General features: G+C 38.2%; 2 protein-coding genes across 10 annotated transcripts; one reads left to right on the forward strand and one right to left on the reverse strand.

Moving 5' to 3' along the window:
• Positions 1-46214: 46214 nt before the first annotated feature.
• Positions 46215-176453, reverse strand: METTL8 (methyltransferase 8, tRNA N3-cytidine). Of its 7 annotated transcripts, none has more exons than XM_069080040.1 (10): positions 176129-176449; positions 134334-134489; positions 92088-92290; positions 74108-74481; positions 73455-73504; positions 61169-61232; positions 57757-57896; positions 47645-47751; positions 47436-47501; positions 46215-46635 (listed from the first exon to the last, which is right to left on the reverse strand). In XM_069080040.1, the coding sequence occupies exons 2-10, from the start codon at positions 134474-134476 to the stop codon at positions 46442-46444; spliced, it is 1341 nt and encodes a 446-aa protein (XP_068936141.1). In that variant the 5' UTR covers positions 134477-134489; positions 176129-176449; the 3' UTR covers positions 46215-46441. The 7 variants fall into 7 exon arrangements, with proteins under 7 accessions (XP_068936141.1, XP_068936144.1, XP_068936145.1 ...); XM_069080043.1 differs by having other exon boundaries at positions 92199-92290; positions 176129-176445; XM_069080044.1 differs by lacking the exon at positions 176129-176449 and adding an exon at positions 126483-127771 and having other exon boundaries at positions 92199-92290; positions 134334-134470.
• A 118-nt stretch (positions 176454-176571) lies between these two features.
• On the forward strand, positions 176572-218152 carry DCAF17 (DDB1 and CUL4 associated factor 17). Of its 3 annotated transcripts, none has more exons than XM_069080038.1 (15): positions 176572-176588; positions 177106-177333; positions 178852-178955; positions 180256-180346; positions 184302-184438; positions 185654-185732; positions 190423-190512; positions 193770-193877; positions 194203-194308; positions 204890-205032; positions 206694-206803; positions 210058-210145; positions 211464-211547; positions 213609-213764; positions 214788-218152. In XM_069080038.1, exons 2-15 carry the CDS (start codon positions 177181-177183, stop codon positions 214923-214925), a joined length of 1587 nt encoding a protein of 528 aa, XP_068936139.1. In that variant the 5' UTR covers positions 176572-176588; positions 177106-177180; the 3' UTR covers positions 214926-218152. The 3 variants fall into 3 exon arrangements, with proteins under 3 accessions (XP_068936139.1, XP_068936138.1, XP_068936140.1); XM_069080037.1 differs by lacking the exon at positions 176572-176588 and adding an exon at positions 176606-176731; XM_069080039.1 differs by lacking the exons at positions 176572-176588; positions 190423-190512 and having other exon boundaries at positions 176607-177333.
• Positions 218153-224917: the final 6765 nt, after the last annotated feature.

Consider the following 224917-nt stretch of genomic DNA (forward strand, 5'->3'; position numbering starts at 1 on the left):
TTTGGACTCAGGTCTTCCTGACTCCAGGTCTGGTGCTTTCTCTGCCATACCACCTAACTGCCCCATTAGAGTATATAACTAGTTATAACCAAAATCCACAGCTCCAAATTCAGCTAACCATCTTGAAAATGTCCTCCTTCTCATTCCTGCCCCTGCCCCGCCCCAAGAGGAACAGGAGAAAAGAGCCTCAATACATCTGTGGAAATCCATCCCTATAATTAGAGAAACAACTCAAATTATAGATCCTGCTGATACTGGGTCAGTGACATCTTATTTGGATACAAACCCTGGCATATTTCACAAGAATCAGCAGGCAAATTATATAATTCCAAAAATATTTTATAAAGATTGAGATTTAACTCCACATTTTGACCTTTTTAGGGCATATAATATTAATCAATCAATTTGCCAATCATTTCATTTGTCAAGAGATAATCCAGGCACTGTGCTAGGCACAGACCCTGGGATCAGGAAGACTTGAGTTCAAATCTGACCGTAGACACTTAATAGCTGTGTGACTCTGGGCAAGTCAATTAACCCTGTTTGCCTCAGTTTCCTCATCTGTAAAATGAGCCAGAGAAGGAAATGACAAACCACTCCAGTATCTTTGCCAAGAAAACCCCAAATGGGGTCATGAAGAGTCAGACATGACTGAAAAACGGCTGAACAGAAACAGTGTGGATAGAGGTCACCACTCTTTTCTGCTTCCTCTGCAAACACTAGCAAACAGGGATGGTCAGCCCCTTGACCCCTCTTGAGTTATTTATTATTAAATGAAAAAATTTGACTTGCCTAAAAAAGATAATTAAGACTTGGATATGGCCAGGACAGAGCCCTCCTTTCTGCTCCCAGTAAAAGCAGATCCATTTCATCCTTTACTCCCCTAGTTGCCTTTCTAGACTGCCAGCTCTCTGCCACATTATTCTGAGGTCTAGAAAGGTTTCTGATAATGCTTTTCTAAAAACCCTGCTTTGGTAGCTATTTGTAGCGAGGTATGATTAGGGCCAAAGGAAGGAGGCAGAAAAGCCATTACATCTATTCAACTATAGGACCTGACAATTTGAAATGACCTCAGTAGGCAACATTGCATGGAAGCTGGGTTTTTACTTAAAAATTTAAACAGTAGAACAGGAAAAATCTACAAAAGCATCTATTAAAGAAAAATAAATTAAAACTATGGTGGGTTTTTTTTCAGTGCCCTATTTTATTCTAATGAGAGGTAGTCTGGTGTAGAGGGTAGGTCTCAAGGTCAGGATGACCTAGGTTTAGGTCCCACCTCTGACACATACTAACGGGGTGGCTCTGGGCATGTTACTTAACGCCTATGTTTTCTAGGCATGCTCAGGAACACTCTGCCCTATTAAGTCCACTTTTTAGTTTCTTTGGATTCCTTCAAGATTCAGTTGAAATCCAGTCTCATAGAGATAGATGATAGATATATATCTATGGCTATCCAAATCATCTCTCTATCATCTATTTGAAATCTATATATCTGTTGTTTGTTCAGTTGTTTTTCAGTCATGTCCAACTCTCCATGACCCCATTTGGGGTTTTCTTGGCAAAGATATTGGAGTGGTTCATCATTTTCTTCTCATTTTACAGATGAGGAAACTGAAGCAGAGTTAGGTGACTTGCCCAGGGTCACACAGCTAGTAAGTGTCTGAGGCTAAATTTGAACTCAGGATGATGAGTTTTCCTGACTCCAGGCTTGGCACTCTATACCTTGTGCCACCTATCCAGATATCCATCCATCTCTTTATCTATCCATCTGTCTACATGTCTCTAGACATTTACATGTTGTGCCTCCATTAGAATGTGAGCCCTTTGGTGCCCATCAATTGGGGAATGGCTGAACAAGTTGAGATATATGCATGTTATGGAATACTATTGTGCTATAAGAAACGAGGAGCAGACAGTCTTCATATTTACCTGGAGAAGCTTATACAAACTGATGCTGAGTGAGAAGAGTAGAACCAGGAGAAATTTGTACACAATTACAGACACAAAGTATGTGTGATGACCAACTTTGATAGACTGGACTCTTCTCAGCAATGCAGTGATATAAATCAATCCCAAAAGACTCATAATGGGAGCTGCAGAACCCACAGGATGGCGCAGAGAGGCTAACCTCATGCTGAGAACAGCCCAGCAGGCCAGCAGGAATCGGCCAGCGCAGCGCTCTGGGAGCGGAGCCCAGCCCCACACCGAGGCTTTGGCCCCAGGGTGGGCCTGACCAGCCGCCAGCCGGAGGGACTCCAGATCAGCAGCAGCTGTGGCCGTTTCCAGATTTATGAACACACAGATGCGAAGGACAAGGTGAGAGGCCAGTGCAGTCTGGACTTTGGGACCCAGTAAGTGGGAGTGCAGGGCTTTTACCGCCCAGGGCGAGAAACCGCTGAGACACTGGCACAGCCTGCCAGCGCCACGTGGCGGCTTCAGCTCCTGGCCTGCAGAGTGTGGGGGGACCAACCACCAGTCTGAAGGGTAATCACTCTTGCTTTAACCTGTTTGGATCTGGATTGCAGTCTAGGGTGGAGGTCCTGGGGTGTGTGTCCAGCTTGCCAGAGCGTGTGGAGACCTTGGAGAGGGCGCCCATCTAATACCTCCGGCAGCTGAGAAAACCCCAGTGTTTGGGACGAAAACTCCCCTGTCTGGTGGCGGAGTCCTACTCTGGCAAAAAGCCCAAAAGTCAAATCATTGAGTGGCAAAATGAGCAGGCAAAGGAAACAAAGCAGACAGAAGATTCCAACATTACACTCCTATTTTGGGGATAAGAAGCAGCAAGGCATGGAACAGGAGGAAATCAGTGAAGTCAGAACTCCTGCACCAAAAGCTTCAAAGGAAAATACAAGCTGGTTACAGGCCATAGAGGACCTTAAGAAGCAGATAAGAGAAGTGGAGGAAAAATTGGGAGGAGAAATGAGAACAATGCAAGAAAATTATGAAATGAGAGTCAACAGCCTGACTGAAGAAAATAATACCTTAAAAAACAGACTGACTCAAATGGCAAAGGAGGCTCAAAAAGGCAATGAGGAGAAGAATGCCTTAAAAAGTCGAATTTGCCAGATGGAAAAAGAATCTCAAAAGCTCACTGAGGAGAATCATTGCTTCAGAATTAGATTGGAGCAAATGGAAGCTAATGACTTTATGAGAAATCAAGATGCTGTCAAACAGATCCAAACAAATGAAAGAATAGAAGGCAATGTGAAATATCTCATGGGAAAAACCACTGACCTGGAAAATAGATCCAGGAGAGATAATTTAAAAATTATTGGACTGCCTGAGAGCCATGATCAAAGTAAGAGCCTGGAAAGCATCCTCCAGGAAGTTCTCAAAGAAAACTGCCCTGATGTTTTGGAGCGAGAGGGCAAAATAGAGGTTGAAAGAATCCACCGATCACCTCCTGAAAAAGATCCCAAAAAGAAAACTCCTAGGAATATTATAGCCAGGTTCCAGAATTCCCAGATTAAGGAGAGAATATTACAAGCAGCCAGGAAGAAACAATTTGAATATTGTGGAAACACAATCAGGATAACCCAGGATCTGGCAGCTTCTACACTGAGGGATTGAAGGGCCTGGAATGTGATATTCTGGAGGTCAAGGGAGCTGGGATTAAAACCAAGAGTCACCTACCCAGCAAAACTGAGTATCATGTTTCAGGGGAAAATATGGTCATTCAGTGGAATACAGGACTTTCAAGCATTCTTGCTGAAAAAACCAGAGTTGAATAGAAAATTTGACATTCAGATACAAGAAGCAAGAGAAGCATGAGAAGGTAAACAGGGAAAAGAAATCATAAGGAACTTATCAAAGTTGAACTATTTTTTTTTTTTGAAGCAATCGGGGTTGAGTGGCTTGCTCGGGGTTGCATGGCCAGTTGTTGTTTCTGGGTGTGGAGCTGGATGTCTGGGCCCGGATTTGATCCGGGTCGTCCCGGCACTGGGGCCGGTGCTCTTGCTCGCTGAGCCACCTGGCCAAAGTTGAACTATTAACATTCTTACATGGAAAAACAATAATTGTAACTTATGAAACTTTTCTCAGTAGTTGAAGGGATTAGAAATATGTACATATATATACATATATATATGTATATGTATGTATATATATGTCTTTATATGAGGGTATGTGGGCATATGAATACATATGTGAATGTGTGTATATACGTTTTCAGGTATACATAGATAGAGGGCACGGGACCAATTTAACAGGAAGGGATGATACTTAAAAGGTGAAATTAAGAGGTGAGAGGAATATAATGAGAGGAGATGGGGAGAGACAGAGTGGGGCAACTATCTCATACAGAAGAGGCAAGGGAAAATGGTTACAATGGAGGGGAAGAATAGGAAGGCAAAAGGGAATGGGTCAACCTTATTCCTATTGAGTCTGGCTTGAGGAGGGAGGGAAATACACACTAAATAGGGGATCTCACCCTGCAGGAGAATAGGGGGGGAAGGGGATGTGAGGAGGGATGATGGAAGGGAGGGCAGGCTTGGGGGGAGGGAAGTTGGAAGCACCCACTTTTGAAAAGGGACAGGATCAAAGTAGAGAATAGAACAAGTGGGAGGTGGGATATGAGGAAGGGAAATACAGTCAGTCTTTTACAATACATCTACTATGTTATTGTTTTGCATTAGCCACACATGTACAACCTATACTGAACTGCTTGTCTCCCCAGTGGGGGTGGGTGGCAGGGGGGGGAAGGGAATGAATCTGGAATTGAAAGTTTTAAAATCAAATATTCAAATATATGTATATATGTAAAAAAAAAAAAGACTCATAATGGAGAGAAATATGTGCGTCCAGAGAAAGAAGTAGAAAGAACTGAGTTTATATCCAGGTGGAAGCAAAATGCCTGATCTTTTTCCTTCTCTTGTTTGGTTTTATGTCTTCTTTACCATTTTTCATTCCATCTGATACAATCTGTCTTTATAACCTGACTAATGTATAATGTGAAAGTATTTACAGATCCTATACTTGACTATATGCAGCCATGGTGGGGGAGGAGAGGGAGGGGGACAAAATGTGAAACTCAAGGAATTGTGGAATTGAATCCTGTAAACTAAAAGGAAACAAACAAATTAATTTAAAAATTAAACAATTAAAAAAAAAAGAATGTGAGCCCCTTGAGGGCAGGGGCTGTTTCTTGCCTTTCTTTGAATCCTCAGTGCTTAGCACAGTGCCTGGCACAAATTACTTAATAATTGCTTGTTAACTTTCTCAGACTATAAATTACAGAGAAGGCATCACCTTGTACTGATTAGCAGAACTTCCTTGTCAGGAATTCCTTATAATCAATGGAATCACAGTTTCGGTCCCTAATCTTGATTTTTGTCTCAATGTATCTTCATTTTAAAAATTATAATTAGAGGCCTCAAATATTGTAAGAGGCCTAGGTTCTCTTACACAGGACCTCTGAGACAGCCCGAGTGTGTGTAGCCCTCCAGCCTGGGATGGACGGATAGGTGCTGGGATGTAGCCCTCTCTAGCTACACATCCTCTGATTTACACCTCCTGAGATGTATAGCTAGGAAGCATTTTTAAGTTCTAAGCATTCAGAGGTTCTGAAGTAGTTACCTCTAACCACTTAGGATTCCTTGTAATTCTCTTGCAATGTGAATATATTTGATTGCCCCGTTCTTCCAAAAGATGAGTCAAATGGGGGCCGCAAGGTGGCACAATGAATAGAGCACTGGCCCTGGAGTCAGGAGGACCTGAGTTCAAATCTGGTCTCAGACACTTAACACAAAAACTAGCCATGTGACCTTGGGCAAGTCAACCCCAAATTGCCCTTCAAAAAGCAAAAAAATTTTAAAAAATTAAAAAATAAAGAGACAAGAGTCAAATTAGACAGACTTTTTAATAGTTACTTTAAGTTTGAAAACTGTGAGAGTTTTGCCCTACCCTTGGTGACAGCAGGAAACACTTTGGGGTACCCCAAGACACTATTGATGAAAAGTTCTCTCCACCCCAAAGGTTAGGTTGGCTAAGAATGTACTTTTTTGCATTTATCTTTATGAAATTTATCTCTTTCTTTCACCCTGAATCCTTAGCCAAGGAGCCTGGTGCTTTGGCCTCTTCAAGTCCAATTTTGCAATGCATATTAAATAAATTATTGTAATGAAAAATAGAATGTACTTTAAATAAATTATTGTAATAAAAATTGCAACATATATTAAATAAATTATATTTTTGCTTCACTTCTTAATTTTCTCTTCTCTTTTTCTTCTTAACTACAGCTTAATATGTTCACTCTATTTTATTCTCAAGACTGCATTTAAGTCCTTTGTGGTCTTGTTACCTTTTTTATTCACAGCAAAATGGAAATGCATTTGTCTCTTCCTTTCGCAATTCAGAAAGATTTGTCATGACCTTTTTTTTTTTTAACACAATATATCTACTCTAGCAATGATTCACCACTGCATTTGTGATTCTACTCCAGTACTGTTCCTGAATTGAACATTTTTTTTTTCTGGCGGGGGGGAATGGAGGAGGTTTGTAATTTATGGAGCTTGCCTTCTCAAAGTTTGGTTGCTAGACTGTGAAGAATGAGTCATGGAGAGTAGTGATAGGATTAGAACCCCAATTCCTCCTCACACTCTTTAACCTCCTTTTCCTGTTCTTCCCCCCAACTCACAGATTATTTCACCTATTAGAAAGAGCCAAGCACCTGACACAGAGAGCTCTTCATTTGTTTATGACTGCAGATTACATAACCTGCCCTGAGACAGAAAGAATATTTCTGAATCTACAGCATGCCTGACATATTTTGGGATTTCTCTGTTAGCCCTTTTTCCCTTTGTAGAAATTTTGCTAATTTTTATTTAGTTGTTTTGAGTGGCAAGTCCTTATGCAGCAATGGTCTTATGGTCAGAGGAAAAAATATAGAGACAAAGATGTTAATGAGCAACACTTTTATAAACTCTCTGAGGCATTACCAAAATCACTCAAATATCTTCTTAGAAATATTCTATAAAGACCCTTCCTTGCAGCTAGAGCCTTGTTGATCAACCCTGAGAACAATTTAATTGTTTTTTTTTTTGCTTTTATTGTTCTCAGTTCTTTCAAAAACAACAAATATTTATTTCATCTGATACTGTTTCTAGTCATCCCCAAAGTGGAAAAAGAGTCAGGTTTTCTTGGGTACTTTGTTCTTTCTGAAGTACTCTGAAAAGTACTCTGCTTTTTTTGTAATGTTCTTTGTAATGTCTATCTTCATGGCTCCTTCTGTCTGTTCTCCTTTCTCTCAGCTTCACCTTGCACAATGCTATCTTTTTTTTGCCCCTCCTGCAGAAAATTCACTGAAATAAGGTAAAGTCTTTACTGCCAATAGGGTTATGTTTTTTTCTCCATCTCTTCTTTTTGGGAAATAGCCAGTTTGAGTTTAAAAATAGACTTGAGAAATGTCTGCAGCTTGGGATTCATTCAACCCACTAATATTTGCTTTGGAATAATAAGAGAGTTGATTTATCTGAACTAAAAATGATTCCCTTATTTGTCACCCTTTTTTAATTTCAGATCAAATCGTGCGCCACACCAGCTTTCAGCTGCAGTAAAAGTGGATTTTATATTCACCACCACCCCCACCCCTCTATTTTTGATTCACACTTTAAAAAGTGAAGGTGACCATTTTGAAAAATGTGAGGACCATCATGTTCAAGACTACAGTCCACTGGCCCCCACCCACCCCCCAACTCAATAGCAAAGTTTATTATAATACACGCCTACAGGCTATTTATTAATATCACTATCAGTTATCACAATCCTGTAGACAGATACCAGGGCAACAGAAAAGATTGAATGAATTTGTCCTCGAGCTAACCTCTAGAGGAGAATGAGCCAATTTCCATCCCCCAAAACACAAGGCAGGCAGATCATAGAATCATAGATCACAGAAAGAGCTGGAATGAACCTCCAAGGTCAACTAGTCCAACCCCCTCATTTTACAGAAGAGGAAATTGAGGCTCATAGAGGTTAACTGGCTTCCCCAAGGGTCATGCCATACAAGTAGGAAATTCTGAATGTTTAATGATAAATTTGAATTATTGATCTTAATATTTTGGAAGCTTGGCATAACATTGTTTCCAGGGTCTGTTCCAAGGGACTATTTTCTTTTGTTGTTTCCCCTTTTATCTGTATTTATTGTGAAATAAGATGATGCTACAGAAGCTGAAGCCCATTCCAATACTGTTCATGTGTCTGCTAGTTCATTCTACTGCACTCCTCAACTCATGGTAAGCAGGGGACTATTTTCTAATAAGGACATTTTGGTACTGAAGTAACTAACCCTCCCACTCATCACCCATCCTCACAATACGTTCTAAGCTCTAGGGTAAATGCTATTAGAGTTAGACTACTATTAATTCTGATTCTTGTTTCTGCTGTTGTTCAATTGTGTCCAACTCTCCATGAATTCATTTGGGGTTTTCTTGGCAGAGATATTGGAGTGCTTTGCCATTTCCTTCTCCAGTTCATTTTACAGATGAGGAAACTGAGGCACAAAAAGGTTAAGTGACTTGGCCAGGGTCACACAGCTAGTAAGTGTCTGAAGTCAGATTTTAACCCAGGTTGATGAGTCTCCCTGACTACAGGTTCAGCACTCTATCCACTGTGCCACCTAGCTGCTCCCAGCCTGCAGTCACACTTGTTTAAATGCTCTCTTCTTAACTAGAGTAAGATAATAGCTTCCTAACCAGTTCTCCTCACTATCCAGACTATCTCCCTTCCATTCTGTGCTTTCACACTGCAGTGGAATCTTTCTGGCATCACTCTGAGCAGGTCACTCCTCTACTCAATGACTCTCCCTGGCCACCGAATTGCCTATTGAATTAAGTGCAGGAGGTGGAAGAAAGCTCATTGAAAATTCATCAACTTGAAACATTTTGCAGTCAACAGAAGAAAAAAAAGTTTGATTGGGATTGTATCTTTAAAAATTATGCTAAATTTTTTCAAAATAAATTTATTTTGCCTTATATTTAGCAAATTTAGGCTTTAAGCACAGGTATGTCATAATTCTTAAAACAAAGAATAAAGTATTGGTTTTGGGGGAAACTTTTCCATCAAAACTGTGTGATAACAAGATAAAACATCCTACAATTCATGTTTGATTTTCAAAGTATGATCACAAAGGGGGAAATTGCTGCAAAAAATATTTGAAAGCTTTATCTGTTTTCTTAAGGTCTATCTTAATCCTTTCATATTAAAATCATGTTCTTTTGAGCATTTATGATAACCAGGAAGAAAGTGACAAAGACAAAAGAACCTTATATAGGTCAGAGGCTGAGGGATGGGGGCAGAAAGATTGTTGTTATCTTGTGACTTTATATGAAGTGAGTAAAACCTCAGAGGATGTGATTTCATTATACTATTACCTTTATCCATAAGAAGGAAGCATTTCAAAGCACCTCTTTGTTAGAAACTTTGTTGTCTAAGGCCAAAACTGCCACAGTAGCAAACACTGATAGTGCACTTTGAGGTTTGAGAGATCATTTTCCAGTTATTATATGTTTGAGCCTCAAAACAACTTTGTAAAGTAGGTTGCAGGTGTTATTATTCTTAATTTTACAGAAATAACTAAGGCTCCTGATTCCAAGTCCTGTACTCTTAAGCACAAAGCCAGGAGATGTGCTACATGAGGTAGGTTTCTCCCCACTATTTCTCTCACTAGGTTGCTCCCTCCTTCCTCTCTGGATGAAGTGGGCTGTAGTTCTCTCTCCTTCTCACTCTACAGAGGGGTCTCAGTTATTCCTTTTGGCATAAACCTTCAGAGACCACATTCAACTTAGGTTGTGCTTCTCCCACTCTCAGGTAACCAGACTTTGCAAACATTTATTATCATTATTATCATTTTTGCTAATCTCAGTCTTTGGACCACTGAGAAAAATGGTTATTAATAACCAGTGATTTGGAGAAATTCAGAGTTCCCCCATTTTCTACAGTCTTCATTTCAAAGTTCAGTCACTTGAAGGACATTACTGATAATGAAATTGAATGAACTCTCCTCAGTGTTGGTTAGAGCCCACCCAATCTTCTACTCAGGTTTGGGTAGGTATAAATTCTTTGAAAAGATTACCCAAGGCTGGATAACTTAGAAGTAAATGACATAATCAAAGTTGATTAGAAAAGGTCCAGTTCCTCATTAGAATATTCATTCTCTCATTAATTATTAACAAATCAGAGCTGACTGCCACCCTCAGGAACCCCTCTTCCAAGGGTAGATAAGCCGCAAGCCCCACTGCCATGATTGTCTCTTCCATTTGAGAGCACCAACGACCTTTTTATTAAAATACTAGCAATATTAATAAAATGATTAATTATCCATAGATTATGTCTCTGGAATTTTTTAAGCCACCCTTGAGAGGTTAAGGCAACACCATTGTCTGTCAAACTCTGTAACCCTAGTTCCAAGGTCCATTGGGATGGGATCCTCTCCTTAAAGGTGGAGATCAATGCCCTATGCTTGCATCAATGTGGCAGAGGACAGGCAGAGTTGGTGAGAGCAGGAGAGAAGAGAAGTCTTCCAGTTTTTCTTCAGACCAGACTTTGGGCACTTTTGGCTTCCAGCTTCAAGAGAGAAGGTAGAAGATGCCAACTCCACTTCAGATTCTGGGAAGAGTCTGACGTGAGATGAGCTCTCATCTCTGAGAGGGAGAGAGTCTGGCTTCTTCTCTCTCTCTGTCTCTGTCTCTCTGTCTGTCTGTCTGTCTGTCTCTCTCACAAAATCAGCCCCACCCCAGATGCTGGCACAGCGCACTGATCTCCACCAAAAAGGAGAAAGTTCCATACCAATGGGCTATGAGTCTGGGGTTACACCTCTTTTTCCCCAACCACAACTACTACTAACCCATCCAGTAGTGTGTAGAAAATAACTACTTACAACATTCTCCATTCTCAAGCTTTGTTAAAAATGAAGAAAGAAAGAAAAAGGGAAGCTTCATTCCAGAGGAATCACCAAAATACGATGAGGCAGTTAGGTAGTGCAGTTTCTAGACCTGATTCCAAATCTGACTTCAGATTCTAGCTGTGTGACCTTGAGCAAGTCACTTAGTCTCTGACTGCCTCAGTTCCCTAATTTGTATAAAATTGGTATATTAATAGTACCTACCTCCCAGGCTTATCATGAGGATACAATGAAATCATATTCTTAAAAACACTTTGTAAACCTTTGAGTGCTATGCAAATGCTAGCCATTATTGTTAAGAGTCTCTGGACATAGACAAAGAATGAAGAAACTATATCCATTTGACTTTGTGGCCAAACTATTAGGAAAAAAATTAAATGGCCTATTTTGTGAGCTTTCTTTAGGGAAGGCAGCTTTGGAGTTAATCTATGCTTCTCAATAGACAAGTGAGAAGCACAGGAAAGGGATTACAATGTAGAGAGAAGAGAATACTTTGAGTAGCAGAGCCCGCAGAATTTTTCTCCACTCTGAAGACTAACCCTGTCAGCTCAGGGAGTGGTAAGAACAGCCTGGTAGTGATGAGGAGGGAGGCCAGTTTATTTTAAGAGCTTTCCCCACTATTATACCATTTATAGGCTGGAATTCAGATCCTGGTGGCAAATAGAATCTGTTTCGTGTGCTGTTATCAGTTGTACAGGGAGTGAATTGTTGCAGGAGGAAGTCTGGTTTAAAGTTGGCCAGAATCATGCAAATGAGCTATGGTCAGAGTCAGTGAGGGGGGATGGAAAGATGTCCCAAGCCCAAGGTGACCCTCAGATGTCCTAAACTGACCAGGACAGTATTCATTTTTGCCTTCTGGACTCAGATGACTAAAGGCAGATCCTATCCTTTTTTTGGTTTTATTTTTGTCTCTTACACAGTGCTTAGCCCATAACAGGTGCTTAATAAATGCTTGTCAAATGGAATGACTCCAGCTCTGAACTAGCTCTTCCGGATTCTCTTGGGAGTCACCAAACTAGGGGAAAAGATCCCTTCCTTTCATTACTCCTTTTTTAACCCTCTTCTCTTTCTTCTTTGCTCCCTTCTCATTAATCTTCTATCCATTTCTCTCTTGCCTTTTTATTCTTTCCCACTATCCTCTCTCTCATCTCCAATCCAACCCCATCCCCCTCCCACCTCCCAACCCACAGTCATGGATTTGAAATATGATCACTTTAGCCAAACCCAGTGTTAGTTTTGGATCTAACCCTTGCTATATATCAACAAATCCTTTAGCCTGAAGTAGCCATGTACTGACCATTTCAAAGAAGAAATACTAATACTTAACTTCACCTAACTCTTTCTTGGGCCTTATTGGGGGTGGGGGAAATCAGGGTACTTATATTGCTCTTGCTGGCTGACTGCCTGGGGAAATATGCTCCAATGTGCACTAGGGTGGCTAGGCAAAGGAAGAAATGGGAAGAAGAGTCTTTTTAAAGGTCAGGAGCAGACATATGATCAGAGGGATCAGAATTGGGCACAGGAAAATCTCTCTGCCCTTCCTCCCCCGACTCCTGGTAGAGGAGTGGGGGTGGGGTAGGTTGGGGCAAGGTTGAGAAAGAAGATAGCTAGAAACCATTAGCAATAAAGCCACTGGCTTACATTAGATAGGGTAAAGGACTTATGTTCATAAAAATATTTTTAAAATCTTTCTCCCCACAAAAATGTAATCATTCAAGCCTTATTATCCATACCACTTACTTGAAGCTTATTTACTGAAGCATTTTTGTCTTTTTAAGTATGTTTATTTTATCTTCCCAAATAAGTTTTAAGCCCCTTGAGGGTAGGAATTGAATCTTAAATTTTGTATCTGTTTACAGCCCTCAGTGCTAAGGATGGTGCTAGGTATGCAAAAGCACAATTTCTAGCACATAGTAGGTCTTTAATAAATGCTTGTTGATTGATTGCTCTTAGAGGCTCAATAGATGTTTGTGTACTTATCTCAGTGCTTAGTTATTTATACTGTCCAATTTTGATGTCCCTCATTGCCTCTCAATAACACTATTTTCCTTAGTTCTGCCCTCTGGGTCCAATTCTTCTTTCATAAAAGAACTTTTCAAATACTTGAAGAGGTTTATCATATCCTCTCTGGTTTTCCCGCCACCTCCCGGTTAAACATTCCAAGTTCATCCAACAGATTCTCGTATGGCCTAGTTTCCAGTCCTCTCATCATCCTGGCTGCCTTCTTCATTTGCTCAAGTTTATCAGTGTTCTATGTAAAACATGGTTCTAACAACTGAACCAAGTACTCCAGAGGTAGTCTGAACAAGACAGAGTCCAGGGAGTACCTCCTCTCTTGTTCTGTTCTCACCATGCTTCTGTTAATAAGTGGAAAGATTACACTAGCTTGTCTAATATATGAGACTCTTGAGTTTGTGGTCCACTGAAAGCTACAGGTTCATGTTTTTTCTCCCACATAATCTATATTATAGCCATGTTGCTCATATCCTGTACTTACTTGTATAGCTGTATTTATTGAACCATGTAGCAAATTTCACATTTTATCTTTAGAGTAGCCCCATCCAGAGTGGGTGGGCTTGAGGCACTTCCCTGAAGGACATCCTTGTGCTACATGCAATGTGTGCAGAGCAAGCTATTTCTCCTGACTGGCTGAGAGAATGCTGAACATGACACTGTGTACACATGAAAGGGACTTAAACAATTGGTTCCAGAGACTCTTGGGAGAGACACATGAAGAAAGAACTTCCAGGGACATGGTGGGGAAAGACAGATTTTTGAATACCAGACTGAAGACTTCCAAATTGAAGATATCTATGGTTCTATCATGTTTCTGATCTCCAGGGCCTGTAATTCTAGAGTCTTCTAAGAGAGGACCTTCCCTGTATGAGATCATTCTCTCTCTTCTGGTTTGAGCTAAACTCTGATCTTGCTGCTAGCTGAATAGTTCATTCACTCTTATGTATGCTTTGGTGTATTATAACATATAGAACTTCTTCAATTCCTGATGGTGTTTTTCTTGGACAACTGGGTTTACTTACTTTTCCTATTTATGATGGTCATTTGTATAACTGACATTTGTTGAGGAAGCTCTAAACTGGTGAGTGTAAGCTAAGAACTACCCTTCCCTTGAAGAGCATTCAGGAGGAAGCCTTCCTTTCAAACCCAGGTTCATGTACCACCCACAAACCACATTTATATAATTAGAAAACCCATCTACATATCTTAAAATACTATCACTTTGGTGCATTGAACCCCTTGTTCTGACTTGTTAAGATTTTTTGTGAATCCAGATTCTGTCATCTAACAAGCTAGCTATCCCTTGCAGTTTTGTAGCATTCACAAATGTGATAAATATGCCACTTATGCTTTCATCTAAATCATTGATAAAAATGTTGAGAACGGGGCCAAGGACAGAATTTGTGGCATTCTGCCAGAAACCTCCCTCCAAGCTGACATTGATCTATTCATTATTTTTATGGGGGTAATAATAACTACAGTGCCTACCTCACAGGGTTATTACAAGGACCAGATGAGATAATGTTTGTACAGCAACAGACATTACATAGAACTTGCAAACCATAAAGTTTTATATAAATGTCAACTATTATTTTCACCACTCAATGGAAACACTATTCATAACATCAGATGGTTGGCTCATAGATTTAGAGCTGGATGAGACCTAAGGGATCTTCTAGGCTAACCAACATCATTTTACAGATGAGAAAACTGAAGCTTGAAGAGGCTAAGTGACTTTTGTCCAAGGCATATAGAATATAAATGATAGAACTGGGATTTTAACCCAGATCCCTTGACTCCAAACTCAGTATTCTTTCACCATATTGTCTCTTCATTCCTCTGGTTCTGGTTTCATCTAATTATACTTTCCAGCCGTCTTCTCTCTAACTTGTTCAAAAAGATATCGTGAGAGATTGATGACTTATACAGGTAGAACTAGGGTGGGCTGTTTAGGGTTTTGTAAAATGTTGGCTGTTTGCCCAAGAGAGAGAAATTTAACCCAGAGCAGGAAATGCAAATAGAGTTAATGACAGTTATATTGCCCTAAGAAAGAAAGCAGGGATAAAGACTGGTAGAGAGGAGGAGCCAATGAGAGTAGAGGGTGGGATGAGCCTCAATCAGAGCTCAGTCTCCATCTTCATTTCTACACACCCAGCCATGTGCTAGAGTCCCTAAGGGAGAAGAGAAAAGATAGGACCTGCACTCAGGGAGCTTACTCTGTTGTTAGGAAGACAGGTAGGCAGTATTGTTCAATAGAAAGAGCAATGAGTTTGGAGTCCAGGAGAATGGTTTCAAATCTTGCCTCTGCCACTTACCTGGGTGCTCTTGGGGAAATGATTTAACCTCTCTGGGCCTTGATTTCCTCATTTGTAAAATGAGGAAGCTGGAATAGATGACTTACAGAGGTACCAACTCTGGATCTATGATCCTAATGAAAAGGACATGAGTCCCATAGGATGGGCCAGCATGGATTCATTGTCATCTGCATCAGTTCAGAGAAGAGTCATTTAATTACTTGGTTTTTGTTGTTAGTTATTAAGTTTATAATAGGAAAAAAATTGTTAAAGCCTCTTTTTTAGTGTGTCTAGTATTCACGACAAGCCTCAGCTGATTCTTTGCCTTACCACTCCTGACATCAGTCTTATAGGGCTATCTTGTTAATCTTGCGTTTCCCAATTTATGATACTGCAAGTGACAAATATTCTTGTACAAATTTCATAGTTGAGACATACCCTCAAATAAGAGACAGAGGAATGAATGCAACCTCTTTATTTAAACTATTTTCTTTCCTCTCTTGATTTCTGCCCTCCCACCCCTAGCAGGAAGAATGACTGAGAGAAATAGAAGACTCAGGTTTCTTTCCTCACTCATTATTAAAACTCATCATTTCAAAATAAACTTGGGTCCAGTACATTAATGAAAAGAATTTCGTCTGCTTCCAATGCAAGATACAGGGCACAGAAAAATCATTTTCATCAGAGAGCTGAGGATGAAGAATAAAGGTCAAGACTCTCTCCTCACCCCCAAGTGTAGCATCAGTTGGGTTTTGAAATCTGCTAATCTGATGACAGTCCAGCCAGGTGTTATCATTATTGGATAAGGTCATCCTTGCAATGGACAGTAACTAATTCTTAATGCTTACTAACAATGTCAGCAGTGACAAATATTTCTCAGGTGTCTACTACATTCCAGGTGCTCTGCTAGGGGCTGGAGAAACCAAGACAAAACCAAAAAACAGTTCCTGCCCTTAAGGAGTTCCTATTCTCCTAGAACTAGAGAAAGACCAAAGAACAATTATTTCATGCTCTGACTTTCCAAGATGAAATCCTTCTTGGTATCACCTATTAATTCATCATATGTGACCCTTATATAGTGCCTTGCCTTGAGTTTTGCAAAAATGTTTTCTATATTACCCTATTTGACCTAGAATTTAATTACTACACAATTTAGCACTTAGCTACAAACCATCTATTATTTTTCTCTCATTTTGCCATGTATATTCACCTTAGGGAAATAATGTGGTTGAGCAAAAAGAGTTTGAATACTATCACCAAAACTTAAGAGTATAGACTTTGGAGCTAGAAGAAGGGATCATCTGGTTCAATCTTCTCATGGATGAAGAGATTGAAGTTCAGAAAAGTTAAGGGACTTGCCCAAAGCAACTCTCTAAGACTCAGTCTCCTCATCTGTAAAATGGGGATAATAACATTTGTAGCACCTATTTCACAAGTTCTTGTGCAGAAGACTCTTTGGAAACTTTAAAGTGCTATATACATATGAACTATTGTCATTATCCCTAAAATGGAGATAAACATATTCACTATTTACTTCTCAGGGTCACTGGGGGTACAGGAGAAGGCACTTTGTGCATTCTAAAGTGCTAGATGAATGTAAGCTACTCTAGACTCCTTAAAGAGAAGGGCCAGATCTTATACATATTTATATCCTATACAGATCCTAGCATATACTGACCATGTGGGTCAATATGTGCTCCATAAATGAGCAATTGATTATTCTTTTTCACCTCCTACTCCTACCATGGCTCAAAAAGTGTTGGTAGCTTTGTAATTATTGTTATTAAATTTGCATTTGAATGTATTTTAATCATATTAATAGCTAGCATTTATTTATCACTTTAAGACTTACAAAGATATACTCTCATTGGAATTGGCTCAAAGAGGGAATAACATACTTAGTTGGGCATAAAAATCTATCTTACACTATAGGAAAGTAGGAGGAGAAGGGAATACAAGAAGGTAGGGATGGAACTGATAGAAGGGAGGGCAGATTGGGGGAGGTGGTAGTCAGAAGCAAGAAACTTTTAAGGAGAGACCAGGTGAAAGGATAGAGAGGGAGTAGAATAAGCAGGGGGGGAAATAGGATGGAGGAATATACAGTTAGCAATCATAACTGTACAAAAAAATTTTACAGGGGTGACCAGGTAGCACAGCGAGTAAGAGCACTGGCCCCAGAGTTGGGATAACCTGGGATCGAATCTGGGCTCAGATACTTAGCACCACACCCAGAAATAACTGGCCGTGTAACCTTGAGCAAGTTACTTAACCCCAATTGCTTAAAAAAAAATTTACAGCAGGTTTCTCTGATAAAGGTCTCATTTCTCAAATATATAGAAAACTGAGGCAAATTTATAAAAATAAAGAGTCATTCCCCAACTGACCATTTATAGTTAAAGAATATGAATAGGCAGTTTTCAGGTGAAGTAATCAAAGGTATCTATAAGCATATAAAAATGTTCTACATCACTGCTGATTGGAGAAATGCACATTAAAACAATTCTGAGGTACAATCTCACACTTATCAAATTATCTAATATGACAGAAAAGGAAAATGACAGATGTTGGAGGAGATATGAGAAAATTGAGGTACTAATGCATTGTTGGTGGAATTGTGAACTGATTCAACCATTTTGTAGAGTGATTTGGAACTATGCCCAAACTATAAAACCATAAAAACCAAAACTATAAAACCAAAAAGAAGGAATGTCCTTTGATCCAATACTACCACTATTAGGTCTGTATCCCAAAGAAATAAAAGCCAAAAGGAAAAGGACATAGATGTACAAAAATATTTATAGCAGCTCTTTTCTGGTGGCAAAGAATAAGAAATTGAGGGGATGCCCATCAATTGGGGAATTGCTGAACAAGTTGTGGTATGTGATTATGACAAAATATTATTGTGCTAGAAGTGATGAGCAGGATGGCTTCAGAAAAACCTGGAAAGACTTATATGAACTGATGCAAAGTGAAATCCAAAGAACCAGAAGAACTTTGTATATAGTAACAGCAATAACATAAAGATGGACAGCTGTGAATGACTTACCGTGTTTCCCTGATAATAAGACCTATCCCGAAAATAAGCCCTCCCCTTACTGTGTAAGATTCCTCTAAAATAAGCCCTCCCCCGAAAATAAGCCCTATTGAGATTGCTACTGTAGTGAAGGTGATCCCCTGCGCTACACACTACATTACGGTACCCTCTGTATGCACCGTCTCCGCCCCCCCCCGGTGAAACGCACGCTGCGCTCCGAGCTGCATCCAATCAGAGCTGCAGCAGTGAGCGTGTCATCCTGTTCTTCCCCAGTGATTTGCTTGCTGGCGCCATTGAGAGCAGTGTCGCGGAGGAGAGCTGTTTATCAAAATTGCTGTCAATGTTCATTAAAATAAGCCCTCCCCTGAAAATAAGCCCTCTGGTGTTTTTCTGTCCAAAAAAGTAATAAGACAGTGTCTTATTATTGGGGAAACACGGTAGCTATTCTCAGCAATACAATGATCTAAGACAATTCTCAAGGACTTATGATGAAAAATGCTATTCAGTCTGAAAGAAAGAACTCATAGAGTCTGAATGCAAATTGAAGCATACTTTTTTTACTTTATTTTGGGGGGCTTGTTTGTTCTTTCATAATATGACTAATATTGAAATATGCTTTGCATGACTGCATATATATAATCTATATTAAATTGCTTGCCTTCTCAATGAGGGGATAGGGGCAGGAGGGAGAGAATTTGAAACTCAAAATTTTTAAAAAAGTTAAAAATTGTTTTTACATGTAACTGGGGAAAAATAAAATTCTAAATACATTAAAAAAAAAAGACTTGCAAAGATAACATATCATTAAGTAGGTAAGTACTATTATTATTTTTACAGATGAGGTTGAGAGAGATTAAGTGACTTGCTCAGACTCACCCAGCTAGTAGTGTCTGTGTCAGGATTTGAACTCAGATTTTCCCGACCCCAAGTCCAGGGGACTATGTACTGAGCCACCAACCTGACTTAAATACCTATCTGCAAGACATTGAGCACTCCACCTAGAAGTTTTACCCTTTTCAATTAATATGAGAATGTTTGTTACCAGCAGTTTGACAGATTGGGGAAAGAGGGCTTAATAAGAAAGGTCCTATAAGAATGATGTCAGGAATGGCAAAGCCAAACTGAAGCTTAGGGTGAATGCTAAAAACAAATAACACAGGAGGGGCAGCTAGGTGGCACAGTGAATAGAGCACCGGCCTTGGAGTCAGGAGGACTTGAGTTCAAATTTGGCTTCAGACACTTAACACAAAAACTAGCCATGTTTCCTTGGGCAAGTCACTTAACCCCAATTGCCCTCCAAAAAAAAAAAAAGCAAAAACAAACAAACAAGTAACATAGAGGCTTAAAAACTATTTTAAAGTAGGTGCTTAATAACAGCAAATGACATCAACTAACTAAGTGACTCCTCCTTGCTCCAATGTAGAGAACAATCCCATCCATGCTGGAGACTCTTGTCCATCCTATGAACTCTTGTCCTTTTCATAGGATTATAGATGTCATTAGGCAGAGCTTCCAGCTCTGGAAAAGTTTCCTAGCTAGCTATACCAGTGAAGGAGAGGGAGCTCTTAACAGGAAATTATATAGCTTATCTCAATAATTGAGAAAGTCACCTTTCCTGAATAAAGGACTGGAAAAACACAAAGAGTGTTGCATTAACAATACTACGGTACTTATGGTTTCATGACACCTTAACAAGGGGAGTGATTGGCTTTACCTCCTTTTAAAAAAATAGAGTTAAATCTAGTGTTTTTAGTCCCTTAAGGATCAAAGGTGTTTAATCCAGGTATGCATATACTTAATCCAGCTGTGGACAACACCTTTGAGGGTGTGATTGTGAAGAAAAATAATGACAATAGTAATGCCTTGCATTTATATAAGCATAGTTTTCAAAGGGTTTTCCCTGTACGCAATCTCTTTATATTCTCATTAAAACCCCGTACAAAGAAAATTAGTATCTATTTTAATTCAATTCAATGAGGATTTAATAAATGCCTACTATATGTTTGTCAGTAGGTTACAAGTACAAAAAAATGAAACAATTTCTACTAACAAGGGAGCTGGCCTTCTAATAACCTCTTTGATTCTCTCAACAACCCTTTTTAAATGAAATGAATACTCATATTAATTTAATTACACTTGACAAGCCTTTATTAATTACTCAATCAAAGTGCCTACTATGTGTCAGGCATGATACTAGGCTGCTGTGGCTACTTAGACAAAAGCTTTTAGGAACTCAAAACTTAAAAGCAATATAGACAAATACGTACTGCATATTCATGGAGTTTCTGCATAGAAAAAAAATGATATAGTGCTTACATGTATTGTTTATTACAAATGCAAAATGGGACCAGAAAATAAGGGTGAAAACTTAATAAGGTCATTCATCGCATCTGTATGGGTCTTTGCCTCCATATTCTTCACTTCTCCCTTTTAGTTCTGTCCTTACCTCCTATGCTCTAATCTTTTATTTTCATTTTAATCTCTAAATCTCTTGCCTTTTACTTTCTTCACAGAAACACATGTCCTGGTGGAAACAAAGCAGAGTTTGTTCTTGTAATGTCTGCCTCTGGAATTCAGAAGCCTTAGCATCATGTCCATGGGCAACGGGCCTGCAAGAAAACCATGAAAACCACCCTCCATTTGAAAGGATCTATCAGTGTTGCCAGAAAGCTCATGTGCTGACAACAACACTCCAGGAATGGGTGATTATATGTGACCTTAATAGAGATGACGGCTGCAAAAGGCATGTCCCTGTATCTATTCCTTCCTTGATTCTCACATTTCATCTAATGTGAGATCCAGAGATGCTAACTCTAGGAGAGTCCATAGACCGTTTGAACTATATTTTCACTGACGACCTCTCCTCCTTAATTTCCTCCCATCACCTCAATGTTTATTAACATCACATAATGCAGTGAAATACTTGGTCAGCTAAGAGTGAAGTCAACTTGCATGGATTGCTGAGTGAGAAGAGGATCCAGCCATCCAAAGAGCTCAATTACTTTTTGCTCTTTTCCCCATACCCAGAAGACATTTTGTCTCTTTCCTCATTTTTACATCTTATACATCTTTTATGATTTCCTAAATATAGATATGTTACAACCTCAATGGAGAGATCATCTGTTGAAGCTCGGGGGATACACACACAACGTGCCCAGTAGGCAAATCGCAAAACAAAACAGAGAGTATGCTCAGCACTTTTCCTATGGCTCCACAAAAGATCCAAAATAAGACTCCTGGAAACATGGGTTGAGTAATCAAGTCCTTTTCCTGGATGTACAACAGAACAGTTTGGGGAGATAATATATTCAGCTCGTGTCACTGAACAGTTGTCTAGAAGAGGGAAAGGAAGCACAAGGGGAAAGAAAGGGGAGAGCATGGCCTCCTTTTGCACCTGCAGTGACTTGTAAGCATAGCATCTTGTTCCCAGGCAGCCACTTGTCCTGAATTCTCAGGGCCCGGGGAAATTATTCTTGCCCCTAGAATTAACTAATTGTGAATGGATTTTTTTTTCAGGAAGGAAATGAGAGAGTGAGGGATTGATTGGTTGCTTTGGAAAACATTCCTATAAGCAAGAGCTGCAACTAGTAATTTTGGTCCTGGGTACAAATGTCAAAAGGTACACTCATGGAAATAGTAGGGAATATACCCTCAAAGCAGTTTCTTAAGTCAAACTTATTTGGAGGAGGTAAAGGGACCCCATGACACAAAGCCCTGGAGCAAGAGAGTATGAATAAGCCAGGACAACAGCTTTGCTGAGTGGAAATTTCACTGTGAGCATTGGGGTAGAATAGGGGCAGAGAGGCAGGAGAAAGAGCTCCTGGAGATAGGGAGTGAGGGTGCCGCATGTATGTGCTGTCCTATTTTTAGCTAATTAGTCTCGCTAACTAGGCGCTAAGTTCAGTTGTTACTACACCCACTGAAGGACTGTGAGGCTCAAATGAGATAATGAATGAAGCACTTTGCAAACCTTAAAGCAATGCCAGTCGTGTTCTTGTTGTTACCCTCCAGTTACCAAGCCTCCAGTCTGATGGTCACTTCATTTTCTGAGCCTTCCTTCCTACTACACTTTTGCTGAGCTCAAGCACTGTTTATAGAGCAATTCAAGTGTATGCTGGTAAATGTTTAACAACCAGGCTCCTCAAAAATTTATTCTGCATCAATACTTCCTTATGGCAGCAATCAACAAAACAAGTCCTGATTTGTAGCTATTGCTTGAATTGTAAATGCCCACACTGAACATTTAACAATTGACTATGGGAAGTAGGTTAGAGATACCTGAGCACACCCTTGATTGTAAGTGTCCTTTCAGTTTCAGTGCCCTGGGACAAGACCCCATTTACCCCTCCCTAATTATGGCTCTGCTGGAGACATTTCCCTTAGCTATTCTTACTTGTCAATTTGAGTTTTCACTAGGCAGGGACTTCTGAGAATTATTTTATTACTTTGGTGAAATTTATTCTGCTTACTATGGAATAGTGGATAGAGAGCTGGTCTCAAGACAGATAGATATGAATTCAAGACCTGACTCTGAAAATTACTGACTGTGTGACTCCCAAGCAAGTCCTTTTCACTGCTTTTGGTATAAGAGGAGGGTTCCATTGAGAAAATCTAAGAAATTGCTCCATCCCATTTAAAGTGTCAAAATGATACCTTAACTAGTTGAGAACAATTTTCTATTAAACCAATCAATGGTAGATTTAAGATAACTGTAGTGAAGAGAGTCAGTTAATTAAGCCCCTAAAGTGCCAGGGAGACAAAGAAGGGCAAAAGATAGTCCCTGCTTTTAAAGAGCTCACATTTTAATGGGGAGAGATGATGCAAACAGCTATGTACAAAGAAGCTATGGACAGGGTAAATCAGAGAAAATCAACAAAGGGAAGGTGCTAGAATTAAGGGGAATCCAGAAAGACTTCTTGTAGAAGGTGGGATTGCAGATGGAACTTGAAATAAGTCCAGGAAGCCAGGTAGTAGAGAATTCCAAGCATGGGGAACAGCCAGTAAAAATGCCCAAAGTCAGGAAATGGAGTAACTTGTGTGTGTAACAGCAAGGAGGCCGGTGTTATTCATTCACAGACTGTGTTGGGGCAAGTAAGGTGAAAGAAAATTTGAAAGGCTGGGGGTAGTTTATGAAGGACTTTGAATGTCAAACAAGATTTTATGTTTGATCTGAAGGTGATAGAAAGTCACTGAAATTGATGCTGGCGGACCCAGGGGAGGGAAGGGTCACATGGTCAGATAAGCACTTTAGAAAGATCACTTTTACAGAAAGAAAAATTTGGAATGCCTTGTGGGTACCAAACCAGTTCAAAACCAAGAGAATTTCTAAGTCTGGAAGCAGACTGGATAAAGCATTCTATTTAAATCCCTGAGTAAGAATTTACTGGGAAGGCGAGAGCAGAGTCCCCGGTCTCAGCCTCAATCCTAGTCTCTCTCTGTCTCTGTCTGTCTGTCTCTTTCTCCTTTCCTTACAAAGCCCAACACAAAGCTACAGCATATCTATATGGAGCATCTTGAGGACCCCAGCTAAAGGAATTCTAGGAGTTATGAGTTACCTCTTTGTTCTAAGTTTGAGCCCCTTTTCTACTGGACTCTGTATGTACTTGAGGGAGAATATGTAACAGATACGGGTGGGGTGGGGGGTGGGGGGAGACATTGTACATTCCCCTACTCTTCCTAAAAGCTTATTAGGTCTGGCTGACTAATTAATATTAACTGACATTCCTGTCACTGGTCCACACTGGTGGGGACTCATGAGCTCTCTATAACCTTAGGAAAGATTCACCCCAATCCGTCAGGGCTGATCCCTAGCTCTGGAAACCCAATTTATCCATGCAAATGGGAGCAAAGACAGCTGCTCCAAAGTATGTATGTGCTACATAAGCAACCTTTTAAGACTAGAAGTTACAGAGAAGATGCCAACCTGTACTGCTTATCCAAGAGTTCCCTATACTTACAATTCCTATAATAAATGCTAGTTGATTGACTGATCTAGGAAATCCTGGGTCCAGTCCCTATTCTTATCCCCATCACAACTTAACTGTCATTATTATATCATCATTATTATAACCATAATAACCATGATTGCCATTATACACATGGTGGCTACAGATGTACTAAAGTCTACTTTAGGAAAGGTCATATTTCTGTGGTGATAGTTGATGACTCCTCCAATACTAAGTTAAATAGGAATAGGACAACATGTGGAATGAATCAATCTTTCTTCACTCAGAATATATGCTATTTTAGTGTGCCCAGATGATTCCTGATATTATTTTTCCCTATTTCCTTAGGGGTTAAGACTCTCTGACAAACTAAGCCTTCCTGAAAAAGAAGGGATTTTCTCAGGAAAGAGGATAAACATGCTTCATAAATCTTTCATCTTTTTAATACTATTGAAAAACACATATGGTGTTTGATAGAATCAGAAAGAGCCTCCACAAAATCCAATTCTATTGTCCAGCTAATTAGAGTCTCCCAGTATATAAATGCTGACTCTTTGGTTTTTGCTTATCCCCACCCTGTCTATTAAGGATCAAATGTGTTTACACTTAGTCCAGAGTTATAGAACTTCATAGATGAAAGGACCCCTACAGGTCATTGAATGCAACATTAACTAGGGAGTTAATGGAATTTCACTGCAAAAATGGTGTGACAGGTTGCTCCTATACAACCTGTAAGCCTTTGTTCATGCCAGGAACACTTGTCACCATTCCCATCTATCTAAAATCTTTCAAGGATAGATGATGGGTACTCAGTCAGCAATTTCATTGGCATAGGGAACTCCTATCTGAGGAAACAGGTTGGCACCTTCTCTTTAACTTACAATCTTAGACACAACTAGGATAGTGAGGGTAACTTACTGGGATGATCAAGGATGCCTCAGAAGCAAGTCTTGAAGAGGGGTCTTCATAGTACATCCACTATGACAGTCTTCCTTTCGGACTTTAGAACTGATTAAAGTCCTTCAAGATCTTATTCAAATTCAAAGTCCTTTATGAAGCATTTCCTGATGTGGGAGGTCATAAAGGAATCTCCTGACTTTAAAAAAAAAATCATTCTCAATTCAAGGAATAAAACAAGCATTTCCATAACACAATACAATAAAAAAGATGATTCTACATGAAACTGACAATCTACCATGTACAACTTGCTATTCCCTCCAAATACACAACAAAGTTATCATGTAAATTTCTTTTTTTCCCCTTTTTTCTTCCCTCCTCCCCCAGATAGCTACCATTAGACACAAATAAGTATATTTGTGTATATATATATATATAATATGTAAAATTATTCTATACATACTTTACTTATCAATTCTTTCTCTGGATGCAGATAGTGACTCTCTCTTCATATGTCCTTTATTTTTAACTTGTGTATTTATAATAGTCAAAATGACTTAGTTGCTCAAAGTCATTCTTAAAACAACGTTGCTGTTACTGTATACAGCATTCTCTTGGTTCTGCTTACCTTGATCTTCATCTTTTTGTGAAAGCCTTTCCATACCTTTCCAAGACCAATGAGCTTATCATTTCTGAGAGCACAGTAGTGTTCCATTACAACCACAAACCTGCCTTTTTACTCATGTTCTTTTGCATAGTACTGTGCTCTTATCATGTTTGGACTGATATTATTTGTTTGTGTTTCTTATTCCCAACTAGGTGGGAATGCTGTGAAAATAGGATTCTTCCTTATTTATCTTTATATTTTACCCAGATTTTACTACATGCTCTACACTAGAGGTTCTTAACCTGCAATCCATGAATCTATATTTGTCTTTTTTTTTTAATATTTTGTTAACTGTTTTAATATAATTGGTTTCCTTTTTAATCCTATATATTTTCTAGGGTGCATTTAAAATATTCTAAGAAGGGGTGTGTAGGCTTCACTACACTGCCATAGGAGTCTATGGCACATATAAAAATGGTTAAGAACCCTTGTTCTATACATAGTAGGGACCTAAGAAATGCTTGTTCAATTGACACAAGTAGAGTAACAACAACGATAATAGAGAACAAATGGTAATTAGAAAGCACTTTTCATCTGAGGAAGAACAACCATTTCTTCATTCTTTGGAGAAAGAGGCAGCATTGAATAGCAGATAAGAATTCAGGAGTTTGAGACGAGAAGATCTGGTTTTGAATCCTGACCTCTAACTTTCTTAGTTGTATGACTTTAGATAAATCATTTAAACTCCCTCAGCCTGTTTCCTTCTCTTTGAAATGGGGATAACAACATCTAAAACACCAAATGAAGGTCTCTTCCTTCTGGTATTACTGATCAGAATAACATTTTTGTGAAAGCTTTTTAAGTTTCCAGAATGACTGCAACTGATTGGGACAGAAGTGGTACCAGGAGAGGAGTTTCACAAAAGGTCAGACTTGTTCCTCTTTTTTGCCCCATAATTTTTGCCACAGCCTTTACCTTTTGTTAGCATGGGGGCTGTTCTCTCTCTCCCCCATCCCCCTTCTCTCTGTCTCTCTCTCTGTCTCTGTCTCTGTCTCTCTGTCTGTCTGTCTGTCTGTCTGTCTGTCTGTCTGTCTCTCTCTCTTTTCCCTCTCCATCTTCCACCTCTTCCTTCCTTCTTTCTCTCAAGGTCTCTTTTTTCCTACACATATTCTGTTCGTATGGCCTCTCATATAATAAGGGACCCAGGGCTATTAGATAACCTGAAGAGGAACAAAGCCTCCAAGACAATGTCATGATCCTGGAGGGATGAGTTGAGACACCAACTTTCGACCTTCAGGCCTTTCAGAAGTCTTTGCAAAAGTAGTACAAGAATGGACTGTGTGAGATGCAATTGTATAACATAACTTGGAAGAGAGGGCTGGAAGATTTTATTTGGAAAGCAAATCTTGGAATCTGGGGGCCTGGAATGGGAGATAGCAGTAAGTTAGTCAGTGAATAAACATTTATTAAGTGCCTATACTATGTGCCTGGAACTGTGCTGGGACCCATCTTCCAGTAGGAAAGATAGGTCCCTCAGCTACAACAATTCCCCAGTTCCCTCAGTTTCTCTTCTGGTAGAGAAAGCAGACCCTCCCTTCACCCCCTTTGAATCCGCATTCCTTGGACCCCACTTTGAATTGCTATGGCAAGTTCCTTTTTCTTTGGGTGTCTCTTTAGAATTTCTCCAGAGGCAGCTGATTATATGGCCCACCAAAAATGGAATGCTCTGAACTAGTGTCCGAAAAAGCTATGGTGGCCTGTCTCTGTTTTTATGATAAGAGAACAAAGTCTATGAACTTAAAATTTCTTTGAAGCTATTCTGGGAATTATCCCCTGACTTCCTTTCAGTCCAGAGGAAAGAGCCTAGATGTTAGCATAGATGGCTAATGTCCTTTCTCCTGAAAGAAGGAAGAAAAAGAAGCTAAGGGCCAAACTTACCTGCTTGCCAAGAGCTAAGACCAAGAACGTTTTTGCATATATAATATACTGGTCAGTTGATAATGGAAATTTACACCTTTGATGCCCCCTTTCTTGGTCTAATTTACTTGTAAAGCCTAACTGATATGAGAAAATGAGGCTATAAATTGTGGTCAGAATCTTTAGGGAAGGTAACAGGCAATGTGACTAAATTGTAATTGCCCTCTCTTAAAAAGCTATTGTCACAGTGAGTAAGAGCACCAGCCCCAGAGTTGGGATGAACTGGGATCAAATCTGGGCTCAGACACTTAGCCCCCACCCAGAAACACCTGGCCTGTAACCTTGAGCAAGTTACTTAACCCCAATTGCTTAAAAAAAAAAAAAGCTATTGTACTTCTTTGCAGTGAGATATGGGAAGAAAATGCCAATGCTGGCTTTGGGGAAATTTTTTTTCTAAATATGGAGCTATCTTTCTCTGGTAGCAAAGAACTGGAAACTGAGGGAGTGCCCATCAAATGGGGAATAGCTGAACAAATGATGGTATCTATATGTGATGGAATACTATTACATGCTGTAAGAAATGATGAAGGGGAAGGTTTCATAGAAACATAGGACGACTTGTATGAACTGATGGAAAGTGAAGTGAGCAGAATCAGGGGAGAAATTTATATAATAACAACAATGCTCTATAGACAAACAACTTTGACAGACTTAGAAACTGTGATCGTTGCGATGTCCAATGCTGAATCCAAAGGACTCATGATGTAATGAAGTATGCTACCCTTCTTCTGGTGGAGAAGAGATAGATCAGATTGAGACTGAGATTTTTTTGGGAAGGTACAACCAATATAGAAATTTGTTGTATTTGACTATGTATATTTGTTATAAGGGTTGTGTTTTCATTTGGGAATGGGAAATAGGAAGGGGGAAAGCTGGAATTTTTATTAGTTGAAAAAAAATAAAAGAAATATAGGGCTAGAATAAACCTGAAGAAATCATGTCCTAGCAGGGGTGAGGAACTTTAGTTTAGTAGGAATTCAGTCAAAGGGTCACATTTGAGGACCTAGGGTCCACATGTGGCCTTGAGGCTGAAGGTTCCCCATTCCTGTTAACCTAGAGTTTTTGATCCTTTCATTTTTGGAACTCCTGTCCTGGAGCTCAGCTGTCCTACTCTGTTACTGCATTTCTCAGTTCATTGCTTCAGGAAAGCCCTAGTAATTCCTTGTTTCACTCTGCACTATCTGGCAATTTTCTGGACAGCTAAATACCCTTTCCAACCCATCCTCCTCTCTCCCTATCTACATGTACACATAGTTCTGAACATAGTTCTGAAAGTATGAATCAAACCTGCCTTTATTCCTGAAAGGGGGTAACAATCTATTCCTCTATAACCCCACTCACCATTCCATTAACTTTAGAGATCAAAGTGCCCTTCTCTGACTTTTACCTGTCAACATCTACTGTCTCTCCATGTTAGAATGTGAACTCCTTGAGAACAGGAGCTATTTTAGCTTCTATATTTGTGTCCCCCAAGCTTAGCACAGTGCCTTTTTCATTCATTCATGGCATATATTTTACATTTTCAGATGATGGGCCAGAATTCAAAAAGGCAACAGCATTTGGCTGAATGGAAAAGATGAAATATAATCTTGATAAATGCAAATTCTTATGTTTGGGTTTAAAAAATCACTGTCACAAGTATAAGAAAAGGTGTTCTGTCCAGACAGAAGCTTATCTGAAAAAGATCTTGGAGTTTTAGTAAAATGTAAACTCAATGCTAATCAACAGTGCAATATGGAAGCCAAAAAAGCAAATATAATCTTAAATTGCATAAAACAGAAGTGAGAATAAAGAAAATGCTTGTTCAGATTGCACAAGTGGTGTATTGGATTCAGGTCTGGGTGCCATTGCTTAGGAAAGACATTAATAAGCTAGGGAGTATCCAGAGGAAAGGAACCACAGTGGTCAGTCAGGTTTTGGGATTCAGGTCACTTGAATGCAGGCTAAAGGAACTTGGAATGTTTAATCTTGTGAAGAGAAGACTTAGAGCTGACACAATAAGTATTTTAAGTACTTAAGCACAGTCATAGTGAAGAGTGGCTATGCTTATTCTGCTTTTCCAACAGGCAGAGCTTAGAGTAGTAGAAGGAAACTTCAGGGAGACAGGAAAAATTTTCCAACAATTAGAGTTTTTGAGAGTGGAAGGACCTTAAATGGTAGTAGATTCCTCTTCACTAGAGTTTTCAAACAAAGGATGGATGATAACCTTCCAGATAGCTTAATCAAGGGGATCCTTATTCAAGTATGGGTTGGACTCAATAACCTCTAAGGTCTTCAGTGGGGATACCATGGGATCTAGTGAGAATGGATGATATTTCCTGGGGCTGTGAGTGTAGATAGAGAAGAAAGCTCATGAAAGAGCCTTGGGGAACACTCTCACTTTGGGTACATGAGATAGATCAACCATGGGTGAAATGACTAAACTGGATTCCCAAAGAGGCAAAGCTCAGACTTTAGAGGCACAGCAATCCCACCAGAATCCAGACAAGTATTAGTCCTTGCCTAAAGAAGTCAGCTAAGTTTATTTCTTCCTTTACAAAATGGGGATAATACAAATAATGTCTTTTTTCATAGAGTTGTAATGAGGATCCTGTAATCCCTTCTTTACTAGGTTGCTCTGAAGATTAAGGCAAGACACACACATATATTTATACACAAATATTTACTATGTATTGTATAAAATATACTAGATATTTCTAAAGAAATATTTATATTATATATGAAAATATTTGTTTATATATATGCATGTATATATATATATATATATATATATATATACATATATATATATATATATAACCTTGTTACCTTAAAATACCATAAGGGAATACAAGTTCCTTAAGGGTAGGGGCTTTTTGGTTCTTGTCTTTGTGTCCCCAATTACTTGCTCAGTGCCTGAGTTGAAAGCATATGCTTAACAAATGCTTGTTGAATAGATAAGTAAATAAACAGCCAGCTATTATTATTAAAGGCAATTCCTAAAATTCATTTGTTAGCTCCCCTACACTTGGCTGGGGTTGGGGCTGAGTTCTCATGGGCTATTGATCACATACTGACATACTACCAAAATTTAATATCATTAGCACATTATTAAGCAACCTTTCCCCACCCCACCCCCTTCTCTAGCTCCCATGCCTCACTTACAGGTTCCTTTGGGTAAACACAAGTTTCCCAGAATGTCAATGTGTTAAAATATGTGTGTGTGTGTGTGTGTGTGTGTGTGTGTTTGTATAATTGCAAAGTAGACCAGGATACTTATATGGTCTAGTTAGCACAAACTAGCCCCCATAAGGTTGTTTTACTTAATGCCCTATTTTCATGACTCTAACTCATTTAGTCAGGATATGTCTCTGTTTATGAAAGCTTCTTGCTGGTTCCTTTAGGAAGTAATAAAGATGGCCTAGAGAATACTTTGAATGACTTCAAGATCCTCAGTAGGCTGGTGGGTATTTTCTAGGATTATGCTATAAACAGTAAGGGTAGAGGAAAGAAGGGAAACTACTTTTAGAAAGGGGGAAAAAAATGGTATGTGCTTAGCTCAGAAAAACACCCTGGCGCCTGCTCTGTCAGGACACTTGGTTCTTTCTGTATGAAGGAGTGCTCTAATTTCCAGGAGGGCTGAAAGTTATGGCTCACTGTTTACATCCTTTGTCTGTAGCAGTCTGATGGTATACACTGCAGCCTTATTTTCCTTGTCTCCTTCTTAAATCAACCATAAATCATTCTCCATGCTGAGCTTTCCACAAAAATTCCCTGTGGTTTCTTTCTGTCTCTCACTCCCAACTATCACGTTGTGTCTCCCATTGGCAATAATGGGAGCATCTGTTCCCCATACCAGCACTATTTGCGAATACTTCGAGACCGCGTCCTTGATTACTCCTCAAAAGTTCAACTTCTGTTTTCACAGAGCCAAAACACATACTGTATTATCCAGTTTAAATAGTTTCCAATCCTCATCTGGGCAACTTGCTTCTTCCTTTCCACCCATTACTCATATCATTTTTTAAAATTGCACCTCAGCCTTTCCTTTGAATTCACAGTATACACGATTCATCCCATTCTGATCAGTGGTGACTTAGTCCTTTGGAGCTGTGATTTGCAGTTCCCTTAGGATGGCTTTCATCAATGATGTTATGAACTTTTAAGAGCCTCCTTCCTGCCCAAGGGCAGCCTTTTTCTTGGAGTAAACCAGTATAGCTATAAGTCCACAACAGCTCAGAAAGTCTTCAGATATCTATTACATCTAGAAAGGCAATTAATCTCATGGAGAAGTTTCTATAGTTGGTAGTATCTTGGTTCCCCTAAGATCTTGGTATTCTTGTGTTTGCTCTTTTTTCCCCCTCACCCCTTTTGAATGGCTCAATCAAGCAACATTTTACCAGTGCTGGAATTATCATTCTAAGCAATGACTACCCACTGTGTGTACCATGCTATTTTAGTAAAAAGGTTATACTTAAAGAGTTGGAAAATCTGGCCTGTATTACTGATTAGGCCAATTACTAGTCATGTAATTCCAGGAAATACACTTAACCTTTTGGTCTGTTTTCTCATCTGTAAAATGGGGATAATAATCTTGACACAACCTAAAATACTTTATGAGACTGTTGTAAAGATTGTGGAATCTTAGATGATTAGCTGAGAGTTTAGAATTTTGAACCCAAGACCTTCAGCTCCAAATCCTATACTCCTCCCTAGATCGTAATGTAACAGAGGCATGTTCACATGCATCAATTCGCCCTTCCTGGCGGGTTATACAGAGTATTCATTGATTATTCCTTCTTTGGCTCCAGTCTACTAGGTGGTACTTTGGGGTCCAGCTTCCAAGTGTGCCAAAAAACTTGTACTATGGGATAACAGAGTTCTCTAATTGGCTGCTGAGGTGGAACAACTGATAAAGATTGGCCAAGCTAGAACTCAGTGTGTGTGCAACTAAAACAAGCAGACCCTCTTCTGCTCTCTCTACAAGCCCACTTTGGGCTGTCTCCTAAGAGTTGGATGAGGGAAGGGCAGCTGCCCTGTCTCCTACCTGGTCATGGTAGCTGTGAGCAAGTGACTATCTCTGTGTAGGATCTTTCCCAATTTTAAACTTGGAAATATTAAAAAATTGGTTTTTTAATTAATTTAAATTTTTAATTAATTTAATTAATTAAAAAACCAAAATATTGATTCAGTTGGTTGGTTTTGTGACTTGTGGTTAGTTTATATGTGCTTTGTAATTAGTAGGTGTTTAACGAATGTCTATTGACTGAATGACTGTCAATTGTCAGGTTAAGATACACTCAAATTTAGTAGATTTAATCCTGCTCTGTTTGTTGAGTTGTTTTTCAATTGTTTCTGACTCTTTATGACCCCATTTGGGGTATTCTTGGCAAAGATACTGGAATGGTTTACCATTTCCTTCTCTAACTCATTTTGCAGCTGAGGAAACTGAGGCGAACAGGGTTAAGTGACTTGCACAGGGTCACATAGCTGGCAAGTGTCTAAGGCCAACTTTCACTCATGAAGATGAGTTTTCCTGACTCCAGGCCTAGAGCTTTATCTACCATATCACCTAGCTGCCCCTTAATCCTGCTTACTATTATTCTAAAGAAAAAATAAACCTATGGCTGGTCATTTGAAACTTTCTGGACATTTTCCCTAGATTCACATTCTGACAGGTGACTTTAAGTTTTCTGTAAAGATTGTTATTCATTTTCCTGGTTTAAGGAGAACAAAGAAGTCAATACATTCTCTGGATTGTGGGTGTGGGGGTAAGTAATCAACAAGATAACACCTGGTGTAGTGAATGAATGTTTTGAAAACAAACAAACTGGGAGGAAAAAATTGTCAGCTTGCTGCCCAGACAATGAGCAAAGCTGTCTAGCTTCAATTCTAACTTGGAGGAATTGAGCATCTAGGGTCTTTCACACGTGGTAGAAAACAAACCCCAAATCTCCTAGCTACTCAGTCAGACTGTAAAGGCCAGTCAGGAGAAAAGCAGAACTCCCAAATGGATCTATACCTGGCCCCTTGTCATTTTCTCTCAAGAAAACAAAAGATCTGGAGAAAGTATTTCCTTGCACTGTTTGGTAAGAGAAAGAAGCACCTGGAGATTTCTGGAGGAAAAGAAAGCACACCTTACCCCTATGAATCTGAAAGAAATGCCACAAGAATGGGAAACTTATACGAATGAGGTTTTGTGCCATCAATCACCATAGTATCAAGTACTATATCAGAAGATGCTTTCATAAGGTTTGTTGTTATTGTCGTTGTTTCAGTGGACACTGAATCAGTTAGGGAGAGATTTATGGCAAGGAGGACTAGAACAATTTTCTATTACCTGGTTGCCACTTTCACCATTCCTTAGAAGAAAACACAACAGACGGGGCCATGTGCAGTGAGCCAAACATGGTTGTCCTCTTGCATTGCTAGGTCGCACATCATTTTAGTAATGGAGACTTCCCTCCTGATTCACACGCAGCATGGGATAAAGCTATTCACTTTGAGTGGATTTTCACACAGCCTCAAAATGCTGCTCAAGGGAACCCTCTTACAGCTCACCTAAGGGAGTGGAGCAGAACTAAGGATGTGCAGGAGAGCCATCATGTTCTTTCCTTCAAATATTCTGCTTAGTAAGATAGTCTCTGGATACAGGAAACTTATTTTGGGGCTGGATGAAGTGGGAGAAGAGGAACTGTAATTGTTCAATGTTACTTTGGCTAACTACATCCCATAAAAAAAAAACAAAACAAATCCCTGATGCAGTCTACTGAGTCTTGTCTCCCAGTTCATTTTAGCAAATCATGCCATCTTAATTCTTTTCCCAGTGCTCAAATTTGAAAGACTAAATGAGCATCTTTTGGAGCTAGGGTGAGGTGAGATAAAGAAAAGGCTAACAAATTTAGAGGTGATTTTTCTGACTTGGAGTCAGAGTTGTTGTGATACTCTTTGGGCAAGATATGGCTACTATTAGGTCAAAGAAGAAAAGAAATTTTGAGCTAGTGTTTTTAGAGACTGCTGGGCTATACAATGAACCTCTTGGCAATCAATGCCTGCATGTCAGCTATACCTGTCATATTGTTTCATTCTGCCTATACTGATATGCAGTTTTACACAATGTTTCTGTTCATGCACAAAGTGTACAGCTCTCAGATAGATATGCATGTGTCCAGCTGGATATGAAAATAGGAAATTGCACAGACAGGAGGCTTTCTGAACTTAGAGTCAGGTAAAAGAAAAAAGTCACTAATGCTTAAATGTCACTGGAAGGAAGGCAGAATAATTGAGGGGGGAATAGAGGGGAGGAAATAGAGGGGTAAGGAGATTCCTACCCTTTCCTAGAATGTCCGACTAAAGCATTTCCAGAAAAAAAAAATAAGGTACATTAGAAAGAATTTCTACTCAAAACACAATCTCTCTGTAGGAATCTAAATTCTAGGTCAGGTCACACTGATTTTGGAAAAAAAAATCCTAGTCCCATGAATATTTGAGATAGTCTATTATTTTAAAATGTCTACAGATCCATAATTTCATAGCTATGGATATTCTCTCCTCCCACTGGAACCTACCCACGCCCTCTCATCCTCTGCATCAACCTTTGCAATTCTCATCATTGTCTTTTGTAAATGTCCCATAGAAACTCTACCCAAAGTGCTGTAGGCTTTCTCTTGGTTCTGACACCATATGAGTACCAGAACTGCACACAAGATGCCCGGCTCTTCTCCCCATCTCTTACTATATAACCAGCAACCCTCCTTTTCTAGGCACACATGGGTTTGATGTCATTTTTTTTAAGCCATGTCTCTAATTGTAGTCATTGCTGGTAATATGTTGTAGCCAATCTGCACTGAGTATGTATCTTTCCATTGCTTTGGAGGGCACTTGTAATTTTGATTCTTCTGTGCTGTTTGAAAATATATAACCTTATAAGATCTCTGGGTGAACACTGTGGCTAAAATGTAGGAAAATGTTGCAGCACTGAGCACCTTGGGAATCATTAAAAATCATGGTACCATTTCCCTAAAAATTTCAGCCCCATCATCTCCCATTCAAGTCCAGGCCCAGACTACAGTCCAGCTATAATACCTATTAGTGATAAATCTATTGATACATAATGTCAATGGATGGATAGCCCTATCATCTCAGTGATATGCATCCTTAATCAACCAAGCTTTTCCAAGTTGAGTGGTTAGAGGGAACTTTTGAGTGATCTCTGATCTCACTGAGGAGGCTGTTTAGTGGAAGGTCCCTGAAAGTAAGTGCAATTATACCAAAGACATCTGTGAACATATAGGAGGGGTCCTTCCTATGAATAGGGAAGTAATCTATTGAATTTTGTGGAGGGCAGGCTCTATCCTTGATGATGGAGGCAGTGTGGAATAGTGGCTAGAAAGTAAGCTTTGAAGTCAGGAAGAGCAGGGTTAAGTCTCTGACACATCTGACACACTCTGTGTGTGTGATTTAACCTCTCAGTGCTCTTGGAAACTTTTTAAGACTATAAGTTGCAGAGAAGGTATTGATTTGAGTTGATAGAGGGACTTTCCTCAGTTGGCAAGTTCTCCAAACCAGTGAAATCCATCCCCTATCTCTTGGTGTTGGTACTCAAAAGCTGCTGAGCAAAAATCTTAGTGGTATTATCAGTATCTGACAGTGAATCTTATAGTATTTTAAGATGGTAGCTGTAGGAGATGAGAAGAAAAGCCTCGAAGGCCACATCTTGTTCTATTGAGTCAAATGTTTTTCTCAAATTACAGTTTGGTATAAAAATCAAATGAGGGGAGGAAAAGTGCTTTCTACATGCCCTGTGATGAACTGGGAACCTTCTCATGATGACACAATGGATCCAAAATACTGTCAAGGAATTGGGTGTTTTTTATGAACCTAACAAAATTCTTATTTTGCTCAGGCTCTATTGCATTAGCCCAAGTAGGATAGATGATGCTTGTGCCTTATGGGAAGACAATCAATAACTTTTTATTTGCTAGGCAATATTTGATAGGAAAACATTTATTTTCTGGGGCACAAACTCTACTTAGTGCCTACCTGCTGGAGAAAATCAAAGAGGAGAAAGAGACAGATCACTAGGATGCCAAGGACCCAGCTGAATGCTGTTTGAAGTCAGTGTGCTCCTAACTCTTGTTTTTCTCCTTAAGTAGTGCTGACTTTTGTTTATTCATTCACCTGCTTCTTGCTGTTTCTCACTAAAGGTTAAGTGGTTGTGAAACTGTACGCCCTGCAGGATCGGTTTCTGTTGCTTTAAATACTTGTCCAAGTGGCAGTATCTTATGGCTCCACTCTGAAAAACTCTATTGGCACCTGAGGGTGGTTTGTTTTTGACCACTTGAAGTTTTTAATGTGCTCCACCAGTCTCAGGCCAACCTGTCTCTCTACAGTCAGGGCCATTTTGCTTTTGTTTGAGACTCTTTATGACAGCGCTCAAGGGAGATGAGCCTGGAAACTCACAGGGCTCTTGCAAAGACGAAGCTGTGCCCACTCTATCAAATCTGCTATTTACTCTGCCTGTTATAGGATGCTCACATTTGCATTTTCCTCCTCTCTTGTTATTACACGATGCTGATTCATACTCAGAGGGAAAAAAGGAAATTCTCTCTTCGCTATTTTCTCTCTTGCTATCCTGGCCACATGCTAACAATAGAGGCCAGCTAGACCCTGGTGCTCCCTTTCTTAAGCAGTGTTGAGGTCCCATTTTTGGAGTCAGCATCAATACAGATGCAGTTGTTATTCTACTTCAAATTTTGATTTATGACCATGCCAATTCCATCTTCCAGGTACCTGCATGCCTCTGAATTCCCAAACTGAATCCCTAAAACAACCCCTCAATATTTCATTATTTCATTGGCATTAATGTGGCATTAATATACATAAAATGTTTTATACATTACAGATGTTTCCACTCATATTTTATAGCTGACACTCCCTGAATTCACATATTATTCTAGATTATGCTAGAGCTGAATCCCTTCGAAGACATTTTGAAGGTTCCCCCCCACCCCTCCGGTACTACTGAATGATAACTATTTTTTTCCTCCAAATCAGGGGTGGATGAGTGATGTGTTCTCTGCTCACAAGGCTTGAATGGGATGCCAAGTAGGAGGCAGAGACAGGGAGGGGGAGAGAATAGAATTGGAGAGATAAACACAGCTGAGGAGAGACAAAAGGCTGACATTTGCTCTTTGTTTTGTTCTTATTCCCTCCTCCCCATTTTACACCTATGGAAGAAAGTAAAACCAACTCTGATGTTTCCTAGAATTGCAGACTCAGGTCAGAAGGGATCTCATAGGTTATGTGACCTAACCTCCCAACCAGTAAGTGTAAGCATGACCTCTTCAACATCTCTAATATCCAGTCTCATCTGGGATACTCTTAATGACAGGGAGGTCATCTTGTCCAACCTCAAATGACTTAAAGGTCATTCAGCACCTAGGTGGCCAACCATATGCTGGTGATATTGTGAAGGAGAGTTTTTCCTTTGGAGAAATCAACTGGGGTAGGGGGAAGAAGCGAGTAGACTGGATGGCTTCTAAGGTGACCTAAGTTTAAGATTTTAGGATTCTCAGCTAGCCACCAACCTCTTACTCCATGACATGGAATTGTCCTTGGGTTCACAAAGGTTTTACTAGCAGAGCAAATGCTGGCAGGAACCATCAAATAGAAAAGGCTTCAGATGCAGGCCTGGCAATAAGTATGTCTGTCCTCCAAACATCAACATAGCTAAATTTTAAGGCTCATTAAAAAAGGCTGCATACTCCATCACCACCCCACCCTTGGATTTTTAGGCATAACAGCTCATGAAGACTGCACACACTAAAGAATCCAGGGGCTGTGATGTATACCAGGAGAGGAATTGGTTACACCAATGAAATCAAGGACTGCTGAAATATTTAGTTGTAAGGAGATTGTAAATAGGACGCATAGGGACTGGTGGAGAACCAACCTTGGGGACAGGAACATCTAGGTTCAGGTGGTATAGCTGATAAAGCCTTAGATTTTGAGTTAGGAAGATCTGAGTTCAAATCTGACCCAAGCACTTACTAGCTGTGTGGGTAAATCACTTAACTTACTTTCTTCAGTTTCCTCATCTGTAAAACGAGGATAATAATGATACCTACTCTGGGGATTATTGTGAGGATGAAATGAGATAATATTCATAAAGTGTTTAGCACAGTACCTGGCACATAGTAGTGCTTAATAAATGCTTGTTAAAAGTTCATTTTTAAAATAATGACTATATGATGCTGGGAAAGTAGCCCAACCTTTCAGTGTCCCCAACTCTCAGGCTATAAATTGCAGAGAAGGTGCCAATCTAATTTGGCAGAGGGAGGTTCCTCCATGGGAATTTCCTATACCAATAAAATAACAGATCTAATTTTTTAAAAAAAGACTTCTTCTTCTCCCCCCACTCCAATTTCAATGAGCATTTATTAAGTGCCAACTATAGGTCATACATTGTGCTAGATATTCAGAGATAAAAATGAAACAGTCTTGGAGTTGGTCCTGCCTTTGAGGAGCTTACATTCTATTGGAAGCAAAGTAGACTCTGCAAACCAACTCCAAACTATATTCACTTATGAATATTAAAAAAAAGTTACTGTTTTTCTTCTACCACCTCCATTGTAATTCTTGGCTGTTATGTTTTAGAGGGGGCTGCTTTTGAATATTGAGTGAAACTGTTTCTTTGTCATAACTTGTGTGGGAAATTCTTTTTTTTTTTGAGGGGGGAAATTCTTTCTCACAAAATCAAGAAGTTTTAAAAAGAAGGGGTGGCCAGTTGGTTCAGCAAGTAAGAGCAACGGCTCCAGTGTTGGGATGACCTGGGGATCAAATCCGGGCTCAGATACTCAGCACCACACCCAGAAATAACTGGCCGTGTAACCTTGAGCAAGTTACTTAACCCCGATTGCTTTAAAAAAAAAAGAAGTTTTAAAAAGAGAGGAAGAGGGATTGAGAGGATGAATCTCAGAGGATAAAGGTCCCAAGGACTTGTTCACTTGAGAGTCTCAATGTTTCTGCCAATTTATTTTGTAGCATTGGAAAAAATCAATTAACCTTTTCAGATCTTCTTTTTCTCTTTAAAACAATAAAATGGGTCTAATAATGATTCCTGAATCCTTTCTAACAGAAAAATTAACTTTGTGAAAGTACAAAACTAAATATGTATTATCTCTTTGTAATGGTAAGGGAATTTGAAGATCTTCCCTGTCCCTTAATGGGCCTCACTTGGAGCCCAACAAGAGAAGATTGCTTAGAGGAGGATTGTTTTTCAGGAAGGCCCACACTTACATATATATACCTGAGGTGAGGTTTTGCTTTGGGGCTCACTTATGGGAAGAGCTGTATGATTTGACCAGATGAGACTCTGGGCAGCTGTTGAGCCCCTCGGCTTTGAAAACCCAGATGTTGGTGCTTTTCTCTCTGGTAACTGACTATGTCTGTATGTCATAGTCAGACAACTAGAAGTCCTGTCTGGTGAATTGTTGTTTTCTCTGTATTTTTTGTGTGCTTATAATTTGTTTGTATTTTCTGAAGTTCAGGGTGCTGACTTTTCCCCCTGAACTAAGTGAATGATCTATATGTTTCATTAAAGTAAGATTGTTAACCCTTTTTGAGTTGCTGTCCTTTAGAAAAGCAGATCAAAGAACCTGTGCTAGCAGCCATCCTGTGTATGCTAGGGTGGTTGCTGTTATAGTCCTTTGGAGGAAAAAAATATATTCATCTAGGTGTAAATATTGACTCCCCAGTGAATTCATCCTATTATTCAAATTTGCACTGCGTAATTCCATCAAGCTCAAACCAATGACTATAATCTGAATTTGAATAAATGTGACTTCCCCACAGGATTCATCATTCACACAAGCCTGGTTCTAGTTTTAGTACTATATACTCAAACTCTTAACAAGCGTTTAAGCAACTACTATATGCCAGGTACTGTGCTAAATACTTTAGGAAAACTCAATTTCCTGAGTACAAATCTGTAGTACAAAGAAGGCTTAGAGCATATGCTAGATTTCTTCCATTCTTAATACTAAGCAATTTACACAAAATCCACCCATTAAGACATGGTTTTAGATTAAAGTAGTGACAAGAAAACTGGATATGAAGTGGGACACAAGCCTTGGAGGAGAATGCAATGCTAAGATTGTTGGATACTGCTACTGTATTCAAAATGATAAGCAATTTTTAAATTGTTAAGGATAAACTTTGTCATCTTAACAATGTTCAGTAACTTATGATCCAAATTTAGAAACTTTATTTTAGAGAAACCATTTTATATATCTTTTAAAAATCTGCTTCATTTAAATGTTAAGTTACATTTTTGTAACATTAGAGGGTTTCTTTTGATAATTTAAAGCTCTTTAACATAAAACAATTCTTATTTAATATTTTGAACTATAACTGGTTAACAAGGAACTCAGTGGCAGGTAGTTGCAAAGAAGAAACCAATTAAGAGGAAGCAAAAGACTGGTGTTCTCAAAAAAGTCAACATGTAATATCATGGAGAGAAAATAAAATTACTGTCTTGTGTATGGAAAGAGACCATACTGGGATTCACTCTGCCAAGGTGTAGTCATACTATTATAGGCCTAGTATCTTTCTATTTATGCTTTTTTCCTAAGAACAGAGAAGCCAGAAGAAACAAGAAGTTCAGTGAACTACACAAGCTAGTGAGGGCAAACAGACCCCTTGTCATTTGGACAGAATTAGAAAGGCAGCTGTCAAGATATCCTAAAGACCTGATGTGTGACCAAGTGATGTGCACACTTGAGAAGATTTTGCTTCTGAGTCAAGATACGTGGTGAATTAATTCTACTGTAACCTAGGGAAGAAATTGGGTTAAGAATGAAGATGAATAAATGATGTTTCTAAGTAGACATATATATATGTATATGTATATATACATATATATATATATATATATGTATATATACATATATATATATATATATATCTTTAACTCCTACTCCATATTTTGTTTTAATTTAACATCTTTTCTATCATTGGTCAATGTTCATTTCAAAAGAGAATTCCATTTTTATTGACAAAGCATAATTGAATGGTAAAGATATATATTTTTTTCAATCAAAAACCATTTAAGTATATACTATGTGCTGGACATTGTGCTGAGCACTGCGGATGCAAAGAAAGGCATAAATTGTAACTGCCCTTGAGGAGCTCACATTACAATGGGGGAAACAAACATTAAAATAACTATTACTACTACTAATAGTATGGACAGTTAGGTGATACAGTGGATAGAGTGTCATGGAGTCAGGAAGACTAATCTTCCTGAGTACAAATCTGGCCTCAGACATTTACTACTGTGTGACCCTGGGTAAGTCACTCAGCCCTGTCTGCCTTAGTTTCCTCATCTGTAAAGTGAAGTGGAGAAAGAAATGACAAATCACTCTAGTATCTTTGCGAGGAAAACTCCAAATGGGGTCATAAAGAGACAGACATGACTGAAAAGACTGAATGACAACTAATAACAGTTAGAATTTATACAGAATTTTAAGGTTTATGAAGTACTTCACATGTGTTATTTCATCTGGGAAATAATTAGGTGCATATGAGATGTAAATAGAGTAGATGTGAAGAATTTCAGAGATGAAGGCATTAAAAGCTGGGGGTACTAGGAAAGTAGGGTCTGATCTGTGTCTTGAAGGAAACCAAGGAAACTGGGGAGGGGGGCGCAGAGCATACCATGCATGGAGGGCACCCAGTGCAAAGGAATATGTCACTTTAAATTACCTACATTCAATTGGTTGACTTCTCAACAAGTGGGAAAGGGGCTAGAGGGAGGGAGAGAATTTGGAGCTCAAAACTTAAAAAAAAAAATTAATGTTAAATTTTTTTAAAACCCAGATTACCTGTTTATAAGAAGTTTTGATAATCATAACCATGGAACATCTATTTACTTAAGATAATGGATTTAGAGTTTAGAGGTCATCACGTCCAACATTTTCCATTTTACAGGTGAGAAAACTGAGATTCAGAGAGGGAAAAATGATTTACCCAAGGGTATATATGGGCAGTATGGAACATAGCTGGGATTCAATCCCAGGTCTTTTGACCCCAAATCTAGTGCTCCTTTCCTTGTACCATATAATAGCTTATCCTAAATGCAGGGAAAGCATACAGCTAACTAGAAGTTAGAAACCTGAACCCATGAGGCAAATATCATGCAACCATTTGCAGATGAGCTCTATGCTTATTTGCAAATAGGCTAACAGACTCTGTCTAAAGGCAGGAAAGCATTCAGGTTCACTTAGAAATGAGGGAAGGGTCCCTCAGTTGGAGGGGTAGAGAACTGGGGGTATGGAATATTGCATATCTTGTCAAACTGGGTCAGGGGTGGTGGAAACTTGATTTAACTTGTTATAAGGGAAGGCAAGCAGTTGGGAGGCAAGAGTAGTAAGTCTTGGAAATGACTTTTATGTAAAAACAAATGGCATTGATAAAACTTAAGAAAAAGCAAGAAGGGAAAGGTCAGTGCATTTTGAAAGTAGGTAATCAATGATACTCAATGTAAAATTGCCTGCAAACTTGTGGGAAACACAACACAAAATAAAGACCAATAAAAGGCAAAACTTATGAGAGATTCAGCCTTTCACAACTTAGCTTTGCATTAGAAAGCCACAAAAATGTTAGAGTTAGTTCTCAGGCAGGTGTTTATCTAGCTTACCTAAAGTTTAACAATCCAAATGCTTCAAAATGGCTCTAAATGCTGTTCCCCAGTTGAGCATCTATCTGCAAATGGACCGATTTCCACATCTGGACTGGAACATCAAGCATTTAAATTACCAAATGTTGGAAACTGGGGTACATAAAATGATTTCACAAATGAGGAACATGGCAGACATCTCAAGGGGCTGGGGCAAACAAAACAGGAGAGTTCTCTGAAGTTATCATTAACTGAGTGTTTCAATTCCACAGATGTGTCATAGCAAATGTAAAATGGTTAATAATAGAAACAGCTATAGTGACTTTCTTACTTTTTGAACTATTTCTCATTTAGCTTGAAACTTTCCAAATTTTGTTACTGCCCAGAATCAATTTGGTTTAGTTTTGTTTTTTTAATGAGTAGAATAGGGAGGAAATTTCAAATAAAATTTTTAGTTGCTTCTGTATTACAACAAAGTAAACAAGTATACTCTTCTGGTTAATGAGAAAATGAGTGCTTTTTGAAGTGCAACTCACTCAAAAGCAGATAAACTCTCACATATCACACTCTGACTGTCCCCATCATCACTAGTTATGTGAACCTGAACAAGGAAAAAAGTGAGCACATGGGAGGGTGTTAAATAAGGATTCCATACAGTTATGAAACATTTAAAAGGTCATTCTAAGCTGGTGCTGTAGAAATCCTCCTGTTCTTCCTATGATTTTTAGGCAAAGTTGTAGGCTTTGTGAGGAAAAAAGCGTTACAATTTGTCTTTGCATACCCAATACTTAACACAGTGTTGGGCACATAGGAGACACTTAGTAAAATGATTGTTTGATTGAATTGGAGGCTCTGAATGATACCTATTCCTTTCTTTCTCTGCTATAACTCACTTTACCCAAGTAGCTTCTCCTTGTACAGGGGTCTGATTCAGGAAGGCAGGTGAAGGGACACAGATTGATTGGGGGAAGGACTAGGGAGGCAGGATACACAGGCATAAGTGGTTTTGGTGACAATCTATAAAGGGTAGAAAAGCAGTACTGGCCAGGAGCCAGAGGAAACTCAGGCAATGAGCTAGGCCCAATTTGGTTGACATTTTTAAAGCTTCAAAAGGTCAATGTATATGCTATAACATACTGTACAAAGACACAATGCTAGATTTGACTGTGCCTGTCAAGTGGCTGGCTTGAACCTGCTATTTAGAACTTGCAGACAGAACAATTTCCATGTGTGAAGATGTGAGCATAATTTTACCTTCTGTTGTTTTTTAACCACCTTGGGCCACGATTTTTAAATTGAAACACAAGAAGTAGGTTGTGCTCAGGTTCCCATAGCAACATTAACTTATCCAAATTGCCCATGCTGTATGGAATACTTTCAATTACCAGTTTGGCTTTTAAATGTACACTTTAATTATGGGAAATGTAGATGAGTTAAGATTCTGATGCAAATCTTGGCTTTTACATCTACTGATTTATACATGCTTAAACAGTAACCTTAACACTGCTATTGACACACGCCACCAACCCAGTCAAGGTTGTCCTCATTTCACGTATAATCTTTCCACTATTCAATATATCCTGCAAACCACTGCCAGATTAATCTTTCTACAGAGCCCTTCCCATTCTATTTCTCCTTAGCTCAAAAATCTTCAATGTCTCTCAGTTGCATATAGGATAAAATCTGAATTTCTTAGCTTCGAGGTCTTCTTACATCTGCCTCCAACCTATTTGGAAAGAGTGGGCAACAGTAACGCTGGGGGAAGAGGGCTGGTTTTGTGGTTCAAATCCTCTCTCTAATATTTATGGCCTGTGTGATCTGAGTGAGTCACAACCTTTTTGGGGCCTTGTTTCCTTCTCTGTAAAATATGAGGGTTAGACTAGAATCTAGTCCTGTTATTAAGGGGATTTGTTCTTTGAAGTCTGGATTCAGTCAAAGGGCTGTACTTGAGGACCTAGAGGGTCACATGTGGCCTCGAGGACACAGGTTCCCCACCTCTGAACTAGACAGTTACAGAGGTTTCTTCCAATCTCATCTCTCAATGTTACCTGACACAAACCCCTTACCTTCAGCTGGGGCTGTCCAATCATACTGTTAATGCTGAAATTCATCCCCACCCTCCTTTATTCTCACCACTAATTCAAATACTAAGTAGCTTTTGTGGTATAGTTCAAGTCTCTCCCCTAACCATTCCAGACCACATGATGTCTTAACAGTGCTTATGACACCCATTTTCATACTTAGTCTAAATGCTGTCATTTCATTTTTTTTGCATCTATTTTGACCCCCCTAATCAGATTGCAAACTCCTTGTGGGTAGAGCCTTTAATTTCATTTGCATGCCCCACAGCAGAATGAATATGTATTGGAAGAATATGTAATTAATCCCATTTTTATATGCTGAAATTTTAAATTCTTCTAATTTTAACATCTTCATAAGTATTAAATCTGTTTTATAGAAAACTCTCGACAATCTGCGTACCTTGTGATATTTAGAAACAATATTGAGGATGGGCCACTGTCACAAGAGCAAAATAGCAGATACACAGGAAAGGAAAGAAAAAGTCAAAATCTATTCCAGGTAGTCTCTGAATTAGGAGAGAAAAAATAGCTTGAGCAAAAACTTGGGCTTTTCTTGAATTTCCCTGGAAACAGATATGCTGCCTATTTGGTGACAGATGACAACTGAGCACAGCTAGAATATGTTTGTGAACTGATTACTGAACCCAATGGTATAAATAAAGCAGATGATTGTCTCTATTTTTTTAAATAGGCAGGCTATTTTTTTTAGGTGATCTCAATTACTGCAGTAAGCTGAATGGGTAGTATTTCATTTTTCAACCATTTTCAAAGAAACATTAGGGGTTAAAAGTAACAAACTCAAACAAACTTGGGCAATTCACATTTATTGATTTTTTTAAAAAAAAGTAAAATACGGTGAATCCTTCCATATCACCTAATATGTGTATGTGTGTATAAGCCTAATGGGAAGCCTCACCCATGATAAAAGAGCCAGATGTGGATATTCAGTTCTAGCTTCTAATTGTTCTTTCAGGAATAATTTTGGAAGAGACCTTTGCATGGTGGTCATCTTGATTTATACAGAAAGTATGCTCTTCAACTAGCAGAAATCCCAGGAATGAGATCGTCAGGGTCATTATGATGAAATGAATGCAATGGTTTCTGAAACTTGCCCTGTACCCACACTCGATGCATTTTCACTTTTTCTTTCCTATTAACTTGCAAACGCTGGTCAACCAGGTTCTGCTTTTCATCTAACCCAGCCTGATGGAACATATTGTGGACTTCCCCTGTGACAAAAAAATGAAAAGCAAAAGTATGACAAGCTATTAAGAACAAGAAAACAGTTACACATCACTGCCTCAGTTAACTATCCAGATTTTTATTCTTTAACAGAACTTCTCACAAGATACCCTCTCTAGGATATAAATGGGGATGGGAGCCTTAAGAAAACACATTCTATTATGCATTAATACAACCCAATAAGGAGGTATGATATGGCACACAGAGAAGGGACAGGAACTACAGTGGTTACTGTTTTTGATGTTTTAACAGATGTTCTTTTTCAGAGTTTCCCCTTGTTAATAAAAGGGCCCAAATATGCCACAATGTAAATGTGTTTACATAAGACTGGGGAAAGTCCTTGAATACAAGGCTCATTTAGTACTCATCACTGTCAAAAATGTACTTTAAAATGAAAAATTGATAAGAGACAAGTCATTTACTATGGGACTCATATGAATAAAACTCTCTCGATTGGCTCTACACTTGTCATCAACTCTTTTTTTGCTCCATGCTAACAACACCCACATTGAAGGGATGCACATCATTTGGCAGGTGATACTATGATAAAATAATAGAGCCAGTGGGTCAATCTCTCTGGGGAAAAAGAATTTTAAAATACTTTTTTCTTTAACCTTTCAATTTAAACTCCCAAGTAGAACATTTAGAAGCACTGAAAAGTGATCTTTAATCAATTATTTGACATTACAACACACATTTATAATAGCTTTTGAATTTTTCTCCCCACAAATAGAAACTACAGATTATTTTTTCCAACCAACTATATCCTCTAGGATGTAACTCTTACCTTTTGTAAAGAAATATGCCCTGGTACCATCTCCTCGAACATAAAAGTTTTCAGACAAGCAGCATCCTACAGAAGATAGTTATGAAAGGGGGAAATTAAAATTCCTATTTGAAAAGCAGAAGACAAAAATGAGTAAAATCAAGGTAAACATTCTTTAAGACACAAAGATGCAAAAAATCACCAAGGTAACAAAAAGGATCTTGTTATACCTTTTTTGAAACGAAGCTGAGTGAGATCATATCTTCCATGGTCCCGAAATAACAACATTCCTCCAGGTTTCAGTAACTTGGACAATCTGTTTACAACGCCTTGCATCCTTTAAAGACAAAAGCATGATGCCCTATTCAATTTTGCCTTTTTTTTTTCTCTGCTAGGGTGAACCTTCATCTTTTGAAGTCAAAATATGAAAAGCCTGTCATCAAGCTCATTATAAGGCCACAGGAAAATAAACAACAAACATGATCAAGAATGAGAACAAAAAGTGCTTTTACCAAGAAGAAAGGCAAGATTCGTGTATATGAAATAACCGGGTTCAAAGGAAATTTAACTGGCAACAAAGAAGTCTACAGTGTCTAAAGAGACCACCCAAGTGACCAGAGCTATTTGGTGGCTTCATAGAGGTTTCTACAGAATGTCTAACAAAGCTGTACTGAGAAATCACATAGATATTTTCCAATAACCACAGCAAAATTAATTGGCTGCAGGGCAGGGAAAGAGAAAAACTGCAGGGTGCTCCTGCTTGCAAAATCTCTTACAAAGTAGAGGATGTAACTATGCCATTGTTATCTCATACCTCAAATGTCTAAAACAGGGGTTCTTTCCCTGGGGTTTGTGAACTTGGGGTCTTTTGGTTTTTCCCTCATATTGTGATCAATGTATTTCAATAGAATCTGTTTTCTTTAAAATCTTTATGCATTTAAAAATTCTGAGAAGTCCATAGACTTCACCAGTCAAAGGGGCCCATGACAAACAAAAGGTTAAGAACCCTTGGTCTCAAACCAAGTTCATCTTTCCTTCAAAATGACTCCCCCACCCACCCATGACTTTCTTGTCATTATCAAGAAACTGTATCATCAGACACCAAAGGTCAAAATCTTGGAGGTCAGATGGGTACCAGGATCCTATATCTGGAGCTGGAAGGGGCCTTAGGGACTATCTAGTCTTACTCCTTTCTTTTAAATATTAGGAAAATGAGGTCCAGTGAGGCTGTAACTCTGCCATCTCTATATTTCTTGCTGTCCCATATAGCCAACGGATCACCACACCCCATAGCTTCTTCTTTTTGCTTTTCTTTTTTTGGAGGGGGTCATGTTCTTCCTTCTTCATGCTTTCTCTGAATCTTTTTCCTTCCACTTCCACCGGCACCTCCTTTATCTAGGTCCACACCATCCCATGCGTGAACAGGAACAACAACAAACTTCTAACATAGAATCTCTAATTCCATATTTTTCCTGTGCTAAATCATCCTGCATGCTATGGTCTCATTAACCTTCACAAATGCTATTATTGTCACATTGATCCCCTCCTCAATAATCTTCAATGATTCATTATTAATTTTTGCTGTTCAGAAAACTCCTATTTGGAGTTTTCTTGGCAAAGATACTAATGTGGTTTGTCATTTCTTTCTCTAACTCACTTTACAGATGAGGAAACTGAGGCAAACCAGGGTTAAGTGACACCCAGGGTCATATGGCCAGTTCAGTGTCTGAGACCAGATTCAAACTCAGGAAGATGAATCTTCCTGACTTCAGGTTCAACACTCTATCCATTGTACCACTTAGCTGCCCATTAATAATTAACAAGATAGAATCTTACCTCCTTATCCTGGTATTCAGGGTCATTCACAATCTGACCTCAGTACATCTTTTTAATCCTAAATTTCAGTGCTCCCCAGTGTGAAACCTCATTTCTAGCAAGCCTGGTCTACTCACTCTACCCAGTACAAACCTTTTACATTCCCTTTTTTACTGCCTTTGCTTACTCCATTTCTCTCATTGACAGTCCTATCCTCTTCTTTTCCACCTATCCAAATCCTAATAAATCCCTTTAGGCCCACTTCAAGTCCTCTATTCTCTGACTGCCCTAGACCTGGGTTATCTCTCAATCCTTAGAAGTATTGTAGCATTATGTGTTCCATTGATTGTACACATTAGTGAAGGCAGTCTTGTAATTGTTCCTGTTCTATAATTTTCCTTAAAAAATTACTTTGGGGTGGCTAGGCAGCACAGTGAATAGAGCCCCAGCCCTGGAGTCAGGAGGATCTGAGTTCAAATCCAGCCCCAGACACTTAACACAAAACTAGCCATATGATGTTGGGCAAGTCACTTAACCCCAACTGCCCTCCAAAAAAGCAAAAAAAAAAAAATTGACTTTGATGTATTTCATTGTTTTCCAATTACATGTAAAAATTTTTAAGCAATTATTTTTAAAATTTTGAGCTCTACATTCTGTCCTTCCCTCCCACCCTTCCCCCCACCTTGAGAAGGCAAGAAATTTGATAGCAATTATACGTGTGAAGTCATGCAAAACATATTTCCATATTAGCCATATTGCAAAAGAAAACACAAAATAAAACAATAAAAATAATGTTAAAAAGCATGCCTCAATCTGCATTCAGAAATAATCAGTTCGTTCTCTGAAGATGGACTGCATTTTCATCATGTGTCCTTTGGATTGTCTTGAGAAGAGTACCTAATCTTTCACAGTTAATCATCCTTACAATACTGCTATTACTGTGTGTACAATGTTCTTCTGGCTCTGCTCACTTCAGTTTGCATGAGTTCATATAAGTCTTCCAAGGTTTTTCTGAAACCATTCTGCTCACCATTTCTTATAGTCCAATAAATAGCATTCCATCACAATTATACCATGACTTGTCCAGCCATTCCCCAACTGACAGGTATTTCCTTAATTTCCAATTCTTTGCCACCACAAAAAGAGCTGTTGTGAATATTTTTGTACGAATAGGTCCTCTTCCCTTTTCTTTGACCTCTTTGGGATACACACCTAGTAATGGTATTGTCAGACCAAAGAGTATGCATACTTTATGGTCCTTTGGGCATAGCTCTAAATTGTTCTTGACAACTCCACTAATAGTGCATTAGGATTCCAATTTTTCCCACATCCCCTCCAACATTTGTCATTTTCCTTTTGTCATGTCGGCCAATTAGGTACGAAGTAGTATCTCAGAGTCATTTTAATTTGCATTTCTCTAATCAGTAATAAGGGCATTTTTTGTGACTTGATAACTTTTATTTCTTTTTCTGAAAACCATCTGTTCATATACTCTATTTATCAACTGGAGAATGGCTCTTGTTTCTATAAATTTGGCTCAGTTCCTTATATATTAGAGAAATAAAACCTTTATGAGAGAATCTTGTTCTAAAGCTTTTCCCCTAGGTTCCTGTTTTCCTTCTAATTTTGGCTGCATTCATTTTGTTTGTGCAAAAGCCTTGAATTTGATGTAATAAAAATTATCTATTTTACTTCCTATAAGCCTCCCCATCTCGTTTGGTCATAAACTCTTCCCTTATCCATAGATCTGACAGGTACATTTTCCCATGCTTCTCTAATTTACTTAAAATATCACCCTTTATGTATAAATAATTTATCTATTATGACCCTATCTTGTTATATGGTGTAAGATGTTGGTATGCCTAGTTTTTTGCCAAACTACTATCCAGTTTTCCCAGCAACTTTTGTCAAGTGGTGAATTCTTACCCTCAAAGTCTGGATCTTTGTGTTTATTGAACACTAGATTATTATGGTCATTTACTGTTGTATATTGTGTACGTAATCTATACCATGATTCTATTTCTTAGCCAGTACCAGATTGTTAAAATGATTATCACTTTGTAATATAGTTTGAAATCTGGAACATTAATCAACTCATTCCTGCACCCTATTTCCATATAGAATCCTTTTAACTGCCCTAATAATGAAACAGTTCTTAGAAGATATCTTCCAAAGATATAAGTATCATCTTCCCATTTAGAAAGCTAAACTGTTTAATCTTATTGAATCCCTCATGATTTCTCTTTCATATTTACCTTTTTATCCTTTTCTTGAGTCTTGCATTTGAAAGTAAAATTTCTACTCAGCTCTGGTCTTTTTATCAGGAATTTTTGAAATTCCTCTATTTTGTTACACATCCATTTCTTCCCTTGATGGATTATACTGAGTTTTGCTGGGTAGGTTATTCTTGATTGTAATCCCAGCACTTCTGCCTTCCAGAATATCATATTTCATGCCCTCTACTCATTTAACATAGTAGCTGTTAAATCTTGTGTGATCCTGACTGTGGCTCCACAGTATTTAAATGGTTTCTTTCTGGCTACTAGAAGTAGTTTCTCTTTGAGCTAAGAGCTCTGGAATTTGGCTATAAAATTGCTGGGAGTTTTTGTCTTGGGATCTCTTTCAGGAGGTGATCAGTGAATTCTTTCAATTTCTGTTTTACCTTCTGGTTCTAGGAGGTCAGGACAGTTTCTCTTGATAATTTCTTGAAATATGATGTCTAGCCTCTTTCTTTGATTATAGCTTTCAGGTAATCTAATAATCCTTAAACTCTCTCTCCTGGATGTGTTTTCTAGGTCAGGTGCTTCACCTATGAAATTTCTCACATTCTCTTCTATTTTTTTCATTCTTTTGATTTTGTGTGATTGTTTCTTGATGTCTCATGAAGTCATTAGCTTCCACTTTTCCAGTCCTAATTGTTAAGGAATTATTTTCTTCAGTGATGTTTTGTATCTCTTTTTCCATTTGGCCAATTCTGTTTTCTTAAGGTGTTTTCTTCAGTATTTTTTGTGCCTCTTTTCCCAAGCTGTTAAATGTCTTTTTTATAAATTCTTCTTTTGTTTTCATATCTTTGCCTAATTTTTCCTCAACTGCTCTTATCTAATTTTGGGAGAAAGGCAATAGAGCTTCAGTGACTTTCCCAGAGTTAAATAGCTAGTAAATTACTGAGGCAAGTTTCAACTCAGGTCCTCCTAACTCCAGGGCTGATGCTATATCCCCTGTGCCACCTAGCTGCCCCTCTTATTTGGTTTTTGTCCAGTTCTCATTTTTCTTTGAGACTTTGGCTATAGTTTTTTTTACTTTAATGTCATCTTCTGAGTTTGTGTCCTGATCATTTCACCATGTAGATTTTTATTGTCAGGTTCTTTTGTTGTTTTTTGCTCAGTTTCCCACCCTATTTCTTGCTTTGGAACTTTATGTAAATGTTGGGCTCTGTTCTTGGAATGCAGGAAGGTGGAGGGGCATTGTCTCAAGCTTCAGGCTTTTTTGCAATGCTATTTTCAGATCTAGTTCTGGGTGTTTGGAAGCTGTTAGTGCTTCCAAGTTAGTATGATCTGGGGAGAGGTGTGGTCACTACTCTCTTGATCATTACTCTGGTCCTGGGCCCTTGATCCCTTGGGATTACAATCAATGTTGCTCTCAGGGGCCCTCCTCCTTTAGGCCCAGAAATGATACTGTTTCTCAGATTCCCTGATCCCTTGGGTCTAAAAGTGATACTGTCCCTCAAGCTTCCACTCTCTCTTGATTGAAATTGCTCCTCTCTATTCTTTTTTTTTTTTTTTTAAAGCAATTGGGGTTAAGTAACTTGCTCAAAGTTACATGGCCAGTCATTTCTGGGTGTGGTGCTAAGTATCAGAGCTCGGATTTGATCCCAGGTCATCCAACTATGGAGCCGGTGCTCTTACTCACTGTGCCACCTGGCCACCCCTAAGCAATTGGGGTTAAGTAACTTGCTCAATGTTACATGGCCAGCTGTTTCTGAGTGGGTGCTAAGTGTCTGAGCCTGGAGTCAATCCCAGGTCATCCTGACGCTGGGACCGGTTCTCTTCCTCGCTGTGCTACCTGTCCGCCCCAACTCCTCTCTATTCTTAAACTCTGATCCACAAATGGCTTTAGGCAAAAGAGTTGCCAAATAACAACTGGTCCTGCATTCAGTGCTAGCATAAGAGCAGCCTATAATCACTTTCTTATTTTTCAAAGTTATTTTTTTCTTTTCTTAAAAAATTATTATTTATTTTTAACATTAAAACTTTTTTGAGTTCCAAATTCTCCTCTCCCTTGCCCCACCTATTAAGAAGGTAAGCAATACATCACTTATACATGTGAAATCATGCAACACCTGTTTCCATATTAACCATGTTACCAAAAAAAAAAGACAGCAAAAAAATTATACTTCAGTCTTCACTCAGTTCACCAGTTCTCTCTCTGGAGAAGGATAGATTTTTTCATCATGAGTCCTTTGGAATTGTCAGAAGAAACTTATAAATCAAATGGGGAAGGTATTACTATACCCATTTTATAAATATCCAAAGTTATATGGCTGGAACTAGAATGCCAGTTTTCTGATTCTTACTCAATTCTTTCAATAGGAATCTAAGCTCAGTGAGGGCAATGGCTATTTAACTTTCAGCTCTGTATATGTAGACCTCACGTAGTGCCTGACACATAGTAGATATTTAAGACATGCTCACTGATTGATTTCCACTATGTATTAATAATATTTTGTTCTGAGGTACAGACTAACACCGCAACTACCAGCCTACTGAAAACAGGTCTAAGGAAAGCAAACAAGTTACTTGTAGCTGGCATACTACTCCTTTTCCTTGATACTTTGCATGGCCAAGTTAAGCAAAGAGTAAGACTCTGACCTTGCTTTAGGGGCCCAGTTTCCTAGACTCCTGTGAAAAACTGGGATACTACGCTGGTGCAAATGATGACATTGTCCAATCTAAAATACTGTAAGGTAAAACTGATATTGCAATTTTAGTTATACTGCCACAATGCTAAAAAAGAGAATTCTAAATTCCCAAAGAAAGGTTAAAAATCAAGCTATCCTTGATTTAGCTTACTTTTGGACTAAAGAGACATTCAATACTAGAAATGAATTCCATTGTTTACCTGGTTTACTTTTACCTGGGTCAACAAATCCATGAATTTTTTTTTTTTTTGGTATTAATTCTTATCTTTGGCAAAACACTTTGGAAGCTAATTGCCTAAGAGATACTATTTCCTCTTTAACTGACACCCCACCAATTAAAATTGCAATACCATTTATGAATAGTAGTAGAGAGGATTTCTAAACTGGAAGACATAATGTTCAGATTCTAGTCAAGCTATATTGGTAACTGCTGTGTGGCCAATGAGCAAGGCACTTGAATTCTCTGTCTGTAAAATGATGGGGCTGGCCTAGATCATCTCTAAGGTATCGTCCATCTTCAACATTTTACATTTCTCAAATCAGAAAGCTGCTCTTTCTGATGGGCCCTAGTTCTACAAATTGTTTCAGGACGAAGAGCAAAGACTTCACCAAAAGTCTTTTAAGTAGAGGCTGGACAGACCACTTGTCATCTATGTTATAGTGGGGATTTCTTTTTTGGGTATTAGTTGAATTAGATGGCACTTAAGGTGCCTTTCCAACTCTAAAATTCTGTGATTTCTGTGAGTACCCAAGGGGCAACTTCCAATATGTGGCTTGCATATTTGAAATTCTTGTCTCGGTATGTTAATGAATTCAATTTGTGGTTAAGCTTCAATGTTCCGAAGTTATAAGATTGGAAAGAGATTGTTAGGACAGGATTGGAGATATAGACTGAAGAATTATTGGCATCTGATTTGTTGAGCTCAATTGTATTGCATTTGAGAAACTATGAAACACAAATGAAACGGATGGCCATGACTGGAACAGCAGAGTTAAGTGAAGAGTTTTATGGATTTTAGTGAAGTTATGTGGGTTTTTTTTTTTTGTTGTTGTTGTTGTTTTTAACAGGGGTGGTTGGGAGGGAGGGACTTTAGTTTGAGTAAGGTTAGAAGGAAAGGGTTTTCTGGGGTTGACTTTTTCTGTTATATAGACTATTTTCAAAATGTATGTTTTTCCACAGTCTCTGATAATGATGATGTTAGTTTTTAGAAAAATATATGCCTAACATTTTAAAACATCACTTGACTCTTAGTAGGTTATATGTAAGAAAAATAAGATGCATGCAATTATTGATTAAAAACCTCATACAGAACTAAAATGAAAACCAAACAAACCCAAATGAGCCCAGCTAAACAGTCCAATATTTATCCATTTTTATAAAGCTTCCTTCAGTCTTCAGTACCCATTAGTGTGGATTCTAGACTTTGCAGGGAAGTACCCTTCAAAGCACAGCTCAGGCATCACCTCCTATAAGACGCCTTCCCGACCTTCCCTTTATTTGCACTGTCTCCTTCTTGAAATTACTGGACATGACTAAGTTTACCCATTTGCTCCCAGTAGAATATAAACTATCACTATCACTAAAACAGCCTTGCACACTGCAAGCATTTAATAATTGTTTGTTGAATTGAAATGAATTGAGCAAGACCTAGGACTGAATAAAGATGAGCAGAATTTCTTTTCATTTTGGTTAACAATGAAGTCCCACAATTAATTCTAGGAGAAGATAAAGAAACATTTCCTTTTCCTTGTTTCCATCTCTCCTAGTCCACCTGAGCCCATTGTTCTGGATTGAAGACAGAATAAAAAGCTCTTCTCATGTAGCCTACTGTGGTTTTACAGCAAGTTCTCTGGGCTAAAGGGTTAAGAACCTTGTAGAATTTTGTTGTCATTCACTCTTCACAACCCCATTTGTTGTTTTCTTGGCAGAGAGACTGCAGTGGTTTGCCATTTCCTTCTCCAGTCCATTTTACAGATGAGGAAACCGAGGCAAACAGGTTTAAGTGACTTGCCCTTGGTCATACAACTAGTAAGTGTCTGAGACCAGATTTGAACTCAGGGAAGGAGTCTTCCTGACTCTGGTGCTCTATGCACTGCGCCTCCTAGCTGCCCCTGGTAGAATTACCCAGGTTTTTAAAATGACCAGGTGGCCACTTCTCTTATGGCAAGGTCTGCCCACAGAGGTCTGAATGACCCTGACCATAGTCATTAAAAAAAAAGTCTCCCTGGAAGTCAAAAATAAGTTAATATCATGCTTGAATGAAACTGATTTTAGAAAAAAAAAATTAGTGTGCTTCACCGTAAAAAGTCTTCCTGTTATATCTGTTTAAACCGGCTCTTTGACATCCAAGCCAAATCATTATTTAGACCAAAATAATTTCAAATAGTCTTTCTTGGTTCTTATCTAGAATTCAAACATTTCCTACTTGATATACGGAACAGAAAATCTTCCTTATCCTTACACTTCATCTTTTGACTATTCATATTTGGAGGCAAAATAACACAGAATGTACCATCCAACCAGCACCTGAAAAAGTCACCATTTAGGTTGATTAATGGAGAGAAATAATTTACAGAAACTGATAAAACAACAGTTTCATAGGGCTAAAGTATAGCTGGCAGATCCACATAAATGTTCCCTTTTTACAAATTCTAAAGATTTCTTTGTCTACACAGGAGTCTGTTTTTGAGTTCAGTTTGCTGTTCTTTTAGTAGTGATTATCTCTGATAAAAAAGTTAAGAAGGGAAGGAACTATGTAGGAAAGGCCCAAGCTTCCTACACCAGAAACTCCAGCTTCTTTGGAAAGGGAAGATGATCACCAAACCCTGTGTGATTCAAACTAAGCATACTGTCTCTGCTATCTGTCAAGCATGCCAGTCTCTATTTCATGCAGATCTTGAGAAACTTCCCACATGCTTACCTTGACATTCCCAACATGGTGAGATGTGACAAAGGGAGTTAAATAATAAACTAGTGTTCTTATAGGGTTTTTTTTCTTCCTCACTGAGAATATTGCTCCCCAACACCATACCAACAGGAAGTTTAGCTAAACTCTCTAATGGGAACAACAGGCACCTTAGGTCCCATATGGATTAATCTGACAAGTTCAAACAATCCACAGTTGGCTGCTTTTTTTCCCCCAGAAGCCTAACTACCAACGTTTGTGAACCCATGTGGATGAGTGGCCTCTCCTCATGAACCATTGGTAGGATGCTAAATCAGGGATGTTTGTTTCTGATCTCCAAGAACAACTTGCTGTTCCCATGCTCATCTTCCCCCTACCCCCCGGGAGCCTATTAGGCTGTTTCTGAATTTGTAATTTCCTTGAAGCACTGTCACTTTTAATAGGTATGTGTCTTGCCAGAATATGCTCACTTCATTTTGACAGTGACAGAAAGCTCACTAATGAAGTAGTTTGACCAGTTTCTTTCTAAAATTCTGAAAAGGGGGGGGGAGGGAGACTGCATTTAAAAGGAGGCACATTATACATAATGTAGCTTGCTAAATAATAAATTCAAGAATTGTCATTTCACTTTGATATTCCTGAAAACCACTAGTGATAAAAAAAAGCTTTAACATATTTGCTTTGCCCTTTAGTCTTCATTTACCTGTCAGGATGAATAGAAGAGAGCACAAAGACTAAGAGAATGACATCCAGGATCCCATCTGGGAAAGGGTAGGATAAGCCATCATCACATACATCATGAACAAAGGCAGAACACTGGGTTGGGCTGTAGGATGAGTGGGACTGTTATGACAGAAGAAGAGAAAGATGAAGAGTTATTAAAACAAAAGTTATTAAGCAGACCTTCAATGGGGTTGCTTTGTTTTGTTGTATTATGTAAAAGGTCAAATCTTTTTTATTTCTTCCGGGGAACTTTTCTCAGAGAATTAAGAAACATCTGATTTACAGGCCAGGGCTCCTGTTTCTTCTACCTGGACATTAGAAGTGACGTTTGTCAATTCAGCTTCACAATAAAATCTTTTTTTGTGCTAAAAAGGACTGGCATGAAACTTGAATGAATGAATGACCAGGTTTCCGCCTGGTCATTTTTGGGGCCCTGTGATGCAAGATCTTCCTGAGCCTCAATAAACTTTTCCCATGCTAGCCTCCTTGTGTTTGAGATGTCCTAAACAGATTTATTCCTTTTGTCTTAGGGCTCTGACTGAGGTTAAAATCAATTCATTCATTTATGCTGTAGTAAGAATGAGATAATCAGATCATTGGGAAGGAGAAAAACACAGAATATTTAGGCACAGGATAAACTACAAGTTCACACTTTGGGGGGAAAGGAAATTCAAAGTATAGTCTGGTGGCCTTAAAGACAAGCTTTCCAGACTTTAACGTTTTGCCCAGGTTTGGTACTTGTTTAGGGCAGTTAGCAGATCCTTAATGAATCCTTGCTGACTGAATGGAGGAAGGCATCAGTGACAGAAGCTGCCTGCCATGACTAAGATCTGAATTACAGATTTTTTACAAGTTACAGATTTGCTCCAAATATTACAGTTTCCTTAAATTCATGGATAAATGTACATTAAGTTATCAAAATTCTCATTTGCAACTATTTATAATTTTGGCTCATAAAAAGTTTCATATATTTACTATTTACTTTGTAAAATAGTAATTAATCTTTGATGTTTCCTAAAATTACCCTCTTCATTCTACAAAAGGTATACCCTAAAAATCTGGGATTTGATATACAAGTTCATCTTTTCCATAACCTTGATAATTATAAACAGAGAGCCTGGGGCACTAGACAAAAGATCAGTCTTGCAATTAGGAAGACTGAGATTAAAGTCTTCCTTCTGATACAACCTTGCTCTGTAACTGCTTAACTTATCAGTGTTGCTGTCGAGTCATTTGAGTCGTGTCCAACTCTCCATGACCCCTTTTGGTATTTTCTTGGCAAAGATATTGGAGAGGTTTGCCATTTCCTTCTCCAGCTCATTTTACAGATGAGAAGCTAAGGCAAACAGGTTGAAGTGACTTGCCCAGGGTCATATAGTTACAATTGTTTGAGGCCAGATTTAAACTCAGAAAGATGAGTCTTCCTGACTCTAGGCCCAGTACTCTATCTACTGCACCACTTAGCTGCCCCTAACTAAATCCCCCAAATAAAACCCTAAGATTACAAATTGCTCATCTGTAAAATGATGGGGAGAATTTTCACACCAGAACTTTCTCACAAACCCACAAAATCACAAATCTGAACACATTTCTCCCCATTGCAGTCCTCCCTCTGTCCCAAGAGAAAGATTATAAAAGGTTTGATTATTCACTGTTTAAGGCTTTGCCTTTTTTTCCCTCTCCTTTCTTTCTTTGCCTTTAAACATTTTATAGGAACTTTTTTTTTTTTTAGCTTTCAGCAATACCACTTTCCCTCTTGACAAAAGTAACTGATTTTGAAGGCACATAATAATGATAACAATAATAACAAATAAAAGCTAGTATTTATGCAACACCTACTATGTGCCAGTCACTATAGGCTAAGTGCTTTACAAATATTATCTCGTTTGATCACATGTAACATTCTGCACCTGTAGCCACTCCACCTCTTCTCTCAAGAGAAAGGAAGTATGTTTCTTCATTTGTTTTCCCACACCAAAAATGGTCATTGCAATTAGATAGAGCCTGGCTGTCTTTTCGGGTTGTTCTAGTTTATGTTATTAAAGGAATGGTAGCTAATGTTTTCAGGCTTTGTCTTCTGACACCAGCAGACTCATAATTTTTTTCTTTTCTAACTTTACATGGAGATCTTGATCATTTCGGTGCCTTTCAGCTGGACGTTTCTAACGGGTTTACTTATTTATTTTTTGAGGTATGGGGGCCAGAGCAATAAGAGTAGCATGCCATGGTCTGTTCAAGGATAGGAAGATAGCATGATGTGTGTTCTGCTTTGTATCCAATATACCACCTGACAATTTTCAGGATTTTAAGGTCTTTGGTCACATCAGTATTAATGCTCCTGCCAACCTGGCCTATTAGCTGGTCCCCAAACTTCATGTTCCATTGTGTCGTCATGCCTTCACACAAGCTGTCTGTCTCCTAAGCACAGCATCCCACTCTTCCTCACTTCATCTCAGAATAATAATGATGATGACAATGATAACAGCAACAAACATTTCTATAGGCTACTACGAGTCAGGCCCTGCGCTAAGCAATTTTAATTACAATTAATTACAACTATCTTATTTGATCCTCAAAACAGCCTTGGGAGGTAGGTGCTATTATTATCATCTATTTTACAGATGAGGAAACTGAGACAGAGGTTAAGTGACTTGCTCAAGATCACATAGCTAATAAGTGTCTGAGGCCATATTTGAACTCAGACCTTCCTGACTCCAGGTCCCATATTCTATTCGTTATTGTACCATCAAGCTGCCTAGAATCCCTAGCTTCCTTCAAAGTTCAGTATTTCCTTATTCCTTTCTTCCTCAGTCGTCAGTGCTTTCTTCCTCAAACTGCCTTGTATTTATATACCTATGTTATATGCCCAGTAGAACATGACATTTTTGTCTTCACATCCTCAGTGCCTAGCAGAGTGTTCACATTTTTTTTTTTTTTTGGACTGAAGCTGTGAGTTCACAGGTACAGGGAACTCCTGGTGAACAGATTCACACTATCAGTGCAGATAAACACCAGATCTGAAATAGAATTGTCTTAGGAAGTTGCCCAGGAACTCAGAGATTGAATGGCTTGCTCAGGGTTCTGCTGCCCCTGGCCAAAATGTGTCAGAGGCAAAACTTGAACCCACATCTTACCAACTCTTAAGATCGTGTATTATAACACTGCCTCTTATTTGCAGCACTAATAATATGTGCTTAATAAATTTTTTTCAATTAAATTGAATCAGAACAATGGCTTGATATCTTCAGGAGTCAGCTGACCACTATATTTTTCTCAGAAATAACAAAAATTCAGCTTAGACTGTCCAGATGTCATCTTATCCCAATACTCAAGGCTTTGGACACAGATGGGGGAGGGGGACTCTCAACCTATAAAAACAACAAAAGAGATACCTTTACTAGCTCCACTGCTCCAGAAGCAAAATCACAGCAGTAAAGAAAGGTCTCTGGAGCATTCCTATGAAAGCAAGGGAACACTCTAATTATGTTGTTGCCATAGATATATTCAAGCTACACATGGAGGAAATTGCATGCATGACTTATTAATAGGGATACTTATATAACTTGAGGAAGGCCTTGACCTATTGTTTATGTGGTTTCATTAGCATCATCATCACTATCATCAATAAAAAGTGACAATAATGATTAGCAATAGTAATATTGCTTTTTATACCAGCACTGTGGGGTTTTCCCCCCACATTACTTCTGAATTGGCACTGCTTTCAATGGCTCCCTCCCTACCACCTACAGGCTGATCAAAACCCTCTGCCTGGCATTCAAAACCCTTTACAATTTGCCTTCCTGCCTATCCTTCAAATTTCACCTTTATTTATTCCCTTCTCCCTTCCAGTCACAGGAATGTACTTAAGGATAAGCACAGTGGGTTGAGTTGTTCAATCACACCATTCCCCCGGAATGGAATGTCTTCTCCACTGCATTTCAATTATCTAAGCCTGACCCTTCCTTCAAAGACTACTTAAAGTCCCTAAAATCTAGAAAGATATCTTGAGGTTTACTGGGATAGATTTCTTTCTTAAGGACCAGGCCTTAAATCAAAATCACTCATGATATCACTGACTGGCCAACAATAGGTCCTAGCCCAAACCTGATTAGGTCATAGGTGACTGTAAATAGCAATGGTTTCTGTTTAGGTCAGAAACCCTGAGGGTCTTCCCCTCCCAGACTGATTTTTTTTTTTTGACTAGGTAAAAGAGGTCGTTCTTTGCCTCATTTCTTACCTAGCCTTAATTACTGAATGGGTATTCCCTCAGTCAAACTGAGACCTGTTAAAGGCCTTAGTTTAAAAAGGTCTAGGTCTCCCACTGCATCAGGGGCCATCTCCAGTATCCCGATCTATATCTTGCCACTGGGATGGTTGCAGAAGAGAAAGTGAAAGGCTGGTGACTTTGCACAGCCCTCCCTCACTTAAATCCAATTCACTTGCAAGTCATGACACCACATTCCTGATGGTCCTCTTCGAGAATGAAGGACAAACAACTTCAATTCCCAACATCCCTATGAAAAATTCCCAGACTATCCAGGACCTTGGTGACTCTGCAGCATTTTATCAACTGCAGAACTTGTCTGTCACACAGTATTTGCTGTCATCCTGTAATATTTTCTAATGCAGTGGTTTTCAAAGTTTTTTTTTTATCAAGATGGAACCCTTTATTATTATTTTTGGTATAAATTATGCTTGTAAAAAATACATGCCTTTTGCTTTTATATCACAATTCACTTCTGAATATATTCCTCCCTCCCCCCGCTTCCTCTAGACATTACTTGGAACAAAAATGAAAAAAGGATGGGTAAAGCAATTTAGCAAACCAAACCTACTGACCACAGTAGAGAGTATATGTACAATTCCTCAGCCATTGTCCCCCACCTCTGCAACCAAGTCATTATAATCATGTAAAGTTCAGTTTTGCTTTATTGTTCTTTCCATTTCTATTGTTGTGGTCAATGTGAATAATTTTCCTGGAATTGCTTACTTTATTCTATTTCAGTTCACACTAAATATCCCATGATTCTGTCAATTCCTCATATTTGTCTTTTTTTCTTTAACCGTTCAGTAATACTCCATTAATATTAAGGCACCACAACTTTTTTCGCCAGAGCCAAGCACAGTACCTGATACACAAAAGGCGGCTAATACATGCTTGTTGATTGACTGACTGATTTCACCATTCCCCAGTCAATGGGCATCTAACTTTGCTTAAAATTCTGTTACCACAAAAATGTACAATTATGAATATTTTGGCATAAATGGAACCTTTCTGTCTCTGACCTCTTTGGGAAAATGCTTCATTTTAAATAAAACCTTAGCCCAACTTGTGCTGTAAAATGTTTAAAAATAATTACAACAACAGCAATTGAGATTTATAGAATGCTTTAAGGTTTGCAAACCTGAGAGGTAGGTGCTATTATTATTCCTTTTTTACAGATTAGGAAACCAAGGCACAAGGAGTTTATGTGATTTACCCAGGGTCAAACAGCTAATGTCTGAGGGAGAATTTGAATTCAAATCTTCCTGACTCTAAGACAGTCACTCTATCTACTGTTTCAAAAAGAAATATGAGTACTACTCCTAAGGGTAATAAGTAAAATAACTAAACCTGTTTTCTTAAAAAATCCATTTCAGATCAAGTTGGTACTGGATGTAATGATATGAAAAACAAAGTGCTTAGGAAAAGGCTAGGGTGATTTGCTATCAGAATGTTTTATGACTGGAAATGCTACTGGGGACTATAGCTCATCTTATAACATGTTTCACAACAGTTTCCATTTTCCCTTTTGCTTATATAACCCAGTATTTGGGGGATTCTTTAAGTTCATCATGGTTTTGCTTTAAAAAACTCAAGAACTATTTTTAAACTACATTTGTTTGAAAATGACTTTGTCATTTTCCTCGTAATACCAGAACTTAAAAAAAAAAAATTAACGTCAGTTTCATACATCAGAGTCACTAGAAATGACTAAAATTAGAGATTTGTTTTTCACATATATTTGGGATGTGGTAATCAAGCAAGGTCTATGGACATCTATTTTGTCATCAAAACTTTAGTTATTCAAGCTTTTTTTCTTGTTTCTTATTTTGATACCCCCCAAAATAATAATAAAAGACCCCTTTGCACAGACTGTCCCCCCTGAGTCCCACCCCTTCTTCACCCTCCATCACCTCTTAGAAGCTTTAGCTTTCTTCCAGGCTCAACTTGGGTTACCCAATCAAACCTTTAGTGCTCTCTCTCCCTTCAAACGAACTTCTGTTTCTATATGTGGGAATGTTTACTTATATCTATAAACTACAACTCCCACCCTCAGTAGAACATAAGGTTCTTAAAGGCAGGAATGGTTTCTTCATAATGCCTCATATATCAGAGGCATTTAATAACTGGTTATTTGAATTAATGAATAGTAAAAATAAAATAATGTAAAAAATGCAGTGCTAGAAACTGGATTCTTGTCTCTTGGGTATGGGGGTTGCAAAGTCTTGCTATACAGCTTTAGGATTATATTGTATAGTCCTTCTAACAGGAACAGCCTTGTCCAAAAATAATATGGATGTACCATTAAGCATGATGTTAGCTTTGTAAACAAGATCACGCACCTCTTTTCCCTCTTCACAACTAGACGTTTTGTCAAAATGCTAAAATGCCTTGGATGTGCTGGAACACAGAGAAAATAAATGACTTTTGTGGAAATTCTCCATAGCCTTTACTCTGGGCTAATTTTATACATTTTTATAGTTTTATAGCTTTTTAACTCAAGGCAATAGAGACATATAATCAATAGGCAAAAAATGATGACTAATTATGACTTTGGCAATTATACATTTTGCTCACAAATACTAGAATACTTTTCATGGGAATAAATTTAACATTTTGCTTTGTCAAGTATGACTTCATATGGTTGAATAGACCTCCTACGATACAGATAAAGGTTGTCATTGAGTGGCTGTCTAATTTCTAGGTAGTCTTTCTTCCAAGCTCTGGCCTGAGCTCTCTTCTATGATGATCTCCTCAGTTCCAATGAGTTGCGTTTGGTAGTAGTGCCCCAATCTATAGATCCATCCCAATATCTCCCCTGAACTCCAGGACTGCATCACTAAATGCTTGCTAGACATCTTCATCTGGCTGCCCTACTGGCATTTCAAAACAGAACTCATCATCCCTATCCCCTAAACCCTTTCCTCCCCAAGACCTTCCCTATTTCCACTGAAGTACAATCTAGTACCTTTCTAAACTAATTTTATATCATCCCTTTCACACATTCTATGTTCCAGTCAAACTGTATTATTAGCAATTTCCCTTAAGTTCAATACTCCATCTCTTTGCCTTTGTATATGATGGCCATTCCCTAAGCCTGGAATGCATTCCCTCCTCATCTCTACTTCTCAGAATTTTTAGCTTTATTCATCTCAAGTGCCATCTTGTACACAAAAGCCTTTCTGATTTCCCCAGTTATTAGTATTCTCCCCCTCCTTAAATTATCTGGTGTTTACTTGTGCTTTTGCTGTATTTTCTAGTAAACTCCTGGAAGAAGGGGACATTTTTCTTTTGTCATGGGAACATAATAAATGTTTGTTAAATGACTAAATGAATGAAGATGGCCAACAGTGGAAGCCATACCAGTTATTCTGGTAACTCTGGTTATAGTTTAATGAGGCAACCCTGGCCAAAGCCCAGAGCAAGTAAAAAAATGGATTTCTTAGGTATCTGCAACGGAGCAAAACTAAAACATTCTTCTCTATCTGAATAACATTTATTATCTGTACAAATTACATGAGAGAAAACATAGTAGAGTGAAGAAAGAGCCAGACTATCCCACTTCTGACACTTACTAACTATCACACTTACTAACTTACACACTGTGTGTGACCCTGGGCTTAGCCTTTTTGAGCCTCAGTTTCTTTACCTGCAAATGAAGGTAATTATTCATCGCAGTCTTTGTGAGGCTCCAAGGAGATGTACATAAAGTGTTCTACATTATGTCACTAAATTGTAAGCTCTTTGGGAGCAGAGACTGTCTTTTGCCTTTTGTATTACTAGCACTTAGCACAGTATCTGGTATACAGTAGGTGCTTCATAAATTTTTACTTATTATTTTGCAAAACTTAAACCACTACATACATGTCAGCCGTGAATATGAGGATCAGGATCATTATCAGGATTATAATTACTCATGATTACAGAATTTAGGGTAGTTAGGTGGTGAAATGAATAGAATGCCAGGCCTGGAGTCAGGAAGACCCGAATTCAAATCCAGTTCCAGGCAATTACTAGCTATGTGACCTTGGGCAAGTTAGCCCTGCTTGCCTCAGTTTCCTCATCTGTAAAATGAGGTGGAGAAGGAAATGGCAAACCACTCCAGTATCTTTCCCAAGAAAGCCCCAAAAGGGATCATGAAGAGTCAGACACGACTGAAAAATGACTGAAAAACAGTAATTTAGATCTCTAAGGATTCTTTCTTTGGTCCTCCTTTTCCTCTCCGCACTCTCTTTATTGATGATCTCATCAGTTCTTGTGGCTTTGACTCTTGCCTCCAGGCATATGACTCCCAAATCTACACATCCAGCTCTCCTCAGTCTCTTCTGAGGTCCAGTTCCACAATCTGTCACTGCCTACTAGATATCTCTCTCTGTATGTCCCAAAGGCTCTCAAATACAAGATGTCCAAAACTCACGATCCTGAGAAGATGGCCAAGAGAAAGGACATAAAGAGAAAAGGGAGGAGGGGCTAGAGTAGAAGAACCATGGGGCAGGCAGGAGGAGAACCAAGAAGCAGTGGCAGGAAACTCCAGAAAGGACAAGTAAAGGGTACCAGGTTACGTGCGAGGGAACGTAGGACAGTTAACTCCTAATACTCCTTCCAAACATCTCTGTTTCTGTTGTCATAATTCTCTCATTCTGTCTGCCATCTCTTGTTGTTCAATCCCATTTCAGTCATGCCTGACTCTTGGTTACCCCATTTGGGGTTTTCTTGGAAAAGATACTATAGTTGTTTGCCATTTCCTTCTCTAGTTCACTTTACACATGAGAAAACTGGGGCAAACAAGGTTAAATGACTTGTCCAGGGTCACACAAATTTTAGGAAGGTTACTGAAGATGAAGTTAGCTAGGGAAGATTTCACCGAGGACTTAAGTTTTGAAGGAGCAAGGGGTGTGGTTAGGTAGAGGAAGGCGAAATAGGTTAGACGGAAAGATATGAATGAGGCTTGGCTCAGAGGGCTGGAGTCCACTAGCAGGTTTGGAACAATGAACCCTAAATCACACGGAGCAGGCTACAAGGGTAATAGTTAGAGAGATTTATTAATAAAAGCCCTTGAGATTAATCCTAAATCTTTTATCTTCCTGGAGAGGCTGTTCCGTCACTGCATCTAAAGTCAGAGCATCTGGGGCTCAAACTTGGACTCACTTTTCATTCTGCTTGTGTGACCCTGGGCCTCAGTCTTCTCCTGCATAGACCAAGGGAGTTGGACAAGATGATCTGAGACCCTTTACAGCTGTAAATCAATGTTTCTATGATCCTATGCAATAGATGCACAATATGCATTTGGCAAAGTCTCAATCAGGCTCTGTTACACACCTACATATTTCAGGAGCATGAATACTATGAATACTATACTCATTCCATGGCTCTAGGGATTTGCATTCCATATAAGATCTGGATGAATAAGCTAATGTGTGATGAACAGGAGCTGGTTATAAAAAAAACAACAACAAACTAGGACTGAAGTGAGATGCATGCACTAGTTAGCTGAGATTATATTCTCCATCTATTCCAGTCCTTGGCTTACTACCTTTTAGGCAATCAGTCCCTGGGCTGGTGGAACAGATTTTACTGAATGGCTAATAAATCATAGTCACAATCTTCTGAAATTCATCCAAATAGTACTTAATAGTAGGTGCCTGGCATGATACAAAGGACAACCTAACAAGAGGGCACATATATATTTGCCTCCCCAGAAGACTTTCAAGTATGACAACTCTAATATTTAAGTGATTAAATAGAATAAGCTTCTCTTCACACCATTTTGAGACTGAAGACCCCTTTTATAATGTCAAAAAATGTCATGGGCCTCCACATAATATAACTGTATTAACCATAACTAATTAAGAAAATACATTACAGAAGGTTAGTATGGATTCAGCAATGCTTTTAAGTGAATTTGTACTATATTGTTTATCTAAATGTTCAAAAAATAGTAATACATATTCTGAGACATATTTTATTCAGCTAACAAAAGATATGCTTGTGGATTAGCATATGAATTTGTGGACACCTTCCATAACCGGAACTCCACTGACCCCAGGTTGCAAACCCATGGTCTAAACTCTTCTGTCTTTATCTTCCTCACTGTCTCTGCAGGTTGACATGAGGGACCAGCCACTTACCTTGGCCTGAGTGATGTTGTAGTATATTCTTCCTACCTTCCTTCACTATTCTGGCTCTTTTTCTGGCTCTTTTACCTTTTACTGGCTCCTCATCCTTTTTTCCCTCCTTAAACACCCATGGTTCTGTCCTTGGACATCTTTTTTTCTCTCCTGATAATTTTATTCATCTCTATTGCTTCAATTATCACCTCACACCCATCATATTGCTTGTGGTTAATAAAGATGACATAAATTAACTTTAAATAAAAAGAAACTATCAAGGAAAAAACTGGCAAAGATAATCAAAAGAAGGAAATTGTTAATATTGGAAGGGGTTTACAGGGAGCCAGGCCACATTAATACATTGCTGGTGGAGTTATGAATTGCTCTAATCTTTCTGGAAGATAATTTTAAGTTACTTATGAAAAATCACTAAGAATTCATACCATTTGATCCAGTTGATCATTACTTAAAATGTTCCCTGAAGAGGTCAATAATGGGAAGAAAGGTCCCATATATACCAAAATATTCACAACAATATTACAAACAAACAAACAAAAAATTACTGGGAACAAAGTGTAGATGCTGAGTACTGGGGAATGGCTGATCAAATCTTGGTATGTCAACGCTATGACGTATATATTTATACTATTTTGTGGTTGTTCAGTTGTTCTTCAATTGTGTTTGAATTGTCTTAGGGTCTAGTTTCATGTGTAATAAGATGTTGCTTGAAAATATTGCTGCATAGCTATGCATTCCCCTTTGGAAAACTGCCATAACTTCTTGCACAACTTTTTTCAATTGTGTCCAATTCTTCATGACACTATTTGGTGTTTTCTTCTTTTTTTTTTAAGCAATTGGGGTTAAGTAACTTGCTCAAGGTTACACGGCCAGTTATTTCTGGGTGTGGTGCTAAGTATCTGAGCCCGGATTCGATCCCAGGTCATCCCGACACTGGGGCCGGTGCTCTTATTCGCTGAGCCACCTGGCTGCCCCTAATTTGGTGTTTTCTTGGCAGAGACACTGGAGTGGTTTGCCATTTTCTCCTCCAGTTCATTTGCCAGATGAGGAAACTGAGGCAAACAGGGTTAAATGACTTGCCCAGGGTCACACAGCTAGTAAATGTCTGAGGCCAGACGAACTCAGGAAGATGAGTTTTCCTGACTCCAAGCCTGGCATCCTATGCACTGTGCCAGCCAGCCACCCCATTTTTACACTATAAGGGATGACAAGTTTGAAGAATTCAGAACAACGTAGGAAGTCATACATGAAATGATATGAAGCAAATAAATCACAACCAAGAGAATGCACACAATGACTATAATGATATAAATGAAGACAACACAATTCATATAAATTGCAATGAACAATGCTGGTTCCAGGGCAATGATACTGAAAATACTTCCTCTCTTTTCTTGGTCACTATATCAGACTGATATGTTCAACTTTAAAAAAAAAATATGGTAGTACATGATCAGGTAGCTATTGGGGAGTGTTTATAGTATAAAAACCAAAATGCACCTACAAAACATACTGTTGCCTAGTACATAGAAAGTATTTGATATATGTTTAAAGACTGAAATAATATTTTCTTAAAGTGGGAAATCTACCTAATAGGACTGTTGTGAGGAAAATACTTTGCAAATCTTAAGAAGTATGTGTGTATGTACATATGTGCATACCTCCCCTCCCTTAATATATATACCATATGTGATATATTTAAACATGTGCTTTAAATACATAGTATACACATATATCTGTGTGTATAGATGTGTTTGTGTGTATATATATAATATATATATGTACATACACACATATACCTTAAGATGTATGTGGATGGCATACACACAAATTTATGCATACATCCATGTACACACAACACACGTGTGTATAATACACACGTGTGTATACATACCTGCACAATGCTACTATTGTTGTTCTTGTCCTGCTATCTCCTATTTCCAGGCCTCTGTCTGTATCATCCCTTGAGCTGGAGTGGTTTCTCCTCAGTCTCTCTCCTAGGGTCCCTCCTCATCTTCTTTCAAAGCCCCACCCAAATGGTAGCCATCCTAAGAAACACTTCCTGGTCCATCCATGTGGAACTGAGCTCCCTCTCCCCAAATTTCTTGCAGCACTTTGCTTGACTCCTCCCTTGCAATTCTTTCTCCCTTTGCATGCCTCTCCCCCCCTCCCCATTTTTTTTTTTTTTTGTTACCTGACTTTCTCTCTTTAGGCTGTATTATTCTGCAGATCAGGGCCTATTTTGCATCCATGAGGAACTATAAAGAGTGCTGGCTTTAGCACAAAGGGTCTGGATTTGAATCCCAGCTCTGCTACTTCTTACTTGTGTGATCCAGGGACGAGTCATTTAACCACTCTGGGTCTCAGTTTCTTCATTTGTTAAGGGAGAGCCCTGGAAGAGCTGACCTCTAGGGTCCCTTCTAGCCCCAAGCCTACGATCCTGTGATGTCTCTTTGTATCTACTGGCAGATGTACATGTGGAAGGTGATCAATAAATGTTTGTGAAATTACATTGTACTGAAGGGCATTAACTTTTGCCTTCCATCCTGCAAAGTAGGTGCTCTCAGTCTTCTCAGTATAGGCAAGCATGCAGACCAGAATAGTGTGTGGGCCAGGGGAAAGCATGCTTTTATTTCACCATGAAGGCTACCGAATAATTCCCTCCTGCATCAGCATTTTAAGTTTGAAACTTGTGACCATCCAATGACTTTCTGTGGCATTTTGTGAAATCAGCTGACAGCCTTGGCCCTATTCCCAGCAGACAGGTGTAAATATCACTAGAATCTACCACGACGCTGGGTACTCTCTTGGCAGGGGGTTTAAGAATTAAACGGTCTTTGGAGAATGATCTGACCTCTCCCTTCCAGAAGGCTAATTATGGTAAGGAATTCTGTAATTGCAAAGTGCTGGATAAGTACAATAATCCAAGGTTTTAATCCTTCACTTTCCACATGCAATAAAATTCAATTTTTAAGAGGAAAAAATACATATCTGCTCCTCCCTCTGAAACACAGTAAACTAACTTTCCTTTCAAAATAAATTAATTATCTCAGTTCACTGGGCAACAACAGTTCCTAATATGTGCGTACATCTCCTCAGGGAAAAAAAATACCAAGAAGGAAGGGTTAGACAGTAAAGAAAAAAGTCATTTTTAAAAATTACTATTATTAGATGTAAGAAAAGTTAGAAAAGAGAAACAACCATCAACTTGGGCATTAGAAGTTATCAATCAACAAATATTTACCGAGCACCTACTATAGATATTGTGCTAGGCTGTAGAAAACTAAAAGAAGTATGAAAGATTCCTGCTTTCAGGAAGCTTCTAACCTAGCTCATAGCATAAACACTGGCAAAAATTAATAAAAATATAAGCAAAGATAAATCACAAAGTACTATATGAATAATTACTTAATGAGTGGCAAAGAGTGTTATCTGTATTTACTGCCCAGAGGCATGAGGCTATTTTCGTGGAAATGAATTTACCACTTTACTTTTCAAACTCATAGCCCTTATATATAGGACTGCTCAGTCCCAGAACTGTGAGCTCAGGAGAAAAAAAGATCACTTTGAAGATAATACAGGGATAAAGAAATCTGTATTTTAGAGGTTAAGGGAAGGACCAAATGGGAGGATAGCCAAAATAGCTCTTTTGGGAACCAATGATTTTGTCAATAGCAAGCTGTGTTTGGCCCCTAAAAACCAAAAGATACAAAGTCCTATTCCTTTAAGAATAGTATCTGGAAGACTGAAAGGAAGGGATCTGGAAACCCCTGAGAGGTAACAGTGTTTTCTTTATCCTGGAAAAACATTCAAGAGGACAGGTATATGAGTCTGAAAGGTCAGGTCAGGAAAAGAATGTCTGAGTCAAGTCAGTTTCCATACCATCATGCCCTATTTTTATAAGTTCTGTTCTTCCACTTTCAACCCCAAATCATTTAATAAAAATACTCAATAAAACACCTTATGAGTAGGATCGTAAAAATACAGATATTGAACTGGAAGGGCCCTCAGAGACCAGCTAGTCCAATCCCCTATCTGAGGAGCCAGAAAGGCTTGCCCCAAACTGATATGTCCCAGGGTTGACAAACGCAGTAAGCAGCAAAAGTGGAATTCAAACTAGGTCTTCTAATTATACTTTCCACTGCACTTCTGAAATAGAATCTTAGGGATGTGTGTGTGTGTGTGTGTGTGTGTGTGTGTGTAACCAAATTCTCTGATAAAACAAGTCTATTTTAGCATAAATGGTGCTGGATTTTGGAATCAAGAGATTTGGGTTTGAATCCTATTTCTGATCTTTCTTAGCCACGTGATGCTGGGCAGGTCACCAAGCCTCTCTGTGCTTCAGCCCGAACTTCACTGGGAAAATGAACATAATAGTAATTTCACTACCTACCTCACAGGACTATTGGGAAGTGAGCCCTTTGGAGACCTTATCTTAAAAGCATTATAGAAACATGATCTATGTTTATGTACTAACTAATAAGTATAATAAGTACATCTTTACTCTTAAAGAGTGACTTCCTTTCCAAAGCCTAGTAATTCAGGGTTAACACTGTGATGTTTGCGGGGGGGGGGGGGGGATTCTTCCACTACATAGGTACCAGCTCCACCAAAAATTCTACTATGTCACTGTAATCAATCCCTTTAACTTCCATGATCTCAGTTTGCTCACCTGTTTTTTGTTAGAAAAAGGCTGAATCTCTTGAGTTCCTGCTAGTTTTTAGATATTTATGTCCTATGATTCCCAGCATATCATTCTGGTAGACACACACACACACACACACACACACACACACACAGAAGCACATGCACATCAGAGTTGCTTGTTGTTTTATAACTGTAAGTTACGGCATTGAGTCAAGAAGATTCCTCCTCCTGAGTCCAAAATTGACCTTAGACACTTGTAGTTGTGTGACCCTGGGCAAGTCACTTAACCCTACCTGCCTCGGTTTCCTCATCTGTCAAATGAATTGGAGAAGGAAATGGCAAAACACTCCAGTGTCTGTGCCAAGAAAACCCCAAATGCTGTCATCAAGAGTTAGACACAACTGAACAACAACAAGAAGTTATAGCAATTTTCCAAGACGAAATGAACAGTTGTTGAGCAATATTTTCAGGAGACATCTTACTGCACAGGAAACCAGACCCTAAGATAATTCTTTCTTCTGCTGGCTATCTTGTTTCAGCCAGCTTTCACTGACAAGCACAGACAATGAATATTATTTATAAGACTATATCTTTCTATAATTTTCCCAATAGCCTCCTAATGGAATATCTAATACTCACTTCAGAGCATTCAGAATGGGGAAAACACTATTTCCAGCACCACAGCCAACCTGAAATTAAAACAAAAAAAGAAGGCAAAAAAAAAAAAAAATCAGAGCAGTAAAGCAAATGTCTCCCTAGCCAAAGCATTTATAAGTTTAGAACTATTTCTGATTTTCATCATCCTCATGTTGAACTTGTTCTGACATTTTATTAGCTTTGTCATGTACACATATCTTCTTTATGCCTCAGCTCTGCCATTTGCAAAGTGGGCATAATAATAACTTCACTATCTACCTAGCAGGAAGGAACTTTGTGGGCCTTAATGCACAATAGAAATGCGAGCTTTAGCATGAACTGAATGGCACACTATTACCTCAAGAAACAGTCATATTAGAACTGTCACTCCTTCATCCACCTAAATACAATAAATGCCAGAAATAGATTGAGAAAAAATTGTAGCCAGGCACACTGGGTTGCAAATTGCATCACCAGAAACAATGATACTATTGGTTACTGATTCTACTCCCTTACATAATCCTCTATGCACACAGATTTCTTTAAGCACTTCAGTGTGGAACCAGAGTCGAAACTGAAAAAAATTATACAGATGGTCCACTTTAAGGTCACTCACTGTCTGAGACTTTCTGCCCACATTTTCCCTAGTACAGTACCTCTAGGATCCTGAAAGTGGCATGGCTTCCGGGGAACAAATCAGTCTTTGCAGCCTCTCCTCTTTTCTTTTTAGGATGTTGGCTGTCACCAGACCTTATTTCACTCTGGCTGTAGGCAAAATCACCAACAGAGTCATTTTTACAGGACTCCACTCCATTAGGCATGGCTGAGCAGTCTATTTTTGAGAAAGAGTCTGTAGCATTAGTTTTTACATGATCCCAAGACATTTTTCTCTTCTCTTCTGTAGTCTGTAGTCCAACTGGAAGAATTTCAGGAAATTCCCTCAACAGCCAATTACGATCCTTGAAAAATTTATTCTTATGAATCTTGTAAAAATTATTCCAATATTTACTGGCTTGACTTTCATATTTGACTAAAACAAAAAAGGAAGAAAAAGACAATTTATGAAATCTCTAGTTTATTATTCATAGTGATAATCATTTTATATATACCATTTAAAAACACATAAAAAACTTTCAAAGCTTAAAAACTAACCAGATTTAAATATATATACTTTTAACATGTGTTTAAATTCGCTTTATTTACCTTACATATTCACAGCCCAGGGTCTTAAAAATACAGCGCATTATCATTACAAACTCCTTTTCTTAGCTTACACTTGGAATCTACCCCTTAATAAATGCATTTTCATGAATATCTTGTATACTTATATGAATTGAGACTTCAGAAAGACGTTTCCTTAAGGCTCCAAATACAGATTTAATACATCAATTTTTTAAATGTAAAACTCAAACAGGAACTCTCTTTAACAGAGACTGAAGGACAAGAGAAAAAATGAGAATAGAGTTTTATTCACATAAGAATTCTTTTGGGAATCCCTTTTAACATCGTCATGACTAAGTGTTCTTAGGTTTGTGGTATGGTTTGACTTATTGCATCATGAGAATTTAAGAACTAGAAAGATCCTTGGAGATCATCTGATCTAGCTTCTACTTGAAAAGTGAATCCTCTTTCCAACATCCCTGACAAATAGTCATCATTCTAGACTCTGTGAAGCTCTTCAGTAATGGAGAAATGCATTACTTCTCATGGCAGCCTGATCTTAAAATTTTCATTTAATTTTTCCCAAGAAACACAAAGCTACCTTTTCTCCCTCCCACACCATCTCATATTTTAAAAACAGCTCTTTGAAGTCCCTCCTTATAGTGAGTTAAAATAAGCTTTCCTAGAACTCCTACTCCTGGTCCTAACTGTATTTTCTAGAAACAGGTAGATTAAGTTGAGGTCTCCTTTCACAGTCCAAACCCTTCACATATCTGAAAGACAGTTTCCCCATACTCTCATTTTCTTCAACAGTAGTTCTTGGAAGTGTCCCTTCACTCATCCTAGTCCTTATCAAATCTTAATTGGGGTACTGCTAATGGAGACACTTAGCATTTGAGGCTGGAGTTTTAAAGTGCTTTTGAATATACCATAAAGCACATTTCAATTTTCTTCACAGATTAGCAGGTCCTGTACCCTCAGAATGTTGTTCCAAGGAGCCTGACAAGTAACTCTGTCAAGTCTATACTTGGCACATGGTTCTATTTCCTCTTTTGTAAGATCTTTTTTTCTTTCAATTTTTATCTTTTGTAGCCCTGTATAATCATAAATTAAAGTTATAAGGAACTTAAAAATTTCTTTAATTCTGAAATTAAACATCAAAAAGAATATTTTCATATATATATGCATATTTATATGATATCTAAACACAAAAGAGGGCTGTATATAAAACTATGATCTGTATTTCAAACCACTTGCTTTTTAAAAATATAAAAATCCTATGTATTAAAGTGTTCTGCTTTTTTTTTTTTGGCATCACAATTACTAACCTCTTTGATGTCCAACACTCTCTCCCCAATTAAAAGCCATGGGGGAAGAAAAAGAAAAAAACAACCCCAAAACAATACCTTGTAACAAATACACAGTCAAGCAAAATGACTACATAGTAGTCATGTCCAAAAATGTAGCATTCCCATCACCTCTCCTAGGAATGGGTAACAAGCTCTATCATAGGTCCTCTGAAGACAATGGTGGTCATTGCACTGATAAGAGTTCTTAAGTCTTTCAAAGTTGCTTTTCTTTACAATGCTATTCTTACTTTATAAATTGTTCTGCTTCTGTTCACTTCACTCTGCATCAGTTCATAACACTCAGGATTCTCAAAAAATCATCTATCTCTTTGATCATGTCACTGCTGTTCTCCAGAGCTTCCAAGATCCTTGGCCTGGACTTTCTGACAGCCCTGAGACTTCATGACCTCTCTAGGGAGGACAGGGAAATCCCTATTGGTACAGAACCTTGAAGGTTACGCTATGTCTCTGGTCTTTCACTAGTGCTAGAAAGATGGGCTTGTTTGCCAACGTTGGAATTGGCCATTTACAATCCTCTTTCCTATTGCGCCTTTAGGCTCCTGGCTGACTGCACGGCTCCAGCATAGAAGTCACTTACTATAGTTTCTTATTGGATTTCTTGATCATTATTTGGTTTGATGTGAATTTCTAAGTTTTGCTAGAGTAGGTATGTTAGAGCTGGGTGGATCTGCCTCTTGTTTAGGCCAGGAACTAGAGGATGTCCCAAAAGATTTAAAAGCTTAAAAATGCACTAACACTTTTAGATACCCTGTATAAGGGTATTCAGAGATCATCTAACTCAACCCCCTCATTTTGTAGATGAGGGAAATGAGATCCTGAGAAATTAAGTGACTTTCCCAAAGTCATACTGGTAATTAGTAGTATATTTTGGATTCTTCGACCAAAAACAGTGTTCTTTCCACTACATCTCATAGCTTATCTTAACTGCAGGGAAAGTATCCATAATGAGTTCCATTCATATGGCCCAAAATGACTTCCCACGGATTTAAAATCTCAACAGTTAAGGGAAATGCTCTAAAGCCAATATACCCTTCTGAATTTAAGGTTTGGGAAATGATCAAAGATCTACAACACTATCCTACGAACACAAGATTCAAGGTATGCTAAGACCCTACACATAATCAGAATCAATTCCCATACTGGCACTAATGAATGGGGTCATTTATGGAGGATCCCAAAACTAATTATGTTTGTTTCTAGAATACTTCTAGATTTAACTTTTGTGAGTGTGCCTGATATATTAGAAATTTAAAGAAAATAAGTGACTCAAAAAGAAATTAGAAGTCTATCTATGTTCTCCACTTTGCCTTTTCCTCCTCATTCTCCAAATACGTAGCTATAAATCTCTTCCATGCTAGGGACAATCTCTCATACAGAAAAAAATTACCAATCTAAGTACGAACTGCTTTCCTCAGAAATTTCCCAGAACTAAGCAGGTAAATAAGGAGGTAAACAAGTAACTAAATCTAAGGATTTCAAATGGCTTGATGAATGAAAGTCAGGATTCCTTACTTAAGAGTCTGAAATATCAACAAGGCAACTACTTAATGAGAGTAGTGGTTAAATGTCAATAATCATGTTAACCATGCATGCTCTGGATAAACCCCAATGAATAACCTGAAACCTAAGCATCCCAATTTACTCTTCTGTTCAGTGTTCTGCACCTATGTGTGATATACAATGAACACTAAAAATCACCAGTTTTCTAAACTATTAAGACATGTTCTTTTGTGGAGGGAAAAAAAGATATTTTATTTTCCCCACTTACATGTAAAGATAATTTTTAACATTCATATTAAAAATTTTTTGAGTTCCAAATTTTCTCAAGACATGGTCTTTTAAACACACATTTCACTACTGCTTTTACTTTGTTTCAAATTGCAAAGAAAATTAATGTTCAACAGAGATTCCAGGAACACAACTAATCTGCTTTAGATGCCAAATGTTTTACTACAATTGGCTCTTCCAATTCATGAAGCATCAAAATTTAATATCATCCTTTATAATTATCATAAAATACTAAATAATATCAAAATGGTAAAAGTTTATTAAAGCGATGACCTTGGTTACAAAAATGGAAAATGTACACAAATGAGTATCAGGAATTGTTTATTTAAATATTTTCACTTTTCAATTGCTAATCCATTCAAAGATTAGGAAAAAAAGAAAAGGAAAAATGCACATGAATTCAAAAGAAACACAAAGTAATAGGGGAGAGGGCAGGAAGAGAACCACAACATGCCTCCAAAAGTATCCAACAAATTATTTTGCTTATGCTATTCCTGTCCTCTTCTCTAAATTATGAATCATTCAACTGAAATTAAAACTTTACCATGCCTTCTGAATTATTTAAACAATTATAAATTTAATGTCAATTGCCTTTAGCTCTTTATAAAAACTAGTACTAGAAAGATACTCTGAGATGTAATAATGGAAACAGACAAAAGCAAAACATGAGAATACAGAATTCATGCAACTTGCATTATTTTAATTACTAAAAGTATAAACCATAAAAGAGAGACCATGGCATAGCAGAAGCAATGAGAATATAAACTGGGATCAGAGTTCATTTGGGGTAGAATTGGAACCAGGGCTAGTGAACTGGGAAGGTTTCTTTTTAAAGTTGTGCTGTCTGTTATAGGTCTCATTTCTGTCAATGCTGGGGATTTTTTAAAAATTAATTTTCATTGATATTTTATTGATTTTTCATTTTTTAGGGTTTTACATATTTTTAGATATTTTCATTTCTGAACAGACTCCCTTCCAATCTGAAGAGCCATTCTTTGTAACAAAGAATAAAAAAGAAAGAGAAAAAAGGCAGCATAGCAAAACTAACCAGAACAATTAAATCTGACGGTATTATACACAATGTTGCATGCCCATGGCCCCTCACTTCTGCAAAGAATCAAAAGCGGTACATTTATTTTTTCATCTCTTCTCTGGGATTAAGCTTGGTCATTATATTCATACAAATGCCGAGAATTCTGTAATCAAGTAAAGGCAACTGGTAGGAGGTAGAAACTCAGCCAGTTATCATGATGCAATAACATTATGACAACAACAACAACAGATATTTCCAGGGCACAATTTAGTTCCCTGAAAGACGGGTATTGTTGAAGATACCTGGGGATGTAGAAGGGTTAATTCTCTTTGCACAGGTGGATTCTCAGACAGATGTTTAGTCAGCCTGAGCTCAGGCCAATAATGATAAAAACCTGCCCTTTCTTCAGCCTTGTCTCTCTGACCTTCTAACCAGGTATGCTAATGATATTAGAAATTTCCTTGCTGGAGCATGGCTGTTTACTCTACTGGGGTTACCGACTCTTGAGTTAATTGCTGTATGCTTGCTGATGGCAGAGAAAGAGATGCAGTGATCCTTTTTAACCACGGCAGAATGAAGCAACTTTTCAATTATTCACACACTGCCGAGGGTAAGGAGGTATATGACACATACTAGCCAATTATAAATATTCAGAATTCATTCTGAATCACATTGAATATCACAAATAAGAAAACGTATTAAACCATTTATGCCTCTGACACATATACGATATGATTAATGTGAATTATGAAAATTTATTCTAAGTTGCTATGTAACAAAAAGCAATTTGAGGTTATTTTTGCTCACCGATTACGCAAATAACTCAACTCTCAAAGTTGGAAATTTCCAAGTGTCTAGGGATCACTGATAAAGTTTTCTGACTAATAAAAAAAAAACCACAACCCTTTAAAGTTTATTACAATGAAAACGAATTTCTGAAGTGAGTCCCACATGAAATTTTAAGCATCTCAATAGCCTTGCCAACAAATATCCCAAATTTATTAGTCCACTGAAATTTTTTGTTAACTCACCACCTCCACATAGGGTACTCAAGTGGCAGGATGAAGTGAGAATTCTTTATTATTTGCCTGATACAAATAATAACTTGCCCAAGTCAGCTGGATATTTGTAAGGCTGATTTACAATGAAATAGCTGTTTCTGTTACTGAGCTTAGTAACCATCACATTTCCTAGCTAACCAGCTATGATTTAAGAGACTAGAAATGCTTTTAAGGGATGAAAAAACACATTTTTCCACACCCTCATCTTAAATTGCCAAGTGTATACTTCTTAAACTTTCCTTGGAATAGGATCTGTCCAAAAAGGGCAGGGGGAGGGAGAGGAAAGAAAAAGGAAAAAAAATTTTGTTTTGCTTAAATTTTAAAGACATCAGTAAGTAGAAATGGGGAACTGGATCATAAGACCAGCTAATTCAGTAAAAAGGAATATTGCTACAAGGTCTGATGGTGACAAACTCTAACAGTCAAAAAGAGGCATCTCTATTAAAAAAAAAGTCCTTGTTATTCTCCAAATTAACAAACTCTCCTTACTATCAACACCATATATGGATTTCCCCTTTTCAGCTTCAGTCAAGCTATTGTGACATTTGACAAAGGGACCAGTGCTTGGCTGTGAAAGGAAAGACAGACAGACAGAAAGGACTGAAAGAAATATGCAGATAGAGTTGGTCAGTAGTTTTTCCTCAGTTGCACTAAAATATGCGGGGTGAAAGAGGTAAACAGAACTCAGATTCAACAGCAATCTGTTTCTGAGATGCAAGAAAAAATTGATTCATTCAAAGACTCTGGGCTTTCCTGTATAAGAAATGACACAAGGATTACAGAGCCATTGGCAAGCAGGTGAATGTGTCAAAAATCTTGTCAGGGCTAAAAGATAGCTCCTAAATTACGAATCACTTTTCCTTGTGGCCACCAAACAGCCCATCAGGAGCTTCCCCCAGGGCTTATGGACTCTAACCACCATCAGGAATTCAACTCCGTTCAACAAATGGTCAGGCTCAAATTCAGATTCCGTTACTTATTTTTTGGTGACTTTGGGTAAGTAAATCACTTAATCTCTCTGAGCCTCAGTTTCTCATTTGTAAAATGAGAGTCCTCCATGATCCCTTCCAGCCCTCAATCTATGATCCTACCACATCGACACTATGCTATGCTGTGGATACAAAGCTGGAAAGCGGCACAGTCCCTCCCCTCAAGAAGCTTATAACCAACCACTAGGAGGTCAAAGACTTCTGCACACACAATTGTAACCAGAAGGGACAAAATTGGGCAGCGCCTCGCCAAACAAAAAGTTTTCTTTTCCCCCGATGTCCATATATACCAGCCTTGTCATTGCTGCTCTAGGTGACCTTGTTTAAGTCTCATGGGACAGCCACCCCTATGGTGTGCCCTTGTCTCTTTCTTCATTCTAGGACATCTATGAAGTCAACCATAGTGATGACTGGTGCAAAGGGCCAGTTGCAACAAGAAACCTCCGCCACTTTGTCTCATTTAAATGGATTCTTTTGTCCTTGTCTCCACGGCAGCAAGCAAACTTGCTCACAAAGAGGCTGAACATGCTAATAAGAAAACCAAGTAGCTCAAAGTGCTATCATCAGTCCTCGCCAGCCTGCTTTTCCTGCTTCTATAGAGAGAGGCCAGTCACCATCTTTCTATTTCAGTCACCCTATGGTTCTGTGGGAACTGTCATTTTCCTTTACTGCCGTTTCCAAGGTCCCCAAAATAACCTTCTCATTAGCTTCACTCTAGTTCATTGTTAACATAAATAAGCCAAAATGGGCAGCCACTTACAGAGCAAAGTTGAAGCATTTTAAGAGAACATTACCAGAGCTGTTCATCTATTCATGTTCTAAACAGAGGCATTCAGAAGGGTGAGAGAGAGAATGGGAGAGATTTAAAAAAAATCCTTAGATCTGCATATTTTCTAGAAATATACCAAAGATGATTTATAACTTCCTAGAAATAAACTAAGATGACTGATAACTTTTGTTTCAGACAGGGCATGATTTTCTCCATCAAGTTCAGCTGGCAACTAGCAAGAAGCCTGATTATGAGGGAAAATGTTTGTGTTCATGCTGGTAAAGTTTGGTTGTACTTCCTCAGAAGCGGAAGGACGGATCCTAAAAGGGGTGCCATGTTGGTTGCTATACGAGCCAGAGAACTCTCAAACAGTTCATCTATAGCTCTTCTTCAGGACTGCATGGTAACCAGTACAAAGAAAGCTCCTACTCTGCTCCTGAGTGGTGTAGGGGAATCAGATCCTGCCTAAGATACGGATTAACAATACAGAGTTGTTGTGAAGATCAAATTATGTAATATATGTGAGGAGTTTTACAAACCTCAAAGTGCTATGTAAATATTAGCTATCATTATTACTATTAATCATTACCACCAGGTCTTTCCCCTCCACACAATCAAAGAACCTCAGATTTAGAAGGGACTTCACCAGATATCTAGTTCAACTGATACCTGAAGAAGAATCCCTTCTTAAATCAGGGCCATTTTTTGGAGCAAATGGAATGAGGACTGTCTGAATATAAGAAATTTAAAAATCAGAATTGATCAGTTTCTTTGACCCACTTAATTTCCTTCATTGGTGGCAAATGTCTTTCCGAGTAAGTGGCAATATTACTTAGCATGCACAGTAGGGAATGGAAAAGGAAGGCCATATACAAGTCTTACATGTACAAAAGGGATTTGCTAAAAGATATTCTTATAAGCAGGTTGGAGGGCATTAAAAACTGCACAAACAAATGCAGAAATATTAAATGCACCTTTTTCAAAACATAATATGATAAAAATTACATCCAAAAAAGAGCCTTAGAAGCAAAAATTAAAAGTTAACATGAAACTAAATAAGCAAATCATAAAGAACAAGTGAGTGAAAGAACAAATCATAGAAACAATCAATAATTTCATTAAAGAGAATGACAATGAGACAAAATACCAAAATCTGTGGAATACAGACAAAGCAGTACTTAGGGGAAATTTTATATATCTAAATGCATATGTCAATAAAAGAGAGAATGAGCAGATAAGTGAATTCAGCATACAACTAAAAAAACTAGAAAAATATCAAATTTTAAATCCCCAATTAAATACCAAAACAGAAATCCTGAAAATTGAAGAATTAATAAAATTGAAAGTACAAAAAAAACAACATTGAACTAACAAAACTGGGAGCTAATTTTCTGAAGGAAAAAAACACACTAAAATATATATAAAACATTGGTTAAAAAAATTAAGAAAACCAAATTATCAGTACCAAAACTGAAAAGGGCATCTATACAACCAATGAAGATGAAATTAAAGCAATTTTAGGATCTATTTAATCCAACTATATGCCAACAAAACTGATCATCTAAGTGAAACAGATGAATATTTACAAAAATATAAATCACCCAAATTAAAAAAGAAATAGAATACTTAAATAATTGTGTCTTAGAAAAAGAAATTAAATGAGTCATAAATGAGCTCCCTGTGGAAAAAAAAAACAACCCAGGACCATATGTATTTACAAGTGATTTCTACCAAACAAAGAAAAATTAATCCCAATCCTACAAAAACTATTTTTAAAAAAACCCCAAAAGGTATATTTAATTAAAAAATAATTTCCTACAAGATGAAGAGATAAATCACTGAAAAAGAGTCCTGCCTTATGATGCTTACATTAATTGGTAGATTTGGTACCAGAAATTTAAGAATGAGTGTTATGCCAGTTAGATTAGGAATTGTCTGGAAATAAACGCATTTTATGGAGGATTGCTTGATTATTTCTAAATATCAAAAATTATCACAGGTTATTTTTCTGAACACCAGTTTTTCTCACAAAGGCTACTACTATCCAGAGTCTCCAATTTTCCACACAGGATAAAGTTTCAGCCAGCTCTCAATGGAGGGACTACTAGTACAACCCCATCGCCTTGGATAAATAGCACTAGAATGTTCCGCTTGGTGGATCCTTAGAGCTACTCATAACTTTCTTCATCAATTTCTATAGTTGTCATAGTCTCTTCTGTATCTCCCAAAATCATGTTTAAATTCTGATCATAAGCATGCAATCTTTCTCACAGTTCTTTGTCATTTCCCATTTTTACATAAATTCATTCATGTAGACTGAGCCTGATGACATCCTATGGCTCCTCTACAGTGTTGGTAGTCTGCTGCTGCTGATCAACGTCATCCACCATGTTTCAAACTCAGTTATTTTTTTTACAAAAACTATTTTTTAAAATAGGCAAAGAAAGAGCTCTACCAAATTCCTTCTATAATATAAATATGGTTTTGTTATCTAAACCAGGGAGAACAAAAACAGAGGAAAAAAACTATCCAGGGCTGGGGAACGTGCAGCTTTGAGGTCACATGTCTTTGGGTGTGGCCTTTTTGACTGAGTCCAAGTTTTACAGAACAAATCTTTTTATTAAGGGAATTTGTTCTGTGAAGTTTGGATTCAGTCAAAGGGCTGTACCTGAGGACCTATAGGACCACATGTGGCCTCAAGGTTGCAGGTTTCCCACCCCTTCATAGACCAATTTCCCCAATGAATATTCAAGCAAAACTTTAAAATAAAATACTAGCAAGATTACAGCACATACCACATAGACCATACACTATGACTAAGCTGGATTTAGAGAATGCAGGGCTTGTTCAATATTAGAAAAACTATAAGCATAATTGACCTTATCAACAGCAAAAACAACAAAAATCATATGATTATATCAAAAGATGCAGAAGAAGCTCTTAACAAAAGTACAATACCCATTCCTAGTAATAATGTTAATTATTATATATTAATATCATATTATAATTTATAATATTATTTCATATTATGTAATATATAACATATATTATCAATGATATATTGATATTAATAGTATATAAATAATAGGAACAAATACAGTTTTTCTTAAAATGTTAAGTAGTATCTATTTAAAACCAAGAGCAAGCCTTATCTGTAATGAGGATAAACTTGAAGCCTTCCCAATAAGATCAGAGGTGAAGTAAGGATGTCACCATTATTATTCAGTGTTGTACTAGAAATGCTAGTTATAACAATGAGACAAGAAAGAGATAGAAGAAGTAATAATAGGCAATAAGTAAACAAAACTATAACTCTTTGCAGATGATCTGATGGTATACTTAGAGAATTCTAAGGAATCTACTAAAAAATACTAGTCAAAACAATGAATAACTTAAGTAAAATTTTGCAGGATATAAAATAAGCTCATATAAACCATAAGCATTTCTACATATTACCAACAAAGTCCAACAGGAAGAAACAGAAAGAGAAATTCCATTTAAAATAAATGCAGAATAGTATAAAATACTTGGGAATCTACCTTCCAAGTCATACATAGGAATTATATGAATACAATTAAAAAACATTCTTCACATAAAGACAGATCTGAACAATTGGAGAAATACTAATGGCTCATGGGTAGGCTGAGCCAATATGCTTAAAATGATAATACTCTCTAAATTAATTTATTTATCCAATGCCATACCAATCAAACTACCAAAGAATTATTTTATAGAGCTGGAAAAAAATAACAAAATTTACTTGGAGGAACAATAGGTCAAGATTATCAAGGGAATCAATAATAATTTTTTAAAAAGTGTAGGAAGGAAGCCTAGCAGTAGCAGATCTCAAACTATATTACAAAGTAGTAATCATCAAAACAATCTGGTACTGGATAAGAAATTGAGTGATTAATGGAATAGATTAGATACACAATATACAGAAGTAAAAGGGGAGCTAGGTGGTACAGTGGCTAGAGTGCTGAACATGGAGTCAGGAAGAGTAATATTCCGAAAATCAATTCTGGCCTCAGACACTTACTAGCTGTATGAACCTGAGCAAGTCATTTAATCTGTTTGTTTCAATTTCCTCATCTGTAAAATGAGCTGGAGAAAGAAATGGCAAACTGGTCCAATACTTTTGCCAAGAAAACCCCATATAGGGTCACAAAGAGCTGGACATAGCTGAACAACAACAACAAGCAATAGAGAAGTGACAAAAATCTAGTGTTTGATAAACCCAAAGACCTAAACTTTTGAAGTAAGAACTCACTATTTGGAAAAAAATTTCTGGTAAACTGGAAAGCAGTCTGTAGAAAGTAGGAACAAATCTCATATATCCAAAGACTGTTTTCCAAAATAAGGTCAAAATGGGAACATGATTTAGATATAAAGAGCAATATAATAGTCAAATTAGAGGGTCATGGAAGAAATTACTAGTCAGATTTATGGATATGGGAAGAGTTAGTACATGATTAAACAAGAGATAGAGAGGATCATGGAAGATAAAATGAATAATCTCAATTATACAGAATTTAAAAGGTTTTGTACAAACAAAATAAATGCATTCAAAATTAGAAGGATAGCAGGAAAATGGGGGAAATTTTACAGCTAGTTTCTGTGATAAAGCTCTCATTTTTAAAACATATAAGACAATGAGCCAAATTTATAAAAAAAAAGAAGAGCTACTCTCCAACTGATAAAAGGTCAAAATATACGAACAGGCAGTTTTCAGAGGAAGAAATCAAAGCTACCAAAAGTCATATGAAAAAATGCTCTAAATCACTAATGATTAGAGAAATGCAAATTGAAACAACCCTGAGGTATTACCTCTACCTATCAGACTGGCTTAAATGACAGAAAAGGAAAATGACAAATACTGGAAAGGATGTGGAAAAATAGGTACACACTAGTGCACTCTTAGAATAGCCATAAACTGGTCTAACCATTCTGGAGAACAATTTGAAACTGTCCAAAAGGCATATCCTTGGACTTAGCAATGTTGCTATGTATGTCTGTATCTCAAAAAGATCAAAAGAAAAGGAAAAGGACCCATATATGAAAAAATATTTGTAGCAACTCCTTTTGTGGTGACAAAGAATTAGAAACAGAGAATATCCATTAATCGAGGAATGGCTGAACAAGTTGTGGTATATGATGGAATATTATTGTGCTATAAGATATGATTAAAGGGATGGTTTCAGAAAAACCTGGGAAGACTTATATGAATTGTAGCAAAAATGAGTGAGAACTAGGAGAACATTGCACACATTAACATCAACATTTTAACAATAATCAAATGTGAAAGACTTTGCTACTTTGAGCAACACAATGATCCATGAAAATTCCAAAGGACTTGTGATGAAAAATGCTATCCACCTCCAGAGAGAAAACTAATGAATGCTGAATGCAAATTGAAGTGTATTTTTCTCACTCTATTTTTCTTGCCCCTCCCCTAATATGACTTGTGTGGAATGTTTTGCATGACTTCATATATGTATAATGGGTATCATATTTCTTGCCTTCTCAATGGGTGGGGGAAGGGATGAAGGAAGGGAGAGAATTTGGAACTGAAAACAATTTTAAAAAAATTTTTAAATAAAGACAAAAAAAAAATTGAGAATTGGAGATGGGACTGAGATACTATGGATTTCCAAATCTATGGCCAGACTAGGGTGGTATGGCAGCTCCAAAGACTCTTAGATTCCCCCTTTTTTATAGCAAAAGTCTCATTTGTATTGTGTTTTATTAAAGATGCTCTCCCTCCTTCTCAAGGGTTCCAGGATGGTGAATGGTGGGGAGCAAGATTCAGAGCAAGGAGGTATTCAAAGGTAATACAGTCCAACCCCCTCATTTTATAGATGAGGAACTGAGGCCCAAGTTCATACAGTCTATAAACGTATGAGGCAGTATTTCAACCCAGCTTCTTCCTGACTCCAGCTCCAGCATTCTAGCCATTACACCTTGTTGCCATCTCACTACCTCCCCCTCCAGCTCCATGAATCACTGAACACAATAATTGTTTGAGAGGGAGGAGAGTAAGGGATTGGAGTGTTTTGCTGACTATTCCAAGGCTAGCTAACAAAAGCAACATGGAGGATCTTATCTATAATGCCAGGTAATAGAAAGTCATCTTGGTTCAGTTGGAAACTCTTTTATCTCTACAGTTATTATTGGAGAAAGAAGTGAAGACCTTCTAGATTTTAGAAGTAAAAATAAAAAGGAAACCAATCAACACAGCATACAAGCCAGTTGTAATGGGCATGAATTTCCAAGGGTAACTCTAAGTAGTTCAGGAGGGTACCTATAGAATAAACTTGCTTATTTTATCAAGTGAGGAATCAAAGACCTTATGAGTTTTTATGGCTTTCTCCCTAGAATTCTAAATATAAATGGTAACTCAGATTCTATAAGGGACGGGACATAGATTTTCAGTACACAAAGTTCCCAAAAAAAGAAGGCCTTAATATAATTATGTTCATGCCTATATATCCTATATATATCCTATAGCAAGAAGCATCAATTCATTTACATTTGCCAGAAAGGTCAACATTTATAATAATAGAAATTCTAAGTAATAAACATATAGTCAGTCAGTCAAGAAGGATTCATTAAGTGTCTACTATGTACCAGGCATTGTGCTAAGAACTGGGGATCCAAAAAGTGACATATACAGAAATATAGGATTGATGCTTAGAATGGATGAAACCATAATAAATAACAATAGGAAAGCAAAACAATTTGCACAATTCTTGTTTTTCTTCTATTTTAGCTACCATGAAAAGCGCCCTCTGTATTGGAAACAACAAAATGAAAAAAGGCCAATAGTAAGGTGATACCCAAGAAAAGTGAAGAGCTAGTAAGAGCATCTGGCTGCCGTGGATGGATTCAAGTCATCCTCTGGTACCAAAGAACTGACAGATGTGTTCGCCGAGTCACTCTCAGTGACTATCATATTCAAAATATGATAAAAAAAAGTATGGGCCAATATCCAAATTTTCAAAAAGGGGAATAAAATTGGGTCTGCCTACTTAGTAGGCTAGTGAACTTGCCTTCAATTCCTGGGAAAACTGTGGAACAGAGAGAAATATCTTGAAAAGGAAGCAGTGATTACAAAAAGCTTGCATGGTTTCTTTAAGAAAGGTTATGTCAGTCACCTAATTTTCTTCTCTTGACAGGGTTTTTAAATTGGTAGATCATTTAAGTCTCCAAGATTCAAAGGATGGATGACCTTTTTTACTGGACATGATGTAGGGAGGATTCTTTATTCAATTATGGGTTGGATGAGATCAGCTGTGTCAAATTCAACTGGAAATGGATCTCTGTGGGCCGCATATTGACTTCAAGAATCCACAAAATGACATTTTCTATGTTGTATTGTATTTTTATTTATTCTATTAAACATTTCCCAATGCTATTTTCCTATGTGTTTCTGCCCCCACAGGGAGTCAAAGTGGTCTGGACACTGGTGGCCTCTGAGTTCTCTTCAATTCCAAGATTCTTTGAGTCCATAACTGCAACGACACCAAGGATAAGTAGGCTTATTTCTCTCTGCCTCCTGAACTTCACCCTAGGGGCAGGGAGAGGGAGAGGACTCTCCTACAGCAACCTTCCCAAATACATTTCCTTCAATTTTTTTTTTATCTTGGTTACTATAGAAATGAGGGCATGTGCAGTCCCAGGATCCTGGAACACTATTCACCTAGCAGTGATTTTAGTAAGTCTTGCCACACATGGCTTCCTCAGAAGAATGTAAAGCTCTTCATCTGGGAAATTTCAGAGTAGCTGCCTGATACAGAAACCAACCCTTGAATTTTCTTTATCTTAGATCTCAGCTGTACTAATTTTGCATATAACTAAGCCCCCCAAGTGGGAAAAAAAAAAACTAAAGATAATCTAAAAAAGAAAAAAGATAACCTGAAGCAGACATTTGGAAAAAACTGGAAAAATATATGTAGAAAGTATTCTTATTTGGGTGCTTTGGACCTCTAATTTCTTCAGGGTGAGGAACACCCAGTGTGGGAACTCCCTCCATTGTTAGAGACCAGTAACTTTTTATAACTTGAGTCTTAAAGAACTGTTCACTTGAACATAGGTTTTCCTAACTTCTCATCAGCCTGGCTATTGATTATGCAACCTGCCTCTCTCAATTGAGAGTTTGGAACATGGGAAAGGCGATTATGAAATGGGGTGGAGCCTTGAGCATATAGAAAATCTACTGTGGCTAAGAGTTGAACGCACTTTCTCTGGGGTGCTCTCCCAAATAAAGGTACAGTAAAAAGAAGATACCACTTTTAAAATATAGCAAGGTTCAATCTTAAAAGCTTTAGATTCTAGACTATAATTTAAAAGTAGCCTAAATGACTAGGGAAATTTTCTATACCTTACAGCTGAGCAAAAACACAAGTAATCAGGTATTTGTCTTCGTATCAGTCATTTTAACTCTCACCTCCAAAATGAACCCTCCTCTGTAACAAAAACAATTAAGCAAAAATGTCCAATACATAAACCTTGTCTAACAAAATATATATGTATATGTATGTATGTGTATGTGTTTATGCATACATAGATACACACACAGACACACAATTTTCTGCCCTAGTAATACACCCTTTTCTGTCATGAGAGAGAAGGTATGTTTTATTACTTCTTCTTTAGGACTTTTAGTTGGTTTTCCTTTACTCAGCATTCAATTAACTTATCAAAAGATCAACTTCATTGATCCTTTCACTTATATTGTTGTAGTCACTGTTTAGATTATTCTCTTGATTCTGCTTATTTTGTTCTGCATTAGTTTGTACAAATTTTTCCACTTTTCTCTGAGTTCCCCATATTCAACATATCTTACTACACAATAACATCCCATTATAGTTACATACCATAGTTTTTTCCAGCTAATCTCCAATCAATGGCGTCCCACTTTGTTTCCATTACTTTGCTACTACAAAGAGGCTGTTATGAATATTTCGGTATAGTAAATCTCTTTCCATCTTATTCTTTCTTAATGCATATAGCCAACAGTAGGTCAGCTTGGTCAAAAATTATGGACACTTCAGTCCCTTTTCTTGCATAACATCAAATATACACAAAGAATGGTTGAGCCACATCACAAAGCCACCAAAAGCCCCTTTATCCTTGATGTTCTATCTTTTGTCCTCTTTGCCAACTTGCAGGGTGTCAGGAGAAATCTCAGAATTTCTTTCTTTGCATTACTTTTTATTCTAAGTGATTTGGAGCATGCTTTCTTTCATGTGGTAATTCAGTGTTTGCAAACTTGGAAAAACTGTTTATCCAGACCTTTTGACCACTTAGCTACTGGACAATGGCTCTTGATATCCTTTTTTCTTCTTCTTAGTTTATTCCCATCAAAAAACCAGTGTATTGGGGCAGCTAGGTGGCGCAGTGAATAGAGCACTGGCCCTGGAGTCAGGAAGACCTGAATTCAAATCCAGCTTCAGACACTTAACACTAGCCATGTGACCTTGGGCAAGTCACTTAACCCCAAGTGCCCTGCCATCCCCCCTCCAAAAAGCAAAATTAAATAAATAAATAAATAAAAATTTAAAACCAGTGTATCAAAGTCTTTCCCTTACTCAGGATAGAATTGCAGCTAGTCTTGAGAGCCTGCCTCCTTTCTATTCAAAGACATAAGCAAGGAAGTGAATCAAATCCAACAACAGTACTTGGCATGTCATCCAACAACATTCAGCCAACAAGCACTGACCAAGTGCCTTTGTACCACACACTGGGGATAGTGAGACAAAAATGAAAAAGGCCTTGTTTTCTGGGAGCTTGGTCTATTGTGGGGAAATGACATGTACACATATAAGTAAATACAAGGCAATCTGTGGGTGGGACTAGCAATGGGAGGAATCAGGAAATGCTTCATGTAGGAGTTCATTTGAAATAAGCTTTGGAAGAAGTTTTAGATTCTAACAAGTGGAGATGAGGGAATGCATTCCAGGAATGGGGCAGTGACTGTGTGTGAAGGAGAAGAGAAAGGAGATGGAACGTTATATTAAAAAAAAAAAAAAGGACATCAAACAGGTTGGACATTAAACATGGCTGAATGCAGAGTTTATAAAGTGAATGTATAATTAGCCTAAAAAGGCAGACTGGAACCAGCTGATGAAGGGCTTTAAATGCCAAACAGAGGACTTTATATTTTATTGGAGACACAGTAGGGAACCAGGGGAACTTCTTGAGAATGGGAGTAACAAAGTCAGACCTATGTTTTATAAGCTTCCAATTACAATACCCTATTTGGAACTAAGCATTACCATGGGGAAAATTTCTAAACAATAACTGTTTGACACCATGTCTGAAACATGACTACTCTGGTGTACATAAAACCAGAATGAGCACTGCCATGACCTGCTCTCAAAATACACAGCAGGAATCAGAAATCAGAAACCAGCTAGATGCATGTTAAAATCTCTAACTAAACTGGGTGACCTCGCCCTATTACCTTGGAGAATGGGAGAATCCTTCCAAAGGGATATTAAAATGCACTCAGTAAGATCACAAAAAGGGTCCATTCCATTATCTTTACATGCTTCCAGGAAACAAGTTTGGTTACCTTGGTCTTCCAGTCGCACTTTCACGGAAGAGTTTTCAGTTGTTTTTTCTCTAGCCGTTGCTTCTTCTTCTTGTGACCATTCTATGTGGTCCCTGCAGAAAGATACACACAGAACACAATGGGGAGATGCATTGTGGGGGTGTTTATAGAACCTTTTATTCTAGTTTCTTGAAAAAATGAACTACATTGTTTATTCTCATGTCAAATGAATACATTTTGGTGCAAGATGTTCCTTCTGACAGTCCCAGTACATTCTGAAACTCCTACAGTTCTTCTGTTTTTCATTTCTTGCTTTATTCTCAGAACCAACAGCCTCTAATAGCTCTATGCTACTGTAATGTCCTACTCAACCCCCTGGCATCTGAGCAGGAGTACCCATGTGGTTTGCTGTTTTTTACTTTAATCTGAATTTATTTGTCTTTTTGTTCATTTCTACTCAGGACATTCTATTCTCTAACAGTTTCTCTTGCTCCTTTTCCCTGTGTTCCACACTCAACTGCCAATGTGATAAGAGTCTTCACAAAATTCTTGCATTCAAGAAATTCTTGATAGCCTGTGTTTGTCTGTACTGCCTTATTTTTCTATAAACTGATTCATTTAGATGCAAATGATAGACTGCATGACATGACAAAAGAAAATGTGTCACCTTTATAAGGAAATGAATTTTCCTAGAGGTATTTTTAGCTATAGAATTTGCTATTCCAGTATGGGGAGGTATTATTTTCCTGTTTTTTTGTTGCAAAGATTTTTACTTTTTTAGAACAGGAGCAAAGGTTTTATTAAATATGTATTTTCTCCTTTGCACAGGTGGGATTAGAAATGAAGAAATCCCCTACAATGAACTATCTAAGGTTGCTTCCAGGTTTAGGCTTAAAATCCTATGGTTTTTCTGAATAATAAAATGGCTTTTCAGAAAAGCATAAATGTTGAGAATTTTAAATCTACTCAGCTTATGGGTAACTTGTGAACAGTAACCAAATAGGAACTAACAAATCCCAGAGTTAATGCCAAACTGACACTCTGAGTCGGTTGATTAATAGGGAACAGGTAAACACCCGGGTTGTCTGGGTGCAACGTCACATAATCAACAAACAGTTATTTATTGAGCAGTTGCTGTGTGCAGGTTGGTCTCATGTCCTAGGGGAAAAATCTGCATTACACATGAACCCTGACGTACAAAGGCTTATATTCTGTTGGGAAGAGAAATGCCATGTATAAGAGGTGAACAACAATACAATATAGGATATATTAAATGTTAATAAGTGATAGAGATAATAATTATTCTAGAAGTTGGAAGGAAGCAGTGCTCATTAGGTGTTGGAATGCTCAGAAAAGACTTCACGCAGCAAGTAATACCTGAGCTAAAGACAGGTCAGGGGGTAATCTATGTGGTGGATAGTATTAAAAATTTTTTTTTCTTGCAAAAACAAATCTAATGTAGTGCTAAAGGGCCCCTTGAACACAAGTTGCTGTATTTCCCAGAAAAACTGGACCCTGAGTATGTAGGAGGCCTTAAAGTGTCAATGATGAAGTCTTCCCTGTTTTTTACGGTTAACAGTAGTAAAAATTAGAATATAGGGGTGGCTAGGTGGCACAGTGAATACAGCACCAACCCTGGAGTCAGGAGGACCTGAGTTCAAATCAGACCTTAGACACTTACCGCTTACTAGCTGTGTGACCTTGGGCAAGTCACTTAACCCCAATTGCCCTGCATTCCACCCTCCAAAAAAGAAAAAAAAATTACAATATAAACATGTAATGTGGGAAAAATCTTTAGAACAAGTTTCTCTGATAAAAGTCTCATTTCTAAAATATACCAGTAACTGATTCAAATTTATTAGACTAAAAGCCATTCCCTAACATATAAATGGTTAAAGGATATGAATAGGCAGTTTTCAGAGGAAGACATTAAAACTATCAGCAATCATATGAAAAAATACTCTAAATCATAATTAAAGAAATGCAAATTAAAGTAACTTTAAATCTCAAATCTATCTGACAGGCAAAGATGACAAAAGAGGAAAATTCCAAATATTGAAGGTGCTGTGGGAAAACAGTACACTGCTGACTGAGTTATGAATTAGTCCTGGAATTCTGGAAAACAATTTGGAATGATGCCCAGAAAGTTATCAAACTGTGCATACTCTTTCACCCAGCTATACCACTGTTAGATCTATTCCCCAGAGAAATCTGATAATTAGAAAAAAGACTCAATACATACAAAGATACTATAGCAATTATTTTCATGGTAGTAAAAAAAAAAAAAGGAAATCAAGAGACTGATCACCTATTGGAGAATGGCTAAAGAAACTGTGGTAAATGAATATAATGTACTATTGTTGTGCCATAAGAAATGACGAAATGGACAACTTCAGAGGAAAATGGGAAGACCTTTACAAACTGATGCAGAGTGAAGTGTGCAGTACTAGGAGAACAATTTATAATGATGTAAAGCCAAGCACGAGCAGCTTTCCAGAGGACTGCTGCTGTGAACAGCTTCAAGGTTCTGATTACACAGTATAGTGAACTCTCTATTTATTTAACAGTAAATTAAGGCAAAACATTCACAGAAATCCAAGTACAGCATTCACAATGTCATGACAAAACAACTTATCACTAAAATGGCTACATAGTTTTCACCAAAGTGGCCACATAGTTTTAAACAAAGTACAATCATTTAGTAACTCAATCACTTAGTAAGCCTCCTTAATGGACACAAAGTACAAAGGTCAAAGTTCTCCACCCCTAGGTCACAGTAAATCATAATCTTCTCAGTCAGCATCAGGTACCCAAGAAGAGATCTTTTCATCTTGACTTGAGGCTGGCTCTCAGCTTCCATGGTTCTTCTTCCATGGTCCCAGCTCCTGCCTGAATCTACACAACTGTCACTTGGGTTCAAAAGCAGGAAGCTACCAGTTCCTTGTCCAGTTCCTGTTCCATATTGAAGCTCACAGTGTCCAGTCCACCTCAAGTCCTTCACAGTTCCTGTTTCTGGGAAAACAAAGCTTAACAGAGCCACAATAATATTCATGCACATTGCTGGCACCATCATCAATTCATTATCTGCCTGTGAAATCAACTCAGACCCACCAACAAGGTCTGAGAACTCAACACAAATCATCAGTACAGTCCCAGGACCTCCAAATCCCTACTCCAGGACTTCTGTAAACAGACAACCAGAAAATCCTGTTTAAGGGCTTCTGAACAAACAGTAAGGTCCCAGGGCTTTTCCCAGAAAGTATCACAAACAAACATCAACACAGAACAGACAAAGATAGAGTGCCAGGCTACCACAAGTTTTCTCCTTCTCCACCACAAGTTCTCTTCTTGGTTCTGCTCAATTCTCAGTTTTTCTCTCTTCTCATTTCTCAGTTCTGTTCTCATTTCTCTCTCTCTAGCCTGGGCCTCTCCTTATATATGATCATTAGCTCCTCCCCTTCCTATTGCATCAGCAGCAGGAGTTCACAGGTTCTAGGGTTCAGAAGTTGTGTATTTCACAAGTCCTGCTTCTTAACAAAAGACTTGATATAATCAAAAGCTCAACTTGAAACAAGGTGCTAAATAATTAAATAGCTGAAACAAGGTGTGAACTACTTCTCTGCTTGCCATTACAAATGATAACATTTTAGAGGAAAAAAAACTGAAAGATTTTATAATTCCAAATCAGCACAATGATAAACTTTTATCAGCACAATGATAAACTTCTTTCAAATGAAAACCACGCCACCCACCTCCTGACAAAGAAGAGATGAATTTAAAATTCAAAAAGCAAAATTCATTTTCAGATATGGCTAATGTGGGCATATGTCTTGCTGGATATTACTATATAGGTATGTACTGAGGAGACTGATCAGCTCAATTAAGGTTGAGATTAGTGGGAGGGCCCTGATTTACAAAAATACTTGGTATTTAAAAATAAAAATAATAATTTTCAGAAAGAAAAAATGTGGAAGGAATCATGTTAGAGACTGTGAGAACCTGAGTGATTAGAAGGATGATTCTAGTAATAGGAAATTAAGAAGGTTTGGGAAGGGCGAATCTCTTTTTAAAAGAGAGAGGATTATGTAGTGCCCACAGGAAATAAAAAAGAGCCCTATTTCGCTGAAGCAGAGGGATTTCAGTAGAAGAGTGATAGAGGATAAGATGGGGAACATGCATCACAAATTGCCAGGAACACTAGACTGAAGAGATAGGAGGCTTTCTGCCAGACTGTTGCTAGATTTTGCGTATGGGAGTAACAAGTACAAATGGTGTTTTAAGGATAAGCAATCCAGCCTTAATGTGTAGGATGGATAACAAGAAGCGTTTAGAAGCAGGGAAGTCACATATTATAAGAGTCCAGACAAGGGGTGGAGAGAGGCTGGCCTAAGATGTAACTCTGGAAGTAGAAAGAAACAGACGCATTTGAAAGAGACAGTCAGTATGGAGTATGGTGGATAGTTATGATCTTGGAGACAAGAAGACCTGAGATCAAGACTGCAAGTCATTTTTACTTCTCACAGACCTAGGGAACTTTATAAATCTGCATTAGTGAAATGAATTTTGACACTGGGATTTTCTAAGATTGAAAAAAACCCCACAGATTTGAAACGATAACAAAAAAGGGACTGCTAGATGTGTATGTGGGGATGGAGAGGAGAAACATGATATAAATGTTCCAATAAATTGTCCAATGTTACAAATCTGAGTAGCACTGACAAAATAAATGAAATATAGTGGGATAGCTGATTTTGGGGGAAAAGATGATGAATTTGATAACAGTTGGAGACCATGTTATTCAATCAGGTGTGAGTGGCTAGATCCCAGAAACCTTGACTTCTATGTGTGTGTTTATGTGACATATATATTTTGAGTTAATATATCTTTAAAGAGAAGGAATTCACTCATTTCTTTTGAGCCACCTAAAATGAATATAATTAAAACCTCCCCCAACTTCATAAAAAAAAATCAGTTTTAACTATTACAATCTAATCACCAGATTTTCAGATGAAATGAATCACCAGAGACCAAATAATTACCAAACAGCTCTGCCATTTGGCTTTGATGAGTGGGGGAAGTGTATTTTTTTTTTGTTCCTCATTTATGGCATGTGAACAGACATGTGGAACTTAAAGAGACAGCAGCTATGATGGAGGTTAATTTTTTTTTTATAATTTTATTTAGGACAGTTATTATACAAAAAGCTCAGTGACTGATTCCAGAAAAGTAGGTCTCACTAAGCTATGAACCAAGTTTCTAATCTAGAAATCTCTACAGTGTACAAGAATGAGGGCAGAATGAACACTTTCCCTGTAAAGAAACAAGCTGTGAGGCAATACTAGTATTTATGGTTCTTTGGCTTTCGGCATTTGCTTTAATGTTAGTTTAACTCTCTTCTCCCAGAGCATTTAATAGATTTAGTTAGTTCTTTAAATTGAACTAACTTGCTTACAGTGTACTTTATGTTACTTCATTTTCTTAACTGCTAAGTGAGGGGGAATATTGCAGACGGAACTCCTGCAAAATGGCTTTTTTTCATTGTATGGTTATGGATACCACTATGGAATATATTTATATACAAGACATTCCTTCCTACTGCATATTTGTAGGGACTTCCCATTGATCTACAGGCTTTATGGTAATGCGTAACAGTACAATATTCTAGTTCATTTATACTAAAAGACAAGAATCTCTGATAAGAACCATTAACTTTTCTCTAAGGAATAAATGCAATTACAGAAAAAGGTCCTGTTCACAAAGTTCATTTACTAAGTTGCTTGTTGGGAAATGGAAATGCATGTTTTTTGTTTGTTGTTTTGAAGTTAGTTCTAGGTAGGTAGAGTCCTTCATTACCTCTTAAGCTACTTCTATGATAGCTTCTATTGTTTTAAAGCAATTAATTTAGTACAGTTCTCTTTTTGGGACATTTCTAGCCTCACCACTATACTGAAAAGCATTTTTCCATAGAAACGTTGTTCAGTATGAAAGGTGGTTTTTCTTCCCCTCCCTATCCTCTCACCACCTCCACCCCCTACCCGCCATGAGATTTTATTACTGTACAAAACAACTAGTGAGGAAACTCCCTCTGTTAATGGAGAATGGCAATGATTCTCCAACTTATTATGGGCTTGAAGAGTTGCCTGGAAATGTGTGTGTTTTTCTTCCATTTTAAAAAAACATTTATTTATTTTTAGTTTACTACATTTGGTTCCATAAGTTTTTGAGTTTTTAATTTTCGCTCCCTTCCTACCCTCTCCCCTCCCCAAGATGGCTTGCAATCTGATATAGGCTCTATATATACATTCATATTAAACATATTTCTGGAAATGTTTTACATGACTGCATATACGTAAAACCTTTTATCAAACTGCTTACTGTCTTAGGGAGAGAAAAAGGGAGGTAGAAAAATATGAAACTCAAAGTTTTTTTTTAATGAATATTAAAAGTTGTCTTTACATGTAATTGGAAAAAATAAAATACTATTAAAAGGAAAAAAAAAGAGTTGCCTGGGCACTCAACACTTATGCAATTTGCCCAGGGTTATACAGCCAGTATGTGTAAGAAACGGAACTTAAACTCAAGTCTTCCCTGATCCTGAGGCTTGCTCTCTATTCACTATGCCAGGCTGTGTTTGTATGGTTATGGGTAATACTTAAATAGATCTATGATCTCACTGATTTGGAAGTCCCCACCAGCAATGGAGATCGCAACCACATCTATCCCATCCTGTGTGGTTCTTATCTATTTTCTTCCAAAAGTTTGCCAGAGGGGTCCATTCAGGGTACTGACACCTCCCACATAAGGGTACCAGTAGAGCACTCTGTTCAGCTGTCCTCTCTCACTCTTTCTATGTGACCAACTAATCTTTGCTTCCTGTTATACAATCGCTTGACAACTTCCTTTGTTCCTGCTCTCCTTTCAAGTTCTTTATGGGCTCTATACTGTGGCCTGCTCACACCCACCCAATGCCTTTCCATTGCCCTGTGATGCTCATCTTGAGTTCTTTCAAGGCTAGTTGTATTCTAGGTCCCCCTTTCATACAGCCAACAAAGGTATAACATTCATGTAGATACAGTGATCCAATGGTCTATGGTCATCATGGTAAAGTTGGGGTGAATAAAAATACTTTGTGTCCTGATCTCCTCCTCTTTTTAAACTCTGGTCCTGCCATCTGTTTGTCTACTCTATCTCAGATATACATACAGTTCTATGGGGTTCTCAATCTCAGGAGTCCAGGAGCTTTTTTTTAAAAAATCTGTTGATAATTGTATGCCAATATAATCCATTTCCTTTGCAATCCTATACATCATTTTATGCCATTAAAAAGATGATTTGAGCAGCAAATAAGCTTCACTAGTGAGGGAAATTATTTTTTCATTATGTTAATAAACAATCACTAAGTTAGGATTAAGGTTTTTTCTCTTTATTTACTAATGCAAGGACATTAGTAAATAAATGACCTGGTAGGTCATTCAGTCAGTCTCTGAAGGACAAGGCTGACAGATGAGATTGCCCAAATTCTCCAGGAACATGATCCTGGATGGGACCCCATCCAACTAGGAGAACTTACTTCTGTTTAGAGTATAAACAGAAGCCAATCTAGGTGAATTCCAGCCCCAAAGCATCAAGTCTATGTATGCCCCAGCACCCCTCCATTGGAGTCTAGTGTAACCCAGCTCATGAGGGAGAAAACCAATCAGAGTGGTCTAGGTAGAGATGGATTACTCTGTCTAGATTGCTGGAGGTGGCTAAATCTCATCATCAAACCAGGTTCGCAGCAGGAGGAGAACATTATTTTATAGGCCCATCCTCTCACTAACTGTTCACCATTCATGGCTGATATTCACCTGTCACCTATATCCCCTTTTCTTTTCGTTTTTTAACCTTCATTTTATAGCTTACACATGTGCAATCATGCAAAACATTTCCATATTAGTCATGTTGTGAAGGAAAACAGAAAAAAGAAAGTTTTTTTTTAAAAGGACACTTCATGCTGCATTCAGACTCCATCAATTCTGTCTCTGAAGGTGGAGAGCATTTGTCATTATGAATCCTTTAGAATTGTCCTGGACCATCATATTGCAGAGAAAGAGCTAAGTCATTCAGAGTTGATCATCATACAGTATTGTTACTGTATATAATGTTCTCCTGGTTCTGCACACTTCACTTTGCATCAGATCATCTATGTCTTTCCAGGTTTTTCTGAAACCTTCCTCATTTCTGTTTTTTTTTAATGCTTTATTAAGTTCTAGTTTACCTCATTCATTTCTGAAAGATTTTTAGTTACAAATTTTCTCCCCATTTTTCCCTTACCCACCACCCCAAAATAGTGATCCCATTTGATATCCCCTCCTCCAATCTGCTCTTTCCCTTATCTTCCTCCATACCCCTCTGACTTTCCAGTAGGGCACAGTGGATCTCTATGCCCCAGTGCCTGTATATCTTATTTCCCAGTTACATGTAAAATAATATTAATAATAGTATATGTATAAATATATCACATTAGATTTAAAAACTTTGAATTCCAGATTCATTCCCTTCCTCCCTTGTTACCCACCCTTAATGGGCAGATAAGCAATTCCATATAGGTTGTACATGTATAGCTATGCAAAACATTTACATAGTGGATATATTGTAAAAGACTGACTATATTTCCCTCCCTCCTATCCCACCTCCCACTTGTTCTATTCTCTACTTTGATCCTGTCCCTTTTCAAAAGTGGGTGCTTCCAACTTTCCTCCCCTCCCAGCCTGCCCTCCCTTTCATCATCCCCCCTCTCATACATTTCCCCCCTACTCTCCTGTACGGTGAGGTACCCTATTTAGTGTGTATGACATTCCCTCCCTAAGCCAAATTCAATGAGAATAAGGTTGACCCTTTCCCTTTTGCCTTCCTGTTCTTCCCCTCCATTGTAACCATTTTCCCTTGCCTCTTCTATATGAGATAGTTTACCCCAATCTGTCTCCTCTCATTATATTCCTCTCTCATCTCTTAATTTCACCTTTCAAGTATCATCCCTTTCTATTAAATTGGTCCTGTGCCCTCTATCTATGTATACCTGCACACATACATACACACACTCACATATGTATTCATACGCCCATATACCCTCCTATATAGACATATATGTGTGTATACATATATCTATGTATGTGTATATATATTTCTATTCCCTTCAACTATTCTCATACTGAGAAAAGTTTCATAAGTTACAATTATAGTTTTTCCATGTAGAAATGTAAATAGTTGAACTTTGATCTATTCCACTGAATGACCATATTTTCCCCTGAAACATGATACTCAGTTTTGCTGGGTAGGTGATTGTTGGTTTTAATGCCAGCTCCTTTGACCTCCAGAATATCATATTCCTAGCCCTTTGATCCCTCAGTGTAGAAGCTGCCAGATCTGTGTTATCCTGATTGTGTTTCCACAGTATTCAAATTGTTTCTTCCTGGCTGCTTGTAATATTTTCTCCTTGATCTGGGAACTCTGGAACTTGGCTTTAATATTCCTAGGAGTTTTCTTTTTGGGATCTTTTTCAGGAGGTGATTGCTGGGTTCTTTCAACCTCTATTTTGCCTTCTAGTTCTAAAACATCAGGGCAATTTTCCTTAAGAATTTCTTGAAGGGTGATTTCTAGGTTCTTATTTTGATTGTGGCTTTCAGGTAGTCCAATAATTTTTAAATTATCTCTCCTAGATCTATTTTCCAGGTCAGTGGTTTTCCCAATGAGATATTTTACATTGCATTCTATTTTTTCATTTGTTTGGAAATGTTTAATAGTATCTTGATTCCTCATAAAGTGACTAGCTTCCATTTGCTCCAATCTAATTCTGAAGGAATGATTCTCCTCATTGAGCTTTTGAGATTCTTTTTCCATCTGGCAAATTTGGCTTTTTAAGGCATTCTTCTCCTCATTGCCTTTTTGAGTCTCTTTTGCAATTTGAGTTAGTCTATTTTTTAAGGTGTTATTTTCTTCAGTCAGGTGGTTGACCCTCATTTCATAATTTTCTTGCATCATTCTCATTTCTCTTCCCAATATTTCCTCCACTTCTCTTATTTGATTTTGAAAATCCTTCTTAAGGTCCTCTATGGCCTGTAACCAGCTTGTATTTTTCTTGGAAGCTTTTGATGCAGGAGTTCTGACTTTATTGTCTTCCTCCTCTTCCATGCTTTGATCCTTTTTGTCCCCAAAATAGGAGTGTAAAGTTGGATTGCTCTGCTTGCTTTGTTTCCCTCATTTGCTCATGTTGCCACTCAATTACTTGACTTTGAGCTTTTTGCCACAGTAGTACTCTGCTACCAGACAGGGGAGAGCTTCATCCCAAATGCTGGGGTTTTCTCAGCTGCCCAAACTAGTTGGGTGCCCTCTCTGAAGCCTCCATATGTTCTGGCAAGCTGGTCACACACCCCAGGACCTCCACCCTAGACCACAATCCAGATCCAAGCAGGTTAAAGCAAAAGCAATTACCCCTCAGACTGGTCACTTGGTCCCTCTACCATCTGCAGTCCAGGAGCTGAAGCTGAAACGTGGCTGCAGGTGCACGGTTGCTGCACCTCAGCCACTTCCTGCCCCCAGGGGCAAAGGCCGACCAGCACTCCTGAACTCCTGGTTCCCAAAGTGCACACTGCACTGACCTCTCACCTTGTCCTTAGCATCTATGTGTTGATAATTATGGAAATTGCCACATTTGCTGGTGATCTGAAGTCCACCCAGATGTTGGCTGGTTGTGGCCGGCCTTAGGTTAAAACTGTGGACTCATATGGGGCTGGGCTTGGCTCCCAGAGTGCTGCACTAGCCCCTTCCTGCTCGCCTCCTGGACTATCTTCAGCAGGAGGTTAGCTTCTCTGTGTCATTTTGTGGGTTCTATAGCTCCAAAGTTTGTTCAGAGTCACCTTTTACATGAATTGGAGGAGGCGGAAGCTGGAGCCACGCGGAAGTCCTGTTTCTACTCCGTCATCTTGACTCCGACTCCCAGTACCCTCTTTTCAAAAGGTATCTAAGCATTCAGGGGTCTCCTATGTTTTGTCTTTGGTTATGGATAGAGACCATTGACTAGCAATTTGTTATCAGCTATTCTAATTAATAACGATTATTAATTACTCAGAAACTCTGTCTCTCAGGTTTTTCATTCACCTCACTAGTCTGCCAATGACACACACAAAAGGTTAAGAATCCTTGATTTATAAGTTGTCCATTAAGATATATAATGAAATCTGATAAATAGGCATTCTTCATCTATTTGAGCTTTCCTGTGTAGATTCAAACTCCTTTGAATTTTGTACAGATAGGGCCTAATTAGTGCAAATAATGAGTAGCTGGTCACATTAATTCAAATTCACACTGCATATTTCCAATGGGCTGGAACCAATTGTCATAATTTACATAATTATAACTTCAGTAGTGCAAATTTAAACTCATGCAACCACTTCAGAGGATTCATTATTTGTATTAATCGGTACCCAGTTGTACCTAAATACAGTCCCCAGCACATGGAAATCTGCTGGGTGAAGAACAGGAGACACTATCATTCATTCTTAGGCACCTAAAGAAGGATTTATTATTAGGAATCCATGAGATGTGCAACTTTCTTTTAGTCAATCTACATGTCAACAAGAATTTATTTAGCACCTATTACATGCCAGGCACTGTCCTAAGTGTATTACTATTACTATCTCAATTGATAATCACAACAACCCTGGAAGGACAGTATTATTATTACCCCCACTTTATAGCTGAGGAAACCTAGGCAGACAGAGGTTAAATGATTTGTCCAGGGTCACAAACCTAGTAAGTATGTGAGGCTGGATTTGAACTCAGGTCATCCTGACTCGTGGCACAAACATCTAACCACTGCTTCACTTAGCTTCCGCTAGTGGAGAAGACAACATGCAAACAAGTATATACATTACAATCAGAAATAATCAACAAAGGGAAGATACGATCATTCCTATGGATATGTATTCAGAGGTTCTGGGTTCAAATACCACCTTGGCCATTCTACCTTTGTGAAACTAAAGCAAATCATTTAACTTCTCTGGGATTCAGTTCTGCAAAATTAGGTTATGTTAGAGGGCCACTAAGGTCTCTTCCACCTCTAAATCCATGATTTTAAGACTCAATAATGAGCTATGTCAAAAAGGCAGATGGAAGAGTATAGTATAGAGGTAACATTTATACTGAGCTGGCCCACCAGAGCTAAGGTTTTTAACTGTAACAGCTGATTTACAACATTATTTTGGAATTTTTAAAGCTCAGAGCATTAATGGAAAATGAGTAAAAACAAATAAATCTAGACTCATAGGTGTTAAACTTAAATCTATGGTTTTTGTTGTGTTTTATTTTCCCCCCAAATTATTCATCCTATCCCAAAAGCAGAGCGGCTGATTCAGTTGTTCCAGTGGTGTCTAATTCTGTTACCCCATTTGGGGCTTTCTTGACAAAGATATTAGAGTGGTTTACCATTTCCTTCCCCGGCTCATTGTCTGAATGATTATTTTACCTTGAAGGCAAGGATTACTTTCTCTTTCTGTATCACTAGTACCTTGCAAAGTGCTTGGCACTGGGAAGATGTTTAGTGCCCACTAGCTAAACTGACTTGAACTGAACTGAATCTTGATGGCATGGGAACACAAAGTTGTAATGGTTGCAAAACATTTTGTAAGCTATATGAATGTCAGTTAGTGTTACTATTCATGACAAAAGGTAGAAAAAGCCATGCATGATCTGGCATGTGTCATGATTTTGTGAGAGCAAATTTCAAGGAGTTCAGGAAAAAGATAGGTAGAAGCTAATGACTTAATACTCTATGGTGAGGCAGTGAAAGCAAGAGAGATGGGAAGCTCCTAATCATGAAATTCTGATGACACAAACTGAACTTATTTCACCGAGGATGACAAAGGAGAGTTGTCTAAAGAGAATGATGGAGTGGGCCAGGGACCTTGCTGACAACTTCCAATTTTAAAAAGGCATGTAGTGAAATTGGGAAGCAAGGGCTAGTAAGCGAAGATGGATACAAGAGCATAGAATGATCCTCTAAGAATTGTGTCAGGAGCAGGAAAGTCCCAAAGAATCTAAAAGTGGTGATAAATTCTAACAACTTAAAGGCTTTTAAAAATGCTGAGGACAAGTGGCAGATCAAAGATGGATAGGGTGGACAGAACATGATTCAAGTCAATTCTATTTGACACATAGCAATAGATGGTGATAAGAATGGTGAACTAACCATTTTTTGTGGTTGTCCAGTTGTTTCAGTGGTGTATTACTCTGTTACCCCATTTTCTTGGCAAAGATATTAGAGTGGTTTACCATTTCCTTCTCCAGCTCATTTTACAGATGAGGAAACTGAGGTAAGCAGGGTTAAGTGGCTTGCCTAGGGTCACACAGCTAATAAATATCTGAGGTTGGATTTGAACCAATTATATGAGTCTTCTTGATTCCAGCCTAGTTCTCTATCTACTGCACCACCTAGCTGCCTTAACCAATTCTTACTCTGCTTCTGTTATCTGTCAAGGAGTGGCAGCTAAATGTTGGAAGACAAACAAGCTGGTTAGCAGGGAGCAGAAACAGGAGATAAGTGAAGAAACATTCCAGATATTCTTGAGATTTCATCAAAGAATTTAACAAAGCTATCATGCTGTGTTTTGGATGAGATGCAGTGATAAGGGCTAAATGAGGATAGGACAGGTGGATTTGAAACTGACTGAATGACCCAACCGAAAGAGTATTAGTCATCAAAGCATCAAAATCAGGGTACTATTTGTATTAATTTTTTGTTTCAACCCTTGTTCTATACTGGTATATATTTTTTATAGTTTATAAGTAAAAAATGAAGAACATTTCTGTACTATAAGTTAAACAAACATTATTTTTGAATTTAGAAAAGCATGCATGAAGTAGGTTACTCTCATATTCTAAGTTATCCAAATTTTTATCATGTCACTAATGAAATAGTGGCAATAACTGGGTGTCATATGGCAGAGGTGAAGCCAGAGTACCTTAATGACATTATAAAGCCCATAAACATCAACTTCTTTCAAGCAATGAAAATGCCACGATAGGGATATTAACAAATAATTCATTCTTAATTTTTTGAAGGCTTGGTAAAGTGGGGAATCAAAAGGACATGGTACAACATAAGTACAAATGACATTTAGCATGTAATTGTGTGCTTTTGTCAGGACCTTTGAAAGCAGGATCATTACAAACCAATGACTGGGCTAGAATACAGTTTTCCACTGAGCACAGGCACGTCTTTACCCTTTAAATTAAACAAAAATTTATATCATATTATATTGATACCTTTTATTTTTCAAGCGTCTAGATTCTCCCCAGTATTTCTGCCCCTCTCCCTATCAGAAAACCATCTCTTTATATTCTATAAAAATTGTAAAATTTTTTTAAAGAGTAAAAATTTTAAAAAATTAACAAAACTGATAATAAACTTTTGAAGATCTAAAATTATTTGCAACATTTCACACCCATGAACTCCAACCTCTGAAAATAACTGGGGAAGGAAAAGGAAGCTTATTTTTATCTTTAAAAATAATTTTGCAACATTCATTTCAATTGTTTTGTGGTGGTCGTTCTTTCTATTTACACAGTTGTAGTCGTATATGCTGTTTTCCTGGCTGTGTTTGCTTCACCTTTCATTATTTGACATTCTATAACATTCATGTACCACAATTTGTTTAGCCATTTCCCAATTGATAGATATTTACTTTGCTTCAGGGTTTTCAGGTAAAAAAAAAAAAGCAGTGACATAAATATTTTAGTGTAATATGGAAGCTTTCTTTTTGCCAGTATAACCTTGAAGTAGGTACCTAACAGTGGAATCCCTACAGAAATTTTAGCCACTTTATTTGTATAATTCCAAATTATTTTCCAAAATGGTTGTACTAATTCACAACCCCTGAAGCATTAACTATTCCCATCTTTTTGTTATCTTAATCAATTTGCTGGGTGGGATGTGAAAACTCAGGGTTGTTTTGATTTTGATTTTGATCTCATAAGAGAATAATAATACCGATGATGTGGAACATTCTTTCAGATGGTTGTTAAGAGTTTGCAATTCTTGGAAATCAAGGGGATGCCCATCAATTGAGGAATGGCTAAACAAGTTGTGGTATATGAATGTAATGGAATATTATTGTACTATAACAAATGAAGAGCAGACAGACTTCATAATAGCCTGGAGAGACTTATATAAACTGATGATGAGGGGAATAGAACCAGGAGGACCTTGTACACAATTACAGACACACCACATGTGTGATGACTGACTTTGATAGACTGGGCTCCTCTCAGCAATGCAAGGTTATAAGACAACTCCAAAAGACTCATGATGGAAGGGGACATCCACATCCAGAGAAAGAACTACAAATTCTGAATGCAGATTGAAGCAAACCACTTGCTCTCTCTCTCTCTTTCTTTTTTCTCATTGTTTACTCCATTGGTTATAATCCCTTTTTACAATTTGAGTAATGTTTAATATGATGGTTTTTGTAGATCCTATATTTGATTGCATGCTGCCATGGGGGGAGGGGGAAGGAGAGTGAGCCTGAGAAAATTTGTAACTCAAGGGATTGTGGAATTGAATGTTGTAAACTAAAAGTAAATAAATAAATTTAAATTAAAAAAAAAAGAGTTTGCAATTCTTCTTTTAAGAATTGTTTATTCAAGGCCTGTGACCACTTATCTACTGGAAAATGACTTTTGGTCTTCCATATTTCTATTAGTTGTCTATAAATTTTAAATACCAAACCTTTATTGTAGATAAGGGGAGACTGTTGTTGCTCAGCCGTTTCAGTTGTGTCCAACTCTTCATGATTCCACTGGAGATTTTCTTGATAAAGACACTGGAGTGATTTGCCATTTCCTTCTCCAGCTTCATTTTACAGATAAAGAAACTGAGGCAAAAAGGGTTAAGTGAATTGCCCAGAGTCACACAGCTAGGAAATGTCTCATGAACTCATGAAAAGGAGTCTTCCTGATTCCAAGGCCAGTGTTCTATTCACCATGACACCTAGTTGCCCAAGGGAGATTAGAGAAGGATTTGCTAAGAAGTTTCCTCTAATCTACTGCTTCCCTTTTCTATACAAGTTTCATTAATTTTGTTTGTGCCTAAGTTTTTAGTTTCACATAATTAAAGTTATCTATTTTATCCTCTATAATTACCTCTATTCCTTGTTTGGTTAATAATTGATCCCCTACCCATAAATGTGAAAGGCATATGATCTGCTTCTCTTCTAATTTTTTATGGTATGAGTTTTAATATTCAAATCATGCATAAATTTTGAATTTATTATATAATATGGTACAATCACATTAAGCCAAATCCAATAGGGAGTTCTTTCTTAAATAAGTTATGTTTTCAGGTTTATCAAACACTGGATTATTGAGTTTGATTATTTCTGAAGCATCCTTGTCTAATCTATCCTATTGATCTATTACTCTTTTTTTTTTTTGCTTTTTGGAGGGGGGAGGGCAGGACAATTGGGGTTAAGTGACTTGCCCAAGGTCACATGGCTAGTTTTTGTGTTGTGTCTGAGGCCGGATTTGAACTGAGGTCCTCCTGACTCCAGGGCTGGCACTCTATTCACTGCACCACCTAGCTTCCCCCTATTACTCTATTTTTTAAACTATACCAAATGGTTTTTGATAGCTGCTACTTTAAAATATAGTTTGAGAATGCTGTTCCTCTTTCATTCCTATCTTTTTAATATATTCTTTGATATTCGAGATCCTTTTTTCCTCCAAATGAATTTTGTTAATGTTTTAATCTGTCTCCTTAAACTACCTCTTTGGGACGGCCAGGTGGCTCAGTGAGCAAGAGCACGGCTCCAGTGTCGGGATGACCTGGGGATCAAATCTGGGTTCAGATACTTAGCAACACACCCAGAAATAACTAGCCATGTAACCTTGAACAAGTTACTTAACCCCGATTGCTTAAAAAAAAAAAAAGTACCTCTTTGGCAGTTTTACTGGAATAGCAATCTGTAAATTAACTTTACTAGTTTTGATATTTTTATTGTTTGCATAGCCCATGAGTACTGAATATTCCTCTACCTATTTAATTTGCTTTTTACTTCTTTAAAAATATTTTGTAATTGACCTTACAGAAGTATTGGTGGGTAGAGCCAAGATGGAATAGCGAAATCAGAAATTTGGCCAAGCTCTCCCAATCTAATCCTCTAAACAACTTCAAAAGTGCATCAAACTGAATTCAGAGCCAGTTAATCAACAAAAAGTCACAGTGAGTTATTTTTATAGCCCAGGGCAGCTTAGGAGGACAGAAAGAGAAGTGAAAGTCTTCAGCAACAGGGGTGAATGCTAGCCTAAGTGTTGCATGGCAGAAGTGCCGCTGGCTTTGGGCTTTAGAGGCTATGGTTAGCAATAGCAGGGGTAGCAGAATAACAGCACTGGGAACTTCCAAGGCCCAGAGTTGATAAGGTGACTGAACACTTGGTCAGAGAGAGATTCCAGGCAGACTCCTAGCAATGTAAGAAAATTATGAAAAGACAATTAACAACTCAGTAAAAGAGGCACAAAATATGCTGAATAAAATATCTTAAAAATCAGAATTGGCCAAATGGTAAAAGAAGCAAAAAAAAAACAAAAAAAAACAGAAAAAAGAAAAACCTCACCGAAGAAAATAACTCTTTAAAAAAATTAGAATTGAGGGGTGGCCAGGTGGTGCAGTGAGTAAGACTGCCGGCCCCAGAGTCAGGATGACCTGGGATCAAATCTGGGCTCAGATACTTAGCACCACACCCAGAAATAACCGGCCATGTAACCTTGAGCAAGTTACTTAACCCCATTTGCTTTAAAAAAAAATTAGAATAAGTAAAGCAGAAGCTAATGACTCCATGAAACACGAAGAAACAAACAACAAAATGAAGTAAAAAAAATTGGAGAAAAGGTGAAATATCTCATAGGAAAAACAACTGACCTGAAAAATTTATCAAGGAGAGATAATTTAAGACTACCTAAAAGTCATGATTTAAAAAAAGGAGCTCAGACATCATATTTCAAAAATGATTTCTAAGGAAAATTACCCAGATATCTTAGGACCAAAGGGCAATGTAGAAATGGAAAGAATACACCAATCATTTCCTTAAAGAGATCCAAAACAAATACTTACACCAGGTAAGTAGGAGGGGAAGGGGCTTAGAGAAAAGAAGGGAGATAAGGGTAGAGTAGATTAAGGAAGTTAGGTGGGACAGGGTAAAAGGAGGAGAAATGAATTTATACAAATATTAAAAGTGCTTTTGTTGACTGACTTCTAAATATTTTATGCATTTTGTGATTATTTGGAATGGGATTTCTCTTTCTATTATTCCCTCCCGGATTTTGTTAATTGCATATATACATGGGGGTGGAGCCAAGATGGTAGAGCAAAAGCAGGGACTTACTTGAGCTTTCCCCCAAACCCCTCAAAATACTTGTAAAAAAAAATGGTTCTAAACAAATTCTAGAGCAGCAGAAGCCACAAAATGATAGACTGAAACAAATTTCCAGCCCAAGACAATTTGGAAGGTCTACAGGAAGGGTCTATTGTACTAGGCTGGGTAAGGAAAGCAGTCTAGTGTGTGCTGTGCCAACACAGACGGGGCTTATGAGACTGAATCACTGGCAGTTGCAGTTGTTTCCCCACTTCTCAACCCAAAACACCAAAGACAGATTCAAAGGTCAATAGGAAATGTCTCTTACTTGGGTGAGAGACAAGCATGGTCTGGCCCTGGCCTTGGCTGCAGCCCCAGGGTGGTGGCAGCCACTGCCACGGTGGCAGCTGCTTCTGGAGCTCTCAGCCTACAGATAGTGAGGGAATCAAGTGGCTGATCAGAGGAGGACTGCAGGGATTCTTTTGTTGCCTCTGAGACAGGAATCTCTTGCTTTGCCCATGCTTGGATCTGGATCACAATCCTGCATGGCAGTCCTGGGGCAAGGAGGAGTACTGACATGGTGGAGCTTGTGGTGGTTGTGGAGAGGGAGTCCTCCTCACAGTTCCAAGGCAGAAAAGAGTGCTTGTGGTTGCTCACAGATCACAGAACAGGCCAGGAGAGGAGTAAACACTTCTCCTTTGATTGTACCACCTTGGAAGAACTGAAGATTTACAGGTCCCTAGAAATATCTCTGAAAACAGCTGCACAAAACCCCTGAAACTTGGGGCAGTACACCCTCCACTTAACAAAGAGATCAAAAGTCAAGTAATTGGCTGGAAAAATGAGCAACCAACAGGGAAAAAAATCAGACCACAGAATCTTACTTTCTTTGTGACAAGGTACTTACTTACTTCCTTGGTAACAAGGAAGATCAAAACATACAACCAGAACAGGATAACAAAGACAAAGCTCCTACATCCAAAGCTTCCAAGAAAAATATGAATTGGTCTCAGGCTATGGAAGAGCTCAAAAAATATTTTGAAAATCAAATAAGAGAAGCAGAGGAAAAACTGGGAAAAGAAATGAAAGTGATACAAGAAAATTATGAAAAATGAGTAAACAGCTTGCTTAAAGGAGAACCAAAAAAAATGTTGAAGAAAATAACACCTTTAAAAATAGACTAACCCAAATGGCAAAAGAGGTCCAAAGAGTCAATGAGGAGAAGAATGCTTTAAAAAAGCAGAATTGGACAAATAGAAAAGGAGGTCCAGAAGTTCACTGAAGAAAATAATTCCTTAAAAATTAGAATGGAGCAAATGGAAGCTAATGACTCTATGAGAAATCAAGAAATTATAAAACAAAACTAGAAGAATGAAAAAATAGATGACAACGTGAAATATCTCACTGGAAAAACAACTAACCTGGAAAATAGATCCAGGAGAAATAATTTAAAAATTATTGGACTACCTAAAAACCATGATTGCAAAAAAGACCCCAGATATCATCTTTCAAGAAATTATCAAGGAAAACTGCTCTGATATTCTAGAAGCAGAGGGTAAAACAGAAATGGAAAGAACCCACCAATTACTTCCTGAAAGAATCCCAAAAGGAAAACTCCTAGGAATATTGTAGACAAATTCCAGAGTTTCCAGGTCAAGGAAAAAGTATTGCAAGCAGTCAGAAAGAATCAATTAAAGTACTGTGGAAACACAATCAGGATAACACAAGATTTAGCAGCTTCTACACTAAGGAATCAAAGGGCTTGGCATATGATATTCTGAAGATCAGAGAGACTAGGATTAAAACCAAGAATCACCTACCCAACAAAACTGAGTACAGTACTTCAGGGGGAAAAATGGAATTTCAATGAAATAGAAAACTTCTAAGTATTCTTGATGAAAATACCAGAGCTAAAAAGAAAATCTGACTTTCAAATACAAGAATCAAGAGAAGCATGAAAAGGTAAACAGTAAAGAGAAATAACAAGGAACTTATTAAAGTTGAACTCTTTATATTCCTGCATGGTAAGATGATATTTGTAACCCACGAGACCTTTTTCAGTATTAGGATAGTTGGAGGGAATACATACATACATACATACATATGTGTGTATATAAACATGTATACACACATATGTATACACACACAGAGGATACAGGGTGAGCTCAATATGAAATGCTGATATCTAAAAAATAAAATTAAGTGCTGAGAGGAATGTACTGGGAGAAAGAAGAGAGGTAGAATAGTAAATCATCTCACATAAAAGAGGCAAGAAAAAGCTTTTACAATGGACGTGAAGAGGGGGGAGGTAAGAAGGAGTAAGTGAACATTTCTCTCATAGGATTTGGCTTAAGGAGGGAATAATATACACTCAATTGGGTATGGAAATCTATCTTACCCCACAGGAAAGCAGGAGGGAAGGGAATAAGAGAGGAGGAATAACAGAAGGGATGGCAGATTGGGGGAAGGGGTAATCAGAAACAAACACTTTGAGGAGGGACAGGTCAAAGAAGAGAACAGAATAAATAGAGAGCAGGACATTATAAAGGGAAATATAGTTAGTCTTTTACAACATGAATATTATGCAAGTGTCTTGCATGACTACACATTTATAACCTATATTGAAGTGCTTGCCTTCTCAAAGAGGGTAGATGGGGAGGAAGGAAGAGGGAGAATGTGAACTCAAAGTTTTAGAAATGAATGTTAAAAATTGTTTTTATATGCAACTGGAAAATAAGATATACAGGTAATGGGGTGTAGAAATCTATCTTACCCTACAGGAAAATAGAAGGGAAGGGGATAAGAGAAGGGTGTGTGTGTGTGTGTGTGAGATAGAAGGGAGGGCAGATTAGAGGAAGGAGTAATCAGAATGCATACTGTTCTGGGGTGGGGGGAGGAGAGAGATGGGGAGAAAATTTGAAATTCAAATCTTATGGAAGTGAATGTTGAAAACTAAAAATAATTAATTAAAAATAGTATATGTACATGTTACTGATTTTTGTGGGTTTATTTTGTAGCCTGCAACTTTGATGAACCTATCTTAATTAGTTTCTTTTCTGGATCTTCTAGACAACATTTTAAAAAATAAAGAAACTAGTATGTCATCAGCAAATAAGGACAGTTTTTGTCTCCTCCTTGCCTTTCTTTATCCCTTGAATATTTTTTCTTATTGCTAGCATTTCTATGACTGTATTACATAATAACAGGAGAGAAGGAAACCCTTGCTTTACTCCTGTATTTGTTGACAAAGCTTCTAGTGTATCCCCAGTGAATATAGTGCTTGTTTTTGGTTTTAGACACTGTTTATCATATTAAAAAAAGATCTCTCCAGTGCAAGACATTTCCATCTACATCTTCACAAATGTGGGAGGTGCATAGGTATTACACACTACCCATATTTTTGTACTTTTTTTTTCAATATATCAATCAATTATACTGCTTGCTTCCCTTCTTTTTCCTTTCCAAAAATTATTATTTGTCATATGGGACAGCTATCTGGGAGGCAATACAGCAGGGATATATGGGATACTATAGTGATGTAAAAAAGAGAAAATATTTTTAAAAAACAACCTTATTTTAAAAAAGAATTTCTCTACAGCTATATTTTGCAGATTTTTAGAATTAACATTGTTCTTTGTTAAAGGCTTTTCTTGTACCTATTAAAATAATCATGTCATTTGGATTTTTTCTATTTTTAAAATACTTCATTTTATTATTTTCCAAATGTTGAACCATCCTTTCTTTTCCAGTATAAATCCAATATGGTCACAATGAATGAGTTTTTGGATAAATTTGGTTACTTTTTTTGACAAAATTGAAAATTTTTAAAATAAATATTGATTAAATCAATCAACAAAATTTTAAATCAACGATGTTGTTCAGTCTTTTTAGTCAAATCTAATTCTTTGTGACCCCATTTGGGGTTTTCATGGCAAAGATACTAGAGTAGTTTGACATTTCTTTCTCTGGCTCATTCCATAGATAAGGAAACTGAGGTGAAGAGGATTTGCCTCAGGGCAAATACATTTGCCCAGGGTCACACAGCTAGCATATATCTGAGATCAGATTTAAACCCAGCAAGATGAATCTTCCTGACTCCAGGCCTGGCATTCTATCTACTGTGGCACCTAGCTGCCCTAAGCAATGATATTGATCTATAATTCTTTTTCTTTTATATTTCCCTGACATAGGTACAAACTATGTGACTCAAGACATTTGGCAAAGTTCTTACTTTCTTACTCTTTGGTAATAATTTGTGTAGTATAGGTATTGTTTTCCAAAAGTCTATTAGGATTCTCCTGTAAATTCACCAGCCTGAGACAGAATTCTGTTTTTCATCAATCACAGACACATCCCCCTTCCCCCCCTTCTTTTTCATTAGTGGTTCCCTGATGTCCTGTCCTGGATGGCTGTCCAAAAGAACTCTCTTACCCCAAGTCCTAATCTGGTATCACTATACTGCTTTAACAGTGATTATTATATAAAGTTTTATAAGCTTATCAAAAGAATAAAAAATGCTATCTTTTCACCACAAGAACCTTAAACTAGGATCAGGAAAAAGCTTCAGTTTGCCCTATCAAGGTGTTATAATTATCACAATTTCTAGAGTTGTAAGTGATTACTTGTTACAGATACAAAGTCCTTTGTTTGGCACTAAAAGTCCTTCAAAACCAGGCTTCAACCTACCTTTCCAAGCTCATTATATATTACATTACTTCCTTTCACTCCACAAATAGTGTCTTAGTCAGCAAATGCTTAACTTGCTTGCCAAGCAGAGAGAGATGATGGCCAAAGGCATTTTAAAATCTTAAGTTGAAGGATGATAGATGACTATGAGTAGTATTGCCTCATAAAACAGAGAGAAAAGGAGAATAAAATCATTTTAAAGAAAGCTGTCAAGATATCCAACTAAGCAAAGTCATCCTAAGGACACATGAAGATGAAAATGGATGGAGGAAATAGAAGAAAAACAGAAAAGATTTGCAAAGATTTTTATAATAAATTGTTATTACCACCAAGGACAGTAGAACCACCGCATATGGACCCTCATTTCATATCATGGTCCTGGGTATGCTTATAAAAGAGGCAGAAAGGATACTAAAGGGAAGAGAGGAACAATAGATAGATGGGACTAAACGTAAACAGAAGAAATTCACTATGGAAGGGACATTGTAAGGGCATTAAAGGATTGGTTTACAAGGTATTTGAAGGAATTAGGTAAAATAGCTTGGCGATTAACACTGAAAAATATCAATATCTACTAATCCATATGCCTACCTCCCCATCTATACATGAATCAAGGATATTATTAATAGAGAACAGGCAAGCTTTTACAAGTTAAATTCTTCACCCTTCCAAAATTCACTGAATGATACAGCGATGAGAAGATTCCATCATGCTTATTATTCGTAGACTCAGAAGGCCAAAATGCTGACTTAAAGGCTCTCTTCAACCAAGATTTCTGTTATCCACAAATCAAAAAAACCCCCCAAAAAACCCACATTAAAAATTCACTGAAAGAGAAAACAACAAAAGTAACTCCATTCATTGACCTCTGATCCTAAACAGCAGGAAAAGCACAAAGCAGGAAGATACATGTTCACTTCTACAATGGAGGAGAGCCAACACAGACTTCAAGCTAAAGAAAATTTCTTGTGAATGCTGAGGAACTCTAGATGATTCCATGTACAGATGACCTTATGCTGGTTGCATCAAGCCCTACTGATGGAATCCTAATAAAGCTGCTCTCAGTCCCAATATCCTAACTTCATTATAGGCTCCACTTAACAGCAGGCCCACTTGTACCTACCTACCCCCCAACCCCGCCCCTAATGTCCTAACTTCTTCATATATGCCTCACTGCTCACTAGAACAACAGGTGTGTCCACAAACTCATAGTTCTCACAGAACAACAGGCATGTCCATGATCCCATGATGGGATCCCAGTCACTGCCTTTACCTAGTCACTGCCCCCCCGACTCATTCCCACAGTAACAATTGTGTTCTTGTATTCAATCACAATCACATCATCCATCTAGCCCAAGACAGGACCACAATACCTAGCTATCTACCTTGACCAGACAGGACCACAATAGCTAGCCAACTGGAGGGCAGCACGGCCAGAATGTTTAACCACCGAACCATAGATGGCACCCCTCCTCCATTACCTAATCCCTTAACAAACTCCTCCTGCCTTTTTAATATGAATCATATTCCTATATTCTATGTAAATTTTGATTGTGTAATCAGCATCTTTACCCTATAAAAATTCATCTTGCTTTCTCTGAAGTTGCTGGTTCCTCTTGGAACTTAGTCCACTTCGTGAGAGGCATCAATCTCAATAAAAGCCTATACTTGGTTTAGAGGTAGTCTGACTCTGAATTATTTGAGATGGTTCCACCACAACACATCATGAAACCCCAACAGTTTTTGGGTGAGCAGAGCCCCTACTGTAACACTGCAACCATGAAAAATGTTCTGGAAGGGATCTGTGATCACTTAAAAGAGTTTATCTTGACCATCCACACAGGAAAGAACAAATGAAGACTACTGTCCAAATAGTGACATAATTAGATGGACAGTGTATAGACCCCACATATCCATATAAACATCTGTGGCAGATAGTCTAAATAGATGAATTGGGCTGAGAATTGAACAGAAGGAGTGGGATGGGTTACCTTCAGGAAATAGAGGGTTCCTCCTCCACGGAAGTTTCAAACAAAGGTTGAATGACTATCTGTCTGGTATATAACAGTATGGCACAATGGAAAGAACACTAGACTGAATGTCAGGAAGATCTGCGCTTGCATCCTACCTTAAATATTTATGCGATAGGTACATCATTTAACCTTTCTGAAATTGTAGAATGAGCATAATAAGAACTTCTTGTTTTTTGGGTTGTTTGCATTAAATATATATAAATCACTTTGCAAATCTTAAAAGTGCTCCAGAAATGTGAGCTATTAATGGGCATTCTTTTTCAGGCATGAGATGGTCTGGATGGCTGCTAGAGTCTCTTATATCTCTGAAATTTTAGAATTCTGCAGCTAGGTGTTAGGTAGAGTGAAGAGAGTGCCAGTCCTGGAGTAAAAAAAAGACGTGAGTTCAAATCCAGTCTTAGACACTTAGCAGCTGTGTAACACTGGGCAAATTCCTTAACCTTTGCTACTCATCTATAAATAGGCACCTACATTCCAGGGTTGTTGTGAGATAGAGGAGATAATAATTATAAAGCACTTAGCATAGTGCCTAGTACATGGTGAGTGCTATATAGATGTTAGCTATTATTATTGTTACATTCTGAATTAAGTAGAAAGTATTAAGAGGTATACAGCAAAGGAAAACTGTTTTGAAAACATTTTGCAAAGATTATCAAACTATTAGTAAAAACTTTTCCTAAACATTTGAACTATTTCAACTAATACCTATTAGGTGAATATCTCAACACAACATATTCCCCTTTATCTGAAATTTAAACAATCTATCAAAGTAAATGGAAAGGCTGGACTTTTAGTCCAGTCTCAGTTTGACTGCTGCCTCTGGTACTTCCTAGTTTTGTGATCCTGGGAAAGTCTTCTAATTTTCTTGAGTTCTGATTTCCCCATCTATAAAATGGGGACAATAATACCTGCATATCTACCAGGATTGCTATGAGGGTCCAAAGAGATGATAATTTATATCAAGCTCTTCACAAACCTTTATTAAAGTACAAAAGGAATGTCAGTGATAATGATGGCGGTGATCATCATTACTGGAACCTTCTTTTCTTTTCTGATGGGTCCAGAAAGTGCTGGGACAAGTTGCTATTCTACTATTATTCTTTTTTGTTTTTCTTTTTTGGAGGGGGAGGGTAGGGCAATAGGGGTTAAGTGACTTGCCCAAGGTCACATGGCCAGTAAGTGTTGTGTCTGAGGCCAGATTTGAACTCAGGTCCTCCTGACTCCAGGGCCAGTGCTCTATTCACTGCAACACATAGCCACCCCTATTATTATTCTTTTATATTGAACATTCTGCCTGGTATTTTATAGGTGGGGAAAAATACTGCTTTTTTTTTTTTGCAGAAAAATAATTTGTTTGTAAGCTCATCCTCTGCAGGTGCAACTTGAGCATCTTCTCACAACCCAAGTAGAAGACCAGATAACAGAGACATTATATACCTACATAATATTCCTCTTTTCTGCTAGATCCATATTTTGAAAGCTTTTTGTTCCATGTATCTTAGTGATTGTGAATATTTAAGCTAATAACATTTATTAAGAACATCATTCTTAAATCTTTTAGATCAATTTTAAAACTAGGAGATCCTGGGCAATAGTTCAATTTGTGATAATGCTCCAGTTCCACTATAATAAATTAATTTTTCTATTTTAAGGTTATATTTGTAGTATAGGGAATTGCTTTCTGTCAGTCCATAGAGGCACAAATAACTTTTGATGTAAAATTATAACCACCAGGTCTTCAATAGGTGCTAAAAAATTTTTTTTTGCCTTTTTTGGAGGGCAATTGGGGTTAAGTGACTTGCCCAAGGTCACATGGCTAGTATTTGTGTAAAGTGTCTGAGGTAGAATTTGAACTCAGGTCCTTCTGACTCCAGGGCCGGTGCTCTATTCACTGTGTCACCTAGCCGCCCCTCCCACTTTTTTTTTGGCTTTTTGGAGGGGGGAGGGCAGGGCAATTGTGGTTAAGTGACTTACCCAAGGTCACACAGCTAGGTGCTAAAATTTTAAAGCCTGTCATAATGTGTTACTGTTTCTATCATTTCCTTACATATTCTAAATTGACCATTAGGTCTTTTTTTTTAAATTTTAAAAGAATAACCTTTCTGTAATATCTGGTAGCAAAAACCTACTCTTGAAATGTCATCATAAACTCCATTTCCATAACAAACATTTGTTCAAAGCTCTGAGTCCATGTGGATCTTGGCCAGGGCAGTCTTTTGATTCCACCCTTGGATCTGAGACATTTCAAAGGCTCCATCTGGAAACAAAATACTTTCAGTTACACCTGAGGAATTCAATGCCATATACCTAATATCAGCTTTTACTATTGCCTGGTGAAATGATGTCTGGTTCTAGCAAAAGTATTCTGTAAGTTTGTTTATCACATAATCTGAGAACATATATCAATGCTCTTCTTCTCCTTTGGTGAGAAAGTGCTCATCTTTCACCCTGCTTTAGGGTAACATGCCCTAGATTTTGTTAATATTACACAGGTCCTTGTTAGGATACTTTCCAAATCTGATATGATCCTTTTTACAATTCCAAAAGTATACACATTAAGATTAGTACTGCGTAGGTGTTAATTGTTTTACATGTGTTCTTCCCATTGAACTTTGACTTCAGGATGCAAGTAAGTCTCTTATCACATTCAGGTAAAGCAGTCTTTATGGAGCATCCTCGATGAATCTTATTGCCACCTTTGTCTATTGGCTCAATCCGACTTTTGTATTCAAGCTCAACACCTTCAGTCTCCATCTTTTCCTCTGTGTAAGATAAGAATTTCCAAATGACAGTTTGGCAATATTGGAGAGAGATGCCATGAGGTGAAGGAGTATTTAATTTGTGTGTGTGTGTGTGTGTGTGTGTGTGTGTGAAGGGGTGGTAAAGCCACATACAGTTTGATGTTCATCCATGGTCATCTCCAGTCATCCTGATCTATATCTTGCCACTAGACCCAGATAGCTCCAAAGAAGGAAGTGACACTTTGCACAGCCTTCCCTCACTTAAATCCAATTCACTTGCAAGTCATGGCAGCACCTTCCTGATGTTACAGTCTTCTTCAAGAACAAATGACAAACAACAACAACAACAGCAGCTTACCGATGGACATCAAATGATTATTATTATCTAAGCAGACAGAAAATTATGCTTTTATGAGAAAAAGTGAAATGTCAAACAAAATTATATAAAGGAGTTCATTAAAAACCAAAAACTGGCAGGCAAATCCAGAGAATAATGACAGATTTATATATGAAGCTGACTGATTCTTTCTTCCAACTTTATAGTCACATCACATAGGTAATAGGGTCAACGCAGATTCTGCTCAATTTTTTATATTTTCTACATCTAATAATATCATAAAATGACAAGACTTAGGCACTGCGCAATCCTGACATATCTTCAAAATCATCAAAGAAAGATTGTCTACTGGATGCTGGGAGGGCAGGGGAAACCAAGACACTGTATTTGCCTGTTGCTTTTTTAAATAAGCAGTTGCAATAGCTGTTGTAAGTGACAGCTCTCCCTGTTAACTGATCATCTATTGCTCAGCAACCTGGTTGTTTGCTATAGTCTAGGTGTTAGCAGGTTTTCATACCAAGGTCAGCTTGCCTACTAGGGAATATATAAGTTGCAGCTACCCTGGAGGTTACCTACCCTGGTGGTAAAAATAAGTTCTGGCCCTTTTTTCTCCCTTCCTTCTCTCCTTCCCTTCCCTCCCCTCCTCTTCTCTTCTCTGTCCCTCTCCTCTCCCATCCCCATCCTTCCCTTCCTTCTTTCTCCTTCCTCCCTTCCCCAGCTTCGATGATGCTGTGGTGGAAAGGTCCAAGGAGGCCACAGAGCCCGCTGAAGCAGACATCATGGGGCTGTGCCAGGATGTGTTCTCCAACATGATCACGTACCTGACAGGTGAGCCAATAGTTACTGTGAAGACTATAAACTTCTGAAAAACATGAACAAACCAACTAGCTTTAAGTATCTAGAAATAAAAGATATTACAGCAAACATAAGTAGAAACCTAAAGGACTTAAACCAGAAATATGCAGCACTTCAGCCTTATCTGGATCCTATCACTTTAACTGAGGAGTGGGTAGCAGCTCTTGAGCATGCAGCCTACAAGTTGGATGCATATTCAAAGAAACTAGAAGCAAAGTGCAAGTTAGAAAAGTGATGAAAGAATTCTTTAGCACAAAGACTTTAACTACAAGAATGTTTCATAAGAGCTGAAATAAGTGGGATGGAACTTATTACTATGCTTCAGTTCTTAAAAGGAAGTGGTGCTGCTGAACCAAGGAGAATCCCAGCCCCCGCCTCTGGTTGGATGTGTAACTTTGGCCACCCCTTGATGTTTTCCTAAATCTATACCTGCCCTGGAACTTCATCTTATTGGTGTTTCACTGTGTGCCCAGGACCAAGGCTCAGAAATCAGGATCAATCCTGCCTAGAACAAACACAGATGACAGGCTTTTGTCTCCCTGTCTCCTCCTTCTTCCCCCTCCCCTAGAGCTCCACCTTGAACTCTGTTCTGAATGTGCCCTCCACTCTCTTCATAACCTGTTCCTGAACTTAAATAATAAATTCTGACATATGACCAAAAAAAAATTAGTTCTAGTCCCAGTCTATGTTCTAGCCAAATCGGCCTTGCTGTTTCCTGTATGTGAAATTCCATCTTCGTGTTTACACAAACTATCCTCCATGTCTGGAAATCACTATATCCTCACCTCCAGTTCACAGAACCTGCACTTTATGTTGAAACTCAGCTTAAGGGCAACTTCTTACAGGAAACCCATCCTAACCCAACCCATACTCCCAGATAACTGCTCTCCACCTGAAAATTATATTCAATTTTCCATGTAAATGTTGTTTCCCTCAACAGACTCCTTCAGGGTAGAGCCTTTTTCATTTTTTGTTTTTGTTCACTGAGAACTTACACAGTGCCTGGCACTAGTGTTTAATAAATTTTTGATGAATTGAACCAAATTGATTCCAATGGCAATTACCCTTCTTGCTATTTAATGTGCTTCCCTTCCCCTGAAGGTGCCGCAGTTCTCAATCTACTCACTTATATATTGATATTTTGTTTGTTGTAGAAAATGGTTGTTCCTTGCTTGTTGTCTTCCACAGAATGGAGTCCTGAGCAACGGATCACCCTGTGCTCCATACTGTAATCATTTCAATAGAATGTAAGCTTCATGATGGCAGGGACTGTTTTTGATTTATCCTTATATCTCACAGTAGGCACTAAGATGCTTATTGAATTTAACCGCTTTCTATTCATAGTAATGGTCTACTCTATGACTAGACATGAACATATAACACATGTTAACTATGCTTTACTTTACTTTATCTTCTAGTTGGATATCTTCAGACTGCCACTGGGGCTCTTGCCAGCTACATGAATAATATACTTGCTAATTATAACTGGTTTCCACCAGTGCTTATCAGAACCTCTTTGACCTTTCCCCCATCTATCTGTGAAGCTGATGGTCCCTAAATCTTCTCCAAACTTTCTCATCCCTCATTGAAGTTCTACCTTGAAGTCTACGTGGGTTCCCTTCACCATTCTTTGTGCATCGTTAGTGAATCCTCCTTCCCCTTATCTTTGCTAGGTCTTACAGCTCACTCCCATCCACACATTTCTTCCCAATACTGATATATTGGCTGGGAAATTAACTGAGTTCACATGCTGGGAAAGCAGTTACCCTTAACCCTATACCACACTAAGCACATGGAATACTCTAGCAATAACTGGAATAATCTCAATTTTAAGTATGTTTTATTCTAAATATTTTATTCTAATTCTTTGAAGTCAGAGTTCCAAAAAAGTCTTTAAAACTTAATACATCAGGGTGGCTAGGTGGCACAGTGAACAGAGCACCAGCCCTGGAGTCAGGAGGACCTGAGTTCAAATGCGGCCTCAGACACCTAACACTTACTAGTCATGTGACCTTGGGCAAGTCACTTAACCCCAATTGTCCTTCCTTCCCCCATACAAAAATAAAGAAATAAATGCATGAATGAATGAATGAATAAAGCTTAATACATCTATGGAAAGTTCCATTGAGATAGAAGTTGTATGGATAACAAGGTATTAGAAAGGCTGAGCAAGGTGTTCTGTAGTTGAGGAGGGTGTTCTGTGCACAATTCGATCCAACAAATATTTTTTAAATGCCTTTTATCTAGCAAGCTCTCTTACTAGGCCTTCTGGTTGCATCATTTGCAAAGATGGAAAGAAGCTCACAATCAAACATGACAGCGAGACAACAGAGAAGGAAAACAATATAGAGTATGAGGAAAACAAGAAGAGATCCATACAAAATACTTTATGAAAATTTGAGGAAGAGGAGAAAGATCACCTTCAGCGAGGGGAAGAAGGGGGATCAGGAAAGTCTCATAAAAGTGTGTTGTTGTTCAGTCGTATCGAATTCTTCATGGCCCCGTTTGGGGTTTTCTTGGCAAAGATACTGGAGTGGTTTGCCATTGCCTTCTCCAGTTCATTGTACAGATGAGGAAAATGAGGTGAACAGGGTTAAGTGACTTGTCCAAGGTCACACAACTGTAAGTGTCTGAGGCTGTATTGGAACTCCAGGCTTCCTGACTCTAGGCAAAGTGCTGCTTAGCTGCCCATTTCTCCCGGAAAAGGGGGCAACCTAAACTGAAGAACTTCAACAAAGAGAAAAGTGGAGCAAGTACATTCCAGATAGAGAGAGATGGACTTTGGGACTGCACAGACCTAGAGAGAACAGAATGAGACTAGAGCTGCCAGTCCAGTTTGGCTGGAATATGGCATAAAAAAAGAGGAACAGTATGAAATGAGGCTGGAAAAGTAGGTGCAGGAAACTGTGGAAGGCCTTAAAGGGCAAGCTATTTTATACTATAAATATCAGAGAGGTGGGTGGCTAGGTGGCGCCATAGTGCACAGAGTGCTGGGCTGGAGTAAGGAAGATTCATCTTCACAAGTTCAAAGCTGGCCTCAGATACTGTGTGACCCTGAGCAAGTCATTTAACCCTGTTTGTCTCAGTTTCCTCATCTGTAAAATAAGCTGGAGAAAGAAATGGCAAAACACTCCAGTATTTGCCAAGAAAACCCCAAATCGAGTCACAAAGGGTTGGACATGACTGAAAACAACTGAATAATTAGGGAGCTAATAAATATTTTTAAGTAAGGAAGTAAAGATGAGGGACCTATACATTTTAAAGATGATTTTGGCTGAATGTGAAGGATGGAATAGAGAGTATGGAGAGATCAGAAACAAGTTCTTATTTATTTGTTCTATTGAGCTGCAACTTTTAGTTACTGAGAGCACTTCATTTTCCAACTATTCACCATAAAAGTGAGTACACTGTAAATTATACTTTAAGTTGATAAGAAGCATTATCATGACACAGACAAGGTATACTTTTATTTACAGAACGGCTTTGGCTTTACTTTTAGCCCAAATACAGCAGAAATTTAATTGAATAGTAAACAGTACAAGTTCCCTCCCTATGTTTTGATGTTTTAGAAAGGTTAAAAATACCATTGTAGGGGGTGGCTGGGTGGCGCAGTGAATAGAGAACTGGCCCTGGAGTCAGGAGGACCTGAGTTCAAATCTGACCTTAGACACTTAACACAAAAAAATTAGCTGTGTGACCTTGGGCAAGTCACTTAATCCCAATTGCCCTCCAAAAAGCAAAAACAACAACAAAAAACCCATCATTGTATTCATGGCTTGAAGGAGATGAAAGAAGATGCCCCCACTCCAACCCTTTGCCAAAGGTCCATAAGTGTCATACATTGCATATATCTGCAGACTTGTTCAATGTATTAATCAATTATGCTGATTTTTTTTTCCTCTTCTTGTTTTTGTCTTTAAAAATACAGTTATATAGGATGGCTCTCTACAAGGGGAAGAGAGAAGGATGTTGGAGGAAATTATGGTAATATTTTAAAAAACAAACAAACAATAATAATCATAACTTATTTTAAAAAAACTAAAAAACCGCTCTGCTTAGTGCTTACATTAGTTAGTATTTGTTTATTTTAATAAGTAGATGCAAACTACAGATATCTAGTGTAAACTCCCTGAGCCAAAGAATACTGTCCTCATACTCTCTATTAAGCTTAAAAATAGGTTCTTGTCTAGATTCACTCTTCAATAAATGTCAAGGAGAGGTCTGACAACTGTATCAGGTGACTAGTAAATTAAATATCAATGTCATAAAATATTCATGTCAGACAGAAGGAAGTTTACTGGTTTCAACAGATGACCAGGTTCCAAGAATCCTAAATCCTCTAAAGTTATAATAATTTGATTAATATTTGGGTTGAAGATTCTGTGGTGATACAAAATCATTAAGCATATTCTAAACCAAAGCAAGATTTCTGATAATTTGCAATGTGACTGCAGGTAAGCCTTTGTCTCAGTCTTCTCATCAGCAAAATTAGAACAATAAATCTCAAATTAGGGCATAATTAGGAGTTGTAAAGAAATTTAAACTTGCATTCGCCTGGGTTTACCTATAACAGGAATCCAGACAACTAATACATTTGTTGTTTAGTCATTTCAGTCGTGTCTGACTCTTTATGCCCCCATTTGGGGTTTTCTTGGCAAAGATAGTGGAGTATCTTTTGCCATTTCCTTCTCCAGCTCATTTTACAGATAAGGAATGAGGCACACAGGGTTAAGTGACTTGACCAGGCTCACACAAATAGTGTCTGAGGCTGGATTTGAACTCAGGTCTTCCTGACTCCAGGCCTAGAGGTCTATTCATTATGCCACCTAGCTGCCCCTCTAATACATTTAGGTAACTTCAATTAAATCAACTACTTCTCCTTTTCATAATTAACTTGTCTATTTATACTTCTATGAACTTCGTTTGGATCTCTAATAAATGGAAGCAGTTAAGTGGATAGAGCACACAAACTTAGAATCAGGATGACTGGAATTCAAATCCTGCCTAAGGCACTTACTAGATGTGTGTCCCTAGGCAAGTAAGTTAACCTTCATCTACCTGAGTTTCCTCATCTTTAAAAATGAGGATAATAGGTGCGGCTAGGTGGTGCAGTGAATAGAGCACTGGCCCTGGAGTCAGGAGGACCTGAGTTCAAATGTAGCCTCAGACACTTAACACTTACTAGCTGTGTGACTTTGGGCAAGTCACTTAATCCCAACTGCCCTCCAAAAAGCAAAAAAAAAAAAAATGAGGATAATAATAGCACTTACCTCACAGGGATCAAATGAGTTAACATATAGAAAGCACTTTGTAAAACCTTAAAGTACATTGCTGTTTAGTCATACAGTCATGTCTGATTCTTTGTGACTCCATGGACCATAGCACACAGGGTCCCTTTAGCCTCCATCTCCCAAAGTTTGTCCAAGTTGACGTTCATTGTTTCCATGACACTATCTATCCATCTCATCTTCTGCTATCTCTCTCCCAACAATCAGAGTGTTTTCCACTGAGTCCTGTCTTCTCATAATATGTCCAAAGTATTTAAGCTTTGGCTTCAGTATTTGACCTTCTAGTGAATAGCCTGAATTAATTTCCTTAAGGACTAACTTATTTGATCACTTTGCTGTCTAAGGGATTCTCAAAAGTCTTCTTCAGCACCACAATTTGAAAGTATAGACTCTGAAACATTCAGCTTTCCTTATAAGCGGTCTAACTTTCACAGCCATTCATCGCTACATGAAAAAACACAGCTTTGACTATACAAACTTTTGTCAGAAAGGTGATATATCTGCTTTTTAGTATGCTGTCCAAATTTGCCATTGCTTTCCTTCCAAGGAACAAATGTCTTTCAGTTTCATGGATACAGTTGTCATCTGCAGTGATCTTTAAGCCCAAAAATATAAAATCTGACACTGCTTCCATTTCTTCTTCCTCTATTTACCAGAAGTGATGGGACCAGTTGCCAAAATTTTAGTTTTTTTGATGTCAAAATTCAAGTAATCTTTTATACTTTTCTCTTTCACCCTCATCACAAATTTCCTTAATTCCTTTTCACTTTCTGTCATTCAGAGGGTTATCATCTGCATATCTTAGATTGTTGATAATTTTCCTGGCAACTTTAATTCTGGCTTTTGATTCATCTAGCCTGTCATTTTACATTATGTACTCTGCATATAAGTTAAATATATAAGGTAACAATATATAGCCTTGTCATACTCCTTTCCCAAACTTAAACCAATCAGTTGGTTCTAACAGTTGCTTCTTGGCCCACTTGTCTCTGCATGATCTGGTACTCCCATCTTTTTGAAGACTTGAGCCATTTTGTTGTGATTCACAGAGTCAAAGGCTAATAAAGCAAAAGGAGGTGTTTTTCAAGAACTCCCTTGCTTTCTCCATAATCCAGTGAATGGATAGAGTAAAAACTTGGAATCAGCAATTTGGTCTCTAGTTCCTTTGCGTCATCCAGCTCTTGTGATGATTCTTGGTTCACATATTGCTGGAGCCTAGCTTGCAGAATCTTAAGTAGTTTATTTTACACATAACACTTCACACTCTTGCTCTAGAGACCAAGAAAAAAAGATTTCTTTTTAATTTGGTACCTATTAAGCACATTAGAGACATTCACACACTCCTTGCTAGTGTGAAATAAGAACAATTGTTTGGTAATTTGAACATTTCTTAACATTGCCCTTCTTTAGGATTGGGACATAAACTGATCTTTTCTATTCCAGTGTCTACCACTGATTTTTCCAAATTTGCTGGCATATTTACTACAGCACTTTAAGTACTAAGTAAAAGTATTTATTATTATTATTATCTGAAATGCCTATTTTCTTAGTATGTGCATTACCTTAGTTACAAGCACCCCACCTATTAAAGACTCATATGGACAATGAGCTATGTTCTGTTGTCATACAGTGGCAAGAGTGCTGGATAACAACAACCAATCATTAATTTGGAATTGTCTATAATTAACAGTAGGTGAAGAAAGGTGTTGAATTTGGAGTCAGAAAGACCCAAATTGAAATTCTACCTCAATCACTTACTTGTTCTACAACCCTGGCAAAGTCATTTAAGTCATTCTCTCAGCCTAAGTTTCCCCCTCTATAAGATGGGGGATAATTAAGGGCATTGACCTCTTCAATGGGTTGTTGTGGGGATCAAATGAGATAATAAATAGAGAATGCTCAGTAAACCATAAAATGCTATCTCAGTGGCAGTTAATTGGTGCATTGGTTAAAGTGCTAGCCCTGTAGCCAGGAAGACATGAGTTCAAATCAAGTCTCACAGGCTTGCTAGCTGTGTGATCTTGGGCAAATTAAAAACAAAACAAAACAAAACCGAGTAATAATCTTTTACCTGCCTCAGTTTCACCCACCTCTCAGGATTGTTGTGCGGAACAAACAAGGTATTTCTATTGTGCTTTACAAACCTTGAAGCACTGTAACAATGCTCATCAACTATTATTTTTACTACAAATGTTAGCTATTGTTATTACAAATGCTAGCTATTATTAGTATTATTAACATTACAGAGCTCTTCTCCCCTAAAATTCGATTATATTTTAGTTTGCAGAAAACTACTTAACATTAAAATAGAATTACTCTAATTTTTTTGGGCCACTATTCCTGTTTTAGGCTAGTTTCTGAATTAGAGTGTAAACTCTTTAAGGGTAAGGATCATTTCTTATTTTTCTCTTTTACCCCTTACTGTACTTCAGCTTAGAGTTAAGCACACTATTTTGTTGTTCAGTTATTTCAATTGTGACCTAATCTTTGTGATACCATTTGGAATTTTCTTGGCAAAGATATTAGGCTGGTTTGCCATTTCCTTCTCCAGTTCATTTTATAGATGAGGAACTGAGGTAAACAGGGTTAAATGACTTGCCCAGGATCACACAGCTAGAATGACTTAATGAGGCCATATTTGAACTCGGGTATTCTGACTTCAGGCTTGGTGCTATATTGTATCATGCTACCTAGATACCCAACTATGTGCACATTATAGACATGTAGTAAATATTTGTTGACGAATTATACATTGAACTCCAACCTTCGTAAAACTAAAATTCAAGGAAAAGAAGCTGGCCAAAGACATATGTAAAAATTAGTCATAAGAAAATAAAATCTGAGATAATCCTGGGTCTCTCAAGTAATCAAGGACCCTACAGAATGAGCACATAATTTCACTTTTACTATTATCAAATGCAATTCACTGTTTTAATTTGCATTTCTCCTTATTATTATTGATTCGGCACATTCAATTGGGACATTTTCATAGCTTATATTTCTTCTCTTGAAAACCTTATACTGGAAATGGCTTTGGGTCTTATATATATGAATAAAATTCCTACATATCTTGGCTATCTGACCTTCATCAGAGATAACTGATATGAAATGTGAAGATATTTTTTACCCAACTGATAGCTTCTTTTCTCACTGATTCTTACTGATCCTGCTTAGGCAAAACCATAATTTTATGCAATTAAAATCATTTATTTTACATTTTATGATCAACTCTGTCCCCCAACATTAATCTGAATGGTACGTCCTTCATCTAATGGTACCACTATTTTTTTTTATAATATCTTTTACAATAAATAAGAATTTACATTGTTTGTCCCTTTGGAGCTTATCTCTGGCATATAGTATCAGACAAAACCCAATTTCTACCAAACAGTTTTCCAGTTTCCCTAGTAGCTCTTATCAACAGGGAGTCTTTATCCTGGTAGTTTGCGTTCTTGGCTGTGGAGAACACGAGGTTCCTATGTTTGGCTGCTTCGTGACCTTGTTTACCTGTCTGTTCCAATGATCAACTTTTCTATTTTTTTAACCAGTACTGAAGAGTTTCATGACTACTGTTTTATAATATATGAGGTCTCGTAATACTAAACTTTCCATCATTCCTTCATCTAAAAAAATTGTCTCCCCTGAGAGATCTTTTTTTTTTTTCCTAATGTGTTTTATGATTATTTCTCTAGTTCTACAAAGGAACCTCTTGGCAGTCTGACTGGTACAGTACTAAATCTTTTCATATTAATTTCCCTAAAACACTGCTTTCACAAAATCTTTCCTTAGCCCTGTAAAATGTCCATGGATTTCTACTGCCTACTAGATAAAGTCCAAGCATCCTGCTAGGCTGATATCGAAGGTCCTTCATAATCAGTATCTACACGAGGCTGTTCACAATCTACCTTTCCAAGCTTTATTTGTACAACTCTACAAGATGAACTCCCTCTTCCAGTCAAGTTGGTCTATTAGCTCTCTGAGCCCCTAAGAACAAACCTTGTATGTTTCTTATTCTAATGCCATTCTTCAAGGCCAAGTTCAAATCCCACTTCCTCTATAGAGTCTTAGCTGCTACTTCCACCTACACTGTCATCTGCCCTCTCTCAGCCTCTACAATACCACTGACTGGGCTCTTATACACTAGCTTATCCTTGAAGCATTTTTTTCATGTATATGTCTCATTTTTCCAGTGTCTTACTGGCACTGACCATGCCTTATTTATCTTTCTGAGGAATCTGCCACTGTACATAACACAGTACCTTGTATGTTCCAGATGCTAAATATTTAGTTGAGTTAATTTATATAAGAAATATTCTACTATGTAATTCTTGCATGTAACCTCTTTAGTTGGTATATAATTTCTTTTTCTTCTCTCTCACACCTGGTATTTTAATTCAATCACCACTTTAGACCAGGGGGAAAAACTGACATTTGATCTTTATTTAGATTCCAGAATGGCCTCCTAACACAAGTGGTAGATTAATATTTAAAACTGGCACACACACAAAGAAAAACTATACTGTAGCAGCCAAGCAGGCCTCCACTGGTCTCTCTCTACAACACTGTCACATAATGTACTTTCTTAATACAAGAGCAGTCGTGGAATGATGAATCATCATTAGAAATAACTGCCTAAGTTGCTTAAATGGAACAAAGCTTTGGGCTGTGCCTCCAAACTGTTCTAAACTGGCCATATTTTTCCATCAGTGTCCAATAAGGATACTAAGTGACAGTATTAGTAGTAGACTTAAATGCTTATTTTCTAATATGGGGGTATCTACCAGGATCTCAGAAGGAAAAAAAAAACGGTTTTTCTTATGGCACTGGAAAATAAGTAACAAGATAGTTTCCTTTCTTTTTTTTAAATAAGGGACAGATTTCAAGCTACTCTGACTTTAATGTAAGCAATTCTTCATTGCATATGTTGGATTTGGTTGATTTGTGGCTAGTTTCACTGACATTTTTCTCCCTCTTTTATTTTTGTTCTTCATTATAAGGAATGGCTCACTGGATGGGAGAGGGAGAGGGATAAAATGGGAAAAGAAGGTGAAGTAGTGACAACAGTATTCAATATAAGATTTTTTAATGAAAAAAATCCAAGAAAATTTAAAAATGAGAAATATGGGGCAATAAACTTATTTAATTTAATATACAGATATATATTTAAAACTGTATAAAAATTCAGTTTCATATGCAATCCTCTTCTTTGTACATTAAAAAAATGCATTTGTTGATGATTAAGTCTATTTTTAAAAAAGGAACTTTTTGAAAAAATATCTAAATGAGTAAGCCACTGTTATTGAATTGAGGAAAAATATTGGCTGGATTGTACTTCACTACAAGAATGAAGGAAATGATTTCGGAAAGGGGAGGGGAGAGCTAAATCAGCAAACAAAGAAATAGCACTGTTATGTCTAAAAGATAAATGAAAGAGAAAGCCAAACCTTGTGGATAAAAAGCCTGGACTGGGAGTAAAACATGTATAATTTGCATGAACATAACCATAGGAATTAAGTACAAAACAGTTTTCAGATTAACTTCAAATCTGCTCTTGAAATAGAAGATGGGCAAATGACAATAACATTAACAACAGCAAAAACAATAGCTAAACACATATAGCACTTGCTATGTGCCAGATGCTGCATTAAGCGTTTTACAAGAATTATTTTATTTAATTTTTAGCACAATCCTGGAGAGTAGGTGCTAATATTACCCCCATTTTACAATTGAGGAAACTGAGACAGAGGTGAAGTGACTTATCTGGAGTCACATAATAGTAAATGTCTAGGGCTGGATTTGAATCAGGTCTTCCTCTCTGACCCATACAGGTCAGGCACTCTTCCCACTAATCATCCAGCTGCCTCTATACCTTAAAGACCTAGACGTTTTAAGTAAAGGCTACATTAGCAGTACCAGCCAAAACTATGTATTTATATTCAAATACTGAGTTCCAATCTGACCTCTTTCCTGATTGTCAATCTTAAATTTCCAAATACTTACTAAACTACACTTACAATGTTCTTAAGCCAATTTAAATTCAACATATTTTAAATCAAATTTGTCTTCTAAAAACTGATTTCCCTTCCAGAATTCACTCCAGATTATAACTGATATTCACAGAGGGATAGGGACTGGTCCTGTAATTTCACTGGCATAGGTAGGAAACTCTATAGAAGAAGACTCTCCCTCTACCAATACTTATTTTTCTACCACATTTTAAAATTTGCAAAGATCTTGACAAAGATTATTTCTCTTGGGTTTCAAACAACTCTGAGAGCTAGTTAATAGAGTCTGATTATCCCCATTTTACAGAGATGATAATGAGGGGTCTCATCAATCCTACACACCAGGACCAGATTTATTTCCCTAAAATACTGTTTTCATCATGTCATTTTCCTGTTCACAAACCTTCAATAACTCCTAATGGCCTATAGGATAAAATTCAAACATCTTAGTCTGGTATACGAGGTTGACCAGCTGACCCAACTCACTCACTTCTTTCTATTTCCCTGTATAGATGTTCTAATCTTGTCACACTGACTCAAACATAGTTCTCCCAACACCCCTTAGGTTTTCTCATTTTCGTGCTTTGGTTCACCCCATTTCTCCTTCTTGGAACACACTTTTCCCTTATCCCTTCCTATCCAAGTCTTCCCACTGATGGGAGTTCTCTTTTTCCTTTAGGGAAACAGAAAGGTACAGTAGAAATAGCATTGCCTTTGGATTAAGAGGACATGGGTTCAAATCCAGCCTCTACTACTATCTGGGAGACTTTAGGCAAGTCATTTAGCCTTCAAGTTTCTCAGTTTCCTCACCTGAAAAGAGAGGCTGGGTTGGACTTCGATAACCTCTGATGTTCCTTTCAGATAAACAGATCGTCCTTTGAATTCACTGCATTTATTGTTACAACAACTTTCAGAACTTAGTATTTCCTGCTTTGCATTGCTAGACATCTATTTTAGATGTATGAGATATATTCTGAATTAAACCATAAGTTTCCTAAGGGTGGAAACTTTTCTATCACAAACTTGGGGTTCAGTCAGTATTCACTGATATGTGTATGGGAAAGAGTGGATAAGGAGGAGTTAACAGCGGGGCTGCCTAACTGGGATGGAGCCTAATGGTTCATTAGGCAGATCGGTGAAAGAAGGTGAGTATAGAGCTAACAAGACAGGAATATTAGGATCCTCCTATCACTAAAGCTGATAAGGACACTTGAAAAGTTCCACTTTCCCAATCTTGACTAAAAAGTAATTCAGGGTTCAAAGGGCAGAATCCATGAGAACTAACCTTGCCTTTATATTCATAATAATAACATATACACACAATAATATATAACAATATCATATAGGCAATGCTTACTATGTGCAAAGCACCATACTAGGCATTTTATAATTATTATCTCATTTGATTCTTTTTTGTTTTTTGGAGGGAAATTGGGGTTAAGTAACTTGCCCAAGGTCACACAGCTAGGTTGTGTGTGTGTGTGTGTGTGTGTGTGTGTGTGAAGTGTCTGAGGCCGGATCTGAACTCAGGTCCTCCTGACTCCAGGGCCAGCGCTCTCTACTCACTGAGCCACTTAGCCTCCCCAATCTCATTTGATTCTTACAACAACCCTGGAGATTAGGTACTATTATTTTACAGAAGAGGAAACTGAGGTAAAGTTGAAGTGATTTGTCCAAGGTCACACATTCATTGAAGACTTTTGGCCTCTGTCTTTAAATGACATTATTTGATCGGTCATTTCCCTGGCATTGGCTACCATCACATGAAAACAAAAAGACTACAACTAATTTTAACCACCGATAATATCAAATTTAAATAACCACTCACCACATGTTGTGTTCATAAACTTTGGCTGGGTTTGTTAAAATCCGTGATCCAAGAGGCACGGTTGGCCGATCGTTACTTTGAAACCTTAATGGCATCTTTCTTTTCCTTAGATGGGAAGCCAAAATTCTGTGAATTGCATTCATTTTAATTGGACACCTGGGAAGTTACAAATGATTCATTATTTGACATTTGTTAAATGCTGCATAGAGGAGGCAATAACAACAGACCCTAGGTTAATATATATAGTAAACAATATTATATAATAAATATATATTCATTTATTATATATAAAACTAAATATAAATTATATAAGAATAAATATAATAAAGATATAATAAAAGAGGAGAAATATACAAGGTAGATACTGAAAAAGAACTTCAGGGGATGAAAGAAAGCATCACTGCTTCTCTCTTTCACAGTCACTCAAGGTGAAATAGGGAGCAAGAAGATAGGGAGGGCATGACATTGGCTCATACCCTTTACTAGCCTTGGGTGGCTATTTATTTTATTAAAATTAAGAACATGACCAAGAAGTATGAACTCAACATCTAGATTTCGCTCATTTAAAATATTATTAAGTGTGCTTTTGGATGTATGTAAACTTTGTTATAAAAATTTCAGGCAACTATATATCCGAAACATATTTCCTTTGCATCAGGGATGAAAAACTAAATATAGCCATAGTAAATTGGAAAGCCAATCTATTTGGTTTCATTCCCCAGGCTAAGCTAAATGATGAAGACAATGTAGTCCAATGTAACAAATGCTGTATATTAAGATAGAATAGCATGAGTTTTTGGTTTTACCTATCTTCTGGTTAATTTATTTCACCATACAGACTGGTTATTTTCAAACACAGGCTATTCCACAACCACAACCTGTGGCCCTAATCCTGGTCTAATATCTCACAAATATGAGCAAAGGGGAATCTAGTGAGAGGAGGGGTAGATCAATACATACTCCTAGAAAAACAATTCCAAATATAGTGGGTCTACAGAGCCATCTTAATTTCATATTGGCAAGCATCTCTCTGAAATTAAAATACACAGATCTGAAATGCTGCTCTGAAGAGCTTGCTAGTTTTAGCAGAAATCCACCTCTGCTGAGCATTCCACACTGATCACTCATTCATTGCAGAATCCCTAACACTATAAGCTGTCAACGAGAAATGGATATACCAAAAGGTATGTATACAAAATATATACCAGACTATTCTAGAACCTGATTAGGCACTAAAATAACATTTACTATACACATTTCTCCATCTTACTAAAAGTCAAAGTGCTTAAGGAGTAAAAATTCTAGATTGAATAGGAAAATCTCAAAAACATTTAATAGTGCTTCTAAACATATAATTCTAGTCTCTCCTATTTTTTAAAAATACTACATTGTGGTTACTAAAAAAATGTTATGACTCCATTCAAATGTGGCTAGCAATGATAAGAAATAAAGTGTTCACTAGCTAATGAAGATGATTCTGCTTTTGGTTTTTCTTATTCTACTTAATGCAAGCTCTTCTTAGGAAGGAAGGGAAATGGAAAGTTCCACCTACTACTACCTTTACCTAGATATGTCTTTGTTCTTTCTCTCCTTCCACATTTTCCACATGATGGCTAAAATCCTATCTGCACAATTATTTTATTTTTAAAGGCTCTCTATGTCAAAATGTATTCTATAAAACCTCTGGCGTGCTGAATAGGACAAATGGAATACACCTAGAAAGAGGCAAACTGCTTCAATATGTGCACAGAGGCAAACCCTTTCAATCCAGGATGGCCAAATTAAAGGAAAATTTCAATCCTTAAATCAGCTATATGCCCTCAGGTGTACACATATTCATATATATGAGGAAAGGCAGAGAGAGGGAAAGGGGTGGGAGACAGACACAGAGACATGTAGGGAATATATGCGCATACTTTCTCTCTTATTATATTATCTTTCCCATTATAATAGACCTATATACTGTGCAGCAAAGAATTGGGGAAAGAAAGAGCCAGAACCAGTCTAGCCATTGTGTACTTCAAGAAAATGTCCAAAGGAGTCACTTTCTTGCTGGACTACTCCTCTCCCTGCCCCACCCCCTTACACTGAGGAGAGGAAAAAGTCTTAATTAGTTCCCAGCTTGAAAGAAACTTTTCCATATTTGTATTTCTAGCATTTGTGGTCTGTGCCATTAATTTGGCACCCACTATATGCTTCTCCCTATTGTTAAATTATCTTTTTATGGGTATGGTTTATGTCCTTTCTCCAACTAGGCAGCAAGCTGTTCGGAAGCAGAGATACCCCATCCATAGTAATTTTGTCAGCAGAAAGCAATCAAAAATTAATGACTGACAGCTCGGAAATATAAAGTAATGGTTGATATTTTGGTGTGAATTTCCCCATAAAGGGGCTTCCACACAGGATACCAAGAGATACCTAACTTTTTTTAGGCTGGCTCTCTGACCATTCCCCTCCAGCAGAGTAAGCAGTGAGTAGGGCACTGAAATAGGTTTAAAATGTAAAAAATCACCAAAAACAACAGAACATTAGGGCTGGAAGGGATCTTAGAAATCACCTAGACCAACCACCCTCGTTTTACAGTTAAGGAAAGTAACATTCAGAGAAGTTAAAGGATTTGTTCAAGGTCACATGGCTAGTAAGTAGCAGAGCCTAGACTTGAACCCACATCTTTTGATTTGTGAACATCCATTTTACATGACCTTGCTCCAGTCTTGAGCCCCATTTTCCAAATGAAAATCTAATCTGAGGTGGTGATAGGAGAGTCAGTCAATAAACATTTAAGTACCTACTATCTGCCAGGCATTGTACAAAGTGCTGGAGAGACAAAGAAAGGCAGAAGACAGTCCCTGATCTTAAGGAACTTAGAGTCTAATGGGGGAGACAATGCAAACAACTATGCACTAGTAAAATACATACAGGATAAATTAAAAATAACTGCAAAGGAAAGTACTGTTATTAAGGGGGAATGGGAAAGGCTTCCAGGAGAAGGGGGGTTTTAGCTGGTAATTGAAGAAAGCTAAGAGGTGGAGATGATGAAGAAGAGAATTCTAGGCATGAAGAACAACTACCAGAGAAAACGCATGTAAGTCAGGAGATGGAGTATCCTGCGTGAGGGAACAGCAGAAGGCCAGTGTCCCTGAATGGCAGAGTATGTGGCCAGGTGTTAGAAGATTGGAAATGGAGATGGGGAGATTATAAAGGGCTTTAAATGCCAAACAGAAGATTTTATATTTGATCCTGAAAGTAACAGGGAGTCATTGAATTTACTGGGTAGGAATGGGAAGGATGACTTGGTCAGACCTACACTTTAGGAAGATCACTTTGGCAGCTAAATGAAGGGCAGATTAGAGTGGGGAGAGACTGGAGTGGGGAGAGGCTTGTGGCAGGCAGAACAACCAGCAGGCCACTGTGAACAGCTTTTAGTAGGGTAAAGTATATCTTTGGCATTCTCCCCACCCTAACACTAGACCCTTGTTCCACCCACACAACTGGCTCAACATCCCAGCATTCTCTAATTTGTGAACAAAGTTTTTATTAATTAATTAATTTAAATTTAATTTGTTAATTAGTAATTAATTTTTATTAGAGCTGTATATCTTTTATGATAACATAAACTTTAATCTTGTTTTCAGGTCTTTGTCTCCCCAATTCTCTGGCAGACGAGGTCTCTTGTTTCATGATTTTCAGGAACACAATCCTCAGTATAAATTGGGGTTAGACAGTAATGGTCATTAGACAGAAAGTAAGCCTCATTTTAGGGGAAGGAAGGAAGGAAGGAAAACCAAAAATATAGGCAGTTACCTTTTAATTGCCAGGGCTGATTTTTAGCTTGCACAAAGTCAGAGAACAGTGAGAGAAGATATCTAGGGACTGGGAAATCTTGGGACACTCCTACTGAAGCTTAGAATATCCCATAAAGGATTTTAAGTTGTTTGTGTTTCTGTTTCTCTGCTTGGTAGGTTGCAAATGGCTTGGCTCAAACTGCGCTACCACATCCCTGTTTGCTGCACATTGTCTTGTTGTAAAATGCCTATGTCGTCTTCCAGCAGTCAAAAGGTTGGCCACATTTGCTTTAATTTACATTCTGTGTGTTCCGGCAGCCTTACTTTTCCTTACCTACAGATGAACAGCTTCATTTCACCATTCTACATTGGCCTTCTTCTTAAAAGTCCTACCAAGGTCAAAATAAAATAGAAAGACTATCACTTCCACACCATTCCCTCAAAAAGATCTCACTACAGGGGCGGCCAGGTGGCTCAGCGAGTAAGAGCACCAGCTCCAGTGTCAGGATGACCTGGGGATCAAATCTGGGCTCAGACACTCAGCACCACACCCAGAAATAACTGGCTGTATAACCTTGAGCAAGTTACTTAACCCCAATTGCTTAAAAAAAGAAAAAAAAAGATCTCACTACTGGTGACCCAGGACTGTCAATAAGTGTGACTCAAACATATCACCAAGGAAATCAAATCTGCTATGCATCTCAACTGCTTACAGATATCGGCAATACAACAGTATCACCATCAATAAATTTGATTAAGGTTCTGTGGTAACACAGAGGGCATATTGCATATGCAGAGGGATTAACTAGCTTGCCCTCTAGCTGTTTACCTCTTTGAGAACATACAAGAGTGAGGACAATCCTATAAAAGACTGTGGATTGGAAATGAGTTAAGAAGGAATAATATGCCGCAGAGCCAAGATGTCAGAGAAAAGGCAGGGACTCTCCTGAGCTTTCTCCTCCAAGCAACTTAAAATAATGCTAAAAAACCAAATTTTGAAGTGGCAGAACCCACTCCACCTCCCCCCCAAAAAGTAGATATCATCTTTCAAGAAATTATCAAAGGGGGCGGCCAGGTAGCACAGCGAGTAAGAGCACCGGCTCCAGTGTTGAGAAGACCTGGAGATCGAATCCCAGGCCCGGGCTCAGACACTTAGCACCCAGCCAGACACACCTGGCCGTGTAACCTTGAGCAAGTTACTTAACCCCAATTGCTTAAGGGAGGCCAGGTGGCTCAGTGAGTAAGAGCACCGGCTCCAGTGTTGGGATGACCTGGATCAAAATCCGGGCTCAGATACTCAGCACCACACCCAGAAATAATAACTGGCCGTGTAACCTTGAGCAAGTTACTTAACCCCGATTGCTAAAAAAAAAAAAAAAGAAATTATCAAAGAAAGTTGCCCTGATATTCTAGAATCAGAGAGGAAAATAGAAATTGAAAGAATCCACCAATCACTTCCTGAAAGAGATCCCAAAATGAAAACTCCCAGAATTATAGTTAATTCCAGAGCTCCCAGATCAAGGAGAAAATACTTCAAAGAGAAACAATTCAAATATTATGGAGCCACAGTCAGGAGAACACAAGATTTACCAGTTTCTACATTAAAGAATCAGAAGACTTGGAATATGTAATATTCTGGAGGGCAAAAGAGCTAGGATTACAACCAAGAATTACCTACCCAACAAAACTGAGTATAATCCTTCAGAGGGAAAAATGGACATTTAAAGAAATAGAGGACTTTCAAGCAATCCTGATGAAAAGACCAGAACTGAATAGAAAATCTGACTTTCAAATACAAGACTCAAGAGAAGCATAAAAAAGGTAAAACAGGAAAGAGAAATCATTGGGGATCAAAACTTTCTCATTATTAGGGTAGTTAAAATGAACATACATAGAGGGAATGGACGTGAGTTCAATATGATGGGATGACTGTCTAAAAAAAAAAATTAAAGGATGAGAAAGAAGACTGCACTAGAGGAAAGGGAAAGGGAGAAATAGAATGGCCTAAGAGTCTGGAAAGAGCTTTTACAGTGGAGGAAAAGATGGGAGAAGTGGGGCGTTTAGGGGGGAGAGAAGTATGTGAACCTTACTCTCATTTGAATTGGCTCAAAGAGGAATAACCTACACACACAATTGGGTGTAGAAATCTAACTCACCATACAGAAAAGTAGGAGGGAAAAGGCATAAAAGGGGGGCAGGGATTTGTCTTCTTCTATTAGGACAAATAAGATGAGGTGAAAGTCAGAAGTAAAACACTTTTGAGAATGGACAGGGTAAAAGGAGACAGAAAGAGTAGGATAAACAGGGGGGGAGTACATAGCAATCATAACTGTGAAAAAAAATTGCAGCAAGTTTCTCTAAAAAGGACCTCATTTCTCAAATATATAGACAACTAAGTCAAATTTATAGAGATAAGAGCCATTCTGCAATTGATACATGATCAAAGGATATGAACAGGTAGTTTTCAGATAAGTAATCAAAACTATCAATACTCATGTAAAAATGCTCTAAATCACTATTGATTAGAGAAATGTAAATTAAAACAACTCTTAGCTACCACCCCACAACTATCAGATAGGCTAATATGACAGGAAAGGAAAATGACAAATATTGGAGGGGATGTAGGAGAATTAAGACACTAAAGTACTGTTGGTGAAGTTGTTTACTGACTCAACCATTCTGTAGAACAATTTAGAACTATGCCCAAAGGGCTATATAAAGCCATGCACACCCTCTGACCCAGCAATACCACTATTAAGTCTATATTCCAAAGATATAAAAAAATGAAAAGGACCTATATGTACAAAAATACTTATAGCAGCTCTTTACTGGGGGCAAAGAATTGGGAGATTGAAGGAATGTTCATCAATTAGGGAATGGCTGGACAAGGTGCTGAATATAATTACAATGGAATATTATTTATTATGCTATAAGAAATGATGATGAAAGGATGCTTTCAGAAGACCTGGAAAGACTTACAAGAACTAATGCAAAGTGAAATGAGCAGAACAGTATACAGTAACAGCAATATTGTATGATGATCAACTGTGAATAACAGCCATTCTCAGCAATACAATGACCCAAGACAATTCTGAAGGACTTATGATGAAAAATGTTATTCATCTCCAGAGAAAGATCTGATGCCATTCAAATAAAGATCAAAGTATACTTTTTCTTTACTTTCTTTAGTTTTCTTGTGTTTTGTTTGTTTGGGGTTTTTTTTTGGGGGGGGTGTCTGGTTTTCCTTTACAACATGACTTAGAAGTAAATATGTTTTGCATGACTGCACAGTATAACCTATATCAAATTATATAGTGGGGGGAGGGGAAGAAAGGAAAGAGGGAGAGAATTTGGAACTCAAATTTTTTTTTAAAAAGAATGTTAAGGGGTGGCTAGGTGGAGCAATGAATAGAGCATTGTCCCTGAAGTCAGGAGGACCTGAGTTCAAATCCGACCTCAGACACTAAACACTTACTAGCCGTATGACCTTGGGCAAGTCACTTAACCCCAACTGCCCTCCAAAAAAACAAATAAACAAAAAAAGAATGTTAAAATTGTTTTTACAAGCAACTGGAGGAAAAATAAAATATTAAATTAAAAGACAGTATGTGGGGACAGCTAGGTGGTTCAGCAGATAGAGCACCAGCCCTGCAGTCAGGAGGACCCAAGTTCAAATCCAGCCTCAGACATTTACTAGCTGTGTGACCCTGGGCAAGTCACTTAACTTCAACTGCCTCCTCCACTGACCCTCCCAAAAAGGGTGAGGTTTATACAGAACAATGTAATGACTTGTCATTTTCAATTTACCTGTTTCCCTGATACATGCCTATTACCCCCAGTGATTTTTCCATGAGCGTGGAGAAATGTAAGAAGGGTGCAGAAGTGTCTGGATGATGTACCTATCCTCCCTCAGGTTAGCTTGGGTAGTCTTTCTTCTACAGCAAAACTTGGTGAACCACCCTGTGGCCTTATCTAGAGAGAAAGCATTCCACTTTTAATAACAGATATATTCCCAAAAAAGGTAAAAATTTAATTTTTTCAGACCATTGTTTAAAATACTTTAAAGAAATTTTATCTTTAAAGGAATACCACTTGATAGACTCCTGTAATGTGAAGTATCCTTTTCTAAAGTGAAGTATCACTCCCAAGTTTAATCTTCCATGTAAGTTATATTTTTTTATATATCTGTGTTTAAAGCAAAAGCCCACATGAACCTTGGGTAAGGCAACAGCTAGATTCAATTTAAGAGGGCCCAGGAGGCCTTCCTTTCTTTCCCCTTCCTAACTCTATTATTCCCCTTTCAGTTATCTAACCACAGTGCAAAAGGCATCTGTCCCAAGGGTTATAAGCCTTCAAGAAGTCAAAAAGAGCCTTCCTTCTGGTGAACCACATGAACCACAGACACTCTGTTTCCCTGAAGATTGTTTCCAGGAACTGAATCATAAGATATGAGTAAAGACTAAAGGTCTCTCTCTTCATCTGGGCCATGTAAGTCTCAATATTGTAGTTCATTCGCAGGCTTACTACTTTACACGGCTGCAGCAGGGGAGAAACAACAGAGGGACTTTCATTTTCCTCGTGTTTTTTTTTCTTAACCTTAATACTAACTCCTAGACATGTGAGGTGGGAGACAGAGGGAAGCAGATATTACATAAACAGGACTGATGGTTTTGTGAGTTTGAAATAATCAACATAACAATGTTCTAGCTGGCCCTGAGTATCACAGGTGGGGGTCTTAGCAGGAGTTATTTGTTTGGTTGGTTTAAAAACCAATAAGCTTTATTGGTTTCCCTGCCCCATCCCAACCATCACTGAAATTTTTCCAGGTAACAAAGAAAAAGTTATATCAAAGACAGCTATTTTTGTTGTTGTTCTTTAGTCATTTCAGTCATGTCTGGCTCTTCACAACCTCATTTGGGGTTTTCTTGGCAAAGATACTGGACTGATTTGCCATTTCCTTCTCCAGCTCATTTCACAGATGAGGAAACTAAGGTAAACAGGGTTAACTGACTTACCCAAGGTCACACAGCTAAGTATCTAAGGCTAGATCTGAACTCAGGTCTTCATAACTCCAGGCCTGGTACTCTATTTCAACACTTAGCTGTCCCTACATACAACATTCAGTTCCTTCTTACTTACTGAGGAAGATGGTCTTTCTCATTATCTGTTGTCCAGAACCAAGACTGGTCAAAGTTTGGTTTCCTTAATTATAGAAATTATTTTGCTTTTTCTGCTTATTTGACTCTACAAATGCTGTCTCTAAGTGGTCCAAAGGATTCCCTTGATGAAATTCTAGGAAAAGGACTTGCTGTTTAATCATACATGAGAATTCTATTCCCCACTTAACTATGAACTTCTCCTTCAATGTTTCCTGGTTCCTTGGCATCCCTTAAAGTAGATTAGGGAGGCCTTAAAGTAGATTAGTGAGGCAGTCTTTTACCTCTGCAACCTTCCTGCAAAAAAATATATCATCATTTGTATCGATCTGCACCAAGCACTTTGAGCTCCCAGCAGATCCTGGCATTAATGGGAGTAAACTAAAGTGTTCTTGTTGGTACTTTTCAGGACGCTGAAAGCTGACAGGTAGAAACACTTAAGTACCCACCACACACTGAAGCAGAAACTGAAGCTTCAATTAACCCTGGCAACTTCAGAGCTTTCTGATGGTGGCCATCTGTAAAGCAAACAGCTTGGGCAACTCACTCACATCTTGTTTTAATCTTTCTTTGGATGATTATAATTTCAGGGTAGAAATTAGCTTATTAGCAAGAAGAGCACAACAGCAATAATCACAATAAGCATTTGCAAAGCACTTTGATCGGGCCACAGCACACTCCACATCTGCAAAATTAAAATCTCATGCTTAGCATCTGCTCTTGCAGACCAATGTAAGAGACGGTGTGATGGGACTAAACCATAGCCTGGTTAGGAGAAGAGAAGCCACTCAGAGGTGGTATTTCTTTCTATAAGGACCTGAACGCATCAGCAATGGTGGGGGTAATCACAGCTCATTTGTAATCAGGCTGGTTATCACTTCTGCCAAAAGTACCAGTGGAACGCTAGCCATTTTCACAAGGTTAATGGAAAGAAAACAGGAAGCATGACCAGCACAATGAAAGGAAGTCATTTATCAACTCAATTGCATTTTGTATGTCATAATAACAACTTTCAATGGACTCAACTGATACTGATCAAAATGAGAGACTACTGATGAGCGACAGGCTCAAATCCCGCCTTGGACACTTCCCAGTCATGCAAGTGGGCGAGATGATCAATCTCTCTGAACCTCAGCTTCCCTACTTGTGAGAGCAGAATAAAAAGGCCTTCAGTATTTTATGTGATGGTTGGGAAGATCATATGAGATCATGCATTTAAATCACTTTGAAAACCTTAAAGGGGCACATATACTGGCTACTATCATTCCACTTTATCCGAGCAGCTTCACCAGAAAATTCTATAAAACTCATTATATTTAGTATTGTTTGCATATCTTGACTCATTCTAGCCTTTGGCCTCTCTGATGCTATTCTTAGGGATTCTTATCACTTTTTATTTACTCTTAGTGATATGAATGACCCTGTCTTCTATCATATTGATATTTTATTGTTTGTTGTTGCTGTTTCAGTTGTGTCTCACCCTTTTGGGGTTTTCTTGGCAAGGATACTAGAGTGTTTTAACATTTCCTCTTCCAGTTCATTTTACAGAAGAGGGACCAAGGCAAACAGGGTTAAGTGACTTGCCCAGGGACACACAGCTAGTAAGTATATGATTACAGATTTGAACTCAAGTCCTCCTGATTCCAGGACCAGAGCTCCATTCATTGTGCCACCTAGCTGTCCCTATTTTGTTATAATATCCATAAAAAGTAAGCCATTTATTAAAATACCAAATAATTATAATGAGTTTGCAGCAAGAATATTAGCAAATGAAACCATGTCAGCTTCTGATTATTAAGAAAACAATAGGGGGAGCAGAGCCAAGATGGTGGAGTAGAAGCACGACCTTCCTGCTGCTCCTGCTTCCAAATTCCCCAATCCATGTAAAAAGGGGGCTCTAAACAAACTTTGGAGCTGCAGAACCCACAAAATGACACAGAGAAGCTAACCTCCCGCTGAAGAGAGCCCGGCAGGCCGGCAGGAATCAGCCAGTGCAGCGCTCTGGGAGCAAAGCCCAGCCCCGCAGAGGCTTTAGCCCCAAGGTGGGCCTGACCAGCTGCAGGCCAGAGAGACTCCAGATCAGCAGCAGCTGTGGCCGTTTCCAGATTTATCAACACACAGATGCAAAGGACAAAGTGAGAGGTCAGTGCAGTCTGGACTTTGGGACCCAGTAAGTGGGAGTGGGTGGCTTTTGCCCCTGGGGGCGAGAAGCCGCTGAGAAGCCTGGCACAGCCAGCCAGTGCCATGTGGAGGCTTCAGCTCCTGGCCTGCAGAGTATAGGGGGACCAAGCACCAGTCTGAGGGGTAATCGCTCTTGCTTTAACCTGCTTGGATCTGGATTGCAGTCTAGGGTGGAAGTCCTGGGGTGTGTGTCTAGCTTGCCAGAGTGTGTGGAGACCTCAGAGAGGGTACCCATCTAATACCTCCAGCAACTGAGAAAACCCCAGTGTTTGGGACAAAAGCTCCACTGTCTGGTGGCAGAGTCCTACTGTGGCAAAAAGCCCAAAAGTCAAGTGCCTGAGGGGCGACATGACCAGGCAAAGGAAACAAAGCAGACAGAAGATTCCAACATTACACTCCTATTTTGGGGACAAAAAGAAGCAAAGCATGGAACAGGAGGAAGACAGTGAAGTCAGAACTCCTGCACCAAAAGCTTCAAAGGAAAATACGAGCTGGTTACAGGCCATAGAGGACCTTAAGAAGCAGATAAGAGAAGTGGAAGAAAAACTGGGAAGAGAAATGAGAACAATGCAAGAAAATTATGAAATGAGAGTCAACAGCCTGACTGAGGAAAACAACACTTTAAAAAACAGACTGACTCAAATGGCGTAAGAGGCTGAAAGAGGCAATGAGGAGAAGAATGCCTTAAAAAGTCAAATTTACCAGATGGAAAAAGAATCTCAAAAGCTCAATGAGGAGAATCATGGCTTCAGAATTAGATGGGAGCAAATGGAAGCTAATGACTTTATGAGAAATCAAGATGCTGTTAAACAGATCCAAACAAATGAAAGAATAGAAGGCAATGTGAAATATCTCATGGGAAAAACCACTGACCTGGAAAATAGATCCAGGAGACATAATCTAAAAATTACTGGACTACCTGAAAGCCATGATCAAAGTAAGAACCTAGAAATCATCCTCCAGGAAGTTCTCAAAGAAAAGTGCTCTGATGTTTTAGAATCAGAGGGCAAAATAGAGGTTGAAAGAATCCACCGATCTCCTCCTGAAAAAGATCCCAAAAGGAAAACTCCTAGGAATATTATAGCCAGGTTCCGGAATTCCCAGATTAAGGAGAGAATATTACAAACAGCCAGGAAGAAACAATTTGAATATTGTGGAAACACAATCTGGATAACCCAGGATCTGGAAGCTTCTACACTGAGGGATCGAAGGGCTTGGAATATGATATTCTAGAGGTCAAAGGAGCTGGGATTAAAACCAAGAGTCACCTACCCAGCAAAACTGAGTATCATATTTCAGGGGAAAATATGGTCTTTCAGTGGAATAGAGGACTTTCAGGCATTCTTGCTGAAAAAACCAGAGTTGAACAGAAAATTTGACATTCAGATACAAGAAGCAAGAAAAGCATGAGACGATAAACGGGGAAAAGAAATCATAAGGAACTTATCAAAATTGAACTATTAACATTCCTACATGAAAAAATAATAATTGTAACTTATGAAACTTTTCTCAGTAGTGAAGGGAATAGAAATATATATATATATACATATATATATTTTATATATGAGGGTATATGGGCATATAAATACATATGTGAATGTGTGTATATATATGTTTACAGGTATACATAGATAGAGGGCACAGGACCAATTTAACAGGAAGGGATGATACTTAAAAGGTGAAATTAAGAGGTGAGAGAAATATAATGAGAGGAGATGGGGAGAGACAGAATGGGGTAAACTATCTCATATAGAAGAGGCAAGGGGAAATGGTTAAAATGGAGGGGAAGAATAGGAAGGCAAAAGGGAATGGGTCAACCTTATTCCCATTGAATTTGGCTTGAGGAGGGAATGAAATACACACTAAATAGGGTATCTCACCCTACAGGAGAGTAGGGGGGAAGGGGATGAGAAGGGGGATGATGGAAGGGAGGGCAGGCTGGGGGAGGGAGGGAAATTGGAAGCAGACACTTTTGAAAAGGGACGGGATCAAAGTAGAGAATATAACAAGTGGAAGGTGGGATAGGAGGGAGGGAATTATATTCAGTCTTTTACAATACACCTACTATGTTATTGTTTTGCATTAGCCACACATGTACATCCTATACTGAACTGCTTATCTTCCCAGTATGGGTGGGTGACAAGGGAGGAGGGGAATGAATCTGGAATTCAAAGTTTTAAAATCAAATATTCAAATGTGTAGGTATATGTGTGTGTGTGTGTGTGTATACTATTATCAATACTATTTTACATGTAATTGGGAAATAAGATATACAGGCACTGAGGCATAGAGATCCACTGGAAAAGTCAAAAGGGGTATGGGAGAAAATATGGGAGAGAGCAGATTGGAGGAGGGGATATCATGTGGGACTGCTATTTTAGGAGGGTGGGTAGGGGAAAAACGAGGAGAAAATTTGTAACTCAAAATCTGGCAGAAATGAATGATGTAAATCAGAAGTTAATAAAGCATTTGAAAAAAATAAATAAAATGTAAAATTTTAGGATAAAAAAAGAAAACAATAATATTAACACACTGCGTGAATTTGTAAGGATGAATTCCTTCAACAATTTAAGATTTTTCTTTAAATTTTCCAACGTGTGGGTATACAGATTAAGAAAAGCTTTTTTTTTTTTTTTTTAATATTTTTAAGCAATCAGGGTTAAGTAACTTGCTCAAGGTTACACGGCCAGTTATTTCTGGGTGTGGTGCTGAGTGTCTGAGCCCGGGATTCGATCTCCAGGTCGTCCCAACACTGGAGCCTGTACTCTTACTCGCTGAGCCATAAGAAAAGCTTTAAAAATTCTTTTTCTAATTCTTACATAGTACTCCAAATTACATTTGTAATGTATTATATTTTGTAAGTTTACATCATGCTGATTCAAATATGGATTTGATCAGGTATTATATAATACTACTGTATTTCTTTTTGACCTTGAAAAGAACCATTTATCACCTAATCAGAAATGGAAATCCCATTTTATTTACAATGTCATGACAACACTTAAAGTCTTTATTATATTAGGAGGCATTTTATTTTTCCTAATGAGTTGCAAAGGCTAAAGACTTCATCCCTAAATGGCCATCTTGCTGATGACATGCCTGTTTGTACTGAGCTGGTCTAGATCTTGGAAAGTAGATCTAGGCTGATGCTAAGGCAAGACATAAAGGCTTTCTAGCCTGGAAGAGCTTACATTTCCTTTGGTGCAGCCTTAGAACCCAGGGTCACTTCCATAACACAATGATGTATCAAAGAAGAAATCTATGGATAGAGTGCAAAGAATGATAGATGGACAGCCCAAGGGCTCTACTAACATCCATGGAATGTAATAAGAGCAAAAGGAAGATATATATGGGAGAATATGTATGAGAGTCATAAAAGAGAAGGCAGAAATGGGTTACAATCTATTACGATGAGATCACAATTCCAGTGAAATATCCCAATACTGTTTTTTAAAGATTCTCTTTGAATTCCAAAGTGTTTAGGGGAAGCTTTCCTACTAGCATGGCAAACTCTTCCAACCCATTCTCATGCTCAATAGATTTAGAACTACAATTACTCCCCCCCCAAAAGTAGCAGTATAAAGATAATGAGGCATAGTTATATTCAGTTAAAATTAAATGATTCCAAACAATAACAACCAAAAATTAAAATTCCACACAATTAGCTAAAACTAGAAGGGTTTGTGACAGAGAAGAGGGAATAAGTAGAGAAGGGAAAGAAAAGTAAAAGGCTTTGCTAATGATGTTATAAAATGATGGAATTTAATCCATGGGGATTATTTTTGTGTGTGTGTGTGATGACCCCCTGACACGGAAGAAAACACTGGTGAACCAGAAACCAATCAAGTGACTCTAAATAAATAGCCTAACACCTAGCTAAACCTGAAAAATGACTTGTGAAAGTTGGGGAGAGCTGCCCCCAAACGTGAAAGACGTGAAGCTGTGGTTGACTCAGGTACCAACCTGAAGGCCCAAAGATTTTTAAGGTATTCTGAAAGAATTTTTGGAAACGACAACATATAGAAACTTTAGTGTAACCAAATTCAGCTTAATATAAGGAAAACTTCCTAAGAGCTAAAATGATAATGAAAGTAACCAAGAAGATTGAGGATGATGGTGAAGGTTCGCAATGAGAAGAAGAAATGGAGGAAGCAGCCAGATAATAGAAGAACACAAAGGTGGAAAAAGGGAAGAAGTATGAAAAACTGATGAAAATTTGACCCAATATGCAATTATCCAGCAAATTAAATCATCCAGGAAGCCCTAGTCTCTGATCATGCTATATGATGTCACGTGATCCTTTTTTTCTGTATAGTAACTGGGCTACAGAGAAACAGCATAGTATCTGGGGTAGTGCTGGTTCTGTAATCAAGACTTCAGTTGAGTCAGTCTTTAATATGTGCTGTACATACTGGCCATATGATCTAGGACAAGTCATTTTACTTCTTAGTGCCCCCTAAAACTCTTTAAGACCATACATTGCAGAGCAGGTGCAGATCAACATAGAAGGAGAAAACTTCATCACCAGGAGTTTCCTATAACCAGTGAAATCACAGGTTTAATCCAAAAATCCCTAGGCTAGACTCTAATAGGAAAGTGGGTCAGATATGTGCAGCCACCAGTGGATGAAGCTGACATCCAGATACTACAGGACACAGCTCAGAAGGAGGCTAAGCAGCAGAAACAGTAATGACTGACATCATTACCTGTGTGACATTTACATGCCCCCTCCCCCAAGCTCAGGATCTTTTTTTAAAGCGAAGGTTTTGTTGTTGTTGTTATTGTTTTGTTTTATTTTGGAGGAGGAGAGGAAGTAATGGAAGACTGCTAAAAGTGATAGTGCAGGGGGGAGAAGTTATCCCCGTAGTGACAGGAAGCATAGATGGGAAGAGGGGGTTGTTGCACAAAGCATTCATGTTTCCTCTCCCCAAACTCCTTGTTTCTTTCTCCTTGCTGGAAAGGTGAAAAGTGGGTGGAAGGTAATGGAACGGCTTCCCCAGGATAGAGTTGTATCTCAAATTGGTGAGTAAAAAGAACCTGTCCCCCATCGGGAATAAAGTTTGAGCCTTGGGCTCAAGATAGTTGTGTCTTCTGACTCACAACACTGGGAGGCAAGAATATAGATCCACAGTATTTTGATTAGAAATCAAGCTAGGAAATTATCTCTGGGGACCAGACCTATGAGTGAAATTGTAAAGTGAGGGAGTAGAAAAGGAGTGCTACATTAATCTTTAGAAATCCTTTTTTAGAGTATTTATATTTCTAATACAGTTATTTGAAACAAAACTTCCTCAGCTACCACCAGACCCTGGGACTAAATTTTCCAAGGAGCACTGTGCCCCCTCTGCTGGACAGCTCTTCATTGGGTCAGCAATGAGTCTTGGCATGATGATTAAACAAACAAGAACTTATTAGTAACATATTTTTCTAGTTATTTTTCCTACTTGGTCTAAGGAAAAATTTAGAAAATTTCTTCTTAAATTTATATGTGAAGAAAGAATAGGGGGCTCAAACAGAAATCAGTTTTTAAACTTCTAATGCTTCATCCAAGACAGAGATAAGAAAAAAAAAATTAGTCAACAAACCTTTATTAAGCACCTACTATGTGCCAGGGTACTATTCTCAGCACTGGAGATATAAAAAAGGGCAAGGAGTTCACATATTTGAGTATTTTAGGGTCACAGATGTAGAGCTGTAAGGGACCTCAGAGGTCATCTAACCCAAATTCCCTTTTACAGGGAGGAGACTGGGGCCAGAAAGGTTAAATAATGTGCTTATGTGAGGTCACATAGAATAGAAAGCAGATCTGGGACTTGAACCCAGGTCCTCTTGCTCCAAACTCAGCATTCTTTTTTTCCCCAAGTATCATGCTGACTGTTAAAAAAAAAAATACAGTAACAGGTATCTAAATCTTACTGTCATCTAGCTAACTAAACAGCTAAAGCCTTTTGGTCATTTTCTATAGGGTTTCATTATTCTGGGATGACCTTGAAAAGATGAACCAAGATAATTAGACTGGTAAAGGACTATTACCAATTTATGCAGGTGCATGGTTTATGTGAGTAAGTCAAAGCTCAGGAACTAGAAATGTTCATTCCTTGTACTAGCCTAATTTTGTTTTAATGACAATCATAAATTTTAGGTGCTGAACCATAAATCTAAGGCATTAACTATATTACATAAATGTCTGCTTATCTTGATTCCTTCTCTTTACCTGCTTTTAGATGCAAGGAAATGATTGCTCTAAGGTGGAGCAAGGTATTCTTTTAAAACACTTAGTCTTTTGGTTTTACATTGTAAAAATCACTTTCTCTCTGTTTTTTAAATTAATCTGTTTTCCCTTCTATACTTTTCCTCCCCTCCCCCCCACATCACCTCTCTAGCAAGTAAATGGCTTGCTATTTCATTCTGTTGGATTCACGTTTATCACTGCATTGATCAGAGTTCTTAAGTCTTTCAAAATTGCTTTTCTCTATAATGCTATCATTGTATATACATTACTCTCCTGCTTCTGCTCTGCTTCAATCCATAGAAGTCTTCCTAGTTTCCTCTGAAACTGTCCATTTCATCATTTCTTATGATGGCACTAGAATATTGTGCCATTATACTTATGTGCTAAAACTTATTTAGCCATCCCAACAGGAGGGTACATCTTTAGTTTCAATTTCTGGCTACCACAAAAAGAACTGCTATAAATCTTTCTGTACACGTTAATCCTTTATCTTTTTCTTTGACTTCTTTGGAGTATAGGTCTAATGGTTGTTTAACTGGCTCAAAGGGAAGGTACAGTTTGGTAACCTTTTGGACACAGTTCTAAATTGCTATCCAGAATGGCTGGAAGGGGCAAGGCCTTGAATATGAAAAGTCAAAAGTTAGTATTCATAGGCTTTTTCACCACTAAGTCTGATTATTAGTAGCTAAAGAACCTGTTTCAGTGCAAAATCATAAAATCTTGGTGCTGAAACACAATAATATGACTGACATTTAGTAAGCGTCATAAGAATCACAAGGCACTTGACACACATTATCTAATTCGAGGTTCCCCACATGCCTCTGAGGTAGGTACTATAGATATTATTATCCCATCCAGACAAATAAGAAAAATGAGGCTCAAGGAAGTTGTAATGGTATTAGGAATTTGAAGATCTTTTCTGCCCCTTAATAGGCCTAGGTGAATTTGAGGACCTTTCCTGATTTGAAAGTATACTCAGCCCCCTAATAGGCTGCATGTGCTCACATGGAGCCTGTGTGGGAAATTTGTTTTTCAGGAAGGTACAATTTTTGTTACTTTGTAGTTAAGTGGGTCATGTTCTCTGACCCTAAAGAAGGCTATATATAGGCTGATGTGAGATTTTGCTTTGGGGCTTACTTTGGGAAGACTTGTATAATTTGACCAGATGAGGCTCTGGGCAGTCATTGAGCCCCCCAGCTTTGAAATCCAGATGTTGGTGGTTCTTTCTCCGATAACTAACTAGGTATGGATGTAATGGTTAGACAGCTGGAAGCCCTGTCTGTTGAAATGTGTTATTTTCTCTGTATTTTGTCTCCTTATAACTTCTGTTTGTATTCTCCAAAGTTCAGGGTGCTGACTTTTTCCCATGAACTACGTAAATGATATATGTTTGTTTGATTAAAGTAAGATTTTTAACCCTTTTTTAGTTGCTTTCCTTTATAAAAGCAGATCAAAGAACCTGTGCTAGCAGTCATCCTGGGTATGCTAGGGTACTTGCTGCTACAAAAATTAAATGACTTGTTTTCATGGAAACAAAGCCAGTATGTTATCAGTAGTATGATTTGAATTCAGGTCTTCCTGACTCCCAAATCCAGCACTTAATCTGCTAAGCAATGTTGCCTGCTTTTCAGCCCTTTGGGGAGAAAAATCTTTCTGGTAGAGGGGCTATTTCTAAAAATTCTCCCAATAGGCTGAAGCTTACATTTCAGAGCCTAAGTGTGAGAAGCACTGTAAGTTTACCTTCCTGTGTCGTGCTCTAGAAGCTTGTTTCTCTCTGAAAGATTAGTTGAATAGGGGTAGAATTCAATTAAACACCAATTCTGCAGGTTCTAGGTGAGATGATTTTATGTTGCCAAAAAGCAAACTCTACTGGGCTTTGTACACTAGGTTTTCATAAAATTGAATTATCAAATTCTTGCTCTATTTCATTTGCAATTTTTAAAATGCCTTGTGCCAGAAAACAAACACTATAGATAAATACTGAAATACCACAATGGCAAAACTGCAAGCCAAGTCTATCTTATGGAAGAGAAGTGGTATTAGGTCTTAGGAATGACCCATATACCAACCCCAAACAGCAATAGTATCCTCTAACCAATTCATTTTCAATCTTCCTAACAGAGGATGACACAATGATTCAAGCAGGGGAAGAGAAGAAAGAGAGCAAAGGAGTCAGCAGAGGAGGCAGAAGCCTTTACATGTAAATCCTTCAAAGGCTTTGCTCATGACTGAATTTATCTAGTGATAAAAAGGACAATAAATACCACAATGGACATCTTTCAAGCACTGAGGGTGTCTATTTACAACATCATAATAGCACATTTAATTCTCTACATTAGGAGGCAGCATCAATTTGTTGTTTCATGGCCAAAGAATCCATTAGCTAGTCACTAGTTACTAGTGATAATCAGATGTACTTTGTACTCAGCTAGACCAGTTTCTGAAAGCTGATACATCTTTTAATGGGTCAATATGTAGAGCCTTCTTGGCATAGTAGAATGTGTCAGAGTTTATAATCCCTTGGCATAGCCTATAAGAACAAGGAGTCACCATCCCAACACATCAGAGTAGGGCTTTGTGAAGTGAAAGCAAAGAACAACAGATAGATACCCCTAGGGCCACACTGGTACCCATGAAATGTACTAAGATCAAGAGGAAAGACTCCTCCTCTGTAAAAGAGTGAAGGGAGATCATAGAAATGAGTCATAAATTGTAAGAATACAACTGATAGGTTGTACCAAAGAAGTTCATGTCTGTGACCACAAGCAGGGGACTACAATAAGAAATTTGGAAATATGTATCCATATAGACTTCTCAAAATAAAATTGAGGAGCGGCCAGGTAGCACAGCGAGTAAGAGCACCGGCTCCAGTGTTGAAAAGACCTGGAGATCGAATCCCGGGCTCAGACACTTACCACCCACCCAGAAACACCTGGTCGTGTAACCTTGAGCAAGTTACTTAACCCCAATTGCTTAGGGGCAGCCAGGTGGCTCAGCGAGTAACAGCACCGGCTCCAGTGTCGGGATGACCTGGATCAAATCCGGGCTCAGATACTCAGCACCACACCCAGAAATAACTGGCCGTGTAACCTTGAGCAAGTTACTTAACCCCAATTGCTTTAAAAAAAATAAAATAAAATAAAATTGAGCCAAATCTCTTTAAATTCTCTGAACTAATACTGAATCTTATGTTAACCTAAGAGTTCTGTTTACTTTGGAACAGAAGAAAAATGATATGTGAGCTATGATCTGAAAATAAGATGTCTTCTTCCCACATCCTTCTACTACGGGCCCAGTGGCTATGATGATAAGCTATTCTATTTAAAAACTGAAAAAAATCACAGATGAAAGAATTAATGAATGTGTGGCCTATGCCCAAAACTAAGGCGAAGGGAATTCCTAGATCACAGGCCTGGCACTGTGAAAACTTGTTCATGGCAAATAACCTTTCCAACTGTTTGCTCACAAGCTAAAAATATCAACCCTCCTTGTTGTTACTTTTAACTATTTCTTCTTCTTCTTCCCTTTTATTCTTAGAGATGTGGAGAATAACAGATATTTTTCTGGGCTAAAATAACACTTTCCTTAGAGTTAATAGAAGCTATGTTAACATACAGATTTAAGAGGAGTTCCTAACTGACTTGTGTTTCAATATAGGAAAAAATGAACTCCACTGTTCCAGGTTTACAATGTTTCTAAACCCATCTATTCCCGCTGCTTTCTGACAGTACCAGAAAGCACTTGGAAAACATAAAAAACAATATGACAAAATCCACTGATTTAAAATTACTCATATTTGTAAAACTGTTCCAACTGCTCCTTCCTTAATTTCTAATCCCCAAATGCTAGAGACACCCCCCCACTCTGCTGCTATCAGAAGAGCAACTCTGAAAAAAATACACCCCCAAAAAGCCTTTATGCTTTGAATAAAGTCTGCTGAATCCCAAGGGAAAGAGGAGAATGGAAGTTTGTGTGAGAAGCAGAACAGCTAAGGGGAGTTACTGACTTGACTAATACTTAGGGCACAAATCTTTGATTCCAAAGCATCTTCACATTACCTGAAACTGTTCCCTTTACTTCGTTATGCTGCCTGATATTTAATCAATTCAAGATTTTAAAAGATTAATGAGCATTTTCCTTTAAAAATGAAAATACCTCCAGGAAGGTAGTTCTGGAACTTGCAGTATTTCACAGTTATTGTAAATAAGATCTCCAAAGGTCTTTCCTCCAAGCTGACATCAGTGAGATAATAAGAGTTGTACATGGGAGGGTGTATAGGAATTTGAGAGCATTCACTTGTCTTCTTGTGGAGTTGAGTTGTACCATCACTTAAATTATTGAAATGACAAATTCCTGTACTGGGATGTTGAGAACTATATCACCAATGCAATACCCATAGCAGCTGCTATGAACATGCATACGTATTTCCAGGGTAAATTCACAAAATATAAATAGCTCTCTTCCTCAGAGGCAAAACCAAGACATTTATTCAGATACCAGAAAGCCAATTCCACCATGATAACAAAAAAGTTTATACATGTCACCAATCTAGGGAGCACTGACATCCCCAAGCCTTCCCTCTCTCTGCAAGGCCTCCCCATAAACAAGCTCCCCTAGACAAAATTCCTCCCCCTCTCACTGACACTAGCTGATCCGCCTCAGCCTCTCTTCCTGTTCCACTTGTTTGGCAAGCTCCTCACATGGGCTCCATGTGACTCAAGTTCTGTGTGACTCAGGCTCCATCACAGCAGTCAGCTGGGCCCCGAGCCCAAAGCAGGTCACATAGGCCTGCTAATGCACAGGAAAGATCTTCCCATTTCATTAACATTACAGGAATATAAGGGCTGTAAAGAATTTACCTGCCTAGAGTCTAATTAAAAGGTGTTTGAATAATATTAATTATTATAACTGACATTAACATATTAGAGTTTTCAGTGCTTCACATAGATTACACTATAAAAGATGCAAAAAGGAGAAAATGACTTTTGTCACTCAGTCAATTAGTATTAGGTACTAAGCATCTACTATGAGTCAAGCACTGTGCTAAGTACTAGGGATACAAAGGAAAGTAGAAGACAATCCCTGTTCTCAAGGAGCTCACAACCTATTAGGGAAGACAGGCATGCAAACAACTTACGTACAATCAAGATAGAAACAGGATATCAATCAAGCTAGACACTACAGAAAGAAATTACACTATAGGAAGAACAGGAGTAGAGATGCCCAGAATGTTCACAGAGCACAAAAACACAGGCAAGGGAACAATACTAAACTCTCCCACCTCCGCTGTCTATATACAAATGCACAAAGTCTGGGTAATAAGCAAGACAAAACTGAGCAACTGACATAAGGATGCAAATTTGACATCACTGGTATTACTGAGAGTAGAAGTCATGGCTGGAACATGGCTCTGGAAGGGTGTGCCTTATTCACAAAGAAGAGAATAAATAGAAGAGAGGCACAAGACAGCATTATCCAGTAAGAAGATACACCCCTCGAGAAACCAAGAGGTCCATAGTAGAGAACAGTGGGGTGACAATCAACAAAGACACAAAGAAAAGAAATATTGTCTTCCAAGTATACTATAGCTCTCCTGGACAGAAAGGTGGCTCTCTGGGCTTGTTTCTTCAGTTGTAAAATGGGAATAATAATGCCTACAGCACCTTCACCACAGCATTGTTGGGAGGCTCAAATGAGTTAAGAGTAAGGTATCCTGAAAATCTTAGTGTAGTTTTAAGCTGTAATTGAATAAGACTTCTGGGACATCCTGTATATGCCGACATACCCTATATACTTACAGTGCTACATACCTCTATGAAGGCAGTTAGTTAGCATTATTATTAGATGGGGAGTGAGGGGGGAGAGGTGGGGAATGACATGCCTGTTAATGCAAGGGTGATGTAGTAGTGATACTAGGGGTTCGTCAATTATCCAGAGAATGATAGAGCTCTCTCTGTGTAATACCAATGCTACCTGTAGCTGCTGTACGAATCTAAGACCAATAACACCAGACTAGCACAGGTTCTTTGATCTCCTTTTCTAAAGGAAAGCAACTCAAAAGGGGTCAAAATATTACTTTAACCAAACATAAACATATATACACACACACACATACATACATATATAATTTACTTAGATCACAAGGAAAAGTCATTACTCTGAACTTCAGAGAAAATACAAACAGAAATTACAAGCAGAAACAATAGCATAAAGACCAACAGACAGGGTTTCTAACCATCTGACCAAATAATACATACATCACAGATCAACAGACAGACTCAATTGTCTGACCATTACATACATACATAGTTACCAGAAAGAGAAGCACCAACATCTGGGTTTTCAAAGCCAGCAGGCTTCTTAACAACTACCCAGAGTCTCATCTGGCCAAATCACATGAACACTCTTCCAATGAATGAGTCCCAAAGCAAAATGCTAACCTCAGAGTATGTGTATATATATATACACTTCTTCAGGGTCAGAGGGCATCACAACCCTCCTGACCCACTTCCTAATTACAAAGTAACAAAAGGTGTTAACCTTTCTGAAAAACAACCCTTCCCTAATCAAGCTTCTCTTGCTGGGCTCCATGTGAGGCCTATTAATTGGCAGGGAAGATCTTCAACTCCCATTAATATTACACTGTCAAAAGTAGAGATGATAATTTCTTAATGATAATTTTACTCTTAAAAGGTGAGTGGAGGAAGCTATGAATCTGACTTCTATTCTGAGATTTGATTCTCATTAACAAGGAGAAACTGGCTGCTGGAAACCTTTGAGAACCTTTGGGGCAACTGACCACTCCACCTTAGAATTTATGATAGAAACAGAGGAGAAAATTAAGAATAGTTTAACATGTACCCAAGAGTTTTAGAAAGCAGACTTCAGTGTGTTCATAAAAAGGAAAGGTAAAATCCCATGGGCTTAAATTCCACAAGGGAATTCAGCTCAGGAGAGATGAGAAATTCTGAAAAAAGTAATTCTCAAGACAGGAGAGACAATTTCTATCAAGAAGAAAATAGGAAACTGGTATAAAGAGACCAATGTAAGAGAATTCATCAACCAACTTAGATTTTTAAAAAGATACATAAAGAGATGAAAGCAAGAGCAGCTAAACAAGGCCCTGTTGTAAGGAGAGTTCCAAGAATGGTAAAAGCCCAAAAGTAAGTTGATGCCAACAAGGAAAGCTAAGGATAACAAAAAACGTTTTTAGTTATATTGGGGAAAAAGGAAGATCCAAAAAGGGTAAAGAACTGAAACTTAAGGTTAAGTAGAGAAAAGAGAAAAATTAGCTTCCCTTGATGAGTTCAAGTCATAAGTTACCTAGGGGTTCCTAATCTTAGACCATGAAGTATGTGTATGTATGTTTGTGTGTGTATGTACACACACATGTATACATATATACAAATATATACTGTATATGCACATATCTACCATGTGTATGTGTATATATACAACACACATATATACTGTATACACAATGTATATATACCATATACACACATATGTGTATATATACCACACACGTGCACAAACATACATGCTCACAGAATATACAATATAGACAGCTATATTTCAATATACCTGGTTTGCTCTGTAATCCAATGTATTTTACTTTATGCATTTATACACATTAGTCTAAGAAAGCATTCATAGAATTTACCACGATGTTAAGGGGGTCCATGACACACAAAAAAGTTAAGAAACCTTGAGCTATACAAACTACATTCCAGGGTACTGAAAGAATTGAAAGATATCACTGTTGAGCCACTATTAGCAATCTGTAAAGAAAAATGGAAAGCCAAAGAGGTACCACAGGTTTGGAGAAGGGCAAATGTCTTTGATTTTCAAAAAAAGAAATGATGCCTGAAAATTACAGACCAATGAGTTTGATTTTAATTACTAGAAAAATTCCAGGAAGCAGGGATCACCATAACTAGCAAGGCTGTACCCAAAACAGGTACTCCCAGCCTCATTTCTTTATTTGACAAAGTGACCAGACCAATAAATCAGAAGAATTATAGATATCATCTACCTAGATTTAAGGACATACTCAGTTGGATCTGTGACTTTGAGTTGAGCATTCCCTCTAGTGACCCCCATCATACTCTATCCAGACCTGTCTAGCCTGTGAGACTTTCCTCCAGGTCCTACCAAAAGCTCATGCTGGAGGCCCCTGTTGTCTTCTGATGTTGTGTTAGGATCACTGGAGTCTCCAGTCATCCAAATGTCCCTCTCTTGCTCTCACTACATGACTAATCCTTCTTCTCTTTCAGTCATACGAATCCCTGAGGATATACTTCACTCCATTCTTTTTCAGAGTTTCTCAATGATTATAAATTGCAGCCTACTCATTGTAATGGGAATGTAAATTTTAAAGATCTTCCCTGCCCCTAGGCTAAAGTGCACTTGGAGCCTGGGGTGGGAGGCTTGTTTTTCAGTAGATACTTCTTGATTGGCCAGTGAGTCAAGAAAGTTGTTACATTCTCTGAGCCAGGAGAAGGCTATAAAAGCCCTGATGTGAGGCTTTGTTTTGGGGCTCACTTTGAGAAGTGTTCTGTGATTTGATCAGATGAAACTCTGGAAAGCCGTTGTCCAGAGTCCCCCCCCCCCCCATTTGAAACCCAGATGTTGATTTGGTATGGATGTAATAATTGGACAGTTTGGAAATCTGTCTACTTGATCTGTTTTTGTCTTGATAATTCTGTCTGTATACTTTGAAGTTTGGGGTGCTGACCTTTTTCCCCTGAACTAGGTAAACGATACATATTTGACTGATTAAAGTAAGCTTGTTAACCCACTTTGAGTTGCTTTCCTTTAACAAAGCAGATCAAAAGAACCTGTGTTGGCAGACACCCTGGGGATGCTGGGGTGCTTGCTGCTACACTCATGCATACCATGTGTCTTTCCATTTTGTCTCCTGTGGATGCTCATTTTTAGTTTTTTGGAGGCAATAGTGTTCTAGGTCTTATTGCCACACACCACAACACCAGTAAAATGTTTGCCCTGAAAATATGAGCATTTGCTGTCATTGAATGCTTGGGGTCAGTTAAAAAAAACAGTGCGTTGCATTTTTCTGAAAACCATTTAGCCCACTGTCCTCTTCCTTTTCTACTCTGAGTTCAATTCATCATCCATTTGCAATGTCAGTCCTAGATAGACAGCTAGAAAGACAGACAGACAGATATGTCTCTCTATATTTATATATATTACATATATACATGTATATATAGATAGATATCTACATATGTCCATCTATATATCTCTATCTACTGGGTGTCCATTCAGATGAATATTGAAATCTAGGCAACAGATACTCTTCATTCATTTGGTTCTTCTTGTATGAATCTCCAGGTCAAATTCTTTTACGCAACTATGGATTAGAATCAGGAGGTGCAAAGTCTTGGGGTTTACTGTAATCAACCCAAAAAGGAGCATCTGGAGGATCTCACTATCCATGAAGAACCCATCCTTGACTTGGACTCTGTAGTACTTCCTCCATCATGCTGGTGACTACTTTTGTTGAACATCCAATCTCCCTGTTTTATTCCTCAATTCATGTTTATTATCAGAGAGTTACTGAACAGTTGTTTTTTTTTTCCTGTTGTTATAACTTCCAAGGAATTCTTAATGATCTTGACATATGGATGGGAGACACTTTATTGTAAAAGAATCTTTAAAACAATACTTTTATTCTACTGAGTCAACCTTTTTTTCATAATCAACAAACCAATAAGCACAATGAGACAGTTATTACACCTTTCAGTCAATTGTGAGACAGTAATGATGTGGTTCACTGTTAGTTTTTGCTTATGAAAGTCTGCTTGTTCCTTTCTAATAGCCTCCTGAAAGATGTACTCAGTTTATGTAAAAACAACCCTCATAAAGATTTTGGATAGATGGGAGAGCCGGCATATAAGTCAACAGTTGATGTTTTCTTTTTCACCTTTTTTTGTTTGGCACCAATAGATCCAAGATTTTTTTCTATGCCTTTGATATCTTCCTGTAGATGCCTTATGAATCGGTAACACAATGCCCTCCAGCAGGAATCTCCACTCTACACATTTAGTTCAACCCAGCTATTTTCTCCATCTTTGTTGTCTTTAGTGACACTGTTACTTCCTCTGTGAGTACTTGAGAGACTGTATTGTTACAGTTCAAGTGTGGATGTTCCACTATGCTTTATGGGAAAAACATTTTGTAGTAGTGTTTTTGCAAGGATTTTCCAGTTTTCTTTTGCTCTTTCCATTTTCATCCTTGAACGCCCTTGGAATGACTTTGCTTAGCTGGGTAACTTGCCGAGTTTTCTTTACACTGGTTTTACCCTTCGCTGCTTCCCCCTGCTTTATGGGACAATATTGCTCATAATCGTTCATTATCCTTCTTTATAAGATTTTATAGATGAGTTTATATCCTAAGCCAATGTTCCTTTTGCAATCATCTCTCTAGAGACTATCATGCCTTCTAGGTTCCATGTTGTAGCAACTAATCTACATTGGTTTAACTACTAGATTAAATTATTAGTCAGTGTTGATTTCTGTTCATTTTTGTTGTCCATTTCCCATTTTTTAATTTTCAATAGCTTGTTTAAATCCAGGACTAAATCTTATTTGTATACCACATCTTCTTCATTACTATTCTTCTTGTTTTGTTATATATTCTGCTCTTAGCTCTGATGAGCTGATAATGTGACTGTGCACAGATGCTGACTCAGGAATAACTTCCACATCCATTGTAAGTCTTTTACTGTGTGTTAAAATGTATTCAGTTTCATTCTCTGTGATATTATTTGGTGTCCACAAAGTATTTTTTTTAAAGGAAGCATGGTTCTTATTTATTTTTTCATAAAATGGTGGTATGAGGCTTCTGTATAATCTGCAAGTCTTTCGACTTAGTTAATTTCTTTCCATATATTTCTCTATCCTCACCTTTTTCCATCTTTTCATGAAAGCACCAAATATATGTGTGTATGTTAATTTGATTTGGAATTCTAATTAGAATTTCAAATTTTTCATACAATTTTTATAATCATTTTGTCCTCAGAAATCAATGTTGGTACCCCAGGACAATTATGTTTATGACGGGGTTTTAAAAAAAATACTTATTAGAAATGTAATGTGCAATAACCAAATGTCCCCTGCAATAGTAGTTATTGTAGCTTTTGGACATACAATAAAATTTAGCCTGCCAACTCCTTTCTTTGCCTCTCCAAAGAATACCTGTAAGTTATCCTTCCATTTAACCACAATAGACTTTTTCCTTTTGGTTACATTTATAGCAAGAATGTCCAGATTAATATGATTCAACTTCTTCTGCAATACATCCATTCCTTAGTCATTGGATAAGGATCTCAGATTTAGATTACCAACAGCCAAATTAAAGTTATTGATAGTCTAAAAACTGTGTGATTCTTCACACCCTCTGCTCCCTTTCCCATCCTGCCACAGAGTCACTGCAAAAGTACAGGACTGAGTGCTATTTAATATTTTTTTCTTTGTTCCCTGGGCTGCCATTGCCAGAAGAGTTGCATCATCAGCTGGCCAGCCTACTGGTGATGTGTTTCTCTGTCATTAGCTAGCCTGGTGCTCCTAAGACAAATTTCAATCTTTTTCTGGGACCTTACTCAAAGCTTCTAGCGTGATAGAACCTGCCAGGGCTTGTGCTCCAGTGGCAAACCTTTAAGAATGCAAGATCAAGAGATTAGAACATTATTCTAACTATAGTTAACCTTAATTTCAGCAATGTAAAAACATCTGGCAAAATCCCTGATGCCATCTTTGTGGACAAAAGAGAAAGATGCAAACTGGAAAATGGAATGGAAGCTGGCTTAAGAACGAGTTAAATGGGGGGGAAAAGAGCCAGCTAAATGGTCAGACCATTTAACCAGTCAGGTTTAATATCAACTTGGGCTAGGCAACTAAGCGATGCAGTAGACAAAGTGTCAGGCCAAGAATCAGAAAGACATCTTGAGTTCAAATCTGGCTTCATACACTTACTAGTTGTGTGACCATGGGCAAGTCACTTAACCCTGTTTGTCTCAGTTTCCTTATCTGTAAAGTGAGCTGGAGAAGGAAATGGCAACCCACATTAGTATCTTTGCCAAGAAAACCCCTAACAGGGTCACAAAGAGTTGGACATGATTGAACAACGTACATAATTGGGAGGCTGCTCATAAAGGAGTACTCTGTGCATAGTATTTTGCAAACCTTAGAGTGCTATATAAATGACAGCTTTTTAGTGTTATCTTGATCTGCAGTATGACTGATACTATGTCCAAGACTACAAACTTGAGTCCAAGTCAAACCACATCTACAAAACTATAATCAGTCCTGGGATAACATTTTAGGAAAAACATTAATAATCTGGAAAGCACTCAACTTAGATGACTAGGATCATGCCTTTTGAAGACTAGTCAAAGGAATTGGGTTTGGTTAGAAAAGAAATTTTGGTGCATATTCATTAGTTGTATTTAAAGGACTCTCCTGCAGAAGGGGATCATACTCATTCTGCTAGGCTCTGGAGGGTAGAACCAGGAACAAAGAACAGAAGCTACAGAAAGACGAGTTTAAATTTAGCCTTGACTGGCAATGGGGAAAAAACTTCCTAGCAATCACAACTATCCAAAAGTTAAATGGGGGCCTTGAGAGATAGTGAGTTTCCATTCACTAATGGTCTTCAAGTAAGAGCAGAACAAATACTCATTAAGTATGTTGCAAGGAAGATTCTTGTCCAGGTATGGCTTGGACTATATGGTCTCTTAGGTTCCTTTCCAATGCTGAGATTCTGTAATAACCTCCTTTATTTGTCAAAGTAGAACTGGGTAGGTTTGGGAAACATAAAAACATTGGGAGCTGGGTATAGGGCATGATATGGGATGATGGAATTAAGAGGAAAGCACAAAAGCATAGGACTCAAAGAAGAATCAACTATTTCAAAACTATCTGCATCAAAGGATCACAAATTTAGAGGGTGAAGGGCTTTTAAAGGTCACCTGGTCCGACCCTATTTCTTTTCTTTTCTTTATTACAAATAACAACACAGGAGTCCAGAGAGGTGAAGTCACATAGCCAAAGTCACACAGCTACTAAACAGCAGAACTGGAATCTGAATTCTCCTCTTTGATAAGACCCCTTACTCTCAGGACCCATAACTCAAGAAAGGTATTGGTTGTTCTTTAGGCTAGCTACATTATGAGTTAAATAGGTTTTTGTGGACTGACCTGGGAATTGAATCACATATAACATTGCTTCTATGGGAAAATACATTCTCAGTTTCATATATTTGACTTTCTAGTGGGCTTTTACCAACACAGACCAAAGTGAGTCATAAAAATTAGCAAAATTCCAGAGCTTAAGGAAATTAAGCAGGGTTAAAAAAAAAATCAGGGAAAATTTTAATATATATGGAAAATCAGATTCACAACAATGGCATTATACATCTTTTATACTCTCAACTATCAGACGCCTTTTTGTTATGATGCCAGTAGAATGGAAAAAGCTTGTGAAAATCTGGTGGGGCAACAAACAATTGGAGGGAAATTTTTTATTTATTTTTTTATTTTTCCCCCCCAGCCTACCCTCCCTTCTATCATCCCCCCTCTCATCCCCTTCCCCCCTATTCTCCTGGAGGGTGAGATACCCTATTTAGTGTGTATTTCACTCCCTCCTCAAGCCAAATTCAATGGGAATAAGGTTGACCCATTCCCTTTTGCCTTCCTATTCTTCCCCTCCATTATAACCATTTTCCCTTGCCTCTTCTATATGAGATAGTTTACCCCATTCTGTCTCTCCCCATCTCCTCTCATTATATTCCTCTCACATCTTAATTTTACCTTTTAAGTATCATTCTTTCCTGTTAAGTTGGTCCTGTGCCCTCTATCTATGTATACCTGTAAACATATATACACACATCCACATATGTATTCATATTCCCATATACCCTCATATATAGACAAATATATATATATATATATATATATATATATTTCTAATCCCTTCAACTACTGAGAAAAGTTTCATAAGTTATAATTATTGTTTTTCCATGTAGGAATGTTAATAGTTCAACTTTGATGAGTTCCTTATGATTCCTTTTCCCTGTTTACCTTCTCATGCTTCTCTTGCTTCTTGTATATGAATGTCAAATTTTCTGTTCAACTCTGGTTTTTTCAGCAAGAATGCTTGAAAGTCTTCTATTCCATTGAATGACCATATTTTCCCCTGAAACATGATACTCAGTTTTGCTGGGTAGGTGACTCTTGGTTTTAATTCCAACTCCTTTGCGCTCTGGAATATCATATTCCAAGCCCTTCAATCCCTCAATGTAGAAGCTGCCAGATCCTGGGTTATCCTGACTGTGTTTCCACAATATTCAAATTGTTTCTTCCTGGCTGCTTGTAATATTCTCTCCTTAATCTGGGAATTCCGGAACCTGGCTATAATATTCCTAGGAGTTTTCTTTTTGGGATCTTTTTCAGGAGGTGATAGGTGGATTCTTTCAACCTCTATTTTGCCCTCTGGTACTAAAACATCAGGGCAGTTTTTATTGAGAACTTCCTGGAGGATGATTTCTAGGTTCTTACTTTGGTCATGGCTTTCAGGCAGTCCAATAATTTTTAAATGATCTCTCCTGGATCTATTTTCCAGGTCAGTGGTTTTTCCCAAGAGATATTTCACATTGCCTTCTATTCTTTCATTTGATTGGATCTGTTTAACAGCATCTTGATTTCTCATAAAGTCATTAGCTTCCATTTGCTCCAATCTAATTCTGAAGCAATGATTCTCCTCAGTGAGCTTTTGAGATTCTTTTTCCATCTGGCAAATTCGACTTTTTAAGGCATTCTTCTCCTCATTGCCTTTTTGGGCCTCCTTTGCCATTTGAGTCAATCTGTTTTTTAAGGTATTATTTTCCTCAGTCAGGCTGTTGACTCTCATTTCATAATTTTCTTGCATTGTTCTCATTTCTCTTCCCAATTTTTCCTCCAATTCTCTTATTTGGTTTTCAAAATCTTTCTTAAGGTCCTCTATGGCCTGTAGCCAGCTTGTATTTTCCTTTGAAGCTTTTGGTGCAGGAGTTCTGACTTCACTGTTTTCCTCCTGTTCCATGCTTTGCTCCTTTTTGTCCCCAAAATAGGAGTGTATTGTTGGAATCTTCTGTCTGCTTTGTTTCCTTTGCCTGCTCATTTTGCCACTCAATTACTAGACTTATGGGCTTTTTGCCACAGTAGGACTCTGCCACCAGACAGGGGAGCTTTCGTCCCAAACACTGGGGTTTTCTCAGCTGCCGGAGGTATTAGATGGGTGTGCTAACCCTGGAAATGGCCACAGCTGCTGCTGATCAGGCCCGCCCTGGGGCTAAAGCCTCGATGTGGGGCTGGACTCAGCTCCCAGAGCGCTGTGCTGGATTCCTGCCGGCCTGCCAGGCTGTCCTTAGTGGGAGGTTAGCTTCTCTGTGTCATTTTGTGGGTTCTGCAGCTCCAAAGTTTGTTTAGAGTCCCCTTTTTACATGGATTGGGGAGGGTGGAAGCCGGAGCTGCGGGAAGGTCGTGCTTCTACTCCGCCATCTTGGCTCCGCCTGGAAATTTTTTTTTTTTTGAAACTATGTGAAAGATTAAGAAAGTATTGGTGAGGGGCAGCCAGGTGGCGCAGTGAGTAAGAGCGCCGTGGCATTGGGAGACACGGGATCAGTTCTGGCCTCTGATACTTGGCACCCACACAAAAAATAACTGGCTGTGTAACCTTGAACAAGTTACTTAACCCCAATTGCTTTGAAAAGAAAAGAAAAGAAAGTATTAGAGTGCCTGTATAGCCTTCAGGGCTCTGTGTCCTGGGGTATCAACAGTTCCCCTGGGAACCTCAGAGTGGAGACCTGGGAAGCTGAAGGGAGTGACAGCAGGAAAGTATAGTGCTAAAGTGCTCAGACCAGGAAAACCCAGTCCAGGGGCTATGAAGTCCCTAACACTCTGGTCAAAAGAGGCCAAAAAGGGCACCTGAATACTTTGAACCTCAGAGATCCAAGAGGCCTAACCCTGGAAAGTAGAATTTAGCACAAGAGCCCATGTGACCTAGGGTAATACCAAGTAAGGCCCACTATTTCATCTAAAAGTGTAGTAGGAAGCCTGCAGGATCTGGCCCAAAACTCCAATTCAGGAATTAAATATGGAAAGGAAAGTAAATTTTAAAAATATTCACAAAAATAAAAAACTGATGCAAATATAGCTCCATAACAATTGCAAGCAAAGACTCAAAAGAAAAAGAAAAGGATTTTCCACAAGGATTACATGAATACCTAGAAGAAATGACACAAAAGACTTAAGAAAATAAATAAAAGTTCCAGAGGAAAAAAAATGGAAGAAGAATAAGTAACTCAGAGGAGAAAATAGCAAACCTTACCTAGGAAAAAGAATCTCTGAAAACTAGAATAAACCAAGTAGAAATTGTGGTAAGAAGTATTAGAACAAAATCAAAAGACTGGAAAAAAATAGAAGAAAAAGTAAGGTATCTGATATCAAAAACAACTAACCTAAAAAAAGAATGATTGGACTCTCTAAAAACTATGTTTTGGGGGCAGTTAGGTGGCACAGTGAATAGAGCACGAGCCCTGGAGTCAGGAGAACCTGAGTTCAAATTCGACTTCAGACACTAGATACTTACTATCTGTGTGACCTTGGGCAAGTCACATAACCCCAATTGTCCTGCCGTCCCCCCTCCAAAACAACAACAAAAAAACAACAATGAAAACAAAAATAAATTTTAAAACTATATTTTTCATTTTTTTAATCCTGGACATTGCATTTCAAGAAACTATAAATGAAAGCTGCACAGATCTATTAGAACCAGAGATAAAAGTAAAAGTAGAAAGAATCAAAAGATTATCTTCCCAAAAGGCCTCTAAAATGAAAAACCACAGAAATCCACAAAATCCAGAGCTCTAGTATCAAATCAAAAATACTACAAGAATCCAGCATGAAGTAGTATAAGTTCCAAGGAGCTACAGTCAGGATCAACTAAGACCTGGCAGCTTCTATTTTAAAAGAAATGAGATTTTAGAATACAGTATTACAAAAGGCAAAAGATATAGGCTTATAAGCATGAATAACTTACCCTGAAAAGATGACTATAATCCTACAGGGGAAAAAAACTATCTTTAATTGAATAGAGAACTTGAGAGAATTTCTGATTTTAAAAAAACAAAACCTAGCATTGATTAGTGATGAGGTATGGGCTCTGGGAGCCCCCTCAAGCTCTCCTTGAGTCCTTGAGGTACAGGCTCTGGGAACCTCCCTTGGACTCTTGATTAAATCATCTCATTTGAGGAGGCAAGTCTCTTACTAGACTTCCCACCCTTCAACTGGCCTAGCCTACCATCTTTGTGGTCTCCAGGTGGCTTCCCTCCCTTAATCACTCATTGACCTCATTAACTCCTCCTGAAGGCCCTCCCCAAACTCCTCCTCTAAGACCACCCCTAGATTCCTCCCACAACCTTCTGTATATAAGACCCCATCTCATGCCATGGGGTGTGAGAGCACCATAGAATAGTGAGAGCACTATAGAAGGACCTACCACAGACTTACTCTGTGTCTAATGCAAGTGAACTTTTAATAAATTTTACTTTTCTTTGGCTGAGAAGACTCGAGTAGAATTTATTTGGCAAGACCCGGCGTGTTGGTATTTTGGGGTCTCCAGAGCAACCCTAACCCTCTTAGTGGGTAAATCTCTTCAATTAGGAATTTTAAAATACAAACCCAGAATCCAGGGAAACTCAAAAAGATAAACTGATATGAGCAACTGGAAGGAGGTATATGATGGTATAGTGCTAACATCCTGATGAGGTAGAAGTATGTGTCCCTCCAGGCCCTCCACAAAGGGTATAAAGGGACTAGGTACTAGGAGTGGTCAAGTTGTATTATGAAGGCTTGAAGAGAGGAAAAAGAAGAGAAAGGTAAAAGGAAAAAGAAACTAGTATAAAAAGGGAAACGAAGAAGGTAGGCCTAGAAGGCAGTGCAGGAGAATACACAAACACAGAGAAAGGACAGTGGGCATCAGATGAACCTTCCTCTTTTCTTAAATGGACAAGGGAGAGTTGAGAGAGAGAGAATTTGGTATAGAAATACCTCAAATTCAACAGGAAAACAAGCCAAGATAGAAAGGGAGAGAGGTTAAGAGGAAAGATAATACCAGGGATGGAATAATTACAAACAAAACAAATTTCTTGATCCTGAAGGATTAAAGGGGAAGCAGAGTAAAGAATTAGTATCTAAGAGAGTGCCTCTTTAGACAACTGGGTTATGAATGAATGAATTACGGTATACTGATATAATGAAATGTTAATATACATACAAATATTAATATACATACATTAATAAGCAATGACAAAAGATATTATTTCAGAGAATCCAGGGTAATATGTGAACCAGAAGCACAAGGTATATGAGAACAAGACTATAAAGAAAAATGAAATGTAAAGACTTAAGAACTCTGAATAAAGTTATGTCTCCACCAACCATGTCCACCAACCAGAAGAGTTATGGTGAAACATGTTAGTGATCCCCTAACAGAAAGGTGACAGACACAAAGTGTGGAAACAGCAAGCAATTTTGGACATGTCTACTGTGTGGGCTCATTTTGCTTGACTATGCTTATTTGTTACAAAGGATTTTCCCCTCTTCTTATAAGTTAATCAGGGAGGTGGTCAGGGCAATGGGGGTAGTAATACCGATGACAATGAAAAAAGAGAGCTATTGTAAAATTTTTCAAATGTTCCAGAGAACAGGTAGAGGGAAAATTTTAAAAGGAAGCACAGAGAAGCAGGGCAGTTTTGAAAGTAACATGTAAATTTTATCATATACTTTTTTTTTTAAGTAAGCAGTTGTCATGGAAATTCATGGTTTCATACAGAATCCTATTTTTGTGAGTTCGTCTATGTATATGGAAATGGCTTTTTTGGGGGTTGTTTAAATTTAGACTAAAAATAAAATATCAAGAAAGTACTGGGAACTTTTACTTAGAACCAGCATGAAAAAATTTCAGATCTTAGAAAAAAAAAAGAAGCTTTGACATTATTAAATTTCATTTCCTGTAGGGCAAGGGTTCTTAAGCTTTTTCATACAATGAACCCCTTTGGCAGTCAGGTCAAACCTATGGACTTCTCAGAATGATGTTTTAAAATGCCTAAATAAACCAATTCTATTGTAAAACAGCCATCAAAATATTAATAAAAACATGTTCACCTACCCCAAGCTAAGGAACTCTGCATATAAGAGAATAGGAAAATGGAAAGGAAATGTACAAAAATGTCTACAAAAACAAACTTCTAGAATTATGCAGCCAACAGTAGAGGAGTTCTGATTCTGCTCAATGAGGAAAGCAATTCAAAACTACCACATAAAGTTTTTTTTTTCTTTTCCTTTTCTGGAGGCAATTGGGGCTAAGTGACTTGCCCAGGGTCACAAAGCTAGTAAGTGTCTCAAGCCAGATTTGAACTCCCATCCTCCTGACTACAGGGTCAGTACTCTACCCACCATGCCACCTCACTCCCCCTACCAACACACAGTTTCAAAACCTCTCTCTATATATATTAATCCCCCACAGTATATTCATCTGCTCTGATGAGAACTTGTCTTTATTATAAGTCAAGGCCAACCCCTTTATGGTTGTACTTGATTCCATTCCCCTCTCTCCTCCTCAGAAAGCTTGTTTCTTTCATTCTTCCCTTCTCCATATCTTCATCTTTAATCGTTCCTTAACCTACTGGTTCCTTTCTTGCTACCTACAAACATGCAAAGCTCTCCTCCAAAATTAAAAAAACTTTTATTTGATGTTAACATCCTTTCAAGGGATCCTCCTTTATCTTTTCTATCACAAAATGCTAGAAAAGGTAATTTACATACCTTGCCTCCACTTTTTCCATCTTTCACTCACTTCTCATTTCCTGGCTCCTAAACCCACCACTCTCTTCAAGGTTATTAACAATCCTTTAATTGCCAAATCTTATGGCCTTTTCTTAGTCTCAATCCTTGAAGCTTCTGATATTGCTGACCACCCTTTCTTGTCTGTTTTCTCACCCATGGGATTTTAAGACTCAGAATTCTACCTGGTTCTTCAACCAATCAGTGTCTGGTCACTCTTCAGTCTCCTTCACTGTATCATCTACACCCCACAATCTAAATGGAAGTATCTGCCCAAGTTCTGTGCTGGGTCACTTTCTCTCCACGCCTTCTCCTGACAATCTCATTAAATCCCAAAGATTAAATTATCATCTCTATGCAGATGACTCTAAATCTATATATGCAGCTGTAATTCCTCTCCTCAGTGCCAATCCCACACCACCAACTTCCTGCTGTATGTCTCTGGATGCCCATCCTAGTACTACATCTCAAACTCAACATATTCTAAATGAATCTCATCTTCCTCCCCAAATATACCCCTTCTCCAAGTTTCCCTGTTTCTGTTAAGGTTACTACAATCCAGATACCCAAGAGCAGAAACTTTAGAATCATTCTCAATCCTTCACCCTTCTTCTCCTCCCATAGTCAATCAGTTGCCAAGTCTCCTCAATTCAATTTCTAAATTACCTCTCAAATATGGCCTATGCTGAAGAGAAGAGGTCATATTCAGAGAACAACCACCCTACTGGTTCAGGTTCTCCTAAACTACTGAAAAAATGTCCTAGTAGGTCTCCCAGCCTCAAATCTTCCCCTCTCCAATCCACCTTCTAACTGCCAAAACAACCTACCTAAAGCACAAATCTGATCACGCTGAAGATGCTTTAGGGTCTTCCTAGTTCCTCCAGGATAAAATACAAACTCCTCTAGCTCCCAGTGAAAGTTTTTCATAAACTGTATGCAGACTACATTTTTGAATGGGTTTCATATTGCTCAACTCCCAGCACTATGTGTTCCAACCAAAGCAATTGATTTGCTATTCCCAATACTGTACTCATTGTTCCATCTCCAAACTCTATGGGTTTGCACAAACTATTGCTGAAATGAACTCCTTTCTCATCTCCACATCTTAGATTCTGTGGCTTGCTTTAAGGCTTAACTCAGATACTACTTCCTATAGGAAGCATTTCCTGACTCCCTTCTTTGTCAACACTCTTCCTCTTCAAATTATTTTGCACTTGCTTATTTGTTTTATTCCCCATAGATATTTTGGGATTGGGACTGTTTTCTGTTTTGTTCTTTCCCCCTTCCCTTCCCCTCAAATTTAATTCTTTGGAGACAGTAGTATTCCATAACTTATAATCACCGAACATGACTGGAGAAATACTGGTGTAAAAAAAAATGTGGGTCATTATTTCAGGTAAAAGTATTGCAAATTTCCCAAAGGCAATCCAGCCTACTCTCCTCCAGTTCAGTTTTGGATTATGTTCTTTGTCTATTTACAGAATTCGTCCAAAATATATGGACTGTGGATGAGTTTTATGGGTTGTTGATCAAATTGCCTATCTGGACAATAAACATCCTTCATCCACTTAGTTTTTCCTCTGTGGATAATTAAAGCAAACTCTTCGGAGTGATTATAAATCCAATTTGGGAAGCTCTGCAGTTTTTCAGGACTTGATACAATCAGCACAATGCCACTGGCAAACCAGAAAATCTGGAGGAGCTCACTGAATGCACAATAATAGCCCCCAGATCAAGCCTGCTTAGCTCATAGTCTAGGCTTTGAATGAGTGTAAATAGCAACTCTCTTCTGTTTAGAACAGAAACCCTAAGGGTCTTCGCCTCCCAGATTAATATTTTTGTGATGGCAAATTGGGCCACTTTTTAAATCTGAATTCTTACCTAGCTCTTAGTCATGAATGGGCATTGCTTCAAACAAACTGAGACTGGGGAAAAACTTTAATTTGGAAAGGCCAAGGTCACCCACTGCACCCTGGGTCTTGCAGTCATCTTAATTTGGTCTTGCCACTGGGCTTCTGGCTGTCTCTGGATATGTCTCTGAATAGTAAGGCTGACTACTTTACACAGCTCTGCCTCACTTAAATCCAATTTACCTGAAAGTCAAGACATTACCCTCTTGATGCCATTGATCCTTTTTGAAGACAAAGGACTAAGAACTTCATGACAGTGGCAAACCTTATCATTCAGAATGCTCTACCTTCTAAACCCTACCTTGAACTTTCCCTGTGTGATCAAAACCATCATCTAATGTCCTTCTAAATATTCTTTCAACCTCATCAATTAGCAAGCATAAAAGTACCCACTGTGTGTCAAAGAGTATGTCAACTGCTACAGATACAAAAATGAAACAACAGCAATCCTTGAGGAGCTTTGCAATATAGCTAGGAGAGACAATGTGAACACATATAGATACATACACATATATACATATATGTATCATTCAAATTATATGTGAAATAGATACAAGATAAGGGGGAGGAGAGGATTCAGGAATCAGGAAAAGCTTCATGTAGAAGATGGCACTTGAACTGAAGAAAACTGGATTCTCAGAAATGAAAATGAGGAAGGAATGTATTGGAAACAATGCAAAGGTGACAAGCCTAGATGGAGTGTCTTGTATAGGGAAGTGTAAGATAATGGATTGTAGATGTGGAATAAGAAGGAACCTCAGGGGGCATCTAGACAAATTGCCTAATTTACAGATGAGGAAATTAAGGCTGAAGGAGATTTAAATATTACACAGGTAGTAAGTGATAGAAGTAGAAATCTGAACTCATCCTCTGACTCAGAAAATCAGATTAATAATAAGTCAAATATTATAATATACACACAAACAGCCAAACCATACACATTAGGTCAACTGTGAAGTAAAGCAATCAAACCTCAGTTGAGTTTACCCATATTCAATAATCCTTTAATTCTTCTGTGGACTCTTAGTTCCAACCCCTAACACTACCCTCCACCCCCCTTCTAGCAGCTAGGTGACACAGAAGATAAGAATCCTGAGCCTGGAGTCTGGAAACCTTATCTTTCAGAGTTCAAACTGGGCCTCAAACACTTACTAGCTGTGTGACCCTAAGTTCTTCATCTGTAAAATGAGGCAAACCACACCAGTATCTTTGCCAAGAAAACCCCAAATGGGGTAAAGAAGAGTCAGAAAAGATTAAAAACTGAACGACCAAATACCTCTTTACTTTCAGCAGATAATCTTCACATCATAATTCCCTTTCTCCCTTAGAGGGAGAAATAGTGGTAGAGGCCAACGTACCATTTTAGCTCTTAATTCTACTTCTTTCTACTTCCTGTAATACCTTGTACCATTGGCTATCTCCTCATCCCACCTCAAGTCTTATTCTTGCTCTCTATTGGCTTTCCTTTTTACCTAAAGTCACTATCAAGTCTCCCAGTTCTCACCTCAACATCCTCCCTGCTTCCTCAAGTGATTCTCTATCCTTTGTTCTCTTAAAGCACTTTGGATTACAACTCTCCTTTATTCAGCTCCCAGTCTTTGCATATCTTTGTCCACCTCGAGCCTCATAGTGTAGAAGAAAGAGCACTGATTTGTAGTTAGGAAACTTGAATTTCAAACCCAGTTCTGCCATTTACCATTTTCAACTCAGACATCTGGCCCATCCCAGCCTACCTTCAATACCCTGAGCAAATTACTTCTCTGCAGTTCAATTTCTTAAATAAGGTTATTGGGCCAAATGAACGTTAAAGTCTTTTCCAACATAAATCTATGATCCTACAATCCCCTATTAGATCATAAACTACTGATGGGAGGCACCATGCCTTAAACTCTATATGTTCTTTTCAGCCTCCTTGGTCATGACTCTCCATCCTGAATTCTGGCCCAGCTAAACTGGCCTCCTCTCCGTCTTGGCAGAGGCAAAAGTTGTTTGCTTATCTCCCCCAGTGGATTGTGAGGGCAGAGGTTGATTTTTTTTTTTTTTTACCTCTCTTTGTATATCCCCTGTGCTAAGCTGGACAGTGTCCAGCACATAGTGAGTGCTTAATAAAATAAATTAACTGACTGGCAGTCCCAAATGCCTAGAATACACTTCTTCCTCACCTCTGCCTCACAGTCACTGTCTTCATTTAAGACACAGCTCAAGCACCATCTTCTGCATGAAGGCTTTCCTGGTCCCTTCCAAACACTATAGTCCTCTCTCCCAAACTACTTTGCATTTAACAACTTTGCCTATATATTTGTCTTTGTTCACTTTATACTGACGCTTTAGATGTTTCTTTGTGCACTTATTATTTCCACTAGAAGGAAAGCTCCTTGAGGGTAGGGGTTGTTCTATTCTGTATATACTTGTGTTCCCTGAGTCCAGCATGGCGTTCTGTACATGCACGGTGTGCACTTAATAAATCCTTGATTGGTCGGTATCCCCATTGCTTAGCAGAGCACTGTAGACACACAACAGGCTGTTTAATAAATGTTCAGAGAATACTGGATATTGACAAGGAAACTGGTTTAAAGGGTGGAGTGGGGCGTGGATGAAAGTGAAGGGGCCAAGGGAGGAGTAACATACCTTTAATGTGCTGCTCGCTTTTCTGGTTTAGACAAGACACTCCCTTCTTGCACAAGAGGGAGCCTGGACGCCGGGACACAGCGCCCCTCTCCGTCCCTGACCCAGGATGTGAGCAAGGGCTGTGGGACAGAGGACTGCAAGGGGATAGAGGACTGCAAGGGGAGCGCAGAGCATCCCACGTACACAGCCTTAGACCAAGTCCACTCTTCCTCGCCCACCTGTGCAGACTATGCACCCCGCGCGGGTCACTGCCAACCTGCCCACCAAAGGCCCTGGGGTCCCAAGCTCAGCAGGGTTGGAAGGGCCACGTGGCTCCCTACTGGGGCGGAGACAATTTCCTCTTCCCCGCCCTCTGCGCGTAGAGCCTGATGGGAATTGTAGTCCAGAAGCTTTTTTTTTTTTTCCGTGAGAGTCAGAAACTACATTTCCCGAGGGAGCTAGCGGCACTTGGAGGCCGAAGGTGGGGAGGCGGCCTCTTTTTGTTCTCCTCTGGGTGCCCTGGGCGGGGTGGGGGAGGGGAGGGAGCGACGCTTGAGCTGGGTCTTGGAGCATCCTCTACTACTACCTCTGGCCTCGGCCGCCGGGCCTCGGGGCCGCCAGGAAGTGGGTCTATTTCCTTTCCCTCATTCCTAGACTGCCTGCTGCAGTGTAGGCTACCGTCTGGCTCCAGGTCACCAGCCCCGGGGCTCTAGACCCCAGTGCCAAGCACGGATTAATCTAATCGCTCCCCCTCCAACTTCCCCTTTGGGCCCTGCCCCTCCTCCACCCGACGTGCTCCGATCTGCCCCGGGCCTCACTCTGCGCCGTCCCTTCCTCGACCCCCCCACCCTCCCAGGAGAGCTCGGAGCCGGGGATTAGAGGGCCGCTTGTCCTCGGGCGTGGGGGTGGGGAGAGCCGGATGCACCGGGCCGGGTCGGGCCCGGGCCTTGGCCCGGCGGGGAAGTGATGTCCACTCTCTTCTCCGAATCCCCCGCCAGTCCGGCCTTCTTGCCCACCGCCCAGCCCTGGGGGGACCTCCGCGCGCGGGAGCCCGGGGCTGACCACCTCCCCAGATGTGCCCAGACTCGGCCGCCGGGCGCCCTCGGGCCCGCGGGAAGCCCAATATCTGCAGCCAGTTGAGCAGGAGGGCCCAGGGCTTTTTCACGAATGATGCTGGAATGGTTCAGAGGACAAACCTGGGGATCCTGAGGAAGCTGGTGTGCCAGGTAACTGGTCAATTTTTTTTTTTTACCCTCCCACCCCCTTCGCAGCTGTCCTTTTGAAACTTGTGAATGCTTCATCCTTAATGGAAAGCAATTTCTTTTTTTTTTTAACTGACTTAAAAATTATTTATCCTGAATTTAAACACAAAATAAAATGTATTTCCCATATACGTAGAAAAATAGGGTTGTACTGTTTGTCTCTATTATGTACATTGCTTTTCTTTTAGAAATGCATCATAAATTCAAGTCATTTTCAAAGGTGTCATGCTTGTCCGTGCTTCTTTCTGATCTTTTATTTTCTTCTGTGCTTCAATGATCCTCTTTTTTTCTCCTTTATTTATTAATTTATTTTTGCTACTCCTTACCACCAAACTGAAAAAGAAAAATTAGCCAAACAAAACAAATTCCATCAGTGGCTTTGGGGGAAAACGTATTTTTCTTCCACTTGAGTCCATCACCTCTTGGTCTGGAAGTGGGTTGAATGCTTCATTTATCGGCCTCGGGAAGCTTGGTGGATAATTGCTTTGATTCGAATTCTTATTCTGTCGAGATCGGTTAAAAAAAGAATCCCCCACCCCCTAGCTCCTGGAGGAGGCGATAGGTTTCGTTCTGAGTTGGGTGGGCGAGATTGGAGAAGGAAGCAAATCGGGTTGTTTTGAATGGTTTCCCTAGATGAGCTGTTTTTAAGAAAGATGTAAAGAGGAGGGGCACTAATGGGCCTTGAAATGAGGAGATTGCACTATTAATAGAGTTTCTAGGTGCTGTCTTTTTATTTCTTCCTTCAGTATGAACTGACAATGATGAATGTCTTCACTTCATTGCAACAGATATGTGAGGGGAAAGGAAGGAAGGATCAAAAGCAATTAAAAACCGGACAAAGTGCTCACAAGCTCTTTTTCTACAACCTGTTCAGACCAAGCAAATTCCACTAGGACTCAGCTAAGCCTCCAGCCTAACCCTCCCCACCACGGGCTGAAAAGGTTGATGAAAACAAAGCAAGTCCGAAGTTTTGCTATTGGCATACTGAACTAACTGCCTGTTGTATTGCTTAGTGTGTGCCTAGTCATTGTTCCTTTTATGTTAGTTTAACTTTTTTCAAGGCTCTTTCCCCAAAAGCCTTGCTAATTAATTTTGATATCCACAATAGGCATGCAATCACATTTTAATGTAAAAGTATTGGTAGAGGGGCAGCTAAGTGGTGCAGTGAATTGAGCACTGGCCCTGGAGTCAGGAGGACCTGGGTTAAAATTTGGACTCAAGACACTTAACACTTAGTAGCTGTGTGACCTTGGGCAAGTCACTTTAACCCCAATTGCCCTGCCTTCCCGCCTCAAAAAAAAAAAGTATTGGTAGAGAGTGATTTACCAGTTGCCAGGTCACTTTTAAAATCTGTTTCTTTTTACTCAAGAAGGCATCCATTACACATTAGGCTAGCTAACACTATCTAGTGCCCTGTCATTTGGGAGGAATATGAACAAACTCTTAACCAAACTGTGATACAGAATCTATTGTATCTTTCAGAAAAGCACTAAATTCAAGAATGTTTGGACAACTCATTCTAAATCACCTATTGCCTACGAGAGAGGAAGAATATATTTTGACAATTACCGGTGCTGTGTCAGCAGGTGATTCTTTTGTGAAAATTCACACTTATTACACCTCACTGTTCATCCTGATTCTAAACTGCCCCAGAATTTCTGCAGAAAGGAAGTGCCACCTTGTGCTTGGTGAGATAGCAATATGAGACAAGTGGGGAAAAAGGGAGGGTTGAAGAGTTTAAGGTAAAATCTGGTAGCTTCATGTAATTTTTGAATGTTTGAGTCTCAAATTATCTGTTGTTTAGCTTTCAAAATACTAATATAAAGTACTAATTTCCCTTTTCATCTAGGTCAGAGGTCTCATCAACTACTAGATAGAAAACAAGGCTCTAAGTCAGGATGGCCTGGATTCCAGTCCTGCTTTAGAAACATTCAGGGCTGTATGACCCTGAGAAAGTCACAATTTCTTGGTGCCTCCTGGCAAGGCCCTTAAGAATTTATATTGTAGAATTGTTTCTAGTCAGCACTGATAAGGGTTTCATCTCCTAGTTTCTCCTACCAATGAAATCAAAGATCCAGAATAAAAAAATTAACAAATCAAATAACATATTTGAGAATGCCAATGGTGTTTCACATCAAAGAAAGGTAAAAGATGATAGGTTAATGTAACCAGTTACCAAAATGATTAGGGTTAGTTGAGATCATTTCATTAGTTATTGTTAATGGATGGTATTAATTTGGACTTTCTTGTTAGAAGGCTATGATAAACACCAAAACTTTCCATTAAAAATAGCCTTATTTGCAATCCTGTGTGCTACTCTGCTCAGCCTTAACATTGATGGACTGTCAGAAATGAATAAAATAGTCACCTGGTTCTCCAGTGAGACTGTATCCCAGAGAAGGTACTCCTGGAGAATAACAGGTTTTTAACAGCTATTTACATTGCTCTTTCCATATCTTATCTGATGCTCACAACAACTTTGTAAGGAAGGTGCTTCCACCCTCCCCCCCCACCCCCATTTTACTGTGAAAGAAAGAAACTCAGGGAGAATAATTGAATGGCTGAATATCACACTATTAGTATATTTCCCCTGTTTATGGTACTTATTTTTAAACTGGAATTATCCAGAGAAGAAATGTTGCTGCAGATTTCTCAGGAGAAAAAATCTTTTTATTTTGTGTGGCATGAGGTCAAGGTGGCACTTCATGAAAATGAAGAACAGTAAAGGAGTAATTCATACCAATCAGAATGGATAAAACAGGCTATAAAACAGTATGGAATTTCTTAAGAAGTGTGATAATGCGTTATTTTTTTATTGTTGTTATTTCATTTGCTATTTCAAGTATTTTGTTTGTTATTTCAAATATTTCATTTGTTATTCCTCAGTGTTGCAGCAGAGCCAAGAAAGCGTTATGAGATGCCGAAGTGTTCTAAATCAGAAAAAATAGAGGATGCTTTATTGTGGGAATGCCCTGTGGTAAGATTTTTGCCCCCCAGAATCTTCTAGCAAAGGAAAAAAAATCTCAGTTGTTTTATTCTAGAAAGGTGATTTACTATTGATTTGGGGCAGAAAGGCACTTATCACAGTGCCACAAGTAGGAGGGAAATTTGAGATAATCTGTGATTGAAGAAACTGAGCAGGAGATTATCTTCTGAAAATTCAAGAAACTTGAAAAGTGATTATTTCTTTCGATTGCCATGTATGGTCATCACAAAGCAACAAATATTGAGAAATTTCCATAATTTAATAAAGACTTTCATTTTTAGTGAGTATTTACATTAAAATTCATTTTTGTATTTAAAGCTTTTAAGAACTAGCAAGAACACAAATTAAGATTTCAGAAGTTAAAATTTTAATAACATGAAGTTGTATCACTGACTTTGTTACCCTAAATTTAATGAAAATTATTGTATTTACTGTCCTGACAGCATAATAATGCAGTGTTTGTTTATTGGAAAAATCATGTTACATGACTATTTGAACTGTTATAATACATTTTCAAATGAACATATAATATAAATCTGCCCTTTATTAAGAGGAAAGATAAAAAATAATTCTTTAGCAGTTAACAACTCAAACCTCTGGAAACTTTTTTATTTTACTATTAATGTGTTCCTTAGGAAAACAATTCATTTTAAAAATAGTATTTGCAACATTTAAAAAATGTACATTGGCTGGGGCAGTTAGGTGGTGCAGTGAATAGAGCACCAGCCCTGGAGTCAGGAGGACTAGAGTTCAAATGGGGCCTCAGACACTTAACACTTACTAGCCGTGTGACCTTGGGCAAATCATTTAACCCCAATTAACCTGCCTTCCCCCCTTCCAAAAAAAAATGTACATTGGCTCAAAACATTATGGATATAGAACCATAAAGTGTTAGTACTGGAAGAAGGGGCTTTTGAGATCATCTAGTCCAATCTCCTCATTTAAAAACCTAGAAAATGGATACATAAAGAGTGATATAAGCAAATTAAGGGAGCATGGGACATTTTGCTTTCTGGATCTATGGAAAAGGAAAGAATTTATGATAGAATAAGAGATAGAGAGGATCATGGGAAATAAAATGTATAATTTTGCACAAACAGAACCAATACAGTCAAGATTAGAAGGAAAGCAGGAAACTGGGAGGGAAATTTTATAGCTTCTCTGATAAAGGTCTCATTTCTTAAATATATAGGGAACTGAGTCAGAATTTGTAAAGATACAAGTCATTCCTTGATTGATAAATGGTCAAAGGATATGAACAGGCAGTTTTCAGAAGAAATCAAAGCTATTTATAGTCATAGAAAAATGTTCTTAGTCACTATTGATGAGAGAAATGCAAGTTAAAATAACTGTGAGGTACCACCTCATACCTATTAGATTGGCTAATATGACAGAGAAGGAAAATGACAAATATTGGAAAGGATCTGGAAAAATTAGGTCCCTAATGCACTATTAGTTAAATTGTGAACTGATCCAAGCCATTTTAGAGAACAATTTGGAGCTGTGCCCAAAAGACTATAGAACTGGCATACCCTTTGGCCTAGCAATACCACTACTGGATCTGTACCCCAAAGAGATCAAAGAAAAAGGAAAAGCACCTATTTGTACAAAAATATTTATAGCAGTTCTTTTTTGTGGTGTCAGAATTGGAAATTGAGGGTATGCCCATCATTTGGGGAATACCAAGTTACGGTATATGATTGTGATGGGATACTATTGTGCTATAAGAAATGACAAGCAAGATGGTTTTAGAAAAACCTAGAAAGAGTTCTATGAAATGATGCAAAGTGAAGTGAGCGAAACCAGGAGAACATTGTACACAGTAACAGCAATATTATGCAATGATTAAATGTGAATAATTTAGCTGTTCTCATTAATGCAGTGATCCAAGACTATTCCAAAGGACCCATGATGAAAATTGCTATCCACCTCCACAGAGAGAAGTGATGAAGTCTGAGTGCAGATTGCAGCATAATTTTTTCATTTTATTTTTCTTGCCTTTTTTTGGCAACATGGCTAAAATGGAAATATGTTTTGCATGATTTTACATGTATAATTGCTATTACATTTCTTGCCTTCTCAATGGGTGGGGATGGGAGGGAGAAAGGGAGAGAATTTGGAACTCAGAATTTTTTTTAATGAATGTTAAAAATAAATATATAATAAATGTTTCTTTAAAAAATCATAGAAAACTGGGTCCCAGAAAAGCAACTTGACCAAGATCACACAGTTAGCAGCACATCACAGGAATAGGCCTCAGCATCTGAAGACACAAAGTATAAAATCAGATTTCAACTTTAATCATAAAAATGGCTTGGTTTGTTTTATTGTACCAAGAAATAACTTATACTATATCAGAATGAAAATCTAATAAAATTTACATCATTTAAAAGCCATATTTGAGTGGACTGGACACATTTTAGATCTCTGAGCTCTTAACTACTAAACTATTTTAATGGTTGCAAGACTTCCTCTTCAGTATTTAATTGCATATTTGGACAATACCAGGATAAACCTAACTTTGCCTCTGTTTTTTTTCTTATTTGAAGTGAAAGAATTTTTTTTTTGGAAGGGGGAAGGTAGAGCAATTAGGGTTAAGTGACTTGCCCAAGGTCACATGGCCAGTAAGTGTTAAGTGTCTGAGACCGATTTGAACTCATGTCCTCCTTACTCCAGGCAGGTGCTCTATTCACTATGCCACCTAGTTGCCTCGAAGGAAATTTTTTTACTTCCTTTGGGCCAGGCGCTGTTCTAGGCATTGGAGATTTGAAGACAAAAATGAAATGTACTATTGATAATATTTTATCCACTAAGCTTTTCACTATGTAGGTATGCCATTAGCATTTAGACCTAAGGAAGATGTTTGAACTCAATGAATCAAATGGGGTGGAGAGGGTAGAGGGTTTGGACTAGATGGCTTCTGAGGTTACTTCAAGGTCTAGGTCTGTGATCCTATAATAATGTTCCCTGGCATTTAAAATATTCAAATGGATGCCAGTATAGTTAGTGTGTAGCTTAAATTGAATTGGCACCTAGGCATTGTATGTTTGCATAGTGATAACCTCAATATATAACAGATAAGCAGGAAGGATTTTTTTTAACTTTTCCTAACATTTGGAAAGGGGGGGAAATTTACATATCCTTGTGAAATATATTTAATAATTCAATCATTTAACAACCATGCATGAAGAGCTGACAATTCCTATTTCCTATTCACTTCATTGCCTTCCTTCTCAGCCCAAGGAAACACGGACTAAAGGCTAGATCTGAAAAATCCCCGTTTTCCTTAACCTTTCCTCTTAGAGCCACGTTTTTATCCAAGAAACCCAATGCAGTCTCCCTCCCCTCTACTCCCTCTTGTAGTATTAGACTTCCACCTTGTGGCAGCTACTCAGTGAGAGTAGGGGCCACTTCTGGGATGGCACAGCAGCCACACTGTTGGATGGAGTCATTGACTGAGTAAAAAGATGTTGCACTACCATGAACATCCACATCTTCCCCTTTTGCTTTTTAGTTCCAAATTGAATTTTTTAATTGAGATCAGGATCGAACCAATAGTGAGCAGCAGTTAGTGTTAATCTGTCTCCTAGGCATATTAAGAAAGATTTGAAGTAAAAGAAGTCATACAGAGCAAGGAAGGAAGACAGGAGAAGTAAAGTAAATCCTTCCATGTGACTCTTAATTGCCAGATTTCAGACATATTTCTATGACAGTTCTATTTTTAGGAGTTATTAATGAATGCAACCTTATATACACACAACCTTAGCTCTCCTCCATCCTAATGAATAGGGCTGCTATACTCAGACATTTAATGTGCCTCTCTCCTAGGCTGCTTATTTGTTTGAATTTTTCCTTGTGAGTAGGACTGTTTTCTTTGGATGCTAGGAAGCATCCCTTGTTCATGGCTAAATTCAGACTTTTCACACCTCACTTATTTTTTGTCTAGGGGGACATACTGCCCAATCCAGCAGATTACAGATCTTCCCTCATAGCACTGACTGCTCATAACTGGCTACTTCGTATTTCTGCTAATAATGGAGAAGTACTGGAGAAAGTTTATCTTGCTTCTTATTGCAAATTCAGGTATGAAACTTGTTGCTTTTAAGACCAAGGTTTTTCACTGAGTACTTTATACTTATTTTCCAGGACTTATGATTTACAATGTATCAAGCTCTCCTTTTGATATATTCCCCTACATGTAACTGGCATTTGAGTTCCTAACACCAATCCCCTTTGTTTCCCTGGCCTGTCTTTTAAGTAAATTTTATTTCTTAGACTGTAGGATGAAATTTAAACTAGGTTTTTTTTTATCACCAAATTTCAGGCTGTTTCTTCTAAAGATCATTTTGTTTTAAAAGTTTGATTTGTTAATTCATTCGATAAATATTCATGGATTTCCTCACATGCATTGAGTTCTTGAATGGCAGCCTTAGTGTAGTGAATAGAGTATTGGGCTTAGTCTTGAGTTTACATACAACCTGTCATACCACCATTGGGACTTTAGGCAAGTCCTTTAACCTCTCTGAAACTATTTCCTTATTTGTAAAGTGAGGGGGTTGATGAAGTGGTCTCTAAGGGAGGGCACTTCCAGCTCTAACTTTGTGATCCCATATGTAAGGCAGGGTGCCAGATGCTATGGGGGATAAAAAGCAAATCCTAAGAAACCATCCCTCTTCTCATTGATCTTATAGTCTGGTAGAAGAATCAACAAATTACCATAATAAAAGATAGAATGGGAAAGTGAAATAAGAGACATAAAAAATGCAATATTAGTTCAGAGGAGGGAGGAATTGTATCTAACTGAGATGACCCAGTGTGATGCTGGTAACAAAATAGATAGATTATGAAACAGATGTGCATGTGAAGTCTGAAATAGAACAATGGTTTTTAACTTAGGATTTTTATGAGATTTCTATTTTAAAAGTATATGCTTGCTTTGCTTTATTAATTTTTGGTACTGGTAGATCAAATGATATTTTAAGGTATCAAGACTCAAAGATTATTAAAAAGAGACCTATACTTTTCAGGTTGCCATTTTGTATATTCCAGGGGAACTTTTCAGTGATTTATAAATATTTAATAAAATATTTTGTCTTAGGGGGGAAGGGAGCAAGCATTGATTAAGCACCTACTCTGAGCCAGACACTGCTAAATGTTTTATAAATCTCTAGTTTGATCCTCACCAAAGCCCACTCTTAATCAGAGATCATTGCCTTGTAAAATGGTATATCCATCATAGTTGAGTAAAAATATGCCAAAAGCTGATCCCAACCCTCTTTTTTTTTTCCTTTCAAAAAGATATTTGAACTGGGACACTCCCCAAGAGGTCATTGTTGTCAAATCAGCTCAGAGCAAAGCCACTGCTCTGGCACGCCAGGTAAATATGTATGTTTAGCTTTTTGGTTGCTTGAAAAAGTCAGACCTATGAGGTTTTGTCTACAGAAGCCTATAGAAGAAATGTTAAAACTAGTAACCCTGAGATTTTGAGATATACTTTAAAGGTTGGTAGTGGGAATTTCCTCAGTTATTCGCTGGTTTTCTTCTATTCAATGCCTTCTTTTTAGTTGAAAAAAATAATTTTTAAAATCAGTATTATAATATTTTATCTTTAGTCTCACACTGACTTGTTTCTCTTTGGGGAGTTGTATCATTTTTGATTCCACACCATTCTCTTGCCATTTTGTTACCACTTGTCAGTCAGTAAGCATTTTTTTTTAAAGCATTTACTGTGTATCAAGCATACTGCTAAGTGGTAAGGATACAAATAAAGGCTAACACACAATACCTGACCACAAGAAGTCCACATTCAAATCAGGGAGACCAAAAATAAATAGGTACATCCAAAAAAAAAAAAAAAATAGAAAGTAAATGAAAGGTAAGAGGAAAGGTAGTAGCAACTGGGGAAAGACTTTAAGAAGCTGGGATTTGAGCTGAGTCTTAGGGAAGCCAGAAGAGTTAGGAGGCAGTGATGAGGAGGGAGAACATTCCAGGAATGGGGGACAGCCAGTGAAAAGGCATGGAGAAGGGAAATGAGTATCCTGTGGGAGGAAGAGCAAAAAGACTTGGGTCACTGGATCATAGAATATGTGGATGGGAAGCAAATGTAAGGAGACTGAAAAGGTAAGGAGGGTTGTGAATAGCTTTAAATAACAACTAGAGGATTTAATATTTTATCCTGGAGATCAGGGGTTCCCACTGAAGTTTATTGAGTAGGAGAGTAACCCTGAGGTCACAATCCTGGGTGATCAGAGGAGGGTGGTACACTCAACAGTGACAGGTTAGAAAGAGAGGTGGGTTTAGGGAAAATGAATTCTACTTTGGATATTTGAGTTTGAGATGCCAATAGGACATCCAATTCAAAACATCCAAGAAGTATTTGGAGACTGGAACTCAGGAGAGAGACTAGGGCTGCATAGAGATAACTGAATTCATGGGAGCTGATGATATCAGCTAGTGAGATAGTATAGAAAGAGAACAGAAATTAATTCAGGACAGAGCCTTGGAGGATAATCATGCTTAGCAGGTATGACCTGAATGAAGATCCAGAAAAGGAGACTAAGAAGTTATCAGATAGTTAAGAACCAGAAGAGAGGAGTATCACACAAACCTAGGAGAAGGAGGGCGGAGTATCCTGGAGAAGGGTATTAGCAATTCAGAGGCTGCAGTGAGGTCAAAAAGGATGACCATTGAGAAACAGGCCATTAGATTTGGCAAATAAAAGATCAATGGCAGTATTTGGAGGAGTGATTTCAGTTGATGATAATGTTAGAAGCCAGATTTCACAAAGTGTAAAAGTGAAGGAGAGGTAATGGAGGCACCTAATATACATGACTTTCTCAAGGAATTTAGTGAAGAAGAGGAGGAGAGATATCAGGGATAGTAGGGTCAAATGTAGGGTTAGTTTGGGTTTTGGTTTTTTTTTTAAGGATGGGAGCACTGTGGGAATATTTAGATAGCAATATCACAGAAGGAGCCAGCAGAAAGGGAGAAATTAAAGGATGTCAGAGGGAGCAATAATGATATGATAATAAAAATAAAATACTTGGAGGTTTACTAATATTTTATCCTCACAACAACCCTGGGAGGTAGATGCTAATACTATCCTCATTTTACATTTGAGGAACCTGAGTCAGGAATTTGCCCAGAGTCACACACATAATAAATGTCTGAGTCAGGAATTGAATTCAGTAGCTCTTGACTCCAGCAAATCAGTGTTGGCCTCTACCTAGCTTTGAATGGTGCCTTACTTTTAGAAAATAAAGTGTTTCTTGAAGTCTCTTCTCTTTTGCTCACCATTTCAAACCTGTCCATTTCTCACTCCCTATTGCCTCCTATATTGGGTCTCTGTGTACCTTACTCTTGGTTCCACAGCCTTCATGCATTGAACACTACCTTTTATTTCTTCTCTCATTTCTTTCTTCCCTCTTTCATATGACCTTTGCCAAATAGTACTTTTTTTTTCCTGTTTTCATCAGTTTCTCAATTTCTTTTGCTGGTTTTTTGTCCAAATCACATCCAGTAAATGTGAACATGCCCCCAAGTTTTATCCTATGCCCATTATTTTCTTTCTATAATGTCTTATTTTGAGATCTCATCAGCTCCCATGGGTTCAGTTGTCATTTCTATGCAGATGATATCCAGATCTAAATATTCATTTCTGATCTTCTGAACTCTAGTATCCTATCACCAACTGCCTAGCTCAAGATACTGCAGGAACCTCAAACTTGATGTGTCCAAAACCAAATTCATTACCTTTTCCACAAAACTGTCCTTTCTTCTCAGCTTCCCTGTTACTGTTGAGGGCACTAGCATCCATCCTCCCAATCACCCAAGATGGCAACAGTTTCAGTGTTATCCTCAATTCCTCCCTTAAACTCGCATCATGTATCAAATCAGTTGGGAGCCCTTCTCATTTCTACCATTACATCTCTTCTCTTTACCCACATGCCTACCCCCTGGTTCAGGCCTTCATTACTTCATGCCTAGACTATTACAATGTCCATTTTCTGCCTGCCTGTATTCTTAATGGGATATGAGATCTTCCCCACCCATTAATAGGCCTCATGGTGGAACCCATTAAGGGAAGGAAACTTGCTTAGGGGAGGCTCCCTGGTAGGAAGGCTTTCATACCTTTTGCTAATTTCTAATTAGGTATTGAGTACAAAGGTTGTGAAGTCTTCTGGCTCTGAGAAGTGTATATATAATCTGAGTTGATATTTTGCTTTGGGGGCTCCCTTATGAGAAGGATCTTGTGATTCCATGGTCGAGATTCTGAGTGGCCGTATGTTCAGAGCTCCCTGCCCATTCCGATGTAAAGGCTCTCTCGATCCAGGGATATATGTAAAGTGTATAGCTGATTCAGGCAGTCAGAGCCCTGTCTGTTTGTCTTTAATTCTCTGCTTGTATTTTCTGTTTGTATTTTCTCTGAAGTTTAGGGTTCTGACTTTTCCCCTGAACTAGTGAATGTAATTTTAAAAAAAGATTGCTGATCCCTTTAAAATTACTTTCCTTTAGAAAAGCAAATCTAAGAACTGTGCTAACAACCATCCTGGGTTTGCCAGTGTGGTTGCCACTACATTGCCTCAAGTCTCCCCACTCCAGTAAAACACCTTCTTAAAGAGGAGGTCTGACTATGTTACTTCCATACTCAAACTCTAGGGTTCCCTATTACTTCCAGAATCAAGCATAAATTCTGTGTCCATATGTCAGCTTCCCTTCCTTTCTTTTTCATCTTCTTACACTTCATTCCTTTCCAACAACATGCTCTTTCCCTTGAAGAAGAAGAAAAGCTCATCTGTATAGCACTTTAAGGTTTGCAAAGTAATTGACACATGTTGTCTCCAGGACCCTTCTCTGCTTTAGAAGTAGTGTGGCAGAGGGAAAAAGAGCTGGATTTGGGTCGAAGGACCTGGGTTTGAATCCTGTCTGCTGTTTCTTGCCTTTGTGATGTTAGGTGAGTTACTTCACCTTTCTTGGCCTCAGTTTCCTCATCTGTTAAAAGAGTTGTTTGGAGGTGGCCAGGTAGCACAGTGAGTAAGAGCACTAGCCCCAGCGTCAGGATGACCTAGGATCAAATGCAGGCTCAGACACTTAGTACCCACCCAGAAACACCTGGGCGTGTAACCTTGAGCAAGTTACTTAACCCCAATTGCTTAGGGTGGTGCAGTGAGTAAGAGCACCAGCCCCAGTGTCGGGATGATCTGGGATCGAATCCGGGTTCAGATACTTAGCACCACACCCAGAAATAACTGGCTGTGTAACCTTGAGCAAGTTACTTAACCCCAATTGCTTTAAAAAAAAAAAAAAGTAGTTTGGATTTGACCACTCAGGTCCCTTCTAGCCCTGAAAGTATGGCCCTATAAAAAGTAGCTCCCTGTCCCTCATTACCTTTCCACAGTTCACAACAGTATAAGTAAATTTTTTTGAAAAATTGTTGCCTCTCTTTTTTTCCTTTTTACCCCATAGTCTTACCCATCTTTATTTGTGTCAGGAATGGAAAAGTTCCATGACACATCCTTGGGGACTCAGAAAATTCCTAAAGATGTCCCATAGATCTGTTTGAGAACTTTTTTTTGCATTTTATTATACTGTATAAAGGAGCTCGCCTGACTATGTCCTTCCAGTTACAGAATCTCTTCTTTAAGAAGAGAAATAATTCTGGCTGTAGTTCTTCAGGCATTTTTTTCCTCTTTTCCTGAAGACCTGCTGTTCTTATCAACATGATGCTAATTTTAAATGATACATTGAGCCTTGATAGCTGTGCTTCTCTTGATTAGCTTGTTTGTTTTCTGGGCTTCAGTTTATGATCTAAACCCAGAGTCTCTCACTGCTAAGAAATATTTACGGTTGTGGTTTATGTCAATCATTTTTTCAATTTTATGCTCCAATGATGGAAGGTTTTGTGGGGATGTTTTGAATACTTATTTCTTCATGTCAAATTTAACTTGTTTGCCTCTGAGTTGCATTCTAGATGGATGGGCATTTTCTCCTTTATGAAAACATAGTGTTGCCTGAAGCATAGGAACTGTGCTTAGTGGGTTGTCTCTAATTTCCCTCTTTCTTTCCAGGCAGGCATTCAACCGTCTGTGCTGTTGTACTTTGCTGTATTTCGAGTCATACCTCTTTCACTTATAGGAATGCTGGAGATCAATAAGAAAGTAAGAGCTAGTTTCTAAATTAAGTATGACCTGCAGCAGCTATAATAATGGCTTACAGTAAGCCTTGCTTGTCCTTGGGTGCCACCCCCATTTAATTGTTGCCTCATTAGGTTTTTGTCTATGCTGTACATTTAAAGGGAAGGGTAACCACTACTTGACTTGTAGCCAAAGATAACTGGTTGTGGAAAGGAGCAAATCTGTGAGCCCAGCCAGACACATAAATAAATTCCCCAGCTAACCAAACATGTCTTCGAATATACCTTTCTTCTCTGCAATACAGCTGATACACAATAAGTCAAATATATGTCTTGCTTCTCTTACAGTTTTTGCCTGCTCTCATTTGATTCTGGACCCAGGGATATCTGTTTTGTTTTTCAAGGCTCTTTTAGAACAGGAGTCTCTTAGTTTTAAAAGGAAATTTTGATGGAAATAAAAACATTCTAATGATCTGAGTATTGCCCTGGGTGGCAGAAAATCATGCCCCCCTGCTAACCCTAATACTAAACCCATCAAAGGGCTTACAAATGCCATACAAAATAATAGCATACAAGAAGTGTTTATCTTACATAGATAGTATCTGGTTTGACTAAGGATTGAGAAGTGGTTTGTTTTAGAACATAAGTAGCTACCTATATCCTCAGATGTTGAAATGGCCTCTCTAAATTCATAGCTCATCTGTGAAAGTGGATAGGGAAATGGCAAGGGTATTTTTTGTATTGGAATTTTAGTGACTTTCAAAGTAAAAAAAAACAAAACCAATAAGCCAGTCAGTGCTATATGTACCACTGAAAACCATTGATTTGGGCCTTATAGGTGATAAGACTCCATAATGCAAACTGTAGGGATGATGGAAATGTTTTGAATTTATTTCTGCTCTATCACATCCAGGGCCTACCCCAACACCTCTAGAAATTAAGGTTCTAAGGATATGAAAAATAATGTATAAGGGTGTCACAGCCTCAAGATTTGAAGATGACTGGCTTCCAACCTTGGGGGAAATAGTGTTTTGACTCCTTTAACAAAGCCAGTAGCACACAGCAGTTTCAGAGCTGTGATTCATAACCAACACGACCCATGTGGCTTCCCCTTTGTCTCCTAAATAACATTTGGAAATAGTGTATAGTGTTAAGCACGAACAGCAATATTAGGAAATCTGTGATGATGGCTAATGACAGCATGTTAATGACCTATGAGAATCTATTTGGGAGAGAGTTAGCTGAAACATGGTACAAATGCATCTGCCACCTCCTTGCAGTCCCACGAACCCTCATACCTGAACTGCCCTCTTAACTCCTTCATGAAGCATTCCCTATTCCCTCCCAGTTATTGGTGCTTTTCCAAGGGCTCTTTGCTTGATCTTTTTCTTACCCCTTTGCCCTCTTCCTTGAATGAAACTTGTCAATGTACATGTTGTATTCCATGTTCCCTTCAATAAATTGTAAGATCCTTGAGGGCAAACACCGTTTTGTTTTGTTTTTATCAAAAATGCTTTAGAATGCTAGACTTGGGAAGACAGTCTATCCTACTCTTCACATTCTAAAGTCAATGAACCCTTCCGTTTGTTTTATAGATAGATCTTAAGAAGCAGGTGGTGATGGTTGTGTTAATGAACAAAATATTATCTTCTAATATTTAAGTATTGAAGTATGTTTATCAGAGCATTCATTAAAACATGGCTAAATGTGGAGAAATGCAAAGATGGAAATAGAATCTTAATTTGAAAGTGGCTGTCTCAAAGTTTATTCTCTTACCTATGTTAGTTTTGTACATGATTTCAAAAATTTCACCTCATTAAAAAAAAAAACACTTTTTATTTGGCAACTTGCTTTCAGATTATATAGAATAAATAGTCTTATACTCCCCTGGCATGAATTGCTATTCACCCTGGATGAGTGGGAATTTCTAAATCTAATTTCTGTATATTAAATTATTCTGTAAGCATTTATTAAGTACCTACTTAAGTCACAGAGGCGTTTTTTTTAATAAGACATGGAGAATTATTTTTTTAAAACAAAACCAAAAATTGAAGTACCAGGGATAGAGAGGTGATTTGAATAGCAAACAGGAACAATTAAGTAGAAGATCCATTTCTAGCATACCTACATGATATGTGTATGTAGATATGCATATATATCTACATATGTATATAATAGAAGATATATAGGCACATATGCATGTGTAATTCCATTTTCTTGTATCATGTATATATACATGTATGTGTGTTATATACATATACACACAAATATGTATTTAATTTCTACAAGAGTTATATCTCACACAGGAAATGAATCTCACCAGATTCTTCCATACCATTAAGGCAGATAATCTTAAGCAAACATAATTAACCTTTAAGGTAGAAATTTATTAAGTCCAAACTGTTTTTTTCCTGCTGTGGACATTATCCTATGTCAGCCTTTAATTGTTTTACATGTACAGAATCTAGTTTATTCATAGAGAATTTAGGGAACATTCACAGAATGTATTGTGAAGACATTCACAGAAATCTAAATCACTAAGTTAGTTCCATTCATACTGCATTTTCTTGTAAGTTTTGCAGTTGGTGGTTTTTAATATGACTGTGTAGAGAAAAAGACCTGGGCCCCCATAAGGCTGACTGAAAAATCAAACATTATTAGAGATTTAAAGAACAAAAGGATGGGTGAAATTCCAGAATTGGCTGTTTTTCATTTGAATTACTTTTCCAGATCCAATCTCTCCACCATTGATTAGCTAAATAAAAATCTCTCTTTATAAAGAACATTTTAGCATAAAGAATGGGCACCTGGCAGTACATGCATGGTAGAGTGGTATCCATTAAGAATTAGATGGACAAAATGTATTCATATTTCCATGGAGAATAGGGTTGCTTTTAATGGGCATGCACAAAGCTCTCTGAACCAAATGAATGCAGCTGCATCATTAAGGAGTACGTTCTCCACTCATTGTGCACACACCGATCCCATTAGTGTTCAGAGCCTTAGACGCCAGTAGTTCACCCCTAATAACACCTCAGCTCTGTAGCTGCTTTGCCAGCTCTCTGCTGTCACAGACCTATTATTCCACAGATTACTAAGAAGTGCTGAATTATTATTTTTTTAATCCAGAAATTAAAACAATGGGCAGCAGATCTGGATGAGTAATTTGAATAGTAAACAAGTCTGTCAGAGCTGTAGGATGTGTCTGTAGCCACCATGCTGGGGGCAGCACAGTGTTTTCTCTGGGGTTTCTCACCCGTGAACTCTGCCTTTTCTTCCCAGATTTTTGGGAGTGGTGTCACGGATGCCACGATTTCTCATGGAATGTTGATTGTAATGCATAACTCAGGACTTATCAGACTCTATAGCTTCCAGGCCATCACTGAACAGGTAATGAAACATGAAATTTACCACTCTGAAATTAACTTGAGGGAATGAATTGAGGTCTGCTCTTCTTTAATAACATGCTTTTACATCAAGAGAATAGACACATTATATGGATTTCAAGTTGAAGAAACTGAGCAGCCTCTAAGAAACAAATGTAACTTCTAACAAGGGGAGGGGGGAAAGGAAAAGACCCTAAATAGAAAATGTAAGATGGCATGTGTAGATGTTTCAGTTTATATACAAGTGAATTTTAAAAACAAAAAAAAATTTCACATGGTAGAAGTAGGTGCTAAAGACATGGTTTGGTTTTTTGTTTGTTTGTTTTTAGTTCATGCAGCAGAAACTTGACCTGGGCCGAGCATGCAAATGGGGTGGGACATCTGGAACTGTAGGAGAGTCACCTTTTGGCATTCCTTGTAATATTAAAATCACAGGTATGTTCTCTTCATGGTTTCTCCATCTTGAAAAAATAAATGGTAAGTACTTATTAATGGTGTTTGTCAAAGTGGTTTATTCATGAAAATGATGATTGTAAAATTTTTTTAACAGAATTCCTTCCTTACAACAGTCCTGTAGGTAGTACAGATGTTATTATCCCAGTTTTACAGATGTTGAGACCAAGAATGAGAGAGGTTAAGTGACTTGCTTATACTCAGATGTAAGTGTTTGAGTCAGGATTAGATCACAGGTCTCCGGCACCCAAGTCCAGCGTGCATTCCACTTCACTAAAGAATACACATAAATAATTACCCACCAAATATTTGTGCACTTTGTAACATCTCCTTTCCCACTTTTTATGGTTTTCAGCAACTATAGAACTTTTTATAGTTTTCAGAACAATGTGTTAGCAAGAAACTCATAATGCTTCACTACAGTACAGTCACCTTTGAGGTAATGTACAAAGCCCAGCTAGGCTGTGGTGGCATTTAGGAATTGAACATGGAAAGTAAAGGGATTGTAGGGAGGGAGAAGGGCTTTTGTCCTTTCTTGGCTGTGATGTTTTTGCTCCATGCCTGCTTTAGTTCTCATTATAATTCCCACAGGACCATCAGCAGCTTGTGCCTTCCCTGTTAGGGATCTTCTAACTTCATTTCAACTCCCTAGGCTCTAGGATCTGTCTGTCCTTTGACCTTTCTTAAGCATCCCTGATTACAGAGATTGGAAGGGACATGTCTCCTGAAAAAAAGATTTTGAAATTCCCTCCAAGCATATCCCCATTTTCAGATACTGTGACGGCTCTTGGCTGACATGCAACTCTTAGAAAACTCCACATGGCATCACCAGCTGCTAAGATGTCCACACCCTCTTCATGCACATCTCCACACACTCAAAACAAAACCTTTGCAGACCCAGGCAGACCTGGATTGGCAGGTTTGCGAACTCCCCTGATCCTTTGAAGGATCCATGATTTATTTCATTGAATGTGCCAGGCAGTGAAGGGGAGCTTTCAAACCGGGAAGGAGAGAGTGGATAGTGTGAGTTATTCAGGAGTCACTCCATTGCAATTCAGCATAACATTTATTCAGTGCCTCCTCAGCAAGGACCTGTGTGAAGGACTAGGGGTACAGAAATGAAAAATAACTGTCTTTTCCTTCAGAGAACCTGGGTCAGGCCTGCACAACACATTACCTGGGGCTGCTTACAGCTTGACAAAGCAGCCTGCGGGCAGGATGTTGTGCAGGCCTGTTTTACTCTCTGGCCGCCAGAAGTCCTTTTCCCTATATTGTGCAGGCCTGTCCTAAGGGAACTTAGCATAGTCAGTTTTGCTGAGGGATTTGCATTTTTGAAGGCCATCTGAAATCCCCCCACAATACTGTGCAGGCCTGGCCTAGAGGGTGATGACATAGAGAGAGATGAGCACAATACAGTGTCAGATATAAGACAGGAAAGGGAGAGATCCAGATGAAGTGCTCTAGGGGAAAATCTGACAAAAGAGAGAAACTTTTAGTTAGGGTTAGTTTTTCTCTGAAATCTGACTTAGAGCCTCATCATTCAACTGAAGCTGTTGTCTCAAAAGTCATCAATGACCTCTTAATTGCCAAATCTAATGCCATTTTCTCAATTCTTGTCCTTCTTGTCCTCTCTTCAGCCTTTGACACTGTTGATCACCCTCTTCTCTTTGACATTCTCTTCTCTCTACATTTTCATGGCACTCTTCTCTCATGATTCTCCTCCTACCTGTCTGACTGCTCCCTCTCAGTCTCCCTTTACTGAATTTCTTTCAGGGCTGCTAACCATGGCTACATTCCCTCAATACCTCTGTCCTGCATCCTTTTCTCATCTCCCTCTATACTAATTCACTTTGTGATCTCATTAACTTCTAGTAGTTGCCATCTCTTTTGCAGATGATTTTCAGATCGATTTGTCCAGCCCTAACCTCTCCTGAACTCCAATCTTGCATTCCTAATTACGCTTTAGACATCTTGAACTGGATATTCTGTTGACCTCTTAAACTCAACATACCTAAAACTTAACTCATTAACTTTACCTCCCCAATTCTCCCTTCTTCCTGACTTCCCTATTACTGTCACAGGTTCCACATCTTCCCAGTTACCCAGGTTTATAACCTATATATTATCATCAACTCCTTACTCTCACCTTCCCAGTAGGCAAGTAGTCCTGTAGTTTCTACTTTTGTAACATCTTTCGTATGTGCCCTCTTCTTTCCTTTGACACTGCTACCACTCTAGCACAGGCCCTCATCACCTCAGTCTTACACTTTCATTACCCTATTGGTGGATCTGCCTGCCTCAAGTCTCTGCCCACAGCAGTCCATCTTCCACTCAGCTATCAAAGTGACCTTCCTAAAGCACAAGTCTGACCGTGTTTCCCCCATTCAGCAAACTTAGTTCCCTATCACTTCTAGGAGCAAGTATAAAAAATCCTCTGTTTAGATTTTCAGGATCTTCATAACCTGCCCTTTCCTGCCTTTCCAGTCTTCTTATGCCTTGCTCTTTTCTACATACTCTCCAATCAAATGACACCAGCCACCTTGCTGTTCTTACACAAGACATTACATGTCCTGATTCTAAGCATTTTCACTGGCTGTCTTCTGTGCCTAAAATGCTCTCCTACCTCATAGCTATCTCCTAGCATGTTTAGTTTCCTTCAGGTCTTAGCTAGAAACTCATCTTCTACTACAAACATTTCCCAGCCCTCCTTAACCTTAGTGACTTCATTCTGAGACTGCCCCCAATCTATCCTTTATATAGTTTGTGTGTATAGAGTTGTTTATGTGTTTGTGGGGGTGTGGGGCATTGTTGTTTGTCCTTCATTCTTGAAAACAACCAATGACATCAGGAGGGTGATGTCTTGACTTGCAAATGAATTGGATTTAAGTGAAGCAGGGCCGTGCAAAGTCATCAGCCGTCATTGGAGTCCAGTGGCAAGACATGGGTCAGCATGACTGGCAGTGGCCCCGCTGAGGGGTGGGAAGGGCTACATGGTCAGAGCTGTGCTTTAGTGAAATCACTTTGGTGACTGAATGGAAGATGAACTGCAGGGAGAAGGCAGGCAGATCCATTGCCACAATAGTCCAGGTATAAGGTGAGGAGGGCCTGCCCGGGGTGGAGGCAGTGTCAGAGGAGAGAAAAAGGTGTGTTCAAGAGATGTTACAAGGGTGAAATCAACAAACCTTGTCAACAGAGTGAATATGGAGTATGAGAAATGGTGAGAAGTTAAGGGTGATACCTACGTTGTGACACTGAGAGACTGGAAGGGTGGTGCTATATTCTATAGGAAGGGGGAAAGTAAGAAAGAAAGAAAGTTTGGGGCAAAGATAGTGAGTGCAATCTTGGAGATGTTAAATTCAAGGTTTTTACTTGTCCTCCAGGTCAAGATGTCTGAAAGGTGGTTGAATATGCAGTATTAGAGGTCAGCAGAGATATTAGGGGCAGGATAGGTAGATTTGAGACTCATCAGCATAGAGATGGTCATTAAATCCATGGGAACTGAAGAGATCAGTAAGGGAAGTAGTATAGAGAGAGAAGAGAAAAGTTCTCACAACAGAATCCTGTGGGACACCTACGGTTAGAGGGCATGATCTGGAGTAGGATCCAGCAAAGGAGACTCATGTCTAGGTCACCAAAGATGTGAATAAGAGGTTTCCACAAATCTCCTAACTCCTACACTTCTCTTCTCCAGGCTTACCATCTCTGGTTCTGTCAGCCAGTCATCATATGGCATGAACACAAGACTTTTCTTCATCACAGTTGCCTTCCTCCAAATACTCTCCAGTTTGTCCTTCCTAAATTGTGGCATCTAGAACTGACCACAGTACTCTAGTTGTGGCAGAATACAGAGGCAGTCTCTCCTCATTCCCAAGTTTGTGTCTGTCTCACTGCAGTCTATGATTGCAGTAGTTTTCTAGTCTGACCTTTCACTCTCCTTACCCATATTAACCTTTGTAGCTCCCTGAAACTCCCAACTCTTTTTCAGATGAACTGTCTGCCTCCCCATTTTGCAATTGTGAAGTTGATTTTTTTTAAGCCCACATTTAAGACTTTAGATTTGTTTCTATTTATTTTCTTCTTTTATTTATGCAGTGTTCTATAGCCTGTTAAGATCTTTTGGCATTTTGACTCTGTCATTCTACACAATAGTTATCATTGCCACTTTGGTATCATCTGCAGATTTGATAAGCGTACCACATGACCCTTCATCTAAGACCTTGATTTAAAAAAAAAAAAAGTTACACAGTGTAGGGCCACTCCACTGGAGACCTCTTTCCATATTGCCATCAAACCATCAATGACTGTCCTTTGGGTCCAGCCATATAAGTTGTTCCAAATCTTTCCCACAAGAATAGCATGAGAGAGGTTAGTTCAAGCCATTCAGGTTTGACTTTCAGGCTAAAACCATAGTTTTAGGGAAGGATTAAAATCAGCAGTTTAAATAAAATGCTCTAGAAGGAAAGTGTTCATACACTGGTGGCACTAAAGAAACTAAGGCACCGAACTGTGTCCTGCTAGAAAATGTGAAAAGCAGAAAAACTCACTCAGTTTTTTGAATCGAGAGAAAACACATAAGGGGCAGCTAGGTGGCGCAATGAAGTTGCCCTGGAGTCAGGAGGACCTGAGTTCAAATCCAGCCTCAGACACATAACACAAAAATTAGCTGTATAACCTTGGGCAAGTCACTTAACCCCAATTGCCTTACCTCCCCCCCTCCAAAAAGAAAACATGAAAGACCAGAAACAGTATGTTCGTGATCTGGGAGCTCTTTCACCTTTGAATCATTCATCTGAGGAAAACAACACATAATTGAGGCAACATAATTTAGTGGGAAAAAAGAATTTAGAGCCAGAGAATTTGAGTCTAGCATTGCCACGTAACCTCTCCTAGCCTTGATTTCCTCAACTGTCAAATGCGGATAATAATATGTGTACTAGCTACCGTTGGGAAAGGGGGATGGTGAGGAAAAAATGCTTTATAAACTGTAAAGCACTGTGGATATTATTTAATTTTTTTAAATTGTGGAACCTAAAATATTTCATTTTCTAGACTTGAGTTATAGTGAAGAGTAATAAGTAACATATTTATCTCCTTTTTAAAAAAAATGCTTTATTGATGCTTTTTTTTACATTATTGACATTTCCCATTGCCATCCTTACAATACAGCCCTCTCCTGTAGTACATCTACTTCATCCCAAATCTTAAAGGCCACCAGCTCCCTACCAAGATTATTGCTGGAATCAAGATTGTTCTAATTCATCAATCAGATCTGAAACCTCATTTCTTTTAGTGTTTGCCTTAACCTCATAACACACTTACCTTTGAGAGACAATGTTTCTATTATATAACGTAACCAACTTCCTTTCTTTTGCTGTATTACATTGTCAACTTCAGAACTCAAATTTTAACTCTGAGGTTTTTCTTTTTTAACTCTTAAATAGCCAATTACTGGGGGAATTGAGTCAGCCGCTACTGAAACAACCCAACTAAATATACTCTTGTGTAATATGGAGTCTTACTTGAATTGTATCTCTAAGGCAAAACTCCCAAATAAGAATAGTTCATAAACTCAAAAAAGCTTGTTAAGGGAAACATTATGAAGTCGAAGAGAAAAAAGGATATAATGAGGTCATATATTAGTGTCCTTTTTGGACCTTAAGTACATGAAAGGATACTAAACTGGGTCTCCTACTCAGAGGTTCTTCCCCTTTTTTTGTGACATGGACCCCTTTGGCAGTCCAGTGAAACTTATGGACAAGGGCCCTTCTCAGAATAACATTTTAAAATTAATAAGATAAAATACGTGGGTTTACAAAGGAAACCAATTGCATTGAAATAAATATGCAATTTTTTCTCCATCCAAGTTCATAATACCCAAATCTGTCCATGGACCCCAGATTTAGATACTTTCCCATAGTCTAACCAGTAGTGTCTTCTATATTATGAACTTTTCCAACAGCATATCTCTTCTGTTCTGCCCAGTTTAGCATACATGACACCTGATGATATCTAAAGACATGTTATTTTTTAATCTTCTCTATAAGAAAAAAATGTACTCATATTAAGTCAAATTGGAATAAGAGTTCTTAAGTTAGGGCCCACAAATCCCTAAGGGCTCCATGAATAGATTTCAGTAGGTCTGTGAACATGGATGAAAAAAAATTATATCTTTATTTTTCACTAATCTCTAATTAAAATTTGACATTTTCTTCAATTTTAAATAAAAAAAAAATAAGCCATTATAGAGTAGCCTTCACCAGATTGCCAAAAGAGGTCTATGAAATAAAAGGTAAAGAACTCAGGTCTTATATATACCTCTTGCATATATGAATATAACTCATACCTTGGGGCGCTAGGTGGCCCCGGAGTCAGGAGGACCTGAGTTCAAATTCGGCCTCAGACACTTAACACTTACTAGCCTTGTGACCTTGGGCAAGTCACTTAACCCCAAGTGTCCTCCAAAAAGAAAAAATATATAACTCATACTTCATTTACACTCCTAAATCTTAGACAGAAGTTTTCTCCTTTTTAAAGTGTTTTTTTAGTAATTACATTTTATTTATTTTGATATCCATTTTTTAAAATTTTGAGTTCCCAATTTTCTCCTTCCCTCCCAATCCATTATAAAGATGAGCAATAGGATATCACAAAATTGTTCTAACAATTGAACTTTTTTAAATGCTATTATTGCATTTACAAAAAGTGACTACCATTTATAAGAAGCTCAGAGACATGGTTTTTAACTTCGATGTATTTTCTGGGCTCTTCGGAATTCTTTGATTCTTTTTTCTCTGTGATGCACCGGTTTCTTAGCATTAATTTGTTGGACTGTGGCTAACCTTATTCACATGGCCTCCCTTCATTACACTACAATCAAAGATAGTTAGCTCTAGTTATTTGAAGTTTCTGAGGCCTTTGTTTATGTTTTGATGTAGTTTATACAGATAATTTTTAAAGATGAGATAATTTTGAGACTGCTTTCTGTCCAAAGGACATTTCCTTCTGGCTTTTTCTTTTATTGTCGATAAGCCCCTTTCTAAATTATGCCTTTTTTGTATGTGGTGACTATTGTAATTTTATATATTTCCTTGTATGTGGTGACTTAATTGTAGTTTTCTTTCATTTTCCTTTTTCCTTTGGAGGTCTGGGCTAGTGATTCCATTGGTATAGAGAACTCCTTGCAAATAAACCTGAAAGGCAAATAGCACAGTGTATAGAGTGTTAGATTTGGAGTCAGTAAAACTTGAATTCAAATCCTGCCTCAATCTTTATAAATTGTGTGATGTGGAGCAAGTCACTTAACACCTCTTATCCTGTGTTATCCTCATCTGTATAGTGGAGTAATAATAGCACCAATCTTTTAGGTCCTGTTGATGAAATAACTTATATAACTTCCTTTGCAAAACTTAAAGCCCTCCATAACTGCTAGATATAGATATACTAAACTTCTTCTACCAATGCATATAGGTCATTTTTCTGCCATCTGTTGTCTTGGAGCAAGGGTTTTAAAGTTTGGTCTTCAACTCATTTGATATTTCACTTAACTCTGTCTATACAATTGGTGTCCTTTGTAATCCTCCATATTTCATTTTATGCAATTAAAAACCTTATTCTCAGAAAGGGTCCATAGGCTTCACCAAACTACAAATATGGTCCTTGATGAGTAAAAAAGATGAAGATTTTTTAAAGATGTTTTAAAAGAATTGTCTGATTATCTCAATAGATGCAGAAAAGGCTTTTGACAAAGTACAACATCCATTCCTATTAAAAACACTAGAAAGTATAGGAATAAATGGAGCCTTCCTTAAAATAATAAGTAGCATCTATTTAAAGCCATCAGCAAGTATTATATGTAATGGGGATAAGCTAGAAGCATTTCCAGTAAGATCAGGGGTGAAACAAGGGGGGTCTACTATCACCCCTCTTATTCAATCTGGTACTAGAAATGTTAGCAGTAGCAATTAGAGAAGAAAAAAAATCAAAGAAATCAAATTAGGCAAAGAAGAGACCAAGTTGTCACTCTTTGCAGATGATATGATGACATACTTAGAGAATCCTAGAGAATCAAGTAAAAAACTACTTGAGACAATAACAAAATTTGGCAAAGTTGCAGGATATAAAATAAACCCACGTAAATCCTCGGTATTCCTATATATTTCTAATGAAATCTAATAGCAAGAGATAGAAAGAGAAATCCCATTTAAAGTTACTGTAGACATTATAAAATATTTGGGAATCTACCTGCCAAAACAAACCCAGGACCTATATGAACACAACTATATAACACTTTTCACACAAATAAAGTCAGATCTAGCTAATTGGAAAAACATCAATTGCTTGTGGCTGGGTCGAGCTAATATAATAAAAATGACAATTTTACCTAAATTAAATTACATTTTTAGTGCCATACCAATCAGTTTACCAAAAAATTACTTTATAGACCTAGAAAAAATAGTAACAAAAGCTCATTTGGAAGAACAAAAGGTCCAGAATATCAAGGGTATTAATGAAAAGAAATGCTAGGGAAGGTGAACTAGCTATACCAGATGTTAATCTGTATTATAAAGCATCAGTCATCAAAACTACTTGGTACTGGCTGAGGAATAGAGCAGTGGATCAATGGAATAGATTGGGTTGATGCAGTTGATGACTATAATAATCCACTCTTTGATAAACCCAAAGACCCCAGTTTTGGGATAAGAACTCACTATTTGACAAAAACTGCTGGGAAAACTGGAATATAGTATGACAGAAACTTGGCATAGACCATTATCTAACACCATATACCAAAATTAAGTCTAAATGGGTGCAGGATCTAGGTATAAAGGATGATACTATAAGCAATCTGGGAAAGCAAGGAATAGTTTACCTGTCAGATTTATGGAGAGGGGAAAATTTCATGACCGAACAAGAATTAGAGAGCATTATAAAATGCAAAATGGATAACTTCGATTACATGAAACAAACAAAGCCAATGTAACCAAGATTAAGAGTGAAGTGAGAAATTGGGAAAGAATTTTTACAACCAGTGTCTCTGATAAAAGTCTCATTTCTAAAATATACAGAGAATTGAGTCAAATCTATAAGAATACAAGTTATTCCCTGATTGAGAAATGATCAAAGGATATGAACAGGCAGTTTTCAGAGGAGGAAATTAAAGATATCTATAAGCATATGAAAAAATGCTCTAAATCTCTATTGATTAGAGAAATGCAAATCAAAACGACTCTGAGGTACCACATCTCACCAAATTAGCTAAGTTAACAAACCAGGAAAATGACAAATGCTGGAGAGGAAGTGGAAAAATTGAAACACTAATACATTGCTGGTGGAATTGTGAACTGATCCAACTATTCTGGAGAGCAGTCTGGAACTATGCCCAAAGGGCTATAAGTAATTTCATATCCTTTGACCCAGCAATACCATTTCTATGGTTGTATCCTAAAGAGATCACAGAAACAGGAGGAAGATCCATATGTACAAAAATATTTATAGCAGCTTTTTGTGGTGGCAAAGAATTGGAAATTAAGGGGATGCCCATCAATTGGGGAATGGTTGAACAAGTTATGGTATATGAATGTAATAGAATACTATTGCACCATAAGAAACAAAGAGCAGATGGACTTCATATCTACCTGGAGAGGCATATATGAACTGATGCTGAGTGAGAAGAACAGAACCAGGAAAAATTTGTACACCATTACAGATACAACATATGTGTGACAACTAACTTTGATAGACCAGACTCTTCTCAGAAATTCAGGGCAATAAGCAAACTCCAAAAGACTCATGATGGAGAGAGATGTCTACATTCAGAAAGAGAACCAGAAAGAACAGAGTTTGAATGCAGATTGAAGCAAATTACCTGCTCTCTTTCTTTTTCTTGTTTGGTTTGGTTTCCTCTTTCCCATTGTTCATTCCATCCGATACAATCCTTCTTTATAACCTGACCAATGTCTAATGTGAAAGTATCTGAGGGGCGGCCAGGTGGCAGTGAGTAAGAGCGCCGGCCCCAGTGTCGGGAGACCTGAAATTGGTTCCGACCTCTGATACTCGGCACCCACACAAAAATAATAATAACTGACCATGTAACCTTGAGCAAGTTACTTAACCCCAATTGCTTTAAAAAAAAAAAAAAAGGAAAGTATCTTCTGGTCCTGTTTGTGGTTGTATGATTTTATTGGGGGATTTAGTGTGGGTGGTAGGGGAGAGAGGGAGAGAAAATTTGAAACTCAAAGAACTGGGGAACTGAATCTTGTAAACTCAAAGTAAATGAACAAATTAATAAAGACCAAAAAAAAAAGTTAAAAAAAATTGTCTGGGACTCGGAGAGGTTTGGTGCTTTGGGCAGGGTCACCAGCCTGTTTATATCTGAGAAGGGGCCTGCATTTAGGCCTTCATGCTTCCAAGGACTGCTCTCTGTCCAGTGTGCCTCTCCTTTATTATAATAGAACTTCATATGAGCTATGTTCAGCAGAAATTCTAAGTTGAAGGCTCTAGATTGATCTAAAAAACCCATCCTAAGGGTGAAATAGTAACTTTCTTATTTTCCTGTCTCTGTAGATACTCCTCCACTGCTCTTTGAAGTATCTTCCCTGGAGAACACATTTCAGATTGGAGGCTATCCTTGGCACTACATCATCACCCCTAACAAGAAGAAACAAAAAGGAGTCTTTCATATCTGTGCACTGAAAGATCATTCCTTGGTACTGACTTTTGTCCAACCTTCCTAGAATAGGCAATGTCAGAATTATTTCTGGCAGGTGCCCACAAATGCATGCACATACATTCCTGAAAACTATTTCTTGCTACCCCAAGCACTGCTTAGCGTCTTAGCTACTCACCAACCCCTCTGCAAAGGGCATAGTGCTTATGCTTTTGAAGTTGCTTAATGATAGCCCTAGCATGAATAGCAGAGTTGTGAGGAGAGAGGGTGTTGGGGCAAGGCTTCCTGGATTCCTCTGTCCTTTCTATTTCTTGCCTCCCAGAGCAGAACAAAGTGTAGGTGCCCAGACCTTTGCATTTGTAAGCATATACTTTTGTTAAAACAGGTGTGCAGGGGCAAAGTTCTAAAGGGAACTTCTTTCCTGCTTGGATTTATTCCTTTTAAAAATCATTCCGATAGGATTTCTTGTGATATTTTTTTCCCTCCTCCCCTCTTCCTCCCACATGACATCAGCACTGCAGTAAGCCGTTTTTATTTCCAGAACCTTTTTGATGTTTAATGACTTCTGCCTAGGACTCATCATTCTTCATACCTTCTAACCTTCAAAAATGTTATGCACATTCACACACTAGACGGTAACTTTGACAGGAAAGATGTTGCTCCATTTGACACGAGAAGATGACAACGGTTAAACATCTTAGGCAAAGCCACAGAAATTAATTGGTGCCCAGCTGGGATTGATTCCAGGTGTTTCTGGCTCATCCAAGGGCATGTTTGTATGAAGGATACCTACTCTTAGCACAGTGGCTAAGTGCAACACAATGGGAGAAAATGTTTCCAGAATGCATTGGATGGGTGACTCAAATAGAGCTGTGTATCCAGGATTTCTTGACATTTGGTCTAGATAATAATTAATAACCATAGTCATAATAATTGCTGAGCAGCAGTGTAGTACAGTGGAAAGGAAGCCAGCTTTAGTGTTAGGAAAATCTGGGTTCAAGCTCCACGTCCGACACATACTTGCTTTATGAACCTGTGCAAGACACCCTTTATCTTAGTGCCCCAGGCAACTACAGAATATAAATTATGGAACAGATGCTAGCTTCCCTGGACTGAGCAAGTCACTGGTGGGTGCAGTAGATGGTTGGAAATTCACATTTATATAGCGCTTTGGGCCTTGGTTAAATCCCTTTATATACAATATCCCATTTGGTTCCTCTTTTTGTGTTATACAATTTTCTGGCAGACATTGCCATTAGAATCTATTATTATAAACTCTGAAAACCTTCATGACTACTTGTATACCTCAATGAAAAGCACACAGGGTTTCATTCTTGCTCTTATTTTTCTTTTTCAGCCCATTTTATACTTGCTTGAAATGTTTTACTTAGTATGTGAAATATATATGAAACTACAGAGCAAATAACCTGAAATTTCTCCAGTGTGGATTGTGGTCTTCTCTCCTCTGCTACCCCCACCCTGCCCAGTTTAGAACCCTACATTAATCCTGGTTCTATCACCAGGGTCCCTTCTTTCCCATGTGTTTTTCACTTATGATAAGAACTCATCATTTAATGAACAGCAGTTGGACAGCTCCATTCTGACATATAGCAAGTGATCTGTGAGCACGTGCATGAATATAATGTGAGGAAATTCTATAATTTATTGCCCTTTCACCTAACTTTTCTCTTCCAATTTTAGGCAAAAAATGGGATCCAAGAAATGAACTGTTGTTCACTAGAATCTGACTGGATATATTTCCATCCTGATGCCTCTGGGAGAATAATTCATGTGGGTCCAAATCAGGTCAAGTAAGTATTTATTGTCTTTAGTCATCTAAGAGTTATAAAGATAGCTTTTCCTAGCATTTATTGGCATCTCTGTTTTTATGAGGTAACTATTGAGGCTGTAGAAGTAATTAGAGTTGGTGTTATGCTAATAGCATACTCGAGACAAGCCTCAGGAAAACTTGAGTTTATTCCTTCAGCCTCCCTCTTTTTCAGGCCATTTTGTAAAAGTTTGAACTGTTTTGCTCTGTAGTTTCCCCCTCCCCTTTTCAATTGCCATTTATGTGTAGTCTTACCCATTAGAATGTAAGCTCCTTGAAGAGAAGGATTGTTTTTCTTTTGTATGTTTAGGCCCTGTGCTTAGTATAATGTCCAACACAGAAATGCTTCTTATTGTTTTCTCCTCTTTGATAATAAGAGCTTGCTTTTCTCCTTTTAAATAAGAACTTATGAGAAAGGAATATGCCTCTTTCTGACAGGGATTAACATCACTTCATTGTGATAAAGAGAGAAAACAAACAAACTAACATGATTTGGTTTTATAACTGGAGGGGAAAGGGCATATTGGCCAAAGAGAGAACAATTTTGTTTTTAAGTTTTGCGGGGGGTACCTTTTTCTGTAATGTGCTCTTGCTTTCTGGGCCCAACACACATTCTACCCAGAGCTTTAAAATGGATGACTATTTGCCCACTTCTTCCTAGCAAGGGAAAATGTCCCTAACTGTAATTATACTGAAATTTAAGAGGGGAAACAAGCTCATGCTGATTGCTTATTCCTGTTCCACATTCTTTAGGCTAACTTCACTGCCTCTCTTTGCCTTCTAAAAGATGGGAGAAGAGATGCAATAAGGAAAAAAAAATAGGGTAATGAGCTTTTCTTTCTTAGTGGTCACACTGGGGTCCCATGACCTCATAAAATGTACCTCTTATTCTTTGTCATCAATTTATTTAAAATTAGTTTGTGCTTTAGGTGAAGATATATAAAGCCCATGAAGGTCATAGGCCTCTTCTAGGCTTTAAAAAGCTGCCAGTAATTAAATGTGATTGGTTAGGATATAGTAGTAGTAGTAGTAGTAGTAGTAGTAGTAGTAGTAGTAGTAGTAGCAGCAGCAACAGTAGCAATCATTGTCATCATCATCAAAATAATAATAATAATTAGTATTTATGTAGTAGTTTATGGTTTGCAAAGCACTATACATAGGTTATTCCATTTGATCTTTACAACATAGCCTCTCTTTTACAGCTGAAAAAATTGGTCTTGAGTGTCTTGCTCAGGGTCACACAGCTAGTAAGTATCAGGATTTGAACACAGGACATCCTCACTCCAACTCCATCATTTTTATCTATTCTTATACAGCATCAGTTTCTTCTTCCTGTCTTTTATTCTTTCCTTTCAACATAGTTCTTTGAAATTTTATAGGTGGTTATGGAAATTTAATTCTGTTCTTGTTGTTATTTGATCAACTCTATGTGTAGATCTATCTACACCAGAGGTTCCCAAACTTATTTGGCATACTCTGCCCTTTTCAAAAAAATAATTACACAGCACCTCCCTCAAAATCTTTAACCCTTTAATGGTTGTTTTATTTAATTTGTGTCATTTCAAAAATATGTAAAAAAAAATTTTTAATGAGGCATCCTAAATTTAATAATTTATTGCAAATTTGTGGGTTTTTTCCTGCATTGAAATTTTGATGAACAGTGTTGTCTTGTGTGACCATATAGTATTGCACTGTAAACAAGTCATTACAGGGGTGGCCAGGTGGCACAATGAGTAAGAGTGCCAGCCCCGGAGTTGGGCGACCTGGGATTGGTTCCAGCCTCAGATACTTAGCACCCACACGAAATAACTGGCTGTGTAACCTTGAGCAAGTTACTTAACCCCAATTGCTTTAAAAAAAAAAAAGTCATCACACACACACATATTCCTGCTCATGCATGCTGGACTTCTGACAATGCTCAATGCACTCACCTGCCAACACTTGCTTTTTAAGACCTGTCAACAGACTTGACCACTGATTGGTTATGACTTGCATTTTGTGTTTATTTGGAAAATAATGTAATCACTACAACTTTAACTTGTCACACAACAGATGAAACATGTATGAAAGGTTTTTCAAAATTTTCTTATCTTCTTTACTTATGCTTTCACTGTCCCCTTATTTTTATTCAGTGCCCCTCCCCCCCATTCCACCCAAGTCTACTACCACCACTTTGGATCATATCAGTGCTCCCCCCCAGGGTACAGTATCACCCACTTTGGGAACCTTGACTTTGCATATAACTAACCCTCAGAAAAAAAAAAGCAATGAGTAAGTCAAGTACTGTTTAAATGTTGTCCATTCACTTTGACATAAGGTACTTAAACAACAAGTCTTCTAATTCAATTTAGTTACTATTTCAGTCATTTTTTAAACTTAATCTATTAGTGTCATTCATAAAGATCTCACTTTAAATGCAAATCCCTAAGAAATAAACCCACAAAAGTCCTTTACATTGCCATTATCAGAGCAGGAAATCTTAGGCAAAATAGAAATAATACAGTTTTCAGAGTAAACTTTCTCACCTCAGTTTGGCAAATTCCTCAATTATATGCACTATTATTGCTGCATTTTCCAAGTATTTTAGTAGCACCTGCTGCTTTAGTTCCTTCCTTTCCCTATTTAGTATTTGTTAGCCTTTAAAATATTAAAGGGGGAAGAGGGGTAGGGCTCAGGCCATGAACATACCGTGTTTCCTCGATAATAAGACCTATCCCGAAAATAAGCCCTCCCTGTACTGTGTAAGATTCCTCTAAAATAAGCCCTCCCCCGAAAATAAGCCCTATTGAGATTGCTACTGTAGTGAAGGTGATCCCCTGCGCTACACACTACATTACGGTACCCTCTATATGCAGCGTACCCCCCCGTGAAACGCACGCCGTGCTCCGAGCTGCATCCAATCAGAGCTGCAGCAGTGAGCACGTCATCCTGTTCTTCCCCAGTCATTTGCTTGCTGGCGCCATTGAGAGCAGTGCCGCGAAGGAGAGCTGAGGCAGGACAACATAAGCCCTCCCCTGAAAATAAGCCCTCTGGTGTTTTTCTTTCCAAAAAATTTAATAAGACAGTGTCTTATTATCGGGGAAACACGGTATCTGTGATTGTATTACAAAAGGAACTAGGAAAAAAACAATAAGCAGTTTGATGTTTTTACTGTGATCTTGATTTGCTGACCTAAATTGATTTTGGCTCTTGGGTAGAGCCTTAGAATTTTGTAATTCTTTTTTTTTCCCTTTTCAGAATCTTGAAACTAAAAGAAATAGAAAATAACAAGACCCAGCATCAGGTCACTGAAGATTTTGTCATTGTGGCTGACAGGGAGGAAAAAGTAAGCAATAGTACTTATAAAATTCTTTGTATGCCGTTGTCTTTTATATTGAAATATCTTATCATTATATGCAAATGAGTGTTGTCAAAAAGATCAGAGCATGGCTTGTAGACCTTTCCATACTAATTAAAAAATAATCTGGGGCAGCTAGGTGATGGCAGTGAGTAGATCACTAGCCCTGTAGTCAGGAGGACCTGAATTCAAATGTATCCTCAGACATGTGACACTTACTAGCTGTGTGACCTTGGGCAAGTCACTTAACCCCTTGCCTTAATTGCCTTGCCTTTCCCTCTCCAAAACAATAAAATAAAATAATCTATCCTTTGGATTTTAGACATAAATGTTTGGTATATATGCACGGGTGTAATTTAGAAGTTAATTATAGTGAGTTCATCTTTTACTTGTGATTTCTGGTTGGTTTTTGTTTGTTTGTTTTCTTTGCTGAACATCTGCCCTTCATGTGCCATTGTTATTTTTCATTCTTGGGTGACCTTAGGCTTAAACCTTCTCAGGAGCTACATAGTTAGGTTTGGCTCCAGATGGCCCTATTCCTTTCAGTTGTCATACACACTTAAGTGGTGTTTTCGGGAGCCTGCAGAAAGGATCAAAATGCCTAAAAGTGAATACACTTTACCTGTATTGTGATGGACCTGTGGCCAGGAACTCTGGGATCCCTGAGGCCTTTTTAGGGAGTCTGTGAGGTCAAAATTGTTTTTGTAATAATAATAAGACATTTCAATTTCTAATATGGTAAACATCTGCATTTCCAATATAGCAAATATTTAGTAAATATTGGTAGATATAACACATACAAACAAAAGTTCTTTGGGGGATTCTCAATGATTTTAAAGTGTAAAAGAGTCCTGAGAACCAAAAAAGTTTGGAAATCACTGTGATATCACAGACTAATGCATAAGAAAAAGACATCAGTGATGGACCCATCATGTGACCCCTTTCCTTGTGCTAGTTGTTCCCTTCCTGGCAATGAACTTCTAATGATGGAATTCAAAAAAGAAAAGTATCTGTTGAAGTGCCCACCAGAAATCATACACCAAAGTCCCCTAAACCTTCCAGAAGGGGCCCCTACCAGGGTCCCTGGAAACCACCTGATAGGCCATAATAGTGAGGGAACTTTTTCATATGAAATATATGATGGAGGAAAACCCGAATTCTCTTTTTTGTTGATTGAAGATATTGTTGTTTGTTGAATACAGGGTGGAGGTATGAGTTCATTTTTCTGAATGCAGATTGATATGGTTATCTGTTCAGTGCACATGTCTAAAGTTTGGCATATCTGTTTCTCTCTCTGAAATCTTAGACCAAAAGCTTATTAACTGTTACAGCTTCTGGACGAGTGGTGAAAAAACGTTTTAATCTATTGGATGATGACCCAGAACAAGAGGTAGGAATTTAGGTGATGAATGGAACCAGTTTGTTATAACATTAATTTTATAAATACACACATGTCCCTCATGTTAATAGGCTGGGGCTGACCAATGAGACACTTGTAGTCCATCTATTAGTTAACTAAAGGAGGTTTACTTAGCCCTTAAGGAAGAAGGACATTCGGAGCCAAGGAAAGGATATTCTGTGGAAGAGACAGCTTTGACTCCATTGAGCACAGCTTCCCATTCTCTATGTTGACTGTGGTGGTTCAACAGTTAAACCTCAGGGCAATCTTATGTAACTCCTTATGGCTTTTTTTTTTTTTTGATTGTGGTGGTTGGTGGTGCTTTCATGTGACCAGGAAGCACATCAGCAGGCCAAGCCTATAAGTCCCTTCAACCAATAAAACCTCAAGGACAGCTTTAAAGGAAAAGAGGCTGGGGGTACTAGGAGATATTTTCCCTGACATACCTGTGAAAATCTAAAAGAGTTGGGGAAAATCAGGAAGAATCTAAGTTGGAACCTGATGATTTGGTATAGTTTGCCTTACTGTTTTCTTGTTTTGTTTCTTTACTTGTTACAATTACAACAATGGCAACAGTGTGGGGAAGGGTTGTCTTTCTGGTGTTTTAGGTCAGTGTAATCTCTGGTCTGTGTTTAGTATGGTCAATTGGAAGATAGTACTTTTTTATTCATTTTCCTTAAAGAAATATCCAAATTTCTTTTCAAGTCTATTTTCAGCTGATAAAGTATTCTAAAGATTTTGCACAAATCCAGATGACATAAGTGGAAGGAGTGACTGCCAACCAAATCAAAATGCAAAAAAAAAATCATCTCAGACTAGAAGAATGGGCCAAAGTGACCAAGAGGACGTTGAATTTTGCTAAACTTAAACTCTAACACTTAGATTAAAAAATCAGTTGCCCAAATAGAAACCTAGTGTGATTCATCTAAAAGGAATTTTAGTTGACTTCAAGGAGTTTTCAAAGGGGTTTTAGTTGACCTCAAGCTCAGTATTAGCCAACAGTGTCTGCTGCCAGAAAACTAATGTAGTCTTAAGCTACATTAATAGAAGAGTGTACTGGGGCGGCTAGGTGGTGCAGTGGATAGAGCACTGGCCCTGGAGTCAGGAGGACCTGAGTTCAAATCCAGCCTCAGACACTTAACACAAAAACTAGCTGTGTGACCTTGGGCAAGTCACTTAATGCCAATTGCCCTCCAAAAAGCAAAAAAAAAAAAAATAGTAGGGTGTACCTATCAAAGAAAGCAAATGGCCGACTGTGTTTTGCACTGGTCAGACTAAATCTGGAGCATTGTGTTCTATTCTGGACACCATATTTTAAGAGGAACATTGACAAACTAGGATTAGTACAGACAGTGGTTATCAGTATAGTGAAGTCTAGAAACCATATTATACAAGAAACAGTTGAAGGAACTAGAGTGGTTTTACATGGGGAAAATGAGAGGAAGGGAAACGCATGCTACCTGGCTTTAATATTCAATGAGCTGTCTTCTGAAAGGGAAATTGGTTTTATTTGATATAACAGAAGCAGGACCAGTGAGTGGGGGGAAAAATGTGTGTGTGTGTGTGTGTGTGTGTATGATGTTTCATGAAATATATACATGTATGTGTGGCTCACAATAAGACATAACTTTCTAACAGAACAACTAAAAAAATGGAATGGGTAGCTTTATGACCAGAAGTTGATGAAGGATGACGAGTTTGGTGGTCATAAAGCTACCCATTCCATATCCAGCTAGATACCACTGCCAGAATATTGGGGTGCATATGAATGACTCTGTTCCTTCCTTCCCTAGCTACCTCATGCTTACCTGCCCTCAATACAGAGAAATCTTATTATTTTCCTGCTGATAGACACAGGGAGTAGTAGCTCCTGAGATCATTAGGACACAGGCATAGGCATACCTGTATGCCCAGCCTCTGTCCCTCCTGCCTTTACTTCCTCCTTAATCACCCTAAGAAACGAGAGTACTTTACGCATGAACACAGATCACACTTAAATGACTAGAGTTACTTTTCTCCCTCTTGCACCCTCCGCCCGCTTCTGCCACCGAGACTTTCAAAATTGTGGACTATGAAGATGAGTTGGACTTGCTCTCTGTGGTGGCGGTTACTCAGCTGGATGCCGAGGGGAAAGCTCACCTGGACTTCCACTGCAATGAGCACGGGACATTACTCAAGAGCATCCCATTAGTGGAGTCGTGGGACGTGGTGAGTAAGACCACTAAAGCCAAGCCTCGGAACCTTTCTCTAATCTGACGTTGGTGGCAGCGTGTGTCTGGCACTGTGCTACATTCCAAGCAGGCTCTCTACAACTACTAATGAAAGCACGAATAGGATCTAAAATCCTGCAGGAAGAATATAATGAATACCTTTTTCCCCAGCAGGGAACCCATTCCTAAAAGGAGAGTCATATTTTTCCCCCTCATCTAATGTATGATTTTCTGGTCCCTCACATCATCACCTGTCTTTTCTCTGTTCTCCATTCTGTTTGGTTTTATTTAAAACAGTAGCGTCTTGAGGCGGGGACTTTGACGATCTCTGTGTTCTGTCTGATGACTTTCCTGTGGTGGTGATCTCTGCTTCTGTGAATGTTGAAAACGATGTCCTTTTCCCTACATCTTGGTTGTTGCTAAGTACATATTTGAATGGCAGCTTTTAACAGAAAGAGTATTTCATTATAATTCAGAAGATCTGTGTTGAGTACTGGCATCACCACTTAGTATCTGTGTGACCCTTGGACAAGTCACTTTAACAACGTGGAGTTTGAATTTCCTCATCCCTGAAATGGAAATAACACCTTCCTTGTCTAACTCACAGGGTTATTGTAATAACCAGGCAAGATAATGTACATGAAGCGTATTGTTAAGCTACAGTTTTCCCTACCATGTTGCGACTTTCCCCATCATGGTTTCGATATATCTCAGGTCAACATAAAAAATTATATAGGAATTTTTGGAGAGTTTTGTGGAAACTGCAAAGCTTAGCAGAGAACAGAAAAGGTTTAGAAACTCAGAAATGCATAAAATAAATGTATAGTATTGTATAATATCAACATATTTTATCTTTTAACACCATAATTCAGACTTCTTCTCTGGTACAAAGAGAGGGCCAAAATATTTTACATGGATTTTCCAGATCATGGGGGCCACCACATCCTTAACCCCCACAGTGTGGAAGGAATTACTGTACATAAAATGAAGTTTTCAGTTGCCGTTGTTTTCTCAATTACAGACATACAGCCATGAAGTTTACTTCGACAGAGACTTAGTTTTGCACATAGAACAGAAACCCAACAGAGTCTTCAGCTGCTATGTTTACCAGATGGTATGTGATGCTGTGGAAGAAGATGAAAACATGAGCAATTGTTAAGAAGAAGAAAAAGATTATGATCATAATGGTGATGATGGGGTAAGGAATGGAGGACAACTTTAGTCTTTGAGTTGTTGCACCTGAAGCTCTTGACAAAGCTGTGGTTAAGCCCAGACTTGGGCTAAAGTTTTAGCTGTCTTTCTTTCATTATGAGCCCAGTTTTTATTCTTTCCTTGATGGCAACTAGAGGAAAGAATATCTATAGTAGGAAGAAATGCTGTGCCTCTCCATGCTCTCACACATGCCATTTACCATCCCAACATCTCTTAAACCACTACATTGCCCCCGGTGGAACCCAAAGGAGACACAGCTTGGAACAGAGCAGCAAGAACCCAGCAGTCAGATGCAGGCTGGGTTTTTGCCATCCACAGTTAAATCCCTAATGCTTTTCTGAAAAGATCTTGTAGAGAAAGCATAACAAAGCTCTCAGTGACATAGAAACTATGTGCTCCAACCTTCCTTTCTCTCCCTTCCTTCTTCCCTTCTCCCCCCAGTAATAAGCAAAATATAGAAATGATAGAGGATACCTCTTCTAGCCTCTGTGCCCTGAGATGGGGGAGGTTGATAGCTATGGGTAAAAACTTATTTTTGAGCCAAAAATGCCTGTTAATCAGGATTTTTTTTTAAGTTTTACATTTGTCTTATAGGAACTGTGCTTGTATACACTATCAGGATTAGGTGCTGGTTCCCTTACATACGCTTTGTAGTGTTTTGTTTCCCACAGGGTTCTGGTTTTTTGTATCATAGACTGATCTGACAAGTTTTGTTATAAATCTGGATTTGGAGAAATAGGGTCTCTTTGTTTCTGATCATACAACCAAGTTTAATCTTGATGAACACATTGTAAAATGTTGCTGTCACAGATGGAACGCTTGGACCTGGGCTCTCCCCACATTTGGAGGATCATCCTCTGCCCTCATTTTGTCAGAATCCTTTTCTAAACAACTGCTTCACACTGATGCAGTTGATCGGATATGCCCTTCATACTGGCAGCTCTTTTTACTTCACATGTCATATATTAAAGTCCAGGAAGTATCACAACTGATCTGGGTAAGTTCCTTAATAGCTGGAGAGAATGAGCCTTCTGCCAAGTTTCCAGGTTGAGATAGTGGAGCGTTCATCCTTCTCCGTCATAACAGATCTGAATCAGGTCCTTGGAGGTCACTGAAGACTCCCTTTTGTTCAGTATTTTAAATAAAAGGTAACCTAAGCAAAGGCAGGAGTTGTGTGTGGTTCCTGTTTCAGAGATCCAGTTGCTTGCCATCCACATGTTCAACATATTTCCCTAGTTCAGCTTCAAAGACTAGTGCTGGCAAATACAAAGGGGAAGGAAATAACCAGGAGAATCATAAACATACTCAAGTGCAGGAGGGTTTTAATGTGAGAGTTCAGCTTTGGTCATTTAAATGAATGTCTTTAACATTCTGCTTGTCCAGATTTATCCCACTCCCATATGATGAGGACATCAGTCCTGCCTCTAAATAAAAACCCAACCCTACAAATGTCTTTAGTGCTAAGGAAAGACAGGTGGCAAGTACTCTTAGCTCAGTGAGGTAGACAATAGAACTTGGATGTAAAAAAAAACAAAAACAAATCCAGCTCTCATTATTTTAAAAATGCCATGTCTTTAATAGAAAGGGAAATAATTATCTGACCTATTTTGAAATTAGGAACAAGAAGAATAGAGTGAAAAACTCTTTTTGGCCCTATGTATTGTTGTAATATGAAACTCTCTGAAATAGTGTGAGTGATTGTCTCCTGTGTAAATTTTACTTAATGAGATAAAATTTATGTATATTATTGAATTGTTATATTCTCTTGCATCTGCTAATTGAAGAAGCCATTCTTCACAAAGTATGATATATAATAACATTTAATATAATGACTTCTGAGGAACTGAGAACACTTTATAGACATACTTTTGTTGGTAGCAGTAGGTCAAGATTATGATTATTATGAAACAGTGATGTGTCTACTGTCTGCTAGGTGCTATCCCAAATGCTATTAAATACAAACTGTATCTAGGCACAGACCAACCTCACGAGTTTGCAAACAAAAAGCGCAGTAAGAGGGAACAGGGTGAGAATAACTCCAAGGGAAAGGCAAGTGCCAGATTGTAGACTAGAGTTTTAACACCTCAAATCATATTCAGGAACAAAATTTTTACTATGATCGTAATCCTTTTCCCAAAAGTGTTTTAGAGAAGCATAACTTTGGACCACGGATGTATCTGTCTAGGCCTCAAAGTCTTAATTGAAATCAAATCAAGTCATCAAGCATTTATCTATTGATTAAGACCTGCTGTGTGTCAGGCACTGTGCTGAATGCTGGGGATACAAAGAAAGACCAAACTCCCCTTCAAAAAAACAGTGCCTGTTCTCAGGGGCCTCACGGTAAAGTCTTTCCCGAAGCCAAGTTTGATTAAATTTGTTTTGCAAAGAGTGTCTTTGAAAGATTTTGTGTGGGCTTTTTGTTTTGAAAAGGGTTGAGTCATTAATCTAAAGAACAGAATTATTGAGCTGAAAAGAAAAAGAAGCCATTTAATAACCATTCCCTCACCTTTCTGAGATGTTTTTCTTGAATTCTTCACACCAGAGTGTAACCAGCCTTACCAAAAGTGAATTCTTTATATCTAAGCTGAGTACTTTATATACTAGCCCTCACCTATTTACTCTTGTTGTCTCCTAAAACTGTAAATCTCAAGCCAATTTAGGGTAAGCTAATGCTAAGATAAATTGACACTTTAGCTGTCTAGAGTGAAAATAATGCCAACTCTGGAAACAGAAATCCAGGGTTCAGATCCAGCCTGTGACATTAACACTACTAGTGTGACTTTGGCAAGTCATTTAATCTCCTTGGTCCTCAGTTTCCTCTTCTGTAAAATGAGAGAATTATATTAGATGGCTTCTGAAGTCTCTTCCAGCTCTAAATCTACGATACTGTGATACACATATATATGTATGCACGTACGTGTATGTATGTATGTATAACTGTGCAGTAGTGGTACAAACAAAACCACATTTTAATGAATATTATAATCTGATGTGAATATAATAAATTCTGTTGACTGAAGAAGCCCATGTGCAGATATCTTAAAGAGTCCCTATCCATTTAACCAATCTGTTTAATGAAAATGATGTCTTTGGTGTTGTATTTATATAGTGATTGTATCTGAAGACCTAAAAGGTGTTAAATTGTTTTAATAAAATTTTATATGTTTTTAAAAATTATGTCAGTTGATTTGGGTGAGGTTCCATGGTTTTTGTGGAGTTTAGGTTTTGGGTTTTGTTTGTTTCTTTTTTTTGGCAGAGTCCTTCCTGGCTGCAGTATCAAAGCTCTCACAAAGTAACATGGATTACTTTTCAGGGGGAAGAGAAAGTCCATGGGGAAGGGCATTGGTGATGCAGAGAATCTGATTAAGATGACCAGATATCCTAATTGGGCTTTGACCTTGTCAGTATTTGACTGAGGGCAAAATTAGGAGCAATGGGTAGAAACTACAAGAAAGCAGATTCTGGCTGAATGTAAGCACAGCTCAAAACAATGTAGAAAACCATTTTCCAGGCTGCCATAGAGGAGATTCTTGTTCAGGTAGGGAAGGATTGGACTAGATGGCCTCTGAGATTTTCAAGTACCATGAAACCAAGAAAGTAATGGAAGAAGGCTAGAGGATAACCTTTTCCTCACTGCCTATTTTAGGGAATCAAAAAGAAAAACATTTTTTAAGCACTCACTGTGGGCCAGGCGCACTATATTAAATAGTTGACAATTATTATCTTATTTGATACAACAATATTGGTCATTTGAGGTTCGAGGGAAGGCTTAATGATCGGTCTAAGGTGCCAGACTCAGGAGATGCACATTTTAAGCAGTCTCCTTCTATAGAAGATGTCTAAACTCTGTTGTGGCTTCTTTCAAATCACCCTCTATGCACTGTCTCCTCTATCAACGTGTAGGGTAGCTGTATGCTTGGGCATGCACATTAATGTAGAGTGTCATGTGCAAAGATTAGGTAGGCTAGATACTACAGTGTGTGGAGGGGATGAAAGTATAAGAAGATTGGAAAGGTAGGAAGGGGGTCAGATAGTGAAGAGTTTCAGTTAATGATGCCAAACTGGTGTTCAGAAGAGAGAATAGAGCTGGTACGTAGATCTGGGAGTCATATATGTAGGTGTGACTCATGAGAGCTCATGGGGTCATGAAGTGAGTGTAGAGAAAGAAGAGGAGAGGGCCCAGGAGAAAGCCTTAGAATAACGTATGATTAGGGGGTGTCATATGGATGATTATTTAATAAAGAAGACTGAGAAGGAGCAGTCAAATGGAACAGAGAAAGCAGTGTCATGACAACTCAAAGAACAGAGAGTATCTAGGAGGATTGGGTGGTTAACTCATTAAATGCAGCAAAAGATGACTTTGTTTAATCCAATTAAGAGATCCTTCTTTACTGTGGACAGGATTGAAAGGGGGATCATTTGGACAACTAGGTGATACAGTGGATAGAGTGCCAAACCTGAAGTCAGAGAACTCATCTTTCTGAGTTCAAATCCTGCCTCAGACACTAGCTGGGTGACCCTGGGCAAGTCACTTAACCCTGATTGACAAAGAAAAAAAGAGGAATCATTAGGAATAGTAACAAGTGGGGAGTAGTTGGTTTTAGGAATATATTTTTTAAAGGTTCACTAGTTGTAGCTATTTGATAATAATAATAGCTAGCATTTAGATAGTGCTTTGGAAAAATTAATAAATAACTAGCATTTATATGGCACTTTAGGATTACTGGCCCCACTAGACTGTCCCATCTGGTCTCCCCTTCCTCATTGGTGCCCTGTGCTTTCATCTCAAGTCATCCAAAGATTTGCCACTGACTCATTTTTTCCTTCTCCCTTAAAATTTACCTAATCTGTGTCAAATGCCTTCAGTCTTTATCTTTTACAAGGAAATATTAGTTAGACTGACAAAGTTCTGTACATCTTGTTCTAAGGATGATCAGTTAAAGGAACTGGAGATGTAGACCTGGAGAAGACTTGGGGAGAAATGATTGCTATATAGTGTTCAAATATTTGAAAGAGCTATCATTCAGATATATGAATACTATATAACAATCATTTCTCCCCAAATCTCTATGTTCTCATCCCTAGTTCTCATCCCACATTTGGAAATGAAGGTCATAAAAACAACTAATAAAATTTAAGGATAATATGATTCAACAAAAATTTACATAACCTAAAATTTGAACTTTATATTTGGGGGCAGCCTAATGGTCATGTACTCTGGTCAAACCAACACATGAAGCAAATGAGATTTACCTTAAAAAGGAAAAGAAAACTATCCTCTGGATAAGTGATTGGATTTGGTCTATGTTTGCAAAACACTTTACAAAAAAAGACACTTTATACTTTACAAAAGCCTCATTTTATCCTCACAACAACACAAGAGCTATTATTATCCCCATTTTATAGATAAAGGAAAATGACACAGATGGCAGTTAAGTGACTTGCTTAGGGTTCCAGAACTAGCTATGAAATGTCTGTGGCAGGGTTGAACTTAAGTGTTCCTGACTTCAGGTTGAGCCCTTTATCCCCGGTACAGTATAGCTGGTTTAAAAACAACCACCAAAAAAAGACAAAAAAAACTAAGCTTAGAAGATGGCAGAGTAGAAACAGGACTCAGCGCAGCTCCAGCTCCCACCACTTCCAATTCATGTAAAAGGGAACTCTGAACAAACTTTGGAGCTACAGAACCCACAAAATGACACAAAGAAGCTAACCTCCCACTGAGGACAGCCCGGCAGGCTGGCAGCAAGCAGCCAGCTCAGCACTCTGGGAGCCAAGCCCAGCCCGACATGAGCCAGAGGTTTTAGCTTCAGGGCGGCCACAACCAGCTACCTGCTGGAGGGACTTCAGATTGCCAGCAGCTGTGGCAGTTTCCAGAATTATCAACACATAGATGCGAAGGACAAAGTGAGAGGTCAGTGCAGTGTGGACTTTGGGACCAGTAGTTGGGAGTACATAGGCATTTGCCCCCGGGGCGAGAAGCAGCTGAAGCGCTGCTACTGTGCAGCTGTACTCACATGTCAGCTTCAGCTCCTGGCCTGCAGAGTGTAGGGGGACCAAATGATCAGTCTGAGGGGTAATCAAGCTTGCTTTAACCTGCTTGCATCTGGATTGTGGTCTAGGGCGGAGGTCCTGGGGTGTGTGTCCAGCTTGCCAGAGCATGTGGAGGCTTCAGAGAGGGCACCCAACTAATACCTCCAGCAGTTGAGAAAACCCCAGCGTTTGGACAGTAGCTCCCCTGTCTCGTGGCAGAGTCCTACTGTGGCAAAAAGCCCAGGGGTCAAGTGACTGAGTGGGCACATGAGCAGGCAAAGGAAGCAAAATAAACAGCACCCCAACTTTACACTCCTATTTTGGCAACAAAAAAGATCAAAGCATGGAACAGGAGGAAGACAGTGAAGTTAGAACTCTTGCACCAAAAGCTTCTAAGGAAAATACAAGCTGGTTACAGGCCATAGAGGACCTTAAGAAGCAGATAAGAGAAGTGGAGGAAAAACTGGGAAGAGAAATGAGGACTATGCAAGAAAATTACGAAATGAGAGTCAACAGCCTGACTGAGGAAAATCACACCTTAAAAAAGAGACTAACTCAAATAGCAAAAAAGGCTCAAAAAGGCAATGAGGAGAAGAATGCCTTAAAAAGCCAAATTTGCCAGATGGAAAAAGAATCTCAAAAGCTCACTGAGGAGAATCATTGCTTCAGAATTAGATTGAAGCAAATGGAAGCTAGTTATTTTATGAGAAATCAAGATACTATTAAACAGATCCAAACAAATGAAAGAATAGAAGGCAATGTGAAATAACTCATTGGAAAAACCACTGACCTGGAAAATAGATCTAGGAGAGATAATTTAAAAATTAATGGACTACCTGAAAGCCATGATCAAAAAAGAACCTAGAAATCATCCTTCAAGAAATTCTCAAAGAAAACTGCCTTGATGTTTTAGTACCAGAGGGCAAAATAGAGGTTGAAAGAATCCACCGATCACCTCCTGAAAAAGATCCCCAAAAGAAAACTCCTAGGAATGTTATAGCCAAGTTCCAGAATTCCCAAATCAAGGAGAGAATATTACAAGCAGCCAGGAAGAAACAATTTGAATATTGTGGAAACACAATCAGGATAACGCAGGATCTGGCAGCTTCTACACTGAGGGATTGAAGGGCTTGGAATATGATATTCCATAGGGCAAAGGAGCTGGGATTGAAACCAAGAATCACCTACCCAGAAAAACTGAGTATCATGTTTCAGGGGAAAATATGGTCATTCAGTGGAATAGAGGACTTTCAAGTATTCTTGATGAAAAAACCAGAGTTGAATAGAAAATTTGACATTTAGATACAAGAAGCTCTTAGCTTGAGAAGGTAAACAGGGAAAAGAAATCATAAGGAACTTATCAAAGTTGAACTATTTACACTCCTACATGGAAAAAAATGACAATTATAACTGATAAAACTTTTCTCAGTATGAAAACAGTTGAAGAAGGGTATATGGGCATATGAATACATATGTGAATGTGTGTATATATGTTTACAGGTATACATAGATAGAGGGCACAGGACCAATTTAAAAGGAAGGGATGATACTTAAAAGGTGAAATTAAGAGGTGAGAGGAATATAACGAGAGGAGATGGGGAGAGACAGAATGGAGTAAACTATCTTATATAGAAAAGGCAAGGGAAAATGGTTACAATGGAGCGGAAGAACAGGAAGGCAAAAAGGCAAAACCTTATTCTCGTTGAATTTGGCTCAGGGAGAGAACATCATACATACTAAATAGAATATCTCACCCTACAGGAGAGTAGAGGGGAAGGGGATGAGAGGGTGGATGATGGAAGGGAGGGCAGGCTGGAGGGGTGGGAAGTTGGAATCACCCACTTTTAAAAGGGACAGGATCAAAGTAGAGAATAGAACAAATGGGAGGTGGGATAAGAGGGAGGGAAATATAGTCAGTCTTTTACAATATATCTACTATGATAATGTTTTACATAGCTACACAAGTACAACATATACTGAATTGCTTATCTTCCCAGTAAGGGTGGGTGACAAGGGAGGAAGGGAATGGATCTGGAATTCAAAGTTTTAAAATCAAATGTTTAAAAATATATAAATATTATTAATACTATTTTACATGTAATTGGGAAATAAGATACACGGGCATTGGGGCATAGAGATCCACCATGCCCTACTGGAAAAGTCGAAGGGGGTATGGGAGAAGATATGGGAGAGAGCAGATTGGAGGAGGGGATATCCTGTGAGACTGCTATTTTGGGGCAGTGGATAGGGGAAAAATGGGAGAAAAAATTGTAACTCAAAATCTGGCGGAAATGAATGATATAAACCAGAAGTTAATAAAGCATTTGAAAAAAAAAAACTAAGCTTAAACGTTGTGATAAAATTTCATCTTCTGTTTCATGATCAGTATAAAATGTAAATTGGAAGTCAGAGAAGGTATTTAGATTACCAGAGTCACCTCTGACTATCTGAGCCTCTCTCCAAGCATAAATGCTTCAATGTTAATGAATTATCTGACAGATTTCAACTGAAAGAGAAGGGTTGGATTAGATACATATCATTTTCATCTAATTTAAGTCTCATGCCAAGCTTTCTGCAAATTTAGACCCTTTTCTGCTTCTCACTTTTATGAGGCATCACTCCTCATAGTTTTCCACCATCCTCTTCCATAAAATCATTCAAATTAGTTTATACTTTAAACTAGTGCTTCCTTTGGCTGTTTGCTACTTCTCTGTCAAGAAGTGGCTGGTATGCTTTGCCATCAAGCATGTAATCCTGTATTCATCAATGGCCATTGCACTTATCAGAGTTCTGAAGACTTTCCAAAAGTGGTTAGTTTTTATACTATTACATTTATTGTGTTGATTGTTCTCCTGGCCCTGCTTACTTCATTTTGTATCAGTTCATACAAATCTTCCCAGGTTTCATCCCCTTCAGCATTTCCTATGGCAAAATAGTATTCTATTACATTCATATACCATGATTTATTTGTTCAGCCATTCCCCAAATGATAAAATATCTTCTTAGTTCCCAGTTCTTTGCTTCCAAAAAAAAATAGCAGCTATAAATATTTTTGTAAATATGGCTTCTTTTCTTCTATCTAGTATCTCTGGGATAGATACCTAGTAGTAGAGAGTCAAAGTTATGCATAGTGTAGTAACTTTTTGGCAAAGTTCCATATTGCTTTCCTGAACAGCTGAACCAGTTCACATCTTTACCAACAGTGCCTTAATGTCCCCATTTTCCTGCATCTCTTCTAACATTTGTTATTTTCCTTTTTTGTCAACTTTGCCAATCTGATGGATATGAGGTGAAACCTCAAGTTTGCTTTAATTTGCATTTAATTATTGGTGACTTAAGCATTCTTTCATATGACTATTGATAGTTTGGATTTTTCCCATGAAAACTGCCTGTTCCTGTCCTTTGACTGTTTATCAATTGGAGAATAGCTCTTAATCTTTCAAATTTGAATCAGTTCCTTATATATCTTTTTCTTTTTTTCTTTTTTCTTCTTTTTTTCCTTTGAAATGACACCTATTGGCAAAGCAGTGCAAAGATTTTTTCTGTTTCCCTTCTCATTTTAGGAAGGAGGAAATGTAACACTAATGCAGTACCCATAGCAACCGCTATGAATATGCATGAATATTTCCAAGGTAGATTCACAAAATATAACAAACTCTCTTCCTCAAAGACAAATCAAAAGATTTATTTGGAACATCATTAGGATACCAGGAGATAAGATTTAACAGGGTACTTGTAACTAATCCAGGGAGTAGCCAATATTTTAAACTTTCTGTTAGGCCTCCCCACAAACAAGTTCCCCTAGACAAATTCCTCCCTACACCCACACCCACTCAAGCTGCTTCTCTCTCTCTCTCTCTCTCTCTCTCTCTCTCTCTCTCTCTCTCTCTCTCTCTCTCTCTCTCT

This window comes from Petaurus breviceps, unplaced genomic scaffold, assembly GCF_028583685.1.
Source record: "Petaurus breviceps papuanus isolate PSGF00001 unplaced genomic scaffold, PetGlider_PUasm1.0 91133, whole genome shotgun sequence".
Taxonomy (NCBI): domain Eukaryota; kingdom Metazoa; phylum Chordata; class Mammalia; order Diprotodontia; family Petauridae; genus Petaurus; species Petaurus breviceps.

Bases quoted from the DNA above. Each gene is read 5' to 3' on its own strand.
- METTL8 (XM_069080040.1), bottom strand. From the start codon at position 134,476: ATGAATGCAATTCACAGAATTTTGGCTTCCCATCTAAGGAAAAGAAAG. The intron at 74,482-92,087 runs GTAATAGGGCGA...TTTTTGTTTTAG, and splicing joins GGATTCTCCCATTCTCCAAG to TCAAATATGAAAGTCAAGCC. The intron at 47,502-47,644 runs GTATAACAAGAT...TATCTTCTGTAG, and splicing joins TCAGCTTCGTTTCAAAAAAG to GATGCTGCTTGTCTGAAAAC.
- DCAF17 (XM_069080038.1), top strand. From the start codon at position 177,181: ATGTGCCCAGACTCGGCCGCCGGGCGCCCTCGGGCCCGCGGGAAGCCC. The intron at 180,347-184,301 runs GTAAGATTTTTG...TTTTTTGTCTAG, and splicing joins TATTGTGGGAATGCCCTGTG to GGGGACATACTGCCCAATCC. The intron at 194,309-204,889 runs GTATGTTCTCTT...CTGTCTCTGTAG, and splicing joins TTGTAATATTAAAATCACAG to ATACTCCTCCACTGCTCTTT.